We start from the raw sequence: 240,926 nt of genomic DNA, 5'->3' as shown, positions 1-240,926 counted from the left end.
GTTAACCTGAATAGTCATAAATTTTTGCCATTCCCTCCAAGTGGTTTGTTGTCTAGGCTTCTATCTCATATTGCATTTATAGGTTCTCTTTGGGAATCTTTGCCCCCATCCTGTTCCCAGAATTCTGGAAGGTAGGCAAATATTGTCTCTTCTGTGGTAAATTCCAAACATAAAGGGCTTAAATATTGTGACATTGAGGATTCTCCAAGTAAACCTCCCAGATACCCTATAATGTATCTAGCAGTGGATAAACACCATTTATGTGCTCAGAAATTCTAAAGCAGTCTTAGATGACCATCTGTATTAGTCAGCTCTCACACTACTAATAAAGACATACCTGAGACTGGGTAATTTATAAAGAAAAAGAGGTTTAATGGACTCACAGTTCCACCTGTCTGGGAGGCCTCACAATCATGGTGGAAGGCAAGTAGGAGAAAGGCACGTCTCACATGGCAGCAGGCAAGAGGGAAATGAGAGCCAAGTGAAAGGGGAAACCCCTTATAAAACCATCAGATCTCATGAGACTTATTCGCTACAAGGAGAACAGCATGGAGAAAACTGCTCCCATGATTCAGTTATCTCCTACCCATGATTCGGTTATCCCCTACCTTATCCCTTCCACAACATATGAAAATTATGAAAGCTAAAATTCAAGATGAGATGGTAGGGACACAGCCAAACCATATCACCATCTAACAATATGAAAATTTTATATATGTGAATACAATTTATATATAAATGTATAGTCTTTGTACACATATATACATATGCATATATATATATGCATTCAGAGAAACAAGAAGATGTATTTTCATGAAACAAAACAGCAGGTTATTTCATGTAAAATGCAGAAAACAAAGATGAGCTATTCACAATGATAGGAATTGTAGCATAAATTAAAAACTCAATAGAAATGATGGAAGAAAAATTCAGGAAATTTCCCAGAAAGTAGAGCAAAACACAAGAGATATAAAAAAGAGAAGGGGGAAAACAAGAAAATGAAGAATACCAAATCAAGACATTCAATATCTGAGTAGTAGAAGTTTCAAAATGAATGAATTGATAAAGCAGGGTGGGAGGGGCAGGGAGGGAAGATCATTAATATGACAACTTAAGTAAATATTTTAGAACTGAAGAAAGACAGTTTTCTTAAATCACTGAATGCCAATGAAATGGACAAAAATAGACCCACTCAAAACAGATCATTATAAAATTTCATATTACTAAGAATAAATGAAATATTTTACAAGCTTCCAAAGGCAATAGGAGGACAAAGAGGAAAAGGGATAAAGGAAGAAGGATAGGGCTGAAGTGATGTGGCCACAAGCCAAGGAATGCCAGCAGCCATAGGATCTGAAAGAGGCAAGGGACAGGTTCTCTCCCAGAGCCTCCAGAAGGAGTGCTGCCCTGCCAACATCTTGATGTCAGCCCTTGATACTGATTTCAGACTTCTGGCCTCCAGAACTGTGAGAGAATAAACTTCCATTGTTTTAAGCCACATACTTTGTAACAATTTGTTAGAGCAGTCACAGGAAACCGACAGAGCAGGTGTGCCCCAGATGTATAGCACACAGGATGTATTAGCACAAGTCAACATTCAAATACAAGAAGGTGGCTGGATGTGGTGGCTCATTCTTATAATCCCAGCACTTTGGGAGACCGAGATGGGCGGATCACGTGGTCAAGAGATTGAGACCATCCTGGCCAACATGGTGAAACCACATCTCTACTAAAAATACAACTGGGCCTGGTGGCGTGCACCTGTAATCCCAACTACTTGGGAGGCTGAGGCAGGAGAATCACTTGAACCCGGGAGGCGGAGGTTGTAGTGAGCCAAGATTGTGCCACTGCACTCCAGCCTGGCAACAGAGTAAGACTCTGTCTCAAAAAAAAAAAAAAAAATGCAGGATTAGAAATACAAGAAGGTTATAGAACACCAAGCAGATTTAACAGAAGACTACCTCAAGGCATTTAATAATCAAACTCCCAAAGGTCAAGGATAAAGAAAGAATCCAAAAGCAGCAAGAGAAAAGAAACAAATAGCATACAATGGTGCTCAAATATGTTTGGCAGCAGACTTTTCAGTCGAAACAGGAGAGAGTGGTAAGACACATTTAAAGTGCTGAAGGAAAAAAACTTCTACCCTAGAATAATATATCCAACAAAAATACTCTTTAAACATGAACGAGAAATAAAAACCTTCCCAGACAACAAAAACTGGGGGATTTCATCAGCACCAGACCTGTCCTACAAGAAATAATAAAGGAAGTTTTGAAATCTGAAAGAAAAGTGTGTTAATGAGCAAGAAGAAATCATCTGAAGGTACAGAACTCACTGATAATAGTAAGCACACAGAAAAACACAGAATAACATAACACTGTAATTGCGGGGTGTAAACTGTTGACATAATTAGAAAGACTAGATGATAAAACTATCAAAAATAATAACTTCAACAAATTTTCAAGTCATAGTACAAGAAAGACATAAAAAGAAACAATGAAAAGTTAAAAAGTTGGGGGGCAAAATTAAGTGCAGACTTTCTATTAGTATTTTGCATGTTTATTTGTTTATGCATCAGTGTTACATTGTCATCAGTTTAAAATAATGGGTTATAAGGCTGGGTGTGGTGGATCACGCCTGTAATTCCAGCACTTTGGGAGGCTGAGAAAGGTGGATTGTGAGGTCAGGAGTTCAAGACCAGCCTGGCCAAGATGCTGAAACCCCGTCTCTACTAAAAATACAAAAATTAGCTGGACATGGTGGCACACACCAGTAATCCCAGCTATTCAGGAGGCTGAGGCAGGAGAATCACTTGAACCCAGGTGGCAGAAGTTGCAGTGAGCCGAGATCACACCACTGCACTCCAGTCTGAGTGACAGAGCAAGAATCTGCCTCAAAAAAAAAAAAAAAAAAGGGTTATAAGATAGTATTTGCAAGTCTCATGGTAACTTTGAATTAAAAAACACACAGTGGTACATTAAAAATAAAAAGCAAAAAATTAAAGCATACCACTAGAAAAAAAACACCTTAACTAAAAGGAAGACGTAAAAGAAGGAAAGAAAGACCAGAAAACAAATAACAAAATGGTGAAGGAACCCCTTACTTATCAATAATAACATTGAATGTGAGTGGACCAAACTCTCCAATGAAAAGACATAGAGTGGCTGAATGGATGAAAAAAACAAGACCCAATGACCTATTGCCTACAAAAAACACACTTTACCTAGAAATATACACAAAGACTGAAAATAATGAGATGGAAAAAGATATCCCATACAGTGGAAACCAAAAAAGAGCATCAGTAGCTATACTTATTAGACAAAATAGATTTCAAGACAAAAACTGTAAGAAGAGACAGAAAAGGTCACCATATATTGACAAAGGGGTCAATTCAGCAAGAGGGTATAACAATTGTAAATATATATGCACCCAACACTGGAGCAACCAGATATATAAAGCAAATATATGGAACCAAAGAGATAGACCCCAATACATTAGTAGCTGGAGACTCTAACACCCCACTTTCAGCATTGGACAAAACTCCCAAACAGAAAACCAACAAAGCAACATCAGACTTATACTGCACTGTAGAACAAATGGACCTAATAGATATTTACATAACATTTTATCCAATGGCTGCAGAATACACATTTTTCTCTTTAGCACATGGATCACTCTCAAGGGTAGACCATATGTTAGGTCACAAAACAAGTCAAAACATTCAAAAAATTAAAGTAATATTAAGCATCTTCTCTGCAACAATGAAATAAAACTAGAAATCAATAGCAAGAGGAATTTTTTAAACTATACAAATATATGGAAATTAAACAACATGCTCCTGAATGACCAGTATGTCAATAAAGAAATTAAGAAGGAAATTGAAAATTTTCTTGAAACAAATGATAATAGAAACACAACATACCAAAATCTATGGAATACAGTGAAAGCAGTAGAAGAAAAACTTCAAATAAATCATCTAATGATGCATCTTAAAGAACTATACAAACAAGAGCAAAACAAACTCAAAATTAGTAGAAGAAAATAAATAAAGATCAGAGCATAAAATAATTTTAAATGAAGAAAACAATACATAAGATAAATGAAACAAAAAGTTGATTTTTTTGAAAAGGTAAAGAAAATTGACAAATCTTTAGACTAAGAAAAAGCAAAAGAAGACTCAAATAAATAAAATCAGAGATGAATAAAAAGACATTACTGCTGAGACCAGCTTGGTCATGGAGACCTTAACCCAGCAGCACTAAAGGAATTAAGGACACACACACAAATACAGCATCTGGAGTGGGAAATCAGAGGAATCACAGTCTTCAGACCTGAGAGCCCCAAACAGAGTTTGACCCACATATTTACTGACAGCAAGCCAGTGATAAGCATTATTTCTATAGATTATAGATTAACTAAAAGTATTCCTTATGGGAAATAAAGGGATGAGCCAAAACAAAGGGATGCACTCTGGCTAGTTATCTGCAGCAGGAACATGTCCTTAAGGCACAGATCACTCATGCTTTGTTTGTGGTTTAGGAATGCCTTAAGTGGTTTTCCACCCTGGGTGGGTCAGGTGTTCCTTGCCCTCATTCCGGTAAACCCACAACCTTCAGCTTGGGCATCATGGCCATCATGAACATGTCACAGTGCTACAGAGATTTTTTTTATGAACAGTTTTGGGGCTGGTTTATGGCCAGATTTGGGGGCCTGTTCCCAACATGTCCCCCTTTTCTGTTTTGCAAAGCAATAAAAGAAAAGGCAGCTTTGTCATGGTGAGCTACTTCTTCCAGGAGTTGGGATCCACATCTGCAGACTATATAAAGACAAACAACACAGATTAAAAGCACAATCATCATTGAAATCACAGAGCTTCCAAGTGTTTTTATCCATTTTAATGGGTTACTAGCTGCTAATCTGTCTGTAGCTCATTCAGGCACTCCAGTTCCTGGCATTAAGATCAGGTGTGCCTGGGATGCTTTAAGTATTTGTTCTTTTAATCTTGCAATATCCAAAGACAAGTTCCTTATGTTTAGGTCCTACAGTGGGCCATATCATTTGAGGTTGAGGTGCCACTATACCATCATGTTTCCAGAAAAATAGGAACTCTTGCCATATTTCTTACTATTTCTACCATCCAACTGTTTTGTTTAGACCAGGTGAACATAGTGTGGCTGTGACACACAGACTGAGAGGTGTAATTCAAACTAAACATCCCCTTAGGGGACCAATCAATAATAATTCCATAGAAATCATTATGCAGCACCTCTGCCTGTTCTGCAATGCAATCTTCCCAATCTTCCCAAACAGGTACGTTCATTAATTCTGGCCAGGTCCAATTCTGTTTACAAATAAGTTTTTGAGGGCAGTATGCCTCAATTATAGGAGCAGATTTATTATGGTAAATACTGAGATCAGAAAGCATGTGTAACTGTGTCATAGGGTGATTACATCCAGGCCATTATTGCCAGCCAAGATTGATAAATATGCCTAATAAGTATAATTGTTCTCTGTGTCAGCCCTTGTTGAAGGAATACTCATGGCAATGGTGATCACTGCTATCATAGCTATCATTAAATTACTCATTGTGACTAGTTGTTCCATTTTCCATGGTTTTCTTCTGCCATCTGTGACAGCTTCTTGATCTGTCTCCAGGTAGATGGCTGTGTTCCACGGGTGTTGCTTGTGACAGTTGGGGTCCTCCTCAGCATCAGTCTCAATGTGGCTGCAACCAAGGGGTCCTTGGGGTCCTCCCAGAATCTCTTCCTCAGCATCTGGCTCATGATAAGGCTTCAGGTGTACTGATGGTATCCAAATCGGCTGCTGGTTCTGGCCTGGAGAAACACAAGCATAACCTCTACCTCAAGTTATCATTTTACCTATTTCCCAACTTTTTGTTATTGGATCTCTCCACCAAACCAGTTGTTCCGCTTCTGTCTTTGCAGCTGGTTTCTGTAGATGCTGTTCAGCTGCTGATAGCATCTGGCCTTTAGGCAGGCTCAAAAAATTTAAAGTCAATCATGCTAGATTCAGTTAAATATGGGGTGTCCCATAGTCCCTGTTTCTCCCCTTTTGCTTTTACAACTGCTGTTTCAGGGAGAGATTCATTCTTTCTACTCTGGCTTGTCCTTGAGAATTATATGGGATGCCAGTAATGTGTTTAATATTCCATATAGAGAAAAATGTAGCTAGATCTTGGCTAGTATAGCCTGGGGAATTATCTGTTTTAATAGAAGCTGGAATACCCATCTCCACAAAACACTGCAAAAGGTGGCATTTAACACAGGCAGAAGACTTTCCTGATTGGTATGTAGCCCAAAGTGAGAAAAGGTGTCCACACATACATGTACATGAGCTAGTCTCTCAAATAAGGGAACATGTGTGACATCCATCTGCCAAAGAGAATTAGGTTCCAATTATCGAGGATTAACTCCTCCTGTAAAAGATGAGGAATGCACTATTTGGCAAGTTGGACATCACTGGATAATAGCTTTAGCTTCTTTCCAGGTAATGCTGTATCTGAGTTTGAGACCAGAGGTATTAACATGTGTTAAATTGTGAAAGTGTCTGGCATTAGATATTGCAGTAGCAACTAGGTGATCAGCCATTTGATTCACTGCAGTCAAAGGTCCTGGAAGAGGTGTATGAGCCCTAATGTGAGTGACATAAAAAGGGTGCATTCTACTCCTGACTCCTGTTTGCAATTGGGTAAATAAAGTCATCAGTTGTTCATCTGTATGAAATCATAACTCAGCATTTTCAATTAATTGTGTGGAATGAACCACATATGAAGAATCAGAAATTACATCAATAGGCATATCAAAAGCAGTCAATACCTCGATTACAGCTACAAGCTCTGCTTTTGAGCTGAAGTAGAGGGCGTCTGGAAAATTTTACCTTTTGAGCCAGAATAAGAAGCTTTACCATTACTAGACCCACCAGTAAAAACATTCTCAGCAAAATTCTCAGAAAAAAATTCTTCAATTGGTTTGAATTTAGTTATTTTAGGGAGAATCCAATTAGTTAATTTCAAAAATTGAAACAGTTTTATTTTAGGAAAATGATTATTGAGAATACCCACAAAGTCAGCTAAATGGGTTTGCCAAGTAAGACTATTTATAAAGGCTTGCTGTATTTGTGCCTTCATGAGAGGGACAATATTTTTTCCAGGATCATATCCATGTAATTTAACAATCTGAGTTCACCCATTTCCTATCATAGTAGCAATTTGATCCAAATAAGGAGTCAAAGTCCCTGAATTAGTATGTGGAAGAAAAAGACACTGTACAAGATCTTGCTCTTGAACAATAACACCAGTAGGTGAATGCTGACTTGAAAAAATTTGCAAATCTAGAGTCTTCTCTGGATCTATTCTATTGATTTGAGCTTTATGGACTTGCTTTTTGATTACTTGCAGCTCTGCCTCAGCTTCTTTTGTTAACTGCTGAGGGCTAGTGAGACTAGGATCTCCTCTAAGGATAGAAAATAGATTACTCAGGGCATAGGTAGGAATGCCTAGGGCAGGTCATATCCAACTAATTTCTCCTAGTAATTTTTGAAAGTCATTTAATGTTTTCAATTGATCCCTACATATGGTTACTTTCTGTGGCACAATGGTAGTATCATTTACTAAGGTCCCCAAGAAAGAAGTAAGGAGTAGTAGTCTGAATTTTGTCAGGAGCTATAATTAAACCAGCATGAGAAATTAAGTTTTGCAAGAGATCATAACATTGGATTAATATTTCTCAAGTGATGGCAGCACAAAGTATATCATCCATATAATGAATAATGTAACACTGTGAAAATTTTTTACGAGTAGGTTCAATTGCTTGCCATACATAAGTCTGGCAAATTGTTGGACTGTTTAACATGCCTTGTGGCAACACTTTCCAGTGAAAATGCTTAGCAGGCTGCAGGTTGTTTACTGCAGGAATTGTAAATGCAAACCATTCACAGTCTTGCTCAGCTAAGGGGATAGTAAAGAGTCCTTTAAATCTATGACTATTAAAGGCCAATTTTTCAGAATCATAGCAGAAGAAGGCAGTCCTGGCTGCAATGTCCCCATAGGTTGTATAACTGAATTAATGGCTCTTAAGTCAGTTAACATTTTCCATTTACCTGATTTTTTCTTAATTACAAAAACTGGAGATTTCCAAGGGGAAAATGTTGGAGCTATGTGTCCTTTTTCTACTTGTTCAGTAACTAAGTCCTCTAAAGCCTCCAGTTTCTCTTTATTCAGCGACCTTTGTTGTATCAGATAATTGGCTTATCTGTTAACCCTTTTAAAGGTATAGGTTCTGGAGGCTTAACAATGGCTGCCATCAAAAATGATATCCTAAATCTTGGCAAGAAGTTTGTCTTCCCACTTGAAGGGCTTCCTTCAAACCTTGCAAATTTTTTCCTAGTCTCATACCAGGGACATACCCCATTGCATGCATCATATGTTGACTTTGAGGGCTATATAATTGTTCTGGAATTAGAACTTGTGCTCCCCATTTTTGTAATAAATCCTTTCCCCATAGATTTATAGGTACAGAAGTCATAATTGGTTGAATAGTCCCAGGTTTTCCATCGGGCCCTTCACAATGCAAAATATAACTACTTTGATATACTTCAGGGACTTTACCAACTCCAACTATGTTAAATTGAGGGGGTTGAATTGGCCACATGGACAGCCAGTGCTGTAGAGAAATGATTGAAATGTCTGCTGCTGTATCTACCAAACCTTTACATTTCTTTCCCTGAATAGTTATTTTACAGGTAGGATGTTTATCAGTAATTTGATTCACCCAAAGCTGCTTTGCCTTGTTTATTTGTGCTTCCAAATCCTCCTGTTCATTTAATTTCACTTTTCCCCATTTCCACATATGGCACAATCAGGAGCTGTGCTATACACTCTCCTGGCTCTGCTTTCCAGGGAACAGAAGTAGATATAAAAATTTCAATTTCCCTATTGTAATCTGAATCAATGACTTTGATATGTACTTGCACTCCTTTTAAATTTAAACTAGATCTACCTAGAAGTAATCCTATCATCCCCATTGGCAAGGATCCACAGACCCCTGTTGGAACTTTTTGTGGGGGTCACAGGCAGAAGGCTCACAGCTTTTGTGCAGCATAAATCTACTGTGGCACTACCGGCTGTGGCAGGGGACAGGAATTGTACAGGGGTGAGGGAAGGGCCTGAGCTGGAAATGCTCTGGTTTGGAACAGGGCCCAGGACTGGCCCCTCATGGCGTTTCCCAAATTTAAAAAGAAAAGGCTCAAATGTAGCTATAATATTTCCCTGTTGATCTTGGGGGTGTATGCTAACAGGGAACTGCCAAGCCTGTATATCACCCTCTTTTATAGCTTACTGGATTCCTGCCAGAATAGAACTGAGAGCAGTCACTTGAGGTACTGCTCAGTCACTGGGGCAAATACTTTTCACCCAGTGTCCTCCAGAAAAGAAAGATCTGGAGGGTCAGGCCACTCTTTTTCTTCAAAATAATGAGGGGGTGCAGAAGGGTAGGGATGAACCTCTTCCTCCTTTGCCACTTTAGCTTTAGCTGGCAAACAAACCTGCTCTGTCACCTCTTCTGTTACTTTGTTATACTTTCCTTCCTCCTCATCATCAGTGTGAAAAGGTTCCAAGGTGGAAAGAACCAGAGCCCACACTTGTCCCATTGTTACCCTGATGCTTCCGAGCTCCCCTTCTTACTCACCATGGGGACTGCTTAAGAGTACTCAGGTGTCCTCCAGTTTAGTTCCACATTCTCCAACCATTGCTCCAGTGACCATTCGACCTAGGTTCGAGCCCCCACATTGGGCACCACTTGCCAAGACCAGCTCAGTCATGTAGCTAACCCAGTGGTGCTAGGGGAATTAAAGACACACACACAGAGAAATATAGAGGTGTGGAGTGGGAAATCAGGGGACTCACAGCCTTCAGACCCGAGAGCCCTGAACAGAGTTTGACCAACATATTTATTGACAGCAAGCCAGTGATAAGCATTATTTCTATAGATTATAGATTAACTAAAAGTATTCCTTACAGGAAACAAAGGGATGGGCTGAAACAAAGGGATGGGCTCTGGCTAGTTATCTGCAGCAGAAACATGTCCTTAAGGCACAGATCACTCATGCTATTGTTTGTGGTTTAGGAATACCTTTAAGCAGTTTTCTGCCCTGGGTGGGCCAGGTGTTCCTTGCTCTTATTCTAGTAAACCCACAACCTTCAGCGTGGGTGTCATGGCCATCATGAACATGTCAGAGTGCTGCAAAGATTTTGTTTATGGCCAGTTTGGGGACCAGTTTATGGCCAGATTTGGGGGCTTGTTCCCAACACATTACAACTGATACAACAGAAATTCAAATGATCATTATTAGGTACCATATGTTGATATACTGGAAAATATAGAAGAAATGGATAAATTTCTGGGAACATAAAACATGCCAAAATTGAACCATGAGGAAATCCAAAACCTGAACAGGTCAATAAAAAGTAATGAGATTGAAGACATAATAAAAGATCTCCCAGTAAAGAAGAGCCTGGGACCCAACGGCTTCACTGCTAAACTCTACCAAACATTTAAAGAACTAATACTAATCCTACTCAAACTGTTCCAAAAAACAGAGGAGGAGGAAATACTTCCAAACTGATTCAATGAGGCTAGTATTACTCTAATACCAAAACAAGACAAAGGCATATTAAAATAAATAAATAAAAACTACAAGCTAACATCTCTGATGAATATTGATGCAAAAATTGTCAACAAAATACTAGCAAGTGAAATTCAACAATATATTATAAAGATCATTCATCATGACCAAGTGGGATTTACTCCAGGAATGCAAGAATGGTTCAACATATGCAAATCAGTCAATGTGATACTTCATATCAACAGAATGAAGGACAAAAACCATATATTTCAATGGATGATGAAAACTCTTTTGATAAAGATCAACATCTTTCAGGATTAAGAAAAAAAACCTCAGAAAACTGGGTATAAAAGGAGCATACCTCAACATAATAAAAGCCATATATGACAGACCCACAGCTAGTGTCATACTTTATGGGGAAAAACTGAAAGATTTTCCTCTTAAATCTGGAACACGACAAGGATGCCCACTTTCACCACTATTATCCAACATAATACTGGAATTCTTAGCAAGAGCAATCAGGCAAGAGAAAGAAATAAGGAGAATCCAAATTGAAAAAGAAGTCAAATTTTCCTGTTGGCAGATGATATAATCTTATATTTGGGAAAACCAAAAGACTCCCCCCCAAAACTACTCAAACTGATAAACAAATTCAGTAAACTTTTAGGACACAAAATCAATGTACAAAAATCAGTAGCATTTCTAAATATCAACAGTGAACAATCTGAAAAGGAAATCAAAAAAAGTAATTCCATTTATAGCCACCACAAATAAAATTAAATACCTAGGTATCAACCAGAGAAGTGAAAAATCTTCACAATGAAAACTATAAAATATTGATTAAAAAAATTGAAGAGGACACAAAAAATGGAAAGATATTCCATGTTCACGGATTGGAAGAATCAACATTATTAAAATGTCCATGCTACACAAAGCAATCTACAGAGTCAATGCAATCCCTGTCAAAATACCAATGACATTCTTCACAGAAATAGAAAAAGAATCCTAAAATTTATATGGAATCACAAAATATTCAGAATAGCCAAAACTGTCCTGAGAAAAAGGAATAAAGCTGTAGGAATCACATGATCTGATTTCAAAATATACTACAAAGCTATAGTAACAAAAACAGCATGATACTACCATAAAAACAGACACATAGACCAATAAAACAGCATGGAGAACCCAGAAAAAAATCTTCATACCTACAGTAAACTCGTTTTCAACAAAGGCGCCAAGAACATACATTGAGGAAAAAAAGTCTTTTCAATAAATGGTGCTGGGAGAATTGAATATTCATATGCAGAAGAATGAAACTTGACCCCTATCTCTCACCATATACAAAAGTCAAATCAAAATGGATTAAAGGCTTAAAATCTAAGACCCCAAAGTATGAAACTACTACAAGAAAACATTGGGGAAGCTCTCCAGGACGTTGGTCTGGGCAAAAATTTCTTGAATAATACCCTATAAGCACAGGCAACCAAAACAAAAATGGACAAATGGGGTCACATCATGTTAAAAAAAAAACTTCAGCATAGCAAAGGAAACAATGAACAAAGTGAAGAGACAACTCACAGAATGGGAGAAAATATTTGAAGAAAAACCCATTTGACAAATAATTAATAACCAGAATATATAAAGAGCTCAAACAACTCTATAGGAAAAAAATCTAATAATTCAATTTTAAAATGGGCTAAAGTTTTGAATAGATATTTCTCACAAAAAGAAAAACAAATGGCAAACATGCATATGATGACGATCATTGATCATCAGAGAAAGGCAAATCAAAGCTACAATGAGATATCATCCTATCCCCATTAAAAAGGCTTTTTTTTTTTCTGAGATGGAGTCTTGCTCCATCACCAGGCCAGAATGCAGTGGCACGATCTCCGCTCACTGAAACTTCCACCTCTTGGGTTCAAGTGATTCCTCTACCTCAGCCTCTGAAGTAGCTGGGACTACAGGCGTGCACCACCATGCCCAGCTAACTTTTTGTATTTTAGTAGAGACGGGGTTTCACCATGTTGGCCAGGATGGTCTCAATCTCCTGACCTCATGGTCCACCTGCCTTGGCTTCCCAAAATTCTAGGGTTACAGGTGTGAGCCACTGCACCCAGCCTAAAATGTCTTTTATGCAAAAGTCAGGCAATAACAAATGCTGGCGAGGATGTAGAGAAAAGGGAAACCTCATACACTGTTGGTAGGAATGGAAGCCAGTACAACCACTATGGAGAACATTTTGGAGGTTCCTCAAAAAAATTAAAAATATAGCTACCATGTTATCCTGCAATCCCACTGCTGGGTATATACCCCAAGGAAGGAAATCAGTGTATTAAGGAGATATCTGCACTCCCATGTTTATTGCAGCACTGTTCACAAGAGCGAAAATTTGGAAGCAACCCAAGTATCTATCAACAGATGAATGGATGAAGAAAATGTGCTTCGTATACACAATGGAGTACTATTCATCCACGAAAAAGAATGAGATCCTGTCACTTGCAACAACATGGATGGAACTAGAAGTCATTATGTTAAATAAATAAACCAGGCAGAGAAAGACAAACATCACATGTTCTCACTTATTTTTGGGATCTGATAATCAAAACAATTGAACTTACGGAGAGAGAGAATAGAAGGATGGTTACCAGAGGCCAGCAAGGGTAGTGAGAGGGATGGAGGAAGGCGAGGATGGTTAATGGGTACAAAAAAATAGTTAGAATAAATAAGACCTAGTATTTGACAGCATAACAGGGGGACTATAATCAATAATAATTATGCACTTTAAAATAACTAAAAGAGTATAATTAGATTGTAACACAGAGAATAAATACTTACGGGGATGGATACCTACTTTTCCATGATGTGATTTTTATGCATTGCATACCTATACAAAAATATCTCATGTACCCCATAAGTATATACATCTACTGGGTAGCCACAAAAATTAAAAATTAAGATTATTTTAGTGTTCAAAAAAAGAGTTGCTTACATTCCAAAATTCACAAAATACAAAATGAATAAAAATTGTAGAACAAAGTTCATAGCATTGTGCAAATAAGTATATATGGCTGGGGATAACATTTTCAGTGACTATATTGTATAAGAATTCTAAAGATACTACATTTCACACACCTTGGAAGTGCTCTGGAAAACTTCTACTTGAAAGCCAATGCAGGGTGTGTAGAAAATTGCAGAGCAGAGCTATATCAAGTCTATAAGAGAAGAGAGCAACTGGGGCCCATTAGTCAGCTCCACTGGCTTCCCCTTGGTTGACTCTTCTGGATCTTTTCCTCTCTTTTCACATCCCTTAAACTAACTCACTCCACTGCTTTCTATATTAGCAAATTATAATCATTAAAAAGACATCAACTCAGATATGGAAAAAAACAAAAAAAGAAAGAATAAGAAAAAAGATAGAAAGTAAATCTATGTAAACACATGTTTACTTGAGGGTCTGCTTCTGGAACCACTGCTGGGGCCAAGAACTATATCAATGTGTCCAGTTAGGAAAGGGAAAGAAAATTATTTCAAACAAAGGTGATTTAATACAGAAAGTTGGTTATTGATGTGTTGGAAGGTGAAAAAATTACAAAGGGCAAACTGAGGTCACCCAAAACGTTAAGAACATTAAGCTCCTGAGGGAGGACAAAAAAAAAAAAAGTGGTACAGTTACCAGAACTAAAACCTCAGAGGAAAGGGTATAACCCAGTGGCTGCTCAGAAGGCAAAGCTCATACTTACCCTGCCAAGAGAGTGTGGCCCAGCTGTGGCTGGTCCCTGTGAGAATAAGGCAAGGCTGGTGCCAAGAGGGCCTAAAACAGCTGACCCAACCATGTGACATGGAGTGACACTAGTGGGAATTGGAAAGTAAGTCCCTTCTCCCCTCCACTGCTTTCAAATCTCTCTAGTACCTCTCATTGGCAGAACCATTAGAAAAGCCAGATGTCAAGGTAGACTAGGAAATCAAATTTGGAGAATCACAGCACTGGCAGCATAGAACAAATTATAAAAGGATAAACTGTGAGACAATAGGTAAATAAACAACATTGCATTTTTGTTTACTTCAACTCCAACCTACACTCATACTTGCTTCCCTCCAATGGCCACATATATGACATCTCCCTTTTAGAAAATGAAACTCCTCCCTCTGATCCTTCCCAGCACTGTTTCAAGAGGTTCTCCTTTCTCCAGCATCTTCAGACACCCCTGATCTTTCCTGACTGAGATACAATTCTAAGAGGTTTTCCCCAGAGTTCAATTTCCTAACTAAGGAATAATAATGATGATGATAAAAACAGCTAACAATTAAGTGGCACTTAATATATGCCAGGCACTGTTCTAAGTGCTTTATGTTTACTAACTCATTTAATCCTCAGATCAATCCTATGATGTAGGTACTAATCTGATTCCTTTTCACAGGTAAGGAAACCATAGCCCAGAACCAGGGCCCCAGATCTTTCCAGACTGCCATGATCTTGTGAAACCATAGGTAAATAAATAAACTGTGTGAGACAATAGGGTAAATAATCTTTCCAGACTGCCATGGGTCTTGCACAGACAACTAACTGCTGTGAAAGAAACTCCCACTTAATCTAATTTTCCCTCCAGCTGCTCTACTGTTTCCTTCCCTTGGTTGACAAACTTCCTAAAGAATAACTTGCTCCCCTTTCTGACCCTTTCTGATTCCTCAGCCTGTGGCTGCAGTTCTACCCTCCTTCCACAGTCATGAAGGACCTCTGGGAACCAATTCCAAGGCTTCCTTCAGCTTCTTTCCTCTTGACTTCCTGCTGCAGAGTTATCTTCTTTTCATGACTCTGCCTTGTGTAATTTTCAGATTGCTGTCCATCTCTTCACTTTTTACTGTCAATTTTCTTGAAGACTGCTCTTCCCTCTAAAATTTCTCTCTCAAAAAATTAATTCATACTGAGAGTTAGAAATTATCACCTCTCACATTATTGGTCTCAAATCCATGTATTGAGTAATTTTATATTGCACACAACATCCCCGTGCTTCCCATGACCCAGCTGGAGCTTTCACTCAGCATATTTCAAAGTTACCTAAAATTTAACATGTTCAAATTAACCTCCTTTGTTAGTCAATAAAGCTACTTTCCTCCCACTCCTTCAGGCAGGAATGTTTGGGATTGTTTTGGAGTTATCGTAAGTTCTTTGATTTTTTCTTTAAAATTTATTTCTTCATTCCTTCCTTGCTATTTCTACTAAGTCCTGGAACTAGAGCAGTGAGCAGATGAAAGTACAGACTTTGGAGGCAGACAGTCTGAGTTCTAACTCTGATTCAGCCACACCCTGGCTGGGGGCCCTGGTTCTGGGCTATGGTTTTCTTACCTGAAAAAAGGAATCATATTACTACCTAAATCATAGGATTGATCTGAGGATTAAATGAGTTAGTAAACATAAGGCACTTAGAACACTGCCTGGCATATATTAAGTGGCACTTAATTGTTAGCTGTTGTTATTGTGTCTGGAATTGGTGGGTTCTTGGTCTCGCTGACTTCAAGAATGAAGCCACGGACCCTCGTGGAGAGTGTTACGGCTCTTAAAGATGGTGTGTCCAGAGTTTGCTCCTTCTGATGTTTGGACATGTTCGGAGTTTCTTCCTTCTGGTGGGTTCATGGTCTCGCTGGCTTCAGGAGTGAAGCTGTAGACTTTCACGGTGAGTGCTACAGCTCTTAAGGCAGCACGTCTGGAGTTGTTTGTTCCTCCAATCCGGAGTTGTTCATTCCTCCCAGTGGGTTTGTAGTCTCACTGGCCTCAGGAGTGAAGCTGCAGACCCTTCACGGTGAGTGGTACAGCTCATAAAGGCAGTGCAGACCCAAAGAATGAGCAGCAGCAAGATTTATTGCAAATAGCAAAAGAACAAATCTTCCACAGTGTGGAAGGGGACCCAAGTGGGTTGTGGCTGCTGGTGGGCAGCCTGATTTTATTCCCTTATCTGGTCCCACCCACATCCTGCTGATTGGTCCATTTTACAGAGAGCTAATTGGTCCATTTTGACAGGGTGCTTATTGGTGCGTTTATAATCCCTGAGCTAGACACAGAGTGCTGATTGGTGTATTTACAATCCTCTAGCTAGACGTAAAAGTTCTCCAAGTCCCCACTAGATTAACTAGACACAGAGCACTGATTGGTGCGTTTACAAACCTTGAGCTAGACACAGGGTGCTGATTGGTGTGTTTACAAACCTTGAGCTAGACACAGAGTGCTGATTGGTATGTTTACAAACTTTGAGCAGACACAGAGTGCTGATTGGTGTATTTACAATCCTTTAGCTAGATGTAAAAGTTCTCCAAGTCCCCACTAGATTAGCTAGACACAGAGCACTGATTGGTGCATTTACAAACCTTGAGCTAGACACAGGCTGCTGATTGGTGTGTTTACAAACCTTGAACTAGACACAGAGTGCTGATTGGTGCATTTACAATCCTTTAGCTAGACATAAAATTCTCCAAGTCCCCACTAGATTAGCTAGACACAGAGCACTGATTGGTGCATTTACAAACCTTGAGCTAGACACAGGCTGCTGATTGGTGTGTTTACAAACCTTGAACTAGACACAGAGTGCTGATTGGTGCATTTACAATCCTTTAGCTAGACATAAAATTCTCCAAGTCCCCACCAGATTAGCTAGATACAGAGTGCTGATTGGTGCATCCATGAACCCCGAGCTAGACACAGAGTGCTGGTTGGTGAATATACAATCCTCTGCCTAGACATAAATGTTCTCCAAGTCCCCACCTGACTCAGGAGCCCAGCTGGCTTCACCTAGTGGGTCCCATGCCAGGGCCATGGGCAGAGCTGCCAGCCAGTCCCGTGCTGTGCGCCTGCACTCCTCAGCCCTTGGGCGGCCAATGGGACCAGGCGCAGAGCAGGGGTAGGTGCCCGTCAGGGGTAGGTGCCCCCACTGTGGGGGGGCTCGGGCATGGTGGGCTGTAGGTCCCGAGCCCTGCCCCATGGGGAGGTGGCTGAGGCCCGGCAAGAATTCAATCGTGGCGCAGGCAGGCCAACAGTGCTGGGGGACCCGGCAACCCCTCTGCAGCTGCTGGCCTGGGTGCTAAGCCCCTCACTGCCTGGGGCCGGTGGTGCCGGCCAGCTGCTCCAAGTGCTCTGAGTGCAGGGCCTACCGAGCCCATGCCCACCCGGAACTCACACTGGCCCATGAGTGCCGCAGCCCTGGTTCCTGCCTGCATCTCTCCCTCCAAACCTCCCTGCAAGCAGAGGGAGCCAGCTCTGGCCTTGGCCAGCCCAGAGAGGGGCTCCCATAGTGCTGTGGCAGGCTGAAGGGCTCCTCAAGTGTGGCCAGAGTGGACGCCGAGGCCGAAGAGGCACCCAGAGCAAGCGAGGGCTGCTAGCATGTTATCACCTCTCATTATTACCATCATTATTATTCCTTAGTTAGGAACTTGAACTCTGGGGAAAACTTCTTAGAATTGTGTCTCAGGAATTTGCTTAACCTCTTTTATCCTCAGTTTCTTTACAAAGTGTGACTTATGATACTATTTTCCTAAAGAGAATTAAGTTAAAAGATATCAGTAAAGCACTTAATAAAGTAATCACTCAATACATTTTGGCCATTGTTAGTAATATAATGTGATTATCAATGAAAATAATATGATTCTATGGGAAATCACTGTAGATTCTTCATCCTTATAAAACTATTTTCAATATATAGACGGTTTATTAGTCTCTTCTCACACTATAAAGAAATATCTGAGACTGTGTAATTTATAAAGGAAAGAGGTTTAATTGACTCATACTTCTGCATTGATGGGGAGGCCTCGGAAACTTACAGTCACGGTGGAAAGCAAAGGAGAAGCAGACACCTTCTTAAAAGGGTGGCAGGACAGAGTGAGTGCAGCAGGGGAAATGCCAGATGCTTATAAAACCATCAGATCTCATGAGACTCATTCATCATGAGAACAGCATGGGAGAACCACCGCCATGATCCAATTACCTCCACCTGGTCCCACCCTTGACACATGGGGATCACGGGGATTACAATTCAAGGTGAGATTTGGGTGGAATCACATCGAGTCAAACCAAATCAGATGGTACCCATCATTTGTATATATTCTTTTATTGTTGAAATTGTGGAATTCATGCCATTTTTTATTATTTTAAATTATTATATAATATTTTTTCTCCATCATGTTAAAATGATTATTGGCATAGCATTTTCTTATACCAGTCTATAATATTTCACTAAACCATTTGCTGAGCATTAAGTTTTTTTAGTTTGGTACTCAGAGGAAGCTGCCAGGAATATGTGTACAACTTTGTCTTTTGGCTTTTCTCAGATTATTTCCCAAAAACTTTCACAGGGAGAGATATGAACAAGCATTTCCAACATTCTGTATACATGTGTTTTATGAGAGAATTAGGACCAAGTTGGAAAAATATTTTCTAACCCAAGGGTAGAGGAGAAAACTTTAACTCTCTCACCAACTTTGGTTTCAATGTCAAAGTGAAATGAATACTTGATTTGTGGTGTTGGATTTGGGTAGATTAAACATACGGCCCTAGAAGCTTAGACTTTTTGCTCCTTAGCCTGCTTCAACCTCACAATATTTGAAAGATGTTAGACTATGGAACTGTGAGAACAATCCTGTATTTTCCTTATCCAAATATATTTAAATAAATATTAACAACATTGTTTTGCCAAGTCATTTGGCCAATAAAATGAGGAATTTGAAGAGTATTGCTTCTGAGCTCCTTGCCAGTTACAGTGTTTTTCCTCAAGCCTTGTGCAGTGTGGAGCTATCATTCAGGGTAGATAGCCGAAAGTCTTACTCAAACTCTTTTCAGCCCCACTCCTTTTTTTTAGTGGAAAGAATATGGGCATCAGACAGATGTGACTTGGCATTCTGCCTCTGCCATTTACTAGCTTTGTGACACCTTTGAAAATGATGTGGCTTTCTACACCTGCATAACCTCAACCCTCTGGTTTTCACTGATTGCTTCATGGCCAGACATCAGACCCAGGTTGGACCCCTGACTCAACTGTGTGATCGAGAGACTCTAGCTAAAAGATAGAAGAGTCAGGGCCAGAGTGTATTCAGAAAGAGAAAAAGAAAAAGAGAGAAGCAATGAGGAGAGACAGCCCCTGATGTCCAGTTGCTCAAGATATACCACCCACTTCTTGTCCTTTGATGTTTCTGTGACTGTCTGTTATATTATGCTATAAAACTCATTAACACTAGCCTGACTGCAGTTCTGTTCTTGAAGCCAACATCTCTGACTTAAAAAGCACCTTTAGAGATCTACAACTTTTGAGCTTCTTTTAACTCATCTATAAAATGAGACTAATAATAATACCTTCCTTGTACGAATGCACTAAGGATTCTGTGTAACAATGTGTGGAAAACTCTGAGTTCTGAAAACATAGTAGGTGCTCAATAAATTATGGCCATTAACTTCCTGCAAATTTTTTTTTTTTTTTTTTTTTTTTTTTTTTTTTCTGAGACGGAGTCTCGCTCTGTCGCCCAGGCTGGAGTGCAGTGGCGTGATCTCGGCTCACTGCAAGCTCCGCCTCCCGGGTTCACGCCATTCTCCTGCCTCAGCCTCCCGAGTAGCTGGGACTACAGGCGCCCGCTACCACGCCCGGCTAATTTTTTGTATTTTTAGTAGAGACGGGGTTTCACCGTGTTAGCCAGGATGGTCTCGATCTCCTGACCTCGTGATCCACCCGCCTCGGCCTCCCAAAGTGCTAGGATTACAGGCGTGAGCCACCGCGCCCGGCCCCTGCAAATTTATGCCTCATAAATAAGCCACCAATATATTAGGAATTCAAATTATTTCTGATACCCTACCATGTCTGTCCATCACTCTGTAAACAGGCCAATCCAATGAGTCTTTCAAATTGGTTGCAACAGGTGAACTCCTTGATGTTATCCAGACTAAGTAGCTAGACTTCCTTCCTTTACACTGCTCTCCACAAAGTGGGTGAGCAGAGTGATGGCAATTTTCTAGAAGTGATGCCTACTCAATCACCATAAGACCACAATGAGGAAATGAAAAACCTTTCTCACCTCTCTGATAGGTGGAGTAGTGCACCCCTAGCAGGACTCTCTACACCTGCATAATTGGTGTAGTAAGAAACAGACAATAATGTTGTTCCTTTGACAATTCTAGAAAAATATAGTTTATGTATATATGTTGACAGACTACATCCAATTGAATAGTTAAATGCATTGTAGTCCTCAAGTCTTGGTAGAAGACTTGAGATTTATTTTTTTTTAATCAAACTCGTATTCACTTATATTCACGGCATTAAACAAAGAACAATGGAGTGCCCAAGTGAGTTTTTTGGTCTGTTTGCCAAAGTGATCACTTTTGTTTCTAAACATCTTCTCTCTACAAAGCCTTCTTCCTCTAAGTTCTTTGATCAGAATGCCCTGTACCTGACACAGTACTACCCAGATAGGCTGACATGCCTACTGTGTGCCTTTTTCCTCCCTAGATTGAGAGCTTCCATTTATGGATAATAATTGTAGCTAATATTTGTTGAAGATCCTCCTATCTGCCATAGATGCTTTACATAGATTATTTCATTAACTCACTAAACAATCTTTTAAAGAGGTGCTACTGTGTCCAGAATTAGTTCCTTCTGGTGGGTTCTTGGTCTTGCTGACTTCAAGAATGAAGCCGGGGACCCTCGCGGTGAGTGTTACAGTTCTTAAAGATGGTGTGTCTGGAGTTTGTTCCTTCAGATGTTCAGATGTGTCTGGAGTTTCTTCCTTCTGGTGGGTTTGTGGTCTTGCTGACTTCAGGAGTGAAGCTGCAGACCTTCGCAATGAGTGTTAGAGCTCTTAAAGGTGGCACGTCCAGAGTTGTTTGTTCCTTTCTGTGGGTTCGTGGTCTCACTGACTTCAGGAGTGAAGCCACAGACCTTCACAGTGAGTGTTACAGCTCTTAAAGGTGGCGCATCTGGAGTTATTTTTCCTCCTGGTGGGTTCGTGGTCTTGCTGGCTTCAGGAGTGAAGCTGCAGACCTTCGTGGTGAGTGTTACAGCTCATAAAGGTAGTGTGGCCCCAAAGAGTGAGCAGCAGCAAGATTTATTGCGAAGAGCAAAAGAAGAAAGCTTCCATGGCATGGAAGGGGACCAGAGCGGGTTGCTGCTGCTGTCTTGGGTGGCCAGCTTTTATTCCCTTATATGGCCCTGCCCACATCCTGCTGATTGGTCCATTTTACAGAGCGCTGATTAGTCCATTTTACAGAGTGCTTATTGGTCCATTTTTACAGAGAGCTGATTGGTGCATTTACAAATCTTTAGCAAGACACAGAGCACTGATTGGTGCATTTTTACAGAGTGCTGATTGGTGTGTTTACAAACCTTTAGCTAGACACAGAGCGCAGATTGGTGCGTTTTTACAGAGTGCTGATTGGTGCATTTACAAACCTTTAGCTAGACACAGAGCACTGATTGGTGTGTTTACAATCCTTTAGCTAGACAGAAAAGTTCTCCAAGTCCCCACCTGACCCAGAAGCCCAGCTGGCTTCACCTCTCAATCCCCCATCTAAACATGACACCCCAACTGCTGGTGGGAATTGGGCGATGACTGCTCTAGCTAATTCCTGCTGGATAGGAGCGAAGAAGGGGCCCTGCACTTGTAGTGTCCTCCAGAGGGGAACTCTTTAGGCCAGTGAAAGGGCCAGTGGGTTGGTCCAGGAGTCCTCAGTAGAAGTTGTTAGTTGAGCTCATTTGGGTTTCCATTTGTAAGACCATCTGTAGCTTGATGGCCTCGATTCTAGAGGAAACAAATTTGACAAGGAGGTTAAAAATACAGGGCCTGAAGGCGAGTAATAGCAAATGGCAGCCACGGGATCTAGAAAGGGGAGAAGCCATGTTGCCCAACTCCAGATGTTGGTATAAGAGTTTGAAAGGCATTGTCTGATTTCAGAAGCCTTTTCCTGTAAATGCTGGGAGGCATCTCGTACTATCCCTGATTGGTTAGTGTAAAAACAACACTCTTCCCCTAAGAAGGTGCAGAGTCCTCCTTTCTCAGCAGTGATGAGGTCTAGGCCTCAGAGGTTTTGGAGTGTCGCTGCTGTCAAAGAGTCTATTTGGGATTGTAGAGTAAGGATAGATTTCACTGTTTCTTGTAAACTGAGAGATCCCTTGAGCGTGTGTGGTAGTAGGATAATACATGTTACACTGTTAACTTTTAGCAAACTTTACTTTTGTTGAAAAACTTGTAAGTTTGGGATTTCAATTATTCTTTGCTATTAATAAGACCTCGTTCAGTCCATATTAACTTAGAGTTGGTATAGATGGCTCCTTCCTGATACTGTAAGTACTTTAAGGTTTGGCTGAGCGCAAAACAACTCGCACATTTGAACAGACCAATTATTAGGCAATTTTCCTAACTCTGCTTCTACAAGAGTTTCCTTATTACCTACTGAATACCCATTGTGTCTTTTTCCCTTAATCACCCCGGAGGAACCATCTATTGTCCTGTTCTGAGTTCCTTCTAGATCTGGTAGGAACGTTGTATGGTAATTAATTAAGATTTATATCCCCTGTTAGGAAACTTGTTGGTTTAAAGATTTTTGATAGGAAGGCTACAGGTTGTCAGTGGCCTCAGTGCTGTCGGGCTATGCCCTTGTTTACACTGACAACAAGGTGGTATTGGAGTGTTATAGGGTTACAGAGAAGACCTTCAATTATCAATTACAGGTTTTAAATTTACCCTAGCTTTTAAAGGAATAGAGTACACTATTTTTTTCTTTACTACTTCTATCTCTCTTTCTCTTTGACTTCTTCTTTGTCTCTCTCTTTCTGACTCCCTTTTTTGTCTGTCTCTCCCTCTCTGTCTTTGACTTTGTCTCTTACTTTCTTTCTCTCTGACTCCCTCTTTGTCTCTCTTCCTCTCTCTGTCTCTCTCTTTCTGACTCCCATTTTGTCTCTGTCTCTTCCTCTCTCTCTCTTTCTGTCTATTGAGAGGTGAAGCCAGCTGGACTTCTGGGTCAGGTAGGGACTTGGAGAACTTTTCTGTCTAGCTAAAGGATTGTAAACACACCAATCAGTGCTCTGTGTCTAGCTAAAAGTTTGTAAACACACCAATCAGCACTCTGTAAAAATGCACTAATCAGTGCTCTGTGTCTAGCTAAAGGTTTGTAAACGCACCAATCAGCACTCTGTAAAAATGCACCAATCAGTGCTCTGTGTCTAGCTAAAGGTTTGTAAATGCACCAATCAGCACTCTGTAAAAACGGACCAATCAGCACTCTGTAAAATGGACCAATCAGCGCTCTGTAAAATGGACCAATCAGCAGGACATGGGGTGGGGGGGCCAAATAAGGGAATAAAAGCTGGCCACCCAAGAGAGCAGCAGCAACCCACTCAGGTCCCCCTTCCATGCCATGGAAGCTTTCTTCTTTTGCTCTTCGCAATAAATCTTGCTGCTGCCCACTCTTTGGGTCCATGCTACCTTTATGAGCTGTAACACTCATGGCAAAGGTCTGCAGCTTCACTCCTGAAGCCAGCAAGACCATGAATCCACCAGGAGGAACAAACAGCTCTGGACGTGCCATGTTTAAGAGCTGTAACACTCACTGTGAAGGTCTGCAGCTTCACTCCTGAAGTCAGTGAGACCATGAAGCCACTGGGAGGAATGAACAACTCTGGACATGTCACCTTTAAGAGCTCTGACACTCACTGTGAAGGTCTGCAGCTTCTGGACACAATACTATTCATTCTCACCTTAAAGACGAGGAAACTAAGGCAAAGAATAGTCAACTAATAAGTCCAAGTATACAGAGCTGCTAAGGAATAGTCTGTCTGATCCCAAAGGCTGTGTCATAACCGCTTCCCTATACTGCCTCTCAGCAGAGGTAAGAGTCAAGTTTTATTCATCACTGCCACCCCATCAGCCCCAGCTTAGTGCCTGACACAGGGAGATGCTCAATCAATGCTGATTGTTATTGAGTGGACTAGAAATGCAAGGCACAGTGAGCCCCTTTGCTGTGACTGATGGGGTGTCTGATTTTCTGCTATAAAGAGAAGGAGAGTGCTGTATCAAACACACTCCTCTGGCTCCTAGCTCTCTCTGTTTCACTTTGTTTATCCCATTTCCCTACTCCTCCTCCTTCGTAACTGCACCATGTGGATTCAAAATTGCAGCTTAGTGCAGACAAAGGGAAAACGGAATTCTGAATGACCCCAAAGGGAAAACTGAACTCTGAATGACCCCTGTGGGTTTGAGAGAAGAGAAGCAGGAACTTGAGAGAGGAGGAAGAGAGAAAGTAATTAAAATGTATTGTTTTAACTTAATATTTAACCGAATGATAGCAAAATCTTATCTGAAGTTGGAAAAGTCAAGGTTTTGAGTGCTGGTTCGGTGCCCATTTCTTTATGATTTGATAGTCTGAGAAGAATACAATGGGTGTGGCTTAAAAACCTAGATCATGTGTGTAGTTGGAATTGGGTGTTATATGAGCAAACAAAATAAATACCTGTGCAACATACCTGCTTTATGCACTCAAGCAGAGAAGAAATCACAAGTACTCACCAGCCTCCTGGTCTGCAGAGAAGACAGAATCAATATGAGCACAGCAGGAAAAGTAAGCAAAAAATATATTACTGTTGATAATATATTCTCTTCAATATAACAAATAAAGGAATACAGTATTAATAATGAATAATTTAAAATTTAAAATTCATATCTAAATTAGATGATGAATAATTTAAAATTTATATCTAAATTAGAAATGATACACTGGAATATGATATGCAATATGTGCTATAATATGTAATGTATACTGAACTACAGTGGAAATAAGCTATTCCTAAATACCTTCAAAAAGAATATATAGAATCTCTATCTATTGCCTTTATTTCCTACATTAAATAAATTTGCAGTAAAGTGATAGTTTATTCCAAGCTAATCATGACTGATTTGTAAACCTAAAGTTAGAAAAGTCTTTAATCAGAAGCTATCTTTATATTAAGAAAGCATAATTTAAATGTGTTATTATTTGTATTCATATTTTTTGTGAACACAAGAAGTTAAGTCTGACAAAACTTTTATGAGAGGGATTTGAGAAGATTTTGAAATATACTTTTAACCTTACTATAAAATATCTTACAAAATACTCATTGATCTCACAGCATTAGAATCATCAAGGTTAAGCAAGACATCACATTCAAATTCCGTTTAAAGGGGGCCCATTATGACACAATCCAGGCAATTTCCACAGAAATCTTATGGAACAGTATCTCCCCTATATAAAAGTCAATATGATCTTACAGAAAAATAATAATGCAATCACTTATTAGCACTCAGAACACAAATATTTGTTTTTTCTTCTATAAATTTGTACTTATTTTTCAATGTGTTTACAGGTGCACTGAAATGCATGTGGTCATTCAATATAATCAATTGATATTATTAATTGCCTAATTTAAAAAAACCTGTGCAACTATTTCCAGCCATTTGTTGTGCTAGGAGTGTATCACACAATAAAACACCTCACTATGATAATTCAGTTTAAAGGTTCTGAGGCTTACCTTTATGCTGTGCGACAAAACAGGCTCATGTCAATAAGACTGGTTGGAAATCACATGAGTGGCCCATTGGTACTGTTCTTACACCACTTCACTTTACTTTACTTTCATTCATTATTGATTAATATTTACATTCCTCATAGAAAATAATTAGAAAAAAGAAAATTTTAATTTACCATTTACTAAACTCGACTTAAAAGAAATAATGAGTTCATAGAGCAAAAGTATAAACCAATCATTAATGAAAATAATAACTGATGAAATAGATAATTAATCCTCCCCTCTTGAGTGCAACATCAATAACTTAGCTTTTTGACAGCATTTCATTTATGTTTACCCGTCCTGCATTTTATTTTCCTCAATCCTAAATTGTGACAATACTAATGTCTATTTCATAAGGTAGTTGTGAGAATTCAGTAAATTAATAGTGAAAAGCACTTAGAATAGTACCTGGTAAATAAAAATAAGTCAATAAATATTAGCCACTGTTATTATTGTTGCTTTTTAACTTTTTGATATTTACTACCACGGAGTACTGAAAACGTGAGGCTACATTAATTTTTTCATTCGTTTGTTTGTTTGGAGATGGAGTATCTTTCTATTGCCCAGGTTGGAGTGCAATGGTGATCTCGGCTCACTGCAACCTCTGCCTCCCAGGTTCAAGTGATTCTCCTGCCTCAGCCTCACAAGTAGCTGAGTTTACAGGTGCACGCCACCATGCTTGGCTAATTTTAGCATTTTTAGTAGAGACAGGGTTTCACCATGTTGGTCAGGCTGGTCTCCAACTCTTGACTTCAGGTGATCCGCCCACCTCGGCCTCCCAAAGTGCTGGGATTAAAGGGGTGGGCAACTGCACCCGGCCTGATCTTTATTCTCTGGACAGCCAGCTTTGAGACTTCAGGAAAATTATTCAATCACTGAGTCAGTTGATCCTCAATTATTTCAGATGTAGTAAGACCAATAATTCAATAGTACTGTCCTGGTAGCATCCGTTTTAGGTTTAAAAGTAATTCATATTGTTTACAACAGCACAATTTGCAATTGCAAAAATATGGAAACTTCCTAAATGCCCATCAACCAACGAGTGGATAAAGAGAATGTGGTATATGTACACCATGAGATACTACTCAGCCATAAAATGGAACAAAATAATGGCCTTTGCAGCCACTTGGATGAAGCTGAAGGCCATTATTTTAAGTGAAGTAACTCAGGAATGGAAAACCAAATACCATATGGTCTCACTTATAAGTGGGAGCTAAGCTATGAGGATACAAAGGCATAAGAATGATATAGTGGACTTTGGTTAGGGATAAAAGACTACACGTTGGATACAGTGTACACTGCTCGGGTGACACATGCAGCAAATCTCAAAAACCACCACTAAAGAACTTATCCATGTAATCAAAAACCAACTGCACCCCAAAAACTATTGAAATTAAAAATAAATAAATTTTAAAAATAAAAATAATGCATGTAACTCAGCACAAGCCACAGTGCACCTGTCACATCATAGGCACCTGACAATCAGAAACTCCTACTATTAGAATTTTATTTCCAAGTATTCTGATATTTATTTTGGCATGGACCACATTGAAAATCCTGCAAAGTTGAAGGATTTGACAAATGAATAATGAAAATTAATTGGCAGAAGATGAAATTTCAATTGAATTTTTATTATATTTGCAATTATGTTGATTCTGTAAAGAAAGAGCTCAGTGAACTGTACATGCTTTACCACAATAAAGATGGGTTTTACAGTACACTGCCAGCACTGGAAATTTGTGATCAGCTTTTATTTTTAAGGACATCTGTGGATAAGCTTTCTAGCTAGAAACTCAAATACACAGTTTCTCCAGTTTTTAAATACATGTGTGTGGTCTGAATGCACACACACACACACACACAAACACACATACACAACACCAACTCTAACCTCTGTAATTTTGGGCTCAAATCTAAGCTGGAAGGAGTCTCTGCACATAAATTAGATGAACAAAACAGGCTGCCAAAGCTAAGTTTCAAATGGGTGTTTGAGACAAGTAACACACAGAAGTGGAGAGAGAAAATTAAAAGAGGACAATAGGCAAATAGAGAAAGAGACATCATCCTAAGCAGGAAGGTAAATGTATAACTCTTTTTATGGAGTCAGATCCTTTTGGCCTAAGCAGAAAATTGAGCAAGAAAGCAGTGTATTTTGGACAGACACTGACTCTGTCAGCAAAGTAAAGGTGACTTAGAACATGTACCAGCCAATAGTTGTGGGTAAACAGTTGTCTTCAGGACAGTGTTAGAAAATATCAGGATTAAACATCTTTGGAGAAAAAAAATCAAAAGAATAAATGGTGCTGGGAAAACTGGCTAGCCATATGTAGAAAGCTGAAACTGGATCCCTTCCTTACACCTTATACAAAAATCAATTCAAGATGGATTAAAGACTTAGACATTAGACCTAAAACCATAAAAACCCTAGAAGAAAACCTAGGCATTACCATTCAGGACATAGGCATGGGCAAGGACTTCATGTCTAAAACACCAAAAGCAATGGCAACAAAAGACAAAATTGACAAATGGGATCCAATTAAACTAAAGAGCTTCTGCACAGCAAAAGAAACTACCATCAGAGTGAAAAGGCAACCTACAAAATGGGAGAAAATTTTCGCAACCTACTCATCTGACAAAGGGCTAATATCCAGAATTTACAATGAACTCAAATAAATTTACAAGAAAAAAACAAATAACCCCATCAAAAAGTGGGCGAAGGACATGAACAGACACTTCTCAAAAGAAGACATTTATGCAGCCAAAAAACACATGAAAAAATGCTCATCATCACTGGCCATCAGAGAAATGCAAATCAAAATCACAATGAGATAACATCTCACACCAGTTAGAATGGCGATCATTAAAAAGTCAGGAAACAACAGGTGCTGGAGAGGATGTGGAGAAATAGGAACACTTTTACACTGTTGGTGGGACTGTAAACTAGTTCAACCATTGTGGAAGTCAGTGTGGCGATTCCTCAGGGATCTAGAACTGGAAATACCATTTGACCCAGCCATCCCATTACTGGGTATATACCCAAAGGACTATAAATCATGCTGCTATAAAGACACATGCACACGTATGTTTATTGCGGCATTATTCACAATAGCAAAGACTTGGAACCAACCCAAATGTCCAATAATGATAGACTGGATTAAGAAAATGTGGCACATATACACCATGGAATAGTATGCAGCCATAAAAAATGATGAGTTCATGTCCTTTGTAGGGACATGGATGAAATTGGAAATCATCATTCTCAGTAAACTATCGCAAGAACAAAAAACCAAACACCGCATATTCTCACTCATAGGTGGGAATTGAACAATGAGATCACATGGACACAGGAAGGGGAATATCACACTCTGGGGACTGTTGTGGGGTGGGGGGAGGGGGGAGGGATAGCACTGGGAGATATACCTAATGCTAGATGACGAGTTAGTGGGTGCAGCGCACCAGCATGGCACATGTATACATATGTAACTAACCTGCACAATGTGCACATGTACCCTAAAACTTAAAGTATAATTAAAAAAAATTCAAAAAAATAAAATAAAAAAGAATAACCTAAATGAATATATTCCATTTTATCTAAGTGCCTTATTGTACTTAACTCTGTTTATCTTTCCTTACGTTATTGCTTTTTTAAAAGATACTCTTATTCTCTTTATAAACCAGAGGACTTCATTTCTATGCAACACTTGTTAGGTGCCAGACATGGGACTCAATGTTGCATGTACAAAGATGAAAAGACACAATTTCTGACTGCAAGCGTGGGAAAACACTGGTACCATCTCTCTGTCTGATGTTCTAGGTAATCAAATGCAAAGCAGCTGTGCTATGGGAGTTAAAGAAACCCTTTTCCATTGAGGAGGTAGAGGTTGCACCTCCTAAGGCTCATGAAGTTCGCATTAAGGTGAAATACTTTTTCCATTTGTATTTAATTTTAAGTTTAAAGAATTCAGAAAATATTAAAAATAGAAACATCCAAAATCCACTAGAGGTATTTTTTATATAATTATCCAGAAAATAAAATTACATTTGTTGTCAAGGAAAGTATAAATATAAATTGTTAAATTTTTTTTAAAGTGGGCAAACAGTACATGAAGGATAACTCCAGTGAAATACAAAAGAATTTATAGGTTTGTACAGAAAAAAATGCAAAGGGATATATATCAAGAGTTCACAATCAATTTGCATTAGATATTTTCTTGGTGTTAATTTGCAATTTCTACTTCTTTTTCTTTTAACTATGCATTCTTCTATATTATACAAGACAAAAATTTTAGGATCAATTATCTCACAGATTATTCTAAATTGTTAAATTCAAGGGAAAAAGACAGAGGAAGGTTTTAGACTGGATAACCTTGGAGATAAACTGAATCTTTCATATTTGGGAATAGTAGGGATTATCAGCAAAACCCTTGGGAATATTTTTGAATAACAATTTTAGAAAACTGGGTTTGTTAAGTCCATCTGACAGTCATAATCTTTTCTGAATCTAAACATCTTCTCTTTATTCTGTAGATGGTGGCTGCAGGAATCTGTCGTTCAGATGAGCATGTGGTTAGTGGCGACCTGGTGACCCCCCTTCCTGTGATTTTAGGCCATGAGGCAGCCGGCATCGTGGAAAGTGTTGGAGAAGGGGTGACTACAGTCAAACCAGGTACAGGATTCACACTCAGGGAACATGCCTTGGTTCACCATCACAAGATTAGTCAGCCTGGATGAGGAAACCGAGGCAATGAAAGACGAAAGGACTTGCACAAGGTCACAGGGCAGCTGGGACTTCAGGGGTTCCCTCCTTCCCTCTCTGCTTGCCTGACTCAAGCATGTATGACTTCAGGCAGGCATGCGTGTATTCTACCCTTCAACCATTATGTACTATCTACTAGATGCCAGGCACTAGGTTAGAGCCTGGAGATATATGAGGATCAAAAGAGACACAGTGCCTACCAGTGTGGAATTCATAATCTAGTAACTTCCACGTTAGTGTTAGCTGAACACTGTCTTCTGTAACTGCCCAAAAACTATAAATGGGAGGGGAGAAAAAAAAACATAAGTATGGACACTGTTCTGTGCTGAGTTCACAAAATGGAGGCTGCATGGTTATGGCTGAATAAACATGACCTTTCCTTAGGTGACCTATGCAGCTCCTTCACCGATTTCCTCTTCCAACATGGTCTCTCTTCCTGAGCATGGAATCAATGAAACTGACTAGGTGAAAGAAAATGAAAGAAACATAGCAGGAGCCATCCACCATCAACAATGTCTGCCTTATTACCTTTGGCCATGCTTAAATGTGACTGATTATGGATTACTAATTATTTTATCTTCAATATTTATTTTACCTAATCTTATTATGTATTAATATAAATATTACTATATTAATTAAGGATGAATAACTAGGACATTTCCATACCATCGTTTTCATATGAACTTTACCCATAAAATGTTATGCACCAATCATTTTTCTTGGTCTTGTGAAATAGATAGCATAGGTGATTAAAAATAAAATTTGTCTTTAAAGAATCACTTTAGCCAATGGATTCGACCTGTCCACTTACCAAGTACTAATTTAGACTGTGAAAAGAAAATAATAAAATAAACTGTCCAATTTGAGTTTTAGCTCTTACTATTTCCTTTACTCAGAAAAAAATTAATATCAAAATGACTGCCTTATTTCTCACCCCTCCTCCTTCCACCATAACAGTAAAAATAGATAATTCACAAATTACCAGCTAAAAACAATTGAAAGTCAATTCTTATCCTAAAAGAAAGTGTCTAACTTGTTGTGGAAGGTAGAAATTTTCAGACGAATTTCTGTAATTCTTCTTTGTCCTATTTTTGTTAGTTTTCCTCAAAAAAGAACTAAGATCTTTTTGAAAACATTCATTTTATAATAAAGATAAACCTAGTCTCTTTGAAAAGCCAAGACCTATGTTAAAAATCTCATTTTTGTTGTAAATCAAATTCGTACAAAATACCAGATCTTCCCAACATCTACTGGGACTAAAATAGGCTACTTTCAACTAAAATTTATATGTATACTTACAGCAAAAATATTTAGTTGAGATTTAATTAGACAAGGATTACATAAATTATATCTGCAAAGCCTCCAGGATAAATTAGTTCACTGCGTAAAATTTTATTAACACAGTTGATGGAATTTTTTTAATCCATCTTGTTTCCCACACTTGCATTTTCTCTTTAGGATTCTTCAGGCACTTATAAACCCAAACTAAAAAACAAGGCCTTGGCAGGCAATGACAAATGACATAGTTGTGACTAGACCCTATTTCTTAGAAACTTTTCAGACACATAATTCTAATCTATACATGTGAGCGTTAAGTTTTTGCTCTATTAATTCCTGCATAGAAATTTAAGAAGAATTTGTTTTATTCCTCTCCAGGTGATAAAGTCATCCCGCTCTTTACTCCTCAGTGTGGAAAATGCAGAATTTGTAAAAACCCAGAAAGCAACTACTGCTTGAAAAATGAGTAAGTTTCTGATGCTTTCTTTGCACAGACTTTGAGTTTGCACATTAGTTATGGTCCTGTCTCATGCCTTTGTGTGTCTTTGTATTGCACTGCCCAGTCTAGGCAATCCTCGGGGGACCCTGCAGGATGGCACCAGGAGGTTCACCTGCAGCGGGAAGCCCATCCACCACTTCGTCGGCGTCAGCACCTTCTCCCAGTACACGGTGGTGGATGAGAATGCAGTAGCCAAAATTGATGCAGCCTCGCCCCTGGAGAAAGTTTGCCTCATTGGCTGTGGATTTTCGACTGGTTATGGGTCTGCAGTCAAAGTTGCCAAGGTAGAAATGACAATGGATGATAAAACCGGTTACACGCAGACTGTCAGGAACCAAAAGGGAAGCAATTTCTTGCAAGAATCAGAAATTATTTTTGTAGATTTGAAGTGTCGATTAAGAGTAGAAAAATGACCCAGAAAGAACTGAGAGCACAGGCTAGAAATTTCACCAATTTATTGCAGATAAAAACTTGTTGAGTTAAGAAAATGTAAAGATGTCATTTTCAATAATTTTTCTTCTGAATTTGCTGTTTATGGGATCATGAAATTTTAGATCTGTGAACTAATTCATGTTGTAATTCAATCAACAATTAGAGAGCACCTATACATACCTCAGGCACCATAGGTTCTGCTAGGCTCTGACAGCAAAAGTAAATGAAATGAAGCGTTTGCCCTTGAGGACCATCTAGTCTGTGGATCCTCTACTCCCAGAATTAGGATCAACAGTAGAGTCCAAAACCTTACCTGATGCACCTCCAAACCAAGGCTCACCCACTCTGTGGATTCTTAGACGGAAAGTAATAAAGACTCAGTGATGCATAATTCACTCATTATGACATTTCACTGCTAAAACTAACTCCCCTGGCATGAACACACATATATATTCAGAAGTGGTAAATTTCAAGCAGAAATTCTTTAAAGGCTCCTCATCTGAGTAGACTGAAAATCTAGTAGTATGCTTTATTTTATGAAACCTAGATCGAGAGATATAAGGATATTTGCCCAAAATCTCACTTCTGCTTAATATGAGCACTAAGACTAAAATATCTTTTACAAATCTCCTGCTGAATCTCAAATCACAATCCATAATTATTAGCACTTTTAAACCACAGTCACAAACAAGCCTTGTATTTTTCTAAGTAAGGTAGAAAGTGGTGTTGTCCCCCATAGTATTGAATAACACTTGGTGAATGAATGAGTGAAATAGACACCCTTAAGGGAATATAAGAATGAGATTATTTGGAACAGGAACAGCATGTTACCCAAAACGAAGGCTGACTATGGGAGACTAGGTTTAGTAAATAACTGCTAGCCAATTTACACAATTTAGAGGACATCTTTTCCAAATTTCGGTGACTTTAGCACTTACTCCCTTGTTCAATTGCCTCATCTATTTTAATGGGTAGTCTAAGTGAGCCTACCCAAGAACAGAAGCTGAGGATACTCATAACAACAGATTTTATTTATTATTAAAATATAGACTAATGTTTCATTGCTGTGTTGTTCACAAGTGTATTTTTTAAAGGAGGGATATACTGGTCACGACTACTGAACAAAAATGAAGAAAGGAGTTAATTATTGAGAGTTAAAGTGGAATATTTTTCAGTCTCCTGGAGTAGCCTTTTCCACTTATTTTATTTTCCGAATATTGCCTTGGTGTATGTATGAGATACTGAAGCTGGCTATCAAGGGATTTCAGCAATTGAGAGTCCCTACAAGATTGTAATCACTGTCATCTGGATCTCAAAGATCATCCAGTCCCCTGGTTCCCAGCCTGACCCACTGGAGTCCCTTGAGGACTTAGTTCCACCTGCAGAGATTCTCTTTTAATTGGCATGGGCTATGACCTGGACTGTGGGATGTTTTTAAAGCTCCCCAGATGAATCTAATATGCAGCAGTTTCAGAACTACTCAACTAATTCAACCCCTTGAATTTAAACATGAAGCATTTCAAGCCAAAACAGGTTTTGATATCAGATTGGACAGAAGAGTCTGAGTAGTTCTTGATAACACACAAGACATGGCACTTTATAAAGCTTAAGCAATTTCTAACAAACATTATTTAATTCATTTTTGCATTTTCTGAAAACATAGGTCACCCCAGGGTCTACCTGTGCTGTGTTTGGCCTGGGAGGGGTCGGCCTATCTGTTGTTATGGGCTGTAAAGCAGCTGGAGCAGCCAGAATCATTGCTGTGGACATCAACAAGGACAAATTTGCAAAGGCTAAAGAGTTGGGTGCCACTGAATGCATCAACCCTCAAGACTACAAGAAACCCATCCAGGAGGTGCTAAAGGAAATGACTGATGGAGGTGTGGATTTTTCGTTTGAAGTCATCGGTCGGCTTGACACCATGGTATGATCCATGACATGCCCTGAAATTTCTGCCTCTGCAACCTGGAGGATGCATTTAGGCAGTAGAATATACGTATTATGTATAAAGGATATTTTTAATGATGAATGGAAATTTCCCATCATCTTTTTGTTACCTGGCTTGTTTAATTTATTGTTATGAGAAGTCTTCCATTCGATCAGCTAAGCAAACCTGTCTCAAGTCATATTTCCTCGAGAAAAGAAAAAGGGCTTGTTTTTCTTAACACAGCCACTACAAATATGCTTTATTAATTTTTAGTTTAAAATGCAAACAAATATATATAAATAATACAAATCATTTTCTCAAATTAAAAAGTTTTATTTTTCTTTTACATTCTTAACAAAAATATTTTAACAATTTTATGTATGCTCTTAATGAATTCCAAACTTTTTGACATAGTATTCTTCGGTCAAAAGAAATGAGCAGTTTTAGACCAACTATTATTTTATTAACAGAAAATATGCCCTAAGGAAAGTGACTGCTTTAATACATTGCTATATTTTATCACAGCAACTGGACAGTGCCTGACACAAAACTAATACCCAGTACTACTTGGACTGAATGCTTTAAATAAAGTCAACAGATTTTACCACCCGCAAAAGTTAAGAGCTACATATCTCATGGCATTGTTTATGAAACGCATGAGACAATGCATGTAAAATACTTTGTGCAATACAACCCATCATGTGGTTAGCTTCCAATAAATGTCAGCTGCCCCCTTTTTTATTTTATTTTATTTATTTATTTATTTATTTATTTATTTTGAGACAGGGTCTCACTCTGTCACCAGGCTGGAATGCAGTGATATGATTATGGCTCACTGCAGCCTTAACCTCCTGGGCTTAAGTGAGTTTCCTACCTCAGCCTCCGAAAGTGCTGAGTACAGACATGAGCAACCATGCTGAGCCTCAGTTGGCATTATTGATATGAAATACTATTTCCAATCTTGCAGTGCTTATGTCATCTTTGAATTATTACATGATATTACTTTCAAACAGTTACAAATATCAAAGGCAACGGGAAACATATCTCTAGCTATATTTTACCTATCCAGAATTATCTAGACTCCTAATGAAAAAGTCTCCAGAAACAAAAAAGTTTCCATTGCTGAGGTTTTCTAGAAGGTCCAGCAGTGTGGGTAACAGGGAGCAGCACCCTGAGATCAAAGTTCCCAGCAGTCTTGACCTGGGACAAATGCCACAGAGGAATAAAGTATCAAGAGAATCCAATTTTTTCCAGGGCTATAGCTTTTCTCCTTATGCTCTTTTTCTATATCTTCCTCCATTTTCTCATGTGGAACTGGAGTGTACATTATCTCAAGACACCAAATGTCTGACAGCCACATGTTCTGAGGATGTCAGTCTCCCAAAGATCAGAATCCAAAATCAAAGAACTAATCATTATATACCTAGAGGGATCCTAAACCATTTTCTAACTACAGAACATGTTCCAAAAGCTGACTGGAAAAGATTTTCTGAACTGTCTTTTGAGGTTCCCAAATAATCAGTGTAATTTAATGTAAAACCAATATACATTTGGGGAGGTAAAAACAATGTTTAAAACATGTCCACTTGAGAAATGGACATAGGAATCTGTTAAAAAGGGAGGCTATCAAGTGGACAAGAGACTAATTTTGGTGATATACTCATTTATCTTGTTCATCGTCAAAATATCTGATTCAAAGTATTGGGTTCAAAATACCTATGTAATAAATCAATGAAAAAGGAACCAACTCACACATTGCCTAAGAATGATGTACACTTGTACAAGGAACAGGACTTTATATATGTTTGTAATGATGTTTGCCTCTTTATTCCTTTATTAGGAAGAACTAAGGGCACACAAATTTATTCGTCCATGCTTTCATTCAAAAACCATTTTCTGGGCATTTCCTACATCCACAGCATTATCCTATGCAAAGAAAGGGGGAATGAAGGAGCAAAAGACATGATCTCTTCCCTCTACACACTCACAATCCAGCTAAGCCTATTACATGATATTGTGCATTATGAGTATGAACTATGCCACTCCACGTTAAGGATACTAAATGTTCACTTTATTCCAGATGGCTTCCCTGTTATGTTGTCATGAGGCATGTGGCACAAGTGTCATTGTAGGGGTACCTCCTGATTCCCAGAACCTCTCAATAAACCCTATGCTGCTACTGACTGGACGCACGTGGAAAGGAGCTATTTTTGGAGGTATGTAGTTAGGCTTCAGAGCCAAATTCTCATTAACCTAAGAATTTCTCTCCTTTTATGAGTGACAAGGCAAGTTTTTGAAAAGCAATGAAATTAAAAATAAATTAAAATTTCTTTTCTATAGTCTCCAATAATGCAGAACTTTTCTTTTTTTTTTTTTTTTTTTGGAGATGAAGTCTTGCTCTGTCACACAAGGTAGAGTGCAGTGGCGCAATCTTGACTCACTGCAACCTCCACCTCACAGGTTCAAGTGATTCTCCTATCTCAACCTCCAGAGTAGCTGGGATTACAGGCATGCCCCACTGTGCCCAGCTAATTTTTTTGGGTAGAGATGAGGGTTCACTATGTTGGCCAAGGTGGTCTCGAACTCCTGACCTCAAATGATCTGCCTGCCTCGGCCTCCCAACGTGCTCGTGCTGGGATTACAGGCGTGAGCCATCATGCCCAGCCCCAAGATAGACTTTTCTGATGTCACTATTAACCAGGACTTTCATCTCCACCTCTTTTTGCACTTGTGACTGCGTAAGGCAAGGAAATTTCTAGTAGGCCATGGAAATATATAACAATAAATCATATCTACACAAAAATCTAGACAACTAATAAATTTGCTCCTTACCCTTGGGCATAACATCTGTACTATAATTTCTCTGTGAGAGAGAGAATAACTAAGGACCCTTGTTTATCTGTGTTTTTTTTGTCAAAGCACTGTAAAAGCATATTGAAGTACTCTATCTCTTATTATCCTCAGTTATAGCAGTCTGGAATGCAGCACTTTTTCTAAACTTTCATTTATTTGGAAAATCTTCTCTTCAATTCTCCTACTTACCCTGGTTGAATCTATCAATGATATTTTCTTCTTTTCAGGCTTTAAGAGTAAAGAATCTGTCCCCAAACTTGTGGCTGACTTTATGGCTAAGAAGTTTTCACTGGATGCATTAATAACAAATGTTTTACCTTTTGAAAAAATAAATGAAGGATTTGACCTGCTTCGCTCTGGAAAGAGGTAGATTTTAAGTTGTTTTTTTGTTTTGCTTTGTATTCTACAGTAGCGGGGGCGGGGGTTGTCTAGCAGAGAATGAAAACGTGGAAGGATGAGAAAAAATTACAGTGCCTTGGTTTTCCATTGCCAGTTCAATCTTTGCATGGAGCACATGTAAGGTAATACTGTGAGAAGCTAAAAACAGTTGCTTTGCATTTCCTATTCTGCTGAAGGCAAATTATGTTGATTATAGCATAACTGAATGATCAGAGTCATTCAGCCTTCTTTAAAAGAGAACACTCACTTTGGCCCCCATCCCCCTCCAAAAAAAGTTTAAACAACCAGAATTATAACATGGAATCACTGACACCTCTGCCTGTCACATAAGTAAGTGTGACATCTAATGATTGTATATTAAAATTATTTTCAGGACATCCTCAGCATATTCATTATGGGAGTAGGTGGAACTACATTGGGATTGATTTCTAAGTAGATATTACTAGATTTTCCTTTTTCTTTTCTTTTCTTTGCAGTTTAGAAAAAAAAAATTACTAAGAAAAGTTGTTGTAAAAGAGAAGGGTACTAAACCCTATTTTAAATATTTGTCTTACATTTTCTCCAAGTCTTAGAAAAATAAGCCAATTCTATTTCCTACCTCTAACACTTAACACTTACAATCACCTAATATAATGAACTTTGTCACTTGCATTTATATGAGACATAACTGGAAACAGGCAGTTATATCTAATCTCTGCCTTCTAGCTCCAGAGTCTGAGATTTTTCTGCTATCCCACACTTATTTTCATGAGGTTTTCAACTTCAAATAGTGTTTCTTTGAAACTCACAAAACTATCATACTAGATACTTTATCCGACAAATATTCTTGAGGAAGGAAAGACACTAGCACCCACAGAGCACCAGCTGTTCTACTAAGTGTCTTACATGCATTCTGATTCCCAAACAACACTCAGTGTCAGTCTCAATCTCATTATCTTAGAGAAGAGAAAACTAAGAAGCAGAGAAGGCATGACTTGGTCAAAATCATCAGGTGGTAGGAAGGAGAGCCAGAATTCGAAGGAAGATCTTGTTATTAGCAAATCTATTCACTTTCTATTAAACCACACCGCCCCTCAAGAGTGTATGTATGTGTATATATATATGTATATATATATATATATATATATATATATATATGGAAAACAGTATTCATCAAAGGTTAATTATCATTGTCATTATTATTATCATTGACATCATCATAGAATTGATAAGATGATGGCAAATAGAGATGACCAAAACCAGAGGACACTATTGAGCAACAAAAGAAGGCATGAAGCATGCCTAAATTCACTTTACAAGAATGTCATATAGTAATGCGCATATGCAAATAAAATCTTATCAATAAGCAAAGAATAAAAATTGTGATATCAATATTTGTAAGAGTAAGGTGACTTGGACACTTTCATATACTTTCATAGTAATTGATACATCCTTTTGGGAAAGGAATTTGGTAATTTGTATCAGAAACCTCCAAAAAAAACCTAGATCCTTTGTTCCAGCAATACCATTTCTAGAAATCTATTCTATAGAAATAATCAACTCAAACATACATATATGTTTAAGCATGTTTATTTACTATCAGTAATATCAATATTTAGAAACATTCGAAAAGTCCAACATTAAGAATATGATTTAATAAATTCCAAGCAACTGTTAGAAATGAAAAAGACTTCATTGGCAAATTCTTAAAATGTAATTTTAAACTCATAAAATAAATCATATAAATTGTATTTATAAGATGATCCCAAATTTTCAAAAAGGACAATAGAAAGTGTATCTGTGTCTAGAAAAAGCTGATAGAATTCAAGAAAACATTGACCATGATTACTCCGAGGTTGTAAGATTACAGATTTTTTTTTAGCGGCTTCTTCTGTCCTGTATTCTCTAAATTATGTGCATATATTTTTCTTATCTGTGTATATATATACACACACCACACACACACTATATATAAAATTCTCAGTTGCAAATATCATCTTTTCTTAAAAGTGTTCATCAAAAGTTGGTTTATAGAAAGGGCATTAATTCTAGTGTAAATGTTACATTTCTAATCTTCACAAGAATGAAGTAGCTTAGAATTAATACAAATCAGCTTTATTCTCTACTTCTAAGAATCCTTAAACATATCTGTATCAAAGGTCTATTAAACCTCCAGCATGGTCCTAACTTTATTAAATTATCAGTTCTTTCAGGCAAGGTATCTATCATTATATAATTTGTGCAAATTTGTATTTGGGTTTGAATCCAAACACCCTATACTAGATGTGCGACCAGAGCAAATTACAAATCTTTCTAAGTCTCAGTTTTTATAATCTCTAAATGGAAATAATATGGAAACCAACTTCCTATCGTCATTGTTTAGGTTGAGATTTAAGTGAAAAAAATGCATGAAGCATGTGACAAATAGCAAAAACTTATTGCATGTTATTATCTATTGTTATTTTATATTCCTTATTATACCAGGAACGTGGGCATGCCAAAATGATTTTTTGAAGATGCTAATGTAGATCTGAAGTCTAAATGACAGGCATACTCAGGAGGTTTTGAGTGAGTTTAAGATTGAAGAAAACACAAGAGAAAACCAAAAAACATGAACTTCCCTTCACTTGACTTGACCCAAATGCATAGGGATGGGAATGGAGTGGCTGAGAACACAGACAGATTTTCACTAAGTCACCTCAAATGCTCCTTGGACTATCACATGGAAGCATGTGGGTTGTCTAAATGTTAACACAATGTCTCTTCTTTCCTATTGCAGTATCCGTACCGTCCTGACGTTTTGAAACAATACAGATGCCTTACCTTGTAGCAGTTTTCAGCCTCCTCTACCCTACATGATCTGGAGCAACAGCTAGGAAATATCATTAATTCTGCTCTTCAGAGATGTTAAAAATAAATTACACGTGGGAGCTTTCCAAAGAAATGGAAATTGATGGGAAATTATTTGTCAAGCAAATGTTTAAAATCCAAATGAGAACTAAATAAAGTGTTGAACATCAACTGGGGAATTGAAGCCAATAAACCTTCCTTCTTAACCATTCAACTTGTGTGCCATCTTTGCCATTGAGGAAAAATATTTCCTATGACTTCTTACATTTTTGATATCTTCATAATTTTCAGTCATTGAATCCAGTGGAGGGGACCCTTCACTTGTCCTGAATATACACATGCTGGGCTATGGTGCTTGAAGTCTTCTAACTCTATCTCAATTTTCACTGTCTGCATTTTCCTTTTTTAAATAAAATGTACCAAATCCCTAGGGTAAAAACTACAGTATGGTAAAGAATAGACTCAAATTTATAAGTGAAGAAGATCCAGAAGTTCTAAATCCAGGATTTTAATTAGTAACTCAAATAAAATGCCACACATTTTCATACAATGAAGGGAAGTGTTTTTATTGCTTTTATGCTATTTGTTTACAGTGAAAATATAATTGATTTTTAAAAATAAAAGTGGGTTTTGTGCTTCATGTGACAAACTTAGGTTCAGACACTAAATGTGAAAACCGAACTATTCCCAGAATCATGTTCAAAAAATCTGTAATTTTTGCTCATGAAAGTGCTTCATTAGCTAAACAGTCTTAGTTTATGATTCCAATTGACTGAAAATGAAGTATAAAGTAATTTAAAGTATTATGGTGGCTTTATATGTAGATATTGGGTGGCAAATGCTGTGAACACAGAGTGTCAAATTGGTAACTAAAATGGCAAAAACACCTAAAGCAATGTGTTTTCCAAGTAGACACACACACACAAATGTATATTTGTGCAAAATTGTTTTTAATCTGGAACTTTCCTATTAACTACCATGTCTTACATCGTCTATGATCCTAGAATTTGTTTAATATTTTGAATAGGTAAAGGCCTGTGGTGGCCATTTGTTAATGCTTTTCCACTCTCGGGGAAGATTTGCATTTTGAGCTTTATCTCTAAATGTGACATGCAAATATGATTCCTGGTAAAGGAGTTAAAGCTGTCTCCAAAAATGCTACTTGTTGCAATACTTACAATCTATTTCATATTGTGGAAGACCCTAGACATAAAGTAAAATAGTCTATCATTTACTGTGTGACCTTCAGTAAGTCACTCAATCTCTCTGAGCTTGTTCATCCTTTGTTTTGAAAAAACTACTCAACCAGCCCATTACAGCTTTACCGAGGCTAAATGTGATGATATTAATGAAAGAGTTTTGCCAACTGGGAAGGGCATCCTAAATGTAGAGAACATGTGATTGTTTGGTCAAAAATGCTGAAGGAGATACTCAGGGTCAAGACACTTTTCAGCATCTCCCTAAGATAACATCATGGGATACCACCTGTTGCTGGGTGCTCTGTGGCTTTTACACTGATGCTGATGGTGTGAGATCCAGAAAAACAAGAAGCAGTTCTACATGGCCACCCCACAACAGGGTCATCAAATCCTGCCAGTGACACAGAGGCTGACATCCAGCTCCCACCCTCCTTCCTCCCAGGCTAGGGGAGAAGGTAGAGTTGGGGGCATTAGGTGGGCACTGCCAGTGTTGTTATAGAGTGGCACAGTCCTCCATGGGGTGGGAGCCTTCTGCACCATGCATTGGCTCCTAGTTACATTGACGATGGTGGGTCTAAAAAGGCAAGTAAAAATCAAAACATAAATGTGGAACCCCAGAGTGGCTTGTGTCCTGGTGGACCTAAAGTGGTGCACATGATCTGGGTGACTTCCAGCAAATTTTGACTCTAGAATCAAGGACTTCTATATATGCTGATCACCCCCTCTATAATGTAACTCTGTGAATGTACATAGTTTGCACTCATTTTAGCCAGCAGCCAAAGGCTTTGTCAAAATAAAGAAACTTTTCAAACTTTAAAAAGAGAAAAGTTTATGTTGACGGTTTAATTAATAACTGTGTGAGGTGCACTGACTTAGCACCTCCAGAAAGGGCATACAAACAAAACTCTGAATTAACTTTTTCTACTTTATAAATCATACATGCTGCCCTGGGATTAGAAAGAAAGTCATCCCGACAGAATTATTAGAAAATTGCTCATATTTTGAAGTATAGTGAGAGCAAATCTATATCTGATAAACACATGCTTAGACACCTGACTATTCATTTCTGTAACCAAATGTTCCTTGAAACTGTTAAAATAACTATTTTATTAAAGTACATTAAATTCTATTTGCCTATCAAATATCTAGCGACATTCAGGAAGTGGTCCATTGGATAAAAAGAGAAAGAAAAATTGGTGGGACAAAAGTAAAAGTGGAGCTGGTACCAAACACTGTTTTGATGAGATGGATGTTTACATATATTAACTTGGTTTGCTCATTTCTTTTACTTAGATCTCAGGGTCCAGATCACCTGCACGGCACTATCACAATCACCATAGAACCCACAGGTTGCTTAACACCTTACCAATAAAACTAATAAACAAAGATAACCAGAGAGATAAAAATATCTGGTTTCCATTGTTTCCAGGCTTGCTCTTTGAGGTATTTGACACTTCAGCAAATAACTCCGTAGTTATCAGTGAAAGCAGGTCAGAGAGATCAACAGATAATTCTTATGGAAATGTATTTAAAGACTACTACTCACTCAGAAACCAATAATGTACTGTGTTTTGGAAGATATCTAATTGCCTTAAGGAGATATAACTACAGTTTTTGAGCTTTTTGTTTGTTTCTTTGGTTTTTCTATTTTTATTTTTTAAAGTTTTATTATAGATTCGGGGGTACATGTGCAGATTAGTTATGTAGGTAAACTCATGTCATAGGCAGTTGTACAGATTATTTTATCACCCAGGTACTAGGTCTAGTATCCAATAGTTCTTTTTTCTGTTCCTCTCCCTCCCATGCTTCACCCTCACGGAGGCTCCAGTGTCCATTGTTCCCCTCTTTGTGTCCATATGTTCTCATCATTTAGTTCCCATCTCATACCAGTTAGAATGGCTAGGTCTGACAAGGTTGCAAAGAAAAGGATATACTTATACACTGTTGGTGGGAGTTTAAATTAGTTCAAGCATTGTGGAAAGCAATGTGGCAATTCCTCAAAGAGCTAAAAACGGAACTACCGTAGGACCCAGCAATTTCATTACTGGGTATAAACCCAGAGAAATATAAATTGTTCTGCCATAAAGACACAAGCATGCTTATGTTTATTGCAGCACTATTCCAAATAGCAAAGACATGGAATCAACATAAATGCCCATCAATAGCCAACTGGATAAAAAAATAATGTGTTACATATACACCACGAAATACTATGCAGCCATAAAAAAGGAAGAGATCATGTTCTTTACAGGAACATGGATGGAGCTGGAGGCCATTATCCTTAGCAAACTAACAAAGGAACAGAAAACCAAATACCACATGTATTCACTTATAAGTGGAAGTTAAATTATAGCTACAGTATTGAAACATTTTTAGGTTATTGTAAATTTAAATAATAAACATCACTTAGATGATACCATGTTTTAGGTAGGTGGGAGAAAAGAGCTCAGAAATAATTTTGAGACTAAATACTTATTTTGAACCTTAATTAAAACCTCAGGAAATTGGAAGCAAAACAAAAGCCAGAATAAATTATTTCATTAATGGAAGGAAATTCTAAGGCTTTTGATTTAATCTTTCCAAAATCTTCAAACTGTAATGAATAGCAGAAATAATTTGGAGCAGTCAAATACCATTTATTTTACATTTGGTATCTTCTCCTTCTTCAGGGACATTTAAAGACAGAGGACATTCAAAATGTGCTAGTTGACTTCTGAGAGTCAAAGAGCTTTGTGGTTCTCTGAGCTATCTGCTCTCCATCTCTCATAATAGTTCTGAGCAAAAGGAAGAATGAGGCAGGGCAGGGATAAGTATTAGATCCAAAATGAATACCTAAAAGAGAAAATGGCAATTTTCTCTTTTAACCTAAAAGTTCCATTCTATTGATTGGTACCTAATGCAAATATTTATGCCTAAATTTAAAGAATAAGGAGGAGTTTGACGGAAGCAAAACTAGAGGAGGGCATCCAAGACCAAGGGTTCAGCAGGAAACAGCAGAGCATGTTAAGGAATTACAAGAACTTAAAATTAATGGCCTGTAAACTTCACAATGGGAAAGGTCTATGGCCAAGTAACAATGATTCCTGGATTCCTTACAAGAAGTTTAGATTTTACCCTCTAAGAACAAGAACGCTGTTAAAACTTTTTGGAGAAGATTGATGATATGATCAGATTGGCATATTAAACTCATTCTTTTGGCCTTGAGGAGGGTGTATTAGAGGTGAGGAGAAGAACAGAGAGAATGAGGAGGTTTTAGCTGTGAACAAGACAGAATGGATTCTGTTTCAAGTAGTGACAAAGGAAAAGCAGGGAACCAGATAAATGAGACATTCTTAGAACGTATCAGTGACATGTCATCAATATCAAGAGAGTGTGGGAAAAAAGGAAGAGGAAGAAAGCTAATTCCAAAGCATCAGCCTAACAACTTGATGTGGTTGTCCAAAGGTTGTCCAAATTTACCAACTTAGGATCTAAAGACAGTATCAGGTATTTGTGGGGAAGCTGGTTGTCTTAGTCCATTTTCTGCTGCTATAACAGAATACCTGAGACTGGGTGATTTATAATGAACAGAGAAATGTATTGGCTCACAGTTCTGAAGGCTGGGAAGTTCAATATCAAGGTGCCAACATCTGTTGAAGGCCTTCTTGCTAGATCATCACATGGTAGAAGGTGAGAGAGTGAGACAGAGCAAGAAAAAGCTAAATCTACCTTTTTGTAATGTAGTTAACCTCACCCATAATGGCAGAGCCTTATGCCCTACTTTGTATGTATGCATGTATGTATGTATGTATGTATGTATTTATTATGAGACAGTGTCTCACTCTGTCACCCAGGCTGGAGTGCATGGCATGATCTCGGCTCACTGCAACCTTTGCCTCCCAGGTTCAACTGATTCTCCTACCTCAACCTCCTGAGTAGCTGTGATTACAGGATTCCATCACCACACCCGGCTAATTTTTGTATTTTTTGGTAGAGACAGAGTTTCACTATGTTGCCCAGGCTGGTCTTGAACTCCTGACTTCAAGTGATCTGCCCACCTCAGCCTCCCAAAGTCCTGGGATTACAGGCGTGAGCCACTGGGCCTGGCTAGCCTACTTCCTTCTTTAGGAATGGCACCTCTTAATACTATTACAATGGCAAGTAAATTTCAAACTGAGATTTGAAGGACACTAATATTCAAACCATCACAATGGTAAAGTTTGGGAAATGGACTTGATGAGTTTGAAGGCCCTCTAGGATTTTCAAATGCAGTTTTTTATGCAAAGTCTACCTCCCGTTCAGAATGGGAGGTGCATGCCTGTAATCCCAGCACTTTGGGAGGCCAAGGCAGGCAGATCACAAGGACAAGAGATGAAGACCATCCAGGCCAACATGGTGAAACCACGCCTCTACTAAAAAAAATACAGAAATTAGCTGGGTGTGGTGGCACACGCCTATAGTCCCAGCTACTCGGAAGGCTGAGGCAGAAGAATCACTTGAACCCAGGAGGCAGAGGTTACAGGGAGTCAAGATTGCACCACTGCACTCTGGCCTGGTGAAAGAGCGAGACTCCATCTCAAAAAAATAAAAATAAAAAAAATAAGAAAAGAAAATAATGGGAGGTACAGTTGTTGTAGGGCCAACTCTTAGTCATTTTTGTGGGGGCAAGAATCTCTGACCTCAATTAATAATGGAGTCCTTACAGTCTCTTTGTTACTTTTTCACAACTACAAAAATTGTTGGCTAAACCCTCCACTTAAAACTCCTTATGTGAATATCAGAAGCAGAAATAAAAGCAATTTTATCATTTAGTCAGTATATAGAATTTTTAAAATTATGTTATACTATGTTTCAATTCTTACATCATAATCTTTCATAAATTATGCTAAATCTTGTCTCTATTCTATAATTTTTTTCTATTTGAAGCTGAATTTTTAATTTTTAAACACTTTTAGTAAGTTACATTATCTTGTCAGTTTCTCCCATGCCTTCCTACAAGTGAAAATCTTATCCCAAGTGACACTGCCATCTCTACTCACCAGTCTTTTTTATATCATGAAAAAGTTTGTCCAAATTCTCTCTTCTTTCTGAAGGCTTTCCTGGAAGAGATCCCTTTCTAAACATCTCCCTTAATTACACATAAAAGTTTACTCTAAAGTTTTTGAAAACGTACTTGAAAAAATAACCAGAGTTGAAAGTGATTAATTATATAAAACATTTATTCACGTGTATATTAGTTTTCTATTTCTGAGTAACAAATTACCACACAATTATTGGCTTGAATGAACACCATTTATTATCTCATGGTTTCTGCAAGTCAAAAATCTGGAAACAGCTTAACTAGTTGCTCCAATTGCAGTCTCAATGGTATAGGCTGGCCTGTGTTCCTTTTTGGAGCTTGAGGCCCTCTTTCTGGCTCACATTGCTGGTCCCAGAATTCAGTTCCTAGTGGCTGTGGGACTGAGGCTTCCAGTTTCTTGCTGGCTGTTGACCAGGGAACAATCTCAGCATGGTTCCCTCCGCACATCCTCTCATGCTCCCAAACTCCTGACTCCAAAACCCCTCAAGTCTAACACAACAGAGTCTCCTATAATGTCAGATGATCACACACCTGACTATTCCATCAGCACTTGCTCTGTAACACAACCTAATTCAGGGAGTGGCTATCCCATCATATTCAAAGGTTCCATCCCCATATAAGCATAAGGGATCATACAAGGCATGTACACCAGGGAGCTGGAATCTTGGGAGTCAGCTTAGAATTCCATCTATCATCATGTTCAATAAGCTTGGGCTGCTATACCAAACATAACAGACTGGGTGGCTTAAACAACAACCATTTATTTCTCACAGTTATGGAGGCTGGGGAGTACAAGACCAAGGGGCCAACAGAACTGGTGCCTGGTGAAGGGCAACCTCCTGGCCTGTAGACAGCCACCTTCCCTCTGTATCCTCACATGACTGAATGAATTATCACCTTGTGTCTCTTCTTATAATGGCACTAACCCCATTCAAGAGAGTGAAATCATCTCCCAAAAGCCCCACCTCCAAATACAATCACACTGGGGATTAGACTTCAACACGTGAATTTTGGTGGAACACGAAACTTCAGTCCATAGCACACAACATGGCAATAGAATTCATGAGGATGCTCTCGATGTCAAGTTCCTATAAATTATTAAAGAATGTGATTGACATTCTTTAAAAAGTTATTAAAGAAATTTGATTGGCCTGCTTCTATTTAAGACTTTCAAGAATATTATGTAAAGGAATTTGTACTATAGGGCAGATAGTTTACATAGTTAAGGGATTGTATTTATATGTATTTAGCATAGAAATTATTGGCTAGGTCTGTAATCAAGTATTCCACAGAAGTGACTTTATAAGTGCTGAAACAGGATGATAGACACAAGGCTGAAGAGGATGGGGAGAAAATGTGTATGGTTGTGAGAATATATTGCTTTGATTCTTTGACTTCTCATGATATATAAAAACAAAGTGGGAAGTTGACTCCAATAATTTCATAAAAGTATTTCAAATCAAATTCTGAGCATGGATAAAATTTTCAAATTTTGGTATAAACAAATAAACTATGAAAGAAAATAATAGACAAGAAAAAATATTTTCAACATATATGATTGACAAAAAATGATATCTCTAGTATCCAAGTGCTTTTTTATTTAAAAATAGATAATAGGAAAACGGACAATGATGGAAATTCACAGAAGAGGAAATTAAAATGTCCAGCAGGCATATTAAATGGCACTGGGCCTTGGAAGTGGTCAAAAAATACAAAATGAAGCAAAATGAGATATTACTGCTTATCTATTAGCTTACACTGTTGGTAGAAATGTGCATTGTCTTAGGTTTCTGACAAGCAATTTGTGATATTTATTAAAATTTACAACATGCACGCCCCAAGCAATATCACACTTGGGAATCAACTCCATAAAAATAAAAGTATATTTGTGTAAGAATATAGAGACAAGGCTACTTACTGCAGCCTTATTTGTAGAAGAAAAAAGAATTTTAAACTTACTGATTGGCAAAATAAGGAATGATAACTCCCTATTTTGAATGGTAAGTGAATCTTTTAAAAACTAGGGAGTCGGATGTCAGGCACACCTGTGATTCCAGCATTCTAGGAGGCTGTGGCAGGGAGATCCCTTGAGCTCAGGAGTTAAAGACCAGCATGGGCAACATGGCAAAGCCCTGTCTGTTGGGAACAGGCCCCCAAAATCTGGCCATAAACTGGCCCCAAAACTGCCCATAAACAAAATCTCTGCAGCACTGTGACATGTTCATGATGGCCATGATGCCCATGCTGGAAGGCTGTGGGTTTACTGGAATGAGGGCAAGGAACACCTGGCCCATCCAGGGCAGCAAACCGCTTAAAGGCTTTCTTAAACCACAAACAATAGCATGAGCAATCTGTGCCTTAAGGACATGCTCCTGCTGCAGATAACTAGCCAAACCCATCTCTTTATTTCAGCCCATCCCCTTGTTTCCCATAAGGAATACTTTTAGTTAATCTATAATCTATCAAAACAATGCCTATCACTGGCTTGCTGTTAATAAATACACGGGTAAATCTCTGTTTGAGGCTGTCAGCTCTGGAGGCTGTGAGACCCCTGATTTCCCACTCCACACCTCTATATTTCTGTGTGTGTGTCTTTAATTCCTCTAACGCTCAGGCCCGCTTGGTTACGGTCTCCCTGACCAAGCTGGTCTCGGCACCTGTCTCTACAGAAAAACACAAAAATTAGCCAGGCATAGTGGTATGCAACTGTAGTCCCAGCTATTTGGGAGGCTGAGGTGAGACAATCACTGCAGCCTGGAAGGCAGAGGCAGAGCCATGATCGTGCCGCTGCACTCCAGCTTGGGCAACAGAGCAAGTCCTCATGTCAAAAAAAATTATATCTTAAAATCCGGAGGGATTAATATAATGCATCACTAAGTATAAAAAGCAAGTTACACAGTAATGTGTACTATATGATCCAATTTTTGTGAAAGACAAAACAAATTAAAATTTGTAATTATATATAGGTTTGTATGAGCATAGAGAAAGATATAGAAATGTACAGAACAGGCTGTTCATCTCAGAAACAAAGATCTGAAAAGAGTTGAAGAACTAAAGTTAACTTTTTAACCATAACTGTTTGGTTTTACTAGTTAGGATGAGATTTATAATTTTATTACTTTTTTAACTTATAAAGAAACTATAAAGAAAGACTCCAGCTGCCAACATGTACATGTAATTGTAAAATAAAGGTATTGTAATTGTAATTTTTATTATTTAAAAAAAGTCTGACCAAATAATTGTCAAAATAATATAAACTGTCTCGGTCACCTCTAAAGCCTTAAGAAGATGTTATGCATTATGGAGTAATAGAGTCAAAGAAATGTTTTCTTACTGGATCATTCAGGAATCTAAGATTATCAATGACAGACATTTAAGTCCGGATATAAGAAAATTCTCGCAGGCCTAAATAGAAAACTTTTAGAACTATTAAAGATGGGATTATTATAAGGTCCAATAGATTTTTGGTTATAGTCTTGCAAGATTAATGCGAACAAGCTTTTGGAATTACCTGGGTAGTCCTGGGTTTTGCCTTTTTTCTCCCAAGTGGCTTATATTTGAATTTTCAATTGCCCTCTTGGGCCCCAGAGTGCTGGCAGCTGGGCATGTGTCTTCTACATGGAAACTTCCAAAATCATCCTTTGAAAACTCTGACCAGCCCAAGAGAAAATACCTACTCTTACTGACATTATATCCCCCAGCAATTAATCCCGCCAGATAGTTCTGTAGCAAATCTCACATGACACAGATGCCACCCTTGTATTCAGAGCTTCCCAATAGCTCATTAGTGCCCCATCCTGCAACAGAAGACAACCGAGATCATCAGAAATGTGAAGCGATTCTAGCTTTGCAATAGGAAAGATAGAAACAAGGCAAAGAAAAAAGAAGTTGGAAGAAATAATCCATGAAATAAAAAAATTCAAAAAATTTTTAAAAGCTGTTATTAATATTTGTAAAAAGATATTACATACATGAAAAAAGAGTATGTTGCCATAAAAAACTCTTCAGAATTAAAACTCATCACAGCACAGTAGAAATCCAATAGAAAGAAAAGATCTCAATAAATTCACTCCTTGGTGTAACTTTTTCTCCAGAAGATTACTAATGAAGTGCCCCAAAACTGATAAATTAATTCAAAGAAAGATGTGGTATCTGAGAAGCTGATGCTCTCACCCTGAGAAGAGGGAAGGGATTCCCCAGGATGAGGGTGAGGAGGCTCCAGGATGGCAGGTGTGGCCTGATGCAAAGCACCTCCTGCCCACATGGAAGTAAGTCAAAGACTCCAGGGAGATACACAGCTGGGAATAAAATTTTCAGGGACTATGTCATCATCTCATATCTCAAGCAATTTAAATGGAAATAAAATTGACATGTTCTGGGAAAATATGCTAAAAAATTCAAAAGGGGCTTTAAGGCTGACGAAGACATACAAAATACATATTTTGTATGTATTACACCATTTTGTATAAAATGGTAATAACAGTAGAATCTGCCTAATAGTGTTATTGTGAGGATTACTTGATCTGTTAATTGTAAAGCATTTAGAACAGTAAGTGGCACATACTTACAGTGACAAGGATATTAGCTATTTTATTGATATTTAGGTTATTAAACTCGAGTTAGGCTTCCTGGGATCCTGGCTCCACCACTAGATGTGTTACATTGGGAAATTTATACAATCTCTCTAAACCTCAGTGTCTTCATCTGTAAAATGTGCATGGCAATGGTATCTACCTGATAAGTTAATGCTAAACATTGCTATAAGTAAGGCAATGCGTGCACAGAGATTAGCAAAGTCAGCACTCCATGGATGTTACATACTGATATTAATAAGTTGTAATTTTTACAAAAAAATATATTTTTAATTTTCAAAAGGAAAAAATTCTCTACCATTAAAGAACTCTTTAGCTTTTAGATATTTTTATATTGTGACAACCATACCATTTGTATTACTTTGTATTGTTTTAATAAACACTTGGTATTCCCACATCATCTCAGTAAATGTACTTTTAAGCATATGCCAAGCACATCATCAGAATAACTTAAAATACATCAATAACTCATTTAAAATACATCAGTAAATCATTCGTGGAGCATTCAGATCGTTTGCAGTTTGGCTATCACAGAGAAGGCTGGATGGAACATCTCTGTTTTTGGATTGGGCTTCTTAGATTATTTCCCAACTGCCTTCACAGGAGGAATGTAAACAAACATTTTGTTCTCTCACACATGCTCTTCATGGAAGAATTCCAGGCTCCACAGCCACAGCCAGTCCAGCAAGCATTTCAGTTCCCTCAACATCTTTGGCTTCAGTACCAAAATCAAAATGAAATGCTAATTGAGTAAGAATTCATGGTTTTGAGTGTGGGTATTTTCAAAAATTCCTCTAGGAACTTAAAATTTACTCTATTTATTGTAATATTCTATAGATTATTTATGTAACTATTCCATTCTCAAGTTCTATTTATTGCTACTAAAGTCCCTCTCCCACTCTTCATTTTGCATCTCATCCCCAAAAATGCTTTAAAGTCTGTTATTTATGCACATACTTGAAATGTTACAATTTTTTCTAGCAATCTTTACAATAATATTAATCTTACCATTTTGCCAAATGATTTAACCCCAAAAATGAAGAATTTGTACTGAAGGTACTTTCTGCCAGTTACAATATTATTTCTTAGATCCAGGTAAATTATTGGCCCATGGGGAAAAGGAGACAGTTGGATCTCTTACACAGATGCTAGTCTGTCCTTCTCGAGGCTTTGGAGTCACATCTCTGCACTACTCATCATTACATGCATAATTATATTAGAGATGCCAGTCCTTGCCTTCCACTAACCTTCCAATAGAGCTTGTGGTAATTTGTTACATCAGCAATAGAAAATTAACACACCCCTCTTGCAAACATGGCCATCTACAGGCTGTGGGTAGACACATCTCCCTCTTTGACCACAACCTGGAAAAGCTCTCCAATTTTAAGAAGCCATAAGATTAGATTAGGTTCACCTGGATAATCCAAGCTAATCTTCCCATCTCAAGACCTTTAACGGAATCACACCTACAAAATCCGTTTTTTTCCTTGTAAAGCAACATATTCCTAGATTCCAGAGATTAGGAGTGGACCTCTTTGAGGGCCATTATTCTGCCTAGCACACAGGGGATCGCTGACCCAAACTGAAGCAAGCATATCATCTCTCTGGATAAGCTGCATTTATAATATAGTAGTTGGTGGAAATGTAATATAGAATCGGGCTGGCTTACAGAGAAACACACAGAGAGAGAAACAGAGGAAAGTGATGCCCTGTGACCCCTAGAGATTGACAGGGTTACCTTTGGACATTCCAGATGTTGCTACAGGCCTGCCATGGCCCTCTGATACTAGAACACTGACACTCAATCATGTGACAACTGCTCTTCCCCTCCATTTAAACTTTTAGAAGGTGGGGCAAAGAGTAAGCACAGAGTAGTTGCCAGATGGTATTAAGAAAGATCTCTTGACTCTATGAAGTTTGTCCCAAAGTTCTTTTGGCAGTTCATGGAGCCATGTGTTCACAAAGTGATGCAAGCTCATAAGTGGATATCACATTTCCAAATTCATTAGGGCCTTGAAAACAAGGTGGTAGTGGCTATAATTCCCTGAAATGCTATGTCTACAGGTGTGAGAGAGGATTAAACAGAAAAATGTATAAAAGGGGGTACTAGGGGAGAAAAATGTTTTCAAGATTCTTTGTCCATATGCTGACTGCAACTATACCTCTCAACTGCAACTCATCTTTCTTAATAAATCTTAATAAAATATTTTTCTTTCAAGGCTTCCTCATTCTCAAATTAGATGTCATTCATTTAATTTAGTCAACAAATATCTGAGCACTCACCCTGTGCCACTCATTGAGTTAAGAGCTGAGAATTCACAATGAAAAGACGGAGTAGGGTCTTCCTCTTTTGATTCCACGTTGAACTTTCTCCTGGCACTCACCACTTCCTGCTTCACAGGAGGGTTCTCTGTCTTCTCTACCTGACCACAGCCAATCCCACTGCTAATCTGTAATCCCTTAAAGAGGAGACACCGGATCTTCTGGATTATGGGACTGCTCATAGAACAGTGCATGTCCTAACATAAAGGAGCACAAGAATTCAACAATCTTTCATTAAACACCTATTGTACACATGAAACTAGGTACAGTTGAAGATTTAAATGAAATTCAAGAACATCTCTGACCAGAAATTTCCAGTAGAACTTAGGAGACTGATCTCTACACTAAATATAAAGGCCACAAAAGAGAATGGGCCCTAAAACCACAGGAGGGATGCTAGTATGACAGGGACGGAAAGAAGTGAAGCATGACTGTGAGATGGCGTTAACATATCTCCACAAGGGCGACCTTGTCCTAGATCTCAAAGTTTGGGTAGGATTTGAATGGGCCAGAGGGACAGAAAAGAAGAGAAAAAGCATGATGAGCAAGAGCTTGAATGAGGAATGGATTCCTCTTTGGAGGACCACAGAGATACATGCTTCTAAAGAGCATAGGCCCTGTATTGGAGAATGGTGAGGAATAGTTGGATGAGAAGGCTAAAGCCAGGTTATCTGGGGCTATCTTCTTTCCCTCATACCTTTCCAAACTAGAAGCAACTAAAATCATAGGACCTCCTTTGCTTTTCTATTGGGTGAATGTTTCTCAGTCTTGGTGTGAGTCTCAGTGCCTACATAATTAAAGCTTACTGAAATGTTCCCTTGGCAATTTTAGAGAAATATGTCCTCTATGCTAACATGTTCATATTGACAGACTATATCTAATGAAATAGTTGCCTGTATAGTTTTATGACGCCTCCAAGTGTGGATAAAAGAAAAATCAAACTCCTATGCTTGGAAAGCCATGAGGATACTAGTTACATTGATCAAAGGGTAATGGAAATGATCCAGTGAGGATTTTGCTCCATTTCTCACAATTATTTAAAATCTGCCACAAATGCCTATTCCTCTACAATGCCTCCCCTGAGTCCTTCATTCTGAATAGCAACTCTGTCTCTGTTCCCAAAGCATTAACTGACCCCTGTGATAGGGCACTTCCCAGCCAGGCTGATATGTAGACTTGGTTTCCTGCGTGTCTTTTCCCTATAAACTGTGAGCTTCCTTTTATGAATAATAATTGTAGCTAACATTTAGGAGGGTGCTCCTATCTGCAAAACTCCATGATGAATGCTTTACAAGGATTATTTCATTTATTCACAAACAGTCCTTTAAAATGATGCCATTATTCATCTTCATCTCACAGATAAGGAAATTAAGGCAAAAAAAAAAATTCAGTGAAATAATAAGTCCAAGTACACAGAACAAGTAAGGAACTGGGTTGGCCTGGTCCCACAAGCCATGCCATCACCGCTGCCCCATACTGCCTCTTGGCACAGGCAGAGGTCATGTCTTATTCATCACTGCTACTCCACTGGACCCAGCTTACTGCCTGACACAGGGAGGTGTTCAGTCCATACATACTAGTTTTGAGTGGAGCAGAATTGCCAGGCACAGTGATCCCCTTTGCTGTGACTAATTGGGTGTCTGATTCTCTGCTGTAAAGACAAAGAGGCTGCTCTCTCTATCCTACTTCGTTTTTCCTGTTTTCTTACTCCTCTTCCTTCCTCGCCACCCCATGTGCACTCAAAGTTGCAGCTTAGTGCAGACAAAGGGAATACAAGGCAGAACGACCTATGTGGGATTGAAAGAAGAGAAACAAGGAATTCCAGAGGCTGGGGTGGGGGGGAGTGAGGAAAAGAGAAAGTGATTACAATTTATCACTTTAACTTAATATTTAACCTAATGAAAACAAAATCTTATCTAGAATTTGGAAGTCAATATTTTGATTGCTGGTTCAGTACCCTTTTATCTGTTTTGACAGTCTGGGAATAATCCAGTGGGCGTGGCTTAAAGACATAGATCACGTGTGGAATTGGAATTGGATGTTACACAAGCAAACAAAATAAATATCTGTGCAATATATCTGCTTTATGCACTCAAGCAGAGAAGAAATCCACAAAGACTCACAGTCTGCTGGTGGGCAGAGAAGACAGAAACGACATGAGCACAGCAGGAAAAGTAAGCAAAAAATATATTACTGTTGGTAATATATTCTCATCAATATAACAAAGAAAGGAATACAGTATTCGATGAATAATTTAAAATTCATATCTAAATTAGAAATGATATGCTGAAATATGATATGCAATATACACCTCAATATGTAATGTATACTGAACTGCAGTGAAAATAAGCTATTCTTAAATACCTTTAACAGGAATGTATAGAACCTGTGTCTATTAGTCTTTATTTCCTACATTAAATAAATTTACAGTAAAATGATAGTTTATTCCAAGCTAATCATGACTGATTTGTAAATCTAAAGTTAGAAAAGTCTTTAATGGCAAGTTATCTTTATAATAAGAAACCATAATTCAAATGTGTTATTATTTTTATTCAAATTTTTTATGAACACAGGAAAGTTGTCTGACAGAAGTTTGATGAGAGGAATTTGACTCAGAAGACTGAAATATCCTTTAACCTTACTATAAAATATCTTACAAAATACTCATTGATTTCACAGCATTAGAATTATCAAGGTTAAGCAAGACATCAACATGCAAATTCTGATTAAAAGGGGTCCATTATGATACAATTCAGGGAATTTCCACAAAAATCCTATGGAACAGTATCTTCCCCATTTAAAAGTTAACATGGTTTTACAGAAAATCAATGATACAATTTGAATAATAATACAATTTGAATCACTTAGCACTAGGAATACAGATATTTGGTTTTTTCTTCTATAAATTTGTACTTATTTGCTCAATGTGTTTACAGGTGCATGTGGTCATTCAATATAATCAATTGATATTTTTTAATTGTTTAATTACATAAACCTGTGCAACTATTTCCAGTCCTTTTTTTGTGTTAGGAGTGTACCACACTGTAAAATATCTCACTATGATAATTCAATTTAAAGGTTCTGAGGCTTCTCTCTGCATTGTGTGACAAACAGGCTCATATCAATAAGACTGGTTGATGGAGCTAGAGGACGTTATTCTAAGTAAAGTAACTCATGAATGGAACACCAAATATCCAATGTTCTCACTTAAAAGTGGTAGCTAAACTATGAGGACACAAAGGATGAGAATGATATAATGGACTTTGGGGACCGAGGGAAAAGGGCAGTAGGAGGAATAAGACATAAAAGACTACATATTGGGTTCAGTCTACACTGCTTGTGTGAGGGGTGCACCAAAATATCAGAAATCACCACTAAAGAACTTATCCGTGTAACCAAAAACCACCTGCACCCCAAAAACTATTGAAATTAAAAATTAATCAATGAATAAATTTTAAGATAAAAATAATGCATGTAATTTACCCAGCACAGGTCACAATGTGCCTGTCACATCATAAGCACCTCATAATAAGAATCTTCCTACTATTAGTACCTTCTGTCTAAGTATTCTGATATTTATTTTGGCATTGACCATGTTGAACACCCTACAAAGTTGAAAATTTTGACAAATAAATAATGAAAATGAATTGGCAGAAAAATAAATCTCAATTGAATTTTTAAATTATATTTGCAATTATGTTGATTCTTTCTAGAAAGGGCTCTGTGAATTATACATGCTTTACCACAACGAAGATGGGTTTTACAGTACACTGCCAAGCACTAGAAATATATGCTGAACTTTATTTTTAAGAACATCTATGGATAAGCTCTGCTAAACAGAAATCCAAACACACTGTTTCTCCAGTTTTAAAATATACACGCGTGGGTCTGAGTGTATACACACACACACACGTGCACACACACACACACCACCAACTCTAATCTCTATAATATTTGGCTCAAATCTAAGCTGAAAGAAGTCTCTACACATAAATTAGATTACAAAACAGGCTGCCAAAGCTAAGTTTCAAATGAGTAGGAAACAAGTAGCACACAGAAGTAGTGGAGAGAGAAAATTAAAAGAGGACAATAAGCAAATAGGGAGAGAAAGAAATGTCATTGTGCGCAGGACGGTAAATGTATAATTGCTCTTATAGAGTCAGATCCTTTTGGCCTAAGCAGAAAATTGAGCAATAAAGCAGTGTATTTTATGTAGACAGACACTGACTCTGTCAGCAAAATAAAGGTGACTTCTAACTTCATATATCAGCTAATAGTTGTGGGTAGACGAGCATTTTCAGGACGGCATTAGGAAATACCAGGAATAAACACCTTCAGAGAAAAAACAACAACAACATAAGAATGGCCTAAATAAATATATTCCATTTTTCTCAATGTCTTATTATACTTTGTTTATCTTTCCTTATGTTATTGCTTTTTAAAAGATACTTTTATTCTCTTTATAAACCAGAGTACTTCATTTCCATGGAGCACTTGCTAGGTACCAGACATGGGACGCAATATTACATGTACAAAGATGAAAAGACACAACTTATGACTTCAAGAGTGGGAAAACACTGTCACCATCTCTCTGTTTGATTTTCTAGGTAATCAAATGCAAAGCAGCTGTGCTGTGGGAGGTAAAGAAACCCTTTTCCATTGAGGATGTGGAGGTTGCACCTCCTAAGGCTTATGAAGTTCGCATTAAGGTGAAATATTTTTCCATTTATATTTCATTTTACATTTAAAAAACTCAGAGAACATTAAAAATGGAAACATCCAAAAATCCACTAAGAGGCATATCTTATATGATCACCCAGAAGATAAAATTACATTTGTTGTCAAGGAAAGGTATAAATATAAATTTTAAATTTTTAAAAAGTGATCAAAGAGTACATACAGTATAATTCCAGTAAAATACAAAAGAATTTATGTTTGTACAGAAAAAAATTCCAAAGGATATGTATCGACTTCAAAATCAATTAATATTAGATATTTTCCATGTGTTACTTTGCTATTTCTACTTCTATTTTTTAAAGCATGCATTCTTACATAAGACTTAAATATTTCAGAATCAATTATTTCACAGATTATTCTAAATTGTTTAATTCAAGAAGGGAAGGTAGAGAAGGGTTTTAGACTGAATAACCTTGGGGATAAACTGAATCTTTCATATTTAGGAATAGTAGGGATTAGTAGCAAAACCCTCAAATACATTTTAGAAACACAATTTCAGGAATTTGGGTATGTTAAATTCATCTAGTTACAATCTTTTCTGAATCTGAACAGCTTCTCTTTATTCTGTAGATGGTGGCTGTAGGAATCTGTCGCACAGATGACCACGTGGTTAGTGGCAACCTGGTGACCCCTCTTCCTGCGATTTTAGGCCATGAGGCAGCCGGCATCGTGGAGAGTGTTGGAGAAGGGGTGACTACAGTCAAACCAGGTACAGGATTCACACTCAGGGAACACGTGTGGTTCACCATCCAGGATTTCCCAGCCTGGATAAGGAAACCAAGGCAATGAGAGACGAAAGGGCTTGCACAAGGTCACCGCGCAGCCAGGACTTCAGGAGTTTCCTCTTTCCCTCTCTGCCTGCCTGACTCAAGCATGTATGCATTCAGGCACTCATGTATTGTACCCTTCAACCATTATGTACTGAGTATCTACTAGACGCCAGGCAGCAGGTTAGAGCCTGGAGATATGTGAGGATCAAAAGAGACACAGTGCCTACCACTGTGGCATTCATAGTCCAGTAATTCTGTGTTAGTGTTGGCTGAACACTGTCTTCTGTCAGGGTCCAGATAGAAGCAGAAACGGGAGGAGGGAAAAAAAGTAAATGTGGAAACTGTTCTGTGCTGAGTTCACAAAATGGAGGCTACATGGCTACGGATGAATAAACATGACCTTTTCTTAGGTGACCTATGCAGCTCCTTCACCAATTTCCTCTTCCAACAAGGTCTCTCTTCCTGAGCATGGAATCAATGAAACAGGCTAGGTGAAAGGAAATGAAAGAAACGTAGAAGGAACCATCCCGCCATCAACAATGTCTGCCTTGTTACCTTCAGCCATGCTTAAATGCAACTGGTTACAGATTACTAATTATTTCATCTTCAATATTTATTTTACCCTAAACTTATGTATTAATGTAAATACTTTTAGAAGTAAAGGGTTAATAACTAGGACATTGCCATACCATCATTTTCACATAAACTTTACCTATAAAATGTTAATGCACCAACCATTTTTCTTGATCATGTGGAATGTATAGCATAGGTGATTAAAAATAAAAATTATGTTTAATTTTAAAAAGTTGCTTTAGCCTGTAGATTCACCCTGCCCCCTTACCAAATACCAATTTAAACTGTGAACAGAAAATAATAAACTATCCAAAGTATGTTTTAGCTCTATTTTCTTTAGTTAGAAATAAATTAACAACAAAATGACAGCCTTACTTTTTACCCCTACTCCCTCCACCATAACAGGAAAAGTAGATAATTCACAAATTATCAGCTAAAAATATTTGTTAAGTCCATTCTTATCCTAAAAGAAAGTGCCTAACTTGTTGTGAAGTGCTGAAGTTTTCAGAGAAATTTCTGGAATTCTTCTTTGTCCCATTTTTGTTTTTCTCAAAAAAAAAAAAAAAACCTAGGATTTTTTAAAGCATTCATTTCATAAAAAAGATAAGCATAGTCACTTTGAAAAGTCAAGAATTGGTTAAAAATTATCATATTTATTGTAAATCAATCTTTTACAAAATACCAGATCTTCCCAATATCTACAGGCACTATAATAGATCACTTTCAACTAAAATTTATATTTATATTTATAGTAAGAATATTTAAGATTTAATTAGTTAAAGTTTAAATAAAAAGATGTTTGCAAAGCCTCCAGGAGAAATCAGTACACTGTGTAAAAGTTAACTATTAGTACAGTGGAAGTAATTTTTTTAATCTGTGTGGTCTCCCACATTTGTGTTTTCTCAGTAGGAATCCTCAGGCACTTATAAATTCAAACTGAAAACAATGCTGTGGCAGGCATTGAAAAATGACATAGTTATTATTGAACTCTATTCCTTAAAGACTTTTAAAGAAACATGCTTCTAATCAATACATGTGAGCTTTAAGTTTTCGCTCTATTAATTACTGCATAGAAATTTAAGAAGAACTTGTTTTATTCCTCTCCAGGTGATAAAGTCATCCCGCTCTTTACTCCTCAGTGTGGAAAATGCAGAGTTTGTAAAAACCCGGAGAGCAACTACTGCTTGAAAAATGAGTAGGTTTCTGATGCTCTCTTTGCACAGACTTTGAGTTTGCACATTACTTATGCTCCTGTCTCATGCCTTTGTGTGTCTGTGTATTGCACTGCCCAGTCTAGGCAATCCTCGGGGGACCCTGCAGGATGGCACCAGGAGGTTCACCTGCAGGGGGAAGCCCATTCACCACTTCCTTGGCACCAGCACCTTCTCCCAGTACACGGTGGTGGATGAGAATGCAGTGGCCAAAATTGATGCAGCCTCGCCCCTGGAGAAAGTCTGCCTTATTGGCTGTGGATTCTCGACTGGTTATGGGTCTGCAGTTAACGTTGCCAAGGTGAGAATGACAATGGATGATAAAACTGCTTACATGCAGACTGTCAGAAACCAAAAGGGAAGCAATTTCTTGCAAGACTCAGAAATTATTTTTGTAGATTTAAAGTGTTGATTATGAGTAGAAAAATGGCCCAGAAAGAATTGACTACACATGCTAGAAATTTCACCAATTTATTGCAGATAAAAACTTGTTGAGTTAAGAAAATGTAAAGATGTCATTTACAATAATTTTTCTTCTGAATTTGCTGTTTATGGGATCATGAAATTTTAGACCTAAGAATTCATTTAGTAATTCATTCAACAATTAGAGAGCACCTATAAATGCCTCAGGCACCATAGGTTCTGCTAGGCTCTGACAGCAAAAGTAAATGAAATGAAGCGTTTGCCCTTGAGGAGCAGCTAGTCTGTGGATCCTCTACTCCCAGAAATAGGATCAACAGTAGAGTCCAAAACCTTACCTGATGCACCTCCAAACCAAGGCTCACCCACTCTGTGGATTCTTAGACGGAAAGTAATAAAGACTCAGTGATGCATAATTCACTCATTATGGGATTTCACTGCTAAAACTAACTCCCCTGGCATGAACACACACATATACTTCAGAAGTGGTAAATTTCAAGCAGAAATTCTTTAAAAGCTCCTCATCTGAGTAGGCTGAAAATCTAGTAGTATGCTTTATTTTATGAAACCGAGGTTCAGATATATAAAGATATTTGCCCAAAGCCTCAGTGCTGAGACTAAAATATATTTTTAATATGAAAGCTGAGACTAAAATATCTTTTTCAAATCTCCTGCTGAATCTTAGCTTGCAATACACAATTATTAGTGTTTTTAAATCACAGTCACAAGTCTTGTGTTTTTCTAAGTAAGGTAGAAAATGGTGTTGTCCCCCATAGTATGAATAATATTTGGTGAATGAATGAGTGAATAGACACCCTTAAGGGAATATAAGGATGAGATTACTTGGGACAGGAAAGCATGTTACCCACAATGAAGACTGACTATGGGAGACTAGGTTTAATAAATAGCCCCTAGCCAACCACAAAGAAAAAATTCAGAAGGCATCTTTTCCAAATTTCTGTGACTTTAGCACTTAGCTCCTTGTTCAGTTGCCTCATACGTGTTAGCAGATGGTCAAAGTGATCCTACCCAAGAACAGAAGATGAGGATACTCATAACAATAGATTGTATTTGTTATTGAAATATAGACAAACATTTCATTGCTGTGTTGTTCGCTAGTGTATTTTTAAAGCAGGGATATACTGGTCACAACTACCGAACATAAATGAACCAATGAGTTAATTACTGAGGGTTTAAGTGGAATATTTTTCAGTCTCCTGGAGTAGCCTTTTCCACTTATTTTGTTTTCCAAATATTGCCGTTGTGTATGTATGAGTTACTGAAGCTGGCTATCAAGGGATTTCAGCAATTGACAGTCCCTTCAAGATTGTAATCACTGCCATCTGGATCTCAAAGATCATCCAGTCCCCTGGTTCCCAGCCTGACCTTCCCATTGGAGTCACCTGGGGACTAAGTTCCACCTGCAGAGCTTCTCATTTAATTGACATGGGCTGTGACCTGGACTGTGGGATATTTTGTAAAGCTCCCCAGATGAATCTAATATGCATCAGTTTGAAAACCACTCAACTAGTTCATCCCCTTGAATTTAAAAATAAAGCAACTGAAGCCAAAAGAGGTTTTGATAAACGGTTGGACAAAAGAGTCTGAGTAGTTCTTGATAAACACCTACGCATGGCACTTTATAAAGCTTAGGCACTTTCTAACAATCATCACTTAATCTATTTTTGCATTTTCTGAAAACACAGGTCACCCCAGGCTCTACCTGTGCTGTGTTTGGCCTGGGAGGGGTCGGCCTATCTGCTGTTATGGGCTGTAAAGCAGCTGGGGCAGCCAGAATCATTGCAGTGGACATCAACAAGGACAAATTTGCAAAGGCCAAAGAGTTGGGTGCCACTGAATGCATCAACCCTCAAGACTACAAGAAACCCATCCAGGAGGTGCTAAAGGAAATGACTGATGGAGGTGTGGATTTTTCGTTTGAAGTCATCGGTCGGCTTGACACCATGGTATGTACCATGACATGCCCTGAGATTTCTGCCTCTGCAACCTGGAAGATGCATTTAGGCAGCAAAATATATGTTTTATGTATAAAGGATATTTTTAATGATGAATGGAAATTTCCCATCATCTGTTTGTTATGTGGCTTGTTTAATTTTTGTTATGAGAAATCTTCTCTTCCATCAATTACCCAAACCTGTCTCAAGTCATATTTCCTCTAGAGGAAAAGAAAAGGGTTTGTTTTTCTTAACTGAGCAATTATAGATTTACTTTATTAATGTTTAGTTAAAAAATATAAGCTCAAGTAAACATAAATAATACAAATTCTGTTCTCAAATTGGAATGTTTTATTTTTCTCCCACATTCTTAACAAAAATGGTTTAACAATTTTGCCTATGTTCTTAATAAATTTCAAATTTTTAACATGTTAGTATTTGGCCAAAGGAAATGAGCAATTTTAGGCCAACTGCTGTTTTATTAACAAAAATATGCCCTAAGGAAATTGACTGCTTTAAGACATCACTGTATTTTATCACAGAAACTGGACAGTGCCTGGCACATAGCTAGTACCCAATATTAGTTGGACTGAATACTTTGAAAAGTCAGCAGTCTCTACTAAAGATACAAAAATTAGCCAGGTATGGTGGTGTAGTGCATACCTGTAATCCCAGCTACTCCGGAGGCTGAGGCAAGAGAATCACTTGAACCCAGGAGGCGGAGGTTGCAGTGAGCCAAGATCGCGCCATTGCACTCCAGCCTGGGTGACATAGTGAAACTCTGTCTCAAAAAAAAACAGAAAAAAGAAAAAAAAGAAAAGTCAACAGACTTTACCAACCCCCAGAATTTAAAAGCTACGTATCTCATAGCATTGCTTATAGATTACATGAGACAACGCATGTGATATACTTAGCACAGTGCCGCCTGTCATATGGTAAGCTCCCAATAAATGTCAGCTGACTTTTTTTTCTTTTTTTTTTGAGACAGGGTCTCACTCTGTCACCAAGGCTGAAGTGAAGTGGCATAATTATAACTCGCTGCAGCCTCAACCTCCTGGGCTCAAGTGATTCTCCTACCTCAGCCTCCAAAAATGCTGAGAGTATAGGCACAAGCCACCACACTCAGCCTCAGTTGGCATTATTTATATGAAATACTATTTCCAATCTTGCAGTGCTTACATCATCTTTGGCTTATTACATGGTATTTCTTCCAAACAGTTACAAATATCAGTTGCGATGGGAAACACATCTCTAGCTATATTTCACCTACTCAGAATTCTCTAGAATCCTACTGAAAATGTCTCCAGAAACCAACAAGTTTCCATTGCTGAGGTTTTCTAGAAGGTCCAGCAGTGTGGGTAACAGGGAGTGGCACCCTAAGATCAAAGCTCTCGGCAGCCTTGACCTAGGACAGATGCCACAGAGGAATAAAATGTCAAGAGAATTCAACTTTTTCCAGGGCTACAGCTTTTCTCTTTATGCTCCTTTTCTATATTTTCATCCATTTTCTCATGTGGAACTGGAGTGTACCTTATCTTAAGATACCAAGTGTCTGACAGCCACATGTTCTGAGGATGTCTGGTCTCCCAAAGGTCAGAATCCAAAATCAAAGAACTAATCATTATATTCCTACGGGGATCTTTAGCCATTTTCTAACTACAGAACATGTTCCAAGAACTGACTGGAAAACATTTTCTGAACTGTTTCTTGAGGTTCCCAAATGATCAGTGTATTTTAATGTAAAACCAATATATATTTGTGGAGGTAAAAAAACAATGTTTAAAACATGTCCGTTTGAGAAATGGACAGTAGAATAGGAATCCACTTAAGAGGGAGACCGTCAAGTGGACAGGAGACAAATTTCGGTGATATAATTGTTTATCTTGTTCACCGTCAAAATATCTGGTTGAAAGTACTGGGTTCAAAATACCTTTATTAGGAAGAATTAAGCACACTCCAATTTATTCATCCATTCTTTCATTAAAAAACCATTTTCTGGGCATTTCCTGAATCCACAGCACTATCCCGTGCAAAAAAGGGGAATGAAGGATCAAAAGACATGATCTCTTCCCTCTACACACTCACAATCCAGTTAAGCCTATTACATGATATTGTGCATTATGAGTAGGAACTATGCGACTCCACGTTAAGGATGCTAAATATTCACTTTATTCCAGATGGCTTCCCTGTTATGTTGTCATGAGGCATGTGGCACAAGCGTCATCGTAGGGGTACCTCCTGCTTCCCAGAACCTCTCAATAAACCCTATGCTGCTACTGACTGGACGCACCTGGAAGGGGGCTGTTTATGGTGGTATGTAGTTGGGCTCAAGTGCCAAATTCTCATTAATCTCAATATATCTCATTAATCTCAATATAATCTCAATATATATGCCCTTTTACAATTGACAAGGCAAGATTTTGAAAACAAATCAAAAATAAATTTAAATTCCTTTTCTATCTACAGTCTCCAAATCAACTAGATATGGAACTAATGCAGACAGAAGGTCTCAATATAGACTTTTCTGTTGTCACCATAACCCAGGACCTTTAATCTCCATCTGTTTTTGTACTTGTGACTGTGTAAGGCATGGAAATTTTTAGTAGAACATGCAAATCTACAACAATATTTCATATCTACACCCAAATTTAGACAACTGATAAATTTGCTCCTCTACCTTGGGCATAAACTTCTGTACTATTATTTCTATGGGAGAGACAAAATAACTAAGAACCTTCGTTTATCTGTGATTTTTTTTAAGTCAAGACACTGTAAAAGCATATTGAAGTACTGTATCTCTTCTTATCCTCAGTTATAGCAGTCTGGAATGGAGCACCTTTTCTAAACTTTGATTTATTTGGAAAATCTTCTCTTCAATTCTCCTACTTACCCTAGCTGAATCCAACAATGATACTGTCTTCTTTTCAGGCTTTAAGAGTAAAGAAGGTATCCCAAAACTTGTGGCTGATTTTATGGCTAAGAAGTTTTCACTGGATGCGTTAATAACCCATGTTTTACCTTTTGAAAAAATAAATGAAGGATTTGACCTGCTTCACTCTGGGAAAAGGTAGATTTTAAGTTAGTTTTCTGTTTTGCTTTTTTTTCTACCATAGGGGATTGTCTAGCAGAGAATGAAAAAGGTGGAAAGATGAGAAAATATAGAGTCCCTTGGTTTTCCATTACCAGTTCAGTCTTTGCATGGAGCGTATGTAGGATCATACTGTGAGAAGTTGAAAACATTTCCTTTGCATTTCCTATTCTGCTGGAGTCAAATTATGTTGATTACTGCAAATCTGAATGATCAGAGCCACTCAGCCTTCCTGAAAAGAGAACACTCACATTTGCCCAAAAAAAAACCCCCAAAAAACAAGTCTATTTAAACAACCATAATTATAACATGGTGTCTTTGAAGCCTCTTCCTTCTACCTATATAAAGCTGACACTAAGTGTCTGCATATTTAAATAATTTTCAGGACATCCTCAACATTTTCATTACAGGAGTAGGTGGAACTACATTGGGATTGTTTTCTAGGTAGATATTACTAGTTTTTCTCTTTTTCTTTTTCTTTTCTTTTGTAGTTTAAGAAAAAATTTTTTACCACTGAAAGTTATCATAAAAGAGTAGTAAATACTATTTTAAATGTTTGTCTTACATTTTCTCTGAAGCTTAGAAAAATAAGCCAATTCTATTTCCTACCTCTAACATTTAACACTTACAACCAGCTATTAAAATGAATTTTGTCACCTGCATTTACATGAGGCACAACTGGAAACAGGCAGTTATATCTAACCTTTGCCTTCTAGCTCCAGAGTCTTAGATTCTTCTGCTATCCCACACTTACTTTCATGAGGTTTTCAACTTTAAATAGTGTTTCTTTGGCACTCACAAAATCATTATACTAGGTACTTTAACCGACAACATTCTTGAGGAAGGAAAGAAACTAGCACCCACAGAGCACCAGCTGTTCTATTAAGTGTCTTACCTGCATTATCTCCTGTGATTCCCAAACAATGCTCAGTGTCAGTCTCAATCTCACTATCTTAGAGAACAGAAACTGAGACTCGGAGAAGACATGACTTTGCCAAAATCATCAAGTGGTAGGAAGGGGAGGCAGAATTCAAAAGTAGATCTTGTTTTTAGCAAATCTATTCACTTTCTATTAAACCACACCGCCCCTCAAGAGTGCATGTACATATGGAAAACGGTAGTCATCAAAGGTTAGTTATCAGTCATTATTATTACCATTGACATCATCATTGGGATCATCATCATCACAGGATTGAAAAGATGATGGCAAATATAGAGATGAACAAAACCAGAGGACAGTGTTGAGCAACATAAGAAGTCATGAAACATGCCTAAATTCACTTTATGAGAATGTCATATAGTAATATGCATATGTAAATATAATTAATCCTATCAATAAGCAAAGATTAAAAATTATAATATTCAATATTGGTAAGAATAAGGTGAGTTGGGCACTTTCATGTACTTTCAGTAGTAATTGATACATACTTTTGGAAAAGCAATTTGGTAATATATATCAGAAACCTTTAAAAAATAACTGAATCCTTTGCCCCAGCAATTCCATTTCTAGAAATCTATTCCACAGAAATAATCAACTAGTCAAACATGCATATATGTTTACTTGTTAGAACTTTAGAAACATTCTAAAGTTCAACACAAGGAAAATAATTTCATAAATTCCAGTCGTCTATTAGAAATAAATGAAACCATCAAAAAGAAATGACTTCATTGGGATAGTCTCATGATGTAATTTTAGACTCATTTAATGAAGAATATAAATTGTATATGTTGTATATGCAATGTCTCAAATTTTCTTTTTTATATTTATTTTATTATTATTATACTTTAAGTTTTAGGGTACATGTGCACAATGTGCAGGTTAGTTACATATGTATACATGTGCCATGCTGGTGTGCTGCACCCATTAACTCATCATCAAAAACAGTAAAACATGCACAGATTTCTAGAAAAAAGTTCATAGAAATTCAAGAAAACATTGAGAATGATTATTTCTAGGTTGTGGGATTATGGATTACTTTTACTTTCTTCTTCCTGCTGTCTTGTATTCTCTGAATTATGTGCATATATATTTCTCATATATGCATATGCATATACATATATATGTTAAAAATTATTAAAGAGTCACAAAGACCATCATTTTCTAAAAATATGTATTCATGAGAAGTTGGTTTATAGAAAGGGCATTGGTTCTAGTGTAAATGTTCCATTTGTAATCTTCACAAGAATGAACTATCTTAGAATTAATACAAATCAACTTTATTCTCTACTTCTACAAATCCTTAAACATCTGTATCAAAGGTCTTTTAAACTTCCAGCATGGTCTTAACTTTGTTAAATTATCAATTCTTTCAGGCAAGTTATCCATCATCTTATAATTTTTGCAAATTTGTATTTGGGTTTGAATCCCAACACTCCATACTAGATGTGCTACCAGAGCAAGTTACAAATCTTTCTAAGTCTCAGTTTTTATAATCTCTAAAATGGACATAATATGGGAACCTACCTCTTAGTGTTGATGTTTAGGTTGAAGTTTAAGAAAATGCACGAAGAATGTGACAAATAGTAAGAACTTACTGCAAGTTATTATCCACTGTTGTTTTATATTCCTTATTATACCAGGAACGTGGGCACACAAAAATGATTTTTTGAAGATGCTAATGTAGAATTAATGTAGAATTGAAATGACAGGCATACTCAGGATGTTGTGAGTGAGATTAAGATTGGAGAAAAAAAGAAAAGAAAAGAAAACCAAAAAAGATGAACTTCCTTTTTCTTGAACCAAATGTATGGGGATGGAAATAGGGTAGCTGGGATCACAGACAGATTTTCACTAAGACACCTCAGATGCTCCTTGGACTCTCACAACAAGCATGTGGGTTGTCTAAATGTTAACACAATGTCTCTTCTTTCCTATTGCAGTATCCGTACCGTCCTGACGTTTTGAGGCAATAGAGATGCCTTCCCCTGTAGCAGTCTTCAGCCTCCTCTACCCTACAAGATCTGGAGCAACAGCTAGGAAATATCATTAATTCTGCTCTTCAGAGATGTTATCAATAAATTACACATGGGGGCTTTCCAAAGAAATGGAAATTGATGGGAAATTATTTTTCAGGAAAATTTAAAATTCAAGTGAGAAGTAAATAAAGTGTTGAACATCAGCTGGGGAATTGAAGCCAACAAACCTTCCTTCTTAACCATTCTACTGTGTCACCTTTGCCATTGAGGAAAAGTATTCCTGTGACTTCTTGCATTTTTGGTATCTTCATAATCTTTAGTCATTGAATCCCAGTGGAGGGGACCCTTTTACTTGCCCTGAACATACACATGCTGGGCCATTGTGATTGAAGTCTTCTAACTGTGTCTCAGTTTTCACTGTCGACATTTTCCTTTTTCTAATAAAATGTACCAAATCCCTAGGGTAAAAGCTTGGGTAAGGTAAAGGATAGACTCACATTTACAAGTAGTGAAGGTCCAAGAGTTCTAAATACAGGAAATTTCTTAGGAACTCAAATAAAATGCCCCACATTTTACTACAGTAAATGGCAGTGTTTTTATGACTTTTATACTATTTCTTTATGGTCGATATACAATTGATTTTTTAAAATAATAGCAGATTTCTTGCTTCATGTGACAAAGCCTCAATTACTAATTGTAAAAACTGAACTATTCCCAGAATCATATTCAAAAAATCTGTAATTTTTGCTGATGAAAGTGCTTCATTGACTAAACAGTATTAGTTTGTGGCTATAAATGATTATTTAGATGATGACTGAAAATGTGTATAAAGTAATTAAAAGTAATATGGTGGCTTTAAGTGTAGAGATGGGATGGCAAATGCTGTGAATACAGAATGTAAAATTGGTAACTAAGAAATGGCACAAACACCTTAAGCAATATATTTTCCTAGTAGATATATATATACACATACATATATACACATATACAAATGTATATTTTTGCAAAATTGTTTTCAATCTAGAACTTTTCTATTAACTACCATGTCTTAAAATCAAGTCTATAATCCTAGCATTAGTTTAATATTTTGAATATGTAAAGACCTGTGTTAATGCTTTGTTAATGCTTTTCCCACTCTCATTTGTTAATGCTTTCCCACTCTCAGGGGAAGGATTTGCATTTTGAGCTTTATCTCTAAATGTGACTTGCAAAGATTATTCCTGGTAAAGGAGGTAGCTGTCTCCAAAAATGCTATTGTTGCAATATCTACATTCTATTTCATATTATGAAAGACCTTAGACATAAAGTAAAATAGTTTATCATTTACTGTGTGATCTTCAATAAGTCTCTCAGGCTCTCTGAGCTTGTTCATCCTTTGTTTTGAAAAAATTACTCAACCAATCCATTACAGCTTAACCAAGATTAAATGGGATGATGTTAATGAAAGAGCTTCGCCAATTAAGAAGGGCCATGTAAATGTGGGTAACCTGATTGTTTTGTCAAAAATGCTAAAGCGGGGTGGGGGGTGGCACAGTGGCTTATCCCTGTAATCCCAGCACTTTGGGAGGTCAAGACGGGTGGATGACCTGAGGTCAGGAGTTCGAGACCAGCCTGGTCAACATGGTGAAACCCCATCTCTACCAAAAATACAAAAATTAGCCAGGCGTGGTGGCAGGTGGCTGTAATCCCAGCTACTCAGGAGGCTGAGGCAAGAGAATCGCTGGAGCCTGGGAGGCGGAGGTTGCAGTGAGCAGAAATCTTGCCACTGCACACCAGCCTAGGCGACAAGAGCAAAACTCTGTCAAAAGAAAAGAAAAGAAAAGAAAATGCTGAAGGAGTTACTCAGGGTCAAGAAAGTTTTCAGAATGTCCCTAAGATAACATCATCATGGGACACTACCTGTTGCTGGGTGCTCTGCGGCTTTTACACTGATGCTGATTGTGTGAGATCCAGAAAAAGAAAATGGAGTTCTACATGCCCATCTCACAGCAGGGTCATCAAATCCTGCTAGTGACACAGAAGCTGACATCCAGCTCCCACCCGCCTTCCTCCCATGTTCGGGGAGCAGGTAGAGTGGGAGCCATTAGGTGGGCTCTGCCAGTGTTGTCATAGAGTGGCAAGTCCTCCATGGGATGGGAGTGGCATGTGGGAGCCTTCTGCATCATGCACTATGAAAAAAAAAATTTACTATGGGGCAAGTGGTTCATATAGTTAAGTGATTGTATATATATATATATATATATATATATATGTATTCCAGTGTAGAAAGTATTGGCTAGGTCTGTAATCAAGTATTCCACAGAAGTGCCTTCATAGGTGCTGAAACAGGATTATGAGAGTGACAGACACAGGACTGAAGACAGGGAGAAAATGTGCATGGCTGTGAGAATATATTGCTTTGATTCTTTGACTTCTCATGATATATGAAAACAAATAAAGTGGGGGGGTGACTTCAATAATATCACGAACATATTTAAAATGAAATTCTGAGCATGGAGAAAAATTTCAAATTCTGGTATAAACAAATAATCTAAAAATATAGATAAGGAAAAAATGTTTTCTTTTTTTGGTCATATTGATTTTGGTCATATATGATTGACCAAAAAAAAGATATTTCTAAAATCCTGGTGCTTTTTCATTTAAAAATAGACAACCAAAGAGGAAAATGAACAATGATGGAAATTCGTGGAAGAGGAAACTAAAATGGCAAAATAGCATATTAAATGGCACTGAGCCTTGGTGTGATCAAAAAAAAAAATAAAGCAAAATGAGATATTACTGCTTACCTATTAGCTTATGCTGTTGGTAGAAATAAATGTGCATTGTCATAGGTTTCTGACAAACAATTTGTGATTTTTATTAAAATTTTAAACATGCATATCCCAAGCAATATCACACTTGGGAATTGACTCCGTAATTATAATTATCTGTGTATAAGAATATAGAAACAAGACTATTAGCAGCAGCCTTACTTGTAGAAGAAACAAAAATTTTTAAACTCTCTGATTGATTGACAGAATAAGGAATGATAACTCCCTATTTTGAATGGGAATTTTTTTTTTTTTTTTTTTTTTTTTTTTTTTTTTTTTTTTTTTTTTGAGACAGAGTCTCGCTGTCACCCAGGCTGGAGAGCAGTGGCGCGATTTCGGCTCACTGCAGGCTCCGCCCCCCGGGGTTCACGCCATTCTCCTGCCTCAGCCTCCCGAGTAGCTGGGACTACAGGCGCCCGCCACCTCGCCCTGCTAATTTTTTGTATTTTTAGTAGAGACGGAGTTTCACAGTATTAGCCAGGATGGTCTCGATCTCCTGACCTCGTGATCCGCTCGCCTCGGCCTCCGAAAGTGCTGGGATTACGAGCGTGAGCCACCACGCCCGGCCTTGCATGGGAATCTTATTAAAAAAAAAAAAAAAAAAATAGGGGACTGGGCATTGTGGCTCATACCTGTAACCCCGGTGCTTTGGGAGGCCGAGGCAGGTGGATCACTTGAGCTCAGGAGTTCCAGACTAGCCTGGACAACATGGCAAAAACCTGTCTTTACAAAAAAACACAAAAATTAGCCAGGCATAGTGGCATGCAACTGTATTCCCAGCTACTTGGGAGGCTGAGGTGGGAGGATCGCTGGAGCCCAGGAGGCACAGGTTGCAGTGAGCCATGATGGCACCACTGCACTCCAGCTTGGGCAACAAAGCAAGTCCTCATTTCAAAAAAAAAAAATTATCTAAAAATCTGGAGAAATTAATATGATGCATCAGAAAGTATAAAAAGCAAGGTACAGAATAATGTGTATTATATGATCCAATTTTTGTGAAAGAAAAAACAAAACAAATTAAAATTCCTATTTATTAGTATATAGGTTCATATGAGCATGGAGAAAGATATAGAAATGTATAAAACAGGCTATTCCCCTCAGAAACCTGGATCTGAAAAGAGTTGAAAAACTAAAGTTAACTTTTGAACCATAACTGTTTTGAACTAATATTAAGTAATTTCTTTACATACTATTTTTGAAAGTCTTGAATAGAGGCAGGACAATCAACTTTAACAATTTCTTCAAGAATGTCAATTGCATTCTTTAATCATTTGTAGGAGCTTGACATCAATATTGTCAGTTATGATGAGATTTATGACTTTATTACTTTTTTACCTCATAAAGAAACAGTAATGAAAGATTCTAGCTGCCAACATGTATATGTAATTGTGAACTAATTTAAAGGTACTGTAATTGAGATTTTAATCACTTAAAAAAAAAACTTCTGACCACATAAAGGTCAAAATAATATAAACTATCACAGCCACCTCTAAAGCCTTGTGATGATATTACTCACAGAGTCATAGAAACGTTTTTCTTACTGGATCATTCAGGAACCTAAGATTATCAATGGCAGACATATAAGTCTGGATATAAGAAAATTCTCCTAGGCCTTAATAGAAAACTTTCAGAGCGATTAAACATGAAATTATTATAAGGTCAAATAGATTTTTGGCTATAGACTTGCAAGATTAATGTAAACAAGCTTTTGGAGTTACCTGGTTACCTGGGTAGTCCTGGATTTTGCCTTTTTTCTCCCAAGACGCTTATAATTGGATTTTTTTTTTTTGAGACGGAGTCTCGCTCTGGCCCAGGCTGGAGTGCAGTGGCGTGATATCTCGGCTCACTGCAAGCTCCACCTCCCGGGTTCACGCCATTCTCCTGCCTCAGCCTCCCGAGCAGCTGGTACTACAGGCGCCCGCCACCATGCCCGGCTAATTTTTTGTGTGTGTATTTTTAGTAGAGACGGGGTTTCACCGTGTTAACTAGGATGGTCTCGATTTCCTGACCTTGTGATCCGCCCGCCTTGGCCTCCCAAAGCGCTGGGATTACAGGCGTGAGCCACCGCGCCTGGCCTCAATTCTGAAGAGATTTTTTAATGATATCATAGTCTTCTTTCATGCATGTATCTTTTCTCTTTGTAAATAATAACAGCTTTTAAAAACATTTTGTATTATTTCACTTCATGGATTATTTCTTCTAACTTCTTTTTTCTTTGCTTTGTTTCTATCTTTCCTATTACAAAGCTGGAATCACTCCACATTTCTGATGATCTTGGTTGTCTTCTGTTGCAGGATGGGGCACTAACGAGCTATCGGGAAGCTCTGAATACATGGGTGGCATCTGTGTCATGTGAGATTTGCTATAGAACTCTCTGGTGGGATTAATTGCTGGGGAATATAATGTCAGTAAGGGTGGGTATTTTCTCTTGGGCTGGTCAGATTTTTCAAAGGATGATTTTGGAAGTTTCCGTGCAGAAGACACATGCCCAGCTGCCAGCACTCTGGGGCCCAAGAGGGCAATTGAGAATTGAAAATCATCACAGCAGAGTAGAAATCCAATAGAAACATAAAAGATCTCAATAAATTTATGCCGTGGTGTACCTTTTCTCCAGACGATAACTAATGAAGTGCCCCCAAACTGATAATTAATTCAAAGAAAGATGTGATATCTGACAAGCTGATGCTCTCACCCGGGGGAGAGGGAAGGGATTCCCCAGGACGAGGGTGAGAAGGCTCCAGGATGGCAGGTGTGGCCAGATGCAAAGCACCTCCTGCCCACATGGGAGTAAGTCAAATACTCCAGAGAGATAACGCAGCTGGGAATAAAATTTCCAGAGACTATATCAACAATCATGCTGTGTCTCAAGCAATTTAAATGGAAATAAAGTTGATGTGTTCTCAAAAATATGCTAAAAAACTCAAAAGTGGCTTTAAGGCTGACATAGACATATAAAATATGTGTCTATGAAAATAATAGTAGAACCTACCTCATAGAGTTATTCTGAGGTTTACATGAGTACATAATTTGAACCAACCATTTGGAACAGCAACTGGCACATGCTGAGAGTGGCAAGGATATTACCTATTATTCTTTAGGTTATTAAACTCTAGAGTTAGGCTTCCTGGAATCCTGGCCCCACCACTAGCTGTGTTACATTGGGAAATTGATGCAATCTCTCTAAACCTCAATGTCTTCATCTGTACAATGTGCATGGCAATGGCATTTACCTCATAAGTTAATGCTAAACATTGCACTAAATGAGGCAATGTATGCTCAAAAATGAGCATAGTCAGCACTCCATAAATGTTAGCTATAAATAGTAATAATTCGTGTTTTTTACAAAAATTTATATTTTAACTTCAAAAAGGAAAACAATCTCCACCATTAAAGAACTCTTTAGTTTTTAGATACTTTTATATTGTGACAACCATACCATTTGTATTACTCTGTATTGTTTTAATAAACACTTGGTATTTCTACATCATCTCAGTAATTACACGTTTAAGCATCTGCCAAGAACATTTTCAGGATAATTTAAAATACATCAATACATCATCAAAACACTTTTGGAACATTCAGATGGTTTGTGGTTTGGTTCTCACAGAGAAGACTGGATGGTACATCTTTGTTTTTGGATTGGGCTTCTTAGGTTATTTCCCAACTCCCTTCACAGGAGGAATGTAAGCAAACATTCTGATCTCTCACACATGCTCTTCTTGGCAGGATTCCAGGCTCCACAGCCGCTGCAAGACCAGCAAGTATTTCCGCTCCCTCGACATCTTGGGCTTCAGTACCAAAATCAAAATGAAATGCTAATTGAGTAGGAATTGATGGCTTTGAATGTGGCATTTTCAAAAATTTCTCTAGGAACTTAAAATGTATTCTATTTATTGCAATGTGCTATAGAGTATGCATCTATTCCATTCTCAAGTTCTGTTTACTGCTACTAAAGTCCCTCTCCCAATTTTCATTTTGCACCTCATCCCAAAACATGCTTTAAGGTTGTTATTTATGCACATACATGAAATGTTACAATTCTTTCTAGCAATCTTTACAATAATATTAATCTCATTATCTTACCAAGTTATTTAAACCCCCAAAATGAAGGATTTGAACTGAAGATAATTTCTGCAAGTTACAATATTCTTTGTCAGGTCCATGTAAATTATGGACCTCTGCAGAAAAGAAGACAGTTGGATCTCTTGCAGGGATGCTGGGCTGTCCTTCTCCAGGCTTTGGAGTCACATCTTCGCACTGCTCATCATTACCTGTATAATTATATTAGAGATGCCAATCCTTGCCTTCCACTAACCTTCCAAGAGAGCTTGCGGTAATTTGTTACATCAGCAATAGAAAACTAACACACCTCTGTTGCAAACATGGCCATCTAAGATCTGCAGGTAGACACATCTCCCTCTTTGATCTCAGCCTGGAAAAGCTCATCAATTTTAAGAAGCCATAAGATTAGATTAGGTTCACCTGGATAATCCAAGCTAATCTTCCCATCCCAAGACCTTTAACTGAATCATATCTACAAAATCCATTTTTGCCCTGTAAAGCAACGTATTTCTATATTCCAGGGATTGGGAGTGGACTTCTTTGAGGGCCATTATTCTGCCTACCAGGCAGAGGATCACTCCCCCAAAGTGAATCAAGTATATCATCTCCCTGGATAAGCTAAATTTAGAATATGGTACTTTGTGAAAATGTAATATAGAATCAGGTTGGCTTGCAGAGACACACATAGAGGAAGAAGTAGAGGAAAGTGATGCCCTGTGATCCCCAGAGATTGACAGGGTTACCTTTGGACATTCTAGATGTTGCTCCAGGCCTGCTATGGCCCTCTGATACTAGAACACTGGCTTTCAATAATGTGACAACTGCTCTTCCCACCTGCCCATCTAAACCTTTAGAAGGTGGGACAAAGAGTAAGCACAGAGTAGTTGCCAGATGGTATTAAGAAAGATCTCCTGACTGTATGGAGTTTATCCCAAAGTGCTTTCAGTATTTCATGGAGCCATATGCTCAAAATGTGATGGAAGCTCATAAGTGGATACCACATTTCCAAATTCATTATGGCCTTGAAAACAAGGTGGTAGTGGCTATAATTCCCTTAAATGCTAGGTCTCCATATGCGAGAGATGATTAAACAGAAAAATGAATAAAAGGGTGTGGAAAAAAGGTATTCAATATTATTTGTCCATACTGTTGATTGCATATATACCTTTCAATTCCATCTCATCTTTCTTGATAAATCCTTTTTGTGGGGTAACTGATAATTTTATTTTGGGATTGATAACAGGTTTTTTATTTTATTTATTTATTTTTTCTATTTCAATAGGTTTTGGGGGAACAGGTGGTGTTTGGTCACATGAATAAGTTCTTTGGTGGTGATTTCTGAGATTTTGGTGCACTCATAACTTGAGCAATGTACACTGTACATAATGACTAGTTTTTTATCCCTGACCTCCCTCCCACCCTTATCACTGAATCCTCAAAGTCCATTGTATCATTCTTTTGCCTTTGTGTCCTCATAGCTCATCTCCTACTTATGAGTGAGAAAATATGATATTTGGTTTTTCATTCCTGAGTTACTTCACTTAGAATAATGGTCTCCAATTCCACCCATCTTGCTGCCAGTGCCATTACTTAGTTCCTTCTTATGGCTGAGTAGTATTCCATAGTGTTTGTGTGTGTATGTGTTTTATCTAGTCAATGATTGGTGGGCATTTGGGCTGACTCTATATTCTTGCAATTGTGAATTGTGCTACTATAAACATGCGTGTGCAAGTATCTCTTTCTTATAATGACTTCTTTTCCTCTGGGTAGATACCAAGTAATGGAATTGCCGGATCAAATGGTAGATTTTCTTTTAGTTCTTTAAGGAATCTCCTCACTTTTTTCCATAGTGGTTGCACTAGTTTACATTCCAACCAACAGTGTCAAAGTGTTCCCTGTTTACTGTATCCACACCAACAAGTATTATTTTTTGATTTTTTGATTATGGCCATTCTTGAAGTAGTAGGAAGGCATCACATTGTGGTTTTGATTTGCATTTCCCTGATCATTAGCGATATTGAGCATTTTTTCATATGTTTGTTGGCCATTTGTTTATTTTCATTTGAGAATTGCCTACTCACATCCTTAGCCCACTTTTGAATGGGATTGTTTGTTTTTCTGTTGCTGATTTGTTTGAGTTCTTTGTAGATTATTGATATTAGTCCTTTGTCAGATGTATAGATTGCCAAGATTTTCTCCCACTCTGTGGGTTGTCTGCTTAATCTGCTAATTATTTCTCTTGCTGTGCAGAAGCTTTTTAGTTTAATTAAGTCTCATCTATTTATCGTTGTTTTTGTTGCATTTGCTTTTGGGTTTTTGGTCATGAAGTCTCTGCCTGAACCAATGTCTAGCAGGGTTTTTCCAATGTTATCTTCTAGAGTTTTTATGATTTCAGGTATTTGATATAAGTCTTTGATCCAGCTTGAGTTGATTTTTGTGTAAGTTAAGAGATGAGGATCCTGTTTCATTCTTCTACATGTGGCTTGCCAACCATCCCAGCACCATTTGTTGAATAGGGTGTCCTTTCCCCACTTTACGTTTTTGTTTGCTTTGTCAAAGATCAGTTGGCTGTAAGTATCTGGGTTTATTTCTGAGTTCTCTATTCTGTTCCATTGGTCTACAAGCCTGTTTTTATACGAGTACCATGCTGTTTTGGTGACTATAGCATTATAGTATAATTTGAAGTTGGGTAATGTAATGCTTCCAGGTTTGTTCTTTTCCCTTAGTCTTGCTTTTGCTATGTGGGGACTTTTTTGGTTCCATATGCATTTTAGATTGTTTTTACTAGTTCTGTGAAGAATGACAGTGCTATTTTGATGGGAATTTCAATAAATTTGCAGATTGCTTTTGGCAGTATGTTCATTTTCACAATATTGATTCTACCCATTCATGAGCAGGAGATGTGTTTCCATTTGTTTGTGTCATCTATGATTTTTTCAGCAGTGTTTTGTAGTTTTCCTTGTAGAAGTATTTCACCTCCTTTGTTAGGAATATTCTAAAGTATTTAAATTTTTTTGCAGCTATTGTAAAAGGGGTTGAGTTCTTGATTTGATTCTCAGCTTGGTCGCTGTTGGTATATAGCAGGGCTACTGATGTGTGTACATCCTGAAACTTTGCTGAATTCATTTACCAGTTCTAGGAGCTTTATGGATGAGTCTTTAGGGTTTTCTATGTATACGATCATGTCATCAGCAAACAGCAGCAGTTCGACTTCCTCTTTACTGGTTTGGATGCCCTTTATTTCTTTCTCTTATCTGATTGCTCTAAGACTTGCAGTACTGTATTGAATAAAAGTGGTGAAAGTGGGCACCCTTGTCTTGTTCCATTTCTCAGGGGAAGGCTTTCAAATTTCCCCATTCAGTATTATGTTGGCTGTGGGTTTGTTGTCAATGGCTTTTATTACCTTAAGGTATATCCCTTTTATGCTGATTTTGCTGAGGGTTTTAATCAGAAAGGATGCTAGATTTTGTCAAATGCTTTTTCTGCATCTATTGACATGATCATGTGATTTTTGTTTTTAATTCTGTTTATGACTGGTCTCACATTTATTGACTTGTATATGTTAAACCTTCCCTGCATCCCTGGTATGAAACCCACTTTTCATGGTGGATTATCTTTTGGATATACTGTTGGATTCAGGTCACTAGTATTTTCTTGAGAATTTTTGTATCTATGTTCATCAGAGATACTGGTCTGTAGTTTTCTTTTTTTGTTATGTCCTTTCCTGGTTTGGTATTAGGGTGACACTGGCTTCATAGAATGACTTAAGGAAGATTCTCTCTTTCTCTATCATTTGGAATAGTGTCAATAGGATTGGTACCAATTCTTCTTTGAATGTTTCATAGAATTCAGCTGTGAATCCGTCTGGTCCAGGGCTGTTATTGGTCTCTTCAGAGTTTCTATTACTTCCTGGTTTAATCTAGGCCAGGTGTATCTTTCCAAGAATTTATCCAACTCCTCTAGGTTTCCTAGTTTATGCACAAAAACTTGTTCATAGTAGCCTTGAATGATCTTTTGTGTTTTTGTGGGATTGGTTGTAATTTTTCCCATTTCATTTCTAATTGAGCTTATTTGGATCGTCCATCTTTTTTTCATGGTTAATCTTGTCAATGGTCTATCAATATTATTTTTCAAAGAAACAGCTTTTTAAAATTTATCTTTTGTATTTTTTTGTTTCAATTTCATTTAGTTCTGCTCTGATCTTGGTTATTTCTTTTCTGCTGGGTTTGGGTTTGGTTTGTTACTGTTTCTCTAGCTCCTTGAGGTGTGACTTGAGATTGTCTGTCTATTTGTGCTCTTTCAATCTTTTTGATGTGGACATTTAATGAATGGTATGAACTTTCCTCCTGGTATCACTTTGCTGTATCCCAGAGGTTTTGATAGGTTGTAACACTATTATCATTCAGTTCAAATAACTTTTTAATTTCCATCTTGATTTCACTGTTGGCCCAGTGACCATTCAGGAGCAGATAATTTAATTTTCATGTATTTGCGTGGTTTTGAGGGTTCCTTTTGGAGTTTATTTCAAATTTTATTCCACTGTGGTCTGAGAGAGTACTTGCCATAATTTCAATTTTCTTAAATTTATTGAGACTTGTTTTTTCACCTATCATATGGTCTAACTTAGAGAATGTTCCATGTGCTGATGAACAGAATGTATATTCTGCAGTTGTTGGGTAGAATGTTCTATAAATATCTGGTAAGTCCATTTGTTGTAGGCTGTAGTTTAAATCCATTGGTTCTTTGTTGACTTTCTGTCTTGATGACCTGTCTAGTGCTGTCAGTGGAGTATTGAAGTCTCCTACTATTGTTGTATTGCTGTCTATCTCATTTCTTAGGTCTAGTAGTAATTGTTTTGTAAATTTGGGACCTCCAGTGTTAGGTGCTTATATATTTAGGATTGTGATATTTTCCTGTTGAAATAGTTCTTTCTTTTATCATTATATAATGTACCTCCTTGTCTTTTTTAACTTCTGTTGCTTTCAAGTTTGTTTTGTCTGATATAAGAATAGCTACTTTTGCTTGCTTTTGGTTTTCATTTGCATGAAATATCTTTTTCCACCCCTTTACCTTAAGTTTATGTGAGTCCTTATGTGTCAGGTGAGTCTCTTGAAGACAGTAGGTACTTTGTTGGTGAATTCTTATCCATTCTGCCATTCTATATATTTTAAGTGGAGCATTTAGGCCATTTACATTCAACGTTAGTATTCAGATGTGAGGTGCAATTCTATTCATCATGCCATTGTTGCCTGTATACTTTGTTTTTTTTTTTTTCATTGTGTTGTTGCTTTATAGGTCCTGTAAGATTTATGCTTTAAAGAGGTTATGTTTTAATGTGTTTCCAGGATTTGTTTCAAGATTTGGAGCTCCTTTTAGCAGTTCTTTTAGTGCTGGCTTAATAATGATGAATTCTCTCAGCATTTGTTTGTCTGAAAAAGACTGTAACTTTCCTTCATTTATGAAGCTTAGTTTTGCTGGACACAAAATTCTTGGCTGGTAATTGTTTTGTTTAAGGAGACTAAAGAAAGGACCCCAATCCCTTCTAGCTTGTAGGGTTTCTGCTGAGAAATCTGCTGTTAATCTGACAGGTTTTCCTTCATAGGTTACTTGATGCTTTTGCCTCACGGCTCTTATGATTCTTCCCTTTGTCTTGACTTTAGATAACCTGATGACTATGTGCCTAGGCGGTGATCTTTTTGTGATGAATTTCTCAGGTGTTCTTTGAGCTTCTGATATTTGGATATCTAGGTCTCTAGAAAGGCCAGGGACGTTTCTCTTGTTTATTCCCTCAAATATGTTTTGCAACTTTTAGATTTCTCTTCTTCTCCAGTAACACCAATTATTCTGAGGTTTGGTCATTTAACATAATCACAAATTTCATGCAGGCTTTGTCCTTTTTTAAATATTCTTTTTTCTTTGTATTTGTTTAATTGTGTTAATTTAAAAGACTTGTTTTTTAGAAGTTCTTTTTTCTACTTGTTTGATTCTATTGCTGAGACTTTCCAATGCATTTTGCAATTCTCTCTGTCCTTCGTTTTCAGAAGTTTTGATTGTTTTTCTCTTATGTTATCTATTTCACTAGATATTTTCTCATTCACACCCTGTATTGTTTTTTTGATTACTATAAGTTGGACTAGCCCCCCCAATAGCTTATGTCCTTTTCTTCAGCTACCAGGCTGGGTAGAGAAAGACCATCAACTAGGGGCAGGGCTAGACATGTCTGAGCTTAGACTCTCCTTGGTCAGGGCTTGCTGTGGCTGATTTGGGAGATGAGGGTGTAGTTCCCAGGCCAATGGAGTTATGTTCCCAGTGGGATTACAGCTGTCTCTGCCATGTCATACAGGTCATCAGGGGAGTGGGGGAAAGCTGGCAGCCACAGGCCTCACACAGCTCCCATGCAGCCCAGAGTCTGAGGGCCGGTCTCACTCCCACCATGAGCCCCCAACAAAAATGTGTTTATTTCCTTCCAGTCAGCTGGTGAGTAGAGCTGAGAAATTGCCCCAGGCTGTAAGCCCTGCAACTGAGAAAGCAAGCTGGCTCACATTTCCTTTGCTGTCCCACAGAGCCTAGAGCAGCAGTCCACCGCCTTCAAAGGGTCTGTGGATTCTCTCTGCTTTCCTGGTATGTCCCTGCAGTAGTTCTTGGAGCAAAAGTTCACAATGTGGGTCTCCATGAACTGCTCTGTTCATCCAAGTAGCAGGTGCAAGTTAGTCCTGCCTCCTATCCTCCTCCATTTTGCCTCCTGATGACCCATTTTTCTTGATACATCTTAATAAAATACCTTTCTTTCAAGGTTTCCTCACCCTAAAAGTAGAAGTCATTTCTTTAATTTAAGCAACAAATATCTGAGCACTCACTCTGTGCCAGACATTGAGTTAAGAGCTGAGAATGCATAATGAAAAGACGGAGTAGGATCTTCCTCCTTTGAATTCCACGTTGAACTCTTCTCCTGGCACGACCACTTCCTGCTTCACAGGAGGGTTCTCTGTCTTGTCTACCTGACCACAGCCAATCCCACTGCTAATCTGTAAACCCTTAAAGAGGAGACACCGGATCTTCTGGATTATGGGACTGCTCATAGAACAGTGCCTGTCCTAACATAAATGAGCATAAGAATTCAACAATCACTCATTAAACACCTACAGTATACATGGAGCTAGGTATAGTTGATGATATAAATGAAATTTAAGAACATCCCTGACTAGAAATTTCCAGTAGAAATTAGGAGACTGATCTCTACACTAAATATAGAGGGCGACAAAAGGGAACAGACCCAAAACCACAGGAGAGATGCTAGCATGACAGGGATGCAGAGACATAAAGCACAACAGTGAGATGGAGTTAATATACCTCCACGAGGGTGACCTTGTCCTGCATCTCAAATTTTGGGTAGGATTTGAATGGGCCAGAGGGACAGAAAAGAAGAGAAAGAGCATGATGAGCAAGGGCTTGAATGTTAAATAGATTCCTCTTTGGAGGACCATGGAGATACAAGCTTCTAAAGCACATACGCCCTGTATTGGAGAATGGGGAGGAGTAGGTAGATGAGAAGGTTGAAGCCATATTATGTAGCCTTGAATGCTGAACATCAGATCTGGGGCTATATTCTTACCTTGATACATTTCAGAAGCAACTGAAATCGTAGGACCTTCCTTGCTTCTCTATTGGGTGAATGTTTCTCAGTCTTGGTGTGAGTCTCAGTGCCTACGTAGTTAAAGCTTACTGAAATGTTCCCTTTGCAATTCTAGAGAGATATGTCCTTTATGTTGACATGTTCATGTTGACAGACTGCATCTGATTAAACAGCTGCCTGTGCAGTGCCTCCAAGTGTGGATAAAAGAAAAATTAAACTCATAAACTTGGACAGCCATGCGTAAACTAGTTACATTGATCAAAGGGCAATAGAAATGATCCAGTGAGGATTTGTCTGAATTTCCCACAATTATTTAAAATCTACCTCAAATACCTGTTCATCTATAATGCCTCCCCTGAGGCCTTCATTCTGAATAGTACCTCTGTCTCTGTCCCCAAAGCACTAACTGATCCCTGTGATAGCGCACTTCCCAGCCAGGCTGATATGTAGACTTGGCTGCCTGTGTATCTTTTCCCCATAGACTGTGAGCTTCCTTTTATGAATAATAATTGTAGCTAGCATTTAGTAGGGTGCTCCTACCTGTCAAACTCTATGATGAGTGCTTTACATAGATTATATCATTTATTCACTAAACAGTCCTTTAAAATGGTGCTATATTCACTAAACAGTCATTTAAAATGTTATTATTCTTCTTCATCTTACAGGTAAACAAACTAAGGCAAAAAAAAAAGTGAAATAATAAGTGCCAGTACACAGAGCTAGTAAGGAATAGGGTCTGCCAGGTCCCAAAAAGCATGCCATCACCTTTGCCCCATACTGCCTCTGGTAGATAGAGGTAATGTCTTATTTATCACTGCCATCCACTGGACCCAGCTTAGTGCCTGACACACAGAGGGGCTCAGTCAATGCTGATTGGTTTGAGGTGGAGCAAAAATGCTTAGCAGGGTGAGCACCTTTGCTGTGATTGAGTATCTGATTCTCTATGAAGAGAAGGGGAGTCCTGAGTCAAACACATTCCTCTGGCTCCTGGCTGTCATCTTTATTTGCCCTGCTTCTTTGTTCCTCCTCCTTCCTAACTGCACCATTTGGATTCAAAGCTGGAGCTTAATGCAGACAAAGGGAAAACAGAACTTTGAATGACCACTGTGGGACTAAGAGAGGAGAAACAAGAAATTTGACAGATGAGGAATAAAGTGAGGAGAAGAGAAAATGATTAAGCTTTATCACTTTAACTTAATATTTAACCTAATGAAAACAAAATCTTATCTGAAATTGGAAAAATCAATGTATTGATTGCTGGTTCATTGCCCTCTTCTTTATGATTTGACAGTCAGAATAATCTAATGGGTGTGGCTTAAAGACCTAGATCATGTGTGGAACTGGAATTGGGTGTTATTCAAGCAAAAAAAATAAATAAATACCTGTGCAATACACCTGCTTTATGCACTTGAGCAGGGAAGAAATCCACAAGGACTCACCAGTCTCCTGGTCTGCAGAGAAGACAGAATCAACATGAGCACAGCAGGAAAAGTAAGCAAAAAATATATTACTGTTGGAACTATATTCTCATCAATATAACAAAGAAAGTAATACAGTATTTGATGAATCATTTAAAATTCATATCTAAATTAGAAATGATACACTGAAATATGATATGCAATATATGCTATAATATGTAATGTATACTGAACTACAGTGGAAATAAGCTATTCCTAAATACCTTCAAAAAGAATGTATAGAATCTCTATCTATGAAGTGTTTATTTCCCACATTAAAGACATTTGCGGTAAAGTGATAGTTTATTCCAAGCTAATCACGATTAATTTGTAAAGCCAAAGTTAGAAATGTCTTTCATCAAGAAGTTTTCTTTATATTAAGGTACCATAATTTAAATGTATTATTATTTGTATTTATATTTTTTGTGAATACAAGAAAGTCTGATGAAAGTTTTATGAGAGGATTTGATTTAGAAGACTTTGAAATACCCTTTTAACCTTAACATAAAATAGTTTACAAAATGCTCATTGGTCTCACAGCATTAGAATCATCAAGGTTAAGCAAGACAACATCAACATTCAAATTCTGATTTAAAAGGGTCTAGTAGGACACAATTCAGGCAATTTCCAGAGTAATCCTATGGAACAGTATCTTCCCCATATAAAAGTCAATATGGTTTTACAGAAAATTAATAATACAATTTGAATCACTTATTAGCACTAGGAACACAGATATTTGGTTTTGCCTTCCATAAATATCTTAATTGTTCAATGTGTTTATAGGTGCACAAAAATGCATGTGGTAATACAATATAATCAATTTATATTTTAATTGCCTAATTACAAAAATTTGTGCAACTATTTCCAGTCCTTTTTTGTGTTAGGAGTGTATTACACAGTAAAATATCTCACTATGATAACTCAGTTTAAAGGCTCTGAGGCTTCTCTATACACTCTGTGACAAAACAGGTTCATATCAATAAGACTGGTTGGAAATCACATGGGTGGCCCATTGTTACTGTTCTTATTCCACCTCACTTTACTTTCATTCATTACTGATTAATATGTACATTCCACATAGAAAACAATTAGCAAAAAAATTAAATTTACCAAACTCAACTTAAAAGAAATAATGAGTTCCTAGAGCAAAAGTATAAACCAATCATATTAATGAAAATAATAACTGATGAAATAGACAATTACCTCCCCTCTTGGGCACAACATCAATAACTTAGCTTGTTGTCAGCATTTCATTTATGTTTATACATCCTGCATTATATTTTCCTCAAATGCTAAATAGTGACAATACTAACTATTTCATAAAGTAGTTGTGTTGTGATAATTCAATAAATGAATACTATAAAGAACTTAAAATCATATTTGGGATATAGAAATAAGTCAATAACTATTAGCCACTATTATTATTGTTGCTGTTTAACTTTTTGCTAACTTTTTACTGCCAACGAGTAGTGAAAACATAAGGCTAGATTCATCTTTATTCTCTGGAAAGCCAGCTTTGAGACTTTAGAGAAATTAGTTAATCACTGAGTCAATGGATCCTCAATTATTTCAGCTGTAAAATAAAGCCAATAATTCAATAGTACTGTCCTGGTAGCATCCTTACGAGATTTTAAAATAATGCATGTTGTTTATAGCAGCACAATTTGCAATTACAAAAATACAGAACTGACCTAAATGCCCATCGACAAACAAGTAGATAAAGAAAATATGGTGTGCATATACCATGGAATACTACTCAGCCATTAAACAGAATAAAATAAAATAATGGCCTTTGCAGCAACTTGGATGGAGCTGGAGACCATTATTCTAAGTAATTCAGAAATGGAAAACCAAACATCATATGTTCTCATTTATAAGAGAGAGTTAAGCTATGAGGATGCAAAGGCATGAGAATGATATCATGAACTTTGGGAACTCGAGGGGGAAGGTTGAAAGGGGAGGTGAGGGATAAAAGACTACATATTGGGTGCAATGTACACTGCTTGAGTGAAGGGTGCACCAAAATCTCAGAAATCACCACTAAAGAACTTACCCAGGTAACCAGAAAACACCTGCACCCCAAAAACTATTGAAATTAAAAATAAATTTTATAAATAAATATAATGCAAATAACTCACCGAGCACAGGCCACAATGTGCCTGTCACATCATAGGCACCTGATAATCAGGAACTCCTACTATTAGTACTTTACTTCCAAGTATTCTGATATTTATTTTGGCATTGATCATGTTGAACATCCTGCAAAGTTGAATAATTTGACAAATAAATAATGACAACGAATTATCAGAAGAACAAATTTCAATTGAATTTTTATCATAATTGCAATTTTGTTGATTCTCTCTGGAAAGAGTTTTGTGAATTGTACATGCTTAACCACAATGAAGACAGATATTACAGTTCATTGCCAAGCACTGGAAATTATGTGTACATCTTTTATTTTTAAGAACATCTATGGATAAGATCTGCTAGCTAGAAATTCAAACACACAGTGTCTCCAATTTTGAAATATGTATGTGTAGGTCTGAGTGTATACACACACACACATACACACACACACACACCCAACTCTAACCTTTGTAATTTGGGGCTCAAATCAAAGCTGGAAGGAGTCTCTACACATAGATCAGATAACAGTACAGCCTCTCAAAGCTAAGTTGCAAATGAGTGTTGGAACAAGTAACACACAGAAGTGGTGGAGAGGGAAAATTAAAAGAGGAGAATAGGAAAAGAGAGAGAAAGAGATGTCATCCCAGGCAGGAAGATAAATATATCCTTATAAACTCAGATCCTTTTGGCCTAAGCAGAAAATTGAGAAAGAAAACAGTGTATTTTATGTGAACAGACACTGACTCTGTCAGCAAAATGAAGGTGACTTAGAATTTGATGTACCAGCCAATAATTGTGGGTGAAGAGACATTTTCAGCATAGCATTAGGAAATGTCAGGATTAAACAACTTTGGAGAAAAACAACAACAACATAAGGATGGCCTTAATGAATATATTCCATTTTATCTCAGTGTGTTATTATAGTTAACTGTTTATCTTTCCTTATGTTATTGCTTTTTTAAAATATATTCTTTTCTCTTTATAAATCAGAGGTGATCATTTCTATAGAGCACTTGTTAGGTACCAGACATGGGATTAGATGTTGTATGTACAAAGATGAAATGACACAATATCTGACTGCAAGCGTGGGAGAACACTGGTGCCATCTCTCTGTTTGCTTTTCTAGGTAATCAAATGCAAAGCAGCTGTGCTATGGGAGTTAAAGAAACCCTTTTCCATTGAGGAGGTGGAGGTTGCACCTCCTAAGGCCCATGAAGTTCGTATTAAGGTGAAATACATTTTTCCATTTGTATTTAAGTTTTAAAAACTCAGAAAAGTTAAAAAACGGAAACAACCAAAAATCCCGAGTCATTTTTATATGATCATCCAGAAAATAGAATATACTTGTTGTCAAGGAAAGGTATAAATATAAATTTTTAAATTTTAAAAAAGTGCACACAGTGTAATTCCAGTAAAATACAAAAGAATTTATGTGTTTGTGCAGAAAAAAAATTTCAAAGTGATATATATCAAGACTTCAAAATCAATTAGCATTAGATATTTTTATGTATTAATTTGCAACTTCTGCTTCTATTTTTTAAAGGCATGCATTCTTTTATATTATTTAAGACTTAACTATTTCAGGATCAGTTACTTCACAGATTATTCTAAACTGTTTACTTCAAGAATGGAAGGTAGAGGAGGGTTTCAGCCTGGTCAACCTTGAGGATAAACTGAATCTTTCATACTTGGGATAGTAGGGATTATTAGTAAAACCCTTGAAAACATTTTGGAAGCGCAATTTCAGGAAACTGGGATTTTTAAATTCACCTGAGACTCATAATCTTTCATAAACATCTTCTCTTCACTCTGTAGATGGTGGCTGTAGGAATCTGTGGCACAGATGACCACGTGGTTAGTGGTACCATGGTGACCCCACTTCCTGTGATTTTAGGCCATGAGGCAGCCGGCATCGTGGAGAGTGTTGGAGAAGGGGTGACTACAGTCAAACCAGGTACAGGATTCACACTCAGGAAACACGATGGTTCACCATCCTAAGATTTCCCAGCCTGAATGAGGAAACAGAAGCAATGAGGGACGAAAGGGCTTGAACAAGGTCACCGCGCAGCCAGGACTTCAGGGATTTCCTCTTTCCCTCTCTTCCTGCCTGACTCAAGCATGTATGTCTTTAGGCACGCATGTATTCTACCCTTCAACAATTATGTACTGAGCATCTGCTAGATGCCAGGCACCAGGTTGGAGCCTGGAGATATGTGAGGATCAAAAGGGACACAGTGCCTACTAGTGTGGCATTCATAATCTAGTAACTTCCGTGTTAGTGTTGGCTGAACACGGTCTTCTGTCAGGGCCCAGACAACTAGAAATGGGAGGAGGGAAAAAACGTAAGTATGGACATTGTTCTGTGCTGAGTTCACAAAATGGAGGCTACATGGCTACGGCTGAATGAGCATGACCTTTTCTTAGGTGACCTATGCAGCCCCTTCACCAATTTCCTCTTGCAACGTGGTCTCTCTTCCTGAGCAAGGAATCAATGAAGCAGACTAGGTGAAAGGAAATGAAAGAAACATAGAAAGAGCCATCCACCATCAACAATGTCTGCCTTATTACTTTCAGCCATGCTTGAATGTGACTGATTATGGATTACTAATTATAAAGGGAGAATAACTAGGACACTTCCATACTATCATTTTCACATAAATTTTACCTATAAAATGTTATGGGCCAACCATTTTTCTTGGTCTTGTGGAATAGATAGCATAGGTAATTTAAAATAAAAATTATGTTTAATTCTAAAAAAATCACTTTTTTTTTTTTTTTTTTTTTTTTTGAGACGGAGTCTCGCTCTGTCGCCCAGGCTGGAGTGCAGTGGCACGATCTCAGCTCACTGCAACCTCCACCTCCCGGGTTCACGCCATTCTCCTGCCTCAGCCTCCCGGGTATCTGGGGCCACAGGTGCCCGCCACCACACCCAGCTAATTTTTTCTGTTTTTAGTAGAGACAGGGTTTCACCATATTAGCCAGGATAGTCTCGATCTCCTGACCTCGTGATCCGCCTGCTTCGGCCTCCCAAAGTGCTGGGATTACAGTCTAAAAAATCACTTTAGGCACTAGATTGGACCTGCCACTTTACCAAATACTTATTTGAACTGTGAACAGAAAAATAAAATGAACTGTCGAATTTGGGTTTCAGCTCCTACTAATTTCTTTAGTAGTAATAAATTAATAACTACTGAATAATAACTAATAACTACTAAACTACTACTACTAATAACTACTAAATAATACTAATAATAACTAATTAGTTAGTAATAAGTTAATAACAAAATGACACCCTTACTTTTTACCCATGCTCCCTCCACTGTAACGGGAAAAGTAGGTAATTCACAAATTATCAGCTAAAAACATTTCAAAGTCAGTTCTTATCCTAAAAGTGCCTAACTTATTGTGGAGGGTTGAAATTTCCAGAGGAATTTCTGGAATTGTTCTTTGTCCCATTTTTGATAGTTTTCCTCAAAAAAAGAACTGAGATCATTTTAAAAGCATTCATTTCATAATAAAGATAAACCTAGTCACTTTGAAAAGAATTAGTTCAAAATTCTCATTTTTATTGTAAATCAAACTATAACTAAAAACAGGTCTTACCAACATCAAGTGGAACTATTATACCCTACTTTCAACTAAAATTTATATTTATACTTACAGTAAGATTTAAATAGTTAAGGATTAAATTAAATGTTTGTAAAGCCTCCAGGAGAAATTGGTACACTACATGAAAGCAACTGTTAATACAGTGGAAGCAATTTTTCTAATCCATGTTGTTTCCCATATTTGCATGTCCTCTTTAGGAATCTTCAGGCACTTATAAACCCAAACTGGAAACAAGGCTGTGGCAGGCAATGACAAATGACATATTTGTGATTGGACTGTATTTCTTGGAGACTTTTAAAGACACATGTTTCTAATGTTTTAAAGACATGTGAGCTTTATGTTTTTGCTCTATTGATACCTGGATAGAAATTGTAAAAGAATTTGTTTTATCCCTCTCCAGGTGATAAAGTCATCCCACTCGCTCTTCCTCAGTGTGGAAAATGCAGAATTTGTAAAAACCCGGAGAGCAACTACTGCTTGAAAAACAAGTAGGTTTCTGATGCTCTCCCTGCGCAGACATTGAGTTTGCACATTAGTTATGTTCCTGTCTCATGCCTTTGTGTGTCTTTGTATTGCACTGCCCAGTGTGAACAATCCTCAGGGGACCCTGCAGGATGGCACCAGCAGGTTCACCTGCAGGGGGAAGCCCATCCACCACTTCCTTGGCATCAGCACCTTCTCACAGTACACAGTGGTGGATGAAAATGCAGTAGCCAAAATTGATGCAGCCTCGCCCCTAGAGAAAGTCTGTCTCATTGGCTGTGGATTTTCAACTGGTTATGGGTCTGCAGTCAATGTTGCCAAGGTAAGAATGACAATGGGTGATAAAAACAGTTACATGGAGACTGTCAGGAACTGAAAGGGAAGGAATGTCTCACAAGAATCGAAGATTATTTTTGTAGATTTTGAATGTCGACTAAGAATAGAAACACAATCCAGAAAGAATTGAGAGCACATGCAAGAAATTTCACGTGTTTATCAGATTAAAAAGTTGTTGAGAGTTTAGAAAATGTAAAGATTTCATTTTCAATAATTACTCTTCTGTATTTTCTCTTTATGAGCTCATGAAATATTAGGCCTGAGAACTCATTTAGTAATTCATTCTACAATTAGAGAGCACCTACACATGCCTCAGGCACCATAGGTTCTGCTAGGCTCTGACAGCAAAAGTAAATGAAATGAAGCGTTTGCCCTTGAGGAGCACCTAGTCTGTGGATCCTCTACTCCCAGAATTAGGATCAACAGTAGAGTCCAAAACCTTACCTGATGCACTTCCAAACCAAGGCTCACCCACTCTGTGGATTCTTAGACTGAAAGTAATGACGCTTCAGTGATGCGTAATTCACTCATTATGACATTTCACTGCTAAAACTAACTCCCCTGGCATGAAACCACACATATATTCAGAAGTGATAAATTTCAAGCAGAAATTCTTTAAAGGCTCCTCATCTGAGTAGGCTGAAAATCTAGTAGTATGCTTTATTTTATGAAACCGAGGCCCAGAGATATAAAGATATTTGCCCAAAGTCTCACTGCTGGTTAATATGAGAGCTGAGACTAAAATATCTTTTACTAATCTCCTGCTGAATCTTAGATCACGATACATAATTATTAGCACTTTTAAATCACAGTCACAAGCCTTGTATTTTTCTAAGTAAGTTAGAAAATGGTGTTGTCCCCCATAGTATTGCATACCACTTGGTGAATGAATGAATGAATGAATGAATAGACACCCTTAAGGGAATATAAGAATGAGATTATTTGGAACAGGAAGAGCATGTTACACAAAATGAAGGCGGACTATGGGAGACTAGGTTTAATAAATATCCCCTGGCCAATTAAAAAAATTTAGATGGCATCTTTTCCAAATTTCTGTGACTTTAGCTCTTAGTCCCTTGTTCAATTGCCTCGTCTATTTTAACAGGTGATCTAAGTGAGCCTACCCAAGAACAGAAGATGAGGATACTCATAACAATAGATTTTATTATTAAAATATAGACTAATATTTTATTACTGTGTTATTCAGTAGTGTATTTTTTAAAGCAGGGATATACTGGTCATGACTACTGAACATAAATAAACCAAGGAGTTCATTACTGAGGGTTTAAGTGGAATATTTTTCAGTCTCCTGGAGTAGCCTTTTCCACTTATTTTATTTTCCAAATATTGCCTTTGTGTATGTATGAGTTACTGAAGCTGGCTATCAAGGGATTTCAGCAATCGAGAGTCCCTTCAAGATTGTAATCACTGCCATCTGGATCTCAAAGATCATCCAGTCCCCTGGTTCCCAGCCTGACCTTCCCATTGGAGTCACCTGGGGACTAAGTTCCACCTGCAGAGCTTCTCATTTAATTGGCATGGGCTGTGACCTGGACTATGGGATATTTTTAAACCTGCCCAGATGAATCCAATATGCAGCAGTTTGAGAACCACTCAACTAGTTCAACTCCATGAATTTAAAAATAAAGCAACTGAAGCCAAAAGAGGTTTTGATAACAGATTGAACAGAAGAGTTTGAGCAGCTCTTGATAAACACTAGGCATGGCACTTTATAAAGTTTAGGCACTTTCAAACAACCATTGCTTAATCCATTTTTGCATTTTCTGAAAACACAGGTCACCCCAGGCTCTACCTGTGCTGTGTTTGGCCTGGGAGGGGTCGGCCTATCTGCTATTATGGGCTGTAAAGCAGCTGGGGCAGCCAGAATCATTGCGGTGGACATCAACAAGGACAAATTTGCAAAGGCCAAAGAGTTGGGTGCCACTGAATGCATCAACCCTCAAGACTACAAGAAACCCATCCAGGAGGTGCTAAAGGAAATGACTGATGGAGGTGTGGATTTTTCGTTTGAAGTCATCGGTCGGCTTGACACCATGGTATGTACCATGACATGCCCTGAGATTTCTGCCTCTACGACTTGGAGGATGCATTTAGGCTGCAGAATATATGTTTTCTGTATAAAGGATATTTTTAATGATGAATGGAAATTTCCCATCATCTGTTTGTTACCTGGCTTGTTTAATTTATTGTTATGAGGAATCTTTTATTCTATCAACTATGCAAACGTGTCTCAAGTCATATTTCCTCTAGAGGAAAAGCAAAGGGCTTGTTTTTCTTAACTGAGTGATTATAGATTACTTTGTTAATTTTTATTTAAAAACTGTAAGTTAAAGTAAACATAAATAATACAAGTTCTGTTCTCAAATTGGAATGTTTTATTTTTCTGCCACATTCTTAACAAAAATGATTTAATACTTTTGCATATGTTCTTAATAAATTCCAATTTTTTTAAACATATTAGTATTTGGCCAAAAGAAGTGAGCAATTTTAGGCCAACTATTGTTTTATTAACAAAAATATGCCCTAAGGAAAGTGAAGCTCAAATGCATCACTATATTTTATCACAGAAACTGGACAGTACCTGGCACAAAACTAGAGCCCATACTAGTAGGACTGAATACTTTGAAAAGTCAACAGATTTTTATCACCCCCCCAAATTTCAAAGCTATATACTCATGGCATTGTTTATAGATTGCATGAGACAATGCATGTAATATACTTAGCACAGTGCAGCCTGTCATATGGTAAGCTCCGAATAAATGTCTTCTTTTTATTTGAGACAGGGTCTCACTCTGTCACTTAGGCTGAAGTACAGTGGCATAATTATAACTCACTACAGCCTCAACCTCCTGGGCTCAAGCAAATCTCCTACCTCACCCTCCAAAAATGCTGAGAATATAGGAACGAGCTACCACGCCCGGCCTCAGTTGGCATTATTGATATGAAATACTATTTCCAATCTTGCAGTACTTACATCATCTTTGGCTTATTACATGGTATTGCTTTCAAACAGTTACAAATATCAAAGGCAATGGGAAACACATCTCTAGCTATATTTCGCCTACCCAGAATTCTCTAGAATCCTACTGAAAAAGTCTCCAGAGACCAACACGTTTCCATTGCCGTGATTTTCTAGAAGGTCCAGCAGTGTGGGTAATGCGGAGCAGCACCCTGAGATCAATGCTCTCAGCAGCCTTGACCTGGGACAAATGCCACAGATGAATGAAGTGTCAAGAGATTCCAACTTTTTCCAGGGCTATAGCTTTTCTCCTAATGTTCTTTTTCTGTATCTTCCTCCATTTTCTCATGTGGAACGGGAGTGTATCTTATCTCAAGATACCAAATATCTGACAGCCACATGTTCTGAGGATGTCTGGTCTCCCAAAGGTCAGAATCCAAAATCAAAGAACTAATCATTACATATCTTGGGGCAATCCTAAACCATTTTCTAACTATAGAACATGTTCAGAAAGCTCACTGGAAAAGACTTTCTGAACTGTCTTTTGAGGTTCCCTAATAATCAGGGTATTTTAATGTAAAACCTATATATATTTGGGGAGATAAAAACAATGTTTAAAACATGTCCATTTGAGAAATGGACAGTAGAATAGGAATCCATTAAAAAAGGAGACCATCAAGTCAAGACAAGAGACTACTTTGGTGATATAATCATTTATCTTGTTTCCCATTAAAATATGTGGTTGAAAGTAATGGGTTCAAAATACCTATGTAATAAATCAATGAAAAATGAATTAACCAACTCACAGATTGCCTAAGAATTATGTGATGATGAAATTGTATGCTTATATAAGGAACTGGACTTAATATATATTTGTGATGATATCTACCACTTTATTCCTTTATTAGGAAAAATTAAGTGCACTCCAATTTATTCATCCATTCTTTCATTAAAAAACCATTTTCTGGGCATTTCCTAAATCCACAGCACTATCCCGTGCAAAAAAGGGGACTGAAAGAGCAAAAGACATAATCTCTTCCCTCTACACACTCACAATCCAGTTAAGCCTATTACATGATATTGTGCATTATGAATAGGAACTATGCGACTCCACGTTAAGAATGCTAAGTGTTCACTTTATTCCAGATGGCTTCCCTGTTATGTTGTCATGAGGCATGTGGCACAAGTGTCATCGTAGGGGTACCTCCTGATTCCCAAAACCTCTCAATGAACCCTATGCTGCTACTGACTGGACGTACCTGGAAGGGAGCTATTCTTGGTGGTATGTAGTTAGGCTTCAGAGCCAAATTCTCATTAACCTCAGCATATCTCCCCTTTTACAAGTGACAAGGCAAGGTTTTGAAAAGCAGATCAAAAATAAATTAAAATTCCTTTTCTATCTACAGTCTCCAAATCAACTAGATATGGAACTAATGCAGGCAGAAGGTCCCAAAATAGACATTTCTGATGCCACCATTAAGAAAGTCTGTTCCTCTTCATCTGTTTTTGTACTTGTAACTGTGTAAGGCATGGGAATTTCTAGTAAGACACAGAAATCTACAACGATATTTCATATCTACACCCAAATTTAGACAACTGTTAAACTTGTTCCTTTGGGCATAACATCTGTACTGATTTCTCTGTGGGAGAGAGAATAACCAGGGACCCTTGTTTATCTGTGATTTTTTTTTAAGTCTGAGCCTGTAAAAGCTTATTGAAGTACTGTATCTCTTATTAACCTCAGTCGTTGCAGTCTGGAAGCAGCATCTTTTCTAAACTTTCATTTATTTGGAAAATCTTCTCTTCAATTCTCCTACTTACCCTGGTTGAATCTAACAATGATACCGTCTTCTTTTCAGGCTTTAAGAGTAAAGAATGTGTCCCAAAACTTGTGGCTGATTTTATGGCTAAGAAGTTTTCATTGGATGTATTAATAACCCATGTTTTACCTTTTGAAAAAATAAATGAAGGATTTGACCTGCTTCACTCTGGGAAAAGGTAGATTTTTAGTTAGTTTTGTGTTTTGCTTTTTTTTCTACCGTAGGGGATTGTCTAGCAGAAAATGAAAAGGTGGAAGGATGAGAAAAATTAGAGTGCCTTGGTTTTTCCATTACCAGTTCAGTCTTTACATGGAGAGCTTGTAAGAGAAGTTTAAAACCTCTGTGAGATGCTAAAAACAGTTGCTTTGCATTTCCTATTGTGCTGAAGCCAAATTATGTTGATTACAGCAAATCCGAATGATCAGAGCCACTCAGCCTTCTTTAAAAGAGAACAATCACCTTTGCCAAAAAAAAAAAAAAGTCTTTTAAAACAACCATAATTATAACATGGTGTCATTGAAGCCTCTGCCTGCCACCTATATAAAACTGACATTAGGTGGCTATATATTTAAATAATTTTCAGGACATCCTCAACACTTTCATTATTGGAGTATGTGAAACTATATTTAGTTTGTTTTCTAAGTAGATATTACTAGTTTTTTCTTTTTCCTTTTTTTCTTTTGCAGTTTACAAAAATTTTTTTATCAATAAAAGTTATTATAAAAGAGAAGTATACTAAACACTATGGTAAATGTTTGGCTTACTTTTTGTCTGAAGCTTAGAAAACTAAGCCAATTCTATTTCCTGTCTCTAACACTTAACTCTCACAACCAGCTAATAAAATGAATTTTGTCACCTGCATTTACATGAGGCACAACTGGAAACAGGCAGTTATATCTAACTTCTGCCTTCTAGCTCCAGAGTCTGAGACTTTTCTGCTATCCCATTCTTATTTTCACGAGATTTTCAACTTTTAATAGTGTTTCTTTGGCACTCACAAAATTATTATAGTAGATACTTTAACCGACAACATTCTTGAGGAGGGAAAGAAACTAGCACCCACAGAGCACCAGCTGTTCTACTAAGTGTCTTACCTGCATTATCTTATGTGATTCCCAGGCAATGCTCGGTGTCAGTCTCAATCTCACTATCTTAGAGAAGAGAAAACTGAGACTCAGAGAAGGCATGACTTGGTCAAAATCATCAGATGGTAGGAAGGAGAGCCAGAATTCAAAGGTAGATCTTGTTGTCAGCAAATATCTCACTTCTATTAAACCACACCGCCCCTCAAGAGCGCATGGATATATGGAACACAGTAGCCATCAAAGGTTAGTTATCATTGTCATCATTATCATTGACATCATCATCGTGATCATCATCATCATCATAGGATTGAAAAGATGATGGCAAATATAGAGATGAACAAAACCAGAAGATAGTGTTGAGCAACATAAGAAGTCATGAAGCATGCCTAAATTCACTTTATGAGAATGTCATATAGTAATATGCATATGTAAATATAATTAATCCTATCAATAAGATTAAAAATTGTAACACTCAATATTGGTAAGACTAAGGTGACTAGGCACTTTCATGTACTTTCAGTAGTAATTGATACATCCTTTTGGGAAAGCAATTTGGTAATATGTATCAGAAACCCTTAAAAAAAATGGATCTTTTGTTCCAGCAATTCCATTTCTAGAAATCTATTCTACAGAAATAATCAACTATTCAAACATACATATGTGTTTCAGCATGTTTACTTGTTTCTGTAATATCAAACATTAGAAACATTCTAAATTTCAACATGAGGAAAATGATTTAATAAATTCCAATCATCTATTAGAAATGAATGAGGCCATCAAAAAGAAATGACATCATTGGGAAATTCTCATGATATAATTTAGGCTCATATAATAAAGAATATAAATTTTATATACAATATCGCAAATTTTCAACAACAGCAGTAAAACTTGTACATATGCCTAGTAAAAAGTTGATAGAAATTCAAGAAAACATTGAGAATGATTGTTTCGAGGTTGGGGGATTATGGATTACCTTTACTTTCTTCTTTCTGCTGTCTTGTATTCTCTGAATTATGTGCATATATTTTTCTTATATATGCATATGCAAATACATATATATTTTAAAAATTATTAAAGAGCCACAAAGACCATCATTTTCTAAAAATATGTATTCATGAGAAGTTGGTTTATAGAAAGGGCATTAGTTCTAGTGTAAATGTTCCATTTGTAATCTTCACAAGAATGAAGTATCTTAGAATTAATACAAATCGACTTTATTCTCTACTTCTAAAAATCCTTAAACATATCTGTATCAAAGGTCTTTTAAACTTCCAGCATGGTTTTAACTTTGTTAAATTATCAGTTCTTTCAGGCAAGTTATTTATCATCTTATAATTTGTGCAAATTTGTATTTGAGTTTTAATCCCAAAACTCTATACTAGATGTGCGACCAGACCAAGTTACAAATCTTTCTAAGTCTCAGTGTTTATAATCTCTAAAATCAAAATAATATGAAAATCTACCTCCTAGTGTTGATGTTTAGGTTGAAGTTTAAGACAGAAAATGCATGAAGAATGTGACAAACAGCAAAAACTTATCACAAGTTATTATCCATTGTTGTTTTATATTCCTTATTATACCAGGAACGTGGGCACACAACAATGATTTTTTGAAGATGCTAACGTAGTATTGAAGTCTAAATGACAGGCATACTCAGAATGTTGTGAGTGAGCTTAAAGTTGAAGAAAACACAAGAGAAAACCAAAAAGGATGAGCTTTCCTTTGACTTCACTTGACCCAAATGCATGGGGGTGGGATTAGAGTGGCTGAGAACAGACAGATTTTCACTAAGTCATTTCAAATGCTCCTTGGACTCTCACATGGAAGCATGTGGGTTGTCTAAATGTTAATACAATGTCTCTTCTTTCCTATTGCAGTATCCGTACCATTCTGATGTTTTGAGACAATACAGATGTTTTCCCTTGTGGCAGTCTTCAGCCTCCTCTACCCTACATGATCTGGAGCAACAGCTGGGAAATATCATTAATTCTGCTCATCACAGATTTTATCAATAAATTACATTTGGGGGCTTTCCAAAGAAATGGAAATTGATGTAAACTTATTTTTCAAGCAAATGTTTAAAATCCAAATGAGAACTAAATAAAGTGTTGAACATCAGCTGGGGAATTGAAGCCAATAAACCTTCCTTCTTAACCATTCTACTTGTGTCATCTTTGCCATTGAGAAAAGCTATTTCCTATGACTTCCTGCATTTTTGGTATCTTCATAATCTTTAGTCATGGAATCCCAGTGGAGGGGACCCTTCACTTGCCTTGAATATACACATGCTGGGCTATTGTGCTTGTAGTCTCCTGCATCTATCTCAATTTTCACTGTCGGCATTTTCGCCTTTTTTTTTTTTTTAAATAAAATATACCGAATTCCTAGGGTAAAAGCTGTAGTAGGGTAAAGGATATACTCATATTTACAGGTGGTAAAAGTCCAAGAGTTGTAAATCCGGGAAATTTCTTAGGAACTCAAATAAAATGTCACATGTTTTCTTACAGTGAAGGAGAATGTTTTTCTGACATTTATACTATGTCTTTATGGTCAATATACAATTGATTTTTAAAAATAATAGCTGATTTCATGCTTCATATGACTAAGGTACAATTACTAATTGCAAAAACTGAACTATTCCTGGAATTATGTTCAAAAAATCTATAATTTTTGCTCATGAAAGTGCTTCATTGGCTAAACAGTATTAGTTTATGGCTATAAACGATTATTTAGATGATAATTGAAAATGGGTATAAAGTGATTAAAAGTAATACGGTGGCTTTAAGTGTAGAGATGGGATGGCAAAAGCTGTGAACACAGAATGTAAAATTGGTAACTAAGAAATGGCACAAACACCTTAAGCAACATATTTTCCTAGTAGATAGACATATAGACATACATATACACACATATACAAATGTATATTTTTGCAAAATTGTTTTCAATCTAGAACTTTTCTATTAACTACCATGTCTTAAATCAAGTATACAATCCTAGAATTAGTTTAATATTTTGAATATGTAAAGACTTGTGGTGCCTATTTGTTAATGCTTTCCTACTCTCAGGGGAAAGATTTGCATTTTGAGCTTTATCTCTAAATGTGACATGCAAAGGTTATTCCTGGTAAAGGAGTTACAGCTGTCTCCAAAAATGCTACTTGTTGCAATATCTACATTCTATTTCATATTATGAAAGACCTTAGATATAAAGTAAAATAGCCAAAATCGCACCACCACACTCCAGCCTGGGCAACAGAGCGAAACTCCGTCTCAGATGAAAAAAGAGACAGAGAGAGAGAGAGAGACAAGGGATAGGGAGGAGGCTAATCCCAAAATGTTGGCCTGACAACTTGGTGTGGATGGTTGGTCCTTTCACCAACTTGTTATCTCAAGACATTATCAGGTATTTGTGGTGAAGATGGTTGACTTATTCCGTTTTGTGCTGCTATAACAGAATGCCTGAGACTGAGACTGGGTGATTTACAATGAAGAAATTTATTAGCTCACAGTTCTGGACGCTGGGAATTTCAATATGGAGGTGCCAACATGTGTTGAGAGGTTTCTTGCTACATCATCACATTGTAGAAGATAAGAGAGAGAACAAAAAGAGGCTGAATTCATCTTTTTGCAATGTAATTAACCCCACCCATAATGGTAGAGCCTCCTGGCCTACTTCTTTCTTAAGTTGTTCCACCTCTTAATACTATTACAATGGCAACCAAATTTCAACATGAGTTTTGAAGGAGAAAGACATTCAAGCCATAGCGATGGTTAAGTAGGAAAATGGACTTGAGTTTGAAGTTCCTCTAGGATTTTCAAATGCAGTTGTTTATACAGTCTGGAGCTAAAAATGGGAGGTACAATTGTTGCAGGACCAATGCTTAGTCATCTTTGTGGAACAAAGATATGTGATGCCAATTAATAATGGAGTTCTTACAGTCTCTTTGTTAACTTTTCATAACTGCCATAACTGTTGGTTAAATTTTCTACTTAAAACTCCTTAATGTTCATATCCAGAGTAGAAATAAACATAATTTTAGGCAATATCTGGTATATAGGACTTTTTAAATTATATTATACCATGTTTAAATGACACATCATAATCTTTCATAAATTATGCTAGACCTTGTTTCTATTCTATAATCTTTTCGATTTGAAACTGAATTGTTCTTTTTAAAATAATTTTAGCATGTAGCATCACATTTTCAGTTTCTTCCATGCCTTCCTACAAGTCAAAATCTTATCCCAAGTGACATTCCCATCTCTACTCACCCGTCTTCTTCAAATCATGGAAAAGGTTCCCCAAATTCTCTCTCCTTTCTGAAGCGTCTCTTCGAAGATAACCCTTTCTAAACATCTCCCTTGAGTACACATAAAAGTTTACTCCAAATTTGTGAAATGTACTTGAAAAAATAAACACAGTTGAAGGGAGTTAATTGTATAAAACATTTCTTCACACGTATGTTAGTTTTCTACTTCTGAGTAACAAACTACCACACAATTATTGGCTTGAATGAACACCATTTATTCTCTCACAGTTTCTACAGGTCAAAAATCTGGAAACAGCTGAACTAGTTGCTCCAACTGTTGGAGTTGCTCCAACAGTATTAGCTGGCCTGTGTTGGTTTCTTTCTAGAAAGTATTAGCTTTCTAGAGCTTGGGGCCCTCTTTCTGGCTCACATTGCTGTTGCCAGAATTCAGTTCCCAGTAGCTGTGGGACTGAGGCTTCTGGTTTCTTGCTGACCGTCAACCAGGGAACAATCTCAGCATGGCTCCCTCAGCACACCCTCTCATGCTCCCAACATATTGACTCACAAACCCCTCAAGTCTAACACAACAGAGTCTTATATAATGTCAGATAATCACAAATGTGACTATTCCATCAGCACTTGTTCTGTAACACAACCTAATCCATGGAGTGGCTTTCCCATCATATTCAAAGGTTTCATACTCATTTAAGCATAAGGGATCATATAAGACATGTATACCAGGGAGCTGGAATCTTGGGAGTCAGCTTAGAATTCTGTCTACCATCATGTTTCAATAAGTTTGGGCTGCTATACTAAACATAACAGACTGGGTGGCTTAAACAACAAACATTTATTTCGCACCATTATGGAGGCTGGAGAGTACAAGACCAAGGGGCCAAAAGAACTGGTGCCTGGTGAAGGCCAACTTCCTGGCCTGTAGACAGACGCCTTCCCTCTGTATCTTCACATGACTGACCGAATGATCACCTTGTGTCTCTTCTTATAAGGGCACTAACCCCATTCATGAGGGTGGAATCACCTCCCAAAAGCCCCACCTCCAGATACCATCACATTGGGAATTAGAGTTCAACATGTGAATTTTGGTGGAATACAAACACAACATGACAATAGGATTCATGAGGAAGCTCTCAATGTCAAATTCCTATAAATTTATTAAAGAATGTAATTGACATTCTTTAAAGAGTTATTAAAGAAATTTGATTGTCCTGCCTCTATTCAAGACTTTAACAAATATTAGGTAAAGAAATTTTTACTATGGGGCAAGTGGTTTATAAAGTTAAGTGAATGTGTATATATATATAGGTCTGTAATCAAGTATTCCACAGAAGTGCCTTCATAGTTGCTGAAACAGGATTATGGGAGTGACAGACACAGGGCTGAAGAGGACAGGGAGAAAATGTGCATGGTTGTGAGAATATATTGCTTTGATTCTTTGACTTTTCATGATATATAAAAACAAATACACAGTGGCTCACCCCTGTAATCCCAGCACTTTGGGAGGCTGAGGCAGGTGTATCACCTGATATTGGGAGTTAGAGACCAGCCTGGCCAACATGGTGAAACCCCGTCTCTACTAAAAATACAAAAATTAGCTGGGTATGGTGGCACACACCTGTGGTCCCAGCTACTAGGGAGGCTGAGGCAGGAGAATCGCTCCAACTTGGGAGGCGGAGGTTGCAGTGAGCTGAGATCATTCCACTGCACTCCAGCCTCGGTGAGAGAGTGAGACTCCATCTCAAAAAAATAAAAATAAAAAAATAAATAAAGTAGGGGATTGACTTCAATAATATCATGAAAGTATTTAAAATGAAATTCTGAGCTTGGAGAAAATTTTCAAATTTTGGTATAAACACATAAACTAAAAATATAGATAAGGAAAAAATATTTTCACATATATGATTGACCAAAAAAATGATCTTTCTAAAATCCTAGTGTTTTTATTTGTTTGTTTCTTTGTTTTGAGATGGAGTCTCACTCTGTCACCAGGCTGGAGTGCAATGGCACAATCTCGGCTCACTGCAACCTCCACCTCCCAGGTTCAAGCGATTGTCCTGCCTCAGCCTCCTGAGTAGCTGGGATTACAGGCATGCACCACCACACCCAGCTAATTTTTTTGTATTTTTAGTAGAGATGGGGTTTCACCATATTGGCCAGGATGCTCTCGATCTCCTGACCTCATTATCTGCCCGTCTCAGCCTCCCAAAGTGCTGGGATTACAAGCGTGAGCCACCATGCCCAGCCAAATCCTAATGCTTTCCTATTTAAAAATAGACGACTCAAAGAGAAAATGAACAATGATGGAAATTCATAGGAGGAGAAATTACAATGGCCAAAAAGCATATTAAATGCCATTGAGCCTTGGTAGTGGTCAAAAAATACAAAATAAAGCAAAATGAGATATTACTGCTTACCTATTAGCTTACACTGTTGGTAGAAATGTGCACTGTCCTAGGTTTCTGACAAGAAATTTGTGATATTTATTAAAATTTACAAAATGCATGTCCCAAGCAATATCACACTTGGGAATCAACTCCATAATTATAAGTATCTATGTGAAAGGATACAGAAACAAGGCTACTTACCGCAGCCTTACTTGTAGAAGAAACAAAAATTTTTAAACTATCTGTTTGATTGACAGAATAAGGAATGATAACTCCCTATTTTGAATGGTAAGTGGATCTTATTAAAAAAAAAAAAAACAGGGGACCGGGCGTGGTGGCTCATGCCCATTATCCCAACACTTTGGAAAGCCAAGGCAGGTGGATCCCTTGAGCTAGGGAGTTCAAGACCAGCCTGGGCAACATGGCAAAAACCTGTCTCTACAAAAAAACACAAAAATTAGCCAGGCATAGTGGCACCTGACTGTTGTCCCAGCTACTTGGGAGGCTGAAGTGGGAGGATTGCTGGCGCCCAGAAGGCACAGGTTGCAGTGAGCCATGATGGCACCACTGCACTCCAGCTTGGGCAACAAAGCAAGTCCTCATGTCAAAAACAAAAGCAAAAACAAATTATATCTTAAAACCTAGAGAAATTAATATGATACATTAGAAAGTATAAACAGCAAGGTAAAGAATAATGTGTATTATATGATCCAATTTTGTGAAAGACAAAATGAAACAAATTAAAATTCTTATTTATTGGTATATAGGTCGATATGAGCATAGAGAAAGATATAGAAATGTACAAAACAGGCTGTTCACCTCAGAAACCTGGATCTGAAAAGAGTTGAAGAACTAAAGTTAATTTTTGAACCATAACTGTTTCAAACTAACATTATGTAATTTCTTTACACACTATTCTTGAAAGTCTTGAATAGAGGCAGGAAAATCAAATTTATTTAATAATTTCTTCAAGAATGCCAATCACATTCTTTAACAATTTATAGAAACCTGAAATCGAGATTGTCAGTTATGATGAGATTTATGATTTTATTACTTTTTTACCTTATAAAAAATTGTAATGAAAGATTCGAGCTGCCAACATGTATATGTAATTGTGAAATAATTTAAAGGTACTATAATTGAGATTTTAATTACTTTAAAAAACTTCTGGAGGAGGTTCCAAGATGGCCAAATAGGAACAGCTCCAGTCTACAGCTCCCAGCGTGAGTGACGCAGAAAATGGGTGATTTCTGCATTTCCAACTGAGGTACTGGGTTCATCTCACTGGGGCTTGTCAGACAGTGGGTGCAGCCCATGGAGCAGGGTGGGGCATCGCCTCACCAGGGAAGCACAAGGGGTTGGGGAATTCCCTTTCCTAGCCAAGGGAAGCTGTGACAGATGGTACCTGGAAAATCGGGACACTCCCACCCTAATACTGCGCTTTTCCAATGGTCTTAGCAAATGGCACACCAGGAGATTATATCCCGCACATGGCTTGGAGGGTCCCATGCCAACGGAGCCTCACTCATTGCTAGCACAACAGTCTGAGATCGAACTGCAAGGCAGCAGCGAGGCTGGGGGAGGGGCACCTGCCATTGCTGAGGCTTGAGTAGGTAAACAAAGTGGCCAGGGAGCTTGAACTGGGTGGAGCCCAACGCAGCTCAAGGAGCCCTGCCTGACTCTGTAGACTCCACCTCTGGGGGCTGGGCATAGCTGAACAAAAGGCAGCAGAAACTTCTGCAGACTTAAACGTCCCTGTCTGATAGCTTTGAAGAAAGTAGTGGTTCTCCCAGCACGGAGTTTGAGATCTGAGAACAGAGAGACTGCCTCCTCAAGTGGGTGCCTGACCCCTGAGTAGCCTATCCAGGAGACACCTCCCAGTAGGGGCCGACTGACACCTCATACGGCCATGTGCCCCTCTGAGATGAAGCTTCCAGAGGAAGAATCAGGCAGCAACTTTCCTGTTCTGCAATATTCACTGTTCTGCAGCCTCCACTGATGATACCCAAGCAAACAGGGTCTGGAGTGGACCTCCAGCAAAGTCCAACAGACCTGCAGCTGAGGGTCCTGACTGTTAGAAGGAAAACTAACAAACAGAAAGGACATCCACACCAAAATACCATCTGTATGTCACCATGACAAAAGACCAAAGGTAGATAAAACCACAAAAATGGGGAGAAACCAGAGTAGAAAAGCTGAAAATTCTAAAAATCAGAGCACCTCTTCTCCTCCAAAGGAACAGAGCTCCTCACCCGCAATGGAACAAAGCTGGATGGAGAATGACTTTGACAAGTTGAGAGAAGAAGGTTTCAGATGATCTGTAACAACAAATTTCTCCAAGCTAAAGGAGGATGTTCGAACCTATCCCAAAGAAGCTAAAAACCTTGAAAAAAGATTAGATGAATGGCTAACTAGAATAAAGACTATAGAGAAGGCCTTAAATGACCTGATGGAGCTGAAACCCATGGCGTGAGAACTACATGACGCGTGCACAAGCTTCAGTAGCCAATTTGATCAACTGGAAGAAAGGGTATCAGTGATGGAAAATCAAATGAATGAAATGAAGTGAGAAGAGAAGTTTAATGAAAAAAGAGTAAAAAGAAATGAACAAAGCCTCCAAGAAATATGGGACTATGTGAAAAGACCAAATTTACATCTGATTGGGGTACCTGAAAGTGACAGGGACAATGGAACCAAGTTGGAAAACACTCTGCAGGATATTATCCAGGAGAACTTCCCCAACCTAGCAAGGCAGGCCAACATTGAAATTCAGGAAATACAGAGAACACCACAAAGATACTCCTCGAGAAGAGCAACTCCAAGACACATAATTGTCAGATTCACCAAAGTTGAAATGAAGGAAAAAACGTTAAGGGCAGCCAGAGAGTAAAGTCGGATTACCCACAAAGGAAAGCCCATCAGACTAACAGCTGATCTCTCAGCAGAAATTCTACAAGCTAGAAGAGAGTGGGGGCCAATATTCAACATTCTTAAAGAAAAGAATTTTCAACCCAGAATTTCATATCCAGCCAAACTAAGCTTCATAAGTGGAGGAGAAATAAAATCCTTTACAGACAAACAAATGCTGAGAGATTTTCTCACTGCCAGGCCTGCCTTACAAGAGCTCCTGAAGGAAGCACTAAACATGGGAAGGAAAAACTGGTACCAGCCAATGCAAAAACATGCCAAATTGTGGGAATTGAACAATGAGAACACTTGGACATAGGAAGGGGAACATCACACACCCAGGCCTGTTGTGGGGTGGCGGGGAGGGGGGAAGGACAGCATTAGGAGATATACATAATGTAAATGATGAGTTATGGGTGCAGCACACCAATATGGCACATGTATACATATGTAACAAACCTGCACATTGTGCACATGTACCCTAGAACTTAAAGTATAATAAAAAAATATTTTAAAAAATGCCAAATTGTAAAGACTACTGATGCTAGGAAGAAACTGCATCAACTAATGAGCAAAATAACCAGCTAACATCATAATAACAGGATCAAATTCACACATAACAATATTAACGTTAAATGTAACTGGGGTAAATGCTCCAATTAAAAGACACAGACTGGCAAATTGGATAAAGGGCCAAGACTCATCTGTGTGCTGTATTCAGGAGACCCATCTCAAATGCAGAGACACACATAGGCTCAAAATAAAGGGATGGAGGAAGATCTACCAAGCAAATGGAAAACAAAAAAAGGCAGGGGTTGCAATCCTAGTCTCTGATAAAACAGACTTTAAACCAACAAAGATCAAAAGAGACAAAGAAGGCCATTATATAATGGTAAAGGGATCAATTCAACAAGAAGAGCTAACTATCCTAAATATATATGTACCCAATACAGGAGCACCCAGATTCATAAAGAAAGCCCTTAAAGACCTACAAACAGACTTAAGACTCCCACACAATAACAATGGGAGACATTAACACCCCACTGTCAGTATTAGACAGATCAACAAGACAGAAACTTAATAAGGATATCCAGGAATTGAACTTAGCTTGCACCAAGAAGACCTAATAGATTTCTACAGAACTCTCCACCTCAAATCAACAGAATATACATTCTTCTCAGCACCACATCGCACTTATGCCAAAATTGACCACAGAGTTGGAAGTAAAGCACTCCTCAGCAAATGTAAAAGAACAGAAATTATAACAAACTGTCTCTCAGACCACAGTGCAACAAAACTAGAACTCAGGATTAAGAAACTCACTCAAAACTGCTCAACTACATGGAAACTGAACAACCTGCTCCTGAATGACTACTGGGTACACAATGAAATGAAGGCAGAAATAAAGATATTCTTTGAAACCAATGAGAACAAAGACACAACATACCAGAATCTCTGGGACACATTCAAAGCAGTGTGTAGAGGGAAATTTATAGCACTAAATGCCCACAAGAGAAAGCAGGAAAGATCCAAAATTGATACCCTAACATCACAATTAAAATAACTAGAGAAGCAAGAGCAAACACATTCAAAAGCTAGCAGAAGGCAAGAAATAACTAAGATCAGAGCAGAACTGAAGGAGATAGAGACACAAAAAACCCTTCAAAAAATCAATGAATCCAGGAGCTGGTTTTTTGAAAACATCAACAAAATTCTTAGACCACTAGCAAGACTAATAAAGAAGAAAAGAGAGAAGAATCAAGTAGATGCAATAAAAAATGATATAGGGGATATCACCACCACTCCCACAAAGACACAAACTACCCTCAGAGAATACTATAAACACCTCTACACAAATAAGCTAGAAAATCTAGGAGAAATGGATAAATTCCTGGACATATACACCCTCCCAAGACTAAACCAGGAAGAAGTTGATCCCTGAAGAGACAAATAACAGGCTCTGAAATTGAGGCAATAATTAAAGCCTACCAACCAAAAAAAGTCCAGGGCCAGATGGATTCACAGCTGAATTCTACTGGTTACAAGTAGGAGCTGGTACCATTCCTTCTGAAACTATTCCAATCCATAGAAAAAGAGGGAATCCTCCCGAACTCATTTTATGAGGCCAGCATCATCCTGATACCAAAGCCTGGAAGAGAAGCAACAAAAAAAGAGAATTTTTGACCAATATCCCTGATGAACATCCATGCAAAAATCCTCAATAAAATACTGGCAAACAGAATCCAGCAGTACATCAAAAAGCTTATCCACCATGATCAAGTGGGCTTCATCCCTGGGATGCAAGGCTGGTTCAACATACACAAATCAATAAACGTAATCCATCATATAAACAGAACCAAAGACAAAAACCACATAATTATCTCAATAGATGCAGAAAAGGCCTTCAACAAAATGCAACAATGCTTCATGCTAAAAACTCTCAATAAACTAGGTATTGATCAGACTTATCTCAAAATAATAAGGGCTATGTATGACAAACCCATAGCCAATATCACACTGAATGGGCAAAAACTGGAAGCACTCCCTTTGAAAACTGGCACAAGACAGGGATGCCCTCTCTGCCCTCTCTCACCACTCCTATTCAACATAGTGTTGGAAGTTCTGGCCAGGGCAATCAGGTAGGTGAAAGAAATAAGGGTATTCAATTAGGAAAAGAGGAAGTCAAATTGTCCCTGTTTGCAGATGACATGATTGTATATTGAGAAAACCCCATCATCTCAGCCCAAAATCTCCTTAAGCTGATAAGCAACTTCAGCAAAGTCTCAGGATACAAAATCAATGTGCAAAAATCACAAGCATTCTTACACACCAATAACAGACAAACAGAGAGCCAAATCATGAGTGAACTCCCATTCACAATTGCTTCAAAGAGAATAAAATACCTAGGAATCCAACTTACAAGAGATGTGAAGGACCTCTTCAAGGAGAACTACAAACCACTGCTCAATGAAATAAAAGAGGATACAAACAAATGGAAGAACATTCCATGCTCATGGGTAGGAAGAATCAACATCGTGAAAATGGCCATATTGCCCAAGGTAATTTATAGATTCAATGCCATCCCCATCAAGCTACCAATGACTTTCTTCACAGAATTGGAAAAAACTATTTTAAAGTTCATATGGAACAAAAAAAGAGCCTGCATTGCCATGACAATCCCAAGCAAAAAGAACAAAGCTGGAGGCATCACGCTACCTGACTTCAAACTATACTATAAGGCTACAGTAACCAAAACAGCATGGTACTGGTACCAAAACAGAGATATAGACCAATGGAACAGAATGGAGGCCTCAGAAATAATGCCACTCATCTACAACCATCTGATATTTGACGAACCTGACAAAAACAAGTAATGGGAAAGGATTCCCTATTTAATAAATACTGCTGAAAAAACTGGCTAGCCATATGCAGAAAACTGAAACTGGACCCCTTCCTTACACCTTATACAAAAATTAACTCAAGATGAATTAAACACTTAAATGTAAGTCCTAAAACCATGAAAGCCCTAGAAGAAAGCCTAGGCAATACCATTCAGAACATAAGCATGTAGGGCAAAGACTTTGTGACTAAAACACCAAAAGCAATGGCAACAAAAGCCAAAATGATCTAATGGGATCTAATTAAACTAAACAGCTTCTGCACAGCAAAAGAAACTATCATCAGAGTGAAAAGGCAACCTACAGAACGGGAGAAAAAATTTGCAATCTATCCATCTGACAAAGGGCTAAAATCCAGAATCTACGAGGAACTTAAACAACTTTACAGGAAAAAAATCAAACAACCCCATCAAAAAGTGGGTGAAGGATATGAATAGACACTTCTCAAAATAAGACATTTATGCAGCCAAAAGACACATGAAAAAATGTTTATCATCACTGGCCATCAGAGAAATGCAAATCAAAACCACAATGAGATACCATCTCACGTCAGTTGGAGTGGCAGTCATTAAAAAGTCAGGAAACAACAGGTGCTGGAGAGGATGTGGAGAAATCAGAACACTTTTACACTGTTGGTGGGACTGTAAATTAGTTCAACCATTGTGGAAGACAGTGTAGTGATTCCTTGAGGATCTAGAACTAGAAATACCATTTGACCCAACCATCCCATTACTGGGCATATACCCAAATAAATCATACTGCTATAAAGACACATGCACATGTATGTTTATTGTAGCACTACTCACAATAGCGAAGACTTGGAACCAACCCAAATGTCCATCAATGACAGACTGGATTAAGAAAATGTGGCACATATACACCATGGAATACTATGCAGCCATAAAAAAGGATAAGCTCATGTCTTTTGTAGGGACATGGATGAAGCTGAAAACCATCATTCTGAGCAAACTATCACAAGGACAGAAAACCAAACACTGCATGTTCTCACTCACAGGTGGGAACTGAACAATGAGAACACTTGGACACAGGGTGGGGAACATCACACATCGGGGCCTGTCATGCGGTGGGGGGAGGGAGATGGATAGAATTAGGAGATATACCTAATGTAAATGACGAGTTAATGGGTGCAGCACACCAACATGGCACATATATACATATGTAACAAACCTGCATGTTGTGCACATGTATGCTAAAACTTAAAGTATAATAAAAAATAAATAAAATTTTTAAAAAATTTAAAAAAACCTTCTGACCAAATAAAGGTCAAAATAATATAAACTATCTCAGCCATGTCAAAAGCCTTGGGAAGAAATTCCTCATAGAGTCATAGAAATGTTTTTCTTAATGGATCATTTAGGAAGCTAAGATTATCAATGGCAGATACATAAGACTGGATGTAAGAAAATTCTCACAGACCTTAATATATAAGAGTTTTAGAGCTGTTAAACATGAGATTATTATAAGTTCCAATAGATTTTTGGCTATAGTCTTGCTAGATTAATGCGAACAAGCTTTTGAATTACCTAGGTAGTCCTGGATTTTGCCTTTTTCTCTCAAGTGGATTATAATTGGATTTTCAATTGCCCTCTTGGGCCCCAGAGTGTTGGCAGCTGGGCATGTGTCTTCTACACAGAAACTTCCAAAATCATCCTTTGAAAAATCTGACCAGCCCAAGAGAAAATACCTATCATTACTGATAGGTATTCCTATCAGTAATATTATATTATATTCCCCAGCAATTAATCCCACCAGAGAGTTCTATAGCGAATCTCACATGACACAGACGCCACCCATGAATTTAGAGCTTCCCGATAGCTCATTAGTGCCCCATCCTACAACAGAAGACAACCAAAATCATCAGAAATGTGGAGTGATTCTAGCTTTGTAATCAGAAAGATAGAAACAAAGCAAAGAAAAAAGAAGTTAGAAGAAATAATCCATAAAGTGAAAAAATACAAAATGTTTTTAAAAGCTGTTATTATTTGCAAAGAGAAAAGATACTATATGCATGAAAGAAGAATATGATACCTAAAAAATCTCTTGAGAACTAAAAATCATCACAGCAGAGTAGAAATCCAATAGAAGCATAAAAGATTGCAATAAATTTACCCGTCAGTGTACCTTTTCTTCAGAAGATTACTAATGAAATCCCCCCAAACTGATAATTAATTCAGAAAGATGTGGTATCTGACAAGCTGATGCTATCACCCTGGGGAGAGGGAAGGGATTCCCCAGGATGAGGGTGAGGAGGCTCCAGGATGGCAGGTGTGGCCAGATGCAAAGCACCTCCCGCCCACATGGGAGTAAGTCAAAGACTCCAGAGAGATACACAGCTGGGAATAAAATTTCCAGAGACTATATCAACAATCATGCTGTGTCTCAAGCAATTTAAATGGAAATAAAGTTGACATGTTCTCAAAAAATATGCCAAAAAACTCAAAAGTGGCTTTAAGGCTGACATAGACGTACAAAATATATGTCTATAAAACGATAATAATAATAGAATCTGCCTCGTAGAGTTATTCTGAGGTTTACATTAGTGGATAAATGTGAAGCATATAGAACAGCAATTGGCATATGCTGAGAGTGACAAGAATATTAGCTATTATTCTTCTTCAGGTTATTAAACTCTAGAGTTAGGCTTCCTGGAATCCTGGCCCCACCACTAGCTGTGTTACATTGGGAAATTGATGCAATCTCTCTAAACCTCAATGTCTTCATCTATACAATGCTCGTGGCATGGTATCTACCTCACAAGTTAATGCTAAACATTGCACAAAATGAGGCAATGTATGTGCAAAAGCGAGCAAAATCAGCACTCTGTAAATGTTAGATATAGATAGTAATCATTTGTATTTTACAAAAATTTATACTTTTAACTTCAAAAATGAAAAAAATCTTCACCATTAAAGAACTCTTTAGTTTTCAGAAATTTTTATATTGACAACCATAGCATTTGTATTACTCTGTATTGTTTTAATAAATGCTTGGCATTTCTACATCATCTCAGTAAATATACTTTTAAGCATTTGCCAAGCACATTATCAGATAATTTAAAATACATCAATACATCATCAAAACACTTTTGGAACATTCAGATGATTTGTAGCTTGGCTTTAAGAGAGAAGGCTGGATGGAACATCTTTGCTTTTGGATTGGGTTTCTTAGATTATTTCTCAACTTCCTTCACAGGAGGAATGTAAACAAACACTTTGATCTCTCACAGATGCTCTTCTTGGCAGGATTCCAGGCTCCACAGCCACTGCAAGACCAGCAAGCATTTCAGTTCCTTCAACATCTTGGGTTTCAGTACCAAAATGAAAATGAAACACTAATTGAGTAGGAATTGATGGCTTCGAATGTGAGATTTTCAAAAATTGCTCTAGGAACTTAAAATTTATTCTATTTAATGTAATATTCTATAGAATATTTATTTATTCCATTCTCAAGTTCTATTTATTGCTACTAAAGTCCCTCTCCCACTCTTCGTTTGGCACCTCATGTCCAAACATGCTTTAAAGTTTGCTATTTATGCACATACATTAAATGTTACATTTTTTCTAGCAATATTTAAAATAATATTAATCTCGCCATTTTGCCAAGTTATTTAACCCCAAAAATGAAGGATTTGAACTGAAGATACTTTCTGCCAGTTACAGTATTCTTTCTTGGGTCCATGTAAATTATGGACCTCTTGGGTTAAAGGATACAGTTGGATCTCTTGCAGAAATGGTGGTCTGTCCTTCTCCAGGCTTTGGAGTCACATCTCTGCACTATTCATCATTACCTGTATAATTATATTAGAGATGCCAGTCCTTGCCTTCCACTAACTTTCCAAGAGCACTTGTGGTAATTTGTTACATCAGCAATAGAAAATTAACACACCCCTGTTGCAGACGTGACCAGCTAAGGTTTGTGGGTAGAAACATCTCCCTCTTTGACCACAGCCTGGAAAAGCTCTCCAATTTTAAGAAGCCATAAGATTACATTAGGTCCACCTGGATAATCCAAGCTAATCTTCCAACCTCAAGACCTTTAACTGAATCACATCAACAAAATCGGTTTTTTGCCATGTAAAGCAACATAATCCTAGATTCCAGGGATTAGGAGTAGGCATCTTTGAGGGCCATTATTCTGCCTACAACACAGGAGATCACTGACCCAGATGGAACCAAGCATATCATCTCTCTGGATAAGCTGAATTTAGAATACAGTACTTGGTGGAAATGGAATATAGAATTGGGCTGGCTTGCAGAGACACACACAGAGAGGGAAGCAGAGGAAAGTGATGTCCTGTGACCCCTAGAGATTGATAGGGTTACCTTTGGACACTCCAGATGTTGCTCCAGGCCTGCCATAGTGCTCTGATACTAGAACTCTGACACTCAATCATGTGTCCCCTACTCTTTCCACCTGCCTATGTATACATTTAGAAGGTGGAGCAAAGAGTAAGCACAGAGTACTTGCCAGATGGTATTGAAGAAAGACAAACCCACAGCCAATCCAATTTCAAACTGAATGGGCAAAAGCTGGAAGCATTCCCTTTAAAAACCAGCACAAGACAAGAATGCCCTCTCTCACCACTCCTATTCAACATAGTACTGGAAGTTCTGGCCAGAGCAAGAGAAAGAAATAAAATGTATTCAAACAAGAAGAGAGGAAGTCAAATTGTCTCTGTTTGCAGATGCCATGATTGTATATTTAGAAAGCCCATCATCTCAGCCCAAAATCTCCTTAAACTGATAAGCAACTTCAGCAAAGTCTCAAGAAACAAAATCAATGTGCAAAAATCACAAGCATTCCTACACACCAATAATAGAAAAACAAACAGCCAAATCATGAGTGAACTCCCATTCACAATTGCTACAAAGAGAAGAAAATACCGAGGAATACAACTTACAAGGGATATGAAGGACCTCTTCAAGGAGAGCTACAAACCACTGCTCAAGGAAATAAGAGGGAATGCAAACAAATCGAATAACATTCCGTGCTCATGGATAGGAAGAATCAATATCATGAAAACGGCCATACTCCCCAAAGTAACTTATAGATTCAATGCTATCCCCATTAAGCTACCTTTGGCTTTCTTCACAGAATTAGAAAAAACTACCTTACATTTTATATGGAACCTAAAAATACCATATAGCCAAGACAATCCTAAGCAAAAAGAACAAAGCTGGAGGCATCACGCTACCTGACTTCAAACTATACTACAAGGCTACAGTAACTAAAACAGCATGGTACTGGTACCAAAACAGCTATATAGACCAATGGAACAGAACGGAGGCCTCAGAAATAATGCCACACATCTACAACTATCAGATCTTTGACAAACCTGACAAAAACAAGCAATGGGAAAGGATTCCCTATTTAATAAATGTTGCTGAAAAAAACTGACTAGCCGTATGCAGAAAACTGAAACTGGACTCCTTCCTTACACCTTATACAAAAATTAACTCAAGATGAATTAAACACTTAAATGTAAGTCCTAAAACCATGAAAGCCCTAGAAGAAAACCTGGGCAATACCATTCAGGACATAGGCATGGGCAAAGTTTCATGACTAAAACAACAAAAGCAACAGCAACAGAAGCCAAAATGGACTAATGGGATCTAATTAAACTAAAGAGCTCTGCACAGCAAAATAAACTATCATCAGAGTGAAAAGGCAACCTACAGAATGGGAGAAAATTTTTGCAATCTATCCATCTGACAAAGGGCTAAAATCCAGAATCTACAAGTAACTTAAACAAATGTACAGGAAAAAAACAAACAACTCCATCAAAAAGTGGGTGAAGGATATGAACAGACACTTCTCAAAATAAGACATTTATGTGGCCAGCAAACATCTAGAACCAGAAATACCATTTGAGCCAGCAATCCCATTACTGGGTATCTACCAAAGGATTATAAATCATTCTACTATAAAGACACATGCACACATATGTTTATTGCAGCACTGTTCACAGCAGCAAAAACTTGGAACCAACCCAAATGCCCATCAATGTTAGACTGGATAAAGAAAATGTGGCACATATACACCATGGAATACTATGCAGCTGTAAAAAGGATGAGTTCATATCCTTTGCAGGGACATAGATGAAGCTGTAAACTATCATTCTCAGCAAACTAACCCAAGAAGAGAAAACCAAACACCGTATGTTCTCACTCTTAAGTGGGAGTTGAACAATGAGAACGCATGGACACAGGGAGGGGAACATCACACACCAGGGCCTGTTGTGGGGAGGGGGGCTAGGGGAGGGATAGCATTAGTAGAAATACCAAATGTACATGATGGGTTGATGAGTGCAGCAAACCACCATGGCATGTGTATACCTATGTAACAAACCTGCATGTTCTGCACATGTATCCCAGAACTTAAAGAATAATAAAAAGAAGAAGAAGGAGAAGGAGAAGAAAAAAAACAAAAAAACAAAACAAAGATCTACTGACTCTGACTCTATGGAGTTTTTCCCAAAGTACTTTTGGCTGTTCATAGAGCCATGTGTTCACAAAGTGATAGAAGCTCATAAGCAAATACCACATTTCCAAATTCATTTGGGCCTTGAAAACAAGGTGGTAGTGGCTACAATTCCCTTAAATGCTAGGTCTCCAGATGTGAGAGAGGATTAAACAGAAAAATGTATAAAAGTGTGTAGATAACAGATTTGTATTTATTTTACTTTTTCTAATTTAATAGGTTTTGGGGGAACAGGTGGTGTTTGGTTACATGAATAAGTTCTTTATGGTGATTTCCAAGATTGTTGTGCACCCATCACTCAAGCAATGTACACTGTACCCAATGTGTAGTATTTTATCCCTGATACCCCTCCCTCCCTTGTCACTTAGTCCCCAAAGTCCATTGTATCATTATTTTGCCTTTGCATCCTCATAGCTCAGCTCCCACTTGTGGGAAAATATATTTGGTTTCTCATTCCTGAGTTATTTCACTTAGAATAATGTTCTCCAATTCCACCCAGTTTGCTACCAATGCCATTATTTAGATCCTTTTTATGGCTGAGTAGTGTTCCATAGTGTGTGTGTATGTGTGTGTGTGTGTGTATGTGTGTGTGTGTGTGTGTGTGTGTATATATATAATGAAAATATACATTTTCTTTATCTAGTCAATGATTGATGGGCATTTGGGCTGGCTCCATATTTTTGCAATTGTGAATTGTGCTGCTATAAACATGCTTGTGCAAGTATCTCTTTCGTATAATGACTTCTTGTCCTCTGGGTAGATACCCAGTAGTGGGATTGCTGAACCAAATGGTAGATTTCTTTTAGTTCTTTAAGGAATCTCCTCACTGTTTTCCAAAGTGGTTGTACTAGTTTACAATCCCACCAACAGTGTACAAGCGTTCCCTGTTCACCATATCCACACCAACATCTATTATTTTGATTTTTTGATTACAGCCATTCTTGCAGGAGTAAGGTGGCATAACATTGTGGTTTCGATTTGCATTTCCCTAATCATTAGTGATATTGGGCATTTTTTCATTTGTTTGTTGTCCATTTGTTATTTTCTTTTGGGAATTGTCTACTAATGTCCTTAGCCCCCTTTTGAATGGGATTGTTTGTTTTTTTCTTCCTGATTTGTTTGAGTTCTTTGTGAGTCCTTTGTCAGATGTATAGATTGCCAAGATTTTCTATCACTCTGTGGGTTGTCTGTTTAATCTGCTAATTATTTCTTTTGCTGTGCAGAAACTTTTTAGTTTAATTAAGTCTTGTCTATTTATCATTGTGTTTGTTGCATTTGCTTTTGGGTTTTTGATCATGAAGCCTCTGCCAATGTCTAGAAGGGTTTTTCCATGTTATCTTCTAGAATCTTTATGATTTCAGGTATTTGATTTAAGTCTTTGATCCATCTTGAGTTGATTATTGTATAAAATGGGAGATGAAGATCCTGTTTCACTCTTCTACATGGGGCTAGCCAACCCAGCACCATTTGTTGAATAGAGTGTCCTTTCCCCACTTTATGTTTTTCTTTGCTTTGTCAAAGATCAGTTGGCTTTAAGTATTTGGCTTTATTTCTGGGTTCTCTATTATGTTCCATTGGTCTACAAGCCTGTTTTTATACCAGTACCATGCTGTTTTGGATACTATAGGCTTATAGAAAAGTTTGAAGTCGGGTAATGTAATGTCTCCAGATTTGTTCTTTTTGCTTAGTCTTGCGGTGGCTATGTGGGGCTTTTTTGCTTCCACATGAATTTTAGATTGTTTGTTCTAGTTCTGTGAAGAATGATGGTGGTATTTTCATGGGAATTGCATTGAATTTGTAGATTGCTTTTGGCAGTATGGTAATTTTCACTATACTGATTCCATCATTCATGAGCATGGGATGTGTTTCCACTTGTTTGTGTCATCTATGTTTTTTCAGTGGTGTTTTGTAGTTTTCCTTGTAGAGGTATTTCACCTCCTTGGTTAAATATATTACTAAGTATTTAAATTTTTGCAGCTGTTGTAAAAGGGGTTGAGTTCTTGATTTGATTCTCAGCTTGGTCACTGTTGGTATATAGCAAGGCTATTGATTTGCGTACATTACTTTTGTATCCTGAAACTTTGCTGAATTCATTTACCAGTTCTAGGAGATTTTTGGATGAGTCTTTATGGTTATCTTTTTTTTTCTTTATTTTATTTTATTTTATTATTATTATGCTTTAAGTTTTAGGGTACATGTGCACAACGTGCAGGTTTGTTACATATGTATGCATGTGCCATGTTGGTGTGCTGCACCCATTAACTCGTCATTTAGCATTAGGTATATCTCCTAATGCTATCCCTCCCCCCTCCCCCCACCCCACAACAGGCCCCAGTGTGTGATGTTCCCCTTCCTGTGTCCATGTGTTCTCATTGTTCAATTCCCACCTGTGAGTGAGAACATGCGGTGTTTGGATTTCTGTCCTTGTGATAGTTTGCTGAGAATGATGGTTTCCAGCTTCATCCATGTCCCTACAAAGGACATGAACTCATCCTGTTTTATGGCTGCATAGTATTCCATGGTGTATATGTGCCACATTTTCTTAATGCAGTCTATCATTGTTGGATATTTGGGTTGGTTCCAAGTCTTTGCTATTGTGAATAGTGCCACAATACACATACGAGTGCATGTGTCTTTATAGCAGCATGATTTATAATCTTTTGGTTATATATCCGGTAATGAGATGGCTGGGTCAAATGGTATTTCTAATTCTAGATCCCTCAGGAATCGCCACACTGACTTCCACAATGGTTGAACTAGTTTACAGTCCCACCAACAGTGTAAAAGTGTTCCTATTTCTCCAAATCCTCTCCAACATCTGTTGTTTCCTGACTTTTTGATGATCGCCATTCTAACTGGTGTGAGATGGTATCTCATTGTGGTTTTGATTTGGATTTCTCTTACGGCCAGTGATGATGAGCATTTTTTCAAGTGTTTTTTGGCTGCATAAATGTCTTATTTTGAGAAGTGTCTATTCATATCCTTTGCCCACTTGTTGATGGGGTTGTTTGTATTTTTCTTGTAAATTTGTTTGAGTTCATTGTAGATTCTGGATATTAGCCCTTTGTCAGATGAGTAGATTGCAAAAATTTTCTCCCATTCTGTATGTTGCCTGTTCACTCTGATGGTAGTTTATTTTGCTGTGCAGAAGCTCTTTCATTTAATTATATCCCATTTGTCAATTTTGGCTTTTGTTGCCATTGCTTTTGGTGTTTTAGACATGAAGTCCTTGCCCATGTCTATGTCCTGAATGGTATTGCCTAGGTTTTCTTCTAGAGTTTTGATGGTTTTAGGTCTAACATTCAAGTCTTTAATTCATCTTGAATGAATTTTTGTATAAGGTGTAAGGAAGGGATCCAGTTTCAGCTTTCTACATATGGCTAGCCAGTTTTCCCAGCACCATTTATTAAATAGGGAATCCTTTCCCCATTGCTTGTTATTCTCAGGTTTGTCAAAGATCAGATAGTTGTAGATATGTGGCATTATTTCTGAGGGCTCTGTTCTGTTCCATTGGTCTATATCTCTGTTTTGGTACCAGTAACATGCTGTTTTGGTTACTGTAGCCTTGTAGTATAGTTTGAAGTCAGACAGCGTGATGCCTCCAGCTTTGTTCTTTTGGTTTAGGATTGACTTGGCGATGCATGCCCTTTTTTGGTTCCATATGAACTTTAAAGTAGTTTTTTCCAATTCTGTGAAGAAAGGCATTGGTAGCTTGATGGGGATGGCATTGAATCTATAAATTACCTTGGGCAGTATGGCCATTTTCACGATATTGATTCTTCCTACCCATGAGCATGGAATGTTCTTCCATTTGTTTGTATCCTCTTTTATTTCATTGAGCAGTGGTTTGTAGTTCTCCTTGAAGAGGTCCTTCACGTCCCTTTTAAGTTGGATTCCTAGGTATTTTATTCTCTTTGAAGCAATTGTGAATGGGAGTTCACTCATGATTTGGCTCTCTGTTTGTCTGTTATTGGTGTGTAAGAATGCTTGTGATTTTTGCACATTGATTTTGTATCCTGAGACTTTGCTGAAGTTGCCTATCAGCTTAAGGAGATTTTGGACTGAGACGATGGGGTTTTATAGATATACAATCATGTCATCTGCAAACAGGGACAATTTGACTTCCTCTTTTCCTAATTGAATACCCTTTATTTCCTTCTCCTGCCTAATTGCCCTGGCCAGAATTTCCAACACTATGTTGAATAGGAGTGTTGAGAGAGGGCATCCCTGTCTTCTGCCTGTTTCCAGTTTTTGCCCATTTAGTAGGATGTTGGCTGTGGGTTTGACAGAGATAGTTCTTATTATTTTGAGATACGTCCCATCAATACCTAATTTATTGAGAGTTTTTAGCATAAAGGGTTGTAGAATTTTGTCAAAGGCCTTTACTGCATCTATTGAGATAATCATATGGTTTTTGTCATTGGTTCTGTTTATATGCTGGATTATGTTTATTGATTTTTGTATGTTGAACCAGCCTTGCATCCCAGGGATGAAGCCCACTTGATCATGGTGGATAAGCTTTTTGATGTGCTGCTGGATTCAGTTTGCCAGTATTTTATTGAGGATTTTTGCATGGATGTTCATCAGGGATATTGGTCTAAAATTCTCTTTTTTTGTTGTGTCTCTGCCAGGCTTTGGTATCAGGATGATGCTGGCCTCATAAAATGAGTTTGGGAGGATTCCCACTTTTTCTATGGATTGGAATAGTTTCAGAAGGAATGGTACCAGCTCCTCCTTGTACCTCTGGTAGAATTTGGCTGTGAATCCATCTGGTCCTGGACTTTTTTTGGTTGATAAGCTGTTAATTATTGCGTCAATTTCAGAGCCTGTTATTTGTCTATTCAGAGATTCAACTTCTTTCTGGTTTAGTCTTGGGAGGGTGTATGTGTCGAGAAATTTAACCATCCCTTCTACATTTTCTAGTTTATTTGCATAGAGGTGTTTATAGTATTCTCTGAGCGTAGTTTGTATTTCTGTGGGATTGGTGGTGATATCCCCTTTATCATTTTTTATTGCATCTATTTGATTCTTCTCTCTTTTCTTCTTTATTAGTCTTCCTAGTGGTCTATCACTTCTGCTGATGTTTCAAAAAACCAGCTCCTGGATTCATTAATTTTTTGAAGGGTTTTTTGTGTCTCTATCTCCTTCAGTTCTGCTCTGATCTTAGTTATTTCTTGACTTCTGCTAGCTTTTGAATGTGTTTGCTCTTGCTTCTCTAGTTATTTTAATTGTGATATGCTAGGGTGTCAATTTTGGATCTTTCCTGCTTTCTCTTGTGGGCATTTAGTGCTATAAATTTCCCTCTACACACTGCTTTAAATGTGTCCCAGAGATTCTGGTATGTTGTGTCTTTGTTCTCATTGGTTTCAAAGAACATCTTTATTTCTGCCTTCATTTCGTTATGTACCCAGTAGTCACTCAGGAGCAGGTTGTTCAGTTTCCATGTAGTTGAGCAGTTTTGAGTGAGTTTCTTAATCTTGAGTTCTAGTTTGGTTGCACTGTGGTCTGAGAGACTGTTTGTTACAATTTCTGTTCTTTTACATTTGCTGAGGAGTGCTTTACTTCCAACTATGTGGTCAATTTTGTAATAGGTGTGGTGTGGTGCTGAGAAGAATGTATATTCTGTTGATTTGGGGTGGAGAGTTCTGTAGATGTCTATTAGGTCCGCTTGGTGCAGAGCTGAGTTCAATTCCTGGATATCCTTGTTAACTTTCTGTCTCATTGATCTGTCTAATGTTGACAGTTCCCATTATTATTGTGTGGGAGTCTAAGTCTCTTTGTAGGTCTCTAAGGACTTGCTTTGTGAATCTGGGTGCTCCTGTATTGGGTTCATATGTATTTAGGATAGTTAGCTCTTCTTGTTGAATTGATCCCTTTACCATTATGTAATGGCCTTCTTTGTCTCTTTTGATCTTTGTTGGTTTAAAGTCTTTTTTATCAGAGACTAGGATTGCAACCCCTGCCTTTTTTTGTTTTCCATTTGCTTGGTAGATCTTCCTCCATCCCTTTATTTTGAGCCTATGTGTGTCTTTGCACATGAGATGGGTGTCCTGAATACAGCACACTGATGCATCTTGACTCTTTATCCAAATTGCCAGTCTGTGTCTTTTAATTGGAGCATATAGCCCATTTACATTTAAGGTTAATATTGTTATGTGTGAATTTGATCCTGTCATTATGACGTTAGCTGGTTATTTTGCTCATTAGTTGATGCAGTTTCTTCCTAGCCTCGATGGTCTTTACAATTTGGCATGTTTCTGCAGTAGCTGGTACGGGTTGTTCCTTTCCATGAACTTTGTTCTTCTCTTTCAATATTCACTTGACCAATCTGGGTCTTTTGCTTCTCCACATAAACTTTGAAATCGAGGGTGGTTCCAAGATGGCCGAATAGGAGCAGCTCCAGTCCACAGCTCCCAGTATAAGCAATGCAGAAGATGGGTGATTTCTGCATTTCCAACTGAGGTACTGGGTTCATCTCACTGGGGATTGTTGGAGAGTGTGCAGGACAGTGGGTGCAGTGCACTGAGCATGAGTCAAAGCAGGGTGAGGCATCGCCTCACCCGGGAAGTGCAAGGGGTCGGGGAATTCCATTTCCTAGTCAAAGAAAGGGGTGACAGATGGCACCTGGAAAATCGGGTCATTCCCATCCTAATTCTGCACTTTTCCAATGGTCTTAGCAAATGGCACACCAGGAGATTATATCCCGCACATGGCTTGGAGGGTCCTACACCAAGGGAGCCTCACTCATTGCTAGCACAGCAGTCTGAGATCAAACTGCAAGGTGGCAGTGAGGCTTGGGGAGGGGCGCCCGCCACTGCCGAGGCTTGAGTAGGTAAAGTGGCTGGGAAGCTCGAACTGGGTGGAGCCCACCACAGCTCAAGGAGGCCTGCCTGCCTCTCTAGACTCCACCTCTGGGGGCAGGGCATAGCCAGACAAAAGGCAGCAGAATCCTCTGCAGACTTAAATGTCCCTGTCTGACAGCTTTGAAGAAAGTAGTGGTTCTCCCAGCATGCAGCTGGAGATCTGAGAACAGACAGACTGCCTTCTCAAGTGGGTCCCTGACCCCCAAGTAGCCTAACTGGGAGGCACCCCCCAGTAGGGGCATACTGACACCTCACATGGCCAGGTACTCCTCTGAGACAAAACTTCCAGAGGAACAATCAGGCAGCAACATTTGCTGTTCACCAGTATCCACTATTCTGCAGTCTCCGCTGCTGATACCCAGGCAAAGAGCATCTGGAGTGGACCTCCAGCAAAGTCCAACAGATCTGCAGCTGAGGGTCCTGACCGTTAGAAGGAAAACTAACAAACAGAAAGGACATCCACACCAAAACCCCATCTGTATGTCACCATCATCAAAGACCAAAGGTAGATAAAACCAAAAAGATGGGGAAAAAACAGAGCAGAAGAACTGGAAACTCTAAAAATCAAGTGCCTCTCCTCCTCCAAAGGAATGCAGATCCTCACAAGCAATGGAACAAAGCTGGACAGAGAATGACTTTGATTAGTTGAGAGAAGAAGGCTTCAGACAATCAAACTACTCCAAGCTAAAGGAGGAATTTCAAACCCATGGCAAACAAGTTGAGAACCTTGAAAAAAAATTAGATGAATGGCTAACTAGAATAACCAATGCAGAGAAGTCATTAAAGGACCTGATGGAGCTGAAAACCACAGCACGAGAACTATGCGACGAATGCACAAGCCTCAGTAGCCAATTCGATCAACTGGAAGAAAGGGTATCAGTGATGGAAGATCAAATGAATGAAATGAAGCGAGAAGTTTAGAGAAAAAAGAATAAAAAGAAATGAACAAAGCCTCCAAGAAATAAGGGACTATGTGAAAAGACCAAATCTATGTCTGATTGGTGTACCTGAAAGTGACGGGGAGAGTGGAACCAAGTTGGAAAACACTCTGCAGGATATTATCCAGCAGAACTTCCCCAATCTAGCAAGGCAGGCCAACATTCACATTCAGGAAATACAGAGAATGCCACAAAGATACTCCTCGAGAAGAGCAACTCCAAGACACATAATTGTCAGATTCACCAAAGTTGAAATGAAGGAAAAAATGTTAAGTGCAGCCAGAGAGAACGGTCAGGTTACCCACAAAGGGAAGCCCATCAGACTAACAGCTGATCTCTCGGCAGAAACTCTACAAGCCAGAAGAGAGTGGGGGCCAATATTCAACATTCTTAAAGGAACGAATTTTCAACCCAGAATTTCATATCCAGCCAAACTAAGCTTCATAAGTGAAGGAGAAATAAAATACTTTACAGAAAAGCCAACACTGAGAGATTTTGTCACCACCAGGCCTGCCCTAAAAGAGCTCCTGAAGGAAGCACTAAACATGGAAAGATAACTCCCTATTTTGAATGCTAAGTGGATCTTTCTTTAAAAACAGGGGGCTGGGTGTGGTGGCTCATTCCTGTAATCCCATCACTTTGGGAGGCCACTGTATGAGGATCGCCTTAGCTCAGGAATTCAAGACCAGCCTGGGCAGCATGGCAAAAAGTCGTCTGTACAAAATTAGCCAGGCATAGTGGCATGTGACTGTAGTCCCAGCTATTTGGGAAGCTGAGGTGGGAGAATCACTGGATCCCAGGAAGCAGAGGTTGCACGGAGCCATGATTGTGCACTGCACTCCAGCTTGGGCAACAGAGAAAGACCCTGTCTTAAAAAAAAAATTATATCTTAAAACCTGGCAGTATTAATATCATAAATCACTAACTATAAAAAGCAAGCTACAGAGTAATTTGTATTATATGATCCAGTTTTTGTGAAAGACAAAACAAGTTTTATGCCTGTTCGTCTACCATGCCTCCCCAAGTCCTTTATTCCAAATAGCACCTCTGTCTCTACTCTCAAAGCACTAACTGACCCCTGTGATAGGACACTTCCCAGCCAGGCTGATAGGTAGACTTGACTGCCTGTGTGTCTTTTCTTCAGAGACAGTGAGCTTCCTTTTGTGAATAATAATTGTAGCTAAAATTTAGGAGGGTGCTTCTACCTGCTAAACTCTGTGATCAGTACTCTAAATGGATTATTTCATTTATTCACTAAACAGTCCTTTAAAATGCTGCTGTTATTCCTCTTCATCTTACAGATGAGGAAACTAAGGGAAAAAAATGAAATAATAAGTGCAAGCACACAGAACTAGTAAGGAATAGGGTCTGCCAGGTCCCAAAAGTCATGCCATCACCACAGCCCCATACTGCTTCTGGCATGGGTAGAGGTCATATCTTATAACTGCCACTCCACTGGACCCAGCTTAGTACCTGACCTAGGGAGATGCTCAGTCAATGCTGACTAATTTTAGGTAGAATAGAAATGTCAGGCACAGTGAGCACCTTTGCTGTGATTGATTGGGTGTCGATTCTCTGCTATGAAGAGAAGGGGTGTGCTGGATCAAACACATCCCTCTGGTGCCTAGCTCTCTGCTTTATTTGTCCTGCTTTCTTGCTCCTCCTTGTTAACTGCACCACTTGGATTCAAAGCTGGAGCTTAGTCCAGTCAAAGGAAAAACAGAACTGTGAATGACCTGAGTGAGCCTGAAGGACACATAGAAAGTCTAGCAAGTAAAAAAAGAGAGATTAAAATTTATATATTGGGAAATATTTAATCTAATCAAGATATTATCTGAAATTGGTAATTTGCAAACAATGTCCAGATTTCAAGTGCTGATTTAGTGCCCATTCATTCTGAAATGATGTTGATTGAATAATACATGATGTATGTGGTTTAAAGACTCCAGATAACATGTGTAGAAATAAGTAATGTTTCTGCTTTGCTGACCAAGGCAAATAATTCATTGAAATCTCCTGGAATGCAGAGAGGAACTAAATCACATATGTGCAGCAGGAAAAGTACATGCAAGAGTTTCATGTGGAATAATATTCTCCATAAGTGTAACAGATAAAGTAATACAGAGTTAAAGAATGGCTTAATATTTTTATTTAAGTAAGAAATAACACATATTATGTTGACTTATTTTGGTAAAAAAGTTTACCTAAATGTCTTACAATGTATGGCTTCTTATCATCATCTTTCTTCTGTGTCTATAAAAATAATTTTATTGTGGGTTTATGCAATAAATTAATATTTATTAATTTAATAAATTATTATTAATAATTTAATAAATTATAAACCGCATCAGACATAAACATGCAATAAATTAAATATAACTGTCCTGGTAAATCTAAGATTATTAAAGTCTCTAATCATGAATTTATCTTTATATGAAGAAGTTGAAATTTACAAGAACTATAGTTTGAGGTCTTATACACCTGAAAGTTCAAACTGACAAATGGTTTTATATAAGGACTTAGAATCAGAGGGCTTTGAATTATTTCTCCAAAATTTCATATCAAATTACTAAAGCACAACAAATCAAAGCTTTAGAAATGTCATAATTAAGTAAGCCAAATAAGTATAAAAAGTTTTATTACACATATTTTAACGTAGTTAATAAAATTTCCACAGAACTTATATATATATAGCAATATTCTCATTCTTAAAAGTCATCATAGTTCTTATAGCACGTGAATAGTAATACAATTTTGAAAACTTATTAGCATTAAAAACATATGCTTCAATTTCATGTAGACAGGTACTTATAAAATATATAGATACACACGTACATAGATTATACACATTCAATTCATAAAATATGTTTTACTAAGCTCCAAGAGCCTTGAAGCTCTTTCTAGTATATTTGTTGTACTGAAAGTTGATCACATAGCAATAACAATTCAAGTCAAAGAGTTCCTATAGTTTTTAAGCAGACACCAAGGCATAGCAAGGTAGTTAGAAACAGCTAACAAGTGACCAGTTTTCAACTGTTTTATTCCAACTCTATTTAAGTATTCATTGCTGATTAGCATTTATAGTTGACTAGTGAATTCCAAATGAGGTAGAAAAATAACTGGCAAAAAGAAAAACTAAATACACCAAAGCCTAGATGAAAAAAGTATCAATAAAGAACTAAAAAAGGTTAAGCATAAATGTTGATAAGGAGAACAGAGGAATAAATAGGTGCTAAATCCTCCCCACCTATAAACCGCATCAGACATTAGTAATCTTTGTTTAACCCTTTCATAACTGCTTGCCTTCACAAGGCCTCTACTCCTTCAAAAGTTAATAATAACTCATAGAGTTACTATGAGGATTAAATGGTTGAATAGAATAAAGCATAAGGTGCTTGGCATATTGTAAGAGATAAATAAATGTTAGCTATTAGCATTGTCATTATTATTTAACTTTTCAATACAGTGTTTAAACAGATCATGGGATAAAGGAAATAATAGAACTTTGGATCGAGGTAATGCTGAATTCTATCTCAGATCTGTAAATTATCAGCCATGTGATCATGGGAAAATTGCTCATTCATTCTAAGCCTCAGTCTTTTCATCTATAAAATAAGACTTATGATTATTTTTATTGTTTCCAATGTATATGATAGGGAAAACACTGAAGGCTATATTATAAAAATGAATTGTAAAAAAATGCATTTCAATTGAATATGTCTTAGCATATTTTAGTGTATGTCAATTTCACTATCAAAATGTTTTGACTGGCAGTACTTTACAACAGTGAAATAGAAATTGATATGAATCAACACCAATGTAATTCAGCACTGAAACCAAGACTAAAAATATATTAGTGAATTTAATTCCTAAGAATAACTATTAAGATGCTGAGTTAAAGATTCAAAACCGGCTAGGCGTGGTGGGTCATGCCCATAATCCCAGCACTCTGAGAGGCCGAGGAGGGTGGATCACCTGAGGTCAGGAGTTAAAGACCAGCCTGGCCAACATGGAAAAACCCCATGTCTACTAAAATTGCAAAAATTAGCCAGGCATGGTGGCATGCTCCTGTAATCCCAGCTACTTGGGAGAGAAGAGAAAGAGAAGAAAAAAAAAGAAGAAAGCTTCACTCTTCAATTTTGACTTCTGCATTTCTTGACTCAAATCTAACCTAGAAAGCAGTCTCTGCATATAAAACAGAGAACAAAACAGGATGTGCATGCTAAGTTCCAAATGAGTTACATAAACAAGAAGCACCACATTAGTAATGTAGAGAGAGAGCTAAAGGACAGTGGAGCAGACACATAAAGAGTGGAGAAGAAGCACTCCCACTAAGTCAGGAGAGAGAAGAGAATCAAGGAAATGGGAAGATACAGGGAATGATAAACACAGATCAGATTCTGTATTTGTTTTCTAGTGCTACTGTAACAAATTACCATAGACTGAGTGGCTTAAAACAACAGAAATTTATTCTTTGACAGTTCTGGAGGCTAGAAGCTCAAAGTGAAGGAGTCAGCAGATGTTTCAATGAAGGGCTGGAGGTGTCTAATAGAATGGCAGCATGAAGAAGTGAGAGGGAGGTGAGGAAAAGGATGCAATGAGTATAAAGGATCTTTTCTTAAACTGTGTCTTTTCTTAAACAATATGACCCTGATTTATTGCTGGCTTTGCAGTCACAGCCAGACACCTCTTGAAACTTCCAGAAGCTACAAAATCCCAATTACAAAATCAAAATATATATTGGCCCTTGACTCAAATTATAAAGTCAAATTCAAATTACTCCCATTTGTAAGTCAATTTATAAGTTAGTCAAATTACAAAATCCCAATTACTTCAGGATATTACAATTTCTCAAGGCCCACCAATGGAAGCCCAAATTTGGCCTAGAAGTGGTATTACTACTTCTAGTACACTAGAGGTAGTATTTGGCCTAGAGCTCTCAACCCTCAATTCAGAGAGCATGTAAATATCCCTCTTGACTCTCCCAATGGTAGTTGGAAAGATGTGGGGCAATGGGGAGTTTGTTGTTGGTTTCTGTTTTCCTTTTTAATAAGAGAGAGATGAATATGTTAAAAAGATGACAAATCGACAGCGGCTGGCAAGATGGCTGAATAGGAACAGCTCTGGTCTGCTACTCCCAGGGAGATCAACGCAGAAGGCGGGTGATTTCTGCATTTTCAACTGAGGTACACAGCTCATCTCATTGGGACTGGTTAGACAGTGGGTGCAGCACACGGGGGACAAGCCAAAGCAGGGTGGGGCGTCGCCTCACCTGGGAAATGCAAGAAGTCAGGGAACTCCCTCCCTTACCCAAGGGAAGCAGAGAAGGGCCATGCCCTGAGGGATGGTGCACTCTGGCCCAGATACTATTCTTTTCTCACGGTCTTCACAACCTGCAAACCAGGAGATTGCCTCGGGTGCCTGTGCCACCAGGGCCCATGGTTTCAAGCACAAAACTGGGTGACCATTTGGGCAGACACCAAGCTAGCTGCAAAAGCTTTTTTTTTCACACCCCAGTGGCACCTGGAATGCCAGCGAGACAGAACCATTCACTCACCTGAAAAGAAGGCTTAAGCCAGGGAGCCAAGTGGTCTATCTCAGTGGATCCCACCCCCATGGAGCCCAGCAAGCTGAGATCCACAGGCTTGAAATTCTCACAGCCAGCACAACAGTCTGAAGTAAACAGTTACACTTGACCTTAGAGAGAGGAGCGTCTGCCATTACTGAGGCTTAAGTAGGCGGTTTTCCCCTCACCGTGTAAACAAAGCTGCCAGGAGATTCAAACTGGGTAGAGCCCACTGTAGCTCGGCAAAGCCACTGTAGCCAGATTGCCTCTCTAGATTCCTCCTCTCCGGGCAGGGCATCTCTGAAAGAAAGGCAGAAACCCCAGTCAGGGGCTTATAGATAAAACTCCCATCTTCCTGGGACAGAGCACCTGGGGGAAGGGGCTACTGTGGGTACAGCTTCAGCAGACTTCAACGTTCCTGCCTGACAGCTCTGAAGAGAGCAGCAGATCTCCCAGCACACCACTCAAGCTCTGCTAAGGGACAGACTGCCTCTTCAAGTGGGTCCCTGACCCCTGAGCCTCCTGACTGAGAGACACCTCCCAGTAGGGGCCAACAGATACCTCATACAGGAGAGCTCCAGCTGACATCTGGCGGGTGCCTCTCTGGGACGAAACTTCCAGAGGAAGGAACACGCAGCAATCTTTGCCGTTCTGCAACCTCCACTGGTGATACCTAGGCAAACAGGGTCTTGACTGGACTTCCAGCAAAGTCCAGCAGACCTGCACCAGAGGGCCCTGACTGTAAGAAGGAAAACTAACAGACAGAAAGGAATAGCATCAACATCAAAAAACAAAAACAAAAAAAGACTTCCATACAGGAACCCCATCTGAAAGTCACCAACATCAAAGACCAAAGGTAGATAAATCCACGAAGTTGAGGAAAAACCAGTGCAAAAAGGCTGAGAATTCCAAAAACCAGAAAGGCTCTTCTCCTCCAAAGGATCAAAACTCCTCGCCAGCAAGGGAACAAAACCAGACAGAGAATGAGTTTGATGAATTGACAGAAGTAGGCTTCAGAAGGTGGGTAATAACAAATAAGCTAAAGGAGCATGTTCTAACCCAATGCAAGGAAGTTAAGAACCTTGAAAAAAGGTTAGAGGAATTTCTAACTAGAATAACCAGTTTAGAGAAGAACGTAAATGACTGATGGAGCTGAAAAACACAGCATGAGAACTTTGTGAAGCATACACAAGTATCAATAGCCAAATGGATCAAGCAGAAGAAAGGATATCAGAGACTGAAGATCAACTTAATGAAATAAAGCATGAAGACAACATTAGAGAAAAAAGAATGAAAGGGAACTAACAAAGCCTCCAAGAAATATAGGACTATATGAAAAGACCAAACCTACATTTGATTGGTGTACCTGAAAGTGGCGGGGAGAATGGAACCGAATTGGAAAACACTTTTCAGGATATTATCCAGCAGAACCTCTCCAACCTAGCAAGACAGGCCAACATTCAAATCCAGGAAATACAGAGAACACCACTAAGATACTCCTCGAGAAGAGAAACACCAAGATAGACAATCATCATATTCACCAAGGTTGAAATGAAGGAAAAAATGTTAAGGGCAGCCAGAGAGAAAGGTCGGATTACCCACAAAGGGAAGCCCATCAGACAACAGTGGATCTTTTGGCTGAAACCCTATAAGCCAGAAGAGAGTGGGGGACAATATTCAACATTCTTAAAGAAAAGAATTTTCAACCCACAATTTCATGTCTAACCAAATAAGCTTCATAAGTGAAGGAGAAATAAAATCCTTTCCCAACAAGCAAATGCTGAGGGATTTGGTCACCATCAGACCTGCCTTACAAGAACTCCTGAAGGAAGCACTAAATATGGAAAGGAAAAAATGATACCAGCCACTGCAAAAACATACCAAATTGTAAAGACCTTCGACACTATGAAGAAACTGCATCAACTAATGGGTGAAATAACCAGCTAGCGTCATAATGACAGAATCAAATTCACACATAACAATATTAACCTTAAATGTAAATGATCTAAATGCCCCAATTAAAAGAACAGACTGGCAAATTGGATACAGAGTCAAGACCCATTGGTTTGCTGTTTTGAGGAGACAGATTTCATGTACAAACACACACATAGGCTCAAAATAAAGTGATGGAGAAATACTTACCAAGCAAATAGAAAGAAAAAAAAAGCAGGGGTTGTAATCCTAGTCTATGATGAAACAGACTTTAAACCAACAAAGATAAAAAAAGACAAAGAAGGCCTTTACATAATGGTAAAGGGATCAATTTAACAAGAAGAACTAACTATTCTAAATATATATGCACCCAATACAGGAGCACCCAGATTCATAAAGCAAGTTCTTAGAGACCTACAAAGAGACTTAGATTCCCACACAATAATAGTGGGAGACTTTAAAACCCCACCATCAATATTACACAGATCAACAAGACAGAAAACTAAGAAGAATATTCAGGGCTTGAACTCAGCTCTGGAACAAGTGGACCTAACAGACATCTACGGGACTCTCCACCCCAAATCAACAGAATATACATTCTTCTCAGCACCACATAGCACTTATTTTAAAATTGGCCACATAATTGGAAGTAAAACACTCCTCAGCAAATGCAAAGGAACATAAATCATAACAAACAGTCTCTCAGACCACAGAGCAATCAAATTATAATTCACAATGAAGAAACTCACTCAAAACCGCACAACTACATGGAAACTGAAGAACCTGCTCCTAAATGAATACTGGGTAAATAAATAAATTAAGGCAGAAATAAATAAGCTATTTGAAACCAATGAGAATGAAGACACAACATACCAGAATCTCTGAGACACAGCTAAAGCAGTGTTTAGAGGGAAATTTATAGCACTAAATGCCCACAGGAGAAAGCAGAAATGATCGAAAATCAACACCCTAACATCACAATTAAAAGAAATAGAGATTGGCTGGGCGTGGTGGTTCATGCCTGTAATCCCAACACTATGAGAGGCCGAGGCAGGTGAATCATGATGTCAGGAGACTGAGACAATACTGGCTAACACAGTGAAACCCTGTTTCTACTAAAAAAAAAAATAATACAAAGAATTTTCTGGGCATGGTGGCATGCACCCATACTCCCAGTTATTCAGGAGGATGAGGCAGGAGAATTGCTTGAACCTGGGAGGCAGAGGTTGCAGTAAGCCAAGATCATGCCAATGCACTCCAGCCTGGGTGACAAACTGCGACCCCATCTCAAAAAAAAGAAAAAAGAAAAAAAGGACTAGAGAAGCAAGAGCAAACAAATTCACACACGAGCAGAAGACAAGAAATAACTAAGATCAGAGCAGAAATGCAGGAGATAGAGACATGAAAAGCCCTTCAAAAAATCAGTGAATCCAGGAGTTGGCTTTTTGAAAAGATCAACAAAATAGACCACTAGCCAGACTAATAAAGAAGAAAAGAGAGAAGAATCAAATAGACACAATAAAAAATGATAAAGGGAAAATCACCACTGATCCCACAGAAATACAAACTACCATCAGAGAATACTATAAACACCTCCATACAAATAAACTAGAAAACCTAGAAGAAATAGATAAAGTCCTGGATACATACACTCTCCTAGGTCTAAACCAGGAAGAAGAAGTTGAATCCCTGAATAGACCAATAACAACTTCAGAAATTGAGGCAGGAATTAATAGTCTACCAATCAAAAAAGAGCCCAGGACCAAATGGATTCACAGCCTAATTCTACCAGAGGTACAAAGAGGAGATGGTAACATTCCTTCTGAAACTATTCCAAACAATAGAAAAAGAGAGAGTCCTCCCTAACTCATTTTATGAGGCCAGCATCATCCTGATACCAAAACCTGGCAGAGACACAACAAAAAAAGAAAAGATCAGGCCAATATCCCCGATGAACATTGATGTGAAAATCCTCAATAAAATACTGGCAAACTGAATCCAGCAGCACACTGAAAAGTTTATCCAGCATAATCAAGTCAGCTTCATCCCTTGGATGCAAGGCTGGTTCAACAACAAATCAATAAACAAATTCCATCACATAAACAGAAACAATGAAAAAAAAAACATGATTATCTCAATAGATGCAAAAAAGGCCCTCAATAAAATTCAACAGTGCTTCATGCTAAAAACTCTCAATAAACTAGGTATTGATGGAACGTATTTCGAAATAATAAGAGCTATTTATGACAAACCCACAGCCAATATCATACTGATGGGCAAAGGCTGGAAGCATTCCCTTTGAAAACCAACACCAGACAAGGATGCCCTGTCTCACCACTCCTAATCAACATTGTATTGGAAGTTCTGGCCAGGACAATCAGGCAAGAGAAAGAAATAAAGGTATTCAAATAGGAAGAGAGGAAGTCAAATTGTCTCTGTTTTCAGATGATATGATTGTAAATTTAGAAAACCCCATCATCTCAGCCCAAAATTTCCTTAAGCTGATTAGCAACTTCAGCAAAGTTTCTGGATACAAAATCAATGTGCAAAACTCACAAGCATTCCTATATACCAATAATAGCCAGAGAGCCAAATTATGAGTGAACTCCCATTCACAATTGCTACAAAGAGAATAAAATACCTAGGAGTAAAACTTACAAGGGGTGTGAAGGACCTCTTCAAGGAGAACTACAAACAACTGCTCAAGGAAATAAGAGAATACACAAACAAATGGAAAAACATTCCATGCTCATGGATAGAAAGAATCAATATCATGAAAATGGTCATACCGTCCAAAGTAATTTATAGATTCAATGCTATTCCAATCAAGCTACCACTGACTTTCTTCACAGAATTAGAAAAAAAAAATGCTTTAAATTTCGTATGGAACCAAAAGAGAGCCCATATAACCAAGATAATCCTAAGAAGAAAAACAAAAACAAAAACAAAAAACAAATCTGGAGGCATCATGCTACCTGACTACAAACTATTCTACAAGGCTACAGTTACCAAAACAGCATGGTATTGGTACCAAAACAGATATATAGACCAATAGAACAGAACAGAGGCCTCAGAAATAACACTACACACCTACAGTAATCTGATCTTTGACAAACCTGACAAAAACAAGCAATTGGGAAGGATTCCCTATTTAATAAATAGTGTTGGGGAAAACCGACTAGCCATATGCAGAAAACTGAAACTGCACTCCTTACTTACACCTTATACAAAAATTAACTCAAGATGGATTAAAAACTTAAACGTAAGACCTAAAACCATAAAAACCCTAGAAGAAAACCTAGGCAATACCATTCAGGACAAAGGCATGGGCAAGGACTTCATGACTAAAACACCAAAGCAATGGCAACAAAAGCCAAAATAGACAAATGGGATCTAATCAAACTAAAGAGCTTCTGCATGGCAAAAGAAACTACCATCAGAGTGAACAGGCAACCTACAGAATGGAAGAAGATTTTTGCAATCGTCCCATCTGACAAAGGGCTAATATTCAGAATCTACAAAGAACTTAAACAAATTTACAAGAAAAAAACAAACAACCCCATCACAAAGTGGGCAAGGGATATGAACAGACACTTCTCAAAAGAAGACATCAATGCAGCCAACAGACACATGAAAAAATGCTCATCATCACTGGTCATCAGAGAAATGCAAATCAAAACCACAATGAGGTACCATCTCACACCAGTTAGAATGGCAATCATTAAAAAGTCAGGAAACAACAGATGCTGGAGAGGATGTGGAGAAATAGGAATGCTTTTACATTGTTGGGAGTGTAAATTAGTTCAACCATTGTGAAAGACAGTGTGGTGATTCCTCAAGGATCTAGAACTAGAAATACCATTTGACCCCGCCATCCCATTACTGGGTATATACCCAAAGGATTATAAATCATGCCACTATAAAGACACATGCACATGTATGTTTATTGCGGCACTATTCACAACAGGAAAGACTTGGAACCAACCCAAATGTCCATTAATGATAGACTAGATTAAGAAAATATGGCACATACACACCATGGAATACTATGCAGCCATAATAAAGGACAAGTTCATGTCCTTTGCAGAGATAGGGATGAAGCTGGAAACCAGCATTCTCAGCAAACTAACACAAGGACAGAAAACCAAACACCGCATGCTCTCACTCATAGGTGGGAATTGAACAATGAGATCACTTGGACACAGGGGGGTGGACATCACACACCTGGCATGAGGTGGGGGCTGGGGGAGGGATAGCATTAGGAGAAATACATAATGTAAATGATGAGTTGATGGGTGCAGCAAACCAACATGACACATGTATACCTATATATCAAACCTGCACGTTGTGCACATGTACCCTAGAACTTAAAGTATTAAAAAAAAAAAAAAAACTAAAGCCCTTACAATGGTCTAGAAGTACCTGCACAATCTGTCCTGCAATGGTCTAGAAGTACCTGAACAATCTGGCCCCCATTCCTCTCTCAGCTCATCTGATGCTTTCTTCTATTTTGCTCCCTCCTCTCCAATCACACTGGCTTCCCTGGTATTCTTCAAATACATTTCTCATTCTTTTATCTTAGTGCCTTTGCCTGGAATATTATTTTCCTACATATTCACATATGTAGAAAATTTTAAATCATCCTAATTAAAATGGAGGCTCCTAACCTATTTCTCCTTATATATCTTACCATTGCTTTTATTTTAAAAAATACTATATGGTTTATATTTATGGTTTAAGTCCCTTCCTCAATAATATAAAACTTCATGAGTCTGGAGACATTTTTATTTGTTGATGTATTCCCAAAGCAAAGAACAGTGCTTGGCACACATAGTAGCTTCTCTTTCTGTCTCTGTGTACGTATGTGAGTGCCTGTGTGCATGCACACATGTTATTTATGTGTTTGTGTTTAGTTGTTATTTTTGTTGAATGGATGAATGAAGGAATGGATGAAATACCACCTACCCACCCCCTTGCTCACGTAACTTACACTTACTTGTCTTCTTCCTGTTCCTTAAACATGCTCAGTTCTTTCTTTCTTTAAGGCCTTTACATTTTTTTCCCTTCATTCTGGTATACTCAACTCCTCACTCTTCAAAATTTGCACTAAGCTTTTAATGTGAATCCTTCAGTCTCAGTTTAAATATAATTTCTTTTGAGAGCTCTTACTGGAAAATTCTATCAAAAAGAAGTCTCACTCATTGCTCTTTGCTCCAGCTTTCTGTTTGTTTCCTTTAGAGTACTTCTTATGCTCTTAAATTGTTTTGTTTATAAATGTGATAACCCGCTTATTGTCCATATATTAAAACATTTAGTCCCCACAAAAAAAAAAAAAAAAAGTGGGCCAAAGATATGAACAGAAACTTCTCAAAAGAAGACATTTATGCAGCCAATGAACATATGAAAAAAGACTCATCATCACTGGTCATTAGAGAAATGCAAATCAAAACTACAATGAGATACCACATTCTAATGCCAGTTAGAATGGCGATCATTAAAAAGTCAGGAAACAAAAGATGCTGGAGAGGATGTGGATAAATAGGGACACTTTTACACTGTTGGTGGGAGTGTAAATTAATTCAAACATTGTGAAAGACAGTGTGGAGATTCATCAAGGATCTAGAACCAGAAATACCATTTAAGCCAGCAATCCCATTAATGGATATATACCTAACGGATTACAAATAATTCTATATAAAGACACATGCACATGTATTTTTATTGTGGCTTTATTCACAATAGCAAAGACTTGGAACCAACCCGAATGCCCATCAGTGATAGACTGGATAAAGAAAATATGGCACACATACACCATGGAATACTATGCAGCCATAATAAGGGATGAGTTCATTTCCTTTGCAGGTACATGGATGAAGCTGGAAACCATAATTCTCAGCAAACTAACAAAAGAACAGAAAACCAGACACTGCATGTTCTCACTCATAAGTGGGAGATGAACAATGAGAACACATGGACACAGGGAAGGGAACATCACACACCAGGGCCTGTCAAGGGATTGGGGGCTAGGGGAGGGATGGCATTAGGAGAGATACCTAATGTAGATGACAGGTTGATGGGTTGCCGCAAATCACCATGTCACGTGTATACCTGTGTAACAAACCTGCATGTTCTGCACATGTACTGCAGAACTTAATGTGTTAAGAAAAAAAAAGGAAACAGCAGACGCTGGAAAGGATGTGGAGAAATAGGAAGGCTTTTATACTGTTGGTGGGAGTGTAAATTAGTTCAAACATTGCAGAAGACAGTGTGGTGATTCCTCAAGGATCTAGAACCAGAAATACCATTTGACCCAGCAATCCCATTACTAGGTATATACCCAAAGGATTATAAATCATTCTACTATAAAGACACATGCACACGTATGTTTATTGCAGAACTATTCACAATAGCAAAGACTTGGAACCAACCCAAATGCTCATCAACTATAGACTGGATAAAGAAAATGTGGCACATATACACCATGGAATACTATGCAGCCACAAAAAAGGATGAGTTCATGTCCTTTGCAGAGACATGGATGATGCTGGAAACCATCATTCTCAGCAAACTAACACAGGAACAGAAAACCAAAAACCACATGTTCTTACTCATAAGTGGGAGTTGAACAATGAGAACACATGGACACAGGGAGGGGTACATCACACACTGGGGCCTGTCAGGGGGTGGGGAGCTAGGGGAGAGATAGCATTAGTAGAAATACCTAATGTAGATGACGGGTTGATGGGTGCAGCAAACCACCATGGCACGTGTATACCTATGTAAAAACCCTGCATGTGTATACCTATGTAACAAACCTGCAGGTTCTGCAAATGTATCCCAGAACTTAAAGTATAATTTAAAAAAGAAAGCTCACAAATCATATTGTGAAGAAGCAAAAATAAATAACAGTGAGTTTCCTTAAGAGATGTAGATGAGGGAGAAGGAGGGTAGAATGAGTGTGGGTGCTGAAGTAATAGGAAGCTGAGGGAGTTTCTATCTACCTTCTATTGTAATTTATTTATTCAATACTTACTGACTTTCTACTATGTATCAGGCACTTAAGGTAGAGAAAAATAAGAGACTGAAGGTCCCTACTCTCATAGAAATTCAATTCTAGAGAAGGCATTTAGACATTAAGCACTAAAAACTTTAAGATATACTTTGGAGGCAGAGCTGGCAGGGCGTCTTAATGAATTGGACATGGAGAGGGGAAAGACTTTTCTCTAGAGGGTGAATTTTCTGTGTACAGTAAGTTCATCTCCTGAGGCAAAGGAGATGGAGGAAAATAGGATGATGATGTTCAGAGGTTTGACATAAGTGTTGAAAGATTAAGATAGCTATTTCAGGAAACTGGGCAGCAAGCTGGCTAGGAAAATGTCATTGGATTGCCAGGCAATGTTGAGGCTTCATTTGATCTTACTGATCAAGTATAGTCAGTCCTCCATATCTGCAGGTTCTGGGGTTCTGCATCCATGGACTCAATCAACTATGAATCAAAAATATTTTTTAAAAAATTTAAAAAATACAACATTTAAAAAATACAAATTTTAAAATACAGTGTAGCAACTATTTACATAGCATTTACATTTTACTAGGTATTATAAGTAATCTAGAGATTATTTAAAATATACAGGAGGGTGTGCATAGATTATATGCAAATACTATGCAATTTATATCAGGGACTTGCGCATCTGCAGATTTTGGTGTCTGCAGGGGTCCTGGAACAAAACCCTCAGGTTCCAAGAGACACTGTATATACAATGGAACCAATCTGCCCTGTGACTTTCCCCACCCACCTTCAGCTGCTCAAGGATGTCCACATGACTGCCATAGTAGCTGTCAAACTCTTCCCAAACTCCACAAATTTGGTGAGATTTCATTGGCTGAGGAGTGAGCACCAGACTCATGCTAGCAAAGAGAGCCTCCCTTACATCTTTGGACTTAAGATGAGGGAAAGATCAGAATTCTCCTGTTGCAGTTAGACTTACGAATCAAACATTTTTATTGGCCATATTTCCTAACTCTATAACAAAAGCAAGTCAATGGCGAACAACTGAAATCAATGTTCTCAGAGATACCATAATAATAACAGGTAGCACTTATACATAGGTCCCGCTATGTGCTAGGCACAAATTCAAACGTTTGTCATATGATAACTCTCTTAATGCTCATAATAAATGTATGAGGTGGGTACTACTATTATCATACCTTATTGATAGGTAAACTGGGGCACAGAAGTTTTGGGATTCTTGCCTTATGTCACAGAAGAGAAATAAAGCTAAGATTTGAACCCAGATCTATTAGGGGTAGCATCTCTGCTCTTAACCACTATGCTACACCACTTCACATAAGAGAGAGGGAAAGTCTTCTTTAAGTTGAATGGTTTCAAGTTTCTGCTCCCAGTTGTATTTCTGCCCACTTTCTTTGTTTTGTTTTTCCCTCATTTCATGGTTTCTATCAGTCAAAATTTTCCCTTTTTTCTCTAAGGTTATGCATGCTAGGTTTTTGTAACTTGGAAGTAAGAGCCCACGGACACCAAGGTTATTCATGTTGGGTTTTTGTAAGTTGCAAACAAGTAGACCGTAGTGATACACTTCACTGATATCCCTCAAATATGTAACTCACTGAGTGAAGTGGGTCAGGGAATCAGTAAAGATTCCACCACCTTCAATTCCACCTATACATAGATTCTATAGTAAAGCAAATAATTAGTTAATTATCACCTGTAATCACTTAAAACTCAGACCACAGGAAGCTCTACATTTAGATAACTTGGCAGGGAAAAAAAGTAGCTACTGTTGCAGGGTTTAGTAAGATACTACAAGAGATGCAAGCCCAGGCTGGCCCTTCTGAGCAGGATAGTTCAAACAAGAACACTCCTTCATTTCAAGTAACAGTCAGTCTCCTCAGGCTGTTGGGTATTCATCCAAACTCTGCTGAACAGGAACAATGTATAGATTGCAAGAGTAGGCACGTGGGTACAGAAAGCATGGGAACCAGGATACTGCGGGAGAAGGTTACCTAAGGAGCGAGAGGAATGAACAGGCCTCAGTCCCTTTAGCCCCATCCAAGTACCCATCTTCTTAAACCATCTTGCCCATAAATGTAATACATTGCTATATAAAGCATAATTATCTGGGATGCCTCCTAAGAGCATTCTCTTGGCCAGATTTCAGAACAACTGAGGCAAGTCTCTTCACCCTAGCCCAGGTTCTGATTCAAGTCTTAAAGCAAAAGTCTGAAAAAATCCTAAGAGAAAGAGCAGGTCCCCAGACCGTATGCTAAGACAGAAGTAGTGTAAGGGGCCAGGACCCTGAGAGACTTCCTGAATTACCTGCGATATAAAATCCTTCACATGAAATGTAAACAACTGACTAAGGGATTGCTGTTGCCAGAAAAGCTCCAAATGTAGAGGCCTGCAATTGCTGAACCTTGTCCCAAATTACTATCTCACCCCCTCCTTCCCAAACTACCCTCCCCTTACAGTAGCTGTAAACTGTGAAGGTGACAATCCTCAGCAGAGAAACTGCTTCACTGCCTCCCTCCATGGAGGCTGTGAAGGATGCTAGACAAATGATGTCTAATGAGGCGAACTGGGGCAAAGTGACAATATTGTAACAAAAGCCTCAAAAATGTGACCTGAAAATTTATCCAACAAAATGCAGACATCCCCAACTTAAGATGGTCCAACCTACAATCTTTTGACTTTACAATGGTGCAAAAGGTGTATGCATTCGGTAGAAATCATACTTCAAATTTTGAAATTTGATCTTTTCCTGGGCTAGTTGTATGCAGTATGATACTCTCTTGCAATGCTAGGCACCAGCAGCCAGAGCAGCTCCCAGTCAGCCACGCAAGGGTAAACAGCCAGGACTTTACAATGTACTGTATTGCAAGATGATTTTGTCCAAATATAGGGTAATATAAATGTTCTGAGCACGTTTAAGGAAGGCTAGGCTGAGCTATGACGTTTCATAGGTTAGGTGTATTAAATCCATTTTCAACTTGCAATGGGTTTATCAGGACATGACTCCATTGTATGGAGGAGCATTTGTAATTGTGTATATTTTTATAAACAGATTAACTGTAGCATTATTTTTAAGAAAAGAACACTGAAAGCAATATATGACAAGTACTAGTAAACTGATTAAATAAAATATGATATATTAGCCAATAAAATCCCAAATGATCTTAACAAATTACTTGCAATGCATTCATAATGTTAAGTAGAAGAACAATGATATGGTTTGGGTCTATGTCCCCAAATCTCATGTCAAATTGTAATCCCCAATGTTGGAGGTGGGGTCTGGTGGGAGGTGATTGGATCATGAGGCAGATTTCCTCTTTTGTGTTATTCTCTTGATAATGAGTTATCACAAGATCTGGTTGTTTAAAAACACGTAGCACTTCCCCCACCCCCTTCCTCCTGCTCCAGTTGTATAAGACATGCCTGCTTCCCCTTCACCTTCCTCCATGATTGAAAGTTTTCTGAGGCTTCCCCAGCCATGCTTACTGTACAGCCTGAGGAACCATGAGCTAATTAAATTACCCAGTCTCTATAAATTACCCAGTCTCAGGTATTTCTTTACAGAAGTGGAAGAATGAACTAATACAAACAGGCTGTAAAACAGCACGCTCAGTATGATCATACTGACACACATAAACATGCATGTTGACTGGAAGGACTCATCCTGAATTGTTAACAGTGATAATAGCTGGGTGCCTTTTGTCACAGTTGAATTCCCTTTACATTTCTCTGAGTTTTCTAAGATTTTTGTGTTGAGTGTGTACTATTTTTGAAATTAGGAAAATTTTTTCATGAAATTTTTTTTCAGGTATACATTTTATATTTTTATTTTTAATTTATATAGGTATATAATAGCTGCATATACTTATGTGGTACATAAGATATTTTGATACAGTCATAATGCATAATAATCACATCAGGGTAAATGGGGTATCCATTCCCTCAAGCATTTATCCTTTGTTTTACCTACAATCCGATTATACTCCTTTAGTTATTTTAAAATGTACAATTTAATTATCATTGATTATAATCACCCTGTTGTATTATCAAATACTAGATCTTATTCATTCTAACTATCTTTTGTATGCATTAACCAACCCCAATTCCCCCAATCCCCTCACCACCCTTTCCAGTCTCTGGTAACCATCATTCTACTCTCCACCTCCATGAGTTCAACATGAAGTATATTTTTTATATGAGCTTGGCAGGTGAAATCAAAACTATTTTATTCTCAGAAACAAGTAATATTTTCTTTATCATTTTATTTGAACTTCTCTTGTGACATTTGTCCCTTTTTCTTGTATGGCAATACATGTATTATCTCCTCCATTGGAGTCTGAATTTCTTGATAACACAACAGATTTTCTCAGCTCAGTATACTTTACAATTACTAGTGCAATAATAATACCCTGCAAATGGAACATAAATCAATTATGAGGAGAATTAGTATCACCATATGTTAAGGTATATGGAAAAGATAAAGCATTTAAATCATTGAGGTGCTGCTGCAAGAATAGACAGAAAGACACACAGAACAATAGACACAGTCTCCAAGAAAGAAACTGTAAATATAAGAACTTCTTACTGAAGGTGCTAATTAACATAGAAAAAGAAACAACTAATCACCAGTTCATGCTGGGACAATTTGTTTAGCTTCTTACTTCACACAAAATAATTTTCAGCTGAATTTAAGAGTTGAATGTTTAAAAATCAAACTACAAAAATCTAGAAGGGGCCAAGTGCGATGGCTCATGCCTATAATCCCAGCATTTAGGGAGGCTGAGGCAGGCAGATTGCCTGAGGTCAGGAGTTTGAGACCAGCCTAGCTAACATGGTGAAACCCTGTCTCTACTAAAAATACAAAAATTAGCTGGGCATGGTGGCAGGTACTCAGCTGTAATCCCAGCTACTCAGGAGCCTGAGGAGGGAGAATCGTTTGAACCTGGGAGGCATAGGTTGCAGTAAGCCGAGATTGCACCATTGCACTCCAGACTGGATGACTAGAGCAAAACTCTGTCTCAAAACAGAAACAAAAAAAAATTAGAAAGAAAGATAGAAAATGTATTTGGTCTCTATATGAAGAGAATTTTCAAAGAATAGAAACAATAACAAAGAAAAAGATATTTTTATGAACCAAAATTTTTAAACACATATATATAACTTCATACAAAATTAAAGGTCAAAAATTAACAAAGGAAAAACATGTCTGACAATGTGACAATAATAGGTCACTCCTTTAACATATAAAGAACTCAAATGCATTAATCAGAAAAACACCAAGTTGCTAGTAGATACTTACGCAAACTATATGATCAAATACTTCACAAAAGGAGAAAATACAAATGACTAAAACAAACATAGAAAACATTCAACATCACTAGCTCTGAGAGAAATACTAATGAAAGGCCAATCACAGTGGCTCTAGCCTGTAATCTCAGCACTTCGGGAGAGGCCAAGGCTGGTGGATCACCTGAGGTCAGGAGTTCAAGACCAGCCTGACCAACATGGTGAAACCCCATCTCTACTAAAAATACAAAAAATTAGCTGGGTGTGGTGGCAGGCACCTGTAATCCCAACTATTTGGGAGGCCGAGGCAGGAGAATCACTTGAACCCAGGGGGCGGAGGTTGCAGTGAGCCGAGGTCATGCCATTGCACTCCAGCCTGGGCAACAAGAGTGAAACTCAGTCTAAAAAAAAAAGAGAGAGAGAAAGGAAAAAAGAAAGAAATACTAATGAAAAGAAATATTAGTTTGGTGCAAAAGTTATTTGCCATTACTTTTAATGGCAAAAACTGCAATCACTTTTGCACCAACGTAATAGTTAGCTTTTTATGCCTGTCAAGATATTTTGTGTTTAATAGCTACAGTCAGTGCTAATGTGGGTGGAGTAAATAATGATATAGACATTCTATTTTACTTCTAGGCAGCATGCCAAATGATTCAGCCTTTCTGTAAAGAGGTATGGAAGTCAATTTAACCCAAATAATGTCTTTATCCTTTCCCAAGTAATTCTCAAGGAAACCAAGCAAGTAAAAATTATGAACAAGAGTGTTCATCACAATATAATTTATAATAGCCAAAACAATAGAAATAATTCTATGTCTAGGTAATTACTGATTAAGCAAATCAGAACACATTCAAATGATAGACTGCAGGGGAGAGCTGGGCAAGATGGCCAAATCGGAACAGTTCCGGTCTGCAGCTCCCAGCGAGACAAACACAGAAGGCAGGTGATTTCTGGATTTCCAACTGAGGTACCCAGTTCAACTCATTGGGACTGGTTAGAGAGTGGGTCCAGCCCACAGAAGGCCAGCAGAAGCAGGGTGGGGTGTCACCTCAAGGAGAAGCACAAGGGGTCAGAGAACTCCTTCCCCTAGCCAAGGGAAGCCATGAGGGACTGTGCCATGAGGGACAGTGCTATCCAGCCCAGACATTATGCTTTTCCCATGGTTTTTGCAAACCGCAGACCAGGAGATTTTCTCAGGTGCCTACACAACCAGGGCCCTGGGTTTCAAGCACAAAACTGGGTGGCCATTTGGCAGACACCGAGCTAGCTGCAGGAGATTTTTTTCATAACCCAGTGGTGCCTGGAACCCCAGCCAGATAGAACCGTTCACTCCCCTGGAACAAACCGTGGGGGCTGAAACCAGGGAGCCAAGCGGTCTTGCTTAGCAGGTCCCACTCCCACGGAGCCCAGCAAGCTAAGATCCACTGGCTGGAAATTCTTGCTGCCAGGAAAGCAGTCTGAAGTCAACCTGGGACACTCAAGCTTGGTCGGGGGAGGGTCATCCACCATTACTGAGGCTTGAGTAGGTGGTTTTTCCCTCACATTGTAAACAAGGCTGCCAGGAAGTTCGGACTGGGCAGAGCCCACTGCACCACAGCACAGCAAAGCCACTGTAGCCAGACTACCTCTATGGGCAGGGCATCTCTGAAAGAACGGCAGCAGGCCCAGTCAGGGGCTTATAGAAAAAACTCCCATCTCTCTGGGACACAGCAGCTGGGGGAAGGGGCAACTGTGGGAGCAGCTTCAGCAGACTTAAACATTGCTGCCTACTGGCTCTGAAGAGAGCAGCAGATCTCCCAGCACAGTGCTCAAGCTCTGCTAAGGGACAGACGGACTCCTTAAATAGGTCCCTGACCCCCGTGCCTCCTAACTAGGAGACACCTCCCAGCAGGGGCTGACAGACATCTCATACAGGAGAGCTCCAGCTGGCATCTGGTGGGTGTCCTTCTGCGACAAATTTTCCAGAGGAAGGAGCAAGCAGCAATCTTTGCTGTTCTGCAGCCTCCACTGGTGATATCCAGGCAAACAGTGTCTAAAGTGGACCTCCAGCAAACTCCAGCAGACCTGCACCAGAGAGGCCTGACAGAAGGAAAACTAACAAAGAGAAAACAAAAACATCAGCATCAAAAGAAAAGTATGCCCACACAAAAACCCCATCCAAAGTGCCTCAGCATCAAAGATCAAAGGTACATAAATCCACAAAGCTGAGGGGAAAAAAGCACAAAAATGCTGAAAATTTCAAAAACCAGAATGCCTCTTCTCCTCCAAATGACCACAACTCCTCACCAGAAAGGGAACAAAACTGGATGGAAAATGAGTTTGATGAATTGAACAGAAGTACACTACAGAAAGTAGGTAATAACAAACGCCTCCAAGCTAAATAAGCATGTTCTGCCCCAATGAAAGGAAGGTAAGAACCTCGATAAAAGGTTACAGGAACTGCAAACTAGAATAACCAGTTTAGAGAAGAACAGAAATGACCTAACAGAGCTGAAAAACCCAGCATGAGAACTTCGTGAAGCATACACAAGTATCAATAGCTGAATCAATCAAGCAGAAAAAAGGATATCAGAGATTGAAGATCAACTTAATGAAATAAAGCATGAAGACAAGATTAGAGAAAAAAAAAAGAAGGAAAAGGAAATAACAAATCCTCCAAGAAATATGGGACTATGTGAAAAGACCAAACCTATGACAGACTGGTACACCTGAAAGTGAAGGGGAGCATGGAACCAAGTTGAAAAACACACTTCAGCTCTCACTCTCCCTCTCCCTCTCCCTCTCCCTCTCCCCACGGTCTCCCTCTCCCTCTCTTTCCATGGTCTCCCTCTGATGCCGAGCCGAAGCTGGACTGTACTGCTGCCATCTCGGCTCACTGCAACCTCCCTGCCTGATTCTCCTGCCTCAGCCTGCCAAGTGCCTGCGATTGCAGGTGCGCGCCGCCACGCCTGATTTTCGTATTTTTTTGGTGGAGACGGGGTTTCGCTGTGTTGGCCGGGCTGGTCTCCAGCTCCTAACCGCGAGTGATCTGCCAGCCTTGGCCTCCCGAGGTGCCAGGATTGCAGACGGAGTCTCGTTCACTCAGTGCTCAATGGTGCCCAGGCTGGAGTGCAGTGGCGTGAACTCGGCTTGCTACAACCTCCACCTCCCAGCTGCCTGCCTTGGCCTCCCAAAGTGCCGAGATTGCAGCCTCTGCCTGGCCGCCACCCCGTCTGGGAAGTGAAGAGCGTCTCTGCCTGGCCGCCCATCGTCTGGGATGTGAGGAACCCCTCTGCCTGGCTGCCCAGTCTGGAAAGTGAGGAGCGTCTCTGCCCGGCCGCCATCCCATCTAGGAAGTGAGGAGTGTCTCTGCCCAGCCGCCCATCGTCTGAGATGTGGGGAGTGCCTCTGCCCCACCGCCCCGTCTGGGATGTGAGGAGCACCTCTGCCTGGCTGCAACCCCATCTGGGAGGTGAGGAGCGTCTCTGCCCGGCCGCCCCATCTGAGAAGTGAGGAGACCCTCTGCCTGGCAACCGCCCTGTCTGAGAAGTGAGGAGCCCCTCCGCCCGGCAGCCGCCCCGTCTGAGAAGTGAGGAGCCCCTCTGCCCGGCAGCCGCCCCGTCTGAGAAGTGAGGAGCCCCTCCGCCCGGCAGCCGCCCCGTCTGGGAAGTGAGGAGCGTCTCCGCCCGGCAGCCACCCTGTCCGGGAGGGAGGTGGGGGTCAGCCCCCACCAGGCCAGCCACCCCGTCCGGGAGGGAGGTGGGGGTTCAGCCCCCGCCCGGCCAGCCGCCCCGTCTGGGAGGGAGGTGGGGGGGTCAGCCCCCCGCCTGGCCAGCCGCCCCGTCCGGGAGGTGAGGGGCGCCTCTGCCTGGCCGCCCCTACTGGGAAGTGAGGAGCCCCTCTGTCCGGCCAGCCGCCTCATCCGGGAGGGAGGTGGGGGGGTCAGCCCCCTGCCCGGCCAGCCGTCCTGTCCGGGAGGGAGGTGGGGGGTCGGCCAGCCGCCCCGTCCGGGAGGGAGGTGGGGGGGTCAGCCCCCCACCCAGCCAGCTGCCCCGTCCGGGAGGTGAGGGGTGCCTCTTCCCGGCCGCCCCTACTGGGAAGTGAGGAGCCCCTCTGCCTGGCCAGCCGCCCCATCCAGGAGGGAGGTGGGGGGCTCAGCCCCCGGCCCGGCCAGCCGCCCTGTCTGGGAGGTGAGGGGTGCCTCTGCCTGGCTGCCCCTACTGGGAAGTGAGGAGCCCCTCTGCCTGGCCAGCTACCCCGTCCGGGAGGGAAGTGGGGGGTTCAGCCCCCCGCCCGGCCAGCCGCCCCGTCCGGGAGGTGAGGGGTGCCTCTGCCCGGCCGCCCCTACTGGGAAGTGAGGAGCCCCTCTGCCCGGCCACCACCCCGTCTGGGAGGTGTACCCAACAGCTCATTGAGAACGGGCCATGATGACAATGGCAGTTTTGTGGAATAGAAAGGGGGGAAAGGTGGGGAAAAGATTGAGAAATCGGATGGTTGCCGTGTCTGTGTAGAAAGAACTAGACATGGGAGACTTTTCATTTTGTTCTGTACTAAGAAAAATTCTTCTGCCTTGGGATCCTGTTGATCTGTGACCTTACCCCCAACCCTGTGCTCTCTGAAACATGTGCTGTGTCCACTCAGGGTTAAATGGATTAAGGGCGGTGCAAGACATGCTTTGTTAAACAGATGCTTGAAGGCAGCATGCTCGTTAAGAGTCATCACCACTCCCTAATCTCAAGTACCCAGGGACACAAACACTGCGGAAGGCCGCAGGGTCCTCTGCCTAGGAAAACCAGAGAACTTTGTTCACTTGTTTATCTGCTGACCTTCCCTCCACTATTGTCCTATGACCCTGCCAAATCCCCCTCTGCGAGAAACACCCAAGAATGATCGATAAAGAAAAAAAAAGAAACTATGGCAACAAAAAATAAAATAAAATAAAATAAAATGTTCTAAGATACATCAGAAGAAAGAAAAACTCTTGGTTGTAAACTTGGAGTTTAGTAAATTTAGCCTTATTGGATTAGTCAGTTAAGTAATTATAGAAATGGATTTGTTCCAGAAAAAATGCTACTCCTCTATATTTTATGGACCAGAGAGCAAGGTCAATATTTAAGTTCTTGCTAACATTTTTGTTCCTTTTGGGTTCTGGTATTGGAATACTGTATTGACTTATCCCACATTACTTTTGGTTTTCTGATATTTTCTTCACCTGCTTACTGTAGTGGCTCCCTAAAATTGCATTTTGAGAACTCACCATCAACTATGTTATAATAAAGTGTTGGTCATTTAAAAAAAAGAAAAAAAAAAGAAAAACACACTTCAGGATATTATCCAGGAGAACTTCCCCGACCTAGCAAGACTGGCCAAGATTCAAATTCAGGAAACACAGAGAACACCACTAAGATACTCCTCGAGAAGAGCAACCCCAAGACACATAATCAACAGACTCTCCAAGGTTGAAATGAAGGAAAAAATGTTAAGGGCAGCCAGAGAGAAAGGTCAGGTTACCCACAAAGGGAAGCCCATCAGACTAACAGCAGATCTCTCTGCAGAAGCCAGAAGAGAGTGGGGGACAATATTCAACATTCTTAAAGAAAACAATTTTCAACCCACAATTTCATATCCAGCCAAAATAAGTTTCATAAGCAAAAGAAAATAAAATCCTTTACAGACAAGAAAATGCTGAGGGGTTTTGTCACCACCAGGCCTGCCTTAAGAGAGCTCCTGAAGAAAGCACTAAATATAGAAAGGAAAAACTGGTACCAGCCACTGTAAAAACATACCAAAATATAAAGACGAATAAAACTGCATGAACTAATGTGGAAAATAACCAGCTAGAATCATGATGAAAGGATCAAACTCACACATAACAATATTAACCTTAAATGTAAATAGGTTAAATGCTCCCAATTAAAAGACACAGACTGGCAAATTGGATAAAGAGTGAAGACTCATTGGTGTGCTGTATTCAGGAGACCTATCTCATGTGCAAACACAGACATAGGCTCAAAACAAAGGGATGGAGGACAACTTACCAAGCAAATGGAAAGCAAACAAAAAAGGCATGGGTTGCCATCCTAGTCTCCGATAAGACAGACTTTAAAACAAGAAAGATCAAAATAGACAAAGAAGGCCATTACATAATGGTAAACGGATCAATGCAACAAGAAGAGCTAACTATCCTAAATATATATGCACCCAATATAAGAGCACCCAGTTTCATAAAACAAGTTCTTACAAACCTACAAAGAGACTTAGACTCCCACACAATAATATTGGGAGATTTTAACACCTCACTATCAATATTACACAGATCAACAAGACAGAAAATTAACAAGGATATTCAGACTTGAACTCAGCTCTGGACCAAGCAAACCTAATAGACATCTACAGAACTCTCCACCCCAAAACAACAAAATATACGTTTTTCTCAGCACCTCATAGCACTTATCTAAAACTGACCACATAATTGGAAGTAAAACACTCCTCAGCAAATGTAAATGAACAGAAATCATAACAGTCTCTCAGATCACAGTGCAATCAAATTAGAGCTCAGGATTAAGAAACTCACTCAGAACTCAAAACTACACGGAAACTGAACAACCTGCTCCTAAATGACTGCTGGATAAATAATGAAATTAAGGCAGAAATAAATAAGTTCTTTAAAACCAATGAGAGCAAACACACAATATACCAGAATCTCTGGGACACAGCTAAAGCAGTGTTTAGAGGAAAATTTATAGCACTAAAATCCCCACAGCAGAAAGTAGGAAAGATCTAAAATTGACACCCTATCATCACAATTAAAAGAACTAGAGAAGCAAGAGCAAAAAAATTCAAAAGGTAGCAGAAGACAAGAAATAACTAAGATAAAAGCAGAATTGAAGGAGATAGAGACACCAAAAACCCTTCCAAAAATCAATGAATCCAGGAGTTGGTTTTTTGAAAAGATCAACAAATAGATAGACCACCAGCCAGACTAATAAAGAAGAAAAGAGAGAAGAATCAATAGACACGATAAAAAATGATAAAGGGAAAATCACCACTGATCCCACAGAAATACAAACTACCATCAGAGAATACTATAAACACCACCACACAAATAAACTAGAAAACCTGGAAGAAATGGATACATTCCTAGATACATACACTCCCTAAACACTAAACCAGGAAGAAGTTGAATCCCTGAATAGACCAATAACAACTTCAGAAATTGAGGCAGGAATTAATACTCTACCAACCAAAAAAAAGCCCAGGTCCAGATAGATTCACAGCCTAATTCTACCAGAGGTACAAAGAGAAGCTTATACCATTCCTTCTAAAACTATTCCAAACAATAGAAAAAGAGGGAGTCCTCCATAACTCATCTTATGAGGCCAGCATCATCCTGATACAAAAACCTGGCAGAAACACAACAACGAAAAAAAGAAAATATCAGACCAATATCCCTGATGAATGTCGATGTGAAAATCTTCAATAAAATACTGGCAAACCAAATCCAGCAACACATCAAAAGGCTTATCTACCACAATCAAGTCAGCTTCATCCCTGGGATGCAAGTCTGGTTCAACATACACCAATCAACAAACGTAATCCGTCACATAAACAGAACCAATGACAAAAACCACATGATTATCTCAATAGATGCAGAAAAGACTTTCAATAAAATTCAACACTGCTTCATGATAAAAACACTCAAAAAACTAGATATTAACACAATATATCTCAAAAAATAGGAGATATTTATGACAAACCCATAGCCAATATCATACTGAATGGGCAAAAGCTGGAAGCATTCCCTTTGAAATTCAGCATAGGACAAGGATGCCCTCTCTCACCACTCCTATTTAACATAGTATTTGAAGTTCTGGCCAGGGCAATCAGGCAAGAGAAAGAAATAAAATGTATTCAAATAGGAAGAGAGGAAGTCAAATTGTCTCTGTTTGCAGATGACATGATTGTATATTTAGAAAGCCCCATCATCTCAGCCCAAAACCTCCTTAAGCTGATAAGCAACTTCAGCAAAGTTTCTGGATACAAAATCATTGTGCAAAAATCACAAGCATTCCTACACATCAATATCAGACAAACAAAGAGCCAAATCATGGGTGAACTCCCATTCACAATTGCTACAAAGAGAATAAAATACCTATGAATACAACTTAAAGGGGATGTGAAGAACCTCTTCAGGAGAACTACAAATCACTGCTCAAGGAAATAGGAGAATACACAAACAAATGGAAAAACATTCTGTGCTCAAGGATAGGAAGAATCAATATCATGAAAATGGTCATACTGCCCAAAGTAATATATAGATTCAATGCTATTCCCATCAAGCTCCACTGACTTTCTTCACAGAATTAGAAAAACTACCTTAAATTTTATATGGAACCACAAAAGAGTCTGTATAGCCAAGACAATCCTAAGCACAAAGAACAAAGCTGGAGGCATCATGCTACCTGACTTCGAACTATACTACAAGGCTACAGCAACCAAAACAGCATGGTACTGGTACCAAAACAGACATATAGACCAATGGAACAGAAAAGAGACCTCAGAAATAACACCACACATCTACAACCATCTGATCATCAACAAACCTGACAAAAACAAGCAATGGGGAAAGGATTCCCTATTTAATAAAGGGTGCTGAAAAAACTGGCTAGCCATATGCAGAAAACTGAAACTGGACCCCTTACTTATATCTTATACAAAAATTAACTTGAGATGAATTTAATACTTAAATGTAAAACCTAAAACCATAAAAACCTTAGAAGAAAACCTAGGCAATACCATTCAGGACATAGGCATGGGCAAAGACTTCATGACTAAAACACCAAAAACAATTGCAACAAAAGCCAACATTGACTACTGGGATCTAATTAAACTAAAGAGCTTCTTCACAGCAAAGAAACTATTATCAGAATGAACAGGCAACCTACAGAATGGGAGAAAATTTTGCAATCTATCCATCTGACAAAGGTCTAATATTCAGAATCTACAAGGAACTTAAACAAATTTACAAGAAAAAAAAACAAACAACCCCATCAAAAAGTAGGCAAAGGATATGAACAGACACTTCTCAAAAGAATACATTTATGCAGCCAAAAAACATGAAAAAAAGCTCATCATCACTGGTCATTAGAGAAATGCAAGTCAAAACCACAGCAAATTACCATCTCACACCAGTTAGAATGGCAATCATTAAAAAGTCAGCAAACAACAGATGCTGGTGAGAATGTGGAGAAATAGGAATGATTTTATGCTGTTGGTGGGAGTGTAAATTAGTTCAAACATTGCAGAAGACCGTGTGGCAATCCCTCAAGGATCTAGGACCAGAAATATCATTTGAGCCAGCAGTCCCATTACTGGGTATCTATCCAACGGATTATAAACCATTCTACTATAAAGACACATTCACGCATATGTTTATTGCAGTACTATTCACAATAGCAAAGACTTGGAACCAACCCAAATGCCCATCAATGATAGACGGGATAAAGAAAATGTGGCACATATACACCATGGAATACTATGCAGCCATAAAAAAATGAGTTCACGTCCTTTGCAGGGACATGTGTGAAGCTGGAAACCATCATTCTCAGCAAACTAACACAGGAACAGAAAAACAAACACCGCATGTTCTCACTCATAATTGGTAGTTGAAGAATGAGAACTACATGGACAAAGGGAGGGGAACATCACACACCAGGGCCTGTTGGGGAGTGAAGGGCAAGGGGAAGAATAGCATTAAGAGAAATACTTAATGTAGATGACAGGTTGATGGGTGCAGCAAACCACCATGGAACGTGTATACCTATGTAACAAACCTGCATGTTCTGCACATGTATGCCAGAACTTAAAGTATAATAAAAAAAGATAGAGTACTAAAAGTAGCCATTTACAATTATGATTAGAAAGCATTTCAAAGTCATGAGAAAATTCATATGAACAAGTAAATGGTAACTGTTCAATAAATGGTGACTGTTATTAGCAAAAAAGTAGAGTATAAAAAAAGATCTCTTCAATACATGGTGTTAGGATAACTGTATATACATAAGCAGAAGAATGAAGCTTGACGTCTGTCTCTCATCATATACAAAAATCAAATCAAAATGGATTAATGACTTAAATCTAAGACCTCAAACTATTAAACTACTAAAAGAAAACATTGTGGAAACTCTCTGGCACATTGGTCTGGGCAAAAATTTCCTAATTAATACCCTACAAGCACAGACAACCAAAGCAAACATGGACAAATGAGATCACATGAAGTTCAAGAGCTTCTGTATAGTAAAACAAACAGTCAACAAAGTGAAGAGACAACCCACAGAATGGGAGAAAATATTTGCAAACTACCCATCTGACAATGAATTAATAACCAAAATATATAAGGAGCTCAAACAACCCTATAGGAAAAAAAACTCTAATTATCCAATTTAAAAATGGGCAAACTATTTTAATAAACATTTCTCAAAGGAAGATATACAAATGGTAAACAGGCATATGTAAAGGTTCTCAATATCATTGATCATCAAAGAAAGGCAAATCAAAGCTACAATGAGATATTATATCACCCCAGTTAAGTTGGCTTATATCCAAAAGACAGGCAATAACAAATGCTGGCAAGAATGTGAAAAAAGGGAAACTTCATACACTATTGATGGGAGTGTAAATTAGTACAACCACTACAGAGAACAATTTGGAGGTTCCTCAAAAAACCAAAAATAGAGCTACCACATAATCCAGCAATCCCACTGCTGGGTATATACACAAAAGAAAGGAAATGAGTGAATCAAAGAAATATCTGCACTCCCATGTTTGTTGCAGCACTGTTCACAATAGCAAAAATTTGGTGGCAACCTAAGTGTCCATGAACAGATGACTGAAAAAAGAAAATATGGTACTTATACACAATGGAGTACTATTCAGCCATAAAAAAAAGGAATGATATCCTGTCATTTGCAGCAACATGGATGGAACTGGAGGTCCTTATGCTAACTGATATAAGCCAGGCACAGAAAGACAAACTTTACATGTTCTCATTTATTTGTGGAATCTGAAAATCAAAACAACTGAACTTATGAAGATAGAGAATAGAAGGATGGTTATCAGAGGCTGGCAAAGGGAGTACAGAGGTGGGAGGGAAGCTGGCAAGTGTTAATGGGTACAAAAAAAGTAGTTAGAAAGAATAAGACCTAGTATTTGATAGCCCAACAGGGTGACTATAGTCAATAATAATTTGATTGCACATTTTAAAATAAATAAAAAGGTATAAATGCATAGCTTGCAACACAAAGGATAAATGTTTTAGAAGACGGATACCCCATTTACATGATTTGATTATTATGCATTGCATGGTTATATCAAAACAGCTAATGTTCTCATAAAAATATACACCTACTATGTACTCACAAAAGCTAAAATTAAAAAAAAATTTTAATAAGCAGAATATAAAATTGCTTGTATGACATCTCAACTATATAAAAATTATACTGAAAGGCTGGAAGGAAATATGCTAAAATTTCAGCAGCTTGCACCTGAAATTGCATGTGATCTTTTTTAATGATTTTTTTTTGCATTTTTACAAATTATAACAAGTAACAGTCATTTGTGTAATCAGAAAAAAAGATAAATTAATATGGTCTCGATTTTTGTTCCTACCCATAACTCATGTTGAATTGTAATCTCCAGTGTTGGAGGTAGGGCTTGATGAGAAGAGATTAGCTCACAGGAGTGGATCTTTCATCAGTGGTTTAGCACCATCACTTTGGTGCTGCTCTCATGACAGAGTTCTCATGAGATCTGTTTGTTTAAAAATTTGTATCACCTCCCCCCTCACTCCCTTCCTCCTACTCCCGGCATGTAAGATGTTCCTGCTTCCTATTTGCCTCCACCATGATTGTAAGTTTCCTGAGCCCTCTCCAGAAGCCAAGCAGAAGCCACTATGCTTGCTATTCAGCCTGAAGAACTGTGAGCTAATTAAACCTCTCTTCTTTATAAATTACTCAGTCTCAGGTATTTCTTTATAGCACTGTAAGAATGAACTAATACATAAATGTTATCGTTAAATAATGTCATTTCGTTTTTCTTGTATCTGCAGACAACCACATGCCAGGCAGCCAGTTCTCCTCTTTCAATTGAAGAAATGCAAGTTGAGCCTCTAAAGGCTGGGGGAGTTTGTATTAAGGTAAATTTAAGTGGTTTAGCCTTTCCTTTTTAAGGCAAAAAAAAAGGAAATCCTGTTTCATTAAAAAGATTTATATACATATATTCAAGTGAGTTATATATATTTTATTTACATTTTTAGTCGTCCACTTTGCTTAGTAAAAGAAGAATTTTTAAAACTAAGATAAATGAGGGGATCTATTCCAAGATGGTGGAATAGGAACAGCTCTGGTCTGCAGCTCCCAGCATGATTGACACAGAAGATGGGTGATTTCTGCATTTCCAACTGAGATACCTGGTTCACCACATTGGGACTGGTTGAACAGTGGGTGTAGCCCATGGAGGGCAAGCCGAAGCAGGGTGGGCCATCGCCTCACCCAGGAAGCACAAGCAGTCCAGGGATTTCCCTTTCCTAGCCAAGGGAAGCCATGATAGACTGTACTGGGAAAATCGGGACACTGCCACCTAAATACTGTGCTTTTCCAATGGTCTTAGCAAACAGCACACCAGGAGATTATATTCCATGCCTGGCTCAGAGGGCCCCACACCCACGGAGCCTTGCTCAATGCTAGCGCAGCAGTCCAAGATTGAACTGCTAGGCGGCAGCCTGGCTGCAGGAGGGCCATCCACCATTGCAGAGGCTTGAGTGGGTAAACAAAGCAGCCTGGAAGCTCAAACTGGTTGGAGCCCACTGCAGCTCAACAAGGCCCACCTGCCTCTGTAGACTCCATCTCTGGGGGAAGGGCATAGCTGAACAAAAGGCAGCAGAAACTTCTGCAGATATAAACATCCCTGTCTGACACCTCTGAAGAGAGCAGTGGTTCTCCCAGCACTGTGTGTGAGCTCTGAGAACAGACAGACTGCCTCCTCAAGTGGGTCCCTGAGCCCCAGTAGCCTAACTGGGAGACACCTCCCAGTAGGAGCCAACTGACACTTCATACAGCCACATGCCCCTCTGAGACGAAGCTTCCAGAAGAAGGACCAGGCAGCAATATTTGCTGTTCTAGAATATTTGCTGCTCTGCAGTCTCCACTGGTGATATTCAGGCAAACAGGGTCTGGAGTGGACCTCCAGCAAATTCCAATAGACCTGCATCTGAGGGACCTGACTATTAGAAGGAAAACTGACAAACAGAAAGGAATAGCATCAACATCAACAAAAAGGACATCCACACCAAAACCACATCTGTAGGTCACCATCATCAAAGACCAAAGGTAGATAAAAACCACAAAGATGGGGAGAAACCAGAGCAGAAAAGCTGAAAATTCTAAAAACCAGGGTGCCACTTCTCCTCCAAAGGATCGCAGTTCCTTGCCAGCAACAGAACAAAGCTGGACAGAGAATGACTTTGACAAGTTGGCAAAAGTAGGCTTCAGAAGGTAGGTAATAACAAACTTCTCCAAGCTAAAGGAGGTTATTCAAACCCATTGCAAGTAAGCTAAAAACCTTGAAAAAAGATTAGATGAATGGCTAACTAGAATAAACAGTGTAAAGAAGAGCTTACATGACCTGATGGAACCGAAAACCATGGCACAAGAACTATGTGATACATGCACAAGCTTCAGTAACTGATTCAATCAAGTGGAAGAAAGGGTATCAGCGATTGAAGATCACATTAATGAAATGAAGTGAGAAGAGAAGATTAGAGAAAAAAGAGTAAAAAGAAATGAACAAAGCCTCCAAGAAATATGGGACTATGTGAAAAGACCAAATCTACTTTCGATTGGCATACCTGAAAGTGATGGGGAGAATGGAACCAAACTGGAAAAACACTCTTCAGGATATTATCCAGGAAAACCTCCCCAACCTAGCAAGGCAAGCCAACATTCAAATTCAGGAAATACAGAGGACACCACAAAGATACTCCTTGAGAAGAGGAATGCCTAGACACATAATTGTAAGATTCACCAAGGTTGAAATGAAAGAAAAAATGTTAAGGGCAGCCAGAGAGAAAGGTCGGGTTACCTATGAAGGGAAGCCCATCAGACCAACAGCTGATCTCTCAGCAGAAACTCTTCAAGCCAGAAGAAAGTGGGGGCCAATATTCTACATTCTTAAAGAAAGAATTTTCAACCCAGAATTTCATATCCAGTCAAACTAAGTTTCATAAGTGAAGGAGAAATAAAATCCTTTACAGACAAATACTGAGAGATTTTGTCACCACCAGGCCTGCCTTACAAGAGCTCCAGAAGAAAGAGCTAAACATGGAAAGGAACAACCAGTACCAGCCATTGTATAAACATGCCAAACTGTAAAGACCACTGATGCTAGGAAGAAACTGCATCAACTAATGAGCAAAATAACCAGCTAACATCAAAATGAAAGGATCAGATTCACACCTAACAATATTAACCTTAAATGTAAATGGGCTAAATGCACCAATTAAAAGACACAGACTTGCAAATTGGATAAAGAGTCAAGACTCATCAGTGTGCTGTATTCAGGAGACTCATCTCACGTGCACAGACACACATAGGCTCAAAATAAAGGGATGGAGGAAGATCTACCAAGCAATGGAAAGCAAAAAAAAAAAAAAAAGCAGGGGTTGCAATTCTAGTCTCTGATAAAACAGACTTTAAACCAACAAAGATCAAAAGAGACAAAGAAGGCCATTACATAATGGTAAAGGGATCAATTCACCAAGAAGACCTAACTATCCTAAATATATATGCACCCAATACAGGAGCACCCAGATTCATAAAGCAAGTCCTTAGAGACCTACAAAGAGACTTAGACCTTCCCCCATTAAGCAAATTATGCTATTCTAAGCCCCATATATTAGGAAGGGATATTGTAATTGAAACAGTGGTAAAAGGAATTCTTCTCTTGGCTTTTGTGTTTCAAAAGCTGAAGAATTGAGAATGGAAATGACCTAAGATAGAGATAAAAAAAAAAAATGAGAAAAAAAGCAGGATAAGAGGAGCTAAGTTTTTCCCAATCTCCCAACCCCAAATGAGGTAATGATTATAACAGTTTGGTGAAGACAAAAGGCTTGAAAGGAAATAATGGCATTGTGCCTGGGAGACAGCAAGACTCCATCTCCAAAAAAAAAAAAAAAAAAAAAAGAAATAGTAATATGTAAATACCTTAATATATAAATATTCCTTACAAATTAATAAAAATGTGATAAATACCCCAATACAAATTGGAAAATGACATTAATAGTAATTCACCAAAAAAGAAATGTAAATCAAATAATGAGATAATAATTCTGTATATCAGGTTGGCAAAACATAAAATAACACTCAATATATGCCAAGATGTAGAGAAACTTGTGCTTCTATTTGGAGGCAATTTGACGTAACATAACAAAAGTCTTAAGCATTCCCTATCCCAGCAACTTTTCTTCTGGCAATGTATCCTAAGCACACAACAAATTAATAAATGTCTCCATTTTGTTCAATACATACTTTCAAGAACCTTCTATATGCCACGCATGGCTGTAGATGTGGGGGATCAGCAGTGAAAAAAAATGCTGTGCTCCCCATCCTCAGCTCTCATGGAGTTACAAGCAAGAAGAGACTTTGGGCTACATATTCAGTTATAATGATGCCTAGGTAGGTCAGGGTTCTCCTGCAGTATGTAGTTACACCATTAGCTAGTGTAACTCAAAGAATCCAACAAATTTCCCAGAGGAAAGGATCTAAGTAGAGTAAAGATTAGCCTGGCAGTGAGAGATTAGGAAGAGTATTCTGAGGAAATGGAATAACGTGCAAATGCTCAGAGGGAGGAGAATGCATGGTACCTAAAAGGAATTGTAGTTCATTATGATATGCATATAAAGAACAGGTTGGGAAGTACAATAAATGAGACTAGAGAGGCAGGAAGGAGACAGAGCATGAAGAACTTTCCATACATGTTTGTTTAAGAATAGTCATGTAAACATGGTTTATAAAAGTAAAAACTTGAAACAACCTAAATTTCCAACAGTTGCAATCAACTAAATAAATATTTATCTATATAATGTTATACCACACAGCTTTTTTAAATGATGAAAAAAGCTCTCCCTTTGTTGATATGGAAACATACCTACAATACATTGTTAAGTTTAAAAACAAATCCAGGCATCTAAGGCAGTTTGCAAAACAACACATATGTTATGATCTTGTTTTGGTATGTATAAATAAACAAACAAATAAATCTGGGAGTCTTTGTGCCAAATGTTGAAGTGGCTATCTCTGACTAGTAGGATTATGTTGATTTGTGAGAAGATACTGAAGTGTTTTTAAAATATCTTGATGAAGAATGTTACAGAAACCCTTTCCCTATCCAATTATATATCTGCTATGATAGATCCAGGTGAACAACACTTCTATGGATCTTCCAGAAATAAACTGGCAAAGAATGACTTAAGGACATTTAGTTATTTTATAAACAGAGGATTTAATTGCCTCTGAGGGTGTCTGTTGGTCAGAAGAGTAAAGGAACAAAAATGAAAACAAGACTCTTATATAAGAGACAGGTGAGAGAGGAAAGAAGAATTTCTGCAGAAAACAAAATCTGGGAAGACTGAATAGTGTTCACACACTGGTAGGAAGGTAAGGAAACTGACTAGCAGGCAGCTAGAGAAGAGGTTAGTTCTGTCTTTAAATAAGCTTACTTGTACTGTCAAAGAAAACAATTTCAGTTGACGAATTCTCCAGAAGCCCTGAGGATTTCGCTATGGAGCACATGAATCAGGTTTTCTCTGTAATGTCTGCCAGTTTCCTTCCATAGCACCACCCTATTAGTTAGGCCAATACAAGGTGTGCATCATTTCTTCCCTTAAAATTTCTCACCAGGTAAATGCTCCCACCAGACCAAAATTCTCATGTTGCTTCTACCCTAGTCCATAGAGCCTACCTTGCCTTTCTATTAATCACTTAGCACAGAAAGTCCAAGACCCTGATTACTAATCCTGGTATTGAAGGCCCCCAGTGATTTGGCCCTGTCCTCCCTGGCCTTAATGTGCATTCCCTACAAGCACCCTGTGCTGTAGTTCAGTGTTTCTCAAAGTATGGTCCTGGGGCTACTGTCTTCCTACTGAAACAGAAATGCCCAAGGTGAAACCTGAAAATATGCACTTTAAGTCTGCTCCCTGAGTCATTCTTGTACATACTAAAGTTGGTGAACTACTCCTAGTAACCTGGGGTTGGGGAGACCAGCAAGGGCACTGGTGCAAGAGTCCAAGGGAGGGTGTGGTAATGAATGAGGGTCTAGCCCAGGATACTTTCCATCCAAATGCATTCCTACTGAATGCACACGGACTGAGTGGAGAGAGTCACTTCCAAAAACCCAGGCCAGGAAGGAGGAAAAGAAGTTGCTTTTTACCCCCATGGCATGTGGAATTTTGCTGATGATTTATTGGAATTCTTCCCAAAGCTGGAATGACCCAAATAACTCACTGAAGCCATTCAGAAGGGATCTGATACTGGAGTTTGCTTTAAGAAGTCAATCGGCAGAGAGTACATGGAAGTAATTTGTTGTGGTTGGAAAGACAGATAAACACATTTTCCAAAATTTTATTCTGGAGTGGAATGCATTAGTGTTGAGCAGGCCCATAAAACTGCTATAGATCATTCTCCTCATTTAACAGATGTGGAGACCAAGATTAGGAGTGGAGAAGTAGTTCATCTGAGGTTGGAAGGAAAAATAGAAAAAATAGATTCCCAAAGTGCTGGAATTACCGGCATGAGCCACCGCACCCGGCCCTGGTTAAAGCTCTTTTAATTCTAATAAAATGTTTAAACACAAATATATTAAATATAACTATAATCAAAAAGTATGTTACAGATACATGTATGAATATATGTAAATTATAATACCAATAACAAAAAGTGTATGGGGGTAGTTAAAGTATAGAGTCTTTAAATGCAATGAAACTAATTGTTAGCAACTAAAAATAGACTGTTATAATAAGATAGTTTAAGTAAGCCCAAGGTAACCACTATATATATATATATATTTATATATATATATATATTTTTATATATATATATTTATATATATATATTTATATATATATATTTATATATATATATTTATATATATTTATATATATTTATATATATATATTTTTATATATATATTTATATATATATATATTTTTATATATATATTTATATATATATATTTATATATATATATTTATATATATATATAAATTACACTGAAGAAAGGAGAAAGGAATCACAGCACATCAATATAAAATGTCACCAAAAAACAAGGAAAACAACAATAGATAAAAACACAGATGAAAGATAAGTTTAACAGCAAACAACTAATAAAATGGCAATAGTAAATCCTTGCTTGTCAATAATTACCTTAAATGCAAGTGGATTAAAATCACCACTTCACTGCGTTTGCTCTAGACAAAGAGTGTCTCAATAGTTTCTTAAAGAAAAAAATGACCCAACTGCATGCTGTCTACAAGAAAGCTTACTTTACATTTAAAGATACATATAGGCTATTAATAAAGGTATAGAAAAAGATATTCTATGAAAATGGTAACCAGAATAGAGCAGGAGTAGCTATACTTATGCAAGACAAAATAGACTTTGATTCAAATCTGTTATAAGAGTCAAAGAAGGGCTGGGCACAGTGACTCATGCCTGTAATCCCAGCACTTTGGGAGGCAGAGGCAGGTGGATCACCTGAGATCAGGAGTTTGAGACCAGCCTGGCCAACATGGCGAAACCCCATCTCTACTAAAAATAAAAATAAAAAATAGCCAGGCATGGTGGCAGGTGCCTGTAATCCCAGCTACTCAGGAGGCTGAGGCAGGAGAATCACTTGAACCCAGGAGGCAGAGGTTTCAGTGACCCGACATCACAACACTGCACTCCAGCCTGGGCAACAAGAGCGAAACTCCATCTAAAAAAAAAAAATAGTCAAAGAAGAACATAATATAATGATAAAATGATCACTATAGTAGACTATGTAACAATTATAACTATATATGCACCCAACACCAGAGCACATTAACATTGATATATTTGAAGCTAGGAATAGACAACAATACAGTAACAGTAGTAGAATCAAACATCCCACTCTCTATAATGGATAGGCCATCCAGACATAAAGTCCATAAGGAAACAGCAGAACTGAACAATTCTACAGATCAAATGAACCTAACAGATATATACAAAACACTTCACCTAACAGAGAAGCAGAATACTCATTCTTTGCCAGGGCACATTGATGGTTCTCCAGGATAGATCACATGTTAGGTTTGAAACAGAATTTAACAAATTTAAGAAGATTGAAATTATATCAAGTATCTTTTCTGACCACAATGGAATGAAATTTAAAATTAATGATAAAAGAAAGCTGGAAAATTCACAAATATGTAAAAATTAAATAGTATTCTCTTGACCAAACATTTAGTCAAAGAAGAAATTGGAAAGAAAATTTTAAAGTTTCATGACATATCAGAAATTGAAGATCAACTTACTAAAATAAACCATGAAGACAAGATTAGAGAAAAAAGAATGGAAAGGAATGAAAAAAGCCTCCAAGAATTATGGGACTATGTGAAATGACCAAACCTATGATTGATTGGTATACCTGAAAGTGACAGGGAGAATAGAACCAAGTTGGAAAACACACTTCAGGATAATCCAGGAGAACTTCCCCAACTCAGCAAGAGAGGTCAAGATTCAAATTCAGGAAATACAGAGAACACCACAAAGATACTCCTCAAGGATCTGGCCAGCAGCTCGCAATGCAACGGGACTCTCTCTTTCTTCCCAGGTGGATCAGCAGGTCGAGAAATAATAGACAAACACAAGATAGTGAAAGCTGGGTCCAGGGGGGTCACAGCCATCTGGTCCCGTGGTGCCAACAATGCACTGGATATACCAGAATTTATTATTAAGTTTAGTGAGGGCAGGGGTAGGTTAGTGAGGGATTTAGGGTCATTTGATTATGAGGTGAGATGGTCACATGGGGATGAAGTAGTTCTTTAACATAACATCTGTATGCCGAAGTACACTATACAGGGATAAGAATTTACAATATAGTGTGTGCTTCAGTAATTTCTAACAGAGCCTTAAAATAGAAACACAGTCTTTCCGTAACCTATGATTAGCAAGATATTAATCAGCAGTAACAGTTGCAGCAAAAGCTGGTTACAAACAATCCATAGAAACAGGACGTGAAGCTAGACAACTGGTTAGACCAGAAATTCTCAGAAGGGAGTATGCCTTAACCCTAAAGAGGCCTAGAAGAGCCATGGCAAGATGAGGGTGTTTATAGCCCTATCTTATCCATATGGACAGGCGCCCCCCATGTGTCCATTTATAGGCTCTCCACAACGGTTGTATTCCATTCCCAGAGCTATGAACATCTGCTTTTCTGGGATAGGAATCTTGGTAATGTGAAGCCTCCCTGACTGCACGTCCATTCATAGGCTCTCTGCAGGGGGAAGCACATCACACACTGTTGGCTCATTCTGGCAGTCCAACCTGGCATGGTCTTTACACAATCCTGCATGCAATTTTGTATTTACAATAATCAGGAGCATTTCATCTTTTATTGCGTAGCAATAGTTTCAGGGGGTCTCCCTAAAAAGAGCAACCCCAAGACACACAATCATCAGATTCACCAAGGTTGAAATGAAGGAAAAAATGTTAAGGGCAGCCAGAAAGAAAGGCCAGGTTACCTAGAAAGGGAACCCCATCAGACTAACAGTGGATCTCCCTGCAGAAACCCTATAAGTCAGATGAGATTAGGAGCCAATATTCAAAATACTTGAAGAAAAGTATTTTCAACCCACAATTTCATATCCAGCCAAATTAACTTTCATAAGCAAAGGAGAAATAAAATCCTTTACGGACAAGAAAATGCTGAGGAATTTTGTCACCACCAGACCTGCCTTACAAGAGGTACTATGAAAGCACTAACTATGGAAAGGAAAAACTGGTACCAGCCACTGCAAAACCACACCAAAATGTAAAGACCAATGACACTATGAAGAAACCACTTCAACTAATATACAAAATAACCAGCTAGCATCATGATGACGGATCAAATTCACACATAACAATATTCACCTTAAATGTAAATGATCTAAATTTCCCAATTAAAAGACACAGACTGGCAAATTAGATAAAGAGTCAAGACCCATTGGTGTGCTGTATTCAGGAGACCCATCTCATGTGCAAAGATGCATATAGGCTCAAAATAAAGGGATAAAGAAATATTTACCAAGCAATGGAAAGCAAAAAGAAGCAGAGGCTACCATTCTAGTTTCTGATAAGGCAGACTTTAAGAAAACAAAGATCAAAAAAGACAAAGAAGGGCATTACATAATGGTAAAGGGATCAATGTAACAAGAAAAGCTAACTATCCTAAATATATATGCTCCCAATACAAGAACACCCAGATTCATAAAACAATCTGACTTAGACACCCACACAAAGAGACTTAGACACCCACACAATAATGTGGGAGACTTTAATACCCCACTGTCAATATTAGACAGATCAATGAGACAGAAAATCAACAAGGATGTTCAGGACTTGAACTGAGCTCTGGACCAAGCAGACCTAATAGACATGTACAGAACTCTCTATCCAAAATCAGCAAAATATACATTATTCTTAGCCCCACATAGCACTTATTCTAAAATCAACCACAAATTGAAAGTAAAACACTCCTCAGCAAATGCAAAAGAATGGGAATCATAACAAACAGTCTTTCAGACCACAGTGCAAACAAATTAGAACTCAGAGTTAAGAAACTCACTCAAAACTGCACAACTACATGGAAACAGAACAACCTGCTCCTGATTGACTACTAGGTAAATAACAAAATGAAGGAAGAAATAAAGATGTTCTTTGAAACCAATGAGAACAAAGACACAATGTACCAGAATCTCTGAGGCACATTTAAAGCAGTGTGTGGAGGGAAATTTATAGTACCAAATGCCCACAAGAGGAAACAGGAAATATCTAAAATCAACACCCTAACATCACAATTAAAAGAACTAGAGAAGCAAGAGCAAACAAACTCAAAAGCTAGCAGAAGACAAGAAATAACTAAGATCAAAGCAGAACTGAAGGAGATAGAGACACACAAAAAAAACCCTTCAAAAAACCAATGAATCCAGGAGTTGGTTTTTTGAAAAGATTAACAAAATAGATAGACCACTAGCTAGACTAATAAAGGAGAAAAGAGAGAAGAATCAAATAGATGTAATTAAAAAATGATAAAGGGGATATCACCACTGATCCCATAGAAATACAAACTACCATCAGAGAATACAATAAACACCCCTATGCAAATAAACTAGAAAATCTAGAAGAAATGGATAAATTCCTGGACACATACAACCTCCCAAGACTAAACCAGGAAAAAGTCAAATCCCTGAATAGACCAATAACAAGTTCTGAAATTGAGGCAGTAATTAATAGCCTACCAACCAAAAAAAGTCCAGGACCAGATGGATTCACAGCCAAATTATACCAGAGGTACAAAGAGGAGCTTCTGAAACCATTCCAAACAATAGAAAAAGAAGGAATTCTCCTTAACTCATTTTTTTGAGACAAGCAACATCCTGATACCAAAATCTGGCAGAGACACAACAAAAAAAGAAAATTTCAAGCCAATATCCCTGATGAACATCAATGCAAAAATCCTAAATAAAATACTGGCAAACTGAACCCAGCAGCACATCAAAAAGCTTATCAACCATGATCAACTTGGCCTCATCCCTGGGATGCAAGGCTGGTTCAACATATGCAAATCAATAAACATAATCCATCACATAAACAGAACCAGTGACAAAAACCACATGATTATCTCAATAGATGCAGAAAAGACCTTAATAAAATTCAACATCCCTTCATGCTAAAATCTCTCAATAAACTAGATATTGATGGAACATATCCCAAAATAATAAGAGCTACTTATAACAAACCCATAGCCAATATCATACTGAATGGGCAAAAGCTGGAAGCACTCCCTTTGAAAACCAGCACAAGACAAGGATGCCCTCTCTCACCACTCCTATTCAACATAGTATTGGAAGTTCTGGCCAGGACAATCAGGCAAGAGAAAGAAATAAAGGTATTCAAATAGGAAGAGAGGAAGTCAAATTGCCTCTGTTTGAAGATGACATGATTGTATATTCAGAAAACCCCATTATCTCAGCCCAAAATCTCCTTAAGCGGTTAAGCAACTTCAGCAAAGTCTCAGGATACAAAGTCAATGTGCAAAAATCACAAGCATTCCTCTACATCAACAATAGACAAGCAGAGAGCCAAATCATGAGTGAACTCCCATTTAAATTGCTACAAAGAGAATAAAATACCGAGGAATGCAACTTACAAGGGACATGACAGATTCTTCAAGTAGAACTACACACCACTGCTCAAGGAAATAAGAGAGGACATAAACAAAAGGAAAAATATTTCATGCTCATGGATAGAAAGAATCAATATTATGAAAGTGGCCATACTACCCAAAGTAATATATAAACTCAATGCTATCCCCATCAAGCTACCATTGACTTTCTTCACAGAATTGGAAAAAACAACTTTAAATTTCATATGTAACCAAAAAAGAGCCCACAGAGCCAAAACAATCCTAAGCAAACAGAACAAAGCTGGAGGCATCATGCTACCTGACTTCAAACTATACTACAAGGCTACAGTAATCAATACAGCATGGTACTGCTACCAAAACAGACATATAGACCAATGGGACAGAACAGAGGCTTCAGAAATAACACCACACATCTACAACCATCTGATCTTTGACAAACCTGACAAAAACAAGCAATGGGAAAGGATTCCCTATTTAATAAATGCTGCTGAAAAAACTGGCTAGCCATATGCAGAAAGCTGAAACTGAATCCCTTACTTACACCTTATACAAAAGTTAACTCAAGATGGATTAAAGACTTAAATGTAAAACCTAAAACCATAAAAACCCTAGAAGAAAACCTAGGCAATACCATTCAGGACATAGGCATGGGCAAAGACTTCATGACTAAAACACCAAAAGCAAGGGCAACGAAAGCCAAAATTGACAAATGGGATCTGATTAAACTAAAGAGCTTCTGCACAGCAAAAGAAACTATCTTCAGAGTGAACGGGCAACCTACAGAATGGGAGAAAATTTTTGCAATCTATCCATTTGATAACAGGCTAATATCCAGAATCTACAAGGAACTTAAACAAATTTAAATTTACAAGAAAAAAATACCATTAAAAAGTGGGCAAAGGATATGACAGACACTTCTCAAAAGAAGACATTTATGCAGCCAACAAACATAGGAAAAAAAGCTCATCTCTTGTCATTAGAGAAGTGCAAATCAAAACCACAATGAGATACTATCTCATGCCAGTTAGAACAGCGATATCAAAAAGTCAGGAAACAACAGACGCTGGAGAGGATGTGGAGAAATAGGAACGCTTTTACACTGTTGGTGAGAGTGTAAATTAGTTCAACCACTGTGGAAGTCAATGTGGCAATTCCTCAAGGATCTAGAACTAGAAATACCATTTGATCCAGCAATTTCATTACTAGGTATCTACCCAAAGGATTGTAAATTATTCTACTGTAAAGACACATGCACACATATGTTTATTGTGGCTCTATTCACAATAGCAAAGACTTGGAACTAACCCAATGTCCACCAATGACCGACTGGATAAAGAAAATGTGGCACATATACACCATGGAATACTATGCAGCCATAAAAAAAGGATGAGTTCATGTCCTTTGCAGGGACATGAATTGTGCTGGAAACCATCATTCTCAGCAAACTAACACAAGAACAGAAAACCAAACACCGCATGTTCTCACTCATAAGCGGGAGTTGAACAATCAGAACTACACAGACACAGGGAAGGGAACATCACACACTGAGGCCTGTCATGTGCGGGGAGGCTAGGGGAGGGATAGCATTAGAAGAAACACCTAATGTAGATGATGGGTTTATGGGTGCAGCAAACCACCATGGCATGTGTATACCTATGTAACAAACTTGCACGTTCTGAACATGTACCCCGGAACTTAAAGTAAAATTTTAAAAAAATCAGTCACATTTATATACACTAACAATGAACTATCTAAAAAGGAAATTAGAAAATAATCCCATTTATTCCCATTTATGACACTAAAAAGAATCAAATACCTAGAAATAAACTTAACTAAGGAGGTGAAGATTTGAACACCATTCACTACAAAACACTGAAGAAAAACAAACAAGATACAAACAAATGGAAAGATACCCCATGTTCATGAATTGGAAGAATTAATATTGGTAAGGTCTCCATACTACCCTAAGAGATCTAGAGATTCAATACAATCTCTATCAAAATTCCAATTGGATTTTTTAAATAGAAAGAAATTCTAAATTTCATATAGAAGCACAAAAGACTACAAATAGTAAAGCAATACTGAAAAAGGACAACACTGGAGGTATCACACTTCCTAATTTTGAAACATATTACAAAGCTACAGAAATCATAACAGAATGTTACTGGCTTAAAAACAGACATATAAACCAATGGAACAGAATAAAGAGTCCAGAAATAAAACTCTGTATATATAATCAACTGAACTTTGACAAGGGTGTCAAGAATGTACAATGCAGAAAAGATAATCTATTTAATAAACAGTGTAGGGAAAATTGAATATCCACACTTAAAAGAATAAAATTGGACTCTTATCCCACACCACACACACAAAAATCTGCTCAAAATGGATTAAAAACATAAACATAAGACTTGAAACTTGTAAAACTACTAAAACCACTAAAAAAAAAAAACACAGAGGGGAAGCTCCACAATTTTTGTCTAGGAAATAATTCCCTGGATATGACCCTAAAACACAGGCAACAAAAGCAAAATAGACAAATGGGATTATATCAAACTAAAAAGTTCCTGCCCAGAAAATAAAACAATTGACAGACTGAAGACACAATCTATGGAATGGGAGAAAATATTTGCAAACCATACACCTAAGGGGTTAACATCCAAAATGTATAAGGAACTCAAACAGCTCAATAGCAAGAAAGCAGATAAACCAACTTAAAAATGGGCAAAGAACCTGAACAGACATTCCTTCAAAGAAGACATACAAACGGCCAACACGTATATGAAAAAAATTCTTAATATCACTAATTATCAAGGAAATGAAAATCAAAACCACAATGAGCTATCACGCACACCTATTAGGTCACAATTATGAAAAACCAAAGATAACAAGTGTTAGTGAGGATACAGAGAAACAGGAATCCTTGCACACTGTTGGTAGTAATTTTTTTTTTTTTTGAGATGGAGCCTCGCTCTGTCACCCAGGCTGCAGTGCTGTAGTGCTGGAGTGCAGTAGCGTGATCTCGGCTCACTGCAAGCTCCGCCTCCTGGGTTCTCGCCATTCTCCTGCCTCAGCCTCCTGAGTAGCTGGGACTACAGGCACCTGCCACCACGCTCGGATAAATTTTTGTATTTTTAGTAGAGACGGGGTTTCACCATGTTAGCCAGGATGGTCTTGATCTCCTTACCTCATGATCCGCCCGCCTTGGCCTCCCAAAGTGCTGGGATTACAGGTGGGTAGTAATTTTAAATGTTACAGCCATATAGAAATAGTATAGAAAGTAGGCCAGCATCATCCTGAAACCAAAGCCTGGCAGACAGACAACAAAAAAGAGAATTTTAGACCAATATCCCTGATGAACATCAATGCAAAAATCCTCAATAAAATACTGGCAAACCGAATCCAGCAGCACATCAAAAAGCTTATCCACCATGATCAAGTGGGCTTCATCCCTGGGATGCAAGGCTGGTTCAACATACACAAATCAATAAACATAACCCAGCATATAAACCGAACCAATGACAAAAACCACATGATTATCTCAATAGATGCACAGAAGGCCTTTGACAAAATTCAACACTCCTTCATGCTAAAAACTCTCAATAAATTAGGTATTGATGGGATGTATCTCAAAATAATAAGAGCTATCTATGACAAACCCACAGCCAATATCATACTGAATGGGCAAAAACTGGAAGCATTCCCTTTGAAAACTGGCACAAGACAGGGATGCCCTCTCTCACCACTCCTATTCAACATAGTGTTGGAAGTTCTGGCCAGGGAAATCAGGCAAGAGAAGGAAATAAAGCGTATTCAATTAGGAAAAGAGGAAGTCAAATTGTCCCTGTTTGCAGATGACATGATTGTATATCTATAAAAACCCATTGTCTCAGTCCAAAATCTCCTTAAGCAGATAGGCAATTTCAGCAAAGTCTCAGGATACAAAATCAATGTGCAAAAATCACAAGCATTCTTACACACCAATAACAGACAAACAGAGAGCCAAATCATGAGTGAACTCCCATTCACAATTGCTTCAAAGAGAATAAAATACCTAGGAATCCAACTCACAAGGGACGTGAAGAACCTCTTCAAAGAGAACTACAAACCACTGCTCAATGAAATAAAAGAGGATACAAACAAATGGAAGAACATTCCATGCTCATGGATAGGAAGAATCAACATCGTGAAAATGGCCATACTGCCCAAGGTAATTTATAGATTCAATGCCATCCCCATCAAGCTACCAATGCCTTTCTTCACAGAATTGGAAAAAACTACTTTCGAGTTCATATGGAACCAAAAAAGAGTGTGCATCGCCAAGTCAATCCTAAGCCAAAAGAATAAAGCTGGAGGCATCCCACTACCTGACTTCAAACTATACTACAAGGCTACAGTAACCAAAACAGCATGGTACTGGTACCAAAACAGAGATATAGACCAATGGAACAGAACAGAGCCCTCAGAAATAATGCCACATATCTACAACCATCTGATCTCTGACAAACCTGAGAAAAACAAGCAATGGGGAAAGGATTCCCTATTTAATAAATGCTGCTGGGAAAACTGGCTAGCCATATGTAGAAAGCTGAAACTGGATCCCTTCCTTACACCTTATAGAAAAATCAATTCAAGATGGATTAAAGACTTAAACGTTAGACCTAAAACCATAAAAACCCTAGAAGAAAACCTAGGCATTACCATTCAGGACATAGGCATGGGCAAGGACTTCATGTCTAAAGCACCAAAAGCAATGGCAACAAAAGCCAAAATTGACAAATGGGATCTAATTAAATGAAAGAGCTTCTGCACAGCAAAAGAAACTACCATCAGAGTGAACAGGCAACCCACAAAATGGGAGAAAATTTTCGCAACCTACTCATCTGACAAAGGGCTAATATCCAGAATCTACAATGAACTCAAACAAATTTACAGGAAAAAAACAAACAACCCCATCAAAAAGTGGGCGCAGCACATGAACAGACACTTCTCAAAAGAAGACATTTATGCAGTCAAAAAACACATGAAAAAATGCTCACCATCACTGGCCATCAGAGAAATGCAAATCAAAACCACAGTGAGATATCATCTCACACCAGTTAGAATGGCAATCATTAAAAAGTCAGGAAACAACAAGTGCTGGAGAGGATGTGGAGAAATAGGAACACTTTTACACTGTTGGTGGGACTGTAAACTAGTTCAACCATTGTGGAAGTCAGTGTGGCGATTCCTCAGGGATCTAGAACTAGAAATACCATTTGACTCAGCCATCCCATTACTGGGTATATATCCAAAGGACTATAAATCATGCTGCTATAAAGACACATGCACACACATGTTTATTGCGGCACTATTCACAATAGCAAAGACTTGGAGCCAACCCAAATGTCCAACAATGATAGACTGGATTAAGAAAATGTGGCACATATACACCATGGAATACTATGCAGCCATAAAAAATGATGAGTTCATGTCCTTTGTAGGAACATGGATGAAATTGGAAATCATCATTCTCAGTAAACTATCGCGAGAACAAAAAACCAAACACTGCATATTCTCACTCATAGGTGGGAACTGAACAATGAGAACACATGGACACAGGAAGGGGAACATCACACTCTGAGGACTGTTGTGGGGTGGGGGGAGGGGGGAGGGATAGCATTGGGAGATATACCTAATGCTAGATGACGAGTTAGTGGGTGCAGCACACCAGCATGTCACATTTATACATATGTAACTAACCTGCACATTGTGCACATGTACCCTAAAACTTGAAAGTATAATAATAAAAAAAAACAATGTAATCAAATAGATTTATAGAATTTTTAAATTTACCTTTAATTTGCTATCTTTAAAAATCTTTAACTAAATATTTGACTCCTATACCCAGGCGGTATTCAAATGGGTGCATTCCATCAGTCACCAACAGCGAGGGAGTATTGAAATCCATTCATCACTAGTCCTAGAAAAGCAAAAGACACCCCTACATTGCTAACAGTGGATTAGAAGCTTCACCTTTATAGAAAAGAGAAACATGCTGAGAATTTAGCAAAATTGCAGGTATTCATATTCAAAGCATCAGGCTAACACAATGTTTCATACAACAGTGTTTGTGAGAAAAACTAAGCTGAAGGTTAGAAAACACAGAGTTATCGTGCATTTTTAAAATTAATTCTCAAAAATACTTAAAGATCAAAGTCACCAAAGTTTTGGGGTAAATGCAAAGAGTAAATCTAATTATCTGAGGAGATGAGATAGGCATTGATAATAATTTGATGGAAAGCATGCTTTTATTTATGGAATGGCCACTTGTGCAAAGTTGAGAAGCAATAAAAAGAACAGAAAATCTGCCATTTCTGCCACTCACATTAACTATGACTAATAGGTAGTGACTACTAATGAGCCCTAGAAATTTATTTTAAACAGTATTATCCCTATCTTGAAACTTAATTCCAGAACTTAACCCAGGAAGAAGGCTTTTTTCATTAACTTATTCACAAAGACCTCATGCAATTTACATTGCTGAAATAGCTATCAGGAAATACTACTTCTGTTTAAATACACTTTATTGGAATTGACTTGATAATTCTTTTTTTTATGACTTAGGAGCATTTCATGTTGGCACCAGTGGTAAAACATTAATATTGCCTTTGTAACATTAGCACGATGTGTGGTAACAGAATAAAATGTGCTATAGAGGATCTGGGATAAACTTCCCTGAGAGGAAAAAAAATGCAGGCCAAGCCTCCAGAGCTTATGCAAAGACTCTTAGGCAAGAATGGTATTAACCCACTCCACCCCACAAACAGAAGCCATTTGTTAGAGGAACCTCTTGAACTTAGCATTTATAGGATATGAGCTGATGTAAGCTCTGACATCACTTGACTGTCTCTTTCATTTATGGAGAGGGAAATCAAGACCCAAAGAAGTACAGTGAATTTCCAGAATTACATAGCCAGTTACCAATTGAGCAGATTCTCCTGGATTCTCAACTACTCCTTTCTTTTTTTTGAAATGGAGTCTCACTCTGTCGCCCAGGCTAGAGTGCAATGGCATGATCTTGACTCACTGCAGCCTCTGCCTCCCGAGTTCAAGCAATTCTTATGCCTCAGCCTCCCAAATAGCTGGGATTATAGGGGTGCACCACCACATCTGGCTAATTTTTGTATTTTTTTTGTAGAGACAGGGTTTCACCATGTTGGCCAGGCTGGTCTCAAACTCCTGACCTCAGGTGATCCCCCCACCTAGGCCTCCCAAAGTGCTGGGATTACAGGTGTGAGCCACTGCACCCAGCCTGCGACTCCTTTCTCTACATCAGCCTTCCATGTTATTCTCACATTTTGTCATTTCACCCCTTGAATTCAATGCCTCAATCACACTGAGGTCCTTTCAATGCTTCCCCCAAAGTCTGCCCCTCAAAGAATGATCTCAGGCTCTCTTGTCTCTGAGCCTTCACACTTGCAGTTCTTTGTTTTGGAACCCACCCATGCCATACCCCAACCCCATCAAACTCCATGTCTCATTATCTCCTAGCCATTGTCCAAATCACAGTTTAGCAAGGCCTCTAAGTTCTCAGAAATCTAGGTTATATACATTTTCTCTCAGTTCCCAGACAGAAATAAACAAAAGAAATAAAGCAAAACAAACCCAAAACAAACAGAAGAAAGGAAATAAGAAAAATAAGAACAGAAATTAATGAAACAGAAGAGAAAAATGGAAGAAACAAGAGCACTGAAAAGTTCAACAAAATTAATAAACTAAGAAAAAAAGAAGACACAAATAACTAATATTAAGAATAAAATGGCCTGGCACGGTGGCTCATGCCTGTAATCCCAGCACTTTGGGAGGCCAAGGCAGGTGGATCACCTGCGGTCAAGAGTTCAAGACCAGCCTGGTCAACATAACAAAACCCCGCCTCTACTAAAAAAATACAAAAACTAGCTGGTCATGGTGGCAGACGCCTGTTATCCCACCTACTCGGGAGGCTGAGGCAGGAAAATCATTTGAACCCGGGAGGCGGAGGTTGCAGTGAGCAGAGATCGCAGCACTGCACTGCAGCCTGGGCGACAAGAGTGAAACTCTACCTCAAAAAAAAAGAATAAAACAATATGGCTGCAGACACTGCAGACATCAAAAAGATAATAAGGGAATAACACTATTAACAACTCTACACAGATAAATTTGACAATTTAGGTAAAGTTGATCAATTCCTCAAAATTGCAAAGTATGAAAATTCATGAAATAAGAAATAGATTATTTGTATAACCTTATAATCATTAAGGTAATTTAATTTATAACTTAAGACATCTCAAAAAGGAGATTCTACCAAACATTTAAAGAATTAACATAGGTTGGGAATGGTGGCACATGCCTGTAATCCCAGCACTTTGGAAGGCCAAGGTGGGTGGATCACTTGAGCCCAGAAGCTCCAGACCAGTCTGGGCAACATAGTGAGACCCCACCTCTACAAAAAATACAACAATTAGCTGGGCTTAGTGACACACATGTGTAGTTCCAGCTACTCAGGAGGCTGAGGTGGGAGGATCAGTTGAAGCTGGGAAGTTGAGGCTGCAATGAGCTATGATCACACCACTGCACTTCAGCCTAGGTGACAAAGCAAGAACCTATCTTTAAAAAGAAAAAATGAAAATGAATAACAGTTCTACACAATCTCCTCCATAAAATAGAAGAGGTGAAAATACTTCCAAGTTCATTTTATAAAATTAACATTACTGTGACACCAAAACCAAAGATGGTGCCAAAAAAAGAAGAAAACTAACACTAATAACTCTTATGAATATAGACACAAAAATCTTTAACAGAATGTTAGCAAAGTGAATCCAGTGATTGATGTATAAAAAAGAATTATACATCAAGTGTGATTTTTTTCCAGGTATGCAAGGCTGGTTCAACATTTGAAAATTAATCAATGTAATCTACCATATCAACATGCTAAAAATGAAAAATCATATGATTGTATCATTTGACACAGAACAAGCATTTACTTATTCTCTCTTGTCTTCTAGCTAAACCCTGCCCACTGGTGTTGCCTTTTATTGGAAATGTATTTTATCTCCATTCTTCATCAAGATCTTTGGGCCTTGGGTCAAGACCCAGGTCCACACACGGAGATTTTCTAGGGTCCAAATCCAAGTTGGTAGGCCCTGTATGCAAATTAGTTTCACTTCCTCTGAGTAACCAGCTCTGCATACCAAAGAGTGAGGAGCTCTTGATAAACTACTAGAGAAAATCTGACACCATCCTTATCTGTCAACAAGGGGCCTACATTCAGAAACCTGAAAGAATTACCCAAGTTTAGAGACAAATATGACCATTTTTGTATTTTGAAAACAACAGAAAAGAAATACTTTTATACACTCTGTTAGAAATTTTAAGTTTGGACATTTAAAAGTCCAAATTTAAAACTCAAAAAAGTGGATAATAAGAGGGGACCTGTTTGATTAAGGGAGAAAAAAATAGTTTGCATTTTCACATTTTGTGCTCTTTCACTGAAATAAGCCTATTTCAGATTACACTTAGGAACTTCCATCAAGCAGCGGGAGAGCCTACTTTTCCTGTTTAATAATTACCAGACTACAGAGAAAGCTCAGGACCCAGCCTTCTGATCTACCAGTCGCCTGTGTACCTTTGTACTTTCTACAGTGAAAGTTGCTACGGGATCTCCCTTTCTCAATAAATTCATCTGCGGTGGAGAAAATCAGCATGAGTACTATAGGCCAAGTAGGTGCAGTCTTATTCTTTATGTTGTGTCATATCTTTGTCAGTTTGTGTGCTCATCTCTTTACCAACATCTCATCACCCAGCTAGTCTCTGGGCTCCTAAAGGTGAGAGGCTGTCATAATCATAGTATCTCTCCTCCTCCTCTCAAAAGGGAATTAACCTTTTGACTTCCCTCAGTTCTCTCATCTCTTCAATAAGTAATGTCCAAGCCCTTTATCAGAATTTCCAGAGTCAAAGATATATCCCCTTCTCCAAGGATCTCTCAGAGAGACAATAATTATAAAACAGCAATTATAAAGCAATATACAAGGATAGTAAAGGAGAAAGAGAATGGGAGCCTCAAGGAAAAGCTCATAACCCAGCTTGGCTTCCCAGAGGTGATACCGAAGGGGAAATCACTGGAGAAATATGAATTCACCAGGTAAAGGAGAAGTGTGTGCAGGCAGATAAAACAACATAAGGAGTAATACAGAGACTGAGAAAATATCCCATGCAAGAAGCTTCAGAATATGTTTGGGGGCTGAAAGGTAAAGCCTGAAACACAAAGTGACAGGAAATAAGGTTGGAGAGACTGACAGAGAGAAAATCCTGATGTCAGCGGATCCAGGTAAGCAAATGGTAACAACAATATTTTTAGATAGGAGATTGGTGTGATTAGGATTATATTTCAAACGGCAATGGTATAAAGGTGATTTCGAAGGTGGTAAAAGCAAGAAAGAGATAAAGCAGAAAGCTTTTTTAGTACTAGCAGGAGTGGAGAAAAGATACATATCCTAGAAAAATTTAGACTGTGAAGATTGAGGGACAGAAAAATTGAGGCTACTTCCCAGGTTTCTACTTGGGTGAGTGAACACATCGCATGGCTGCTAGTTGAATAGAGGTAGCAGAGGGAGGAATATATTGAGTGTTTTGTCCACTAGAGCGTGGTGGAAGGTGGAGATGGGAAGAAGAAATAATGATATGTTCATGTTTTAACATGTTGAGTTTGAGATACCTCCAGTACCTTCAAACAGCAAATGAATACATTAGCCTATAACTTAGGGAGAAATATGTCCCATAAATATAGATTACTCACATAAAGGTAGTGGTTGAATCTGCAAAAATAGATAAGACCACATAGAAAGAGAATTTATAGTGACAACAGTGGTGGCCTGAAATCAGAACCTTTAAGAACTACCTTGCCACCAACAACTTCTCCAACCTCAATCTGCCAATAGACGCCATTTGATGATTGCCTCCATTCATTGCTCCATAACTCACCCTTCCACCCAAAAACTGATTTTTCCCATGCTTAGGATCACAAATAACTCCCACACTGTAATGCCATTCCTACCCTGAAACAGCCACCAGGCCACTTTATTCATAGTAATATAAAAAGTATGACACCTGCAATCCCACTACTGGGTACCTACCCACAGGAAAATAGTATATTAAAGGTATACCTGAACTTGCCTGTTTATTGCAGCACTATTAACAATAGCAAAGATATAGAATCAACGTTAAGTATCCATCAACGGATGAATGGATAAACAAAATGCAGTACATATACACAATGGAGTAATATTCAGCCGTAAAAAAGAATGAGATCCTGTCAACTGCAGCAACAGGGATAGAACTGAAGATCATTATCTTAAGTGAAATAAGCCAGGCACAAAAAGACAAATATCACATGTTCTTACGCATACGTGGGAGCTAAAAAGTTTGAACACACGGAGGTAGAGAGTGGGAAAATAGATAACAGAGACTGGGAAGGGTGAGTGGAGAGGATGATGAGAAGTGGGTGAAAAGGTACAAACATGGCCGGGCGTGGTGGCTCACGCCTGTAATCCCAGCACTTTGGGAGGCCAAGGTGGGCGGATCACGAGGTCAGGAGATCAAGACCATCCTGGCTAACACAGTGAAACCCCGTCTCTACTAAAAATACAAAAAAATTAGCCAGGCGTGGTGGTGGGCGCCTGTAGTCCCAGCTACTCAGGAGGCTGAGGCAGGGGAATGGCATGAACCCAGAAGGCGGAGCTTGCAGTGAGCCGAGATGGTGCTACTGCACTCCAGCCTGGGCAACAGAGTGACACTCCATCTCAAAAACAAAAACAAAATAAAGTACAAACATACAATAAGATAGAAGGAATAAATTCAATGTTTGATACCAGAGTAGGGTCACTATGCTCAACAAAAATGTATTATACTCAGATAATGGACACCCTGAATACCCTTACTTGGTCACTACACATTATATACATTTAACAAAATTTTTCATGTACCCCATAAATAGGCACAATTTTTTTTTTTGAGATGGAGTCTCGCTCTGTTGACAGACTGGAGTACAGTGGCATGATCTCAGCTCATTGCAACTTCCGTCTCCCAGGTTCAAGCGATTCTCCTGCCTCAGCCTCCTGAGTAGCTGGGATTACAGGTGCAGGCCACCACACCTGGCTAATTTTTGTATTTTTAGTAGAGATAGGGTTTCACCATGTTGGTCAGGCTGGTCTCAAACTCCTGACCTTGTGATCCGCCCGCCTCGGCCTCCCAAAGTGCTGGGATTACAGGAGTGAGCCACCGTGCCTGGCCAATAGGCACAATTTTTTTAATTAAAATCTTTAAAAGTATGACATCTATCCTCTTGGTCATGTTACATTTTGTAAATATAGTTGGTATTTTCAAAACTAATTTGAATACAGAGGCTGATAGTACAAGAAAACTTAAATTGGGGTCAGAAAGACTACCTTCAGCATATATTTATTCTTTTTTTTTTCTTGAGTGCGGAAAGTTGGACTAATCCAATTTAATGATTCTATAATCACTAATATAGCAATCTTCCAACTCCCAAGCTTAAGGAGCTTCTCTTTCTGCCCCTGTATTCTATTTCCCAGGTCATCAGATGCAAAGCAGCCATACTCTGGAAGCCTGGTGCACCATTTTCTATTGAAGAGGTAGAAGTGGCCCCACCAAAGGCAAAGGAAGTTCGCATAAAGGTAAAAAAAAAAAAAAAAAAAAAAAAAAAAAAGTCACACCAAAAGCCAAAAGCCAGAGCTTCTTACTGTAAGTTACATATTCTTATCCGGATATTCAACTCAGAAAAAAAAATAATAAAACTACATATCTTTGTATTTCTTTTTCATTAAACATTTCCATTGATTTTTAAATCCAGCCAGATAAAAGGTTAGGGAGGTAAAGCATAGGCTAACTGCCCAAAGGATAAAACTCAGGCTTATTTACAGCTATTGTACTAATTATTAATTTAAAAAAATTCTACCTTCAAACCCTATTTTAATCTGTACTTGTAAATTTTTATGGCATCCTTCATAATACTTGTCTTGAAATATTTTGAATAAAAATTGATTACAGACAAATCATCTCTGAATCTGGAAACTCAAGTTAGAGCTGGAAGGGCCTTAGGGATACCTGATATTTTACAGATGCGAAGACTGAAGCCAGCTGCGGTTTAGTGACTGGTCACACAGCTAGTAGAGTAAAAATAAAGACTAATTTTTCTCGGCCGAGCATGATAGCTCATCCCTGTAATCCCAGCACTCTGGGAGGCAGAGGCAGGAAGATTGCTTGAGTGCAGGAGATGAGAACAGTTTTTCTCAACCTTGGTTACCTATTTGGAATCAGCTGGAAGCTTTGAAAAATGCTGATAACCAAGTCCCATCTCCAGAGATTCTGAAATTGTGATTTAATTAGTCTGGGGTGCAGCCTGGACATGGAAAGTTTTTAAATTGCCTTCAGATGGTTCTATAGGCCTCCTCCAAACTAGAAAATAGTTTGCCTGACTTGCAGTTCAGAGTCCTTTGTTATTATTTTAATTATAACAATAAAGAATAAGTACAGTTTAATGATAGATTACAAAGAGACAGTCATTTTCTAAGTCATCTCATCTGCACAGTTCATGCCTTCTTCTCAGAGAGCCTTCTCCATCCTACATCCCCTATGGAGTAAGCAGTGGGCTATTGGGTTGTTCACATCCACTCCCCACCCACAGGGTCACAACTCATGCAACCAGGTTTGGACCCTCACTCAAAGACATTCAACCATTATCAGACAAGCTACACATCTGAATGTCTCACCAGTGAATTTGAACCAAGATATGGGCACTGTAGCAGAGTAAGTGATGGCAGGCAATGGTGAGGTTGGGCAGACTCATCACTGGTTAACTGTTTTTAACCACGATCAGCAAAATAAATGGAGAAAGCCAATCTGCAGAGAATAATAGGTGAATGCAACTATGCCCATATTGAATCAAAGTAAAGAGATAAAGAGAATGACTATTTGGTAAATGTCTAGGTCTATGAGGTCTGACAGCACTTTCTACAGTTGGGTTGCAGGCAATTCAGGCAATTTTATGGTATTGTTCCAATAATCCTCCTTTTACATGCACAAATTTCAATATATTTCATTTCTTGACTAAGGAGTGTGTGCATGTGAATGTGTGGCTATGTGTATGCAAACTTCATATTTGTTTTAGAAATGAAGAAACTGAGACCCAGCAAGAAAAATTTACCCCCAAGTTCATACAGCTGAGAAGGGGGAGAAGCCAGTATTTCATCCCTGAACTCTTAACCACTGTTCTGGAGTGTCTTCATTTTAAACTGTCTGGCTAACTTACAATAAAGTGGGATTATGACTTGTACAAATAACAAAACTATAAAGCTCACTTGTAAAATAAATTAAGGTTTTAATTAAATTATAATAGGAAACATTATTCCTTTGCCTCCTGTGTTCCAATTTCTTTATTTCATTTCATTTTAGAGACAGGGTCTCACTCTGTCACCCAGACTGGAGTGCAGTGGTACAAAATCATAGCTCACTGCAGCCTCGAACTACTGGGCTCAAGTGATCCTCCCACTTCAGCCTCCCAAGCAGCTTGGACTACAGGTGCATGCAACCATGCCTGGCTAATTTATTTATTTATTGTAGAGATGGAAGTCTCACTATTTTGCCCAGGCTGGTCTCAAACTCCTGCCCTTGAGTGACTCTCCTGCCTCAGCCTCCTGAGATGCTGGGATTTTAAGCATAAGCCACTGCACTCAGCTCAATTCCTTTATTTTTATAGTCGTTCTTTCTCCTCCACACTTCCATCTACAAGATCAGTGAAGCCAATTGAGACCTCAGACATCAAGTCACACTGCAATTTTACAGCTTCTCTTCTGACCCCATTCTACCCACCCTCCCCAGTAAATTTTCAATCATCTTGATTCTGAAATCAGCTAATGAAAAACATTTCATTGCTTTAACAAATTATTATTGACCCTTCCCTAGAATTAAAACTGATAAGAAATGAATGCAGTGTATAAATGGAGAATATCAAACTAGCAAAAAGCCTTACAGTCAACAACTCTAAAACACCATTATCTGAAACAGCGGGAACTGCAGTACCCTTTGCCTTCCATACAGGTTGTGGCCACCGGACTGTGTGGTACAGAGATGAAAGTGTTGGGGAGTAAACACTTGGACCTCTTGTATCCCACCATCTTGGGCCATGAAGGGGCTGGAATCGTTGAGAGTATTGGAGAAGGAGTAAGCACAGTGAAACCAGGTAGGAATTAGCACCTGGTAATAGGAAACAGCAACAACTTGGAACCAACATCGAGAAAATGATAAGCACCCCTTAAGTATGTCAGGATCAAGTGAAATGAAAGGTGAAATGTTTCCAACTTCTTAGAAAAGTAGGGATAAATTACTTGTAAGTTACATAAAATACTAAATATATTGTATTCTTTGCATTTACATTTTGAAAATAAGAAAAAACAAGAAGTAGAATGCACTGAAACTGGACTTGAAAGTACAAATGAGACAAAAATTTATGAAAAAAAGGTTGACTGAGGTAAACTATTGAACAATTATTTAAATGAGGCATATGATAAATAATCAAACACATTAGTGGAACCAAATAAAGAAGCAGTCCAGAATTGAATCCAAATAAACATAAGAAGTTAATGCAGCATGAGGTTTGTCTTTCAAACTTAAGAGTAGAAACAGATTATTCCACAAATTGTGCTGAAACAACTAGATAGTTACCCGGGCTAAAAAAGTAAATTGGGTTGCCATCTCATTCTTTATATAAAAAAATTATACATGCATCTAAAAATTAAATGTGAAAAGTAAAACCATAGAAGTACTATAAAATAACATGGGAGAACACTGTATTATCTTGGAGGAGGGAAGGAAATTTTAATCAATACAAAAAAATACCCAGAAGATATAAAATAGATATTTATATAGATAAATTTGACAATGTAAAAATTACATAGATTCTGCATGTTTAAAAAAAACCTCAAAAGTCAAAACCCAGTATGACAATAGACCAATTTTCTTAATATAGAAATAATTTCTTTAAAAGCAATTTTTAAAAGCTGAGTAAAAAAATGGGCAAACAAAATACATGTCTAATTTAAAGAAATATATATATACACATATATGTGTGTGTGTATATATATATATATGAATGCTTTAAACACATTAAAATATGCCCAACCTCAGACATATTAAAAATAAAAAACATTTTAAAAGGCTGGGGGTGGGAAAAATGGAGAGATGTGGTCAAATGGTATAAAATTTCTGCTAGATAGGAAAAATAAGTTTTTTGAGATCTATTGAACAGCATGGTGATCACAGTTGATAATAATGAATTATACTATATTTCAAAATTGCTAAGAGTATACATTTCAAATGTTCTTACCACAAAATATAAGTCTTCAAGTGTTTAACATGTTAATTACTTTGATTTAATCATCCCATATTATATACACATAATATCACATTGTACCCCATAAATATATAATTTGTCAATTTACGATAAAATTTTAAAACGCAATGAAAAAACACTTTTTCCCTAGCAGATCGGCAAAGATTAAGAAGTTTGATAATATATGGAGTTCACAAGAATATAGGCAGACAGCTCCCTCATATCTTATTGTTTGGAACGTAGATTTGCTCGACTCTAAATGCAGCAATATGTAATATCGTTTAAATTTATATATTCTTGGACACAACAATTTCAGTTCTAGAAACTTATTCCATAGATATATGTTCATGTACTCATTTTCTATTGCTGCTGGAAAAAATCACCACAAATATAACAGTTTAAAGCAACACAAGTTTATTATCTCAGTTTCTATAGGTCAGAAATCTGAGTGGGCTTGGCTGAGTTTTCTGCTCACGTTTCAAGGTCAAAATCAAGGGAGTAGCCAGCTGGGTCCTTATCTGGAGCCTCTGGAGAAAAATCCACTTCCAAGTTCATTCAAGTAGTTTTCAGAATCCAATTCCTTGAGGCTATAGGACTGAGATCCTTATTTCCTCACCAGTGGTCGGCTCCCTGAAATTGCTCACATTTCTTCTTCTGTGGCACCTTCCAGCCTCGAAGCAGCCATGGCCCACTAAATCCTTCCACAGGTGTTAAGTCACTTTTACTTCCTCTTCTGCCTTCATCTGCTCTTCTTCTTTTGATGGCTCATGTGATTACCTTGGGTCCACCTGGATAATTCAGTATAATCTCCCTATCTTAATGACAACTGATTAGTGACCTTAGTTACATCTACAGAGTACCCCTTGCCATGTAGCATAACATACTCACAGGCATGACACCACAACATAGTCAGTTTCTAGGGATTTGTGCAGGATATCTTTCGGAGGGCATTTTAGAACTCTGTCTACAATAAGATACTCATTGCATTACTGGTTTTAGTGTTGGGGTGTAGAGAAACAAAGAACAACCTAAATATCTATCAGTGTTCATGGCACTGGTTAATGATGGAGCACTATATGTACTAAAATAGAAAGCTCCATGATACAGTGTTAAGTAAAAAAGCTAGGCCCAAACCAGGGTAGATAGCATGCTTACCTTTGCATTTTTAAAGGGGTTACAGTGCTGAAAAATATCGTGGTTACTGGTCAGAGTACCTGTCTCTAAGATGGGGAACTGGGGAATAGAGTGATAATTTTCACTTTTGTGCAGTTTAAATTTTTACCATATGTATGTGTTACTTTTTAAAAAAATAAAAATAAATAAAATAGAAGAAACTAAATCTTAATAAGGTTTTTAACTAAAAGTATAAAACAAATTTCTCTGGTTTACAGTGTTAGACCATGGGGGCAGCCAGTAAAATACATCACAGGCAAGCTCTTCTAATCATGTCCTGATACTTTGACCACTACTAGAGAAATCTGCCTACCTTTGATCTCTAAGGTCAAGAAGAAAGGGTTGATGTCAAACACAGAGAATAGCATAGAAGCAATTTTTTTTCTCCCTAATCCAGAGCTTACTCTGTTAGTATGTGGTATCCATACTATTTTAAATTCAATCCCTGAGGGAGGAAATTAGTGTTGAAAATGTGAGAAGAGATAAGACTTGACTGAATGGATATATGACAAAAAACTATTTCATACTCCAAAAGGAGCTTACAAAAGAGGCAAATCTGGGGCCAGTTCCTCAAGATTCAGCCACTGAGCCCAGGGCTGGGCCCAGATGCTAAAGACATTCTCTCTTTTTGTAAGTATTTGATATTCTTTGTGGTATCAAGCACAACTGAATGTGGAAATAATTCTCAGCTGTCATTTCTTCTTGGGTGCCTTGCTGTCAAAATCCTGAAAGACAGCTATCTCTTTACTTTAAAAAATAATATGTTAATAAGACATGATTTTGCTCTTTTAGGTGACAAAGTTATCACACTGTTTCTGCCACAGTGTGGAGAATGTACCTCTTGCCTGAATTCTGAGGGCAATTTTTGTATACAATTCAAGTAAGTTTTTACTAATATTTTCTTTTTGAAAACTTAATTCACTTTCATTGGAGAAGATCTAAGCTTTCTAATTCAAAATAAACTTTGTGTTTTGTTTTTTGTTTTTTGTTTTGTCTATAAAAGACAGTCAAAAACCCAACTGATGTCTGATGGTACCAGCAGGTTTACCTGCAAGGGAAAATCAATATATCACTTTGGTAATACCAGCACCTTCTGTGAATACACAGTGATAAAGGAAATCTCAGTTGCCAAGATTGATGCAGTCGCTCCTCTAGAGAAAGTATGCCTAATTAGCTGTGGCTTTTCCACTAGGTTTGGTGCTGCAATCAATACTGCCAAGGTGAGGAGCATTTATACCCATTTGGAAGGGAATTATTGGGATATGGAGTTGAAAGGCCTCTTGCATCTTTGTCATGTCTTATCATACCAAAGGAAAAATCCCAAGCCTGACTCCAAACATCCTTGAGTTCTCTGCTATCTACCTAGTCATCCTACACCCCCTTCAACATTTTTCCCATTCCCTCTTGGTGAGTAGTAAAAGACAGATTAAGTCTGGATGCCATTCACAAGTGGAAAGATCAGGAATTACTGGAAATTAAATCTAACATAGTTACAACATGACTCTGTGGCCTTTCATATTCCAGTTTATCCTTTCTTTCCTTAGACAAATATTTTCGGAGCCATTCACTGTCCCAGGTGCTAGAATTCAGCAGCTAACAAAACTCATGAAGCTAATATTATATTGTATGATATATTAGGTAGTGATAAATGCTAATAAAAAGAAAAGGAGAGTAAAGGAACCAAGTGATGAAGTAGGTGTTACTACATTAGACAGATTGACCAGGGGATCCCACTCGGCTGAATGGGCTGCTATTGAACTCTTATTTCTAAAACATCACTCAAACCTTCCCGGCTCCCTTCCTAAAGGTGCTGTTGAATTTTAGAACTTTGCATTTTCCAGTGTCCATCAGTCCCAATACTATACAGAGAGATAGAATGGAAAAAAATTATTTAAATTAGTCCTATGTAGGACAGTACTCAATAAAAAAAGCCTTTGCCTTCACAAGGCATTGACCCGATAAGTAATGAAAAATTTACAGATACCGAGAGAGAGAGAGAGAGAGAGAGAGAGAGAGAGACAGAGAGAAATGGTTGTAGGAAGATAGAGATAATTTTAAAGAACTCAAAAATATCTGGAATTAAATACACTGTCAAGTAAGTCTTAATATTCAATGCAAATTCATTTAAACTACTACTCAGACTAATTCCTGGGACTTGAAACTCTACTTTCAGGCAGTTTTTTGTTCCTGTGCCAAGAGTATTCCATATCTAGAAATATTTTTGAAAAATCAAAACTTTGTAGTTATAATATGTTATGTATGTAAACATCATTTGCTTATGACTCATTAAAAAATACATGCATATAGACTTAGCCTTCCCAACTGAGTAAAGGTGTATGTTCTCTTTGCTTTTTGTTTTCTGAGTTTTCTGCCTCTATGTGTTTAGGTGACTCCAGGTTCTACCTGTGCTGTGTTTGGCCTGGGAGGAGTCGGCTTGTCTGTTGTCATGGGTTGTAAAGCAGCAGGAGCAGCCAGGATCATTGGAGTGGATGTCAACAAGGAGAAATTTAAGAAGGCACAGGAATTGGGTGCTACTGAGTGCCTCAACCCTCAGGACTTAAAGAAACCCATTCAAGAAGTTTTATTTGATATGACAGATGCTGGTATAGACTTCTGCTTTGAGGCCATTGGAAATCTGGACGTTCTGGTATGTAATCCTCTGGAGTGAAAATTACCAATACTTTTACCAGTCATCGTTTAGATTATAGTTGAATGAGCTTTCTAAAATTCCCTCCACTTTGCTCTATTTAATTTTCCTTGTGTTCCATGACATCTCAGCTGGTGCCGTCTGTGTACTCTTACAAATTTGTTCACTATCCCAGATACTAAATCTAGAACTTTCATATAATTTCAAAGCCAGAAGTTTTAAGCAAGATAAGGTTAAAATTTGATTAATGACCTTATAAATCAATGTGCTTTTCACTTTCAGTCGTCTTTCATGTCAGATCTGAGATAAGTTTCCAAGAAAAATATTTACTAGTCACGATTAAACGGGTTCATTTCAAAAATGAAGGGGAAAAAAAGTGGTGGTTTTTCTGGCTAAACGTGGTTTATATAAAAGAATAGAAAGTGAGGGGAAGTTACTTAAAAATCTAAGGCTTGTTTTCTTTGGGGATTTGAAGAAATAATGTATTATTAGGTTGCATGGCTCTATCTTCTAGTCAGCTGTATGGAAACTCAACAACTGCCTCTTCCAACTTGGGCCCTTTTCCCAGCATAAAAAATCTTTTCATGATTCACCATACATAAATTCCTTTATCTGTAAGAAGAAACAGCAAAACCTTTCTCACACTCTTACTCTGAGAAATAGCCTTTGAACATAACGAATGTAACGGCATCTGTTTCTCACTTTGCTATCATCTTATTATATAAATATCTGTCTTCTATTCTCACTCATAGGTGGGAATTGAACAATGAGATCACATGGACACAGGAAGGGGAATATCATACTCTGGGGACTGTGGTGGGGAGGGGGGAGGGGGGAGGGATAGCATTGGGAGATATACCTAATGCTAGATGACGAGTTAGTGGGTGCAGCGCACCAGCATGGCACATGTATACATATGTAACTAACCTGCACAATGTGCACATGTACCCTAAAACTTAAAGTATAATAAAAAATAAAAAATAAAAAATAAAAAAAATAAATAAATAAATATCTGTCTTCTTAGATGTCTAAAAGAAAAATGTCAATTTTTACCAGCCACCTGCATCAGTAATAATTTTTATAAAAATTATTTTTATTATTATCACTACTGTGGATGTTTTTACTATTTTCATTTTTGTTATTTCCATTTATTGAGTCCTAAAGTGCCAGGTACTATACTAAGCAACATACAACGTCTTATATGTGTTTCATAGCATCCTTACAAGATAAATGTTACTTCAAATGAGAATAGGGAGAATCAGAAAAGAAAGTCATAGACCATTTAGGAGTTAAGCTGAAATTAAGATGTAGGCTCAATCCTCACATACATCTTTTAACCCCTATACTGTATTGCATCACTTTCTAACAGGCAGCTGCCCTCGCCTCCTGCAATGAGAGCTATGGGGTCTGTGTGGTTGTTGGGGTGTTGCCTGCCAGTGTTCAACTCAAAATCAGTGGCCAGTTGTTCTTCTCAGGACGTTCTTTGAAGGGTTCTGTTTTTGGAGGTATGGATGAAGCAGGGAAAGGTGGAAATGCCTGAGGAGGTGAAGGTGGGAAATAGAAAAATGTACCATAAACGCTTAAGAAAGGACATAAAACAACAGCTTTATATTACAGATTTTTTTTTCAACATATGAATACCCAATATAAAGGGATGGATAGTGGGTGTATCTAGTGCCTCTTGGAAAGCTTTTTCTCATGCAAAGATGGAGAAGAGGTTTCTTAATTGATTGGTAAAGAATCCAGTGTCCAACATTTAAAGAAAACTCTAAATTTAAAAGAAGGCAATATTGTAATCTATAACTATACTTCAGCGAAATTATACACCTGCCAGCTGGGATTCTTTGGAGAATATACTTAGCCATTAGTTGTCATTGTTCAACTCATGTAAAATCTTATCCCAAACAAATGAGTTGTCATGCTACCAACTCAAATATATTAAACACAATGGATTCTTGATTTAAAAGAAATACTATTGATTAAAAAAAATAAGAATTATTTTACCCAGAGGAAAAATATCTTATAGAATCCTTTGATTTTCTGTTTTTTACCTGTCCTGGAACATTTTAATAGACTTTAGAAGAGTATTTTATTGAAAAAGTAGAAGACAAACTAAATTAAATAAATCTGCTTAAGATTCTGGGCTCATAAGCAAGAAATCTGAAATTTACAAAGAAATGTATTTATCCAGAAACTCTGGGCAATCTGAATGCCTGGGCAAAAAGAGATGAGAATTAGAGGAGTGCCTGAATTACTTGCACAAGTGAGCTGTCTGTAGTCCCCAAGTAAGCTATGGCAGCATGTTATTACAGATATTAGAAGCCTTACCTAATTCATTTATAAAGAGTAGATACATGGCAGGACCAGCAAGAAAAAAAAAGTAATAATCCAGTTATATATATAATCTATTAAATAGAAGAACTGTAATTTCAGTTCTTCTATTTAAGATCATTGAATACATCCATTGCCATTTCTCTCTATTGTATTTATAGATGATAATGTTAATTCAAAATACACATACTCAGCTAAGTCTTATAAAAATAAGATTACCAATATTCTTAAAACCCTCAGTGAATGAAACTAATTCACTGGCCACTCTAGCACTCATATAGTGATCATTAATGTAAATTAGTTTATTCCACAAATAGTATAGTCCTCTGGTTCAATGATTTTCAATCAACAATAGCATTTAACAGGTGTTGGACAGTCCTGCTAAACCTCCCACAATGTGCAAAATAAAGAATGTTCCCCACCCAAAATGCCAGTAGTGCCCTTGTTGAGAAACACTGCCTAGTCCCGTCTGTGGTCCTAGAATTTTCTTTCCTATGTCATTTGGTTGAAATAAGAAAAAAGTGGAGGGTTGACATAGATGTAAAAATGCTTTATCAGATCACCAATCAAAATATAAAAACAAATAGAAATATACACTGGCCCTTCATGTCATGACATAGAACAGTAATTAGTATTCTTGGTTACACATAACAGAAACAAACTTAAATTAAAAATAAATCTATTAGAAGAGTTTGTGGTAGTTTGGAGAATAAGTTGGGGAGCCTAACCTAAGCTAGAACCAAGAAAAGCAAGTAATTGTCAAGATCCTATCACAGAATAATCCGCATAGAACACTAAGCAGATTACGCCACATTATACTTTGCACAATTACACCACACCTACCCTTTCTAGCAATGAGCAGACTGCCAAAGTCTGTGTGGTAACTCACTGAGCGTGGCACTTAGCACAGTGCTAAATTTAACGCGTTTCTTGAAAATCACGGGAATAGAGAAAATACAATGCTAAACTACATCTTACCTTAGCTAACTCCATCTTTGCTTGTGCAATTCTTACTTCCAGAAAGCACATTTTATTCTTATATTGCTTTGTACACATTCTTTTCCCAAGAGCTTTCACTGGGACCGCTGCCACAGTGAGAGTTCTTCTTTTCCTTTAAGCTATTTGACTCTTTTATGAAGCGGCAGATCAAAACATACACATGAGGGAATGCACACACACAAAAAATGTGCTATATTTAACATTTGAATTGCTTCTTTCCATGATTCCCAAGACCTTGGCCTTTGTTATACATTAGATATAGATTCACTGCTCCCCAGAGATTGCAACATGACACCAGGAACACCTCAAGGCAAGGTCCACATTCTACCTGCTTTGAATTAATTCTCCTCTGTAGTACCAGAAGTCTCCTTTAGGAACACAGCCCTCTATATAATGTGTGTGGCTGGGGTAGGCATTCTCCTGATGACTGAGGCAAGTAAACGGGACAGGCTTAGATTTTCTGTCAAAGCCAACAACTTCAGCAGTTACTTTGAATGACCTTTCCTTTATAATGAAGCCTCATGTGTAAAATTCATCATTAATCTGTATTTCCAGGCTGGAAGAGCAGACAGCACATCCCTAAACTGGTTGCTGATTATATGGCAGAGAAGTTGAATCTAGATCCACTAATTACTCATACTCTGAATCTTGATAAAATCAATGAAGCAGTTGAATTAATGAAAACTGGAAAATGGTAAACTGCCCACATAAATTTTATGTCTGTGTGTTTGAGACCAAGAGAAAGGGTGTATTGGCTTGGGAGTAGAAGAAGGGTCGTCCCTGCTGCAGAAGCTGTATACAGATAATTGAAGAGGCTTTCAGGAATTTGTAAAGCATCTCCTTCCCCTCTGCATTTTGTTTTATTTCTAGCTAATAAAATACACAATCCTGAAAGTATTTAAGTGTTCACCTACCGTTACTTTTGCCATTAGCATTGTATTTCCAATATGGATTTTTTTTACATGACATATTAATGGAAGTCAGCTTATAAAATTGTAGCTCAAGTTTAAAAACATAAGAATGTAGTTCACAAATAGGCCATTGTTGTATTTGTTGTTCTACTTTGGGGGAGAAGAGGAATTATTCATAGGATTCCTAATTCTGAATCCTATCTTTGACCCAAAAAACAGAAACCAGCCATAACCCAGAAACTGGCATTCCCCACACGAGTATAAGCTTGCTTACCTACTTTTTACCCTTGGAGTTTCATGTCATTTTAAAAAATCTTCCCATGGCTTATTTAATCTTCTCATTTTTCACCTAAAGAGAAAAAAAATCTAGTTTACTGCTCTACAAAGTGAGAATTTGAAATCCAAAACACAAATGTTGCTCTAAAAATGTTCCAACCTTTTTTCTCTTCTTCTTTTTTTCAGTATCCGCTGTATCCTGTTACTTTAAGTACAATGTAATACATGCAAGACCCAAAGGATATTTCACCAACTCAATGGCATTTGATGTAATTTTCATGATTTAGAAGAATTATTCACGCAATCCCATTTCTATATTCTGACTTCTGATTCACTCCGCAGTGGACCTATATCTGGCTTCTGACCTAACCATTTCATCAAAATTGTTCTTACGTAACCCAGTGTCACCAAGGATCAGCCTCCTTTTCAGAGCTAGATTAAGGTTGGCTTGAATCACCCAACTCCACATCCTTCAGACATAAAAGGTCAATGCAAGATGCTCCCATTTTCATAGTTCCTCTACCTGTGGACCTTTATATTCTTGTACACTATGTCTCTCTCACAGGCCTAGACATGAAACTCTGCCATTTTACTCTAAAGAAACAAAACTCCGCATTAATGAGTTTATTGAAGATTCAGGTTAACCTGAATCAAGTTAACCCAGTCTCAAATGCTCACTTATCCTATCTCCTTGGCACAAATCTCTCCTCTCCTGGATTGCCAAAGAAAATTCAAATTATTCTTCAATTGGTCAGGATGATTTGACTATCAGCAGTTCATAGTACCCATCTTCATAACTAAGCCACCTAGGGATCCAGCAGAAAAAAAAGGGGTGAGGGGAGTCATCATACAGGAGGTGGATCATTTACCAGGATCCACACTTCCTACAAAGCGGTTGTAATATTAAATAACAAAACTGTTTTTTATTCCAATCTTCACATAAAACAGGAATAATTGTATACTTTCTTACTAATGTGTCCCATGGAGTTTTTCCTCCAAGAAGTGGCTTAGGGGAAAATGAGCCCCAGTAATGCTTTGTGGCATCCAATCCTTCTACCCCGACCCTTTGACTTTCTGTCCCAGCCCCTCTTAGTTCTCCTAGAATTAGGACTAAGGTTAAGTGCCCTCTTGGGATATGACTTCCTTCCCTTCCTCTTGATACAAAAAGAGCCTATTACCAACCCTCATACACACAAGAGTTCCCTTCCTAGTTGCAGACTCTTCTGCTCCAGCTGGACTCCCCTAGCTCTGGACTCCCACTAGATCACACAGGGGTCCCTGCATGTCAGTAAACTTTGGCTGACCTTGGGAGACCAAAAAATGGAATATCATTTTTTGATCTAAACAAAATAGTTTCCTGATTTAACACTGGCCAGGAAGGTGGGCTGCACCCTCAGTCTCTCTCTCCCATCATGGTTTTCACATGATATCAAAGGACTCTCATAACAGTCTGATTCTTATGAGTTGGGCATCCTGTGTTTCCCTTTAGGGGCCTGCTTCCTTCAAATAGAGGAGATGGGTGCTATGAAATCTATTCACTCTGGACTTGGGATGGCTCTTCTCCATCTTCCCAAGTCTGAGCTGGAGCCTCCATGCCCAACTCTGCTCTGCTCTTCTATTTCCTGACAGCAGCTAAAGCATGTTCCTGTTCTGCCCCCAAATTGACCTTACTAACAGTGAGAACTTGGAGGAGTCTTCGGGTCTTGGGAAATCCAAGTTTTCCTGGAAACATTTTGTTGTAAACAGTGTCCACACTCTTTGCTCCAATAAAGCTCGGTTCCTTAAGCCACTTTGAATGTCTTGTTATGTTGTAGCTCGTTGCAAAATTCACCTAATTTTATCACAAATGCAGGAACTTTTTTTCCTTCCTGTTAATATACAGTCAAACATATTACCAAGTACTGGAGACTATCTATATCACTGTATAACCATTCACTGTTGTTGCCAGCTTCAAGACCACATTTGAATCCTATCAGGCCCAGTAAACTCTGTGAATAGACTCTGTGAACTGTCTCTAAGTCCCACTGTTTTGTCCACATTAAGTGTCTTGTTTGAAGCACAAAGTAAAATCTTTCTTTCCAATCCCTGTCACTGCACCTCCCTAGACAGTCACTACATGGGGCAGTTTATGGACTTCAGCAATGTTTACCTAACTCCAGATCCACACTATAGGAGTCCAGCCTTCAGGGAGAACTAGTTTTTTACATTTTTTGCCTGCATAATGAGAAGCTTTAAGTTTTTCATATTTTTACCTGAGAACAAGAATAATTACATTCTAGGCTATCACCCAACAATAATAAAATAATATGTGTCCATGCAATATAAATGCCCCATACTAACACACAAGGTACATGCAAAAGCCCATTATTGCACCACCAGGAATATGCACTACCAAACATTGAGAGTTAATGTTCCCTGATAATTTTCAAGTGAGAACCATCAGCTCCTACATATTCACAATGAAGCCTTTATACTGATATTGGCACAAGCTTCTGAAAATGTTTTAAATCCTATACACACCCTCAGTTTCCTATGAAATGTTGTAAGTTAACACTAGGGTTCTCTCTAGTGGTGAAATTTGACATTTGCCTACACAATAATTTCAAAAGAATTTGATTTCTCCCACTTATTTCTCTCTAACATCATTCATAAGCCAGACGACCAATCACTGGAGGACTGACAAGAGTATGAACTTCATTCTTGTTTTGTTTTGTTTTTGCCTTTTTGATGAGCTTTGACAGTCTCTTAACTAATCACTCACTCAACCAACATTTATTTAGTAATGTACATAGTATTGAAGACTCATACAGCTTGACATCTAGGGACACAGATATGAAAGTAATTAAAATGCAATATAGTAACTATTAAGTCAGAGTAAAATCAACCAATAAACAGAGGGGAAAAATTAGTCCTACCTAGGAGAGATTGGAGAAAAATACACAGAGAAGGAAACCTGAAGTTTAGCCTCAATGGGTGCATCAGGTTTTGCCAAGTGGAGAAAGAATATTGCGAGCCTATGTAATAGCATGAGAAAAGTTCAAGTTGGTGAAAGAGTATGGGCTGTGATGGTGTATGTGAGAAAGGTGAGAGAGAGGTGTGGCTGGACCAAACAATGAAGAGGGGGAAGGATTTAGTTCTACAGACCAGGGATAGTTACAGAGGTTTTCAAGGAAAGGATTGGCATGCCCAAATCTGTGTTTCAGAAAAACATGACTTTTCAGCCTGGGCAACATAGCAAGACCTATTCTCTACAAAAAGTAAAAAAAAAAAAAAAAAAAAAAAAATTAGCCAGACATGGCGGTACATGCCTCTAGTCCCAGCTACTCGGGAGGATGAGGTAGGAGAATCTAAAGCCAAGAAGTTGGAGGCTGCAGTGTGCCAGGATTATGCTACTGCTCTCCATCTTGGGCAAAAAAGCGAGACCCTGTCTCGCAAAAAGAAAAAAAAATGCCTTTGGCAGCACTGTGGAGGATAGTATGAAGAGGACAGAGACTGGAAGTAGGAAAAATAATTGACAAGCTGTGCGTTAAGGCACAATTGAGAAGCTGTGTATTAAGGTGCAATTAAGGAGAAAAATTTTGCATCTAAAGCCAATGGCTGTGAGTACAAGTTACATGAAAGGTTCTTGTAGCTGCTGCCATCAGTACCTCATCCATATTCCTAGGACCTTACCACTTCTCTGTGCCCCATTAGCTTTCAGCTGTTGGTGTCAGCACTCTCATGTCTGAGGGCTTTTGCCAGAACTATAGAAGATTGATCTGCCTACTTCTGTTAAAACAGCCCAGAAGACCTAGGGAATTTATACCCCACCAAGCAGCCCTCCACAAGTGACTGGTAGAAGTCTCTACAAAATAAACAAGGCCAGAGAGTTTTCCATGAGATTAAACTCTAGTTGCCCCCTTTGGTAGCCAGTTTTAAAATGCACTCTTATACTCATGTTTATATTAGGACTTATGTAGGGCCTATTATGTAGGCTATCGTGAACTATATTAGGACTTATGTAGGGCCTGTAGCTCCTTTCTTTTGGCCAATTTATCCCTTTTGGAATAGGAGTAGTTACCCAATGCCTGTATCCCCATTGTATCTTGGAAATCATTAACTTGTTTTAGATTTTACAGGTTAATGGGTAGAAGAGACTAGCCTTGTCTCAGATGAAACTTTGGACCTTTAACTTTTGAGTTAATGCTAGAATGAGTTAAGATTCTGAGGGGCTGTTAGGAAGGAAGATTGTATTTCAAAATGTGAGAAAGACATGATATCTGAGAGGAGTCAGGGGCAGAATGATATAGTTTAGATCTGTGTCCTTGCCCAAATTGCATGTCAAATCTTAATCCCCAATGTTGGAGGTGGGTCCTGATCGGAGGTGATTGGATCATCAGGATGGATTTCCCCCTTGGTCCTGTTCTCATGATAGTGAATGACTTCTCATGAGGTCTGGTTGTTTAAAAATGTGTAGCACATCCCCTGCAACTTTCCTCTTGCCCCATCCGTGTGACATGCTTCCCTCCCACTTTGCCTTCTACCATGATTGTAAGTTTTCTTAATCCTCCCCCAAAGCAGAAGCTGCTATGCTTCCTATACAGCCTATAAAACCATAAGCCAATTAAACATATTTTCTTTATAAATTACCCAGTCTCAGGTATTCCTTTATAGCAGTACTAGAACTAAATAATACAACACATAGTCATCAGATTTTCTAAGGTTTACATGAAAGAAAAAATATTAAAGGCAGCTAGAAAAAAGGGGCAAATAACATATAGAGGAAAGCCCATTGGGCTAACAGCAAACCTATCAGCAATAACTCTACAAACCAGAAGAGATTGGGGGCCTGTATTCAGCATTCTTAAAGAAAAGAAACTACAACCAAGAATTTCATATCCAACGAAACTAAGCTTCATAAGTATAGGAGAAATAAGGTTATTTTTAAACAAGCAAATGCTAAGGGAATTTGTTACCACCAGACATGCCTTACAAGAGGTACTTAACAGAATGTTAAATATGGAAATGAAAAACCATTACTGGCCACCAAAAAAACACACTTAAGTACATAGACAGTTGACATTATAACCAACTGCACAATCAATTCTGGATAATAACCAGCTAACAACACAATGACAGGATCAAATCTCCACCTATCTATGCTAACCTTGAATGTAAGTGGGCTAAAAACCCCACTTAAAAGGCACAGATTGGCAAATTGGATAAACAAGCAGGACTAGACTATATGCTGTCTTCAAGAGACCCATCTCACATACAAAGACAGAAGAGGCTCAAAGTAAAAAGATGGAGAGAAATCAACCGAGCAAACGAAAAGTAGAAAAAGGTAGTGTGATGGTTAATACTGAGTGTCAACTTGATTGGATTCAAAGGATGCAAAGTATTGATCCTGGGTGTGTCTGTGAGGGTGTTGCCAAAGGAGATTAACATTTGAGTCAGTGGGATGGGAAAGGCAGACCCACGCTTAATCTGGGTGGGCACCATTTAATCAGCTGCCAGCATGGCCAGAATTTAAAAGCAGGCAGAAAAATGTGAAAAGACTAGACTGGCTTAGCCTCCCAGCCTACGTCTTTCTCCCATGCTGGATGCTTCCTGCCCTCGAACATCAAACTCCAAGTTCTTCAGCTTTGGGACTCAGACGGGCTTCCTTGCTCCTCAGCTTACAGACAGCCTATTGTGGGACCTTGTGATCATGTTACTTAATACTTCTTAATAAACTCCTATATATATGTGTGTGTGTGTGTGTGCGTGTATATATATATATATATACATAAAATACCTACATATTAGTTCTGTTTCTCTAGAGAACCCTAACTAATACAGATTTTGGTACCAGGAGTGGTTCTAGAGGAACAGAATATTAAGGATGGAGTTCTTTCATTGGTTTTGGGATTTCTGGAGTTGGCTGCTTAATATGATTACACCCAAAAATGCTAAGGACTCTACTTCTAATAGTATGGAGAATACTGGTAGTCCTTGGTATGAACTGTTTAGACAGTTATGCAAAATAAATGCATTTGACACTACTGATTCACCACTCATGAGAGGCAAGGAGTTTAGTGACTCTATAAGTAATACCTTTGACTATATGTGGAGAAACAAGAGACACAATGAAGTTGGTTGGTTGCTCCTAAGTTCACTGCACAGAGTGAAGAAAGAAAATGATGAACTCAGGGATTCTAACTCCAGGCATCAGAAGCAGATACTGAGCCTCAAATCTGCTAAGATTGCCCTGACAGTCTTATCTCCTGTAGAGAAGAGCTGAAATTGTGGAAAAACAGACACAAGCTCTTATCATGCGAGTGGCTGACCTGCAATGATAGGTGCATGCAGAGCCCCACCAGGTGTCTCCTGTTAAAGTGAGGGCATTTATTTGAAAAGAATGAGACCCTGAAACTTGGAATGGGGATGTGTGGGACGACTGTGATGAAGCTGGGGACACTGAGCTTGTAAACTCTGATGAACCTTCTTTGCCAGAAGAAACAGCTTCCCCATCTCCAGCAGTGGCAACACCCCTCCCCAACCCATGCTGCCATCAGCCTTTCCACCTTTGTCTGAAGAGATATACCCTGTACTGCCTGAGGCAATAGTGATGGCCCCCCTTGAACAGTTGCCAGGCAAGATAATGTTGATTCACCTCAGGAGCCACCCCCAACACCCCTGTTTGCTTCTAGACCTATAATTAGACTAAAGTCCCCACAGACCCCTAGAGGTAAGGTTGAGTGTGACCCATGGGGAGGCGCACTACACTCGAAAAGAACTGCTTGGGTTTTCTAATTTATATAAGCAGAAATCTGGAGAACAGGCATGGGAATGGATAATAAGGGTGTGGGATAATGGTGAAAGGAACATAGCACTGGGTCAGGCTGAATTTATTGATTTGGGCCTACTAAGTAGGGATTCTGCAGTTAATGTTGCAGCTTGGGGAGTTAAAAAAGGTTCTAATAATTTATTTGCTTGGTTAGCTGAAATATGGATTAAAAGATAGCCCACTGTGAGTGAGCTGGAAATGCCTGATCTCCCTTGGTTTAATGTAGAGGAGGGGATCAAAAGGCTCACAGAAATTGGGATGGTGGAGTGGATTAGTCACTTTAGATCTACTCATCCCAACTGGCAGGATGCAGAAGATATACCTGTAACCAATGCTTTGTGAAATAGATTTGCGAGGGTAGCACTTGCATCCTTGAAGAGCCCTGTGATTGCTCTTCACTGTATGTTAGATCTAACAGTGGGATCAATAGTCACTCAATTACAAAATTTAAATACAATGGGAATAATTGGATCCTGAGGTGGCAGGGGCCAAGTGGTGGCACTCAAACATTAAAGGCAAGGTGTGCATAACTACTGTAATCGACAGCAAAGGCAAAGCAGCAATCAGAATAGTCTGCCTCATGTAGAGCTCTGGCATTGGCTAATTAATTATGGTGTTCCTAGAAGCAAAATTGATAGGAAACCTACTGCATTCCTACTTAACTTATATAAGCAGAAAACTTTCAGGTCGAATGGACAAAAGACTAATTTGAGTTACAAAAACAGAGAATCACAGCCCCTCAAGCAATTTCCAGACTTGGGCCAGTTTACAGACCCAGAACCTCTTGAATGAAGGGGAGGCCAGTTCTTTTTTTTTTTAAGTAAAACGGGTTTTATTGTTTTATTTATTGAAAACTCTGGCACAAAATCTACAAAAAACTATCAGATGAAATAAATGACCAAGACTACAGGTCATAAAATCAATACACAAATGTCAATTGCATTTGTAGTACACCAGCAATGAACAATCTGAAATTGAAATTTAAAATACCATTTACAACAGCATCAAAAATATTTGAGTCAGGCATGGTGGCATGCACATACAGTCCCAGCTACTTGAGAGGCTGAGGCAGAGGATCGCTTGAGCCCAGGAGTATGATAGCTCACTGCAGCCCCAGAAAGAGAATGGAAAGACAAGCCCAAAACTGAAGCAGCTATTTGCAAATCACGTATGGGATAAGAATGTGAGTGTGTTTTGGTTTTTTCTTTTTTTCTTTTCTTTTTTTTTTTTTTTTTTGAGACAGGGTCTTGCTGTGTCTCAAAAGAGCTAGAGTATAGTGGCATGCTCACGACTCACTGCTACCTTGACCTCCCAGGCTCAAGCGATCCTCCCACCTCAGCCTCCTTAGTAACTGGGACCACAGGTGTGCATCACCATGCCTGGCTAATTATTGTATTTGTTATAGAGGATGGAGTTTCCCCATGTTGCCCAGGCTGGTCTCAAACTCCTTAACTCAAGCAATCCACCTGCCTCAGCCTCTCGAAGTGCCAGAATTACAAGTGTGAGCCACCACGCTGGGCCCTGGTAAATAATTTGTATCCAGGCCGGGCGAGGTGGCTCACGCCTGCAATCCCAGCACTTTGGGAGGCCCAGGTGGGCAGACCACAAGGTCAGGAGTTTGAGACCAGCCCGGCCAACGTGGTGAAACCCCGTCCCTACTAAAAATACAAAAATTAGCCTGGCATGGTGGCAGGCACTTGCAGTCCCAGCTACCCGGGAGGCCGAAGCAGGAGAATCACCTGAACCCAGGAGGCAGAGGTTGCAGTGAGCCGAGACCACACCACTGCACCCCAGCCTGGGCAACAGGGCGAGACTCTGTCTCAAAAAAAAAAATTATATCCTGAGTGTCTATTTTTTGAACTCTCATACCTCAATAATAACCCAAAAAACAAATGAGCAAAAGGTTTGAAGAGACATTTCATCAAAGAAGCCATATATCAATGACAAATAAAGGCATGAAAAGATATGCAGTATCATTAGTCATTAGAGAAATACAGATTAAGAGAAAAATACAAATTAAGACCTCAACAACATACCCTACCTATTTGATGGTAAATTCCAAAAGACTAGTCATACCAAGAATTTGTCAGAACATAGAGCAACTGAAACTCATACACTACTATTGGGAATATGAAATGGTACAACCACTTTGGAAAAAACTTACGAAGTTTCTTAAAAGGGTAAGCATATATTTATTTGCATGTGATTCAGATGTTCCATCCCTAGGTATTTACTCAAAAGGAATGAAAGCACATGTCCACAGAAGGACTTGTACACAAATATTCATAGCAACTGTATTTGTAATTGCCTGTAATCCCAACCCTTTGGGAGGTCAAGGCAGGAGGATTGCTTGAGGCCAGAAGTTGGAGACCAGCCTGGGCAACATGGTGAAACCCTGTCTCTACTAAAAATACATAGCAATCTCAGCCACTAGGGAGGCTGAAGAAGGACAATCGTGTGAGCTTGGCAGATGGAGACTGCAGTAAGCCATGATCGCACCACTGCACTCCAACCTGGGTGACACAACAAGATCCTGCCTCAAAAAAAAAAAAAAAACAAAACCTGGAATGCAAATACCCATTAACAGGCAAATGGGCTGAGAGTGGTCACACCTGTAATCTCAGCACATTGAGAAGCAAAGGTGGGAGGATTGCTTGAGGCCAGGAGTTGGAGACCAGCCTGGCAACACAGTGAGACCCCCATCTCTACCTAAAATACAACAGCTGATGAGCTAGAAAAAACAAAATTGGAAAGAAAATACCATAATGTTTTAAGAAAGTTTACAAATTTGTGTTGGGCTGCATTCAAAGCTATCTTGGACCTTATGCAGCCTGTGGACTGAGGTTTGGACAAACTTGCTCCCACCTACTTAGGGAGGTTGGAGAGGGAGGATTACTGGAGCCCAGGAGTTTGAAGTTGCAGTGAGCTCTGATTCTACCACTACAAGCAGAGTGAGAACCTATCTCTGAAAACAAAACTAAAAATAAATTTAAGATAAAAATTAAAACCAAGATGGTCACAGTGGCTCACGCCTGTAATCCCAGCCCTTTGGGAGTCCAAGGCGGGTGGATCACCTGAGGTCGGGAGTTCGAGACCAGCCTGACCAACATGGAGAAACCCTGTTAGCCAATCAGGGTGGCCACAGTATGCCTGTAATCACAGCTACTCGAGAGGCTGAGGCAGGAGAATCGCCTGAACCCAGGAGGCAGAGGCGGGAGGCCAAGTCTTCTTAAGAAAGGACCCCACACCTGGCTAACATGGTGAAACCCCGTCTGTACCAAAAATACAAAAAAATTAGCCGGGCATGGTGGCGGGCGCCTGTAGTCTCAGCTACTCAGGAGGCTGAGGCAGGAGAATGGCATGAACCTGGGAGACAGAGCTTGCAATGAGCCGAGATCGCCCCAGTGCACTCTAGCCTGGGTGACAGAGCGAGACTCCATCTCAAAAAAAAAAAAAAAAAAGAAAGGACCCCACTACATTACCAACAATTTATGCAGTGAATCTTTCTCCCATCCTTCCCCAAGGAGCCCTCCAGCATTTTACCAGGGTAACTGCACTGGGGAAAAGGAAATAATCAGACATTTCAGGGACTACTGGACATTGGCTCTGAGCTGATGTTGATTCCAGGGGACCCAAAATATCATTGTGGTCCTCCAGTTAAAGTAGCAGTTACGGAGGTCAGGTAATTAATGGAGTTTTAGTTCAGGTCTGACTTACAGTGGGTCCAGTGGGTCCCTGAACACATCCTGTGGTCATTTTCCCAGTGCCAGAATGCATAATTGGCATAGACATACTTAGCAGCTGGCAGAACCCCCACATTGGCTCCCTGACTTGTAGAGTGAGGGCTACTATGGTGGGAAGGCCAAATGGACACCATTACAGCTGACTCTACCTATAAAAACAGTAAATCAAAAACAATATCACATCCCTGGAGGGACTGCAAAGATTAGTGCCACCATCAAGGACTTGAAAGACGCAGGGGTGGTGATTCCCACCACATAGCCATTCAACCCTCTTATTTGGCCTGTGCAGAAGACAGATGGATCTTAGAGAATAACAATGAATTATTGCAAGTTTAACCAAGTGGTGACTCCAATTGGGGCGACACAATTGAAATTGTAGTTTCATTGCTTGAGCAAATTAACACATATCCTGATACCTGGTATGCAGCCATTGATTTGGCAAATGCTTTTTCTCCATTCCTGTCCATAAGGCCCACCAGAAGCAATTTGCCTTCAGCTGGCAAGGCAAGCAATATACTTTTACTGTCCTACCTCAGGGGTTTACCAGCTCCCTGCCTTTGTGTCAAAATCTTATTCAGAGAGCCCTTGATAGCTTTTAGCTTCTGCAAGATATCACACTGGTGCATTATATTGATGACATTAGGTTGACTGGATTCAGTGAGCAAGAAGTAGCAAACACACTGGACTTATTGGTGAGACATTTGTGTGCCAGAGGATAGGAAATAAATCTGACTAAAATTCAGGAACCTTCTACCTCAGTAAAAATTTCTAGGGGCCTGGTGGTGTGGAGCCTGTCAAGATATTCCTTCTAAAGTGAAGGATAAGTTGCTGCATTTGGCCCCTTCTACAACCAAGAAAGAGGCACAACACCGTGTGGGCCTATTTGGATTTTGGAGGCAATACTTTCCGCATTTGGTTGTGTTACTCTGACCCATTTATCAAGTGACTCAAAAGGCTGCCAGTTCTGAGTGGGGTCCAGAACAGGAGAAGGTTCTGCAACAGGTCCAGGCTGCTGTGCAAGCTGCTCTGCCACTTGGGCCATATGACCCAGCAGATCCAAAGGTGCTTGAGGTGTCAGTGGCAGATAGGATGGTGACTGGAGCCTTTAGCAGGCCCCTGTAGATGAATCACAGAAGCGCATCTAGGATTTTGGAGCAAGGCCCTGCCATCTTCTGCAGATAACTACTCTCCTTTTGAGAGATAGCTCTTGGCCTGTTACTGGGCTTTGGTGGAACCTGAATGTTTGACTATGGGTCATCAAGTCACCATGCGACCTGAACTGCCTATCATGAACTGGGTGCTTTCTGACCCATCTAGCCATAAAGTGGGTCATGTACAGGAGCATCCCATCATCAAATGGAAGTGGTATATACGTGATCAGGCTTGAGCAGGTCCTGAAGGCACAAGTAAGTTACATGAGGAAGTGGCTCAAATGCCCATAGTCTCCACTCCTGCCTCCCTGCCTTGTCTCCACCAGCCTGCACTGAAGGCCTCATGGGGAGTTCCCTATGATCAGTTGACAGAGAAACAGAAGACTAGGGCCTGGTTCACAGATGATTCTGCACGATATGCAGGCACCACCTGAAAGTGGACACCTGCAGCACTATAGCCCCTTTCTAGGATGGCAGTGAAACATAAAAATGTTGACAGATCACTAGCTAGACTAATCAAGAAAAAAGAAAGAGAAGATACAAGTAAACATAATCAGAAAGGGCAAAGAGGACATTACCACCGACCCCATAGAAACACAAGAAAGCCCTCAGAGACTATTATGAACACGTCTATGCACACACACTAGAAAACTTACAAGAAATGGATGAATCCCTGGAAAGATACAACCTCCAAAGATTGAATCAGGAAGAAATTGAAACGCTGAACAGACCAATAATGAGTTCTGATATTGAGTCAGTAATTAAAAAGCCTACCAATTAGAAAAGGTCCTGAACCAGACAAATAAACAGCCAAATGCTATCAAATGTATAAAGAAAACCTGGTACCCTTCCTGCTGAAACTATTCCAAAAAATTGAGGAGGAGGAACTCCTCCCGAATTCATTCTATGAGGCCAGGATCACTCTGATACCAAAACCTGGCAAAGGCACAACAATAAAAGAAAAGTTCAGGCCAATAACTCTGATTAACATAGATGTAAAAGTCCTCAACCGAATACGGGCAAACCAAACCCAGCAGCACATCAAAAAGGTAATCCACCACAATCACGTAGGCTTTATCCAAAAACTGCAAGGCTGGTTCAACATATTCTAATCAATAAATGTCGTTCATCACATAAACAGAACTAAAAACAAAAACCATATGATGATATCAATGTGTTGCGAACAGGCCCCCCAAAATGTGGCCATAAACTGGCCCCAAAACTGGCCATAAACAAAATCTCTGCAGCACTGTGACATGTTTGTGATGGCCATGACACCCACGCTGAAGGTTGTGGGTTTACCAGAATGAGGGCAAGGAACACCTGGCTCACCCAGGGCAGAAAACCACTTAAAGGCGTTCTTAAACCACAAACAATAGCATGAGCAATCTGTGCCTTAAGGACACGCTCCTGCTGCAGATAACTAGCCAGATCCATCCCTTTATTTCAGCCCATCCCTTTGTTTCCCATAAGGAATACTTTTAGTTAATCTATAATCTATAGAAACAATGCTTATCACTGGCTTGCTGTCAATAAATACTTGGGTAAATCTCTGTTCAAGGCTCTGAGCTCTGAAGGCTGTGAGACCCCTGATTTCCCACTCCACACCTCTATATTTCTGTGTGTGTGTCTTTAATTCCTCTAGCGCCACTGGGTTAGAGTCTCCCCAACTGAGCTGGTCTCGGCAAGCGGTGCCTATATGTGGGGGCTCGGATCCAGGTCGAAGGGTCACCAGAGTGACAGTTGGAGAACATGGAACTAAGCTGGAGGACACCCAAGTACTCTTAAAGCAATCCTCATGGTGAGTAAGAAGGGGAGCTCAGAAGCATCAGGGTAACAATGGGACAAGTGTGGGCTCTGATTCATTCCACCTTGGAACCTTTTCACACTAATAATAAGGGGGAAGGAGAGTATAACGAAGTAACAGAAGAAGTGACAGAGCAGGTTTGTTTGCCAGCTAAAGCTAAAGTGGCAAAGGGGGGAGAGGTTCACCCCTACCCTTCTGCACCTCCTGATTATTATTTTGAAGAAAGAGTAGCCTGACCCACCACCGGAGGACAATAGGCAAAAAGTAGTTGCCCCAGTGACTGTTCGAGTGGTGCCTTGAGTGACTGCTCTCAGTTCTATTCAGCCAGGAATTCAGCAAGCTAGATGAGAGGGTGATTTAGAGGCTTGGCAGTTCTGTGTTAGAACACACCCACCTGATCAACAGGAAATATTACAGCTACGTTTGAGCCTTTTCCTTTTAAATTCAGGAAACGCCATGAGGGGCCCATCCTGGACCCCATTCCAAACTGGGGCATTTCCGGCTCAGGCCATTCCCTCACCCATATACAATGTCTATCCCCCAGCACAGCTGGTAGTGCTGCAGTAGATTTATGCTGCACAAAAGCTGTGAGCCTTCTGCCTGGGGAACCCCTGCAAAAGGTCCCAACAGGAGTCTGTGGACCCATGCCAGCGGGAATAATAGGATTACTTTTAGGAAGGTCAAGTTTAAGTTTAAAAGGGGTATAAGTACAAACAGGAGTCATTGATTCAGATTACAATGGCAAAATTCAAATTGTTATATCTACTTCTGTTCTCTGGAAAGCAGAGCCAGGAGAGCGCATAGCACAGCTCCTGATGGCGTCATATCTGGGAATGGGGAAAAGTGAAATTAAATGAACAGGAGGATTTGGAAGCACAAATTAACAAGGCAAAGCAGCTTATTGGGTAAATCAAATTACTGATAAATGTCCTACCTGTGAAATAACTATTCAGGGGAAGAAATTTAAAGGTTTGGTAGATAGAGGAACGGACATTTCAATCATTTCTCTACAGCACTGGCTGTCTGCATGGCCAATTCCACCCACTCAATTTAACATAGTTGGAGTTGGTAAAGCCTCTGAAGTATATCAAAGTAGTTATATTTTGCATTGTGAAGGGTCTGATGGACCACCTGGGACTATTCAACCAGTTATAACTTCTGTACCTATAAATTTATGGGGGAGAGATTTATTACAACAATGGAGAGCACAAGTTCTAATTCCTGAACTATTATATAGCCCTCAAAGTCAACATATGATGCATGAAATGGAGTATGTCTCTGGTATCGGACTAGGAAAAAATTTGCAAGGTTTGAAAGAACCGCTTCAAGCAGAAAGACAAAGTTCCCGCCAAGGTTTAGGATATCATTTTTTATGGCAGCCATTGTTAAGCCTCCAGAACCTATACCTTTAAAATGGTTAACAGATAAGCCAGTTTGGATAGAAGAATGGCCACTGAGTAAAGAGAAACTGGAGGCTTTAGAGGACTTGGTTACTGAACAATTCTCAATAATCATTTTCCAAAAATGAAACTGTTACAATTTTTGGAATTAACTAATTGGATTCTCCCTAAAATTACTAAATCTAAACCAATTGAAGGTGCTGAGAATGTTTTTACAGATGGGTCTAGTAATGGCAAAGCTTCTTATTCTGGCTAGACAGGTAAAGTTTTCCAGACGCCCTATACTTCAGTTCAAAAAGTGGAGCTTGTAGCTATAATTGAGGTATTGACTGCTTTTGATATGCCTATTAATGTGATTTCTGATTCTTCATACGTGGTTCATTCCACACAATTAATTGAAAATGCTCAGTTACAATTTCATACAGATGAACAACTGATGATAAAAACAAAAAAGGAGGAGAAAGAGGGATTATGGGATGGCCCATATACAATTGAATCTAGCATTATTAACTTTAAATTTTTTGAGCCTGCCTAAAGGCCAGATGTTATCAGCAGCTGAACAGCATCTACAGAAACCAGCTGCAAAGACAGAAGCAGAACAACTGGTTTGGTGGAGAGATCCGATAACAAAAAGTTGGGAAATAGGTAAAATAATAACCTGGGGTAGAGGTTATGCTTGTGTTTCTCCAGGCCAAAATCAACAGCCGATTTGGATACCATCAAGACACCTGAAACCTTATTATGAGCCAGATGCTGAGGAAGAGATTCTGGGAGGATCCCAAGGACTCCCCAGTTGCAGCCATGTCGAGACTGATGCTGAAGAGGACCCCAAATGTCACGAGCAACACCCATCGAACACAGCCACCAACCTGGGGACAGATCAAGAAGCTGTCACAGATGGTGGAAGAAAACCTGAGGAAAGTGGGACAACTGGTCACAATGAGTAATTTAATGGTAGCTATGATAGCGGTGATCACCATTGCCATGTGTATTCCTTCAACAAGGGCTGACACAGAGAACAATTATACTTATTGGTCATATTTATCTATCTTAGCTGGCAATAATACCTGGATGTAATCACTTTATGACACAGTTACAAATGCTTTCTGATCTCAGTATTTATCATAATAAATCTGCTCCTATAATTAAGGCATACTGCTCTCAAAAACCTATTTGTGAACAAAATTGAACCTAGCCAGAAAAAATGAACGTACTTGTTCAGGAAGACTGCATTGCAAGCCTTGTTTAGGCAGAGGTGCTGCACAATGATTCCTAGGAATTATTATTGATTGGTCCCCTAAGAGGATGTTTAGCCTGAATTGCACCTCTCAGTCTGCGTGCCATGGCCACACTATGTTCAGCTAGTCTGAACAAAACAGTCAGATGGTAGAAATGGTAAGAAGTATGGCAAGAGTTCTTATTATCTGGAACCATGGCCATATAGTAGCACCTCAACCTCAAATGATATGGCCCGTTGTAGGAACTAAACATAAAGATTTGTGGAAACTATTAATAGCTCTTAATAAGATCAAAATTTGGGAAAGAATTAAAAAATCTAGAAGGAAACTCTACAAACTTGTCTTTAGATATTGCAAAATTAAAACAACAAATATTTAAAGCATCCCAGGCACACCTGGCCTTAATGCCAGGAACTGGAGTGTTTGAAGGAGCTGCAGACAGATTAGCAGCTAGCAACCGATTAAAATGGATAAAACACTTGGAAGCTCTGTGATTTCAATGATAATTGTGTTTTTAATGTGTGTTGTTTGTCTTTGTATAGTCTGCAGATGTGGATCCCGACTCCTGCAAGCAGTAGCTCACCGTGACAAAGCTGCCTTTGCTTTTATCACTTTGCAAATCAAAGAAGGGGGATGTGTTGGGAACAGGGCCCCCCAAAATCTGGCCATAAACTGGCCCCAAAACTAGCCATAAACAAAATCTCTGCAGCACTATGACATGTTCTTGATGGCTATGATGCCCACGCTGGAAGGTTGTGGGTTTACCAGAATGAGAAGAAGAAACACCTGGCTCACCCAGGGCAGAAAACCACTTAAAGGCGTTCTTAAACCACAAACAATAGCATGAGTGATCTGTGCCTTAAGGACATGCTCCTGCTGCAGATAACTAGCCAGAGCCCATCCCTTTATTTCAGCCCATCCCTTTGTTTCCCACATGGAATACTTTTAGTTAATCTATAATCTATAGAAACAATGCTTATCACTGGCTTGCTGTCAATAAATACTTGGGTAAATCTCTGTTCGAGGCTCTGCTCTCTGAAGGCTGTGAGACCCCTGATTTCCCACTCCACACCTCTATATTTCTCTATGTGTCTTTAATTCCTCTAGCACTGCTGGGTTAGGGTCTCCCCACCTGAGCAGGTCTCAGCATCAACAGATGCAAAAACAGCTTTTGATCAAATTCAACATCCTTTTGTGTGAAAGACCCTCAAAAGAGTAGGCATTAAAGGTACATACCTCAAAATAATAAGAACTGTCTATGACAAATCCACAGCCAGGCCAGGCATGGTGGCTCCTGCCTGTAATCTCAGCACTTTGGGAGGCTGAGGCGGGTGGATCACTTCAGGTTGGGAGTTCGAGACCAGCTTGACCAACATGGAGAAACCCCATCTCTACTAAAAATACAAAATTAGCCAGGCATGGTGGCACATGCCTGTAATCCCAGCTACTCGGGAGGCTGAGGCAGGAGAATCACTTGAACCCAGGAGGTAGAGGTTGCAGTGAGCTGAGATCATGCCATTGCACTCCAGCCTGGGCAATGAGAGTGAAACTCCGTCTCAAAAAAAAAAAAAAAAAAAAAAAATCCACAGCCAACATCATACTGAATGTGCAAAAGCTGGAAGCACTTCTATTGAGAACCAGAACAGACAAAAATGCCCACACTCGACACTGCTATTCAACATAGTACTGGACGTGCTAGCCATAGCAATCAGCAAGAGAAAGAAATAAAAGGTATCCAAACAAGAAAAGAAGAAGTCAAACAATCTGTTTGCAGATGATATACTATATGTAGAAAACCACATAGTCTCTGTCCAAAAATTTGTAGATCTGACAAACAACTTTAGTTAAGTTTCTGAATACAAAATCAACATACAAAAACAAGTAGCATTTCTGTACACCAACACTATGCAAGTTGAGTGTCAAAGCAAGAATGCAATCCCATCCACAAGAGTCACACAAGAAAAATGAAACACCTAGGAATACAGCTAGCCATGGAGGTGAAAGATCTCTGCAATGAGAATTACAAAACAGTGCTGAAAGAAATCAGTGATGACAAACAAACGGAAAAACATCCCATGCTTGTGGATAGGAAGAATCAATATTGTTAAAATGGCCGAACTGCCCAAAGTAATTTACAGTTTCAATGCTATGCCTATCAAACCACCAATGACATTCTTCACAGAATTAGAAAAACCATTCTATAATTCATTTGGAACCAAAAAAAGGGAGGCCTGAATAGCCAAAGCAATTGTATGAGGGTTTTCCAGAGGGACAGAACTAATAGGATATATGTATATATGAAAGAGAGTTTATTAAGGAGAATTGGCTCACACGATCATGAGATGAAGTCCCCCAATATGCCATCTTCAAGCTGAGGAAGAAAGAAGCCAGTAGTATCTCAGTCCAAGTCCAAAAGCTTCAAAAGTAGGGAAGCCAACAGTTCAGCCTTCAGTCTGTGGCAGAAGGCCTAAGAGCCCCTGGCAAGCCAATGGTGTAAGTCCAAGAGTCCAAAGGCTGTAGAACCTGAAGTCTGATGTCCAAGGGCAGGAAGAATGGAAGGAAGCATCCAGCACAGAGAAAGATGAAAGACTCCGCAAGCTGGCTTATCCCACCTTCTTCCACCTGCTTTGTTCTAGCTGCTGTGGCAGCCAGTTGGGTGGTGACCACCCACAATGAGGGTGGGTCTTCCTCTCTCAGTCCACTGACTCAAATGTTGGAAACACCCTCACAGACACACTCAGAAACACTTTACCAGCTATGTAGGTATCCTTCAATTCAATCAAGTTGACCCCTAATATTAACCAACACAGCAATCCCAAGCAAAAAGAACAAAGCTGCAATCATCACCCTACCCAATTTCAAACTATACTATAGAGCAAGAGTAACTAAAACAGCATGGTACTTATACAAAATCAGACACATAGACCAATGAGACAGAATAGAGAGCTCAGAAATAAATCTACACACCTACAGCCATCTGACGTTTGACAAAGTTGACAAAAACAAGCAATGGAGAAAGAACTCCCTATTCAATTAATGATACCAGGATAACTGGCTAGCCATATGCAAAAGATTAAACTGGATCCTTTCTTCAAATCATATACAAAAAACAACTCAAGATGAATTAAAGGGTCAACTGTAAAATCTAAAACTATAAAAATCCTTGAGGAAACCTAGGAAATGCCATTCTGGACAAAGGCCCTGGCAAAGACTTCATGACAAAGATGCTAAAAACAAAAATTACAACAAAAACAAAAATTGACAAATGGGACCTATGTAAACTAAAGAACCTCTACAAAGCAAAAGAAACTATCAACAGAGTAAACACACAACCCACATAATGAGGGAAAATATTTGCAAACTATGCATCTGATGAAGTTCATCCTGACAAAGCTCTAATACCCAGATGCAAATCCTAATCTATAAGGAATGTAAACCAATAAGCAAAAACAAACAACCCTATAGAAAAGTGGGCAAAAGACATGAACAGACATTTTTAAAGAAGACATATATGCAGCCAACAAGCATATGAAGAAATGTTGAATAGCACTAATCATTAGGAAAATGTAAATCAAAACTACAATGAGATACCACTTACACCAGTCAGAATGGCTATGATTAAAAATTCAAAAAATAACATATGCTAGAGAGATTACAGAGAAAAGGGAATGCGTATACACTGCTGGTGGCAATGTAAATTAGTTCAGCCACTGCGGAAAGCACTCTGGAGATTTCTCAAAGAACTTAGAACTACTATTTGACCCAGCCATCTCATTATTGGGTATACATCCAAAGAAATTCTACCATAATGTCATATGCAGTTGTATGATCATCACAGCACTATTCACAATAGTAAAGACATGGAATCAATCTAGATGCTCATCAAACAGAAACCAAATACTGCATGTTCTCATTTATAAGTGGGAGTTAAATATTGAGCACACATGGACACAAAGAAGAAAACAATAGACTCAGGACCTGCTTGAAGGTATAGACAGGGAGAACGGAGAGGTTTTAAAAACTACCTATTGGCAGAAGACAAGGACACCCTCTCTTACCACTCCTATTCAACATAGTATTGGAAGTTCTGGCCAGGGCAATCAGGCAAGAGAAAAAAAACAAAGGGTATTAAAATAGGAAGAGAGGAAGTCAAATTGCCTCTGTTTGCAGATGACATAATTGTATATTTAGAAAACCCCATCATCTCAGCCCAAAAACTCCTTAAGCTGATAAGCAACTTCAGGAAAGTCTCAAGATACAAAATTGATGTGCAAAAATCACAAGCATTCCTATACACTAATAATAGACACAGAGCCAAATCATGAGTGAACTCCCATTCACAATTGCTACAAAGAAAATAAAATACCTAGGAATACAACTTGCAAGGGAAGTGAAGGACCTCTTCAAGGAGAACTACAAACCACTGCTCAAGGAAATAAGAGAGGATACAAACAATTGGAAAAATATTCCATGCTCTGTTCTCACTCATAGGTGGGAATTGAACAATGAGAACACTTGGAAACAGGGCGGGGAACATCACACACTGGGGCCTGTCAGGAGGTGGGGGGCTGGGGGAGAGATAGCATCAGAAGAAACACCTAATGTAAATGACGTTGTTGATGGGTGCAGCAAACCAACATGACACATGTATACCTATGTATCAAATCTGCATGTTGTGCACATGTACCCTAGAACTTAAACTATAATAATAATAATAAATTCCATGCTCATGAATAGAAAGAATCAATATCGTGAAATTGGCCATACTGCCCAAGGTAATATATAGAATATATAGATTCAATGCTATTCCCATCAAGCTACCTTTGACTTTCTTCACAGAACTAGAGAAAACTACTTTGAATTTCATATGGAACCAAAAAAGAGCCCATATAGCCAAGACAATCCTAAGCAAAAAGAACAAAGCTGGAGTCATCACACTATCTGACTTCAAACTACACAAGTCTACAGTAACCAAAACATCATGGTACTGGTACCAAAACAGACATAGAAGAATGGAACAGAACAGAGGCCTCAAAAACAACACCACACATCTACAACCATCTGATCTTTGACAAACCTGACAAAAACAAGAAATGGGGAAAGGATTCCCTATTTAATAAATGGTGCTGGGAAAACTGGCTAGCCATATGCAGAAAACTGAAATTGGACCCCTCACCTTACACCCTATACAAAAATTAACTCAAGATGGATTAAAGACTTAAATGTAAAATCTAAAACCATAAAAACCCTAGAAGAAAACCTAGGCAATACCATTCAGGACATAGGCATGGGCAAAGACTTCATGACTAAAACACCAAAGCAATGGCAACAAAAGCCAAAACTGACAAACGGGATCTAATTAAACTAAAGAGCTTCTGCACAGCAAAAGAAACTATCATCAGCGTGAACAGGCAACCTACAGAATGGGAGAAAAATTTTGCAATCTATCCATCTGACAAAGGTCTAATATTCAGAATCTACAAAGAACTTAAACAAATTTACAAGAAAAAAAACAACCTCTTCAAAAAGTGCACAAAGGATATGAACAGACATTTCTCAAAAGAAGACAGTTATGTGGCCAACAAATCTATGAAAAAAAGCTCACCATCACTGGCCATTAGAGAAATGCAAATCAAAACCACAATGAAATACCATCTCATGCCAGTTAGAATGGCAATCATTAAAAAGTCAGGAAACAACAGATGCTGGAGAGGATGAGGAAAACTAGGAATGCTTTTACACTGTTGGTGGGACTGTAAATTAGCTCAACAATTGTGGAAGACAGTGCAGTGATTCCTTAAGTATCTAGAACCAGAAATACAATTTGACCCTCCAATCCCATTACTGGGTATATACCCAAAGGATTATAAATCATTCTACTATAAAGACACATGCACACGTATGTTTATTGTGGCACTGTTTACAATAGCGAAGACTTGGAACCAACCCGAATGTCCATCAATGATAGGCTGGATAAAGAAAATGTGACACATATACACCATGGAATACTATGCAGCCATAAAAAGGGATAAGTCCATGTCCTTTGCAGGAACATGGATGACGCTGGAAACCAGCATTCTTAGCAAACTAACACAGGAAGAGAAAACCAAACACTGCATGTTCTCATTCATAAGTGGGAGTTGAACAATGAGAACACATGGACACAGGGAGGGGAACATCACACACCAGGGCCTGTTGAAGAGTTGGGGGCAAGGGGAGGGAGAGCATTAGGACAAATACCTAATGCATGCTGGGCTTAAAACCTAGATGATGGGTTGATAGGTGCAGTAAACCACCACGGCAGATGTATACCTATCTAACAAACCTACACATTCTGCACATGTATCCCGGAACTTAAAGCATAATAATAAAAAAACTACCTATCAGTACTATGCTGCTTACCTGAGTGACATAATTCTTTGTATAATATAAAATATAATATAATATATAATATAAGATAATATAATATCTGTATAACAAACTCCCACAACATGCAATATACCCATGTAACAAACCTGCACATGTACCCCCTTGAACCTAAAATTAAAGTTGAAAAGAAAAAAAAAATGTTTGGAAGCCTGAGGTGGGAGGATCACTTGAGCCCAGGAGTTAGAGATCAGTCTGGGAAACAGTGTGGAAACCTGTCTCTACAAATTTTTGTTTAATTAGCTGGGCACGGTACTGCATGCCTATAGTCCCAGCTACTCAGGAAGCTGAGATGGAAAGATCACTTGCACCTGGAAGATCACAGCTGCAGTGAGCCATGATCCTACCACCACACTCCAACCTTGGTGACAGAGTGATAGCCTGTCTCAAAAAACAACAAAAATACTGAATATGCATATGCAGCAGAATAAATTTAGATCTCTATCTTCACCATATACAAAAATCTATCAGAATCAACTAAAGACTTAAATCTAAGACTTCAAACTACAAAACTACCAAAAGAAAACTTTGGGGAAACTCTCCAGGACATTGGTCTAAGCAAAAATTTCTTAAGTAGTACCTCAAAAGCACAGGCAAACAAAGCAAAATGGACAGAAATGATCACATCAAGTTAAAATGCTTCAGCACGACAAAGGAAACAATCGACAAAGTGAAGAGACAGCCCACAGAATGGAAGAAAATATTTGCAAACTCTCCATCTGACAAGGGATTAATAACAAGAATACATAAGGAGCTCAAACATCTCAATAGAAAAAAAAATCTAATAATCTAATTTTAAAATGGGCAAAAGATTTTTGTCTTCCAAGATAGCAGATTGGAGGCAGTGTTAGCATGCCTCTCCCACTTGGAAAGACATGATAGTGTGCAGATGTTCATGCTGTGAACTGTTTTCCAAGAAGCAATGCAGGAACTTAACAGGGAAACTGAAATTCGTAGATTATTTAAAAGAAGTGACAGGCTGTAGCCTACACCATGAGCCAGGTGGAAAACTGTAAGTCTCCGGAGTGTGAGAGAGTGAGAGACTGCCTCCAGGATATACACCCCCACTGGGGAAACTGGAAATCCAGGCCAAGAAGGAAGGCATTAGTGCTACTCAGCACTGGAACTCATTTAGGGGGCACTGAGAAAACTAAAAGTAGAAATGGCAGCAGAAGGATCCTTCAATTTATTCCCAGTGTCCAGGACAAACTAGGGGAAGCTATTCCTTATTTTGCCTCATAGGGGACCTCATGGAAGTCTGCCAAGTTACTCAGGCAGTAGTCACTGGTTGAAAGAAGCTCTCAACTGAATTTCACAATATAACCTCAAGTGGGGAAGAACATCCTTGGACAGAACCAAGGGGGAAGTGGCAAGTGTGCTGCAGCCATGAGCGCAGGAGCTAGACACCCTGGCTCTGTGGGAAAACTTGGAGGGGCAAGGCCTCAAAGCCACGGTTGCCCTCTCCACTGGGAAAGTGTACGGCTGGGTAAGTCTTGAGTTCTGAGCATAGATGCCTGGAACTTAGCTCGCTGCTACTAGCAGAAAACTGCGGGTCTGAGATATGGCTTACCAAGTGCTGAGGAGCTAGGTGAGGTTTACTAGCATCTGTTACTCCTCACTCCCTGCACAAACACTTCTGTGCAGCAGAAGCAGTAATGCTTTTCTCTGGAACGTTATCCCAGTAGCCAGAGAACCACCCCACAACTCACACCGGGGCTGCTCCACACGTGGAGAGTAAAAGCATAAGCCTGCCTGACAAAACCCCAACCTCACTTTCCCCCTTCACTAGCCCTGGTAGCTTAAAACAAAGGATAGAAACTTTTGGAAGCTTTATGGCCCTACCTATCACATGAAAAACCAGATTACTGCTCCTGGGTAACATAAGGCAAACAAAAATCCCACTGCTACTACAGCAACTGGTGCTCTTTTGCAAGTGCCACCTCTTGGCTGGAGGCCAATCAACACAGCATTACAGCATTTCAAGGTAGAATAACATTGCACCCAGGAAGGATAAAACTTGTGCATGACCTCAGCTATCACCATCGCCTGCAGCACTCTGGCTAACCAGGAGGCCCTGAGTCTGTCCACATGAACTCTTCATTACTACTACAAAGAGCATTTGAGAAAGCCAACACACTAAGGCTATCTATAAACAAGGAATCTCACTGAGTCTATGTCACTCCCCTGGCACCCCCATCAGACTAGTACTGGTACCCACTGCTGGGAGACTTAATCACAGGTCATATCTCTAGACCTCTTGCAGACATTCACCTGCGCCAGCCTGGAATGGGCAGCTAGACCCATTGGAGCAACAGCATTCACAGGGACTTCTACTCCTAGAGGAAGGAGAAGTTTACCACATCAAGGAACATTGCCTAAGACAAAAGAACCCAGACAGCAGGCCTTGAGTCCCAAATCTTTCTGCTGGTGGGAAGTCTCTTTCAGCAGAGGCACAGTTGGTGGTACTGGGCTCAGCAGGGAAAGTGTGCAGCTCCACCTCCACAATCAGGCAGCCCTGGTGCTCATGAAGAGTCTTGGAGAAGATTTCTTTTTCCCCTTATCCACCACTGTAGATACAGCTGGGGCTTTTCTCACAAGAGCTCAGTATGGATGCACCTACAGACCTCTCTGGAACACTTCAAGGTGACTGCATCCCCACAGAAGGAGCACCCTCCAAATGCAGGCCTACACAGGAGGCAGAGTCACAGTTTCTCTCCACTTGGAACATCAATATTCCTGCAGATGAAAGGAGGTACCTCTCTGATTTGAATAGCCAGAACACTGGGTCAGGAGTGTGTCTGAGAGGTGAACAGCTTTCCTGTGGGCCTGGCAGGGGAGGTGAAGTGGCTCTGGTCCTTCTCTCTGAGAAGACCTCAGTGTATTTCACTGAGTGCTCCCCCAGTCACATCTGTCAAGTCTGGGACCTCTGCCCACCATTAGGTATTGCATTTACCCACCTGCTTTAGCCACAGCTGGCTTTCACCTGTGGAAAGCTCTCCTACTGGGCTGAAGCCTGAACTATTCAACCCAGTAAATATAATACTGTGGGAAAAATAATAATAAATAAGTGTACAACATGGGGGAATTAGATAAGCTTCAAGAGACCTCTGCCATTTCAACACTATAGGAGAGGGTGAACTTGCTCACACACTGAGCACATTGCTGCTACAACCAGCATCTGAGAAATTCATCACACAAAGACTCTCTGTAACTAAGTAACTCATAGAGAGTCTTCACCCCTGAGAGCACCAAGAGCCAAGTTATGCTACAGTAAACTATAAACATAAAAGTCACAACCTTAAGGTGGGAAAAAGAAATTTAAAAAAACAGTCAAAGCAAAAATAAATTCAAGGATAATCATGAAAAATAGTCTACCAACATGAGAAGGAACTACAAAAGTAATTCTGGTAATATGGCAAAACAGGGTTCTATAACACCCCCAAAACATTACACTAGCCCTTCATCAATGAATCCAAACCAAGATTAAATCTTTGAAGTACAAGATAAAGAATTTAAAAGGTTGATTATTAAGCTATCCAAGGAGATACCAGAGAAAGGTGAAAACCAATATAAAGAAACTTTTTTTAAAATTCAGGATATAAATAAAAAATTTTCTAAAGAGAGAGATATATTAAAGAAAAGCCAATCAGAACTTCTGGAAATGAAAGACACACTTACAGAATTACCAAATGCAGTGGAAAGTTTCAACAGTAGACTAGAACAAGGAGAGGAAAGAACTTCAGAACTCAATGACAAGGCATTCAAATTAACACGGTCACATAAAAATAGAGAAAAAAGAATAAAAACAAATGAGCAAAGTCATGAAGAAATATAAGATTGTGCAAAATGGTCAAATCTAAAAATAATTGGTGTTCCTGAGGGAGAAGAGAAAGCAAAAAGTTTGGAAAATTTATTTGAGGGAATAATTGAGGGAAACCTCCCTGGCCTTGCTAGAGAATTAGATATCCAAATACAAGAATTATAAAGAACTCCTGGGAGATTCATTGCAAAAACATCATCACCAAGGCATATACTCATCAGGCTATCTAGAATCAATATGAAGGAAAGAATTCTATGAGCAGTGAGACAAAAGCATTAGGTAACCTATAAAGAAAAACCTGTCAGACTAGCAGCAGACTTCTCAGCAAAAACCTTACAAGCCAGAGCGATTGGGGATTTATCTTTAGCCTCCTTAAACAGAATAACTGTCAGCTAAGAATTCTGTATGTAGCAAAACTGTTTTATAAATGAAGAAAAAATAAAGTCATTTTTAGACAAACAAACGCTGAGTGAATTTGTTACTATCAGACCAGCCCCACAAGAAATGCTAAAAGAAGTTCTAAGTCTTGAAACAAAAGCTCAATATGCACCAAAATAGAACCTCCTGAAAATTCACAAGGGCTATAAAACAACACAATGAAAAAACAAAATATCTAGGTAAAAATTAACATGGTGAATGGAACAGTACCTCACATCTCAATATTAACATTGAATGTAAATGGCCTAAACGCTCCACTTAAAAGATTGGCAGAATGAGGCCAGGCATGGTGACTCACACCTGTAATTCTAGCACCTTAAGAGGCCAAAGCAGGTGGGCCGCCTGAGCCCAGGAGTTCAAGACTAGCCTAGGCAACATGGTGAAACCCGTCTCTACCAAAAATACAAAAATTAGCTTGGCATGGTGACACATACCTGTAGTCCCAGTTACTCAGGAGGCTGAGGTGGGAGGATGGCTTGACCTCAGAAGGTGGAGGTTGCAGTGAGCCATGAACTTGCCACTGCACTCCAGCCTGGGTGACAGAGCCAGATCCTGTCTCAAAAAATAATAATAATGTAAGTTGGCAGAACTGACTTTAAAAATCACAAACTAAGTAACTGCTGTCTTCAAGAAACCCACATACACATAAGGATTCATATAAACTCAAAGTAAAGGGATGGTAAAAGATATTCCACACAAATGAAAACCAAAAGTGAGGAGGAGTAACTATTCTTATATCAGATGAAACAGACTTTAAAGCAACAACCAAAAGAAGACAGAAAGGATTATTATATAATGATAAAAAGATCATTCCAACAAGAAGATGTTACAATCCTAACTCTGTATGCACCAACACTGCAGTTCCCACATTCAAAAAAATAATTACTAATTGACTTAAGAAATGAGATAGACATCAACAATAATAATGGGGGACTTCAATATCCCACTGACAGCACTAGATAGATCACTGAGGCAGAAAGTCCACAAAGAAATAACAGATTTAAACTACACTCTAGAAGAAATGAACCTAACAGATATTTACAGAGCATTCTACCCAAGAACTGCAGAATATACATTCTTCTCATCAGTATATGGAACATTCTCCAAGATAGGTCATATGATAGGCCACAAAACAAGTCTCAATAAATATTAAAATATCAAAATTATATCAAGTATCTTGGAGATTGGCAGAATGAAGCCAGGCATGGTGGAAGAAAACTTGAAATAAACTACAGGGGCACCCACCATTGCTGAGGCTTGAGTAGGGAAACAAAGCAGCCGGGAAGCTCGAACTGGGTGGAGCCCACTGCAGCTCAAGGAGGCCTGCCTGCCTCTGTAGACTCCACCTCTGGGGGCAGGGCATAGCTGAACAAAAGGCAGCAGAAACTTCTGCAGACTTAAATATCCCTGTCTGACAGCTTTGAAGAGAGTAGTGGTTCTCCCAACATGGAGCTTGAGATCTGAAAATGGACAGACTGCCTCATCAAGTGGGTCCCTGACCCCTGAGTAGCCTAACTGGGAGGCACCCCCCAGTAGGGGCCAACTGACACTTCACACAACAAGGTGCCCCTCTGAGATGAAGCGTCCAGAGGAACGATCAGGCAGCAACATTTGCTGTTCTGCAATATTCGCTGTTCTGCAGCCTCCACTGGTGATCCCTGGCAAATAGGGTCTGGAGTGGACCTCCAGCAAATTCCAAAAGACCTGCAGCTGAAGGTCCTGACTGTTAGAAGGAAAACTAACAAACAGAAAGGACATCCGCACCAAAACCCCATCTGTACGTCACCATCATCAAAGACCAAAGGGAGATAAAACCACAAAGGTGGGGAAAAACCAGAGCAGAAAAGCTGAAAATTCTAAAAATCACAGCGCCTTATCTCCTCCAAAGGAACGCAGCTCCTCGCCAACAATGGAACAAAGCTAGACGGAGAATGACTTTGACGAGTTGAGAGAAGAAGCCTTCAGACGATCAAACTTCTCCAAGCTAAAGGAGGATGTTGGAATCCATTGCAAAGAAGCTAAAAACCTTGAAACAGATTCAACGAATGGATAACTAGAATAATTAGTGTAGAGAAGTCCTCAAATGACCTGATGGAGCTAAAAACCATGGCAGGAGAACTACGTGACACATGCACAACCTTCAGTAGCCAATTTGATCTACTGGAAGAAAGGGTATCAGTGATTGAATATCAAATGAATGAAATGAAGCAAGAAGAGAAGTCTAGAGAAAACTGAGTAAAAAGAAACTAACAAGGCCTCCAAAAAATATGGGACTATGTGAAAAGACCAAATCTATGTCTGATTGGTGTACCTGAAAGTGATGGGGAGAATGGAACCAAGTTGGAAAACACTCTGCAGGATATTATCCAGGAGAACTTCCCCAACCTAGCAAGGCAGGCCAACATTCAAATTCAGGAAATACAGAGAACGCCACAAAGATACTTCTTGAGAAGAGCAACTCCAAGACGCATAATTGTCGAATTCACCAAAGTTGAAATGAAGGAAAAAATATTAAGGGCAGCCAGAGAGAAAGGTCGGGTTACCCACAAAGGGAAGCCCACCAAACTAACAGCTGATCTCTCAGCAGAAACTCTACAAGCCAGAAGAGAGTGGGGGCCAATATTCAACATTCTTAAAGAAAAGAATTTTCAACCCAGAATTTCATATCCAGCCAAACTAAGTTTCATAAGTGAAGGAGAAATAAAATCCTTTACAGACAAGCAAATGCTGAGAGATTCTGTCACCACCAGGCCTGCCTTACAAGAGCTCCTGAAGGATGCACTAAACATGGAAAGAAACAACCAGTACCAGCCACTGGAAAAAACATGCAAAACTGTAAAGACCATCGAGGCTAGGAAGAAACTGCATCAACTAACGAGCAAAATAACCAGCTAACATCATAATGACAGGATCAAATTCACACATAACAATATTAACCTTAAATGTAAATGGGCTAAATGCTCCAATTAAAAGACACAGACTGGCAAATTGCATAAGGAGTCAAGACCCATCAGTGTGCTGTATTCAGGAGACCCATCTGATCTGCAGAGACACACATAGGCTCAAAATAAAGGGATGGAGGAAGATCTACCAAGCAAATGGAAAACAAAAAAAATCAGGGGTTGCACCCTAGTCTCTGATAAAACAGACTTTAAACCAACAAAGATCAAAAGAGACAAAGAAGGCCATTACATGATGATAAAGAGATCAATACAACAAGAACAGCTAACTATCCTAAATATATATGCACCCAATACAGGAGCACCCAGATTCACAAAGCAAGTCCTTAGAGACCTACAAAGAGACTTAGACTCCCACACAATAATAATGGGAGACTTTAACACCCCACTGTCAACATTAGGCAGATCAACAAGACAGAAAGTTAACAAGAATATCCAGGAATTGAACTCAGCTCTGCACCAAGTGGACCTAATAGACATCTACAGAACTCTCCACCCCAAATCAACAGAATATACATTCTTCTCAGCACCACATCACACTTATTCCAAAATTGACCACATAGTTGGAAGTAAAGCACTCCTCAGCAAATGTAAAAGAAAAGAAATTATAACAGTCTCTCAGACCACAGTGCAATAAAATTAGAACTCAGGATTAAGAAACTCACTAAAAACCTCTCAACTACATGGAAACTGAACTACCTGCTCCTAAAGGACTACTGGGTACATAACGAAATGAAGGCAGAAATAAAGATGTTCTTTGAAGCCAACAGAACAAAGACACAACATACCAAAGTCTCTGGGGCACATTTAAACCAGTGTGTAGAGGGAAATTTATAGCACTAAATGCCCACAAGAGAAAGCAGGAAAGATCCAAAATTGACACCCTAACATCACAATTAAAATAACTAGAGAAGCAAGAGCAAACACATTCAAAAGCTAGCAGAAGGCAAGAAATAACTAAGATCAGAGCAGAACTGAAGGAGATAGAGACACAAAAAAACCTTTCAAAAAATCAATGAATCCAGGAGCTGGTTTTTTGAAAAGATCAACAAAATTGATAGACTGCTAGCAAGACGAATAAAGAAGAAAAGACAGAAGAATCAAATAGACACAATAAAAAATGATGAAGGGGATATCACCACCAATCCAACAGAGATACAAACTACCATCAGAGAATACTATAAACACCTCTACACAAATAAACTAGAAAATCTAGAAGAAATGGATAAATTCCCAGACACACACACAATCCCAAGACTAAACCAGGAAGAAGTTGAATCCCTGAATAGACCAATAACAGGCTCTGTAATTGAGGCAATAATTAATAGCCTACCAACCAAAAAAAGTCCGGGACTAGATGGATTCAGAGCCATATTCTACCAGAGGTACAAGGAGGAGCTGGTACCATTCCTTCTGAAACTATTCCAATCAATAGAAAAAGAGGAAATCCTCCCTAATTCATTTTATGAGGCCAGCATCATCCTGATGCCAAAGCCTGGCAGAGGCACAACAAAAAAAAGAGAATTTTAGACCAATATCCCTGATGAACATCCATGCAAAAATCCTCAATAAAATACTGGTAAACAGAATCCAGCAGCACATCAAAAACCTTATCCACTATGATCAAGTCGGCTTCATCCCTGGGATGCAAGGCTGGTTCAGCATATGCAAATCAATAAACATAATCCATCATATAAACAGAACCAAAGACAAAAACCACATGATTATCTCAATAGTTGCAGAAAAGGCCTTCAACAAAATTCAACAGCCCTTCATGATAAAAACTCTCAATAAATTAAGTATTGATGGGACATACCTCAAAATAATAAGAGCTATTTATGACAAAACCACAGCCAATATCATACTGAATGGGCAAAAACTGGAAGCATTCCCTTTGAAAACTGGCACAAGATAAGGATGCCATCTCTCACCACTCCTATTCAACAGTGTTGGAAGTTCTGGCCAGGGCAATCAGGCAGGAGAAAGAAATAAAGGGTATTCAATTAGGAAAAGAGGAAGTCAAACTGTCCCTGTTTGCAGATGACATGACTGTATATTTAGAAAACCCCATAGTCTCAGCCCAAAATCTCCTTAAGCTGATAAGCAACTTCAGCAAAGTCTCAGGATACAAAATCAATGTGCAAAAATCACAAGCATTCCTACACACCAATAACAGACAAACAGAGAGCCAAATCATGAGTGAACTCCGATTCACAATTGTGTCAAAGACAATAAAATACCTAGGAATCCAACTTACAAGGGATGTGAAGGACCTCTTTAAGGAGAACTACAAACCACTGCTCAACGAAATAAAAGAGGACACAAACAAATAGAAGAACATTCCATGCTCATGGATAGGAAGAATCAATATCATGAAAATGGCCATACTCCCCAAGATAATTTATAGATTTAATGCCATCCCCATCAAGCTACCAATGACTTTCTTCACAGATTTGGAAAAAACTACTTCAAAGTTCATATGGAACCTAAAAAGAGCCCGCATTGCCAAGACAATCCTAAGCCAAAAGAACAAAGCTGGAGGCATCATGCTACCTGACTTCAAACTATACTACAAGGCTACAGTAACCAAAACAGCATGGTACTGGTACCAAAACAGAGATATAGACCAATGGAACAGAACAGAGCCCTCAGAAATAATACCACACATCTACAACCATTTGATCTTTGAAAAACCTAACAAAAACAAGAAATGGGGAACTAATTCCATATTTAATAAATGGTGCTGGGAAAACTGGCTAGCCATATGTAGAAAGCTGAAACTGGATCCCTTCCTTACACCTTATACAAAAATTAATTCAAGATGGATTAAAGACTTAAACGTTAGACCTAAAACCATAAACACCCTAGAAGAAAACCTTGGCAATACCATTCAGGACGTAGGCATGGGCAAGGACTTCATGTCTGAAACACCAAAAGCAATGGCAACAGAAGCCAAAATTGACAAATGGGATCTAATTAAACGAAACAGCTTCTGCACAGCAAAAGAAACTACCACCAGACTGAACAGGCAACCTATAGAATGGGAGAAAATTTTTGCAATCTACCCATCTGACAAAGGGCTAATATCCAGAATCTACAAAGAACTTAAACAAATTTACAAGAAAAAATCAAACAACCCCATCAAAAAGTGGGCAAAGGATATGAACAGACACATCTCAAAATAAGACATTTATGCAGCCAACAGACACTTCTCAAAATAAGACATTTATGCAGCTAACAGACACATGAAAAAATGCTCATCATCACTGGCCATCAGAGAAATGCAAATCAAAACCACAATGAGATACCATCTCACAACAGTTAGAATGGTGATCATTAAAAAGTCAGGAAACAACAGGTGCTGGAGAGGATGTGGAGAAATAGGAACACTTGACACTGTTGGTGGGACTGTAAACTAGTTCAACCATTGTGGAAGACAGTGTGGCGATTCCTCAAGGATCTAGGACTAGAAATACCATTTGACCCAGCCATCCCATTACTGGGTATATACCCAAAGGATTGTAAATCATGCTGCTATAAAGACACATGCACACGTATGTTTATTGCGGCACTATTCACAATAGCAAAGACTTGGAACCAACCCAAATGCCCATCCATGATAGAGTGGATTAAGAAAATGTGGCACATATACACCATGGAATACTATGCAGCCATAAAAAAGGATGAGTTCATGTCCTTTGTAGGGACATGGATGAAGCTGGAAACCATCATTCTCAGCAAACTATCGCAAGGACAGAAAACCAAACACCACATGTTCTCACTCATAGGTGGGAATTGAACAATGAGAACACTTGGACACAGGAAGGGAAACATCACACACCAGGGTCTGTCATAGGATGGGGGGAGGGGGGAGGGATAGCATTAGGAGATATACCTAATGTAAATGACGAGTTAATGGGTGCAACACACCAACATGGCACATGTATACATATGTAACAAACCTGCACGTTGTGCACATGTACCCTAGAATTTAAAGTATAATAATAAAATAAAAAAAGAAAGAAACTACAAAAGGAACACCAAGAAATATACAAATACATGGAAATTTAAAAATCTACTCCTGAATGATATTCAGGTTAACAATGAAATCAAGATAGAAATTTAAAAATTCTTTGAAATGAATGATAATAATGACACAAGTTCTCAAAACTTCTAAAATACAGCAAAAGCAGTGCTAAGAGGAAAATTTATAGCACCCTAAATGCCTACATCACAAGGATCACAAATTGACAACCTGTCATCACACCTCAAGGAACTAGAGAAACATAAACAAACTGAACCTAAAGCTAGCAGAAGAAAAGAAATAACAATGATCAGTGCAGAACTGAATGAAACTGAAACAAAGAAAAAAATACAAAAAATAAATGAAACAAAAAACTAGTTCTCTGAAAAGATAAACATAATTGGCTGGGCACGGTGGCTCACATCTGTAATCCCAGCACTCTGAGAGGCCAAGATGGGAGGATCACCTGAGGTCAGGAGTTTGAGACCAGCCTGGCCAACATGGCAAAACTCTGTCTTTACTAAAAATACAAAAATTAGCCAGGTGTGGTGGTCGGTGCCTGTAATCCCAGCTACTCAGGAGGCTGAGGCAGGAGAATTGCTTGAATCCTGGAGGTGGAGGTTGCAGTGAGTCAAGATCACACCACTGCACTCCAGTCTGGATGACAGAATGAAACTCTGTCTTAAAAAATAATAATAAAAAGAAAAAGAAAAGAGAAAAGAGAAATGAAATTTATTGACCATCTAGATTAATGAAGAAATAGAGAGAGAAGATTCAAATAATCTCAATTAGAAATGAAACTGGAAACATGACAACCAACACCACAGAAATATAAAAGATCATTCAAGATTACTATGAACACCTCTATGCTCACAAACTAGAAAACCTAGAGGAAATGGATAAATTTATTGGAAACATATAATCCTCCTAGATTAAATCAGGAAGAAATTGAATCCCTGAACAGACCAATAACAAGCAGCGAGATTGAATCAGTAATTTAAAAAAAAAAAACTGCCAACCAAGAAAAAGCCCATGGCCAGATGGATTCATGGCGGAATTCTACCAGACATTGAATGAATTGGTACCAATGTTATCAAAGTTATTTAAAAGATTGAGTAAAAGAGAATCCTCATTGAATGACTCTGTGAAGCCAGTATCACCCTGATACCAAAATCATGAAAGGACACAATGAGAAAAGAAAACTGTGGATCAATATTACTGATGAACATAGATGCAAATGTCCTCAACAAAATGCTAGCTAAACATATACAACAGCACATCAAAAAGATAATATACCATGATCAAGTGGGTTTCATCTCAGTGATGCAGGGATGGTTGAACATAAGTCAATAAATGTGATACATCACATAAACAGAATTAAAAACAAAAATCACATGATCACCTCAATAGGTGCACAAAAAAGCATTTGACAAAATCCAACATCCCTTTACGATTAAAACCCTCAGCACAATTGGCATAAAGGGGACATACCTTAATGTAATAAAAGCCAATAAAAGACAAACCCACGGTCAACATTATGCTGAATGGGGAAAAGCTGAAAGCATTTTCCTTGAGAAGTGGAAAAAGACAAGGATGCCCATTTTCACCACTTCTCTTCAACGTAGTACTGGAAGTCCTAGTCAGAGCAATCAGGCAAGAGAAAGAACTAAAAGGCATCCAAATCTGAAAAGAAGAAGTCAAACTATCACTCTTCACCAATGATATGAACATATTCTTAGAAAACCCTAAAGACTCCTCCAAAAGACTCCTAGATTTGACAAACACATTCAGTAAACTCTCAGGCTACAAAATTAATGTACACAAATCACTATCACTGCTATACACCAACAATAAAGCTGATAATCAAATAAAGAACTCAATCCCTTTTACAACAGCTGCCAAAATAAAATAAAATACTTAGGAATATACTTAACCAAGGAGGTGAAAGATGTCTGCAAGGAGAACCTAAAACCACTGATGAAAGAAATCATAGATGATATGAACAAATGTAAACACACCCCATGCTCATGAATGGGAAGAATCAATATTGTGAAAATAACCTTACAGCCCAAAGCAATCTACAGATTCAATTCAATTCCCATCAAAATACTAACATTATTTTTCACAGACTTAGAAAAAACAATTCTAAAATTCATATGGAACCAAAAAAGAGCCCAAATAGCCAAAACAATCATAAGCAAAAAGAACAAATCTAGAAGCATCACATTACCAGACTTCAAGTATCCTACAAGGTTATAGTTAACAAACATCATGGTACTGGTATAAAAGCAGGCACATAGATCAATGGAACAGATAGAAAACCCGGAAATCAAGCCAAATACTTAAAAACAACTGATCTTCAAGCAAACAAAAACATAAATTGGGGAAGGGACACCCTACTTAGTAAATTGTGCTGGGAAAACTAGCTAGCCACATGTAGAAGAATGAAACTGGATCCCTATCTCTCACCTTGTACAAGAATCAATTCAAGATAGATCGATGACTTAAATCTGAGACCCAAAACCTTACAAACTACTCGTCAATAACTTTGGAAAAACTCTTCTGGATATTGGTCTTGGCAAAGAATTATTGACTAAAATCCCAAAAGCAAATGCAACAAAAACAAAAATAAACAAATGGGACCTAATTAAATTAAACAGCTTCTGCACAGCAAAAGACATAATCATCACAGCAAACAGGCAGCCCACAGAATGGGAGAAAATATTTGCAAACCTTCCATCCACAAAGGATTAATATCCAGAATCTACATGGAACTCAAATAAATCAATAAGAAAAAACAAACAATTCCAACAAAAAGTGTGCAAGTGACATAGACATTTCTCAAAAGAAGATATGCAAATGGCCAATAAACATATAAAAATACTCAACATCATTAATAATCAAAGAAATGCAAATTAAGACCACAATGAGATACTACATTACTCCTGCAAGAATGGCCATTATTAAAAAGTTAAAAAAACAATAGACGTTGGCATGGATGTGGTGAACAGGGAACACTTATACACTGCTAATGGAAATGTAAATTGGTATAACCACTATGGAAAACAGTATGGAGAGTCTTTAAAAAAAAAAAGTCAATCTACCATTCAGTTCAGCAATTTCACTACTGGGTATCTACCCAAAGGAAAAGAAGTCATTATATGAATAAGACACCTGCATGTGTATGTTTGTTGCAGCACAGTTCACAATTGCAACGATATAGAACCAACCTAAGTTCCCATCAACCAATGAGTGGATAAAGAAAGTGTGGTATATACACACTGTGGAATACTACTCAGACACAAAAAGGAACAAAACAATTTATTTTTGCAGCAACTTGGATGGAGCTGGAGGCCATTGATTATTGTAAGTGAAGTAACTCAGGAATAAAAAACCAAATAGCATATGTTCTTACTTATAAGTGGAAGCTAAGCTATGAATACACAAAGGCATACAGAGTGCTATAATGAATTTGGAGACTCATAAGGAATCAAACTTGACTTATAGAGCCAATAAAAGCCGCTTGGGAAAACTAGCCTCATACCTTGTCTACACAATCCCTGTACAGTGTTCTTGACCTGTGGTAAGCAGAAAATGTCACTTTCTGACAGGCCCAGGAGCCCCAAGTTATCTTGGTATCTGAAGAGGAGAGAAATTTACCTTTAAAGTATACGAATTTGATAGTACAAACCCATTGCTGGGTTCTGCTTAAAAAAAAAATAAAGGCTTATCTGATATTCCTTTTATGGAACAAAGATACATCAAAGCTAATTTTAAAACCCTATGTGGCAAATAATTCTTCTTGCTGCACTTTATACAAATAATTGGGCCAAGTATAAGACTAAAGCTTACTTTTGCAAACAAATGGGTCCTATTATGATTTGTCTTTAGTAAAAATGGAAGACTGGAAAGAGAAAAGTTATGTTTCAAAAACTATGGCACATCTGTTATTATAATATATTCTAGTCTCGTCGGTTGTTTTTTAGGTTTTTTTTCTGCACTTTAGACTGACTTTTCTTATTCCTGTAAACCAACAGTGATCTCTGGCTGCTGCTCAAAAGAAACAAGAGGGATAGGTAATGTAAAAACCTGGATCAATATTCTAGTTCTGGGCACACATTGGAATTAGCTAGCAATCCCATATCAGCTTGGTTTCAACAGTTGCTCAGTTCATGGAAAGCCTTCTTATTTAGTTTATTTGGGATAGTGTTGCTTATTTGCTTTACTGTTGTGGAATATATTGCTGTTGTACTCTTTGTGTAGGAATGCAGGATAAGCTTACTCAATGTTTTCTTAAATTGAACACTTATTAATCTTCCAGATATCATCTTTTGTCAGAATTCAGAGTTATGAATGACCCTCAGTATATGGATGCCTTGTGACTGAGCTCCTCTCTACCTCAAATACAAGAGATCCTAATAGTTAGGCATGAATATCATTGCCCCTATTCAGCCTGAAGAAGAAGTTACAGAAGATGGATCTTTGTCCCTCAACAACCCTTAGGATTAAGGGTTCTCTTGTAAAAGGGAGGGGGGAAATATGTCAGATGATTGCCAGTCTCAACCCAGAGAGATTCCATCCTGAATAGGCACTGGGTAAAATAAGGCCAAGACCTATAGGGCTGCATTCCCAGGAGGTTAGGTGTTCTTAGTCACAGGATAAGACGGAGGGTTGACACAATATGCAGGTCACAAAGACCTTGCTGATAAAACAGGCTGTTGTAAGAAGCTGGCCAAAACCCACCAAAACCAAGATGTTGTTGAAAGTGATCTCTAGTTGCCCTCACTGCTCATTATACACTAATTATAATACATTACCATGCTAAAAAGACACTCCCACCAGTGCCATGACAGTTTACAAATGCCATGGCAACATCAGGAAGTTACCTTAAATGGTCAAAAAAGGGAGAAACCCTCAGTTTCAGGAATTTCCCACTTTTTTCTCGGGAAGTTCATGAATAATCCACCCCTTGTTTAGCATATAATCAAGAAATAACTAAAAGTATACTCAGTTGAACAGCCCATGTTTCCATTCTTTTATTCCCGTACTCTCTTAATAAATTTGCTTTCATTTAAAAAAAATGAATTCACTACTATATAATTCATCCATGTAACCAAAAACAACTTGTTCCCCAAAAGCTGTTGAAATAAAAATACATTTTTAAAAAATAGAAATTAAACAAATAATAAAATAAACAAAAGGTCTGAATAGACATTTCTTAAAATAAGACATAAAGATTGCCAACACGTATATAAAAATGTGCTCAATATCATTGATCATCAGAAAAATGCAAATCAAAGGTACAATGAGATATCATCTCACCTCAATGAGATGTCTTTTATCCAAAGGAGAGGCAATAGCAAATTCTGTTGAGGATGTAGAGAAAAGGGAACTCTTGTTCACTGTTGGTGGCAATGTAAATTAGTACAGTCACTATAGAGAACAGTGTGGAGTTTCCTTAAAATACTAAAAACAGAACTACCATGTGATCCAACAATCCCACTGCTAGGTATATACACAAAAGCGAAGAAGTCAATATATCCCAGAGATATCTGCACTGCCATTTTTATCACAGCACTATTAATATAGCCAAGGTTTGGAATCAACCTAAGTGTCTATCAACAGGTGAATGGATAAAGAAAATGGAGTATATATATACAGTGGAGTACTATTCAGCCATAAAAAAGAATGAAGTCTTGTCATTTGCCACAACATAAATGAAACTGGCAGACATTATGTTCAATGAAATAAGCCAGGCCCAAAACAGACAAATTTCACAAGTTCTCACTGATTCATGGCAGGTAAAAACTAAATCAATTGAACTCATGGAAATAGAGGGTAGAATGATGGTTGCCAGTGGCTGGGAAGGGTAGTGGGAAAGGGTAGCAGAGGATGCCCTGATGGTTAATAGGTTCAAAAATATAGTTAGATAAAATGAATAAGATCTAGTATTTGAAACTACAACAGGAGAGTCAACAATAACTTGTTGTATATTTTAAAATAACCAAAAGAGTGGAATTTGAATGTTCCTAACACAAAGAAATGACAAATGCCTGAGGTGATAGATACCCTATTTACCTTGAGGTGATTATTACACATTGTATGCCTGTATTAAAATATCTCATGTACCCCATAAATATGTATACCTAATATGTACCCATAAAAAATTAAAAATAATGTTTTTTTAAATAAAAGATGATGTTATCCTCCTCAAAGTATGTCCTCATGTCCCTACATGGTTTCTAGGCCAATAAATAAGGTCAACAATCAAATCTCAGCTTGACTAGGGAACCAGTTCACCAAAAAATCACTATAGGACCCAACTCATATGTACCTGCAGGAATAGAAAAACCATATTAGACATCAATCATGAGCATGCTCAGCCAGGGGAGCAGAATATAAAGGAGAGGTTGTTGAAATTGGGGCAATCTCCTGCAACTGAGGAAGTATACCCCAAGAAAGACATCTGGAATCAGTTCTGTGCCACTGGGATAGCTCCTTTAAAATTGGGGGCAGAGGGGAAATTATGGCCTACAACAAATCAGGTGAAGATTCCAGAAATGCTTTGGAAGAGTGCTAAGGAAGAAGTCAAGAGGCTCAGAGAGGTGGGAATGTTCAACTGGACCTATCATATGAGACCTGAAAATCCAGAAGATGACCGTGTTTCTCAAGAGAATCAAAAGGGAACACCCCTTTTACTAAAGCAATAAGAAATGCAAAGTGGTGCAAGGGCTGGGGATGAAGGGCACTGGCCTCATTGAGAGGCTTGGCAGTGTCTATGCTTTGTACACCAGGGATAATGATAGGGAAGCCCCTAGGATTCAGGGATGATAGGATTATGAAACAGCAGAGGCCAGGAGGCACTACTTAGCCATCAAGAGAAAGACAGATGTAATTATCCAAATAGGTAACAAAGGTTGAATGGAAACCAGGGGGCTGTGACATACAGGGATCTATAGTGATGGTTAATAGATCATGGTGTGCCTAGATCTAAGATGGATGAGGGTACTGCCTGACCTGCACACCCAAAAGAAGATCAATAATCAGTGAGCCAAAGGCTGATGTCAGCTGCCACAATAGAAAATTATAATCTCTTTATCCAGTTTCCAAACCTAACCCAGTTCTCAAATCCAGAGCCCATCAGTTGAAGCAAGGCTAGGTCCTCTGCAGAAAGAACCCAACACACAGTAATTGTATACATTATCAATTCCCTCAGACCTTCCCTAGACTGATAAACCAGTATTAATATATATGGGGAAAGGGGAAATGCTTGTATTTATTTATTTATTTATTTATTTTGAGATAGGGTCTCACTCTGTCACCCAGGCTAGAGTGCAGTGGCACATTCATAGTTCACTGCAACCTCAAACTCCTGGGCTCGAGCAGTCCTTCCACCTCAGCTTCCCAAGTAGCTGGGACTACAGGGACTTGCTATAAAGCCTGGCTAATTTTTTTTTTTTTTTTTTTTTTTTTTGTAGAGGCAGGATCTTGCTATTTTGCCCAGGCTGGTCTTGAACCCCTAGTCTTAAGCAATTCTCCCAAATTGGCCTTCCAAAGTGCTGGGATTACAGGCCTGTGCTACCACGCCTGGCCAGAAATACCCATATCTTTAAAGAACTCTCAGATGCAGAGTCTGAGCTGACATTGCCACCAAAGTAACCCAAATGCTAGCATGGGTCCTTCATTCTGTGAATGAGGAGGCATCCCAGTTAACTAAAAAATTTATTGGGGGTGAGGGAAGGAGAGGATCAATGAATTAAAAATTTTTGAAATGTTTTATGTGAAAGCTTTTTATTTGGCCACATGTATTGTTGGTTACCTTCTCAACAATGAAAAAATAAAGAGAAACATGAATTCAAGAGTCCACCCCCCTGGTTACAGTTGTACTTAACCAGGAAGACAAATATAGATTGTCATCACTTGTAGACCTTCATTCCAAAAAAAAAGTGTTTGGTTGCTTCCATGTACAAAGGAATAAATACTTGTATTTTGCTGATTATTTTGTAATCAACAAGTAATAATTTATAGCAGGCTTGCGGAAAACATGAAAACTTGAATTGTAGCATTCCCTTGGTAGAGTTACTAATTTGGTAGATGCCATAGTTTCAATATGTCCCCAAAATTACAATTTCCTGTGCAAAAGATGGAGTAAAATTTTCTGCAAGTGGAGAACTTGGAAGTGGCAACATTGTTACAAACAAGTAATGACAATAAAGAAGGGGCTGTTGCCATAAAGATGAATGAGCCAGTTCAGCTAACTTGTTGAAAACCTCATCTCCAAAGCAACAGTGTTGGAAGATAGAACCTAAAAGGAGGTGTTTAGCTCATGAGGGCTCCACCTTCATGAATTAATTAATGCTATTATAAAAGGGTGAGCCCAATTCTCATTTGTCTCCTTTCCTCTCCTGCTCTTCTGCCATGTGGGGACACAATGTTTCTCCTCTCTGGAGGATGCAGTGCTCAAGGCACCATCTTGAAAGCAGAGAGACTGAGCCCTAACCTGACCGTGCCTTGATTTTAGACCTGCCAGCCTCTAGAACTGTGAGAGAATAAATTTCTGTTCTTTATAAATTACCCAGTCTGTGAAATACCATTATAGCAGCACAAAACAGACTAAGACAACAGGCTACTACTTCAGATCCGCTCTGTCTGTACCACACCTTGTATTCTACTTCTACCATAACACCTATCACACAGATGGAAGTAATGTATTGATTTATGTACTGGTCTCTATTTGTTGTCTATTGGTGCATAACAGATTACCTCAAAACCTAGTGTCCCAGAACAACCACATTTATTCTCTCACAGTTTCTGTGAGTCAGGAATTCAGGAGCAGCTTGATGTACTAGTGCAGGGTTTACCATGAGGTTGCAGTGAAAGGTTGACTGGGACTGTAGTCTTTGAAGACTTGCCTGAGGCCAGAGGATCTGTTTTCCAAAGACCGTCATTTGGTTGGCAAATTAGTGCTGGCTGTTTGTGAAGGTCTTCAGTTTTACCACCTGTGCCTCTTCACAGTGCTGCTTGAGTGTCTTTGTGATATGAAAGCTGACTTCTCCCAGAAACAGTGAGAAGTCACAATGTATTTTATGACATAGCCTCAGATGTCACACACTGTCATCTCCACAACATCTTATTAGTTGCACAGTCAGCCCTATTCAACGTGAGAGATAGGCCTGCTGGGACAACAGTTCAAGCAGGTGAACCTACACAGCATGAAAGTATCACACATTTCCTTAGTGCAGCTAACCCTGTGTGACCAGGGCTTCAACACATACCACTGTGACCACAACCTAGCCATGAGCATGAGCCTCACCAGCATGTCCAAAATGCTAAAATACAACGATGGCAGTGAAGACATCACTACATGGAGGGCTGAAGGTACTATGGATCTCTTGGTGCTAGAATTTGAAGCACTAAATCAAGAGAACTTTTAGACTGTGAATTGAAGTTAATGACTCTAGATGTTGAGCAACTTGAAATTCCAGAACAAGAGTACAGCTGTGTAATAAAGATGCATTCTAGTGAATTTGTTCATATATGCCAAGATCTCAGTCATATTGGAGAGTCTGTTATAATTTCTTGTGCAAAAGATGGAATGAAATTTTCTGCAAATGGAGAACTTGGACATGGAAACATTGCCACAAACAAGTAATTACAATAAAGAAGAGGAGGCTGTTGCCATAATGATGAATGGGCCAGTTCAGCTAACTTTTGCACTAAGTTACTTAAATTTCTTTATAACAGGCACTCCCTTCTCTCTTCCCAGTAACACTCAGTATGTCTGCAGATGCACCCCTTGCTGTAGAGTATAAGATTGCCAGATATGGAACATTTAAAGTATTATTTGGCTCCCAAAATTGAGGATGAAAAAGGATTTTAGAAATTCTTAGAATCCAAGAAAATAAAACTAAGCTCTTTGAAAATTGCTTCTGAGATTCCAGCGTGTACTGAAGTCATTTCCATCAAAAAATTTATGCCTCTGAATACACAGGTAGATGCGGTTTTCTGTAAATAACATATTTTTTCATCTATCTTCTAGAATCTATTTAAAGTACAAAATCCAAAGTCAAATCTGGTCTCATTAACCTAGAGAGATATCTGCTTTACTTACAAATATTCCTTCTGATTTTTATAACAAGAGGGTTATAAAAGGGATCTTGACTCTAAATGCAATTTTTAAGAATTGTGTTTCTGATTTAAATAAAGTTTAATCTGAATTTTAAATGTCAAAAAAGAAACTACTATAGCACATTGGCAGAGTAATTTTGTCTTTTGAATCTACTAATAAAAAATGCAGTTTGTATTTTGTATGTCTGTTTTTATTTACGATTTTACATTTCTAACAACTAATTTTATTATATTTTACACAAAGTACCAGTCCACAATACACTGAAAATAAAACAAACAAAAAGTCATCCTTCACTATGGATCACTCGAGAAAGACTGTCCTAAACCACAGATATGCTGCAAATTGAATGGAAGATACATGAACAGGCATGACTTGAGTCCTGGGGGGAATTAGCAGGTGCTTTATTTTTATGATGGTCCGGGGAGCATTCTGGAAATGATTCTAGACATCTAGCATCTTTGGAAGATTACAACTCATATTATCTCTGGGGAGATAACAACTAGAAAGTTGAGGCCAGTGGACAGACTCTAGGACCAGGAAGCAATTGCATCTCTGTCCAGGCAGTTTGACAAAAGGAGAAGAAGCTAAATCTGAAGAGAGAAAATCCAAGTGCCTATGACTGCTGGCAGAACATGGTGCTTGTAGCTCTTTATCAGGAAATCTTCAAGCAGCTACTGGACATCTTTAAGTGTTCAACCATGGTTTGCATTGAGCACCCTGATGACCTCAAAAAAATATGTGCCCTTTCCAATATCCCAGATTTTTTTTCATGGTATCCTGATAGCTAGAGTGCCATCTATAGACCAAGAGATAGTACATATATCTGGAAGAGAAAACCTGAAGAATGTAAAGACCTGCTGGCCATTATCAAATGATAATTATACAGTTATTTACCTGGGGAAGATAGATTAAAACCACCCTAACTTACATCTATAACAAACGTTATTTATGTAATTTTTTTTAATATACTTTAAGTTTTAGGGTACATGTGCACAACGTAAAATTAGGCCTTTAAAACTCTTCAACAGCATGCTATTTTTATCTAGCATCTACAAGTCTTGAGGTACCTTATTAGTGTTTTCCAGAAGGGCTCCAATTACTCTTTTGGTACTGAATTGTTTCTTCCTAAGTTACGATCTATTCTCGGTAGCAATTGTCTTCAGCAATTCAGTAGACATTCTCTCCAATGGCCTCTCTTTATGCATAGATCCAGCCTCTGGGAGTTTCTGGCAGTCTCATAAAGAACTAAACCCAGAATCATCCATGGATCTGCAAAACGTACAATGACTAAATGCAGATCTAAGATTAAAGGAAACGATTTTTAACAAGAAAGGGTTTTTTGGGTTTTTTGTTGTTGTTGTTGTTTTGAGACAGAGTCTTGCTCTGTTGCCCAGGCTGGAGTGCAGTGGCACAATCTTGGCTCACTGCAAGCTCCGCCTCCCGGGTTCACGCCATTCTCCTGCCTCAGCCTTCCGAGTAGCTGGGACTACAGGCGCCCGCCACCAGGCCGGCTAATTTTTCGTATTTTTAGTAGAGACGGGGTTTCACCGTGTTAGCCAGGATGGTCTCGATCTCCTGACCTCATGATCCGCCCATCTCGGCCTCCCAAAGTGCTGGGATTACAGGCATGAGCCACCAAGCCCGGTCAACAAGAAAGATTTTTAAGCAACATTAACGTTCATGCTACAGAGGCCAAATTTATTCTGTCATTATTTCAGGCTGGCTCAGTGTGCAGACGTTCCTGGCCCTAGTCACTCAACATTCAGTAAACAAGTAGTCTATAAAATGACAGTAGGTCAGGCATTATTAGTAGGGAGGCACTGAGTACATGATTTGAACAGAACAGACACGGTCCTTACCTTCACAGAGCTTACAGTCTCATAAGGGGAATCGACATTAAACACATAAACACACAAATAATAGATGATTACAAATTGTGGTAAATATTAGAAAAAGATTATTGGCTGTTCCAAGCCAGAATGAAAAGGTAGACTTATTTTAGATTGGAAAGCAGATTTTAGTTTTCGAGGTAAGCTGTAACGAACTGTAGAAATGAACTCTGAAAGTATAGTCCTAAGATAAACTGTAAATACTAAAATAGCAATGTGTGTGTATAAAATACTTAGATATTTTTATATTTATACTAAGCCTTTTAGAAAATATGGCATTCATTGTCTTTAGAGCTATGTTCTCTGGCTTTTAGGTTTTTTTATTTGATTTGACGACTGTGCTTTGTTTCTACCACTAGCAGAATGTGAAGGTGTTTAACATATGATCACTCATTTCGTATTTCATTAATATCCAATAAAACATATGCGATGTTTGACAACTCAGTGTCTCTTTCTTCATTATCTTCCAGTCTCTGACCTTCATTTTCTTGAGGAATAACCCATTACACTGACCCTGCCTCAGGGCAGCTCAGGTCCATTCTGTGAACGTTTCCCTGCTATTCTGCAAGTGCACTTCAGTCTTGCATGTTATATTCATCCCAGAGAAATCGCAAGATGAAACTGAGATAAAAGTGAGCCCACCAAATTTTGAAAGTATTAATAAAAGTTTAAAGTACTATGAAGGAAAAGTATAGGTGGCTTGTAACTCAGGGTCCTGACCTAGTCTGAGAGATTTAGGGAGGCCCACCTTGAAGAGGTAATGTTTAAGTAAAATCTGAGTAATACAGAAAAGTTATATTTGCCTGGTATCTCAATACTAAAATAATTATATTAGTATGAATTGTTGACTTACAGATACTCATCTAATGATGAAAAAATATTTTTCCTGCATTCTAACTATGACCTAAAGTAGTAATCCGATAGAGTAACCATTAACTTTACAACAATAACAGTACAAAATCTCAAATGTAAACAATCTCTCAAACATAAAACTGAACAATTTCTCAAAGTTCTATTTACAGATAACAGCAAGAGAGGGGAGACTACAAAGCCCAAATTTCATCGAACAGCCTAAAACTTTCAAGATCAGCAATTTGACAGCAAACATGAACTTTGTAATCAAACAGACTTCAAATCAAACCTCTGCTTCCCTAACAAACACTGAAAAGATCAAACGGGGTAAGCATGTTGTCTTATTTGTTAATATGGTACATAATACTTACCTCACAGGGTTGTGGTCAAGATTAAATTGATTATGTGTACAAAGTGCCTGATGTTAACTAGGCACTCGATGAGGGTTAGTTTCTTCCCACTAAATAAAAACAAACAGAAGTTTTCTCTTAGCTAACATTTTAAATATCAAACAAGATTTATAACAGA

General features: G+C 38.6%; 4 protein-coding genes, 2 long non-coding RNA genes and 1 pseudogene across 13 annotated transcripts; 5 read left to right on the top strand and 2 right to left on the bottom strand.

Annotated features, from left to right (window-relative positions):
* The first annotated feature begins 24,083 nt into the window (after positions 1-24,083).
* On the top strand, positions 24,084-41,394 carry LOC744176 (alcohol dehydrogenase 1C). 3 transcript variants are annotated; one of them, XM_001167004.4, is made up of 9 exons: positions 24,084-25,222; positions 30,022-30,123; positions 30,735-30,873; positions 32,620-32,707; positions 32,805-33,024; positions 34,836-35,096; positions 37,180-37,315; positions 38,180-38,318; positions 41,110-41,394. In XM_001167004.4, the coding sequence occupies exons 1-9, from the start codon at positions 25,067-25,069 to the stop codon at positions 41,132-41,134; spliced, it is 1,266 nt and encodes a 421-aa protein (XP_001167004.2). In that variant the 5' UTR covers positions 24,084-25,066; the 3' UTR covers positions 41,135-41,394. The 3 variants fall into 3 exon arrangements, with proteins under 3 accessions (XP_001167004.2, XP_016807401.3, XP_009446335.1); XM_009448060.5 differs by lacking the exon at positions 30,022-30,123 and adding an exon at positions 29,886-30,021 and having other exon boundaries at positions 25,041-25,222; XM_016951912.4 differs by lacking the exon at positions 30,022-30,123 and having other exon boundaries at positions 25,037-25,222.
* A 15,044-nt stretch (positions 41,395-56,438) lies between these two features.
* On the top strand, positions 56,439-71,463 carry ADH1B (alcohol dehydrogenase 1B (class I), beta polypeptide). Its single transcript, NM_001034158.1, is given in 9 exon segments — positions 56,439-56,526; positions 58,960-59,061; positions 59,660-59,798; positions 61,540-61,627; positions 61,725-61,944; positions 63,770-64,030; positions 66,196-66,331; positions 66,947-67,085; positions 69,987-71,463. Coding segments are annotated over 9 exon segments (1,128 nt in total). The 5' UTR covers positions 56,439-56,508; the 3' UTR covers positions 70,012-71,463.
* A 4,807-nt stretch (positions 71,464-76,270) lies between these two features.
* On the bottom strand, positions 76,271-85,979 carry LOC134809899 (uncharacterized). The gene is made up of 3 exons (XR_010156651.1): positions 85,910-85,979; positions 76,916-77,103; positions 76,271-76,620 (listed from the first exon to the last, which is right to left on the bottom strand). It is a non-coding gene; the product is annotated as an uncharacterized LOC134809899 (long non-coding RNA).
* LOC744064 (alcohol dehydrogenase 1A) lies at positions 85,914-100,583 on the top strand. 3 transcript variants are annotated; one of them, XR_001717049.4, is made up of 10 exons: positions 85,914-86,018; positions 89,238-89,339; positions 89,927-90,065; positions 92,121-92,208; positions 92,306-92,525; positions 94,336-94,596; positions 96,666-96,801; positions 97,379-97,517; positions 98,459-98,667; positions 100,302-100,583. XR_001717049.4 is itself a non-coding variant. In XM_001166683.4 (9 exons), exons 1-9 carry the CDS (start codon positions 86,001-86,003, stop codon positions 100,324-100,326), a joined length of 1,128 nt encoding a protein of 375 aa, XP_001166683.1. In that variant the 5' UTR covers positions 85,914-86,000; the 3' UTR covers positions 100,327-100,583. The 3 variants fall into 3 exon arrangements, 2 of the variants coding, with proteins under 2 accessions (XP_001166683.1, XP_009446334.1); XM_001166683.4 differs by lacking the exon at positions 98,459-98,667; XM_009448059.4 differs by lacking the exons at positions 97,379-97,517; positions 98,459-98,667 and having other exon boundaries at positions 100,302-100,542.
* On the bottom strand, positions 88,123-236,585 carry LOC104006141 (uncharacterized). Of its 3 annotated transcripts, XR_010156650.1 has the most exons (5): positions 236,441-236,585; positions 193,712-193,786; positions 98,434-98,490; positions 89,882-90,120; positions 88,123-88,243 (listed from the first exon to the last, which is right to left on the bottom strand). It is a non-coding gene; the product is annotated as an uncharacterized LOC104006141 (long non-coding RNA). The 3 variants fall into 3 exon arrangements; XR_010156648.1 differs by lacking the exon at positions 98,434-98,490 and having other exon boundaries at positions 236,441-236,584; XR_010156649.1 differs by lacking the exons at positions 88,123-88,243; positions 89,882-90,120; positions 98,434-98,490 and adding an exon at positions 190,645-190,732 and having other exon boundaries at positions 236,441-236,583.
* Positions 178,480-195,503, top strand: ADH6 (alcohol dehydrogenase 6 (class V)). 2 transcript variants are annotated; one of them, XM_517358.9, is made up of 9 exons: positions 178,480-178,691; positions 181,562-181,663; positions 184,086-184,227; positions 187,342-187,429; positions 187,553-187,769; positions 188,936-189,196; positions 190,566-190,701; positions 193,082-193,220; positions 193,900-195,503. In XM_517358.9, the coding sequence occupies exons 1-9, from the start codon at positions 178,674-178,676 to the stop codon at positions 193,922-193,924; spliced, it is 1,128 nt and encodes a 375-aa protein (XP_517358.3). In that variant the 5' UTR covers positions 178,480-178,673; the 3' UTR covers positions 193,925-195,503. The 2 variants fall into 2 exon arrangements, with proteins under 2 accessions (XP_517358.3, XP_054539191.1); XM_054683216.2 differs by lacking the exon at positions 178,480-178,691 and adding an exon at positions 178,792-179,298.
* Positions 236,586-236,698: 113 nt separating the features above from the next.
* On the top strand, positions 236,699-237,454 carry LOC744155 (proliferating cell nuclear antigen-like; annotated as a pseudogene).
* The last annotated feature ends 3,472 nt before the right edge of the window (positions 237,455-240,926 follow it).

The sequence above is a fragment of the Pan troglodytes genome, chromosome 3, assembly GCF_028858775.2.
Source record: "Pan troglodytes isolate AG18354 chromosome 3, NHGRI_mPanTro3-v2.0_pri, whole genome shotgun sequence".
NCBI lineage: Eukaryota > Metazoa > Chordata > Mammalia > Primates > Hominidae > Pan > Pan troglodytes.
This window is presented reverse-complemented; position numbering and strand designations above follow the sequence as displayed.

Coding starts and splice junctions, on each gene's coding strand:
- ADH6 (XM_517358.9), top strand. Junction 181,664..184,085: donor CAAAGGAAGTTCGCATAAAG/GTAAAAAAAAAA, acceptor CCTTCCATACAG/GTTGTGGCCACCGGACTGTG. Junction 184,228..187,341: donor AGTAAGCACAGTGAAACCAG/GTAGGAATTAGC, acceptor TTGCTCTTTTAG/GTGACAAAGTTATCACACTG.
- LOC744064 (XM_001166683.4), top strand. Junction 90,066..92,120: donor GGTGACTACAGTCAAACCAG/GTACAGGATTCA, acceptor ATCCCTCTCCAG/GTGATAAAGTCATCCCACTC. Junction 94,597..96,665: donor TCGGTCGGCTTGACACCATG/GTATGTACCATG, acceptor ACTTTATTCCAG/ATGGCTTCCCTGTTATGTTG.
- LOC744176 (XM_001167004.4), top strand. CDS start 25,067: ATGTGTGTAGTTGGAATTGGGTGTTATATGAGCAAACAAAATAAATAC. Junction 30,124..30,734: donor CTCATGAAGTTCGCATTAAG/GTGAAATACTTT, acceptor TTTATTCTGTAG/ATGGTGGCTGCAGGAATCTG. Junction 33,025..34,835: donor CTGCAGTCAAAGTTGCCAAG/GTAGAAATGACA, acceptor CTGAAAACATAG/GTCACCCCAGGGTCTACCTG.